The sequence below is a fragment of the Mytilus californianus genome, unplaced genomic scaffold, assembly GCF_021869535.1.
Source record: "Mytilus californianus isolate M0D057914Y unplaced genomic scaffold, xbMytCali1.0.p SCAF_3, whole genome shotgun sequence".
In the NCBI taxonomy this organism is placed as follows: Eukaryota; Metazoa; Mollusca; class Bivalvia; order Mytilida; family Mytilidae; genus Mytilus; species Mytilus californianus.
In genome coordinates, this window is record NW_026262679.1 from 20749706 (window position 1) to 20966455 (window position 216750).

At 32.5% G+C, this 216750-nt stretch overlaps 5 protein-coding genes and 1 pseudogene across 7 annotated transcripts; 1 reads left to right on the forward strand and 5 right to left on the reverse strand.

Moving 5' to 3' along the window:
- Nucleotides 1-11700: 11700 nt before the first annotated feature.
- Nucleotides 11701-37805, reverse strand: LOC127734102 (arrestin domain-containing protein 3-like). The gene is made up of 7 exons (XM_052243730.1): nt 37449-37805; nt 23183-23332; nt 17032-17252; nt 15109-15291; nt 13972-14154; nt 12936-13104; nt 11701-12148 (listed from the first exon to the last, which is right to left on the reverse strand). The coding sequence occupies exons 1-7, from the start codon at nt 37564-37566 to the stop codon at nt 12024-12026; spliced, it is 1149 nt and encodes a 382-aa protein (XP_052099690.1). The 5' UTR covers nt 37567-37805; the 3' UTR covers nt 11701-12023.
- Nucleotides 37806-43353: 5548 nt separating this feature from the next.
- LOC127734099 (ceramide transfer protein-like) lies at nt 43354-75565 on the reverse strand. Of its 3 annotated transcripts, none has more exons than XM_052243728.1 (14): nt 75183-75565; nt 69389-69505; nt 66845-66952; nt 65733-65865; nt 64703-64813; nt 59316-59470; nt 58691-58792; nt 57664-57753; nt 57063-57128; nt 55934-56101; nt 55337-55400; nt 54706-54905; nt 49466-49589; nt 43354-47964 (listed from the first exon to the last, which is right to left on the reverse strand). In XM_052243728.1, the coding sequence occupies exons 1-14, from the start codon at nt 75438-75440 to the stop codon at nt 47837-47839; spliced, it is 1824 nt and encodes a 607-aa protein (XP_052099688.1). In that variant the 5' UTR covers nt 75441-75565; the 3' UTR covers nt 43354-47836. The 3 variants fall into 3 exon arrangements, with proteins under 3 accessions (XP_052099688.1, XP_052099687.1, XP_052099686.1); XM_052243727.1 differs by having other exon boundaries at nt 57063-57122; nt 69371-69505; XM_052243726.1 differs by having other exon boundaries at nt 69371-69505.
- Nucleotides 75566-83255: 7690 nt separating this feature from the next.
- LOC127734098 (DNA polymerase kappa-like) lies at nt 83256-125753 on the reverse strand. Its single transcript, XM_052243725.1, has 13 exons — nt 125572-125753; nt 104309-104435; nt 103709-103900; nt 102787-102905; nt 99772-99924; nt 98361-98907; nt 96184-96308; nt 91014-91180; nt 90411-90443; nt 87668-87764; nt 86995-87166; nt 84878-86279; nt 83256-83464 (listed from the first exon to the last, which is right to left on the reverse strand). The coding sequence occupies exons 2-13, from the start codon at nt 104433-104435 to the stop codon at nt 83374-83376; spliced, it is 3225 nt and encodes a 1074-aa protein (XP_052099685.1). The 5' UTR covers nt 125572-125753; the 3' UTR covers nt 83256-83373.
- A 12041-nt stretch (nt 125754-137794) lies between these two features.
- Nucleotides 137795-170215, forward strand: LOC127733413 (uncharacterized). The gene is made up of 3 exons (XM_052242778.1): nt 137795-137870; nt 140752-140877; nt 170208-170215. The coding sequence occupies exons 1-3, from the start codon at nt 137795-137797 to the stop codon at nt 170213-170215; spliced, it is 210 nt and encodes a 69-aa protein (XP_052098738.1).
- A 10337-nt stretch (nt 170216-180552) lies between these two features.
- LOC127733414 (aquaporin-7-like) lies at nt 180553-189515 on the reverse strand. The gene is made up of 7 exons (XM_052242779.1): nt 189429-189515; nt 184185-184311; nt 183547-183684; nt 182595-182713; nt 182098-182315; nt 181509-181677; nt 180553-180576 (listed from the first exon to the last, which is right to left on the reverse strand). Exons 1-7 carry the CDS (start codon nt 189513-189515, stop codon nt 180553-180555), a joined length of 882 nt encoding a protein of 293 aa, XP_052098739.1.
- A 10209-nt stretch (nt 189516-199724) lies between these two features.
- Nucleotides 199725-205713, reverse strand: LOC127733415 (aquaporin-10-like; annotated as a pseudogene).
- Nucleotides 205714-216750: the final 11037 nt, after the last annotated feature.

The following is a 216750-nucleotide window of genomic DNA, read 5'->3' on the forward strand; positions in this document are numbered from 1 at the left end:
TCACTGTACTTGACCCCACCTATAATTGAGATTTTAAACTACCTTTAATGGGTCCAATAGATATAAGAAGATGTGGTATGAGTGCCAATGAGACAACTCTCCATCCAAGTCAAAATTTATAAAAGTAAACCATTATAGGTCAAAGTACGGTCTTCAACACATATGTTTTTTTTTTTTTATGGAACAGCTCTCAGCAAACCAAGATCAACAATTAAGTCAACTTGACCTTAGGAAAATTGACACTTCTTGTAAGGATATTATTAGGAAAAAGCATTATTTTACGAATAGAACTGAAGATAACTTAATGACAGAATATAAATATATATATATATATATATGAGAAAATATAGCTCTTATAAAACAGGGTAACCTACTTTTTTTCTTGCTGTTTGACAAAAGCGAAAAATTTACTGTACATTCCTATACCAAATTAAATGATCTGATTTATCTTCCCTTATAAAGCAAAGTTTTTAAAAATAATAATTAACAGTAAAATATACTTTATTTGTAAAAACAGTTATCATCATTTGATAAAATTACAATAATTTTCTTCAATTAAGTGAAAAGTCGCACAAATGAAATGCATTCCTGTATTAAATTTTGCATATTTCATCCAAAATCTGGACTGATGATTTGCAATTCTTTTTTGTTGTGGAGGGGGGGGGTCAATTCGCATCAGCATAGTGTATTGCACAAAAGCAAAAATTGAATATAAATTCAAATCATATAACCAATTCTAAGTTCTTTGACTACAGTTATTCGGTGTCAGAAACCTATTATGTGTCAAATATTTAATTACAATCCAAATTCAGACCTGTATCAAGTGCGAATATTGTGTCCATTTTCGCCCCAACTGTTCAGGGTTGGACCTCTGCGGTCGTATCCAGCTGCGCTCAGGGAAGCGTTTTATTATTGTGAGTTTTGAAGAATGGACAAAAATGCAAGATTATTTTTTGTGATTACAGGAAAATCTACATACAGATATATGTAACTGATAACAAAATGCAAGTTCTTATTATTGCTCTACTCACATAGTCGCATTTTTATACGACCGCAAAAATTAAAAAAAATTTTGTCGTATATTGGTTTTACGTCGTCGTCGTCAGCGTCGTCCGAAGACAGATTGTTTCCGGATAATGACTTTAGTATAAGTTAATAGAAATCAATAAAATTTTAACACAAGGTTTATAACCACTAAAGGAAGGTTGGGATTGATTTTGGGGGTTATGGTCCCAATTGTTTAGGAATTAGGGGCCAAAAAGGGGCCCAAATAAGCATTTTTGTAGTTTCCAGACAATAACTTGTGTTAAAGTGTATGAATCTCTCTGAAATTATACAACAAGTTTCCATACTACAAAGGGATGGTTAGGATTGACTATGGGGGGTTATGGCTCAAACCAATTAGTAATTAGGGGCAAAAAAAGGGAAAAAACAAGGGTTTTTCTGGATAAAGGACAATTGAGACAATTTAAAAGCAGTGTAAGGGAGGTAATCCAAATCAATTAAAAGAACACTGTTTGATTACCTCCCTTACACTGCTTGTAACTTATGTATTAAGAAATGATGATTGTCTTGAGGTGATTAGCTGTCAATTTATTTTTAGCAGTTACTATTAATTAATATTAATTTTAGCCATGACTATGTATATCATTTTATATTTTAAAACTTTTATGATGTATTTAAATGGGTTATTATGGTTGCAAACTCCATTAGAAATTTGAATTGAGATACTGACCATATCTTGAGGGAAAGATTTTTTTGCTTGGGGATAAGGGAAAGGGGGGAGGTGAAAAAAATTGGAGGGGGGGGGGGGGGACAATTTAGGCGTTTTGCATTTGCGCCGATTGTGTACAGGTAGATTACAGGTGAATGTTATTTCTTATTTATTATTTATCATTATAAATCTCTTCTGTTGACAATTATAACATGTATATAGCTGTTGTCCCCTGCTCACCACGGGGAGGTGAAATAAGGATTTCAAGCAATAGAAGTCAATTTATGCGAATGAAACGATTCAGGACTGTTATTCGTCATCTTACAATTTTCAACGGGTGTAGCTGCCCAGAAATAAGGTGAATAACGTGAAGTTAAGCATATATAAATACTTTAATAATACGTAGTCTAAGAATGCATGCTTCATACCTAATGTCAAACGTGAAGCAGTCCTCGATTTCATCTGGGGGAGGAATAATAGCCCAAAAATTGAGATAGCCATTTACCAGTGTCACTTGATTTGACTTTATACTCTGTTTAAAAATGTATACTTAAACCAACAGTTTGGATTTTCCTCCACCAGTTTATGTGCCAGATGAAAACGACAACAATCTATTTGCAGGGGACAACAGTTATATACATGTTATAATTGACAATTTATAACATATGTACAATTGGCTAACGGAAGAGGTTTTTATATTGATAACTAACAAATAACATTCACCAGTAATTTACCTGTGCTTAATCGGCGCAAATGAAAGAATCAAATCGGCGCAAATGAAGGATCGAAACTTTTTAAAATCGGCGCAAATGTCATACGCCCGACAATTTTTCTCATTTCAGATTTCAGAAATTAAAGAAAATTTCTTCGAATATTTTTTTGGGGGGTTAATATTCAACAGCATAGTGTATTGCACAAAAGCAAAAAACCGGGGTAAAATTTTTTTTTTGGGGGGGGGGTCAATTTTCAACAACATAGTGTATTGCACAAAAGCAAAAAATTGAATATAAATTCAAATCATATAACCAATTTGAAGTTCTTTGACTACAGTTATTCTGTGTCAAAAATTTAGTTACAATCCAAATTCAGACCTGTACCAAGCGTGAATATTGTGTCCATTTTGGCCCCAACTTTTCATGGTTGGACATCTGCGGTCGTATCCAGCTGCGCTTAGCGAAGCAATTTATTCGCATTTATAAAAAGCAGCCTAATGATTTTGGGGTCAATAAGCCAATGGTCAAGGTCACTTACAAAACGTTAAAAAATGGTTTTCAGGTGGTAAGTTGAGTTTTCCTTGCTTGTTTAGAACAAAACTTATACAGATGAAATGTATAGAGAATGGGGAGAATCCTATTGATTTTGGGCCAATAGATCGTTGGTTATTTAAAATAGATTTTTAAAATGGTTTCCAGATAGTTGGTAGCTTAAGCATCTGTTGCTGAAGTGAACTTCATATGGCATGGGAAGGTGAAGAAGTCTATTGTTTTTGGGGTTAATAGGTCAGGGGTTACTTTTACTTAAAAAATAATCATTAATTCCGTTATTTGGATGATATCCCACTTTATTTCATATCCTGAGCTATTTTCCATATCTTCAAAGAAACCTTATACTGTCCTCATGTTATCTATATGCCTTAGTGGAAGCATGGTTAAAAAATAAAAATTTTCTTAAGAATTAAAATTAAAATTATGTTAGTTCCTTATTGAAGAGATAAATGAAAAGCAAAACAAACGTAACTGTAAAACTACATTCACATATCCATTCAAATAATCATATTAGTAGTCAATCTACATTTACTTATTTAAGAGAGATAAATATATCTCATATCTATGGATTAAAAGAGATGCAAGGAGACAGAAACCTAACATATTAAACAACCAAAAGTAACATAGGGAAACAAACTGTCAGATACAAGGAATCAACAGTTACTAATGTCCATAACTTCAAAGGTATATTCTATAACCATATATGATCATATATACTGGCTAGTTTGAGGAAATGTACGATAATGAATGGAACGATTGTCTTTCTCGTGACCTAATAGTCAATTTTGAATGATAATTATGGTTTGAGCATGGATTTACAGCACACCAAACCTCTTTACTGCATGAGTCATTTCAGTTCCAATGTATTAAAAAATAATGTATCTTGGGAGTTCATTTTCCCAACTAATGGTGGCTGTGTAACAATACACCCCACACAGCCAAACAGTCTTAACCGTGTATTAATACATCACACAGCGAAACGGTCTTGACTGTGTATCAATACACCCACACAGCCAAGCTGTCGACCATTTGCACCTTACCTAGAGTAGCTGCAAGAATTTCTGTGCGCCAGGAAAACATGGCATATTCTACACGTCTCTACTTCCAAAGTACTGCTGTTATGTGTAATAACTTGTGAATCATTGGCTCATTTTTACAGTTTGACCATTTTCTCTGTTCATTGTGAGCTGTAAAAGAAATAAGCAATCCTTTGTCAAATATCATGTAGATAACCAGGACGACAATTCCATGTTTGATAAAATAAAAGAAAACGAAGGGGTTATGTTAAATTACAGATTTTTTTTATACGTTTTGAGCAATTCAATTTGTCTTATAGTTCTTATAAATTATGCATGTCCCATATACATTGGTTTATTATTATTCCATATTGTTGAGATATAGATTAAACATAATTCAGATAAAGTCTAAAAATGTTTTAACAATTAAATATGATAAACATTAAGCAATTTTCTTGTAAACAAAAATTAAAGATAACAAATTAAGTCTACTTTTAAAATGCTTGCAATAACATTTATCTTTGAAAATAAAAATATGAAAACCTCGAAATTTGAAGATTTCAATGTAATAATGTTTTGAAATACTTTATTTGTGGAATAATTGTCAATAAGAGTGTTTACCATTCAGATACTTTAATATATCGTAAAATAGTTCACATTTATTTGTGTTCTTATTTGTAATTGTGTTTAAATATTTACAGTTTATATGAGTGTCTTTATACAAAAAACAACATGATAATGTTTAAAAATATTAATATTCTTCCAAAATAATGTGCTAAGGCATAAGAAATTTCCATGTGAAACAATTAGAACTTTCTTTGTTGTACAATTGAAGTTTTAAGCCGAGTGGCGAGGAAGTCGAAATCTGCTTATAACAATTATTTATTACACCTTCGGATTTCAGGATATCCAGACGTCAACATTTCGGTTTCTGGACAGTATCTTTTGGGCTCTAAATAATATCCTTACCAAACTTTATTTGATAATGCCCAATGGTGTAAGGAAGACCCTTATTGATTTTGGGATCATATCAGCTGTGAATAGACTGCAATTTGGGTAACATTTTGGTTTTCTGATGTTATCTTTTGAACCATATGTTCAATTTGTATACAGTCTGATTTAATAATCACCTATGGATTGAGAGAGATCCCTAACGATTATGGGTCACTATGTTAAAGTTCAAGGTTGCAGCGGATATTGATATGCTGAAATTTTTTGGACAAAACTTTGGTTTTCGAATATTTTCTTTTAAACCATAAGTACAATTTGTACCAAACCTGGTTTGAAAAAAGATCTCTCATTAGTAAATAGGTCAAGATGACAGCACCTAATGATAAAATGAAATTTGTCAAAAATTCGGTTTCCTGATGTTATCTTTTGAACCATATGTCCAACTTATACAAAGCTAGTTTTAAAATCCACCATTGATTTTTGAGTCAAAGTTCAAGATCATAGAAACTATTGATAGACTGAATTTACAAATATTTTTTGTTTCCTTATGCTGTTTTTGAACCATATGTCTAGCCATAGATGTATAAACCGTTTATACATCTATGGTCTAGCCTTCATCTTCGATTTACATTGAAATTACCATTTTAAGCTGTATACATTTAATTTATATTTGTCTCTATGATGTAACCGAAAAAAACTTTCGGGAGTTAAAGTACCTGAAATAAGATATCACAAAAGTGTCACTATATTCAATTTAGTTCAATTTATTTTCTGTCAAATTATTAAGAAAAGATTCTTTTCCATTTTCATGTGTGGTGATTTATTTAAGAAATTGGTTTCGTTTGAATGTTATTTCAATTATTCATAGTCACGACTGTTAATATGATTTTAATGAACCAATAAAGCTGCAGGCATTGGGTTTAATCCATTATTGTCTCATTGTATTGTTTGATGATAAAAATACGGTCAATGATAACTCTTTTTAAACATTTCTTAGCTTCTGTACTGAACTAAACAAGAAACGCATGTTTACATTGAAAATATAGAATATGAAAAATTTAGCGAATATTTGATGGGGATAGATTTTGAATATGCATAATCAAAAGACAAGACCTAAATGTTAATGTCTGAAAACACAAGGGAGTTTGGACTATAAGTAAAGCCCTGGAGAGCGTGTGGTGCATGTCTCTCTACGATGATTACCAGGCTAAGAAGTCGGTAAGGATTTCGCTTATGTGTTTCACATTAATTTAGTTATCACGTGTTATTTGAGCCAGATATTCGAAATCAGCCGATTTGATGTCTTTGATGGGTGCAACGGTTAAACAGGGGTCCTTTTGACGTATGTGACATTTTGACCCTGTTAAATGACAGGTATCTATTTATTTCTACCATGCAAAAAGGGCGTCAAACGAAAACAAATCTTAACAGAATAGTTTAACTTCACAAAGTCATTTTTTTTTCTGATAGTAGATTTAATACATGACATCAATACATTTGTTCATCAAATTAACTTGTAAGCCACAGGCTACATCGTAAACTAATACTTTGACAAACACAAATCCCCACACCCCAATTAATTCCCACATGAGATACCAGATGGATCTTATTTCCGTGTTTCGGCAATTTAAGTTGTATTGAATCATTTAATTATTAATAAGCGAGACCAACATGAAATCAATTGTTTAAACTTCCGATTTTGAAATCGTCTAAGGTTAATATTGCCTGGATTGATACTGTAGTCTGGGAGAACATGATTTATTTATTAGTTGTTATTGACTTTCAATAACTGTGAGTACTCTCTATGCCGGTGCTTTGTGTCTGTTGTTTTCTAGTTAGTTGTGTTTGAGTTTCGTACCGATTTATTGATTTTATCCATTTGCAACTGATTTTTACAGTGTGTTCTTATGTTGTGCTGTTATACCACTGTTCCAGGTTAGGGGAGGGTTGAGCGCTTAAAAACATGTTTAACCCCGCCACATTCTTTATGTACCGGTTCTAAGCCTGGAGCCTGAAATTCAGTGGTTGTCGTTGATCCATATCTGTCATATTTGTTTTTCGTTAATTGTATTGTTATAATTAGTTAGTTTTCTCGGTTGCATCGTTTCACTTTTTTTCATTTAATTTTTAATTTATTAAAAATCAAAATCAATGTAAGTCCAGATAAAAACAATTCAGATTCAACATGTAAATGTCTCAATACAGCTCACTGCAGTGTTAACTTTATAACCTTTAAGAATTAGTTTATTCAAACAATCAATAAGTTTACATGGATCGTATCTAAATTAACATTCTCTATAAACAACATCAACGTAAAAATTAGGATGTGATATCCCGTTGATAATAAGACTTCTACAGGGACAGCAAAGCTTCCAAACCTCATTTTTGTATCTAAGTAAGAATTTAGTAAACGTTATAAGTAATTTGTGGTAACGAAATCTCTGACTAAATAATTTACCAGTTATGCATAGATTACTAATATTGGAATCTAACACGTCAAGTGCAGCTGACACGCGCATAGCGAACGAGGTGGAAGATATACATACCATCCGAAGGGGCGAAAGGAACATACCCGTCCACAGTTTGTTCTTATGTTGATGTTGTGTTCCAGGTAAGGGGAGGGTTGAGCGCTAACAAACATGTTTAACATTCTTTATGTGCCTGTCCCAAGTCAGTAGCCTGTAGTTCAGTGGTTCATATCTGTCATATTTGTTTTTCGTAAATTGTTTTGTTATACATGAGGCCGTTAGTTTTCTAAATTGAATTGTTTCTGATTTTATCATGTTGAGACCTTTTATAGCCAGCTATATAGTGTGGATTGTTTTCGTTGTTGAAGGCCGTACGGTGGTCTATAATTGCTTACATCCGCTTCATTTGAACTTTGGTGGATATTTGGCTCATTGGCAATCATACCACATCTCCTTATTTTTATAAGGCATTGAACAAAACATATTATCACTTGGGTGTCAAGACAATCATTCCTTTCAGCTTTTGTTGACAGAATAATTTATGTTAAAGCTATTGATATTTTGTACCAGACGGTCACAAACTTCTCTGACATATCTGTTATATAGAACTGTCAAAGTCTTTTACAGTAATAATGCCTTATAATCCAATGTCTTACTAAGTCAATTCCTTTTGTTATATTTTGTAATATCTGTATTCTAAATGCACTATTCATCATATTTTGTTCTAGAATTTAGCCCGGGAACAGAATAAGCAAGGTCACAATTTTATTTTGTCATACGTAAAACTGAAAGTCTCAAAATATATTTGTATCAACACTAATGTGATTAAAATTAAATCTTTCACTCTGTTGCTTTAGATGTGTAATCGAACTGAGCAGAGTGAAAGATTTGATTTTAATCAGACTGGTTTCTATACAAATAGAAAAGACAATACTTTAAGTAAAGATAAATTACTCACGACAAAATTTGACGGATCTAACTTCGTAGTAATTTTTCTGGATAACTTGATGATATAGGTTACAAGAGCATAAATATAAGTTTACATTTTACCAGCATGTTTTCCCCCAAGATGGTACTCAGAAAAGAATCGTGTACAGCTTCTGTTTGGATGATACATGATTGGAATTACTTTTAAATCGAAAGCTTATCCATTTAGGTTTAAAACTCCAGAAAATCAAATTCATATTTTACAAAGTATAGAATCTATATTCAGTTTCTGCAAGCGGGAGCATTAAAAACTACCTTTTCCATTAATAAAACAAAAATGTTTTTCAACTGCATTTTACCATATATATTTGTTGGCTGTAATACAACACTGACATTTGTAGTAACAGGAACTGCTGTACGTAAGCATTTGTTTTTCTAATTTGTGTAGTTTCAAGAAATAAGATATGGAACATCACTTGTATCCTATGGAAAATTCATTACGAATAACTGCGCCCTTGTAACCTAAAATGGTACACTCGGTGCTTATCTTTTAATTCAACGCCATTTCGATACTTGGAGGCGTGTTCGCCACAAGAATTCCATGTATAATCAAGATAACAAATCTAAATGTAAAATAATATCTATGGTTTCAGGGCACACAACATGTTTATAATGGAAACCCTTCAACATATCACCCTAAAATAACAACCTTCAACAGACACACACCAAATAACCTTCAACAGACTACCCTAAAATAATAACATTCAACAGACTACCCTAAAATAATAACATTCAACAGACACACACCAAATAACCTTCAACAGACTACCCTAAAATAACAACCTTCAACAGACAACCATAAAATAACAACCTTCAACAGACAACCATAAAATAACAACCTTCAACAGACACCCACCAAATAACCTTCAACAGACTACCCTAAAATAACAACCTTCAACAGACAACCATAAAATAATAACCTTCAACAGACCCTAAAATAATAACCTTCAACTTGCAGACAACCATAAAATAACAACCTTCAACAGACACACATTGATAACCTTCAACAGACTATCCTCAAATAACAACCTTCAACTGACACACACCAAATAACCTTCAACAGATTACCATAAAATAATAACATTCAACAGACACACACCAAATAACATTCAACAGACTACCCTAACATAATAACCTTCAACAAACACACACTAAATAACTTTCAACATAAAACCCTAAAATAACAACCTTCAACAGACCCTAAAATAATAACATTCAACAGCCCACCATAAAATAATAACCTTCAACAAACCCTAAAATAATAACCTTCAACAGACACACCCTTAACAGCCAAACACTTGGAACGAAATATATACATGACGTGCGCTAATATAAAAACCGTAAAGACACAAAAAAAATGTTATAAAATGCTCCGCGGGGCGTAGCTTGATACGACCGCACAGGTCGAACCCTGAACAGTTGTGGCAAGTAAGGACACTGCATTCAAGCTTGATACAGCTCTGAATTTAGATTGTGATTAAATATTTGACACAGCATAGGTTTCTGACACATAATGAATGTGGTCAAAGAATTGAAAAATTTGAAATTGGACTTTTACCTATTATGGTCCAATATCAAAACTCTAAATACAAATACAAAGTTTAATTTTGGACCCTTTGGAACTCAATGTGGACCAATTCAAAATCGGGGCTCAAAATCCAAAATTTAAATACACGGCTAGATTCAGCATATGAAAGAACCCCAAGAACTCAAGACTTTGAATTAAACTACATTGAAATTGGTCAAGAAATAAGCAATTTATACAAAGTATTAGAAAAGTATTGTTTTGGTCCCTTTATCCTAAATGGTTAGGGCCATAACCCCCAAAGTCAATACCAACCTTCTTTTTTTTTTGGTTTGGAACCTTGTGGTACAATTTTATAGAGATCTATAGACTTATACTCAAGTTATTGTCCGGAAACCAGAAAATACTAGTTTTTTGGCCCCTTATTCCTAAACTGTTTGGGCCATAACACCCAAAATCAATCCAAACCTTCCTTTTGAGGTATAGAACCTTGTGGCACAATTTCAAAGAGATCATACACTTATACACAATTTATTGTCCTGAAACAAGTTAAATGCTTGTGTTTGGCCCCTTTGGCTCTTAATTCCTAAACAGATAGGACAATAACCCCAAAAATCAGACCCTACCTTCCTTTTGTGGTATGGAACCTTGTAGTACAATTTCATAGAGATCCATACAATTATTCACAAGTTATATTGTCTGGAAACCAAATATCTTTGGACGACGACGACGCTATAAACATCATAACTTCAGACGACCGCAAAAATTAAAAAAAAGTCTTACAATATTTTGTGTCTTTATAAAGACATATCTAGCAATATGTTGCTTTTTATTGTGAAATAAAAGGAGATGTAATATGCTAGTATCGTATACGTCAATAAGACATAATAATAGTATTCAGTATCTTGGTATCATCTGTTTTATGGCTTTCTAGCCGTAGTATTCAGATTATAAGCATACCCTATTTAATGGCTTTCTATCCGTAGTATTCAGTATCTTGGTATTTACTGTTTCGTGGCTTTCTATTCGTTGTAATAGTATTCAGTATCTTGGAATTAACTGTTTTACGTCTTTTTAACGATATAGTATTTGTATTTAAGCCGTAGTATTCAGCATCTTGGCATTACCTGTTTTACGTCTTTCTAGTCGAAGTATTCAGTATCTTGGCATTACCTGTTTTACGTCTTTCTAGTCGTAGTATTTAGTATCTTGGCGTTACCTGTTTTACTTCTTTCTAGTCGTAGTATTCAGTATCTTGGCATTACCTGTTTTACGTCTTTCTTGTCGTAGTATTCAGTATCTTGGCATTACCTGTTTGACGTCTTTCTAGTCGTAGTATTCAGTATCTTGGCATTACCTGTTTTACGTCTTTCTAGTCGTAGTATTCAGTATCTTGGCATTACCTGTTTTACGTCTTTCTTGTCGTAGTATTCAGTATCTTGGCATTACCTGTTTTACGTCTTTCTAGTCGTAGTATTCAGTATCTTGGCATTACCTGTTTTACGTCTTTCTAGTCGTAGTATTCAGTATCTTGGCATTACCTGTTTCACGTCTTTCTTGTCGTAGTATTCAGTATCTTGGCATTACCTGTTTTACGCCTTTCTAGTCGTAGTATTCAGTATCTTGGCATTACCTGTTTTACGCCTTTCTAGTCGTAGTATTCAGTATCTTGGCATTACCTGTTTCACGTCTTTCTTGTCGTAGTATTCAGATGGTATTTAAACTGTTTTATGTCTTTCTCAATAGTTTTTTTTAGCCCAGTAGAAAACAGAAATTAACTAATGTGGTTTATTTAATAAAATATAATGTACATAACAAAGTATAAGAAATCGTAATATTAAACATTTTACATTAAAAATTATGGCTTTTTAAAACAAACAACGTCATTGTATGACCAACAAGTGTCATAGGTATTTTTCTTAATTAATGACTTATTATAAAAATGTCAGTGGAAATTGGCCGTTCAGTGATATATCTGTCTATCTGTGAGTATAAGCACAAGTAAATATATAAAGTGACATGTTTCCATAATATCATGTACTTTGGCCCCTTTTATTTTTCTAGCTCGTCTACAATTGTCTTTGAGTGATAATACTTTCATCCTCCCCATATATAATAAGTATAAACTGGAGTATATCTCAGTTGACCTCTAGTATATTCGGGATCGTCTTCTTCCTTGATATTAACACTTCCCAGTATATATTCTGCATTAACTGTTTGCACTATAAAAATAAAAAATTTAGATTGCAATAGTAAATTAATATCAGTTACATTGTATGACGTTTCTTTTATAGCGGTTTAGTGATAACTTTACAAAATTTCCATTCTAGCATATAATTTTCTAGATGGTAATATTGCCACGGTGTTTTTCAAATAATGTCAGTTAGTTTGCTTTCTTATAGTTATGGATATCCATGCAATCATTGATATTGGATATGGGAGAACAGAGTATAAGGAATAACTGTTGAAAATCAAAGAATTAGATATTACTGATTACAGAAATGAACGATGTACAGAATAAAAAAATCATTTAATTACAGAAAAAAATAATGGTAAAATCATTTTCATTAGTATTCATTATGCCCTTCAAATTTAACGAATACAGAAAAACCATCCCTCCATATGCTATCAATCTTTTCCAATGGGTGTTGGAAGACTTGTGAGCTATCAATCTTTTCCATTGGAATTTGGAGAACTTGTAGGCTATCGATCTCTTTTAAATCTTCTATTCTTTTATTTTAAAGTGAAGTCCTATTACCCTAATGCAAAGCTGAACCTAGTCAGTTTTCGGTTCTTCCTGTCTCGCTATATGCTTTTTTTTGTTTGTGTGATTGTAGTTTCTCCATATTCACTAATACAGAAAGCGTGTTAGCTGTAGAATAAGTATCTGTGATTACTTGGTCTAACTCTTTCCTTTGTCATCATCCATGCACACTTTTTGCTTAAATATTTTATTTAAACTAGTTCTTTATGTAAAGTAAAAGTTCCATCTATTATTATAATACTTACAACTCAAACGATTCATTGGCATGTTATTCGTGGCACCATAGCCATTTGACGAATGTGGCTGTTGAAACCTTAAATAATGTTTAACTGATGAACTAAGTGGTATTGTACCTATAATTATATTGACAGGAATGTATAATTCCAGTGCTGGTCCTATCGGGTCAACTCGAAACTGAAACAAAATAACAACATTTTGTAGTATAATTAAAAGGATATGTTGAATATACGACAATAAGACAGCAACCTAGCAAAACTAACGTATAGGCATCTAGATGTCAACATACAGTCTTCAAAAAAATAAACTGATATCTATGCTACAAGCAGTTGTTATCTACACATTAGTTTCTCGTTTTTTTCTTCCGCCGTTCAAACTCGACTTATGCTATTTATATGATTCAACGCATTATCTACCAATCAAGCACACACTCACAAATAAAAGGAAAAGTACATTTTTTTGTGGTTTATTTTGCCCTGAAATTCACCCAAAAAATGTTGCTTGTTGTCGTTACTAAACACGTTTTATTAAGCAGCAGAAGAAAGGCTTTTCAGAAAATATGAATATTAGCCAAGTTTTAAAGTGACGCCATAAGCAAATTTGTCAGATTTGTAACAAAAATGGTTTAACTGAGAACATTCGGGCTAAATTAACATAAAACAAAAGCGCCATTAAAAGCAATGTTTTGCCAGTGAAGAGATAAACTCAGAAAACAAACATACTGTTTAAATATCTGTAGCAGAGTGCGTTCGATTCCGTTCTTAATTGTATATGATTGCCATTTTTCTCGCGGATGGTTCTCTGCAGGTACTCCGGCTTCCTGACCATTAGATTAAGTGCTATGATGAAGTCAAGTGTGCTAAAAGATCATTTATACACCAATAATCAATCAATCAATTTTGAACATTTTATTTAATGGTGTATCAATTCAAATGCCGACTTTTGTACTTGCAATAAACACTACAAAAGCAAAGGTCAAACAATGCATAATCCCATTTTGGAGAGTACGTGCAAACCAAATCAATCGTATTATTAGCAATATACCTCTAAAACATAGTTGATTTCAATGATATTACAGCCTAAAAGATAACTTGGAGGTATAGCGGGCACAAACATCTGTTCACCGTTCCATGTGTCTGTCTGTCCCTTACCAATACAGCTATGTCTTAACTGTGTAATAACTGACGATGTAGTTCTTGTTTGCTGGGTAGTGTGGAAGGTCGTTTTCTAAAAGTAAAAAATAATGAAATTTGCAAAAAAAATCGAGAACAAGAAAAAAATTCATTTAGAATTCAAAAAATTAAATTCACGCATGTGTGTTGGTGTCTAAATTTAATTATGTATTATTTTAAGAAATAATTAATTTGTGTACTGAGGATTTTGCATGTTCTAGTAGTTTACAATTGGTTCTGCCAGTTTATATGACGTAATGGGTGTCAATGTAATGGTTTTGTTTTTGGATGGAAACTGTTAAAATTTGTGCACCAATGGATAGCATCGGCTGTATGAGAATGTATATGTAACAGTACAAATTCGAATTCTGGTTTATTAGAATTAAGTACAAATTTGAATTCTGGTTCATTAAAATTCAGTACAAATTAGAATTCTGGTTTATTAAAATTCAGTACAAATCAGAAATGTTTGTAATAAAATATAATTTTTGAACAAAATATGGGGTGGATTTTCGAGAAAACGAAATTAAACGTAAAATACATATTTTTCGCCGTTTTTTACGACGATAATGACGATGGCTGGTTGTTTAAAGTTCAGTGGCAAATGGTCACTTTTTACGTACATTAGAATACATTTAACGACCTATTTCACATTTTATTTTACTGACTGACTGTATCTCTGAAAGTTTTAAATGCTACACATATCTTTTTTTCAATATTCAGAGGCAGCTCAACGAGTTTTAACAGCTTACAAAATTTCTTCAAAAATCCGAAATAAGGTCGAAATACGTATACTTTGCGGTAATTCAAATAAAGGAAATGACCTGTTTTAATGTTTTATTTAGATCAAATATATGACATGTCATATCATTGAATTACTGTGCCACTGCAAAACCTATAGCAGGTAAGCAAGGCAAACAGAGGAAGGATGGGATTTTTAGGGACTTATTTTAAGAAGTTGAGAAAGTGAGGTATACATTTTTCAGCGTTGATATAAATGAAAACAAACCATTTTCAGGGTTACAGATGAAGATCTTATTTTCCTTCCAGATAAATTTTCTATTTCAGCATTTACTGTGATTGGTTCTCCTGGCACGAAACCATGGCGATCAATAGAAAGGAATGTGGTGATTGGTCCACTCGAACAACACAAACAACATAACTGTTTTGTAGCACTTTTTTGAATAGATTTCTGAAAGAAATAATATTAAAGTAAAATCACAGAAATGGTCGAAACATCAAGGTCAAGGGAGCGGTTTTTTTTTAATCATGTTTTTGTATGAGAAAAGAAACTAGAAGCTATAAATTAAAGAGCCTGTGTCGCTTATATAGGTTCATGTGCATCTTGAAAAATGGACACTCTCCAACTTTGAAGACTAGAATAAAATTCATGACTGAGATCTCTTTTTTGTTGAACTTGAATTGCTGGTCATTTTTTCTGTTTCATTTCTCACTATCTTCTATAGTTGTTTGCCAAATCAAAAAAAAAAAAAAAAAGGATAGAAATCGTCATTTAAAGACAATTACTCCTTTAGAAGACTACTGTTAATTTCATCTATACTGATCTATTTGCAGATCTTATCTTGCTGATTATATTTGCGTTTCTATCTTTCTTTAATAGTTTTCGAGATATTAGGCCAAAACGCAAGGTGAAAAATGTCATTACAGAGCACTAATTCCTATCAAGAGTTCACGAACAATTTCAGCAATAAAGACTTATTTGTAGATATTGCCTTGTAGGTTAATATTTTTGCTATTTAGGTCTTATCATGCTGATCATTTTTAATATTTGAATAAAACTTTCTTTCTATCTATTTAAATTTTCAGGATAATAGACAATAAATGAAAAGAAAATTGTAAAAGTTGACATCTAAGGGCAATAACTCCTATAAAAGCGTCTGACAGTTTTTATTAAAATTGAAAGAAGGTAGATCTCATCATTCTAAACATTGTTGCCCCTGTCAGATTCTCTCTATCTATAGAAGTTTTCAAGATAATAGACAAAACTTGTATTTTACCCCTATGTTCTATTTTAAGCCATGTCGCCCATGTTGGATAACGACAGGCAGGGTCATCGGACACATTTTTAAACTATATACACCAAAGATGACTTTGGCCAAGTAAGGTTAAATTTGGCTCAGTAGTTTCAGAGGAGATGATCTTTGTATCATTAAACGGACGACGACGACGGACGCCAATTGGTGTCAAAACTTTAGGTTAGCTTACAAAAAAAGATGATGATGGTGATGATGCTGATAATAATGATGGATGTGTTTAACGTCAAGTGGCGTGCTAAATTCTTATTCAGAGAACATGTTAATGTGATATGAATATGATACCTGCTTTGTACAACGGTAATAGTCCGAAGAAAGATGCCACCTACACGGATGTAGTATCTAGTCCTATAAAATAAGACTTCCAACGTGGTTCAGCATTGATAGTAAAAAAAATCCGATAAAAAAACGTTGAAAGCAAACGATATGGACCTACAAAGTCTTATATTATAGGACTAATGTATTATCCAGACATATATTTTTCTTTATTATAGAAGCAGCAAATACCGATTCTCAAGTCTTTGACTTGACCCGGCGGGTGAATCGACCCCAAGACCTTCTGCGCTCGAGAGAAAAGGAAGAATATCTTCCTAAAAATAACTCATAAAAACCTCATCATCATCACTTTAGTTTAATATACATTTAATTATCTACACGCTTAATTAGATTTTTATGAGCAGTTAAGCATATAGTGCTTTATATAATGTGCTCTAAAAACTAAATATCAATACGGCTGGTGTTAACAATACTTCAGAAAGAATTTCAATATTTTCTCTAAGCGTTTTGTCGAACTGATGTGAATAATTACTTGTAAAGATCACTTTCTTCTCTTTCGAAGACAAAATATTATAAATTGTATTGTATATAATTTTACTCACACTTGCTTGAGGCAGTGAGTTCAAATCTAGAACACTTGACACTGTAAAAGCTGTTTTCGCCACGTGGTCTATTCTCCAGGGCTTCATTATGGCTGCTTTGACATAATATCGAACGTACCCATATTCACCTTCATATGATGACGGAAGACTTGAGGGAAGTTGGAATCGGAAAGGATATGAATATTTCCCAGCTGGTAAAACAAACTTTGTTCCACATTTCTCTGTAAAAATAATTTTTAATTGAGTCCTGTTTTTGTCGTTAAGATATAATAAAATTGAGAATGGAAATGGGGAATGTGTCAAAGAGACAACAACCCGACCACAGAACAGACAACAGCAGAAGGCCACCAACAGGTCTTCAATGCAGCGAGAAATTCCCGCACCCGGAGGCGTCCTTCAGCTGGCCCCTAAACAAATATATATACTAGTTCAGTGATAATGAACGCCATACTAAACTCCAAATTGTACACAAGAAACTAAAATTAAAAATAATACAATACTAACAAAGGCTAGAGGCTCCTGACTTGGGACAGGCGCAAAAATGCGGCGGGGTTAAACATGTTTATGAGATCTCAACCCTCCCCCTATACCTCTAGCCAATGTAGAAAAGTAAACGCATAACAATACGCACATTAAAATTCAGTTCAAGAGAAGTCCGAGTCTGATGTCAGAAGATGTAACCAAAGAAAATAAACAAAATGACAATAATACATAAATAACAACAGACTACTAGCAGTTAACTGACATGCCAGCTCCAGACTTCAATTAAACTGATTGAAAGATTATGTCTTCATCATATGAATATCAGGCACAATCCTTCCCGTTAGGGGTTTAGTATCATACCATCATAACATATATGAGAAGAACATAACCCGTGTCATGCCAACAACTGGTTTTTAAATAAATGTGTTTAGTGCCGATGCAAAGACCCTATAAGTGAATCAATATTAACGCCAAAATATGCAATCTTTAATGACCTGACAACAGTATCGTAACTATATCCCTTCTTAATAAGTCTATTTAAAGGTTTTGTTAGTTTCAGAGGTGAATACTGACATTTTTGTGCTTTATAAAGAATATTTCCATAAAAAATTGGATGTGAAATACCTGAACGTATTAGAAGTCTGCATGTTGAGCTATATTTACGAATGATGTCCTTATACCGATGATAAAATTTAGTAAATGTTTTGACTAGTTTGTGATATCGAAAACCCTGGTGTAATATTTTTTCAGTAATACATAAATTTCTCTCGTTAAAATCTAAAACATTGTTACATACACGAGCGAATCGTACAAGTTGAGATATATAAACACCGTAAGATGGTGACAAGGGAACGTCACCATCTAAAAATGGATAATTAACGATAGGAAATGAAAAATCATCTCTTTTATCATATATTTTAGTATTAAGCTTTCCGTTAATGATATAGATATCAAGATCGAGGAAAGGGCAGTGGTCATTGTTAGTATTAGCTTTATTTAAAGTAAGTTCAACAGGATAAATTTCTTTAGTATACATACTGAAGTCGTCATTATTGAGAGCCAAAATATCATCCAAATATCTAAAAGTATTATTAAATTTGTGTATCAGATGTTGTTTCGATGGGTCTTTACTGATTTTTGTCATAAATTGTAACTCATAGCAATACAAAAAAAGGTCCGCAATAAGTGGTGCACAGTTAGTCCCCATTGGAATTCCGATATTTAAGAGTTTTATTACTTATGTTCCTTATTACAATGTACCATGGACGTTCAGTCTTGCCTAACATCAATTTGCTAAGTTTTGTTTAATTGCTTGAGTTTTATTTCTCGTATAGAATTTATCACCTACAAGAAACACTATTGTCGTCATACAAGATTAAGAATTGCTATCTACAAGGAATACTATTTTCGTCTTCAAGGAACATCATTGTCCTCAAACAAGAATCACATTGCCATCTACAAGGAACACCATTATCATCTACAAGCAACACCATCATCGTTATACAAGGATAAAACATGGTCACCTAGAAGGAACATCCTTGTCGTCTACCAGGAACAGCATTGTCATCTACAAGGAACACTATTGTCGTCTACAAGGAACACCATTGTCAACAAACAATGAACACCATTGTCGTCTACAAGGAACAACAGTGTCGTCTACAAGGAACACCATTGTCATCTTCAAGGAACACCATTGTCGTCTACAAGGAACACCATTGTCGTCTACAAGGAACACCATTGTCGTCTACAAGGAACAATAGTGTCGTCTACAAGAAACACCATTGTCATCTACAAGGAACTACAAGGAACACCATTGTCATCTACAAGGAACACCATTGTCATCATCAAGGAACACCATTGTCAACAAACAGTGAACACCGTTGTCGTCTACAAGGAACACTATTGTCACCTACAAGGAACACCATTGTCGTCAAACAATGAATACCATTGTCGTCTTACAAAGAACACCATTGTCATCTACAACTTTAGGAACGCCATTGTCGTCATATCCAACATATATCAAAACTAATTTCTTCTCACGTCTCAATGTAGTCTGTAATTATACCGCATGTCTTGTATGTGATGCTAGCTTATCAATAAAACTGTGTTTGTTTTGTTTTGCTTTCGTTTATTTTTTGTTTTTATTTTCCTTGTAACAAAGTCTTCCACTGTGATTAATTTGAGGAAATACGTCACATTGAATGTTATTTGAATTATTCATAGAGAGCACTGCGTGTTAGCTGTGGGTATTGGACAAATGCCAATATTCTGTCAACGGTTTATACAGTATTAATCTTTGATACTTGACACAGAACTACATATTATCTTTGATACTGACTGATATTTGACATTTAAAACTATTATCTTGAACCGATGTTGAAAAACAATTTAAAAATCAATTTTAGGAAAACATATGCTGAATGCTACAAATACTTTACATCAATATTTTGTAATACTTTCAACGTCTAACATACATTTTGTTGTACCTATAAAACTTACACTAATGAAGACAGAGACAAAAAGTATACCAGTAGCATCATTTTATTGCCATTCAAATTATCAAATAATCGATTTTAAAATTGCATTGTAATATTCTCCTTTTTTAGTTCCTTTGAAACATTGACTAAATTTCTGTCTTCGATCACATGCAATTGTTTGGATTATAACATACATACAGGAGTTTCTCAGGAAGAACGAAAAGAAACCAACGTTACGTCCCACTATATACTAGTAGATGATAGCCTCTCACTAAATAATTCAGTTTGGTGACTATGTTGAACGAATCTATAGATCACCGTCGAACTTGAAATAAATGATTCCACAGAAACAGCTAATTCTGTCTCATATCTTGACTTACATCTATAAATTGACAATAAAGGTCGGTTGAGAACAAAACTTTACGACACAAACGGATGATTTCAGTTCTCGGATTGTGAACTTTCCATTTTTATATAGCAAAATTCCAGCAGAGCTAGCATATGGAATATATATCTCCCAGTTGATACATTTCCAGGGCTTTCATTTCCTAACTATCATGATTGTCGATAGAGGGTTAATGCTTACAAATAAGCTATCTAACTATGGGTTACAGATTGAAAGTTTTATGGACGGTATCACGAGTTGGTTGACCGTTATAGAATATCTGTGTCAATGACCACGGATATGTTCCAATTGTAACCACAATCCTCCTGTAATTTCTAGATTGTGATAATGAATGAGACTTATCACCAAATTCGTACTTACCACGAGCAACATGACGGTCGCCACAAGTGGATCAGGCAGGATTTGCTTACCCTTCAGGAGCACCTGAAATCACCACCAATTTTGCTCAGTCTTTAGTTTTCTATGTAGCATTTGGTGGACTTGTTTGTCTTTTCGTCGTCTGATGTTTGCCATGTTGTTGTCCCTTCGACTTGAATTTCCCTTCCATATCTTCCGTCTATATTTTATGTTTTCAAATTGTTATCATTTATTGACGTAACGACAAAAAAAAAATGTGGGATAGTGTCCACATGTGGACACAGATGATGCCCCCGCTTGCATATCATATAGTTATAAAGGGACATAACTGAAGAACGGTAAAAGTGACGCTACCCAAATTTGAACTTGATCTGAGCTTTGTGGTAATAAGCATTGTGTGTAAGTCTCATAACATTTGGTTGAGGCTCACTTAAGTAGAGAACAGAAACTAAAAAATCAGCAATTTTTCTATTTGTAAACACGCATAACTCTAGAACGGTTGTGTATAAGTTTTATAACATTTGGTTGAGACAAACTTAAGTTAGAGAACAGAAACGAAAAATTCAGCAATTTTTATGTTTATAAAGGGACATAACTCAAGAATGATAAAAGTGTTTAGTTTAAACATATTTTATTTGCTCAAACACAAGTAAAACATACTTATAAAGTCTTCTCCACAATACAATATATATAACAATACAAATTGAACATGAGCATGCATCATATAATATAAACAACATAAATATTACTAAACTATACTGAAAAAAGGAGAGGGAATGAGGAAAGAACGACAGAGATTAGGATGATGATGATAATGATGATGTGCGTTTTACCTATGCTGATACTATACTACGAGGAATCGTTTTGATCTCTTTATAAAATTGAATACTTGTGCAACAATTTGCACATTTTGATCATAGGAAAGAGTTTCTTTTCCAAAAACCAATAGTTTTAAGTCCAACTCGCAGCCTTCGGGAAGCCAGCTGAGACCATTAAAAAGAATGGCCCTTTCATTTAGATAGAAAGGACAATCAAAGAAAAAATGGTGCATGTCCTCAATATCCAAACCAGATTTACATGTGGAATCAGATATAATGTTAGCTCTAAACAAGTCACAATTCAAGAAGGATGCCGAACATCTAAATTGGGTTAATATTACATTCAATTTTCTTGGACCATATAAATAATGTTTAGATTGATTCTCATAAAAGTGTCGCCACCAAATTTCGTACTTAATCTGTATTATGTAGTAATAAGCATTGTGTATAAGTTTCATAACATTTGGTTGAGGCAAACTAAAGTTAGAAATCGGAAACAAAAAATTTGTACTTGATCTTAGTTTTGTGGTAAGGAATATTGTGTATAGGTTTCATAATGTTTGGTTGGGGCAAACTTAAGTTACAGAATGGAAACTAAAAATTTTGCGATCTTTCGATTTATAAAGGGACATAACTCAATAATGGTTAAAGTGACACTACCCAAATTCAACTTGATCTGTGTTTTACTAGTGGAAGTCAAAATCAAACATTGCATTGTATAAAGCATTGATTGTAGTTGATTCAAATATAATCATGGACAAAGGAAGATAACTCCAATTTTAAAAATTACTTGATATTTAGAAGAAAATAAAAATTTTGCAATTTTTCCATTTATAAAGGGGCATAACTCTAGAACGGTTAAAGTGACGCCACCAAAATTCAAACTTGATCTGTGTTTTGTGGTAATAAGCATTGTGTAGAAGTTTCATAACATTTGGTTGAGGCAAACTTAAGTTTGAGAACGGAAACTAAATTTTGGGACGTACGTACAGACGGACAAGGGTAAAACTTAATGCCCCCACCGCTACGGCGGGGGCATAAATATGATACAAAATGGCCAACTTTTGTACATAGTAAGAATATTGCAGTTTCATACGGATACATGCGATCAGTATGAATGTAAATAGATTTGGTGTATAATCCAATGAGACAACAACTTAGACACAAAAAACAAAAAGGTATCAAGAGGTCAATGTACAGTACAATTGCGAATTGACTGTTTATCGCTACAAAGTTATTTAAAAGACTTATCGTGATTTTTTACTACAGTGGTATGAAATTCTAAAGTATACTCTTACCGTAATGTTTTAAGACCGTAAATTGAAAGTCAAAACATGAGTTTTTAAGACAGAAAAATGAAAGTCGAAGTATTCTTACAATGATATTTTAAGACAGTAGTACGACAGTCGAAGTATTCTTACAATGATTTTTTAAGACAGTGAGTGGCATGACAGTCAAATTCTCTTACCATGATGATCCATGATTTCTTAAGACAGTGGTATGAACGTCAATATATTCTTACCACGATTTTTTAAGACAGTGGTATAAAAGTTGAAGTATTCTTACCACGATTTTTTAAGACAGTGGTATAAAAGTTGAAGTATTCTTACCATGATTTTTTAAGACAGCAGTATGAAAGTCAAAGTATTCTTCTGTTGCATGATGATGTTTAATGTCTTTGTACCGAGATTGCCCTGGTCCCCTCATTTTCTGCTCTGTCCAGTGTACAAAAGCTTTTCCTTTTGCAAAAACCCGAATTGCTGTCAAACAAAAAAAATAAAATATAAAAGATTGTGCTAATAAGTCTCAACAAGACCTAGTTAAACTGGGCGTTTAATAAACATATTTAAATTCACCAGGAAGAACTTCATAACACCCGTTTTGTGGTATTAAAAAGTATCCTCTTTGTTCTCTTCTCTCTTTTTTTTGTAGTTTATGTCTTCTTTCTTTTATCTATTTGATGTCTTCAGTCAGTTAATCGTTCTGTTTGGAGTATTTCAAACCACCGGTTTTATTTTGGACATATGATTTTAGACGATTCATGTCCTTTTTTATGGTTATCTGTAAAAATATTTTAATCTCCAAGGCTTGTAAGCGTTTAGTTCGAAACGTTCCTGCATGGTGAAGATTAATCCAGAAAGGAACATACTATTAACAAGCATTCTGTGAGTATTGCATGGCAATACATAGTCCCCTACCGGTTACAAATTCATTGTAATGGAACGAAATTTTCTATGTCCAAAGACCATAACTCTGCTCAAAATTATCAGACTGGAACAAAATTCCAACTTGATCTGTAACTTGTCATGATAAAACTATATACTAATTATCAAATAAATATATTCAAGAATGACAAACAAACCTACCACTTAATTCTTCAAACAATTTACCAAAGAAAGGAAAAAAATCCAAAATGTCATTTTGTCTTTTAAAAAATGAGTTATTTCCCTTTGAACAGAAATCTACTAATTAATAAGTATTTCATCAAAATTTTAATTCTAGGGAAAGGGCATTAACTGAACAAAGAGAAAAGCTAAAATCGTGAAAATTGAACTTGACCTGTAACTTGTCATGATAAATCAATAAACCAAATATCAAATCAATATCTTCAAGCACAAAGAAAAAAAGTCTGGAAAACTGATTTGCCGGACAGACAGACAGACAGACAGACAGACAGACGGACGGAGTGCAAACCTAAAGTCCCCTTCGACTTCGTCGGTAGGGGACTAATAAAAGTAGAAGTGGATGTACGTCAATGAGACAGTAACCCAACGACATAAATAACAAAAAAGCATCTACAGAGCAAAACCAGTCTTCAACAATAGGCAGTTGTCTCAACAATATGTTATGCTGTAACTCGTCCCCAGTAATAGCTGTAACTCGTCCCCAGTAATATATAATTTAATTGACTATCCGTATGAAGATTACTCTAACAAGCTAATGTAAATCTGGTTAGCTTCACTAGTATATGCTACCATGTGATATAACATATATACAAATACAAAATATACTCTAATGACTACGTTTTTTTTTTAATTATACAGCAAGTCATATGCACCCAAAAAAACATTCGTATATAAAGGCACGTCATTATTTTGATACACAATTAACAGATTTCAGACTGATAATGTCATTCGAAAGTAACATGAAATAACTGAAATAAAATATGATACAAAGCAATAAACAAAGAATTGGGAGTGAAAATAGTCGGAATAATTTTTATTGATATTCTTATATTCTTGAAACATGTACTTCACTGTTAATTCGGAATTGTCAAGACAATTCAAGCAAATATATGCAGTTATAAGTAAAATGAGAATTATAAGTATCATTGAAACACTAACCTTAAAAGTCAGTAAACGTTTAAGTTCAAGTGAATAAAATACCAATTGATAGATTGTATGGTGGTATTTTCTTTGAGTAATCTAATTAGTTGAACACAAACATTAATAGTTTGTGACAATGTCAGCTTTTATGTTCTTCTTTTTTCGTTTGTCATGTTCAAAAACAGAAGCATTCCGATATTGGCTTTTTCAAATCCCAAGTCATCTTCATAATCTATTGAAAATATCATGTCCAGTCTGATATTCTTTATTACCATAATAACAAAAGTCGAACTGACAAAACCATAATATAGAAAGGAAAAAACTGTTGTACCTAAATCGTGTGAAGATTATAATTAATGATTACATATAGATAACACTTGTCAATAAAAAGTATACATATCCCCTATTTTCATCTCCCAATGGCGGATTGGTGGATTCAGCTGGATGCGTAGACGGTGTAACCCAAACCCTCTTCATCACTTTCATCGAAAAAAATTAATAGCATCGTCAAAACACATATCGCCTACCTACGCATGCGTTAATTTTAACATTATGGACAGCAGTTTACTACGCCCACTCTCTCGTCCAATCATGGAGTGTGGTATGAAAATAAGCCAAGGTTCGTATCTCCATTTCTATATGTGATAGCACGAACACCATGGCCTTAAAGAATGAATTAACAACTACAACAGGACCCACTTCACTATTTTATTTACAAGCAATCAATAAATAAAAAATCTGCTTTACGGAGATGTTGTTTACCGAGCCCGGAAATTTAGATACGATCCGGGTAAACTCATCGATCCTTTAACTAAACTTATTTTAAAAGGTTACCAATTCAACACTATAATTAGATCTTTGAATATTGTTTTTATTGGAATTCATATTGATTTTGTTATCAGTAAATTAAAATCAAACTAAATATTATTTTTATATACATATGCACATTCATGGCTCTACAATCTGTCGATACCTGTATTTTGGCATTGCACAAGGTCATGTTTTTCTCTGACTGTTTATGACGTCTTTACACGAAATTACTTTGGATGTTGGATGTATACTGATTGATATTTTAGTCTTAGATGCATGATTTTTTCTATTAGTTGTTATTGGCTTTTAACTAGCTGTCAGTAACTGCGAGTACTATAGATCTGTACTTAGCGTCTTTTTGTTGTTGGGATGTATAAGTACCCGTCCACGTCCGCTCTGTGTTTTGTAAGATGTATTTCTGTTTGTATCCATCTGATGAGTTAAGCCTTTTTCAACTGATTTTTATAGTTTGTTTTTATGTTGTACTGTTACACCACTGTCCCAGGTTAGGGGAGGATTGGTGCCTTCAAAAGAGTTTAACCCCCCCACACACACACACACACATTCTGTATGCGCCTTTCCCAAGTCGGGAGCCTGTAATTCAGTGGTTGTCGTTTGTTGCTGTGTAACATATTTGTTTTTCGTTCATTATTTTGTACATTAATTAGGCCATTATAGTTTTCTCGTTTGAATTGTTTAACATTTGTTATTTCGGGCTCATTGTTGAAGGCCGTACGGTGACCTATAGTTGTTAATTTCTGTGTCATTTGGTCTCTTGTGGAGAGTTGTCTCATTGACAATCATACCACATCTTCTTTTTATATTCATGCTAATCCCAAATAGGGATTAAATGCATTATGTCAGCATAGTAAACTTCCTAGGCAAGCAAGCATTGTCCGGTAGTATGAACCAACATTTGAAACAAGATTGAGTATCGGATGTGTCCATATACTAGAAAAGTTTAAAACAGCTTATCAATACAATAAAACAAGGATGGACAATATCAATATGAAAATTAAAATGATGTGCACGTGTCTCGAGCATATCTGATACGTGTCGTGCGCTCGGAAATCTGTCTCTCTTTTTTATAATTAGAAATCAGCAGCTCCTAGTATACGAATTATCTGTTTAGTAGCTTCTCTGTGTGTCTTAAAATTAACATGAGAAATTGGCATTTTCAATATATGGCTTTGAACTATCTGATCAGGCCTAATATACTGTATAAAAGTAAGAAGTTTCAAAACGTCAATTAAAATCCTACTTCAGAGAACGTATATACAACACCATGACAAAAGACGAAACAACAAAAGAGTCTATAAAATACTACATAGAAAACTTAATCCTAAATGGTAATGCAGTTGTAACTGGACAACCAAACATACTGTAATCATTATTGATTTATCAATAAGAACATAAAAGAATGAAGAACACGAAACCGACAAAAACCGGGGAATGCAGGTGCTCTGGAAGGGTAAGCAGTCACCGCTTTATCAGTTGCATCCTTTGGTTGTTCATGTCAATTGTCGAATTTGTTAATGTCATAAAGGAGTAAACGAGAAAGGGGCAATGACTTCGAAAAAATGGAACATATCAGTGGCATATTATATTGACATGAATAACGGTGAATCAAGTCATGATGATGTCCGTAGAACTTTCAAAGAGATGATGCCATTGTAGGCAGCAACTCATGTTCAAAAGTGACGATAGGAAATGTGAGACCAGGAATAAAGTATAAGTGGAAGATGTATTCTCAATATGCAGGTGCTGCTGGAATACGACTGTATCAACTTGAAACTTTACAAGGGAAACATCTTAAGTAATTACTTAGTTCTTATTCGACACTCACTGCATCAATCAGTTTTAGATGCTATAATATATATAGTCAAGATTTGAAACAGACGGGCTTTATCTGCGATAAGTTTATGTTCAATGTGATATAGGTGCGGTCTAATTAGTCACCAAACTTTGAATTATTCAATAAGAGTACATTATCTTTATAGTTGAATAACAATTTAAAAGAAACTATCTAGAGAAACTATTTGGTACATATAAGATGAAGTTTCTCTTATTACACGCACCTGACATGTTTAAGCTATCCAAATTTAATAACTAATCTGTATTGTAATATAAACACACAAATAGGCCAGTGCCAAATAAACTCAGAACATAACAACTGTTCTTGGGTAGCTCTAAAGGCTGGTTTACAAACTTAATGGAACCTGTTCATTTCACTAAGTGTAGAATTGAGAGATTTATACCCTGACATATACCCCGTACTGTATACTCTGTATCCATCCTGTAAAATCAATTATTTCATTGTCTTGTCAGATATATTGACATTAATTCACGTCGTATTTAAGGAAGATGTTTCTCATAAAAAGAAAATTGTACATCGATATTATTTTATTACACTAAAATGGCTATGGAGAAAACATCAAAAGTTTTAACTGAATCCACAGATGTAGTATTAATACTAAGTTAGCAGGTGTTGTCTCATAAATTATATATAATTAGATTTAAATAAGTTTTGTTCTAGGCTGCATGAGTAAATCTGTCTGATAAAGCGCGTGACTTTCAATATGCCGATAACAAGTACACCCTTAGCGACTTTTATGTGTCGATATAACGAGTACATTCATATCGGCTTTTGATATGACGAAAGAGAGTACATCCCTGTCGACTTTTAATGTGCCCGATACCGAATACATTCTTACTTACTTATAATGTGCCGATACAGAGTACATTCATATCGACTTTTAATATACCGATAGCGAGTACATTCTTGCCGACTTTTTAATACGTCTGATAGCGAGTACATTCATACGACTACATTCATACCGACTTTTAATGTTTACCGAGTACAATCTCACCTATTTATAATATCCCGATAGCGAGTACATCCTTTCCATGCCGATAGCCAGTACAATCATACATACCGACTTTTAATGTATCGATACAGAGTACATCCTTACCGACTTTTAATGTATCGATACGGAGTACATCCTTGCCGACTTTTTAATATGCCGATAGCGAGTACATCCTTGCCGACTTTTCAATATGTCTGTTAGCGAGTACATCCTTGTCGACTTTTCAATATGCCTGATAGCGAGTACATCCTTGCCGACTTTTTAATATGCCTGATAGCGAGTACATCCTTGTCGACTTTTCAATATGCCTGATAGTGAGAACATCCTTGCCGACTTTAAATATGCCGATAGCGAGTACATTCATACCGACTTTTAATATGCCTATAGCGAGTACATAATACCAACTTTTAATGTGTCGATACCGAGTAGATTCTTCCCAACTTTAATCCAGATAACAGTAGAGACTATGGCAACTTCTCCGTGATGCTGGTATAAAACAGTAATAAACATAGTGAAGATCATTGCATATAATTTCTAAGAAAATGTCATTGATAAAACTAGAAATATTATCCGTTGGACTACTGCAAGCTGAAGTAATGGGTCTTCTTGATGTTCCCATGCAGTTTATTAATTTATGCAGCATATACACCAAGACGCTTGTGTTTGGTAGTCACTTAGCAGGACATATTTAATATTTAGCATTCTATGGCCTTTTAACAGTTTCTTTCTATAGTGCTGATGGTTTTATGTAACCATCTTTTAATTTGATAGATTTTTTTTTTAATCAGGAAATTGGTTTCCACATAACATACAGCTGATGGGCAGAGCAACAGCAGGACAACCTATGTCAGCAAGTTTGTTTTTTTATATCGGTTTTCTGTTTAAGGATCCCAAATCTGCGTGTTCCTCGTTCGAATTGCTATGTTTCTAATAGATTTTGTTCTTCGTCTGTGGATGTCACTAACAATGATATATTTCTGAAATACTGGTTTCCAAGCTTTAAGAGTAAGTTTTGGATGGCTGTATGTAGAATTTAATGAGAGGATTGCGACAAACCAGAGGCGTTGTACACTTTATTTTCAGGTGTGTTAGCAAAATAAGCTTTTATTAAAGGAAGAGGGAAAAAGATTGTACATCAATGGCGTTTTAAAAGCATCTGCAAAAGAGTTGTGTGCACAGAGTTGATTTTTCTGTAGAAAGGATAGGCGATGTTGGATTTCTCAAGGTTTCTCAGTCACAACTCTCTGGCTGTTATCGGGCTTATATAAACTTCTTGTGTGACAGACGGTGTCAAGGTATGGATTATTTTCTATATTTTTGACTCGTTGAAAAAAAAAAAGAATCAATCAATTCAGAAGTTTAGTGAATTAGTGGAAAGCATGTTTCCGAACAATATTGGCTGACTGCATCCAGAAGAAAGTTTCATTTTGTATAGACAATTTTACTTTTCTAAAAATATTGGATTCGGTCTTGCATAGCTCGTACGTTGACAGACACATGAATATTGCTTAGGAATTCGAATAAGTTGTGAACGAAAACAATATTAAGTTATGACGTCATGCGTGGTATGAAAGACCCACGTGTCATGATTACTCAGGGTTACATCTGCAAAGATTGATGAAACATTTTTGGCTACCATCTGGGAAATTATCTAGATTAAAGTTATTGGTGGGCAATGGTAGAGTACCTGTTGGCATTATTAAATTTATATGAATATTTTCTTACGATCAAAAGGAACACACACACACACATAGTTAGTTATTCTTTAGCTGTGAGTGATGTTAATAATTCCGTGATACATCAAAAAGATTTCATATTCTAATAAAAAAAATAGGACATTTGTTACAGATACGACAATACTACCTGATTACTTTAATTAGGTACCGACTACTCATCTGTTATGTTTTTTTTTTTAATAAAATATTTAATTCTATATTTTTGAGAGAGAGCAAAGTGCAAAAAAATAATTCCAACATTAAGTTTAAAATGGGTGTTCCTATATGTTATAAAAAATAAATAGTTTTTTTTTTTATTATGAGCGAAAATAGTGTTGGTACCGAGAAGAAAAAAGCATGCCACCTTCCCCTACTCCCACACAAAAGATGTATGGTCGGTGGTTCTCGACTTCTGTTTTTTCTAAACTTTGGGTTTTGTTTTACAGAAAATCTCCAGATGCTTGATTTAGTTTGCAAACGGTCAAATAAATACAAATTAACATTACAAAAACACGTGTTTGACATGCAAGTAATTCTCTCCTGGTAATACTAGTACTTATTTATATTATTCGTGAGATGTGTACTTACAGTGTAAAGCAGACTAGATGAAGTCGGTTTGAAAAACATTGATCATGATAGGACAAATTCAATAAAACTGCTAGTCCATGCATGTGTACTGTCGAACTTAATGAAAAAATATTTTTTTTAGATGTGAATAAAATTGGATGTTGGTATATACAATGAAACAGATATCCATAATAAACAGGAAAGAGGGTTTAATGTACGAGTAGAATTTTTGCAGTCTATAACATATCTTGCCTTTGTTGAGATATACTTAGGAAATTAGGGGAACAGTAAGACATAAATGCCGAGACAGAGGCATGGCATAACTTCACTACCACTAAATGATGGTATAAAGTTCAAAGTTCTTTATTTCCAATCAAAGGCCCCTGACGGGACATACTAGCTGATGTTAAAGGAAAACGACTATTAAATGAGATTCGGTCTGGCGAATCAGTGTAAGACATAAATGTACAGCATCTGATACTACTGCATCAAAATCAGATATAAAGCTTTCTGTTCCACTTCTTCTCCCAGGAAATGTGATAAGTTAATTAAATCAAGAACAAACAAGGATTAATCTGGTCTGTGTATCTGTAGATCAAAAGAAATTGACAGTTTTGGTTTAAATCAACAAGATCGCGTGCGATGCACGTGTTGTATCTTGGATATAGTCTTTAAATTATGTTTTTATTCAACTTTAACATAGTCATAAACCAAGGCGAAGGGGAGAAAGTATAAATGTATCATAAATGATATATATTGACCTGATTTGAAAATTAAACCATTTTGTATTTTTTTTTTATTATTTCGGTTTAGAATAAAGGTGTTCCAAAGTGAGACCTTATGGTTTTCGCCTATATTCTACAAGTTATGTCTTTTTCCTATTGTTATATCTGAACAATGTCGAATTTAAGGCTATTTGAAATTTGAATTTGAAAGCACGCTGCAAAAAACATGAAAATAAAACAGTATTTGTCGATTTATTTTTTTGTAACAAATATACTAAATATCTTAAATTCTCCAGCTTGTTCATGTAGATTTGTTTTAAAACATCATTGTAGTTCCTGACATTATAACATAAAAATCAGACTATTTCGTTATATGTTTAATTGTCACGATATGTAACAGTATAATTAAAGAGAAGGTTCCCTGTCCGGCGTTAGTATATGTAATGGTATAAAACACAGCTTGAACGCTTAGCAAAGACTGTATATATGAAGTTAATTGAAGTTTTATGAGGCAAAACAAAATAAGTAATTTCTAGGTTAAAAGGTTGAGGTTGTTATGTCTAGATCTACAGAGGGGTATTATTACTTCTTATTGGTAATGTAGTTATGGAATTTATTGTTCCTCTCTCTCTCTCTTTCTCGAAAATTTTGTTTTTTATAGTATATTGTTTTCGTCTTTTCACGTTATTATTTGAATAGAATATAAATGGGGTAAAAGCATTTTATATATATATTTATCATAATTATAAGCATGAACATAGGTGCTCTAAGGCGTGTTGATGCGAAGGTGTATAAAATTAAGAAGATGGTGGATGTATGATAGCCAATGAGACAACTCTCCACCTGAGACCAAATGACGTAGACATTAACCACTACAGGTCACCGTACGGCCTTCGGCAATGAACAAAACCAATACAGAAGTAAGCTATAAAAAGCCCCGAAATGCCAAGTGTAAAAAATATCAAACGAGAAAACTAACGGCATGATTTATGTACAAAATAATAAACGAACAACAAACTACAACCACTGAATTACAGGCTCCTGACTTGGGACAGGCACATACAGAATGTGGTGAGATTAAACATGTTTAAACCCTCCCCCGAACAAAAACACTAAAGGCACAACGTACAGATCTGAGAGTACTCGCAGTTACTCAAAGCTTTAGTTCAAAGCCAATTTAAGGTTCATGTGGACCCTTTGGCTAAAATGGCTGCATTTTCACCTCAAAATTTACTCTTGAGAACAGACAAACCTGTGTATCTGGAAAAGTTTTAAGGCATAGCATGCCCTAAATAAATAAAATTCAAATATATTTTATGTTTTAGAAAATTAAAAACTTAACAGGATTTTGCACTGCACTTTTTTTCATTCCTCCAGAAGGTGCCAAAATAAACTAAGTTGGGAAAGAGGTTTGAGAACTTCCCCACAGGTAATAATTGAAGTGAACTGTATTGATTGACATGGACAATAGATGGACAATAGATAACTGACAATAATTGGTGATTTAAACTGTGTACCTGAGTGGACCATATCAAGTGAAACTCAACTGTTTGTTAATTTTATCATCTTCTGCAGGGACGAAAAAAAGTGCACTGCACAATCCAGTTAAGTTTAAACAATTTCTAAAAACATACAATGCATTCGAAATTTATTTATCTAGAGCATGCTATGCCTTAAAACTTTTCCAGATGCACAGGTTTGTCTGTACTTAGAGTAAATTTTGAGGTGAAAACGCAGCTATGTTAGCCAAAGGGTCCACATGAACCTTAAACTAATAAAATAATCATGTACTAGTTAGCATCTGACACTTAAATAACAAGACTTTCTTGTTTCATAAAAAAAAAACACAAGCTCTTCTGTAGATATGTATTTACTCTGTGGTTGTTGTGTCACATGATTTACTATACCTAAGATGTTCATTTACTCTGTGGCTGTTGTGTCACATGATTTACTATACCTAAGATGTTCATTTACTCCGTGTTTGTTGTGTCACATGATTTACTATACCGAAGATGTTCATTTACTCTGCGGTTGTTGTGTCACATGATTTACTATACTAAAGATGTTCATTTACTCTGCATGTGGTTGTTGTGTCACATGATTTACTATACTGAAGATGTTCATTTACTCTGTGGTTGTTGTGTCACATGATTTACTATACTGTAGATGTGTATTTACTCTGTGGCTGTTGTGTCACATAATTTACTATACCGAAGATGTGTATTTACTCTGTGGTTGTTGTGTCACATGATTTACTATACTGAAGATGTTCATTTACTCTTTGGTTGCCGTGTCACATGATTTACTATACTGAAGATGTTCATTTACTCTTTGGTTGCCGTGTCACATGATTTACTATACTGAAGATGTTCATTTACTCTTTGGTTGCCGTGTCACATGATATGCTCTACTGAAAATGTATATTTACTCTGCTCTACTGAAAATGTATATTTACTCTTGGTTTGGTTTTTCATATCATTTGCTCTATCTACTGTAGATGTTAATTTACTCTTGGGTTGCTGTGTCACATGATTGATCCACTATAGATGTTTATTTACAATTGGGTTGTTTTGTCATATGATTTACTCTTGGATTGTTGTGGCACGTGATTTGTTGTTTCACTCAATCTTATAATCAACGTCTAACCATGTCGACTTAAAAACTCTTAGTTAGGGGACGACCATTTGATATTCTGGGGGGGGGGGGGGGGGGGGGGGGGGGCAGGAGGATTTGTTTTGGATCGGTTATTTATTTTTGTAAACTAAGAGGACAGATTATCTTTTTTCTGCACTATTGAAGCAAGATTTTTCATTTCCATTAAAGCAAGGGACTGATTATTTATTTTCACAACTATATTTATAATATTCGAAAACATACAATTTTTAAATTATTTGTTTATTATAAATAATTCATGTATAGTCAAGTCATTATGTACCATTTAATCAGAATTAATTATTATCCTCTGCAGAAATGAATCTTCTATATTCCCCAATGCATATACATGTATTGCATACATACACAGTATTAAAGTTTGGTTGTAATAATGCTCTTTTAAAAGTATTGGCAAACATGTTTCGCCGAGCGGAGCGAGGCAAAATTTTTTTGAAAGGGTTTTTGAACCGCTGAAGGCCCAAGAAACTATAGAACAAATGATGCAAAATCATGCCTTCTGGGTGTTCCCCAGACCCTTTCTTAAACTGAAAATGCAAGTTCTGTTTTAATAATTTTATGACAATATTTTGGTCTCAAAGCAAAATCACGTTATAGATTCAGTGTAAGACTTAAGTTTCTAGGAACAACATCAAAAGACAAATATGCATGATAAAGCAAAAATGTAATTCACATAGTTAGTCTGTGGCTGTTGTGTTTTTTTAAACTCATGATCAAGTTAATAATAAAATTACTAAATTACAAAATGAATGCAACACTAACAGAATACAGAAGGGCAATCAATGAACAAAAGACAAATAAATAAGAAACATTGATCCCGAAAAATCAGGGGCTACGTCTGAGGGAGAACAGAACTTGCTTCTTGCAAGGCACTCACGGTGAACACAATTTGATATGGAGACAAGCGTTTGGTTTTGAAATTTCCTACATGAGGCATTTGTCTCAATTTAGTTACGGCCCTGATTTAATAAAAGTGAGGCAAGTGTTCCTGAGACAATTAACCTCAAGTTAAATGAAACCAATTTTCTGACATTTCAAGTATATTTAAATAATATTTATACTTTTATTATTAAAAGATATGGGAAGTGTTTCCCGATTTTTTTTTTGGAAAAAAGATGAATTTATGAAGAATCTGGTGCCATCTCATACTTTCGATTAGACCTGCTGAGTTATTTATTTTCAATACATTGCAAGTCAGGTAATTTATTTTCAAACTACCACAGAACAAACCATTTATTTTAGTGATTATCAAGGCTGAGTTATTTATTTTCAAAATCCTCCTGGCCCCCCCCCAGAATATCAAATGGTCGTCCCCTTATAATTAAATGTAACATTAGATGTTGAATGTATAGAATAAGAAACTGAGTATTTACTATTCCAATTAAGGGCCCTTGAATGACATTCATATTTACAAATATCACCCTATGATTTGATATTACAGTTACATGCAATATACTCAACGCGATCATGCACTTGACTGCAAATGATATGGATTCAACAGTGAGTTGAATGTGAATGCAATGTCTTTAGCATGATCAGTTGAATATAAAGGTAAAGTGATCAACATGATCAGATGAGTTATGTCTTATGTGTTTAACAGTGACAACCATGTATTTGAAAAAAAAATGTATGCAATTACTGTCTTTTATATATACCTGAATATAGACTAGTGTTTAAAATTCGTGATTAATCAATATAGTATAATAAAAGGCAATTGACATGAAAAAATGGGACAAAATATATAACATATAATACAATGTAACGAGTATATAATGTAGATTTCAATTTTTTGGGGGCCTCGGTGGCCGAGTGGTCCAAGTAGTTACTACTGTAATCACTAGCCAGTCAACACTGAGGTTGTGAATTCGAACCCCGCTCGTGCGGGTGCACTCGACTCCAATCTTAATTGACTAGGATTGTCAGTTTTCCTACCGAAGGTCGGTGGTTTTCTCCGGGCACTCCGGCTTCCTCCACCAATAAAAACTGGCCGCCAAGAAATAGCCCAAAAGCGGTGCTTAAAAGTGGCGTTAAAACACCAAAAATCAAATCAAATCAATTTTGGTTCAAGTATGGAAGTATTATATCATGTATATTGTCAATACAATACATTCCATGGTTCAAGTAAGGACCTATAATTGTATCTAAGTTATGTTTTCTTGCATGCTATTTACTCTTTTCTTTTTTACTCTGAATTCTTTTTTTTAGGTTAAGCTTCCAAAGATTTTGAGTATGAACCTGCTCTAGAGTTTTACTGGAACTTTATGTATATGACTTTTGTTGCTTGATTGCTACGCGGGTTATTCAGTGTGCACCACATTTTTTATGTTATTTCTTTATAGAAAGAAAAAATATTACAGTCATTCCTTAAATATAGTTGTTAAATATAATTATCAATGGCAGAGAGTATCTAACAAGTATGTGCTGTTGTATTTGTTTACATTCTATCCACCTTTTAACACAAAATTATCTTGATCCCTGGTTTTACTGGAATGAAATTCCATCAACAGACTAACGGTATCAAGCGAATAAATATTTCAAAATTTGTACTGTTTAGTAAAACTATAACGGCTGTACCACCAGTGGGATTTCTAGATACGATCTTCATATCTGACAAAACGTGTGTCGATAACATCACAGAGCTTGTTTTCACTAAACATACTAAAATATCTACTATGAAGATATTATGACTGCCAATGGTAATTTAGACAAATGGTTCTATTACGATGTGGTCAAACGATAGCCCTTTGTGTAACAGAAACTGTCAGTATTACTAAACGTGAAAGATCAACTAACGCGACCTATTACACAAATAATATCCTACAACCGTTTTCTTATCTCCCTTGTGATGAATTAATTTCTGGTCCAGACATTCTGCATCAGGGTTAATTTTCATTGTTTTAAAACAGAAAGAGATTGTGCGTTTTTATCACGTCTTTTAAGAAAAAAATACTTCATTATGGAGTTTTACAAAAATATAAGAACTTTACTTATAGTGTCTGTAAATATATATTGTAGGCATTCTAGAGTGGTTTAATAGCTAAATATTATATATTGGGCTATATTAAATCATAAAATAATTATTCTATACGCAGTATTAATTTAAATAAAACATTCACTATTTTTTGAAAATGAATCGGTTTCTTTGTAAAGTTTGGGTTCAAACCAAAACCAAATAAATTGTTTAATATCAACCTACCTTGCATTTTCATAGGGTATTTCAATTCAACTGTCACATACCCTTGTAAAATTTCTCCAGCCATAAAAAATCCATCTGATGCCGAAAGGATTATTTCAAAAGTTTTTAACTTCACCATGTTCGCAAAGGTATGAAACACTTCTTTTAATCCTGGCAATCAATGTACTCCAATCACCAGATGCCTATCTCTGTAAGTGGAAATGCTAATCTAATTTTAACGATGTTTTCTTAAGAGGAGATTAAAGTATTTATCTTGCAGGTGTATAATGTTGCATATTCCACTTTCGTCAGCCAATCACTGGATATTGACTGCTGCTGCAGATGGCATATGCTTGTCGTCTGGATGTAAAGCTATGATAATAGTGATTATACTGGACACATTGATTGGAATAACAATTACCCATTAAAAATGGGAGGGATGTTTATTTATTGTCTGTTTTGGTATAATTGATTATCAGGGGAATTAAGTTCTCGAATGGAAATTGATGCTATAATTTCTGGCGGGGAAAATATATTATGTCTTAATTATCCAGTTTAATGTTCCATCATCAAATTATAGGATAATTTGTGAATTGATCAATCATATTTGGTATTTAGGGACCCATTCACATAATGTATATTCGTTTAATGGATTGTAAAGAAAAATTGATAATCCACTACTTGTGCGCTACACAAAGTCTTCCGTGCATTTTTCTAATTTCAATGTCCCAATGAATCAAGTACTAGAGTTATTAAGTTCTTACGGTATAAGTGGTCTTTCGGGACCGTTCGGCACGAAGTTGCTGTGTAGGACGTTAAACATCGCCTTGGGGTAAAAACTATATAATTATGTGAATAACCCTCGTTTATCACTTTCTAATTTTTAGATGTGTATTGATCCTTGCAAATGAAAATAACACTTTATAAATTTGGTGCGTCCCGAAACGCTTTTCTTTATCTACTTTCGTCAGGAACGCTTAACACCAAAAAAATTGAAAGCCCCGGATGTTTACTGAAGTACTTGATTACGTGAGGAGCTATTTGACCAAAATGGACCTTAAACGAATAGGCTTAGCTTTGACGATCTTTATCTCGTTATTTCGTCTTGGTTTGATTTTAATTCCTTTCTTTATATTACGAATAAATGGCATACCGTTATGGGGTGTTTGTCAATGAGACGCCAACCCAACGACACAAAATGAAAACAAGACATCTAATTTAATACCAAAGTACGGTTTTCAACAGATAAAGTCTACAACATGTTAATCTTTTTAAATCGGGGCGAGTTCAAAAATTATGTGAATTAATTTTATGTGAATTAATTTATCAGAGGATTTGAAAGACCTGCATTCGATACCAAATTCACTATTATGACAAAATAAAAACAACACTCAAACATATAAAAAATAAATGGGGAATGTGTCCATGGGACACAGATGATGCCCCCGCTTGCATATAACATTATAAAGGGACATAACCCAAGAACGGTAAAAGTGACGCTTCCCAAATTTGTACTTGATCTGAGTTTTGTGGTAATAAGCATTGTTTATAAGTTTCATAACATTTAGTTGGGGCAAATTTAAGTTAGAGAACGGAAACGTAATTCAGCAATTTTTCCATTTGTAAAAGGGCATTACTCTAGAACGGTAAAAGCGTCGCCAACAAAATTTAAACTTGATCTGTGTTTTGTGGTAATTAGCATTGTGCATAAGTTTCATAACATTTGGTTGAGGCAAACTACAGTTAGAGAACAGAAACAAATATTTCAGCAATTTTTCCATTTGTAAAGGGGCATAACTCTAGAAGAGTAAAAGTGACGCCACCAAAATTCAAACTTAATCTGTGTTTTGTGGAAATTAGCATTGTTTGTAAGTTTCATAACATTTGGTTGAGGCAAACTACAGTTAGAAAACGGAAACGTAAAATTCAGCAATTTTTCCATTTGTAAAGGGGCATAACTCTAGAACGGTAAAAGTGACGCCACCAAAATTTGAACTTGATCTGTGTTTTGTGGTAATTAGCATTGTATATAAGTTTCATAACATTTGGTTGAGGCAAACTAAAGTTAGAGAACGGAAACCAATTTTGGGACGTACGGACGGACATACGGACGTACGTACGGACGTACAGATGGACAAGGGTAAAGCTTAATGCCTCCTCCGCTACGGCGGGGGCATAAAAACCTCTCACGACGTTCATTACATGGGTTTATGCAACATCTAAGTTCACTAAGTATGGGAGAGTACTTGAATATATTTTTTTTCTCCCGATATTACAACATTGTAATATTGCGTCCGATTCACTTAGGAACTAATAAATCCTACTTCATAATAATTTCTATAAGTGTTTTATTGAGAGTAACTGTTGCCTTTCCGAGACAACGATACTTGCTCTCTGTTTGCAAATAAATGAGTCACTTACAAAGAATGATCAATGTATATTTCATGTAATTTCAATAATACAGAATTCAGTTTCAGTAGGCTAGTGATTTCCATAGTTCGGCTATAACCTGTACGGGAATAACCATGTTCTATAAATATTTCTTTCAATTACATAACTTACAGAAATTGCAGCAATATCCCATCATTATAGGTTGTCACAGGCGCTTAGGGAATGGACCCCCTTTTCTATGTATTAGATTTTATTTCATATTTCAACTTACATTCCCACATCTCATGTGTTCTCAGGGGCGGATCCAGCCATTTTTAAAAGGGGGTGCAACCCAGGATAAAGGAGGGATTTCAACCATATGTCCCCATTCAAAAGCATATATCGTAAAAAAAGGGGGTTGCAACCCCTGGAACCCCTCCCCCTGGATCCACCACTGGTTCTTGAGCTTAGCCATAGAATCTTAAAATAACTGTTCATAGTTTGTATATTCTGTTCTCCTCTCATTTTCCAGCGCCTATAGAGATTAGAGGATAATGATGTTATTGATATGAAAAATATCTTTTTCTTACTTTTATTCGCTCAGATAGTATTTGAATCAGTAGGCAGTAAGTTATTCTTCTAGATTGTTACTTTTAAATTTAGATGTTTAGATTCTGCGGAGAGTTACTCTCTGGTCTGAAGATGAACTATACTGATACGGGTGGTCGCATATGATGTGCAAAACAGAACCGATCATCATTAGAAAATCGTCTGATCGTCAATGAAAAATAAAATTTCAGATGGCATGCAATGTTTCTGTTTTCCTGATGGTTCTTTTTCAAAGTAAGCGCTGCTTTACCAAGTATAGATAATGATGTACATGGTCAAAGACAGGCATTGATGGAAGAGTCAAAGACAAGAACAATACAAGGTATTTGGAAAAATGGATACTTTACGATATCCGTGGTGTAATTTATTTCAGGTGTACTAATTTAATGGGATGAATACGATTTCCTTGAATCATTCAGTGAAATGATACAACCTATATAACTGAATGTGAAGTAAAAGTATTTTCATTCATCTTCAGAAACCTTGTTTCAAATTATAAATTGCAAGACAAAAATTTTCTGAGAGCAGGAAATAGAAAGATTGAAGGACCCGTACTCTTCTGGCTTCTGTTTTTATCTTTTACTCTACTGTAATATTTTATAATAATAAATCACACTTTAATATTTTCATGAGTTAACAGTAGCAGACCAGGTAAGGACAAAGTTGATAGTAATGTTCATTTCAACCGAGATTGTTGGGCAATTTGAAAGAGTATTTGTCTATAAATTTCTTTTCCCACATAGATTACAATTTGTTGTATATATCCACAACTAAGTTCTTAAATACGCAAATGTAGCATGATCAACATCTGGCAAAGAACTTTGCTCAATCTTGTGCTAGGGACCTTCTTGAACTGGCAGTGAGGTGTCTTTGATCTATGTTGAAAGTCATTCTGTGACTTTGAGATAAAGAACAGCAATAAAAGTGATGTTCTTTTCCTTTTGTTGTTATCAAGTTCATGTAGTGATTTTATGTTATGAATGAATAAACCATATCCTTTCTTTCCCGTAAGATTCTTCAATTATTCATTCAAATTCAATCCATAAATTTTATTGTTCAATGAGCACCACAATTAATCATATTTAGAGACCTGTAAGTTTGGTCCCAGATCATGTTGTTGTGGTAGCTGATAAAGCTGATAAACAACGAACTGCATAGAGGGTCTCCTATGATAAAGGGTGATAAATTAAGACTGCCAAAGAGCTTATTAGTTCACTTAGCCTTCAAATACAAACTATTTCATGTACCGCCAATGCTAAGAAAAGGGAATGTTAGAAGGGGGCAGATATTTTGCATTACAACATAATACCAACAGATACCTCAGATTTATTGAAAGTGATTTTTAATGTGCAGATAGTGATTTACTAGAGATATGTGGCAGTAGATTTAACGTCCTCATTCCCACCAGAAGTGGCCCTGTATTCATACTTCATTCTAAGCCAAAAGGATGCCACCTAACCAAGGGTTTCCCTGAAGAACTAATACTCCTTTAGGAGGCAAAAATGAGTATGCTTTCTGAGATCCAAAAAACTGATACTCAGCAGGAATACTAGTACTGAAGAAAACCTTTCTGTCATATAATTTTTTTTTCAATGATTCTTAGTGAGATTTTTCTAGATATTTCCAATATGAGTATCCACAAACCAGTCAAATTAGCACTGACAACCAATAAAATAAATTGCTTCGCCGAGCGCAGCTGGATACGACCGCAGAGGTCCAATCCTGAACAGTTGGGGCAAAAATGGACACAATATTAGCGCTTGATACAGGTCTGAATTTGGATAGTAATTAAATATTTGACACATAATAGGATTCTGACACAGAATAAAGTCAAAGGACTTAGAATTGGTTATATGATTTGAATTTATATTCAATTTTTTGCTTTTGTGCAATACACTATGCTGTTGCAAATTGACCTCCCCTTTTTTGGCAAAAAAAAAAAAATATTTGAAGAAATTTTCTTTTTAATTTCTGAAATCTGAAATGAGAAAAAATTGTCCCCCCTCACCATTTCTTTTTACCCCCCCCCCCCCAATTTTTTTTTCACCTCCCCCCCCCCTTTTTCCAAAAAAAAATTCTTTCACTCAAGATATGGTCATAATCTCAATTCAAATTTCCAATGGCATGCAACCATAATTACCCATTTAAATACATCATAAAAGTCTTAAAATAGAGAATGACATACATAATCATGGCTAAAATTAATATTCCTTAATCAGCATTTTTAAATAGTAACTTCTAAAAAATAAATTGACAGCTAATCACCTCAAGACAATACATTTCTTTATACATAATTTAAAAGCAGTGTAAGGGAGGTAATCCAAACATAACATTGTACTTTTTTTAATTGTCCATTAACCAGGAAACCCTTGTTTTGCCCCTAATTCCTAAAAGGTTTGAGCCATAACCCCCCAAAGCCAATCCTAACCATGCCTTTGTGGTATGGAAACTTGTGGTATAATTTCAGAGAGATCCATACACCGTTCTACAAGTTATTGTCTGGAAACTAGAAAAATGCTTATTTGGGCCCCTTTTTGGCCCCTAATTCCTAAACTGTTAGGACTATAACCCCCAAAATCAATCCCAACCTTCCTTTTGTGGTTATAAACCTTGTGTTTAAATTTCATAGATTTTTATTAACATTTACTAAAGTTATTGTCCAGAAACCAAATGTCTTCGGACGACGCTGACGACAACGTGATACCAATATACGACCACAAAATTTTTTGCGGTCGTATAAAATTTTGATTTGTTATTGGTACAATGGCTTTCTAGCAATAAATATTTTTTGAGAAGACCGGTTTGAACTTCCCAAATGAAGAGAATTTAATAATGAATGAAACTGTTTAGTCACTTACAAAGACATCTCATTAATTTAAATGAGATTCAAAAAAAGTTAACCATATTTTTTCAAACTACAAGCTAAAGAGTACATACAAAATGACAATTACAGATTGAAAATTATTTTATTTCCCATATGTACATGATCCTTTTTCTTACAAACAAACTGATAAGTTAACATTGTGTTATTTTCAGTCAACAGGAAAGAAAAAAAAGCCCAATTTTCTACATGTTGTACAAAACAAATTAGGGCTCATATTCCAACATAGAAAAGCACTAGCTAAGGTTTTATGCTGATTAATACATAATTTCATTTTAGTTAAGATTCAGTATTTTCAATAAAATTTCTAGAGATTATGTTATTTTGTTGTTGCTATATTCATTTTCATGAAACCCGATCATTTATGTTTGACAGAAAATAATAAAAGAAAGTATTATAATATAATCTATGATCAGATCAATAATTTCATTCTAAGTTACTTATTGGTGCATAAAATAAGCTGAGATATTTAGGGCTTTACACAATGTTCAAGGGCAATAACTCTCAAATCAACAAAATGTTTAAAACTTCATTATTAAAGCATTTTATTTATAACATAATAGTTGAAGACGACCCCTGGTTTAAATTTGAATATGTTTGAAATATGGTTAAAACCAGAAAAAAAAATCTGAACATTAGGTTTTCTCTAATTACAATTCAAATAAATTTTAAATAACCAATTCAATTATTCTGGGAAACAGCATTATTATTTGAAAGTATAAAAGGTGCTCCTCTTTTGTCATGATAACAGAAGATTTTATAATGTGTTTCAGTTAGAATTGATTTCCACTTAAACCTTTTACAATTGAAATCTATTAAATTTTGTTTTTTTAATAGAAAAAAGGACATATTTAACTTTGTTATAATATTTCTCTTTTACTTCATATCAATGCCAATTAAATAATAATAAAAAGTGTATAAACGATGTCATTTGTCCTAATCAGACAGGTAAAAAATTAATAAACTGAACTGGTTTGTAAATTCTTAATACATGAAGGAAAAAAGAAGATACTAAGTATATTGCCACCTGAAATTCTAACTTTAAAAATACCAGTTTCAAGTTTCTGAGAAAATTCTACTAGAGAAGATTGATTATCCATCTTTCACACACTTTCTCACACAAATGTAAACAAAAAAAATCACAAATCCTTGACTTATGGACTAGATGTAAGGAATACTGTCTGTATCCAGTCAATAACAACCTTGTCACCTTAACTGGCAGGATAACCATTTATATATATTGATTATCTACAAATTTAAGGGCTAGGAGAAAAAGACCAGTTATTCTTAGAAAAATAAATGTATCTTTAAGTAATCTTGTAGAACAAGACATGAAAATGAGATTTTGATAGCATTGTTTTCAATTGTTTATAATATTTCAATGATAAAAGATTGACGGCTAATGTTAATAATGAATGGATTCAGCAACTACTTGTATATCATTTACATTGTTAGATGCTATAAGTGATCAATATTTGCTACTGTAGGTTCTAACTTTACCTGTCAGAGGCATGCTATATAAAAATTCTAAATTCTAATCTTTATGATAAAGCAATAATGAAAATTTGCATGATCATGTTTTCAAAATTTATAAATAAATGTTTGCATTTTGTAGAATAATATAGTTAACATATAAAACCAAATACATTTGTTCTATTTTTTCTTTCTACTTCAGGTAAGTGTTATTTACTATTTACTTTAACATAATTGTAAAGGTGTCTATTCTCCTGTGTTATAAACAGTTTTCTTAATTCTAACTTGCTATATAAAAAAGCAACCAAAATCCATGTAGTTATTAGATCACTAATATAAAAAAAATTAATAAGCAAGCTCACATGCCTCATTTTAATAAAAAGTTAAAAGTCCCTTTTCACAAAAATGTTTTTTTTTCAAGGTTTTAAGTGTATCCCTTGAAGAATAAAGGAGTAACTGAAGTGACCCAATAAATCTTGTGAAATTTGTCCAACTCCAACATGCCAAATAATAATTCCCAATTTCAAAGTTTTCGAGGTTATTATAAAACCAATAATATATCTTCAAATTTTAAAGTGATCGGACTAGAAATAAAAATATGTGTAGGCAACAGTACAGGAATGACAGATGGATAGACATGTCAAAAAAATCATGTTTGTATAACACTAAGTACAAATGAACAAATAAGAGATCAGCCAGGTGGGTTTAATTTTGATTCTGATGAAACATTTTCTTTTATGTATTCAAACAATGCTGTCCTTTTGAATATGAATTTATCTGTTAGTTAATTATTGAATTGTGAGCTTAAGATCACTTTGAATATTTATAAGAAAAATAGGTTAATCCAAGAAAACTTGTGCCCAGTAGGTGTTTAATGATCAAAATGAGATAATGAAATAACTATCATAAATGTAAACAATGACAGAAAAATAGTAAGAGGTAAACCAACTCAATTTTTGTTTTTTGTCCCCTGGATATATTTAATTCTATGGTCAAATGATATCAAAAACCCAAGAGGTGACTGTCCCCTGGATATATTTAATTCTATGGTCAAATGATATCAAAAACCCAAGAGGTGACTGTCCCCTGGATATATTTAATTCTATGGTCAAATGATATCAAAAACCCAAGAGGTGACTGATAATGAAGATGATTTACAAGTAAATAATTATCAACACCATGTTTCAAATATTTATGACTTGTATTTTGCATTAAATATAAGGACTGAATCTGGCACCATCAAAATAGAGGAATGAAAAGTGAGCAAGGTTTTTTTCAACTAAAAAACTACTTTTTGTATGCAGTATGTACAATGAAGCAGTCAGAAGAAAATCTATACAAAATATACAATAAAAATAAAATTGCATTGTATTGTAGAAAAAATTGGCTATGTACAAAAGTATAAACATATGATTAAATAAATATATTAATTTAATAATGTATATGGACCATCACAGTATAGCTACCACAATGAGTATAAATGGAACTTCAGACTAGTATATACCACACCCCTCCCCTTCTTTTTTAACAGTATTTTTGCTTAAACAATCTTGTTCAATCCTCAGATTTTAATTTTATAGAAATATTAAATATAATGCAACAAACTAAAACAATTTTTTGTTTATTTACTATATATTCTTCCTGAGCCTTAAAGAACGATTTTGTTACCAAATTTTATACAAAAAAAAAAAAAAAAAAGACGGGAAAAAATTGTAGAATAACATGAATATATATTTAGGATCATCAGGATCAAGTTTTACCAAAGCAGTATATCTAGTTTTGGCTTGATATATACCAGTCTAAAGTCTAAATGATAAATGGTTTTATTTTTCTTATTATGCAATAAAATCCTGACATTCTTCAGCACAAATGTTTCCCCCATAAACTTAATGCCACCTCAACTGAAGGAATTTAAATAATGTACAAGATTGGAATAGTTAATAAAATTATGTATTTACATTATCAAGTTCATATGCCACCATTTGATTTCACAAATCATACATATATTTCAAGTAATACATACACACACCACCTTATAACATACAACCACACACATACTTATGTACACAACACCTGCCAATGCAGAGCTCCTATCATTAACAAATATCCATTAACAAACAAATCTTCTGTTATTACACTCAAATTGCAACCAATTAACAGTAGCAGTTTTATTGCAAAATCACTGTTTCCATATGAATAACTTCTATCCAGATTCACATGTATCTAACCTAGAGGTACAACAGGGATCCAGATCTACATGTATAACATGTGCCTGGATCTGTATGTAAACATGTATTCAGACTTATATGTGTGCTCATCACAGTAAAATATTAAAGCTATTTGTGCATCAGATAAAATATTTAAGTGTTGAATATAATAGTCTTATTATTACAGAAATAATTTTTTGTTGTAATTTGTTGTTTGAGTTCCTAAATATTCCATTATAAAATCTAAAAGTAAAATGTATGGCTAAGAAATACCACAATTTTCAATATTTGCTTAAAAATATAAACAATTTAATAGCTTTTGCTGCATGGATTTCTGAAGTGAACTTAATTTAAAATCTAGATTTTATAAAATTAGGACTAAGCACTCTGACGTTTCACTTTCATAACATTTAAATTGACTTCCAACACAACACATTTCTCCACTCTAAACCAGAAGTTACAAATTTATCTCTAACAATGATTATTGTTACTATGATTTAAGTAGTAGACTGATTATCAACATATATACCAGGCTGAGTAAAACATTGCACCAAGATACCATACATTTCTGCACTCTAATCCATACAACCTCTAATATTTTAGGTTGTCAATAAAGAAATCATGTCATTATCAAATGATATATTCAACAACTCAAGTTTGTAACCTGAAACAAGGAATCATTTTAAAGCAAAAAATACACTATTATATATCTAAAATTCAAGGATTTCTAACAGGGAAAATAATACATGAAGTTCATGAATGATAATAACTCCAATTTAACAACAATTTGTTTCATAGATAAAAGTTAGACATTTGTCCATAAAAATATATTCTCTAAAAAAGGCACCAAACATAAAGGTGTAGCGGAGTTAGAACATGATAGGCTTATTAGCTGTTGCTTTTCTTACATATTCTGTGAATGTCTTTAGAAATCTGGGATATTCTCTCTTGTATACTGCTCTCAATACAGAAGATGGTACCCAGCCACCTGGATTAACTGTAAAACAAAATAACATCATAATCCATACAGTATAATTTTTTTTCAATATCAAAATGAATAAATGTCTTTTATTGTTTAAAAGGTACTTTCAAATTTTTTGCCCATCTGACATACAATTATAAATCCAAGAAATCTAATATGTTTGCTAGAACAGGAATGTTATATATGGGATCTGGTACATGTATTCAACTTTGTTCTATCTTTGCTAGATCCAATAGTAATCTACAGGAATGTTATATATGGGATCTGGTACATGTATTCAACTTTGTTCTATCTTTGCTAGATCCTCTAGTAATCTACAGGAATGTTATATATGGGATCTGGTACATGTATTCAACTTTGTTCTATCTTTGCTAGATCCTATAGTAATCTACAGGAATGTTATATATGGGATCTGGTACATGTATTCAACTTTGTTCTATCTTTGCTAGATCCTCTAGTAATCTACAGGAATGTTATATATGGGATCTGGTACATGTATTCAACTTTGTTCTATCTTTGCTAGATCCTATAGTAATCTACAGGAATGTTATATATGGGATCTGGTACATGTATTCATCTTTGTTCTATCTTTGCTAGATCCTATAGTAATCTACAGGAATGTTATATATGTGATCTGGTACATGTATTCATCTTTGTTCTATCTTTGCTAGATCCTATAGTAATCTACAGGAATGTTATATATGGGATCTGGTACATGTATTCATCTTTGTTCTATCTTTGCTAGATCCTATAGTAATCTACAGGAATGTTATATATGGGATCTGGTACATGTATTCATCTTTGTTCTACCTTTGCTAGATCCTATAGTAATCTACAGGAATGTTATATATGGGATCTGGTACATGTATTCATCTTTGTTCTATCTTTGCTAGATCCTATAGTAATCTACAGGAAAGTTATATATGGGATCTGGTACATGTATTCATCTTTGTTCTATCTTTGCTAGATCCTATAGTAATCTACAGGAATGTTATATATGGGATCTGGTACATGTATTCATCTTTGTTCTATCTTTGCTAGATCCTATAGTAATCTACAGGAAAGTTATATATGGGATCTGGTACATGTATTCATCTTTGTTCTATCTTTGCTAGATCCTATAGTAATCTACAGGAAAGTTATATATGGGATCTGGTACATGTATTCATCTTTGTTCTATCTTTGCTAGATCCTATAGTAATCTACAGGAAAGTTATATATGGGATCTGGTACATGTATTCATCTTTGTTCTATCTTTGCTAGATCCTATAGTAATCTACAGGAAAGTTATATATGGGATCTGGTACATGTATTCATCTTTGTTCTATCTTTGCTAGATCCTATAGTAATCTACAGGAATGTTATATATGGGATCTGGTACATGTATTCATCTTTGTGCTATCTGAGAGACCATTTTTTTCTATGGGACATACATCCCAAAAATGAAAAGAAAGGAATGAAACGCAAAAAAATAATAATGTGCATGTTGCTCAATAAACATAAAAAATATACTAACCATCAGCTGTGTAACTTATTTTACATGTAATATTATCTCTGGTTATTTCCCCTTCTGAGGGTGGCTCTATAATGGTTTGACAAATCATTCCAACATTCATTGTTACTCGTGTGTATTTTCCATCCTAGAAAACAAATGAAAATGAAGAAGTTACATATATCTGAAATCTAACATCAGAACAACAGTTAAATGATATCTTCTAAGGTTCACATCAGCACCATAAGGCTACAGTGAACTAAAATATTTAAGTAGCAAATGATAACATTCAGAGAGTACACTTGTACATCAAATATTGTTTTTTAAACTTTTAAAATGACTTTCAACATTATTCAAAAATTTTTTGGTCCTTATTAATTTACACTCTTAATATAATTTATAAACAACAAGAATGTGTCCATAGTACACGGATGCCCCACTAGCACTATCATTTTCTATGTTCAGTGGACCATGAAATTGGGGTCAAAACTCTAATTTGGCATAAAATTAGAAAGATCATATCATAGGGAACATGTGTACTAAGTTTCAAGTTGATTGGACTTCAACTTCATCAAAAACTACCTTGACCAAAACTTTAACCTGAAGCGGGACAGATGGACGGACGGACGAACGAATGGACACACATACCAAAAAACATAATGCCCCTAGGTGGGGCATAAAAATCTATATTTTTTTTTTACTTCATACAATTGTAAGATTTGACCTTTTCTATTTACATGTACTGCAGATTCATTATTATTCGTGGGATACTAGTTCTTGTGGATTTAGTGCATAAAGGTTAATACTGAATTTAAATGTTCAAGGAGGTGCAAATTTTCTATAGACTGGTATGGAGACTTTGACAAAACATCGAAATAAAATATCCATGAAAATGCAATTTTTCCTCAATCTAAGAAAATTGGTATCCAAGAATATAAATGCATCCACAATATGCAAATGCAACAACTATAACTGATGCCTTTGATTTATACATTCACTGATATATATAACTAGTGACTTCAAGTGTCAGGTCTGCTCACAAAGTTTCTATGAATGCTTTACCTTAATAAGAACCAATGAAATGCTTCAAAGCAAACAGAATCATTTCTGCACCTTTTGGTTCAAACAGGTAAAGCAGATTAAAGACCTAAGCATTTTTTATTAGTTTGGATTATCAAATGTAATTCAAAATCTGTTTTATCAAGATTACAAATTATCATTTCCTTAACTTTTTTAGAATGTGTTGTACTTACAGATATTTTAGGATGTTTTGTACTGTATTTTGTACTTACAGATATTTTAGGATGTTTTGCACTGTATTTTGTACTTATAGATATTTTAGGATGTTTTGTACTGTATTTTGTACTTAGATATTTTAGGATGTTTTGTACTGTATTTTGTACTTAGATATTTTAGGATGTTTTGTACTGTATTTTGTACTTAGATATTTTAGGATGTTTTGTACTGTATTTTGTACTTAGATATTTTAGGATGTTTTGTACTGTATTTTGTACTTACAGATATTTTAGGATGTTTTGTACTGTATTTTGTACTTAGATATTTTAGGATGTTTTGTACTGTATTTTGTACTTACAGATATTTTAGGATGTTTTGTACTGTATTTTGTACTTAGATATTTTAGGATGTTTTGTACTGTATTTTGTACTTAGATATTTAGGATGTTTTGTACTGTATTTTGTACTTAGATATTTAGGATGTTTTGTACTGTATTTTGTACTTACAGGTATTTAGGATGTTTTGTACTGTATTTTGTACTTACAGATATTTTAGGATGTTTTGTACTGTATTTTGTACTTAGATATTTTAGGATGTTTTGTACTGTATTTTGTACTTAGATATTTTAGGATGTTTTGTACTGTATTTTGTACTTACAGATATTTTAGTATTTTGTACTTACAGATATTTTAGGATGTTTTGTACTGTATTTTGTACTTAGATATTTTAGGATGTTTTGTACTGTATTTTGTACTTACAGATATTTTAGGATGTTTTGTACTGTATTTTGTACTTAGATATTTTAGGATGTTTTGTACTGTATTTTGTACTTACAGATATTTTAGGATGTTTTGTACTGTATTTTGTACTTAGATATTTAGGATGTTTTGTACTGTATTTTGTACTTAGATATTTTAGGATGTTTTGTACTGTATTTTGTACTTACAGATATTTTAGGATGTTTTGTACTGTATTTTGTACTTAGATATTTAGGATGTTTTGTACTGTATTTTGTACTTAGATATTTAGGATGTTTTGTACTGTATTTTGTACTTACAGGTATTTAGGATGTTTTGTACTGTATTTTGTACTTACAGATATTTTAGGATGTTTTGTACTGTATTTTGTACTTAGATATTTTAGGATGTTTTGTACTGTATTTTGTACTTAGATATTTTAGGATGTTTTGTACTGTATTTTGTACTTACAGGTATTATTGGATGTTTTGTACTGTATTTTGTACTTACAGATATTTTAGTATTTTGTACTTACAGATATTTTAGGATGTTTTGTACTGTATTTTGTACTTAGATATTTTAGGATGTTTTGTACTGTATTTTGTACTTACAGATATTTTAGGATGTTTTGTACTGTATTTTGTACTTAGATATTTTAGGATGTTTTGTACTGTATTTTGTACTTACAGATATTTTAGGATGTTTTGTACTGTATTTTGTACTTAGATATTTAGGATGTTTTGTACTGTATTTTGTACTTAGATATTTTAGGATGTTTTGTACTGTATTTTGTACATACAAGATATTTTAGGATGTTTTGTACTGTATTTTGTACTTAGATATTTAGGATGTTTTGTACTGTATTTTGTACTTACAGGTATTTTAGGATGTTTTGTACTGTATTTTGTACTTAGATATTTAGGATGTTTTGTACTGTATTTTGTACTTACAGATATTTTAGGATGTTTTGTACTGTATTTTGTACTTAGATATTTTAGGATGTTTTGTACTGTATTTTGTACTTACAGATATTTTAGGATGTTTTGTACTGTATTTTGTACTTACAGGTATTATTGGATGTTTTGTACTGTATTTTGTACTTACAGATATCTTAGGATGTTTTGTACTGTATTTTGTACTTACAGATATTTTAGGATGTTTTGTACTGTATTTTGTACTTACAGGTATTATTGGATGTTTTGTACTGTATTTTGTACTTACAGATATTTTAGTATTTTGTACTTACAGATATTTTAGGATGTTTTGTACTGTATTTTGTACTTACAGATATTTTAGGATGTTTTGTACTGTATTTTGTACTTACAGGTATTATTGGATGTTTTGTACTGTATTTTGTACTTACAGATATTTTAGTATTTTGTACTTACAGATATTTTAGGATGTTTTGTACTGTATTTTGTACTTAGATATTTAGGATGTTTTGTACTGTATTTTGTACTTACAGATATTTTAGGATGTTTTCTACTGTATTTTGTACTTACAGATATTTTAGGATGTTTTGTACTGTATTTTGTACTTAGATATTTTAGGATGTTTTGTACTGTATTTTGTACTTAGATATTTTAGAATGTTTTGTACTGTATTTTGTATTACAGGTATTATTGGATGTTTTGTACTGTATTTTGTACTTACAGATATTTTAGGATGTTTTGTACTGTATTTTGTACTTACAGATATTTTAGGATGTTTTGTACTGTATTTTGTACTTAGATATTTTAGGATGTTTTGTACTGTATTTTGTACTTACAGATATTTTAGGATGTTTTGTACTGTATTTTGTACTTACAGATATTTTAGGATGTTTTGTACTGTATTTTGTACTTAGATATTTTAGGATGTTTTGTACTGTATTTTGTACTTACAGATATTTTAGAAGGTTTTGTACTGTATTTTGTACTTACAGGTATTATTGGATGTTTTGTACTGTATTTTGTACTTACAGATATTTTAGGATGTTTTGTACTGTATTTTGTACTTAGATATTTTAGGATGTTTTGTACTGTATTTTGTACTTACAGATATTTTAGGATGTTTTGTACTGTATTTTGTACTTAGATATTTTAGGATGTTTTGTACTGTATTTTGTACTTACAGATATTTTAGGATGTTTTGTACTGTATTTTGTACTTAGATATTTTAGGATGTTTTGTACTGTATTTTGTACTTACAGATATTTTAGAAGGTTTTGTACTGTATTTTGTACTTACAGGTATTATTGGATGTTTTGTACTGTATTTTGTACTTACAGATATTTTAGGATGTTTTGTACTGTATTTTGTACTTAGATATTTTAGGATGTTTTGTACTGTATTTTGTACTTACAGATATTTTAGGATGTTTTGTACTGTATTTTGTACTTCCAGATATTTTAGGATGTTTTGTACTGTATTTTGTACTTAGATATTTTAGGATGTTTTGTACTGTATTTTTTACTTACAGATATTTTAGGATGTTTTGTACTGTATTTTGTACTTAGATATTTTAGGATGTTTTATACTGTATTTTGTACTTACAGATATTTTAGGATGTTTTGTACTGTATTTTGTACTTAGATAATTTAGGAGGTTTTGTACTGTATTTTGTACTTACAGATATTTTAGGATGTTTTGTACTGTATTTTGTACTTAGATATTTTAGGATGTTTTGTACTGTATTTTGTACTTACAGATATTTTAGGATGTTTTGTACTGTATTTTGTACTTAGATATTTAGGATGTTTTGTACTGTATTTAGTACTTACAGATAATTTAGGATGTTTTGTACTGTATTTTGTACTTACAGATATTTTAGGATGTTTTATACTGTATTTTGTACTTACAGATATTTTAGGATGTTTTGTACTGTATTTTGTACTTAGATATTTTAGGATGTTTTGTACTGTATTTTGTACTTAGATATTTTAGGATGTTTTGTACTGTATTTTGTACTTAGATATTTTAGAATGTTTTGTACTGTATTTTGTACTTAGATATTTTAGGATGTTTTGTACTGTATTTTGTACTTAGATATTTTAGGATGTTTTGTACTGTATTTTGTACTTATATATTTTAGAATGTTTTGTACTGTATTTTGTACTTACAGATATTTTAGGATGTTTTGTACTGTATTTTGTACTTAGATATTTTAGGATGTTTTGTACTGTATTTTGTACTTACAGATATTTTAGGATGTTTTGTACTGTAATTTGTACTTACAGATATTTTTGGATGTTTTGTACTGTATTTTGTACTTAGATATTTTAAAATGTTTTGTACTGTATTTTGTACTTACAGATATTTTTGGATGTTTCGTACTGTAATTAACAACTATCCATCGATCTGGTGTTTCATCTGTTTGTCCAGGTAAATGTCGTTTATGAGACCAGAATAATGCATCTCTTTGTGATGCTGGCCAAACCCTTTTAATGACATTGTGTAAAATAACTGTATCTTCTGAGGGCCATTCTACTGCTACTGTTGAGTCTAAGGTTACTGTAAAGTTCAAATGTTCAATAATTGTACTAAATATCTCCTTAAATTCATATCGTTTGTCATTTCTTTCTCTTGATTAATGATTTAGTCTTTCAAATTGAGATTTATTCAATTTAATGTATTGGACAATATAATTCAAAAAATTTATTAGTATTTAGCTTTCATTTCCCCAGTAAGTAATCTAATCCAATACTGTCTATACCTGTCTAAAAACATTATGTCAAAAATAGATGATACAATTTCTGTGTGTATGACATGTTTCCAGAATAACCTTCATCAGTTATGCTATAGACAAAAAGTTTGCATGGCAAGAAATATTCATATATATATAAATATATATTAAGTATGTAGACCACTGATAAAAAAATTAATCTTGAAATAAAATATTTTGTTTTCTTTCTTATAACTAGTTCCTTGTAATGTTAACTTACAATCCCAGTGCATCTTGACATCAATATCCCAGAAATGATGACATACTTCATGACCAGTAAATCCCTGAAATAAACAGTCATTGTTAACATTGATGGGTGTATATAAAGGTACAATGAACAGGACTAGTTCAAAGGGGAGTTCACATTTTCTTTTCAACTGAGTAACCTAAAAATACAACAACTTGTGTTTACAGAGGTTAAAACATTGACTGTATACTTAAATATTATTACATATAACATGTCTGGTTTCTGGTTCATACATCTCACATGACTTCCAGGAACCAGAGGTTTATATTGTGACTTTGACAAAATAGAGAGGATACTTTGTGTTCAACAAATATCTTTGACAATTGAGACTGGTAGAAACTGTCCATTGTTTATTTTTGACAAAATTTAAGGATTTTCTTGAAGAGGTATTTAGTATTAAGGTTGTGTCCAATCTTCAACAAGTTTTATCTAATGGTATGTTTAAAAAATTTGAAGAATTCTTAAGAAAAATTCCACTTTTCTGTTGAATTTATTTACAACTAAAATTAATGAGTGCACCCCCTTTCTTTTAATACCAATATATATACTATCAGTCCTCAGATAACATACCTTAACAGTATGACAAGCCTTCAGTGGATCTACCACTACACCATCTATTTCTATTTCTCTAGTATATACTTTGAGTTCTCCATCCTCAGCTATACATCTCCATTGACTGTCTCCATCTGATGATTGGTCAGACATTCTAGCTATATGCTCATTTGTTATCTTATTAATCTGAAAGATAGCATACACATGAAATATATGTATACACAAGTCTGGACTCGCTGAAATTTCTTCTATAATTTACTGAGTCAGCTGAATAAATAATGTATTATAATAATACACTCACAGTTTCTAACATCAAGGTCAAATGATATATTCAGGGTTCTTAATAGGTTATTCTTTGGGACAAGTCATGGTTCTCGTCACTTTCTTAAGTGGTGAGTCTCAGCTAATTCTGATGAGTCTACAGTACATTACTCAAAAAACTCTGGCCTATGCCTTCTATGAACTTCTTCGAATTGAATGATTAAACTTACTATTTTTTTTAAACTGGATTACCAAGGTTAACAGCTCACAACTTACATCTGCACATCATCCCTAAATCATAGGTTTTGGTGATAGTACAAATAGCAATCAAATACATTAAATTTCAGTTTTATGTGAAATAAATATATCTTATTTTGTCTTTATCTTTAAAATTATATTGCCTTGGTGGTCTGGTGCTTGCCTTGAGCATGGGATGTCTAGGGTTTGATACCCTGTCGGTCAAACCAAAGACTTGAAAATTAGTTTTTGCAGTTGTATTTAATGAAAATGCAACAATTAGGAATAGGAGTCCCAGTAGGGTGACATTTCATTTTGCAGACTGTTACCTTGTGAACTTGCAGGTAAAAAATCAACTCATGTCCATCTATTACAAAGTACGGATCATATTCATATCACATTAGCATGTTCTCGCTCTGATATGTCTGTTATATTTGCCACTGGATTTTAAAAAGTAAATCATTGAACTTGAAAAAATTATATCCAGGTCATGCCACACTTTGGACATATGTAAAGTATTTTTTTTAATAAAATGCATTAATAAATGAAAAAGTTTAAATTAAACTTTTATAACCATTAAACTTGAATTTGAGAAAAAGAAATCTTGAAAAATTTGTCTTTCATTTCCTTTTTTAATATTATTACATACCTCATCATACAATCTGTGACTTGGAGCTAAAGATATCTTTGGTTGACTCAACAGTCCTATCTGTACCTTCAAAATATCAACAATGACTAAAACAGGAGAACTTAAAAACAGTACTAAAACAGACAGGACTAAAACAGGCGGAATATCATTTTTTTTTTAGCTAAGTGCAAACTTAGTGAAAGGAATGTTTTTATTATAAATTCAAATTTCATCATGATTTTTTAGGCAAATATTTTTCAATGTAATAGTTTATTAACCATATTCAGCTATAACTCCTAATTATATCATCAATATCAAAGATTGCCCTTCCAAAGAAGAATTTTTTTATAGTTTATCTAACATAGGACAATTACTCACTGAACTGTAGATGGACAGAACAGCCTTTGAATAAATTGAAATTACAGAATCAAGAATGAAAATTTAAATAAATTGTTTTCCAAATATCTATTCTATTCTGACATGTTCTTTTTTCTGTCTGCCACTTAAATATACAGATTTATTTCTTAAAACTCTAATTATATTTGCCAAAAAAGCCACTAAAAACTGTTGATATCAACATATACTAAAAGTTTGTAATTTATAGACAGAATAATTAGTGTACCTTCTCATCATCTTTCTGTTCTAGTTTATCAAGACTAGCATCAACTGCATCATAAAATTCATCTTCTTTTATCTGACAGTGTGGTCCTTCCTGAAATTAATGACAATATTCTTATCACATATATAAAACTGTCCAATATGCTGGACTAGTATCCACAATTCTGGATATAAATAAAATCAATGTAACAATAAATGAGGAATGTGTCCATGGGACACAGATGATGCCCCCGCTTGCATATCATATGAAGTTATAAAGAGACATAACTGAAGAACGGTAAAAGTGACGCTACCCAAATTTGTACTTGATCTGAGTTTTGTGGTAATAAGTATTGTGTATAAGTTTCATAACATTTGGTTAAGGCAAACAAAAGTTAGAGAACAGAAACCAACTTTGGGACGTACATACGTACTTACGGACGTACAAGGGTAAAACTTAATGCCCCCTCCGCTACGGCGGGGGCATAAAATATCTTATCCACATGCATATATGTATATTTAAAGAATAACAGTACTTTATTTGAAGAGTAGCCACTGTCAAATCCAAAATGCCTTATTGCATTAGAATATTATTTAATATGGTCTAAAATACGATGAGAAGAGGACATTCAAAAACAGTAAGTAAAATTAGTTGACATATAAAGCCATGTAACAAGATATGCAATGAAAATTTTTAGTGCATATTTGGCAGATGAAATTAAACCATATGCAAGGACTTGCAATGACAAGGTTGGTTCATAAAAAGTAAAAATTTTAAGTTCAAAGGGGCATAAGTCTCATGAATCTTATAGACCAATTAAAACTTCCATGTGGTAATGTTTTTATATCTTGATCTATTTTCCTACAAAGGTTTAGGGATATTGGACATAACACCTAAGAAGATGGTCCAGATAGACATCTGATTTGTATATATTGCCCAATCATTGTTTATACAAGATGTAATAGCATCATTGAAGAGTTTTTTCAGACTTTTTTTTGTCAAATGAAACATCATGGATTATCTCTCTTTGTTAAGTAAAAACAATGCTTACTTCAAAATCTGGTCCTCCTATTACAAGTCTTGGTGGCTGTTTCATTTGTTCTGCTGAGAGTTCTTTAAATTTTTCTTCGGTTTTCTTCCGACGTTCATTTTCCTGTAATATTAAACAAGAACCAATTACTTCACAGTTTACAATATTTTATGGACAAGTACAAGTCAGGTTTGTAATTTATGTATGATAGGTTACATTTTAAAATGCACTGGAAATATCTATTATATCTTTTAAAATAATGATTTCATTTAAAAACATTCTCATAATCTTTTAAGGTGAGAGACATTTACCAGAAATTTAAACTCTCCAAAAATACTTCATTAAGTTTGTTTGGTGTACTTCTATATATCTCTCAATAACCACCAGGGTTAGATGTGGAGGACAACATAATGACCAGGGTAATCCACCAAACTTTGGCTGATAAACACATTCTTATTACATAACAATAGATCTAGTCAATTTGCAGTTTCTTCTGATGACTGAGGCAAGACTCAATATAGTTCCATTGTTGTGATAAGCTGACCTGTAGAAGTAAAAGTTGACAAGCTACAGGGACCACTTTATCACTCCAGGCCACATACTTATTTTTAAGATTGAGGATATAACGTTTATGCTCTTTACTTGCCTTGTCAAGCTTTTTCTTCCATGCCTCCTCTCTCTGTCCCATGAGATCAATACAGTGAGATAAAGTAGCAATGATTCCAGCTGTGGTGGCTTTAAATGTGAAGGCTTCTCCTTTAAAATCTACAGAATGTCCTCCATGCTGTTGTAATATGGAAGCTGAAATGAAATCAATACAAAGAATTAATTTAGCTACAATTCCAGCAGTGGTCATTCAAATAATAATATTCTTTCTCTTCAAAACGTGTCTTGCCTATTTATTACAGACCATATGTTGACCTTCAAGTGTCTTTAATTCAGTTTTTTTGTGTGTTGTAGGTTGCCTTCTCATTTCTGTACACCTAAACATCTCCTTTATAAGATATTCAAAAATTGTTGTCTCCCCTTAATAAGAATAATATAATTCAATAAAATGCTCCGCAGGGCGCAGCTTGATACGATCGCAGAGGTCGAACCCTGAACAGTTGGGGCAAGTATGGACACAACATTCAAGCTTGATACAGCTTTGCATTTGGATTGTGATTAAATATTTGACACAGCATAGGTTTCTAACACAGAATGAATGTGGTCTAAGAACTTAAAAATTTTAAATTGGACATTCACCTATTATGGTCCAATATCCAAAATCTAAATACATGGTTAGATTCAGCATATCAAAGAACCCCAAGAATTCAATTTTTGATGAAATCAAACAAAGTTTAATTTTGGACCCTTTTGACCTCAATATGGACAAAGTTGATAACGGGGCCCAAAAATCAAAAATCTAAATACATGGTTAGATTCAGCATATCAAAGATCCCCATATATTCAATTTTTGTTGAAATCAAACAAAGTTTAATTTTGGACCCCGATTTGGACCAACTTGAAAAATGGGCCCATAATCAAAAATCTAAATACATGTTTAGATTCAGCATATCAAAGAACCCTAAGAATTCAATTTTTGTTAAAATCAAACTAAGTTTAATTTTGGACCCACTGGACCTTAATGTAGACCAATTTGAAAACGGAACCAAAAATTAAGAATCTAAATACACGGTTAGATTCGGCATATCAAAGAACCCCAATAATTCAATTTTTGATGAAATCAAACAAAGTTTAATTTTGGACCCTTTGGACCTCAATGTGGACCAATTTAAAAACGGGGCCCAAAATCCAAAAACTAAATACACGGTTAGATTTAGCATATTAAAGAACCCCAAGAATTCAAGAATAAAACCCCATTGAAATTGGTCAAGAAATAAGCAATTTATACGAAGTATCTTCTTTTGCACAATACTGTGCAATTAAATATTTCTTGCTATTGGGCAATACTGTACAATTGACAATTTCTTGCTATTGCGCAATATTGTGCTATTGGATATTTCTTGCTATTGCGCAATACTGTGCAATTGAAGATTTCTTGCTATTGTGCAATACTGTGCAATTGAAGATTTCTTGCTATTGTGCAATACTGTGCAATTGAAAATTTCTTGCTATTGCACAATACTTATTATATAATAATTTACACTTCCTGTTTGGTGTGTATCTCCTACCATATCATTATTATTTGCTTTTAAATATAAATCAGAAATAACCAACTTAAAATGGAAAATTTTAAAAGAAAAAAAAAAGGAAAAAAAAAAAAAAAAAATGAAAAAAAAATAAATCCCCCCCCAAAATTTTTTGAACCCCCATTATGATTCATCACCCCCAAACTCAATCCCAGCCTTCCCTTTGTGGTATGGTACCTTGCAGTACAATTTCAGAGAGATCCATACACTTGAACACAAGTTATTGTCTGGAAACTAGAAAAATGTGTTTTTTGGCCCCTTTTTGGCCCCAAATTCCTAAACGTTAAGGGCAATTACCCCCAAACTCAAACCCAGCTTTCCCTTTGAGATATGGAACCTTGTAGTACAATTTCAGAAAGATCCATACACTTACACACAAGTTATTGTCCTGAAACTAGAATAAAATGCTCCGCAGGGCGCAGCTTGATACGACCGCAGAGGTCGAACCCTGAACAGTTGGGGGAAGTATGGACACAACATTCAAGCTTGATACAGCTTTGGATTTGGATTGTGATTAAATATTTGACACAGCATAGGTTTCTAACACAGATTGAATGTGGTCTAAGAACTTAAAAATTTTAAATTGGACATTCACCTATTATGGTCCAATATCCAAAATCTAAATACATGGTTAGATTCAGCATATCAAAGAACCCCAAGAATTCAATTTTTGATGAAATCAAACAAAGTTTAATTTTGGACCCTTTTGACCTCAATGTGGACAAAGTTAATAACGGGGCCCAAAAATCAAAAATCTAAATACATGGTTAGATTCAGCATATCAAAGAACCCCATATATTCAATTTTTGTTGAAATCAAACAAAGTTTAATTTTGGACCCCGATTTGGACCAACTTGAAAACTGGGCCCATAATCAAAAATCTAAATACATATTTAGATTCAGCATATCAAAGAACCCTAAGAATTCAATTTTTGTTAAAATCAAACTAAGTTTAATTTTGGACCCTTTGGACCTTAATGTAGACCAATTTGAAAACGGAACCAAAAATTAAGAATCTAAATACACGGTTAGATTCAGCATATCAAAGAACCCCAAGAATTCAATTTTTGATGAAATCAAACAAAGTTTAATTTTGGACCCTTTTGACCTCAATGTGGACAAAGTTGATAACGGGGCCCAAAAATCAAAAATCTAAATACATGGTTAGATTCAGCATATCAAAGAACCCCATATATTCAATTTTTGTTGAAATCAAACAAAGTTTAATTTTGGACCCCGATTTGGACCAACTTGAAAACTGGGCCCATAATCAAAAATCTAAATACATGTTTAGATTCAGCATATCAAAGAACCCTAAGAATTCAATTTTTGTTAAAATCAAACTAAGTTTAATTTTGGACCCTTTGGACCTTAATGTAGACCAATTTGAAAACGGAACCAAAATTTAAGAATCTAAATACACAGTTAGATTCGGCATATCAAAGAACCCCAATAATTCAATTTTTGATGAAATCAAACAAAGTTTAATTTTGGACAGTTTGGACCTCAATGTGGACCAATTTAAAAACGGGGCCCAAAATCCAAAAACTAAATACACGGTTAGATTCAGCATATTAAAGAACCCCATGAAATCAAGAATAAAACCCCATTGAAATTTGTCAAGAAATAAGCAATTTATAGGAAGTATCTTCTTTTGCACAATCCTGTGCTATTAAATATTTCTTGCTATTGCGCAATACTGTACAATTGACAATTTCTTGCTATTGCGCAATATTGTGCTATTGGATATTTCTTGCTATTGCGCAATACTGTGCAATTGAAGATTTCTTGCTATTGCGCAATACTGTGCAATTGAAGATTTCTTGCTATTGTGCAATACTGTGCAATTGAAAATTTCTTGCTATTGCACAATACTTATTATATAATAATTTACACATCCTGTTTGGTGTGTATCTCCTACCATATCATTATTATTTGATTTTAAATATAAATCAGAAATAACCAACTTAAAATGGAAAATTTTAAAAGAAACAAAAAAGGAAAAAAAGAAAAAAAATGAAAAAAAAATAAATCCCCCCCCAAAATTTTTTGAACCCCCATTATGATTCATCACCCCCAAACTCAATCCCAGCCTTCCCTTTGTGGTATGGTACCTTGCAGTACAATTTCAGAGAGATCCATACACTTGAACACAAGTTATTGTCTGGAAACTAGAAAAAAATGTGTTTTTTGGCCCCTTTTTGGCCCCAAATTCCTAAACGTTTAGGGCAATTACCCCCAAACTCAAACCCAGCTTTCCCTTTGTGATATGGAACCTTGTAGTACAATTTCAGAAAGATCCATACACTTACACACAAGTTATTGTCATGAAACTAGAAAAATGCTTGTTTTTTGCCCCTTTTTTGGCCCCTAATTCCTAAAATTTGGAGGCAATTACCCCCAAAATCAATCCCAGCATTCCTTTAGTGATATGGAACCTTGTGGTACAATGTCAGAGAGATCCATACACTAACACACAAGTTATGTCTGGAAGTTACAAAAATGCTTATTTTTGGCCCCTTTTTGGCCCCTAATTCCTTTACTGTTATTACCATAACCCCCAAAATCAATCCCAACCTTCCTTTTGTGGTATTGAACCTTGTGGTAAAATTTCATAAAGATCCATTCACTTAAACTAAAGTTAGAGTGCGAAAACCAATGTGTCTTCGGACGACGCCGGACGACGACAACGACGACGACGACGACGCCAACGTCATACCAATATACGACCACAAAAATTTTTTTGCGGTCGTATAAAAATGCTTGTTTTTTGCCCCTTTTTGGCCCCTAATTCCTTAAATATTGAGGCAATTACCCCCATCATCAATCCCAGCCTTCCCTTTGTGGTATGGTACCTTGCAGTACAATTTCAGAGAGATCCATACACTTGAACACAAGTTATTGTCTGGAAACTAGAAAAATGCTTATTTTTGGCCCCTTTTTGGCCCCCAATTCCTAAACGTTTCGGCAATTACCCCCAAACTCAATTCCAGCTTTCCCTTTGTGATATGGAACCTTGTAGTACAATTTCAGAAAGATCCATACACTTACACACAAGTTATTGTCATGAAACTAGAAAAATGCTTGTTTTTTGCCCCTTTTTTGGCCCCTAATTCCTAAAACTTTGAGGCAATTACCCCCAAAATCAATCCCAGCATTCCTTTTGTGATATGGAACCTTGTGGTACAATGTCAGAGAGATCCATACACTAACACACAAGTTATGTCTGGAAGTTACAAAAATGCTTATTTTTGGCCCCTTTTTGGCCCCTAATTCCTTTACTGTTGGTACCATAACCCCCAAAATCAATCCCAACTTTCCTTTTGTGGTATTGAACCTTGTGGTAAAATTTCATAGAGATCCATTCACTTAAACTAAAGTTAGAGTGCGAAAACCAATGTGTCTTCGGACGACGCCAGACGACAACGACGACGGCGACGACGACGACGCCAACGTCATACCAATATACGACCACAAAATTTTTTTTGCGGTCGTATAAAAATATGATTTGTAGAGATATTGATTATCATTAATTTTCCAGCTGACTAAAACCACTGATTTCAATACTCAGTCTGAAATTTATTAAAAGAAAAGTGCTATTTTTTTTAAATGAAATAAATTTAATTATTTGTTGATGGTTCAAGTTTTCTGACGTATCTTACTGACATATAACTGGTACTTCTTCATGTTGTGGTAGATAGCTAGGTTGACCATAATCTAGCATAAAATTGTTGGTCCATTATAACTGATGATAATAACTAAGTGGATCTTAACTTTACCTAACCTTTCCATTGGTCTGTTAAGATAACATTAATGCCTACTTGGTTGAAGGTTATCTTACCTAAATCTGTGCCTGTTGGTCCGTTAAAATGATGTGGATGATGATGACTAGGTGGATGTTCAGAAGAAGTGTCACTAATGTCATCTGGGTCACCAATGTCTTCTTCTGCTACTATTAATGAATTGAAAAAATTTAATATACAATCTTACAGTATTAAATCATATAGTGTTTGTTTTTCTTTCGAATTAAAAAACATCAAACAATGACTTTTTTTATCATTTACAAGTACCGATGTATTTTCTTTTAAGTAAAACAAGAATGCATGTGTTGACGTGCACAGCAGACCCCGAATCACAATTCAAAGTAAAGGACAATAGGATGAAGGTGTCTGACAGATAAAAAAAGCACACACATATAACAACTCATCATTGTAGAGCTACTGACCAAATACAAAGTCTTTCTGTTCATAAGTATTGAAGAAATGTGTGAAGAAAATTTGTAAGTTCATCCATCATATTGAAAAATTCAAAGTACATGTATCAACAAACAGGAAGAATGTTTTTTGGTTTAAAACTAAGTTCCTTTATTTAATATCACTATTACACATCAAAAACTTTTGTCGAACTACAGTGACAAGTAACAATCATTTTAAATGTCATCACTATTAGGTAAACAAAATTCTGGGAAAGAATTGACAGGCACTTTTCTTCCCCATATAATTCATATGCTATTTCAAATGGAAATCTTACACATGATTTATTTCTGATAACTTTCACACACACCTTTTTTTTTACTATAATGGCCCTTACTTAAAATTGGCTAATACTCTACATATATAGATTTTCTGTTTATCTATTCATGATAATTAATATATATCAATCTCAGCATGAACTTTAACTCATTTGTTCTAAAAAGAACTTTCTTATTCATGTGTAAAATTAATAATACACATTTCCTACATCCTCTCCACATTTATAAATCACATCTTAATGCCTGGAATCATATATAACAGTTTGAACTCTTAAGCATGGATTAAAAACACATATGGAACATTTCCATTTTTTACACATGTAATTCCAAAGATATTTACAGTCATGTACAACACCATGTGTCACTGCAGATGCACAAGTGTCAAAGTAACTTTGTAATGTGTCTATCTGTCGACAAAGTATATCACGGAACGTTTCCATTTCAGCCAATTTTTCTTTTAATCCTCTTCCACGCTGCAAAACAAAATTAAAAAAGTCTGATATAAACTATTGACAACTTATGTGATGTAAAAGTTGATATTTTTGCAGGCTGTTATTTTCGAGATTTCTATGCATAATCTATTTGTTTTAGGTTCAATTAGATTAATATCAAATGATAAGTCATCTAAATTCATCCTTCACAACATTATTGTTGATGTCTTGAACAAACTATTCACGCTGGTGATATTTCATGCATTTCATGTGATTGTGGAATAAGTGAAAATAACACCCTCAAAGAAATATAGAATTTACAATGAATTTGCATTTTTTCATACAGAAGATATAAATTGGTTTTTTATGCTGAATTTTTTCCTTTTTTGTTTTCCCTTAAATTGCTTTGCCTTTTTTCCTGTTCTCTTTTGAAAAGGTTTCCTTTTCATGACCGTTGACTGTTTCCTTATCAAATCTGATTTAATGCAAGTTTATTTGTCAGAGATAAACCATGATAAACTGTATTAACAACTTGGTTTCACATCTAATGGATTTTTTTTAAAACAAAATTAATGATGGGAACATTCTCTGTGTAAAATTTAAAGTTTTTTTCTGGTCTCAAGGCTACATGTATGTAGAGCTCAATATATTGTATGGAAACTTGTCTGCTATTGAAGCATGCATGTTGACATCTAGCTGTCTATTTTTGTGAGGTTCCGTAAATGGCCCCATATCTCCTTTATTTACATGTTAGCTGACAAGAAATTATCAAAATACTTGTGTTTCTTTCAGGACACATTTTTATGTTTTACAGATGATCTTGTTTTCTTTTCCTAATAAGTGTTGTATGCTAATACCAGCAAATACCAGTTTTTTGTGTCTTTATTTTGATCCATGATTATACTTATGATTGTGAAGATGTCTTTTGGCTTTTTTGGGTTGTTGTGTTGCTTTCTCATTAATGTTTAAACCAATTTTCCTTTCATTCACATCAAGAATGATTCAATTTTGAAAATAATACCTTAAAAGATGATGCTGATAAAGTAGATAAACTGGTACCAGATTGTAATGACAGCAGGGAACCATGTCTTCGTAGATTGTTTTCACTGCCATAACCAGATTCAGCTTGCTGAAAAACAAATATAGACATAACTTATTTTGAATGATCTCACATAAAAACATCTCAAGAAATTCCATTGAAATGACAGGTGATGAGAAACATATTATTGTATGATTGTTTTTTAAGGGTTTCATGCAGTCCTGTTCCCCATTCTGGTTTACATAGTTTGTTACTGAAAGACACATACGAGCACAGATGAGTTGAGTGAATTCTAAAGTGAATTCTGACAAGGGAGGTCACCAGAACTTGAAGGTTCATTAAAATGTTTAAGCAATAAAAAAAAATGTTTCTTCTTCATTAAAAATCCTAACAAGAATATGTGTTCATAGGACATCGTTCCCCGAGTATTATTCCTGTAACTCATTTGCTATGCCCTGACTAGGGTTGTTTTCTGTTTTAATAAATGTCATCTATGTATAACTGGTAAATTAGTATTGATATTTTAATAGCTGGGAAAACATGAATTATTTATCAGTTGAAATCAGCTTTGGACTAGGTTTCAGTTACTGCAAGTACTCTTAAATTGATACTTTGTGTATTTCTCATCTTTTAGTTAGGGTTTTTTTTTGGTGCTTAATGTTGTGCTGTTACACAGTTGTGTTATGTTGTTCAGTAACCCAGAGTCATTTACATCCTCATCCTCTGGTGGAAAGTTTGTCTCATCAACAATCATAACACGTCTCTTATTCATATATGTAAACTAAGTTTCGAGTTGATGTGAACACAACTTCATGGTAAGCAACATTAAACCAAAAGTATAAGCTAAGACAGGACGGATTGATGCACAGTCCTGTAAACATTATGTCTGGTATTTGTTGGTGATTCCTGTTATCCTTTATTCATTAATTTTAAATTAACTAATCTGTACAAAACAAAACAAAACAAATGTGAATACAAAGAAATACTGGTGTATTAGGAACAAACACAGTAAGGAAATGGTCTTCAATTTTGAATAGTGTTTGACCCTGAAATTAAAGCCTCTTACGATCTTGCTTTTATTGACATGTTTTTACTACAGAATTTAGCCAGTTAAGTTCAAACTTATAACTAACATACAAGTTTACTGTCCAAATGTCCTAGTCATCTATTTTTTAGATAAGTTAAAAATTCAAGGAACATATCAAGCAAAATAAACACAAATATCATCAACAGGCAAAAATCTTTAGAATTAAGATCAACACTATGGTTTTGTCTGTTAATTAACAGATTCCGCATTTTAATGAAATTCAACACATGTACAGTACTGGATGCCTCATATTTTAAATATCTTTTAGTCCATATCAAAATTGAAACTTGTTCCAGAGTGAAAATAATGTTTAGTTTGTACTTCCTTATCTGCTTATGTTTTGAAAAATCTTAAACAAGATTTTAATAATCAATATGTGTGTATTTTTTGGAATGTGTCCAATTAAACTCTTTTTAACAAACATTTAAAAATTTAGTAAACAAAGAATCAATTTCACTGTTTCATCAAATTAAAAGAACAATTTACTAAAATACTTAAAAGAAAATTGATTTGAAACATACAACAAGCATAAAATTTAAGAGTTTTCATTTGAGATTTGAATAATGTATTGTCCTCAGGGAAGAATTTTATAAATAATAAATTGTCTATTATCCCTTTATCACATTAAATTTCCATTTCTACCTTCAATAGTTTAAAATATCCAAGTATCTAACAGATTATCAAATATCAATTACTAAATTTTTCTTTCTTTTTTCAGAATCAGATTTAATAATTCTTTTGTAAGCCTTGTTTCTTAAACAATTATTTTATTCTTTAAAAATATTGTAGTATACTTAGATATGTTAGAAGAACTTATTTTCATGGAGTTAAAATTTAGTGGTTTTGTCACTAAAGTTGATTTATTGGAATTCATATATTTGTATGAAAATGGCACTATTAAATAATTTTTAGTTTATCATTATATGTACCATTAATTTATTAAATATCACATTTTCATTAACTCATAACTATAATGAAGAGTATACCTCTCTTCAACATAAAGACTCTACTCATACTATGCAGCAACATTATTACAGTAATAATGGTTGGCCAACAATTTCAAGAGAAGAGATACAATAAGACTGATGAACAAAATTCTCCCCTCCAATAAAAAGGGATGTGTGTCATTCTAGTAAATGCAAACTTATAACTTAACATAATTTGATAAAATATAAAAATATCTACAAAACTTTCTTATGGGATCTTATTTTCCTTAATATACTTTTGTTATCTGTGTAAAAATGTTAAACATTAATTATCCTGTGAACATAGGAATGAATGTGAAAAATTGGAATCGTTTACTTCTTTTTTAAAAGATTGCTAGCAGGAAACAAACAAGTGATATTTTATTCAAAATAAAGCACATTAGTTGCATATCTATGTAAAGTTTTCTTTTTACAGTGGAGTCCCCATTATAATACCTCAGTACTACAAAATACCCTATGTAATTCAATAGCGCTGATCCATCGATTGCGGTCATCTTCGCTGGCAGCTCTCAGGTACCACATACAATCATTTACACTAACATCGAATCTACACTCGTCAAACTGGTGAGGCTGAAAAATCAAAGAGAATTTGACTTAATAAACATATCATTACAGGTGATTACTGTATACAGATTCTACATCTAATATACATGATATACTTGTGGATTCCAAGAGATCTATCATCAGTATTTTATTACTCAAAACAGATCAATGTAGAATTTTGTACTGGTGCATGTACGTGTTATTTGTACCTTTATAAGCATATAAAGAAGGGAAGATTTGTCAATCATACACGGGTGTCCGGGAGTTAGAATCCCTGTTTTTTTAAGATCAATGCTTAAGGATAAAGACATATGACTGGGATCAAAAATTTTACATTCAAGCAAAGGAGTATTCAGGGAGCAACCATTTTAACTTCAAAGGGGTTTGAGGGGGGGGGGGGGGGGGGGGGGGTATGGTTTTTTGTCGGAGTCAGAAATTTTTTCTCTCGCAAATCACGAACAATTTTATTTAGTATTTCAACGCTATCAATCAAATTATTTTTCCATTGAAGGATTTTTTTTTATTCAAAATAGATGCTTAATATTTTTTTTGCTATTGGAATTTCCTTAAATGTGTTTTAAAATATCTTGAAACAACTTGTAGTGAACACTATTAGTAATTTCTTATGTGTATGCTATTTAAAAAATAATCAATTTCTATTCATTGTAATGAATAACAATGGATTTTGTTTTCGGGATGTAGAAGCAGGGGTTTCCAGAAACCCCACTCGTCACACCCTGTGGTCAAAATCCATTGTTATTCGTAACAATTGATCTATTCAATTTACACTTGTTTCATAAATAGAAACTATGAAGTATAACAATATAACTGGGGTGTAACTATTGTTCAAGATGAAAAGCCTAATTAAACCTAAACTTATTTTGTATAATGTGATTATTCACTAGACTTTTTTGAAAGAAATTTATGATGTAAATAAGTCAACCTAGTTTATACTAAAAACATTTTTTTTTAAATTTCAGAGATCTAAACTGCCTTCTACACTCCTACACAAATTTATATCAAATACATGTATGTATAGATGTATTTCTAAATGAATAAAATTTAATTTTATGTTTGTACAAGATTAAATAACTTATCAAGTACATGTATATTAACATAAGATCACAGGTTATTCAGTTTTCTTCATAAAGATATCCTAAAATATAAAATATGAATACTATTTGGCAATTGAGCAATAAAAGTACGAAGACTCATACTGTGTTGAGTGGCTGACATTTTACAACATTTTAATCTGTTAAAAGTTTTTTCCTATAAATGTCAGTGTTATCTTCCACAAAGAAGTTTTTGAACCTTGCATTTTATGTTTAGTCAAAACAGTTTGACATTGTTGTTTATACTGCCAAAATTAAATAAAGTTGGGGCAAACTTTTGAAACCTCACAAAGACACAACATGGGCTTTTCACTTTCAGAAACTTTGAGAAGATTGACTTGTCAATATTGCTAAAAAATTTAATGTATGGGGAATAAAAGGCCCTTGTCAACATAAAATTTAAGTGACTTAGTCATATCAATTTGATGACAGAATTTACGAAATCATCAAAGGAAGAAAATATGTGTGTAGGTACATTGTACATGTAACATAAGAAAATCCAACAGATATTATCATAGTTTTCCATCAATCATTGAATCAAACATAAGGTATTTTACAATGTACATTCAAAATCATTGAGATAAAAAAAATGCTTATCAAAGTGTGACTCAGATCTCCTACACAAAACATCTGTAATGATAAGAGGTTAACCTCAAGTTCAATGACATTAGAATGAAATTGAACAATGTACATTTAACTTGTATCCTATCATTAAAACTTACTTATGTTGTTATTTTATCTGCATGAGACAAAACTATATAATTTATTTATAAATTATAATTAAGTAAATGTTAAGACTTCTTTTGAAAAACCTATATTTGGATATACTTTAAACTAACACCTTTTCAGATTTTGATTATATAATAGTACTTCATGTTACTTAACTGAATGTACACCAAGATGTGGTTTAATGAAATTGGATACCCTGCATTTATCAATATCATGCTTTTCAATAACATATGGTCAAATCGCTGAAAGACCCCCTCCAAAATTATTGAAAACTATCATTCTGCATTGACAATAATATCTTGGTTTAAATAAAATACACCCCTTCGGGCTAATGCCCTCAAGGTGTAATAATACTCACATTATAATGTTGTAATGTTGTTTTTTTTTTATTTGCTTGGGATTTGATTTAAAATACAAAATGTACATAAAGTCATGAAGTGTATCAAGTCTTTAAAGATGAAACTTACTGAACTGCTAAGAATATTTTATAAGTGGGTATGAATTTGTGCCATTTTATATATAGTTTTATTCATTAGGTATTTAGTTTTACATATAAATCAAAGAATGATCTAAATTTGTTTTAACCTTAACCATGTTAACTGAACTTGAGTAAATCTATACATTTATTACATTTATAAAGGACACTGTTGTAAACAATCTTCCTTGACTTTAGCACAGAGCGTACTAGAACCAAACAGTCAGACAGACGGGTGCTACTTGATGTTTTCAAAATTTCTGATAAGCATAATATCTGTAGAACAATTTTTTTAAACATCAACACACTGAGAATTATACTATAAACAACAAAGAACCTTTTTAAAATAACATGATCAAACTGCTTGATAAATTTTATGCATTTCTTTGATCATAATTATTTCCAACCTACATGACCTATAAACATGTAAAAATCATCAGGATCTTTGAAGGTTCTTAATAATTGTTAACCTTAATATATATAATTTAGCAGGACATTCCTTAAATTTTTAACAATTTTGCTTTTTTCAATAACAATATATTATTTTTATTATGGTGATGGATTTACTGTGATCAATTTCTTGTAATTGACAATGCTGATGTAAATTGACACCAATATCTGTTATCTGTCCATTAAATATGTATAATCACACACGAATTATTAATGTGACAGAGTAACTGTATACATGTGTCCAGTTTCCAACAGCAATATACATGTACATTTAATGTTATATTATATACATGAACATATACCCACTACCCAGTATGATGTATGCATGCACAGTAGAGTCAGTTAAACAAGTACAGTGAGAATTTAATTAAAACAATACTGAAAGTTTTAAACATTTACCAAAAGCCACTATTTTAACCAACAATTGCAAATTATTAGTATTTTTATAAATGAAAATTGGGTCCTCCCTCGGAACTCGAGTCTGAATATCAAATTTGGTGAGCAGCTCTTCCAGAAATGAATAAGTTGCTAGACTGATCCCTCTGACGTCCGAAATACTTCATATTCTGAGGGATAAATCACATAAAAAAATCAGGTGTCCAGAAAAATTGATGCCTTTTATGTAATTTCTGGCAATTTATTATTTAAATCAAAAAAACTTATTTTGCTTTATAATTTCATAATTATTTATTATTTTATATATATTCCCCCCTAACAAAAAATGAAAAATTTATACAAAGTACTTGTAAATAATTTTAATGTCTTAAACTTTTTATCTTTCCTGGACTACCAACTACATTGTACCTTATTGTGAAAACCCAATGATGACTGTAAAATGGTCAGGGATCACCACAGGTTATTTATGGATGGGGCAGCGTGCAATGTGATCCTCAACCCTTGGATTTCCAGCTGCATCCCTTTTAAATATCTCAGAATAAACTTTGGAAATAGTTAATAATCATCAGTCTGCTTGATGGTTTATTGTATATATTCATTAATAATCATTAGTCTGCTTGATGGTTTATTGTATATATTCATTAGACTATATTATCAAATTATTTTTTTTGGTCATAAAATAAAGACACATGTACTTGTACACGGTATCGGGTCCCTGGGCCCTGATTACATGTTCGCCCTGGGTCCTTTCATCCATACAGTCCATTCGCCCTACTTTTAAAAAAAAATTAATAAATATAGTGGTATTAAGGTTTAATAAACATATTCAGATATTTATATGATCAATACTAAAGAAAATATATATTCTCGAAATTCATGAAAAAACATTGTTTTAGAGCATTAATGGGCTTTATTCTTACATTTGTTTTAATTGGAATTAATTTTAATGACCATTGATTGTAATTTAGAATGATGATTAGGTATAATTATGATGTCTTTGAGCTCACTTATTTTTGTATGAATTGTCTGTTGGATTAATAATGAAAGTTACAGTTTTTCTTAAAAATAAACTACTAGTCAGCTTGGAATGAGTAAAAACAACGTGGTACGAATTGTAAGACATAAATGGGATTTTTTTTCGCACACAGCTTGGCTTCTTTGATCTCAAGTTCGATTTGACACATATACTATATAATTATGTGCTCTTTAAAATAATAGTGTAGAGAAAAAAATTAAGGACATAACTGGTGTGTGATGTTAGGTTCGAATTGGATCTTGTTATAACTGTTAATGATTTTTATAAATTTGTTAAAATTTATCAATAAAGATAAATACATGCAGATAACATGGTCTTCCGTTGTTTTATATTAAATATCTTGTATTCCTGCATGGTACTCTACAGTACAGATCAAAGGAAAATAGTTATTTGGTAGCAGCAATACAACATAAATATTCTGTGAAATTTTCAACAAATTTTAACATACTCTTTTCCAATAATAAGCATTATACAACAATACAACAAAATAGAATAAAAAATCAGAGCGAACGGACCCAGGGCGAACAGGTACATGTATAAGCAAACGGACCCAGGGCGAACAGGTACTAGGGCAAACATGAATCAGGGCGAACAGACCTGGATTCCTTGTACACATACATTAGATGTGTATTTCTATATTAGAGCATTAAAAGAGATAAATTTATAAATATTTTTCAAGTGTTCAAATAATTATTTTATAAGCTCCATCCTAGAAAATTTGTCTGTGGTGATCCTTGGGACATGTTACATGTAACAAGCATACCATAAAAGGGTTTCCCATCTAGTAGACAAATAAATAAATAATGAAATTGAGAATGGAAATGGGGAATGTGTCAAAGAGACAACAACCCGTCCACAGAACAGACAACAGCAGAAGGCCACCAACAGGTCTTCAATGCAGCGAGAAATTCCCGCACCCGGAGGCGTCCTTCAGCTGGCCCCTAAACAAATATATATACTAGTTCAGTGATAATGAACGCCATACTAAACTCCAAATTGTACACAAGAAACTAAAATTAAAAATAATACAAGACTAACAAAGGCTAGAGGCTCCTGACTTGGGACAGGCGCAAAAATGCGGCGGGGTTAAACATCTCAGCTCGGTTGAGCTTTAGACATGTAGTGTTTTGATTGTGAAATAATTGACTGTCAACAATTATTATTAGTGACGAAGGTTGTAAAAAAAACCCACTATTTTACACACAAAATCACAAATATTTAAACTTATCTACTGAACAAACATACATATGCAATATTGAAAACAACTATCCAGTGTCAATGAAAGTGTGATTCCAAAAGGTGGCTGATTTAGGATGTCAATTTCAAACCGTTTCCCATATTGGACCAAACTGAATACTCTGTGCATTACTTTCCCAAATTGTGAATCATGTGTATTAATGAGTGATTTGCATCTGATTTGTGTCAAAGTTCAGTTTTTCCATGTATTCATCATGTAAACAAACCAAATGACAACATGTCTTGTGATCATGAAGTTTGTTAACCTACCGTGACATTAGCCTTTGACAGACTGACAGCACCTCTACAACCAAATGCAGTATCATTTTCAGATTTATAATAACTTAAAGTTCCTTCTTTTAGCACAATATAACGGTCTTGCCAACCATGTAAATAGTTTGTCCACTTTGACAGAACACCCTGCAACTCGGGTAAGCCAGGTTCGTAGTCCGAATCTTCGTTCTCTTCATCGTCTGTTAAACTGAGAAGGTCTAATTTCTCTTCTACTATTCCTGTAGAAACTGACATTTTCTTAAAACCAACAAAAACTTATTTTTTAAGCCGGTCTTCATATGCCGTAGGTGGTTACGGGTTGTAACTTGATTAATCAGACGCCATAATGATGTCATGAAGGAAGTGGTCTACAAAGCGCCCTCTCGCGAGCAGGGGAAGCTATAAACAAGAGGCCAACGTGATTTACTTTATTAGAAGACAGGGGAGGCAATAAACAAGAAGTCAATCAACTTCCGAAGCAAGGTCGTCGGCGCTTTGAACTTTCCCAAAGTTATGCGTTTAATTGATTGCCAAATTCGGTCCTTGTTTGGAAGTTATGTAATTTCTTCTTGAGAGATTCTATATGCAAGGTAAAAAATAATGATTTAAAAATAAAACAAATAGTTTTGGAGATATTCTTTTAACACGAAAAGGGTTATGTCTCTGCCAAAACCAGAGACTCGGACTTTAATTCCACTTATAAATATCGAAAAGCGGGTTACCAGTGTGCCGATTTTTTCATGAAATTTTATGGATACGAGGACCCGCGTCAATTATGAATCTAATTCTTATAAATTATAGAAATCATGCCCTATTGATTAGTAAATCATTGTCATATTTTGCTGTTTTGAGCCAGAGATGGAGGTTTGTCAAATGAACCAACACTACCGTCATTCTGTCTATAAATTCTAATCTCTCGGACTTTCGCTCAATCTTCTTCTTGTTCACAAAAACAAACATAAAACTAATAATAAAAAAATTAAAACGGACGATTTATCGAACTACTATGGAAGTAGAATTTGGTGGCAACCCAAAAAGTGTTCTAACTTCTTTAAGGAAGGTCGTAATGATACCTAGGACATCATATATTTGTTAGTATAATAGTCCCAGATGGTACCAATTTATCAGTCCACAATTCGAAATTTCAAACACCCCATAACATATATTGGTAAAATTGATATTTACTGAAATATAAATTAAGCACAATTTTTTGATATATAAATTCTATTGATTTGTGGCAGTCATTTTCGGTTTTGATTGAATACGATGTCAAGTCTTTTGACATAACTACATCGCGCGTGTGTCAAGGTTAATGGATTTACCGGCTTACAACTTGGGGACCACCTTACAATTTCTCAGTGAGAACAAGTTAGTTGATTTTTCCGGTGAATTTCATATGTGATGATATACGGAAAACCACAGTGTTTGTGGGAAGCTCAATTTAAAAGTGTCCGTCTTGATTGTAATTCAGAAAAAGTGTTGACTATGCATGTTTTTTGTTGTTCTTTGTGGTCGTTAAAGATTTCTGCTGATTTTTTTATTGTTACTAAATTGTGTATGCCTTTCAGTGACAAAATAAATCAGTCTGTTTTGTTTTGTCTTTCTTTCAGGGTTTCTAGTTTGATCTGCATGGTTTAGGATGGAAGGCATACTGCCTTGTTCGTAACCGTAGTAAGATGTTATATAAGCTTACTGCTCTTTTCTGAGCGTTTCTAGTTTGCTCTGTATAAATAAATTTGATTGGTTGGTTGATTGTTAATAACTGGTGGAGGAAGCCGGATCCCCGGATTTCCCGGAGAGAACCATGCATGCTTCGACCTTCGGCAGGAAAACTTGCTATCCAACTCAATTAAGATTGGAGTCGAACGCACCTGCCTCGTGAAGGGTTCGAACTCGCATCAGTGTTGACAGGCTAGTCATACATTAAGTAAACTACTTAGACCACTCGGTCACCGAAGCTCCAAATAAATTTGATGAGTCCCATACCGTGCGAGAAATATAGGACAGGTCGAAGTTAGTCTCTTCTACACCTGTATCTTTACCTCCATAGGACATGACGACATATATAGAGAATATTATATGGCTTTTAAAATATCACATCCATATCAACCCGAGACACCAATATAATCCCAAGAGCTCTGCTCGATGGATTATATTGGTTGAGGGCAAACTCCGAAACAGCGGTTACGTCCTCCTTACTGACGCTACGTTGACTTTAGTTTAGCGAAGCAACGTCACCACTGTTTCGGAGTTTGGGTTGAGGGTTGATACGGTGCGTGATATTGAAAAAAAACCATATCATATACACTTTATTATATATCTCAAGTAGATGTTTTTTTCATGTGACGTGACGTCATACATATTAGGGGTTTGATGACTGATGTCGATGACGTGACGTCATACCGATTAAGGGTGTGATAAAGCCTTTGCAACCGTGACTGATATCGATATCATCACGGATGGCTGATACAGCACGATTGCCATTGATCGTATTACATATACAATTTACATGTATTTACTACTAAGTATATAATAAATCGTTTTAACAACTTAATGGTTCTATAAGATTTGTTACACATATATCCTCAAACTTCTATTCTTTTCGAGGTATACTCAAGTTTTGTGGTGTTTTTTTTGCGACTTCGGGTCATGTTGCATTTGAGAGGCTGAACACGCAACAGTTTCAGCCCGCGTACATGAGGTGTCTATATGGTTTTGTAGCCACCATCAGTCTTTGTTGTTGCTCATTTCCCTATAGCTCGGAACACACAGTCGTCTGCATAATGCCTCATCTCCTAAGTCATATGATCATCTATCATCTAAATATGGACCGTAGGAACAGTATTAACACGAGGACTGTTCCTTGAGGGTCTTCTGAAGTATACAGCTCAGTGCACGTGGCGGATCCACAAGGATAGGGCGTAGAGGGCATACCCCCTTGATCGCAATTTTTTTTCTAAATCTCGTGTTTCTCACGATTTACTTCATTCTTGAGCATAAAATTGTCCAAAGAAATCTATTACGTTTTCTGGTATTACGCCCTCCTTTCAAAAATCCTTGATCCGCCCCTACTGATGAATGGAAGCTTACACATGATAGATCTAGTCATATTTCACACTCAGCTTTTTACTGAAATGCATTTATTAAATACTAGTAGTTTATACACTAAATTGTATGTGTAACACAAACAATGACAATCCGGCTGTATCATCCATCCGTGATGATATCGATATCTGTCACCGTCAAGCCCATAATCTGTATGACGTCTTGTCACTTGAAAAAAATCTACTTGAGGTATATGATATTGCTTTTGCAATATCACGCAAAGCTCTTGCGGATTATATTGGTGCCTCGGGTTGATTCGGGTGTATTATTGAAAAAGACATATGATATTCTCTATCATAAGCTTACTTGTTTAGGAATTGCCTACGATAGATACTTCCATCAGTGTTCATAACGAGAACAAATTGAAGTAAATTAAGCCTTTGCAAAATTGGTCGATTGGAATGTCGGATGGAAGATTTAAACTACCACCGGGAAAAGGGGACATGTTAGGATACTGTATGGGTATAAAAAACGTACATGCTACATTAGCAAACCAGAGACTATATGTCTCTGATCAAACTAACATCCCCCTGTTTGCATGGGTTTTACTGCTGAACTTTTGATTGGCTACATACTCGCACACGTTTCTATTCTATGAAAAATTCAGATTCGTGGCATTTTTATCGTGAAACTGATGATAATGTTTTTTTTCAATGCACATTAAATGTAATGATAGGCTGGTTAAAATTTTAATTCACGAGTTTTAAATTAAGACATGAAAAATAAACAAGAGTGCACACGCTGAAATGTCTCGCCTTCTTTACTAATCATTGATATTATGTTGATAGTCCTAAATATAAAGCTTTATTACAACTGTCACATAAACTTAACATTAACCAAGTAAACTAAACATTGACCAATGAACCATGAAAATGAGGTCAAGGTCAGATGAACCATGCTAGGCAGGCATGTACAGCTAACAATTCTTCCATACAACAAATATAGTTGACCTATTGCTTATAGTTTAAGAAAAACAGACGAAAACACAAAAACTTAACACTGAGCAATGAACCTTGAAAATGAGGTCAAGGTCAAATAAAACCTGCGTGACTGACATATAGATCATAAAATATTTCCATACACCAAATATAGTTGAACTATTGCATATAGTATTAGAAAAAAAGACCAAAACTCAAAAACTTAACTTTGACCACTGAACCATGAAAATGAGGTCAAGGTAAGATGACACCTGCCAGCTAGACATGTACACCTTACAATCATTCCATACACCAAATATAGCTGACCTATTGCATGCAGTATTAGAAAGAAAGACCAAAACTCAAAAACTTAACTTTGACCACTGAACCATGAAAATGAGGTCAAGGTCAGATGACACCTGCCAGCTAGACATGTACACCTTACAATCATTCCATACACCAAATATAGTAGACCTATTGCATACAGTATAAGAAAAACAGACCAAAACACAAAAACTTAACTATAACCACTGAACCATGAAAATGAGGTCAAGGTCAGATGACACCTGCCAGTTGGACATGTACACCTTACAGTCCTTCCATACACCGAATATACTAGACCTATTGCTTATAATATCTGAGATATGGACTTGACCACGAAAACTTAACCTTGTTCACTGATCCATGAAATGAGGTCGAGGTCAAGTGAAAACTGTCTGACGGGCATGAGGACCTTGCAAGGTACGCACATACCAAATATAGTTATCCTATTACTTATAATAAGAGAGAATTTAACATTACAAAAAATCTGAACTTTTTTTTCAAGTAGTCACTGAACCATCAAAATGAGGTCAAGGACATTGGACATGTGACTGACGGAAACTTCGTAACATGAGGCATCCATATACAAAGTATGAAGCATCCAGGTCTTCCATCTTCTAAAATATAAAGCTTTTAAAAAGTTAGCTAACGCCGCCGCCGCCGCCGCCGGATCGCTATCCCTATGTCGAGCTTTCTGCGACAAAAGTCGCAGGCTCGACAAAAAATAGCTTACAGAATTCTGGTCAACTCTAAAAAGTTTTGTACAGATTTGGTAATATAAGAGTTTAAGATCAACTGTCTTGTTATGAAAATAAGGAAATGTAGAATGATTGTCAATGAGACAACTATCCACCAGAGTTCAAATTAAAGTGAATGTAAGCAATTATAGGCCACCATACGGTCTTCAACAATGAGAAAAACCTATACATTATTCTGCTATAAAAGTCACCCACATGAAAAATGTATAACAATGCAAACGACAATAAAATGCTCCGCTGGGGCGCAGCTTGATACGACCGCAGAGGTCGAACCCTGACCAGTTGGGGCAAGTATGGACACAACATTCAAGCTTGATACAGCACTGAATTTGGATTGTAATTAAATATTTGACACAGCATAGGTTTCTCACACAGAATGAAAGTGGTCTAAGAACTTAAAATTTTTTAATTTACCTATTCAAACCATATCATTATTATTTGCTTTTATATATAAATCAGAAATAACCAATTTAAAAATACCTTTTGTGGTATTGAACCTTATGGTAAAATTTCATTGAGATCCATTCACTTAAACTAAAGTTAGAGTGCGAAAACTAATGTGTCTTCGGACGACGACGACGACGACGCCAACGTCATACCAATATACGACCACAAAAATTTGTTTGCGGTTGTATAAAAACTAACAGCCTTATTCATAACAAAACATATTACAAAAATAAATATGACAGAAATGAACAACGACAACCACTGAACTACAGGCTCCTGAATTAGGACAGGCACAGAGTGTGGCGGGGTTAAACATGTTTGTGAGCGCTCAACCTTCTAGGGGTTTTGCCAAGAAGCATGAATAGATTATATCAGGATTAAGTCTGTCTCATATGAATAAAGGAACATGTCGATTGGAAGAGGAACACAATTGGTTCAGTTTTCTTAGCAATGCAGCCATTCTGTTCGTAAACACAGCCACAAAACGTAGCATCGTGTAGTTTCATAGTTCTAACCTCTTGTTTTAAATTAATTTGTCTGTTACTAAAAGCAAGACATTTGTATTTACCTTGGTTATTGTCTTCACCCTTTACTATGAAATATATTTTATCTCTCTTTTTCCTTCTCTCATGAGTAGTATGTTGTCTTGGTAAATATTTGGTGATGCAGTTGTCTCACTTCCTTAATGAAAGTTAAGAGTTGGGGTAACATGGACTATATATTTTTTTTCCCCAAATAGCAAATGCAGGTTTCTCACTGGAACCAAAGTAGTAACATATGGAACATATACTTAAGACAAGTTTGGTTTCCAATTGTCCAATTGTTCTTGAGATCTTTGAAACTTGGAACAATTAGACCTCTTTTTTTGGCTCCTTAAAGCGATATAAGACTTTTCATCCGGACCACTTAGCAACACATGGTAAGTACTGTTAAAGGTACATTTCTGAGTGGTTTGTTTTCATTTCACATCAGTAAGGCAAATTGTTAAATTTTATAGGGTTTCAATGTAAACCGTTGATCTTTGCTCCATATTTGTTTTTATTTTGCTTTTATATTAACCTTCAATTTCCAAAGTTCACAATAGTTATACAAATGTCAAACTGTTTCATTCTATTGAGCAGTTCTCAAAACGGCCTATGGACAGACAAGCCAAAATCTAATAAATGAGAAATTTTTAACTCTCTAAAAAAAGTTCTGTATAACCTGTAGGTGTAAACAACTCCTCCTCTATTCTCACATATGTCATACTCCTTATGGTAAAGTTCTATTGAATGATCATAGAGCAAGGAAAAGATCTTGGCTTTTAAAGTAACATGAGAATAAGTTGTTTAAATAAACAGATAGCTTTGTAACCTCAATGACCTTATCAGACTGTATACAGTGCAAAACAGGATAGAAATGCTGGGCAAAGCCTTGCCTTCTACCCATTTATACAATTTTTTGTTATATTCAAACAATGAGGGTAATAATTAATTTTTAGACAGAATTTTACTTGCCATCAGCAACATGAATGGTGCTACTAGGTTGTGCAAGAACTTCTTAAATGTCTGGAAAATCTGAATTGTCCGTCTGGTTTTTGGTTGTGTGATGCTTAATCTTTAGTTTTCTCTGTTGTGTTTTAAGAACTATTATTTGTCTGTTCTTTTTTTTTTTTAACAATGGTGTTCCATGTTTTTCTTGTTTACCTTATGGTTTTTAATTGCCCCCTTGGTATCATCTACCCCCCTTTTTTTTACATTAATAATAATATGAAGTCTTTTAAGATATTGAAAGTTAAGCTTCATTTCACAAATATCTAGCCATTCTTGGAACAATTTAAAGATACTATGAAGAGTATTTATTTACATTTTGCTAAGAGTTGGAGGAGATAGTCCTGCTATATCATATCAGTGTTTCCTTATGGTAGAAAACCCACCCATGACCCATGGATCTCTGCTAACCTCGTCAGTGGAACCATGACCCATGGATCTTTGCTAACCTTGTCAGTGGAAACATGACCCATGGATCTCTGTTAACCTCGTCAGTGGAAACATGACCCATGGATCTCTGCTAACCTTGTCAGTGGAACCATGACCCATGGATCTCTGCTAACCTCGTCAGTGGAACCATGACCCATGGATCTCTACTAACCTTGTCAGTGGAACCATGACCCATGGATCTCTACTAACCTCGTCAGAGGAAGCATGACCCATGGATCTCTACTAAACTCATTAGTGGTTGTCTTATGTCATATCTTAATGTGTTTTGTTATTTATAGATTTCTGTGTTGATGGTTTTCTGTTAGATTTATTCACAACTTTTATACTCTAGACAATTTAGTTTTTCACATACTGTATAAAGACCTGTCTATTTTTGAAGACTATGTTACCCTCTAGATGTCTTTTGGTTATTTTTGTTGTTGGGGTAGATGTCTCATTGATGTATGCCTAACATTTCCTTTTATTCATACTATCCCAATATTTTTTATCCTGTATAAAAGAAAACCAGTCTGTTCATCTTGAGTTCAGGAAAAAAAAGAAAAAAAAAAGACTGATTTTATTGGTACATGTACATGTACTATTTTTGAAAACAAAATATATGTTCTATAAATCTTATTACAATAATGCACTGTAGAATGAAAGCAATATATTAATGGAATGATTAAGATTTAAAGAAAGACTCAATGGTTCGAATGTCATTTTTGGTCCTTTGCCTTTTATTTCCTTGCTTTCCTGAAGGTGAATCCAAGGTTCTGAAAAAAGGATTTGAATTATTACATAATGTGAAAACATATTAGAATATAAAGATGTTTCTTTCTCTCAGTTATGTTGAGATTTTATTTATAACCATACCAGCTTGACATATATATTTGTTTATTGGTTGTCAGAGGTATACTGATTTGCAGAATGATCATGCTGATTGTCATTATCAAATATTATCACTTTTAAAACCTTCCTCAATCGTATTGATTAAACTCTTCATTTCATATGTAGTTTGACATAAATTTTCTGTTTCTAGGGGAAGTTTTATTTTGTGTTTTTTAAAATTTGTAATCTAATTAAGGATCAACAATGACTTGCTTTCATAAAATCACCATTTTTCTGATTAGAGTATTATAAAAAAAATAATTCATTGATTCTCATCCAACTTTTGCAAAAAATAGAAGAAGGGGTGAGAATCAAGGATTTTTTAATATGGCCTTTACATGAACATCACTAATCTATGTAAATAAAATAACATGTCATTGTTTCAAAATTAATTGAATTTCAATATTGCATGCCAGAAATGGTGCTTTTTTTTTTAATTTGGCGACATTTAGTCAATAAACATTTTTTAAAGGCTATTATATATACGGCCAAAAAAAATAATACATGTGTTTCCGCTAACGTGCTGAAAAAAAATAGGGTAGGTAGGCAATATCATTTTATTTTACAAACATTTTTTAGCTGGTTACTACTAGGGAATCAGTCTGACTTTAACAGTGCTTGTTCCAAAATGGCATAAAAAGTGTTAGGGTAGGCAGGGTTATCAGAAACACATGTATTAATTTTTTTGGCCTAACATTAATTTTTTAAAAATATTTTCATATGGCTGACTTTAATTTAATCATTTTTTATCAAAAAAATGAAAAAAATAACTGGGATGGATCAGATAGCAGGGTCAATCCTACATACATCCTCTCAAATACAAAGAAACAAGCAAAAAGACAAACTATGCATCTGTACACAGACAATTTACATTCATTGTGTTTATGGCTAAAGCTGTGAGTATTGTATTGTTTGGAATCCTGTAAAATAATAAGGTGTAAGATATTGTACCTAGAGTAGTTGCTGAATACTGTTACTATTGTTGTTAACTTTCATTATGTAGTTATAAATATATACATAACAAAGTATGTTTACTGTATTTACATTTTAAAATCTGTGGAAATGTTTCAGAAAATGTGTTTCCCCCATTTTTGCCTCCTGTTTTGCAGGAATTTCAATTGTGACATCAAGGATTTTATTCTATATGTTGTAGGGTGTAGGAATTAAAACACAACTTTGATAAAACAAAAGAAGAGTGACATATTTAAGTTTTTCTTTTCTGTTTCATTTAAAAAATGGTTAACATTTCTATTGGTACTCATTTAATGGGTAATTTTTTCTGTTCCCTTAACACATACCTTTTTTGTGGTTTTGACATTATTTTTTTCTCACTTTTCTGTGGTTTTGAAAGGACGCTGTTCTCACTTTTAACAATTTTCGAAATCTCATCTTTAGATAAACATGTATCCACATGTTCATTGAAAATATCCAAATCACTGCCTTTCTGTTCCATAAAACATACAGGACATATCAAATACTTAGATGAATTTAAGTTCTCCATCTCATCATTGGTTGATTTAGAATTGCTCAATTTAACAGACAACATTGAGTCTGCATCTCCAGATGGCAAATATGGTCCATCACAACAATCTTGGAATGAACCTTGAATGGAGAGACTTTGGTTTATTTCTGAACTTTTCCCTTTATTTTCTTTGTTAGGACTGCCAGTTCTAGATGGAGTGCTGTCTTTCTTTAGTTGTTTTCCTTTAGTTTTGTTGCTGACACTGACAGTTTTTGATTTTTTAACTGAAATAGATTTTTCTGAATTGCTTTCAGAATCAGAATCAATGTCAACAATCAATCCTTCAGAATTTTTCAATTCTTTCTCTTCTTTTGAAGTTTCATAACTTTTTTCAATATTTTGTTTGCAAAACTGTGATACTAAAGACGATGAAATTGGAGTAAATTGAACTGTATTTTTCTTGGCTTTAGCTTTTGGCAAAGATTTAGATTTCTTTTTTGGGGAGAAGAATTTCTTAAAAGATCTGTCCTCGTCATTTGCAATTTTTGAATAATCCTTTACAACTTTTTTGTTCAAGCAGACATCAATGTGTTGATTAAACATTGTAAGGTCTTTACATTCAATACAATCCTGACACACAGGACAAACATAACTGTCCAATGCAGTATTTGTAGAAATTGTACAATCCTGATTATTACAGCTCTCATTACTCAAGTCTTTACTTTCACCAATGCTATTTTTCAATTCTTTTTCTTTAACATTTGCAATGTCTTCCCTAATTCCTTGAATTAATATACTAGTTTCCTGTAATTTGATATCTTCCCTGTGAGATTTTGTTTGATGAGGCATGGCATCCCTTTTTATGACATCTGAAACTTTCTCATTGGTGCACTTTATCATACTTATATCAAAATCTACATGTCTTTCATCATTTTGTTCACCATCTGATGACTCATCTTTGACAGGTATTTCAACATTTTTAACTCCTGTGGAAAAACAGTCATGTGACCTTTCCAAATTTTGTTCTGTGACCATACAAACATGTGACTTTTTTAAGGTTTGTTCCTGATACACAGTGCTCTCTGCATTTTTACTTTCACTTTCACTTTCAGACATAGCACTGTCACTGTATTCCTGTTGTTTCTGTTTGACTGCTCCCATACGTTTGATAAATCCAGTAATTGTATTCTGCTTCTTTTTACACAGGTTTTGATGTAACAAACTTGACATTCTAACTCCTATTAAAATGATCATTTTAATTAGTAAATAAGACAATCTCTATTAATAGTGTTAGGGTACAACACAAAGCCTAAGGTCATATTTATCTATATAAAATATAAAAGATCAAAACAAATGTGTGAATTATTATGTTTGGTATTATACATGGGGGTGTTAACTTGTACAGCAATCGTTTAATTTTCCCCAAAATGATATAAAAACATCAAGCTCCTATCCACAGACAGTTCAATTCAAATAATGAACAGAAGTGCCATGAATAATATGTGCAAAATTGGGCAATTTGTATAACTTATAACTTGAAAAATAGCATGGTGACCCACATTTCTTATTATGAAAAAAAAAGCATGGTAAAATCTACATTTTGGCAAAGTATAAGAACATTCTATCTGAAGATATACATAGTGATGATCCACTTAAAACTTTAGACTGCAGACTCTATTTCAATAAACATGATAAAAAAATGAAAGTCCTTGTCTAAGAGATTTAAAAGATGTTTTTGCAACATTCCATAAATATATCATACAAAAGTTTGTCTTAAAGGTAGTTAGGCTATATTTCTACTCTATAACTATTATAAGTCTGAGGGGCTTAAGTACTATACTTCATATTTCTACTCTTTCAACAGATCAATACATGTATACTAATAAAAAATCTAAGCCTGAGAGGTTTAGATGCTACATATTGTATTTGTTCTCTATAAATAATATATGTTACCCATAAGTCTAAGCCTAAGAGGGTTAGGTGCTACAGCCTGTATTTCAACCCTCAGTAATTCTTTTGCTGCAGCATAAATTAAATCACTGTCACTAGTGTAGTCTTTCAAAGTGTGTGCTCTTGTCTTCACTTCAAATTCAACTGTTTTTATCTTTATAGAAACTGTTTTACCCTAAAAATTAATAGAATAAAATGTTTTTTTTTCAAGGCAGAGGACAGAGTTCTCACATAATTGATTTAAAACCCAAGTGTCAAGAATATTTAGTTGATTATGATCATTTGTCAAAGCTGCTTCCTCTGATTTCATTGCCAAGTTCATTTGTTTGTGATGCAATGCCTTTCATTTTTAATTGCCTTTTTTTAAAAAGCCTGGCAAATAAGACTGTTTTATAAAACATTGTTAATACCCCAAACATTTAAAAAACATGCTTGTCAAAAGTAAGGTACCCAGTCAATGGTTGAATGGTCTCTTGTTTTTTTAAATACTTTTTCCAAAATTTATATATTTGCGCCATGTTTTTGGTAATATCTAATTCCCACTGATCTAGGCGATTGCAGATTTTGAAGACTGGTATCTGTTCTGTTTACCTCATGTTTTTTAGTTGCTGTCTTATTGAAGTTAACCCAATATCTTCTTTTATTCAGCTATGTTAACAAATAACTATGAATTGACCTTTAACTCTTCATCTTTTAAATCTTCAGACAATGCTTCACTCAGTTCTTCACATTTAGCATATAACTCTACTGGTTTACTAATCTCATTGAATGTTCTGTAAAAATAATAATGCTGATTTACTATATAACTCAACTGGTTTACTGAGTTTATGTAAAACTCTAAAATAATACTTTGATTCTGATGTAATTGATAAACTGTTTACTTGAACAATGATATTACCCGGAGAACAAGAAATAAAGAACTGGAAATGAAGATATATGCATGTAACAACAGGCAACCATCTCAAGGCATGCTCTGACATTTATTCAAAGGAACAGTAGGTAGTTTAATACTGTAAATACAGAAGTTATTGTGATGTTTTAATAAATGTGAAAAAATGCAACAGTATCAGGTTCCCAACAATAAAATCTCACATTAATAAATTCAGAGATATTTTCTTTCACAAGTTTTTGCAATTACATTAATTAAATCCCACATTCCCCCCCCCCCCCCCCCCCCCCCAGTGATTTGCAATAATAACGAGTGAATCTGTGAGCGGCTTATTCTCATTTCGCCTTAGCTGTCAAAATCATTATATAAAATTAATCCCAGTTCGCCTTAGTACAAATTTTCAGGTAAAAAAGAATTAACTAAGGCGAAATGGGAGCTTGTGTAAACAATGTAATTAAGTTATTTTTTGTTTGTATTGCAATTAGTTGATATTTGTTATTTTGATGCCAAATTCTGCCATGAAATACTTTTTAAAAGATGTTTTTTTTTTTATTTTTTGTGTCTACCTGATTGTCCCACTTTTTAAATAATTCTTTTTCATAGTTGCACTTCTTTTTCTGAATATGTATTTTTTTACTTATGCGATATATTTTGTAAATAAAGTCTTATTAGAGATGACAAATAGGATACAGAATATTTCATATTTTAATGAATAAATAAAGACAAATATAACACAATCATAACAAATATTTTATTTCTGAATCAGCACTGAATTACAAGCATACACAATTTTAGATTAGCATACTAATAGAGAAAATGTACATGTAATAAATAATAGCATGAGAAAAAAGCACTGATACATAAAACATAAGAATTATTTCCATAAACATAAATAAATAGTACTATATATGATAGTTCATATTGTGAAAAACAAGGCACTGATGTACACATTTGAATGTTCAAAATTTATTTAGTTTCCAAGTTTAAGGATGTAGGATGCTGCATCACCATACTGAATATAGTCAGTTGTACCATTATGTAGGTTTTCCTTCAAAGTGGTGAATCTTTCTTCTACTTCTCTATACTTTTTAGCTTTTCCCCTCATCTTGCCACCTGCTGCATACTGTACTTTCTTTACCTCGTTAGCTGCTTGCTCTTTCTTGAACACATTGATAATTTCAAATATGTTTGGATGTGCTGTTTTGACCCTCTTTTTCAGCTTGTTATGCCAGCCCTTTAAATGATTATTTATCCTGGGTCCTTCTATTTTGGTGGTGGTTCCAGGTTGGTTGTGGGTATCTGCCCTCTATCCATGTCAGAATTACATAGTCGGTTAATTTGGTGCAAGCATCTGTCTGTGGTGTGTTTTCCAAGGCTTGTAACCAAACGATCTAAGGGCAGTAATGGTAAGGCTGCTGCACGACGGACGAGTTTGTTGACATCCGGGACATCTTTGTATTGAGTTTGAAGCCCATATTCTTGTGTCTTTTTCCATATGGCTTTTGCGTAGTGCAACAAACAACCCTTGAGTTCTGCGTTTGGAAAGACATGAGCAACTGCATTTCTGGATGCACATTAACACAATTTTAAAGATTTTTTTATTATTTTATTTTTTTATTAAAGTTTTTGTTTAATATATATGCTAACAAGTCTGTGGGAAAACAGTTTATTTTTGTTGTTCTTTTTAACTTTTTGTGTTGCATAATGTAAAGTTTTCTAATTGCATAAAATTCATAAAATTGCAACTTTTATTAAATTAAACACAAGAGAAGCAACTTTCGTACTGACTAATGTTTTTATTGAAGATTTTTTCTGATTTCACAACTTTTGAAATCATAAAAATTGTCACTTTTAATAAATGAATATAAAAATAATAATTCAAGAGAAACACTTTCTAAATTACATGTTGTTTAAATTGTTATAAAAACACAGAGGTTCAATTTGTTTATTTAAATTTTTTATCTAAATTCACATTTCGCCTTAGTTCAACTCCCATATCGCCTTAGTATTTTTTTTTACCTTTTTTACCTGGAATTCACAGCTAAGGCGAAATGGGAACACACCCTGTGAGCTAATGCTCACTAATGATACCCCCGCCCACTAAAAGTATAAGGTAAACAGGAAGTTGTTGAGTGATGAATCTGAAAACGCATCACACAGTATAGCTGTCAAAAGTAAACCCTGAAACCAAATTTCAGAAATCCTTGTAATGTAGTTCCTGAGAAAGATGCAACGGAAAATATTCATGGGACGGACGGACGGACTGACATATTGATGGATGGACTGACAGATGGGCGGACGGACGGATGGACAGACAGAGGTAAAACAGTATACCCCTACTTTTTTAAAGCGGGGGTATAATAAATTCACCTATTAATTTTTGAATTTACAGTAGAAGGATGGGTGGAGTATACATGAAAGAGACATCAAGTGATATGTAGATTTCATCCGCACAGACCATTCAACCACCTTAGCTAATTAAACAATATCATAATTAAGTGTTCATGCTTTGCAAGTAATGTGTACTAACCTTTCAGTACTGATGCTTTTTCTTTCACTGTCCCTGAAACAAATAAAACATTTTATTTAAAATTGTTCAGTCTGATATTTAATGTGATACCTCAAAAGGCAGCAATCAAAAAGAACTGTAATCCTATCTGGAAACATTCAGACTCTTAAGTTGACCAGCCTTTGCTCTTACTCATTGCTGCTGCATAGTGAGTGGAGAGGCAGTAATAACAATTTTGAAGTCTTTGGTTTGATTCTGGCAGCGATTTGACGCAATATTTCCCATACTTGTGGCAAACACTCCATCACAACACTACACACATGGTTCAACAATACAACTGAAGTCTGGAGTTATATTTTTATATTAACTTTTATTTCTCTTTTCTATTCGACCATCTACGGTACTTGGACAAAACAATAAGTTCATCTAATAAAACATTTGTTTAAATTAAAATTTTAGTCAGATATTCAATGTGCTAGATAACAAGAACTGTAACCCTACCTGGACAATAGGGGAAATTACTGATAGTTAGGACAATTCTGAATTAAACAACTAGGACTTTGGAGTATGGAAAAGTCTAGCAAAGCAACAATTTATTGTGACTTTTTGCAAAATTAAAATTACCTCTCAACAAATGTAGAGCCTATACCAAGACATATTCTCATGAAGTAGTTAAATGATATGGGCGAGTACAAGTGATATAACAGTGCCCTCTGCTCATACAAATCTTTACACGTGTAAACACCTAGGGCATTTAACATTGTCTCACTCACTTTACCAATACCACTAATCTGAAAATTTAAAGAAAACTTCATCATTTAATATCCAACATGTTCTCACTCACCTGACTAATACCATTGTTTATAAAAATATAAAAACCAATAACACTATTTGAAATTATCAAAAAAATAAATTGGATCCAGCATTGTCTCACACACTTTCCCAATAGCTCTATAATAATATCTGAAAATAAAAGGAAACCACAAGCATAAACATAACAAATACAGCTGATCTTAAAATACAGATAAAACAATGTCATCCAGTATGGTCTCACTAGCTTTACCAATACAGCTAATCTAATTGATTGATTGTTGGTGTTAAACACCACTTTCAATACTCTAGGCTATTTCATAGGGGCCAGTTTTTTTTTTAATTGGTGGAAGAAGCCAGAGTACCTGGAGAGAACTATGACTTTTGGCAGAAAAAAACTGGCAATACTAATCAATTAACATTGGAGTAGAACCATAATTGCAATGACTAGGTTCAAATTCACAACCTCAGAGTTGACAGGCTAGTGGTCACTGTCAAAGAACTACTTAGACCACTAAGCTCCATATATAGCTAATCTTAAAATGCATAGAAACAAAGGGCATCCAATATGGGTTCACTTATTTACCAATACTGCTAATCTGAAATTAAAACATTCCAATATTATAAATGATATACTTAACACATACAAAACTATTTGAATAAAATTTGTCTTTGTCAAAAATGTGTTTTTCTTATCACTAGACAGATCTCTAATTCATCTACAAAGTTAAAATCATATCAACTAACAGAAGCTCTTTTACTGTCATTCAGGAAACCATGTGAACCTGAGCCATGAAAACTCACTACACACTAAACCCTTGTACTAATCTGCAACCATGAAATTAGTATAAAGCATAGTAAATTAAAGAACCTTAGTGAGCATGCCACATACCCCACGCCCCCACATTGTCACCGGGTAAACAAAATCTCACCAGATTCCTAAGTTCAAAGACTCATAACTCCAACAAAAGTCAACTGATAAAAATTTCTTGTGGATATGCACATTTACATATTATGTCCTTATAATCTACAAAGTTTCATGAAATTCTGTTGTGTAGTTTCAGAGGACTTGCGATGACAAACTGATGCAGCAGTATATTGAGGCCAATAAGTGCAAAGGGGCATAACTCCTAGAAAAAAAATTGAATCATAATTTCCTGTCGATATACACGTCTACATAGTATGTCCTTATTATCAACAAAGTTTCATGAAATTCTGTTGTGTGGTTTCAGAGGAGTTGCGATGACAAACTGTGCAGTAGTATATTGAGGCCAATAAGTGCAAAGGGGCATAACTCCTAGAAAAATAAAATGCTTCGCTGGGCGCAGCTTGATACGACCGCAGAGGTCGAACCCTGAACAGTTGGGGCAAGTATGGACACAACATTCAAGCTTGATACAGCTCTGAATTTGGATTGTGATTAAATATTTGACACAGCATAGGTTTCTGACACAGAAAGAATGTTGTCTAAGAACTTCAATTTTTTTAATTTACCTATTATGGTCCAATGTCCAAAATCAAAATACATGGTTAGATTCAGCATATCAAAGAACCCTATATATTCAATTTTTGTTGAAATCAAACAAAGTTTAATTTTGGACCCCAACTTGGACAAACTTGAAAACTGGTCCCATAATAAAAAATCTAAACACATGTTTAGATTCAGCATATCAAAGTACCCCAAGAATTCAATTTTTGTTAAAATCAAACTAAGTTTAATTTTGGACCCTTTGGACCTTAATGTAGACCAATTTAAAAAACGGGACCCAAAATTAAAAATCTAAAAACACGGTTAGATTTGGCATATCAAAGAACCCCAATAATTCAATTTTTGATGAAATCAAACAAAGTTTAATTTTGGACCCCAATTTGGACCAACTTGAAAACTGGGCCAAAAATCTAAAATCTAAATACATGTTTAGATTCAGCATATCAAAGAACCCCATATATTCAATTTTTGTTGAAATCAAACAAAGTTTAATTTTGGACCCCAACTTGGACCAACTTGAAAACTGGTCCCATAATCAAAAATCTTAACACATGTTTAGATTCAGCATATCAAAGAACCCCAAAAATTCAATTTTTGTTAAAATCAAACTAAGTTTAATTTTGGACCCTTTGGACCTTAATGTAGATCGACCAATTTAAAAAATGGGACCCAAAATTTAAAATCTAAATACACGGTTAGATTTGGCATATCAAAGAACCCCAATAATTAAATTTTTGATGAAATCAAACAAAGTTTAATTTTGGACCCTTTTGACCTCAATATGAACCAATTTGATAGCGGGTCCACAAATAAAAAATCTAAATACATGGTAAGATTCAGCATATCAAAGAACCCCATATATTCAATTTTTGTTGAAATCAAACAAAGTTTAATTTTGGACCCCAATTTGGACCAACTTGAAAACTGGGCCAAAAATCTAAAATCTAAATACATGTTTAGATTCAGCATATCAAAGAACCCCATATATTCAATTTTTGTTGAAATCAAACAAAGTTTAATTTTGGACCCCAACTTGGACAAACTTGAAAACTGGGCCCATAATCAAAAATCTAAACACATGTTTAGATTCAGCATATCAAAGAACCCCAAGAATTCAATTTTTGTTAAAATCAAACTAAGTTTAATTTTGGACCCTTTGGACCTTAATGTAGACTAATTTAAAAACGGGACCCAAAATTAAAAATCTAAATACACGGTTAGATTTGGCATATCAAAGAACCCCAATAATTCAATTTTTGATGAAATCAAACAAAGTTTAATTTTGGACCCTTTTGACCTCAATATGAACCAATTTGATAGCGGGTCCACAAATAAAAAATCTAAATACATGGTTAGATTCAGCATATCAAAGAACCCCAAGAATTCAATTTTTGATGAAATCAAACAAAGTTTAATTTTGGACCCTTTTGACCTCAATGTGGACAAAGTTGATAACGGGGCCCAAAAATCAAAAATCTAAATACATGGTTAGATTCAGCATATCAAAGAACCCCATATATTCAATTTTTGTTGAAATCAAACAAAGTTTAATTTTGGACCCCGATTTGGACCAACTTGAAAACTGGGCCCATAATCAAAAATCTAAATACATGTTTAGATTCAGCATATCAAAGTACCCTAAAAATTCAATTTTTGTTAAAATCAAACTTAGTTTAATTTTGGACCCTTTTGACCTTAATGTAGACCAATTTGAAAACGGAACCAAAAATTAAGAATCAAAATACACGGTTAGATTCGGCATATCAAAGAACCCCAATAATTCAATTTTTGATGAAATCAAACAAAGTTAAATTTTGGACCCTTTGGACCTCAATGTGGACCAATTTAAAAACGGGGCCCAAAATCCAAAAACTTAATACACGGTTAGATTCAGCATATTAAAGAACCCCAAGAATTCAAGAATAAAACCCCATTGAAATTGATCAAGAAATAAGCAATTTATACGAAGTATCTTCTTTTGCACAATACTGTGCAATTGAATATTTCTTGCTATTGTGCAATACTGTACAATTGACAATTTCTTGCTATTGCGCAATATTGTGCTATTGGATATTTCTTGCTATTGCGCAATACTGTGCAATTGAAGATTTCTTGCTATTGCGCAATACTGTGCAATTGAAGATTTCTTGCAATTGTGCAATACTGTGCAATTGAAAATTTCTTGCTATTGCACAATACTTATTATATAATAATTTACACATCCTGTTTGGTGTGTATCTCCTACCATATCATTATTATTTGCTTTTAAATATCAATCAGAAATAACCAACTTAAAATGGAAAATTTTAAAAGAAAAAAAAAAGGAAAAAAAGAAAAAAAAAGAAAAAAAAAAATCCCCCCCCCCAAATTTTTTGAACCCCCTTATGATTCATCACCCCAAACTCAATCCCAGCCTTCCCTGTGTGGTATGGTACCTTGCAGTACAATTTCAGAGAGATCCATACACTTGAACACAAGTTATTGTCTGGAAACTAGAAAAATGCTTATTTTTGGCCCCCAATTCCTAAACGTTTCGGGCAATTACCCCCAAACTCAATTCCAGCTTTCCCTTTGTGATATGGAACCTTGTAGTACAATTTCAGAAATATCCAAACACTTACACACAAGTTATTGTCATGAAACTAGAAAAATGCTTGTTTTTTGCCCCTTTTTTGGCCCCTAATTCCTAAAATTTTGAGGCAATTACCCCCAAAATCAATTACAGCCTTCCCTTTGTGATATGGAACCTTGTGGTACAATGTCAGAGAGATCCATACACTTACACACAAGTTATTGTCTGGAAGTTACAAAAATGCTTATTTTTGGCCCCTTTTTGGCCCCTAATTCCTTAACTGTTGGTACCATAACCCCCAAAATCAATCCCCACCTTCCTTTCGTGGTATTGAACCTTATGGTAAAATTTCATGGAGATCCATTCACTTAAACTAAAGTTAGAGTGCGAAAACCAATGTGTCTTCGGACGACGCCGGACGACGCCAGACGACGACGACGACGACGACGACGACGACGACGACGCCAACGTCATACCAATATACGACCAAAAATTTTTCAATTTTTGTGGTCGTATAAAAATTGAACTATAATTTCCTGTCAATATGCACATCTACATAGTATGCCCTTATTATCTACAAAGTTTCATGAACTTCTGTTGTGTGTTTTCAGAGGAGTTGCAATGACAAGAACAGGACTGACGGACGGACAGACAGACAGACGGGTCAAAAACATTATACCCGAAGCTATAAATTGCGTGGGGTATAATAATCTAAAAGTTCTTGTGAACACTGAAGGGTAAAGATTGCTTCACATTGCAATGTACAATTAAATTCAAACATTCAAATCATCAATGAGAGATTTATGACAACATATTTGATGGATAGAAGATTAACAGAAGGACATGGGTTAACAGAATATCTGCCAAATCTACACAATTGAGCTTATAATACAAAATATTGATAAGAAATGATCTATATTTACCTTCCTTGTTGGTAGATCTGTAATAAATTCCATAACTGTGTCTCTATCAGGTAATATTCTATACTGACCATTTGGCTTGTTTTTATCAGAACAAACTTTAGCCAACATCGTATTTGGTGCAATACCTATACAATACAGAACAAGAGTGCACACGCTGAAATGTCTCGCCTTCTTTATTAATCATTGATATTATGTTGATAGTCCTAAATATAAAGCTTTATTACAACTGTCACATAAACTTATCATTAACCAAAAAACTAAACATTGATCAATGAACCATGAAAATGAGGTCAAGGTCAGATGAACCATGCCAGGCAGACATGTACAGCTAACAATTCTTCCATACAACAAATATAGTTGACCTATTGCTTATAGTTTAAGAAAAACAGAACATAACACAAAAACTTAACACTGAGCAATGAACCGTGAAAATGAGGTCAAGGTCAAATAAAACCTGTGCAACCAACATATAGATCATAAAATATTTCCATATACCAAATATAGTTGACCTATTGCATATAGTATTAGAAAAAAAGACCAAAACTCAAAAACTTAACTTTGACCACTGAACCATGAAAATCAGGTCAAGGTCAGATGAAACCTGCCAGCTAGACATGTACACCTAACAATCATTCCATACACCAAATATAGTAGACCTATTGCATACAGTATAAGAAAAACAGACCAAAACACAAAGACTTAACTATAACCCCTGAACCATGAAAATGAGGTCAAGGTCAGATGACACCTGCCAGCTGGACATGTACACCTTACAGTCCTTCCATACACCGAATATACTAGACCTATTGCTTATAGTATCTGAGATATGGACTTGACCACCAAAACTTAACCTTGTTCACTGATCCATGAAATGAGGTCGAGGTCAAGTGAAACCTGTGCGACCGACATATAGATCATAAAATATTTCTATATACCAAATATAGTTGACCTATTGCATATAGTATTAGAAAAAAAGACCAAAACTCAAAAACTTTACTTTGACCACTGAACCATGAAAATCAGGTCAAGGTCAGATGAAACCTGCCAGCTAGACATGTACACCTTACAATCATTCCATACACCAAATATAGTAGACCTATTGCATACAGTATAAGAAAAACAGACCAAAACACAAAAACTTAACTATAACCCCTGAACCATGAAAATGAGGTCAAGGTCAGATGACACCTGCCAGCTGGACATGTACACCCTACAGTACTTCCATACACCGAATATACTAGACCTATTGCTTATAGTATCTGAGATATGGACTTGACCACCAAAACTTAACCTTGTTCACTGATCCATGAAATGAGGTCGAGGTCAAGTGAAAACTGTCTGATGGGCATGAGGACCTTGTAAGGTACGCACATACCAAATATAGTTATCCTATTACTTATAATAAGAGAGAATTTAACGTTTCAAAAAATCTTAACTTTTTTTTCAAGTAGTCATTGAACCATGAAAATGAGGTCAAGGACATTGGACATGTGACTGACGGAAACTTCGTAACATGAGGCATCTATATACAAAGTATGAAGCATCCAGGTCTTTCACCTTCTAAAATATAAAGCTTTTAAAAATATAGCTAACGCTGCCACTGCCACCGCCGGATCACTATCCCTATGTCGAGCTTTCTGCGACAAAAGTCGCAGGCTCGACAATAAAACTGTATTTAATATAAATTAACACAGGAATATCAATTTTTATCGTCCCTATTTTGCTGCAATTCAATGGAATGGCTTTTAATTCTAGCAAAGTTCACAATATTCAGCTAGTTTGTTGATAACAAATAAATTTTCAACAGCTTTAAAATTTGTAAATATTTTCATCTTGAAAGGCTTGTGATCTACACCTTTTATACAATCCATAAATTCAAACTTAGTTAGTACGCTGGCAACAATTTTCAAGAAGCTTATAAATCTAAAAGAACTTTTTTTGCTGCCTTTTAATTGATTGACTTAGAATTCTAGAATATTTTTACAATCCTTACAGCTTAGTACTAAAATAAGCTTTTATGTTGACATTTGTATCATCAAATTTTATCCTGATTTTAAATACATATTGCCAAATATTCTGATCACAGACAACACATTTTTAAAGATTAATTTTATCTTCAACCTACAGAATTTGATGTCCTGAAAAAATATCTATCGCTTAAAACTAATGCAAATCACCTGCACTTGCTGTCAAACCAGTTTTCTGCTCTATTTTTGCTCTCATCTCATTCACAGAATCATCAGGTGACATACCAAAGGTCACAAGGTGATAATCTGGATAAGGTTTTCCACAAAGAGGACATATTGTTGTTGACAGTTTTTCACTGTTATGATCAGTTTTAACTGCAGTATTTGTTGAAGGAGAGCTGTTATGTCTACTGAGTTCATGATACAATAATAAAGGTTTCAATTTCAGGTTTAAATCACAATTACATTCAGTTTTACTACAACCATCAGTTTTTCTGCATACTACTGTTCGTTCATATTCCGACAGATGAAATCGCTTCTCAAAATGCTCTGTCATGTCTAAATAGGCTTCATCTAAACTCATTGGAGAGAAATTTGGATCATATTCAGCTAATACTTCTCTTACTTGCTTACTGATCTCTGTATATCTATCAAAGTGTGTTGGTACAATAATAAGTTCTGGACACAATTTTTTACCAATAAATCCTGGCATGGCTGCCCTCACTCCATATTTCCTTGCGTGGTAATTAGAAGTGGACTGCAATGACACATACATAGATAAATATGGGAAATAGTAAAGCTTCATTTCTAGATAGTTAGTGGCAGAACCATAGAATTTTACTTCTATCAGATATATATATATATATAGATTAAAATTTGTTTTTAAAATTTAGTTGTCTTTGTCAGATTTCAAGCTGTCAACAAACGTTTTTCTTCTTCTTTAGTTTCATATTAAATATACTAAATAATCTCATAATCATTTTTAATCTGAAAGAGAAGCGAAAGATACCAGACAGACATTCAAACTCATAAGTCGAAAATAAACTGACAATGCCATGGCTAAAAAAGAAAAAGACCAACAGACAAACAATAGTACACAAAACACCACATAGAAAACCAAAGACTGAGCAACACGAACAAGAAAAAGTATTGTTTGTTTGCACAGGACACTGCACGTAAAATGTTGTCTTGTTAAAATATTGCTCTATGCCATTAGTACCCGTTTTTAATTTCTTTTTGTTTTGTTAAGTACATATTCAATACTTTTTATTATGCCATTCAAAATAAACCTTATTATAATACTTTTTTTTGTGTCAATAGTCAGGAAACTTCATTTTGAATTCTCATAGCTCAATAATTGAAAAAAAGATAAGAAAATTAAAGATACTTTTAAATCAAGATTCAGTTAGGAATCTATTATGTTTTATAGATCTTTATTGCACTGAATCAAAGAATGTACCGGTATTATAAAACAAATTTGAGTAACTTAAATCAATGAATTGAAACAATGCATTTGCATTACTATACATTATATAAAATATAATAAATGTGAATGTTAAGATAGCCCCCATTTTAAATATGTAAATCTGTTTAGCTTCAAACTAATAGGAAAGATACAAACCAACATAGAATTGCCACCGACAGCCATAGGTTTATCCTTCAGTGCTGGGTTGTCTTTCATCTCAACTGCTGCATAGAATGCATCCATATCAATATGAACAATGGTTTTACTTATATCTCTGGTGTTCTCAAATTCCTCCAGGAGTTTATCTGCCTATAGAACAATACCATTCATTTTATTTTCTTACCTACTTTATAGTTCTTTCAAGTTGATCAAGGATCTTCTCTGCCTTAACAGTAATAAGACTACTTAGTTCTAGTTAGATAAAAAATATTTCTGTGGAATCTTTTATTTTTGTGGATACCAATTTCCATGGAATGAGTAAAACTTGTACATTTGTATTTTCATGGATATTTCAATTCTTTGTATTGTCAAGTATGCATTCAAACCTATAGACAATTTGTATGTCATTAAACTTTCAAATTTGTGGTTAACCGTTACTAATGAAGTCTACAGAAAATTCTTGTCCCATGAATAATAATGCTTCCATGGTAACATTAAATCATCAAATGCAATGAAAGATCCAAAACCACAAATGATCTTTTATCACATAAAAAAAGCCTGAATGCTTGGATGTTGAAACTTTGTACCCTTTATCTGTTTATAAACATTATGTCAAATATATAGGTACATGTAAATTTATACATACCTCTTTTTGATGCTCAAACTATTGTAAATTCAGACATTTTTGTGAAGTTTTTGTCATTGTGGAAAATATGACAAGATCAGTATTGCATTTCAAGTTTTATTACATAACTTTAGTACAGCATTTCTTGAAACCTTATTAATTAAGACTAAACATTTTTGTCCATTGATCGATAATCACAATAATAAATGCAAAAAGTATCTTTTGAAGTTGCAGAAATAAATATCAAAGGCTTGTATAGTCCGCGGTTTTATTCTCCAAAATTGAACCTGCCATACAGGGGTGTCGACTATGGAGTACGATAAGCAAGAAATAAGAGAAAAGAATCAATTTTGCGAGGTTTGTTTATGTTCGGCCATGTTTGTTATTGAAATTGTAGAGGCTGCTCTTACCATTTTCAAAACTAATAATTTTACCTAATCCATATTAATATGTATTTTTTATTCAATATCAAATATATATACAATATTAGGTCAACATGGTCAATGTCTGAAAAATATAAACTTTTTTGTATGAGGCTGAGAAACTGGGGAAGGGCAAGGTTTTACTGAGCCCTTCCCCAGTTTTGTGTCGAATACAAAAAAGTTTATATTTTTATGACATTGACCTAATATTGTTTTTATACTGCAACTTAAATTAATACATTGATAGCTATTTAAATTGTAACACAAATTTCAAACTTATTTTCATCCCTTAATGAACCCCTGATTGTGGTGAAATTGACATTGCACAAAACATAGCTATGTTACTATATTTAGGAAATAAACACATCTAGTTGCAGTATAAAAACTTATAAAGGAGAAAGTTCGGTAAGGGCTAATTTTGGCCTAAAATTTAAAGAACATCTGATGAATGAATTTTGACATTTTTTTAACACTAAAGTGTCAACTTCAGTCGATTCAATTAGTTTATGTAAAAGATTAGAACTAATTTGGTAATTACAGACGCTCAAATTTAAGCTTATATATGAAAAAAAATCTATCAAATATGCCATAAAATGTAAGTTTTCAGATGTTTTTTGTCAAAAATGTAAGTCCCAATCTTTATATATGTTATGTATAATCATCAAATACAACATATATTGAAATATTAAGACTGAACACAAATGTGGCCTCTTCCATTTTAGAAAAAAACGTCTAAAAATTAGAACAAATGCTAAAATTGTGAAGATTTCAGTAATTTTGCATGCATTAGTTATTCTAGTATCTGATGTATGTGCATTGTATTGTCAAAAACAGTCCATATTTATGTAACCCAAGTATTCTACTTTCCAATTAATAGCTAAAGTTTACATTTTTAACAAATTTGTAAAAACGCTATATTTTGGGGCCAAAAAGGGGTCTTACCGGGCTACTCCTTTAAATATCAAATGCTTCACTACAAATTTCTCGTTTCTTTTCACTGCATTGGTTAAAATAAACTGGATTCTGCTTGAATTTAATGGAACGAAAAAAGTGTAGAAGTCAACCGGGAATCAGCTTACAATGTATAAACTACAAAACATCTATTCAGTCCATACACTCTCACCCTTTTTATTTTCATTTACACGTGCTTTTCGAACTTCAAATTTAAACAAACACAAGTTTCTAAATTGTTTTTTTGCTGTTGTGATTTTGTATTATTTTAACTTTCGTGAAGTGTTCTAGAATCATTAACAAGCATTTTCAACTTCTATTTGATGATGGACACCAGATTTTTCCATGAAAATACTGCAAACGACCACACACGAATTGAAATTTCCAGTGTTTCATTAGACATTTTCTAGCAGTTACAAAAAGTTTTTTTACCTGAAATTTCGTGGTGAGAAAGGGGGTGCGGACAATGTACCAGTGCGAAACTACACAAGCCCAATTACGGTAGGTACATAAATTTCAAGATCAGATTTTAGTTTCGACTCGAGAAGATCTTGAATATCTAAATATGGACTCCTAATAACATTAGATCAGTGCTGTAGTTAAGACAGGGATGATCATATTTATTATTTGAAAACTTTTTTACCTTTTGATTGAATGTCATTTTTTTTTTGAATGAGTAAAGATAAATCTTTTACCTTATGATACTGATCAGATACCAAATACTTTTCACTTATTTTTACCATAAGATTTATAATACTGTTTAAAAACTATTTAATTTCTGACAGTTATTTTAGTATAATTAGCTAGTTTTGTTTTCCTTATATTTGATTGATTTATATGAACAATCATATTTCATAAATCTCCCTTTGAAAATAATTTATAATTTATAGTATCTTTAAATTCCAAATGTAAGTTCATCCATTGCTGTTGTATACATATATAATCTATCATTTCATTTTTTTCAAATATTCTTATAGTCAAGAAATTAATTAGACTTTTCATATGTTCACATACTTCAATTATTCCCTGTTTAAGCTGACTCTCTGTTATCTGTTGTAACTTGATTTTCTGCTCTTCTATCCTTTTATTCATTTGTTGTTCTTTCTTTCTTTCATTTTCATAAAATCTTGATCCTATTATCACAAATATAATTTCTTTTTTGCATAAATTCAATGCTTTGATAACAGATACAGATGCATCAATAATAAACCACATACATAACATTGTATAATTTATTCACTTGTTCTAAAAATTTATGTCATATACTTATGTACTATCACCAGTACATATATTAATGCATCTATGCAAGTTCCTTTTATTTGTAAATAGACTCATTGAACATTCTCGAAGGGCTGTGATTTGGTGTACTAAAATGTACTTATTTCTATCTTATTGTAAGACATGAAAGTAATCTTCAATAAAGGTTTTTGTGATTTTTGAGAAACTGAATCTCAATTTTTTTTTGTAGTATCATCTCCTATTTGGTTCATTCAAGGTTTACAAAGAAGTGAATTTCAATTGACTTTAAGAGCGTGAATCTTATCATATGGATAAAGAGACATTGATATAATAACTAAAACAAGAGGCTCACCTGGATCTACCTACACATTTGTAGATCTTTTCTTGTCTTGGACATCAGACAATGATTGATGCCAGGTGATGACAAATGCTCACATGACTTTTAAGGCCAGGTGAGCTAAAAATTACACTTTATACCCAAAATAAATATACACTTGTGAAAATGTCTAAAAGAGGAATTTTTACCAAAGAAGAAAATGTGACTACAACTGCATATCTGAAATGAAATCCACATATTTATCTATAACCAACAATTACCAAAACTATTACTCTTTATCTTCTTTAATGAATTTGTTACCAAAGTTACAGCTCCAATCTCAGCAATCATTAGCAACAAATAAATCTTTTAAGTATATACCTTTTGATGCTTCAAGAATGACTTGATTGATCTTTTTTTTGTCCAATCCATCCATTCCAGCTTTGTTATCATTTAATCTCATACGATTCATTAGACCTGAATTTTCTCCAGCTTTGTTGTCACTTTCTGATAAGTTTTGATTGTCATCTAACTGATTTTCTTGTATTGGCTGCATGTTCATTTTTTCTATGCCTAGATTCAAATAGACAACAGGCATGGTGCTATTTATCAAGATATAATGTTTTCTGTTGAAGTGTGTAGTGGTCAAATTTTAATACCTTTACATTCAAAGTTAGCCAGCTACTCTTGACTCAAAAAAGCAAAAACAAAATTTTGTTTAAATCTCAAAAGTACAAAGTACAATGTACCATACCAGTACAAAACAATTTCCTTCCTGCAAACATAAAACTTTTTTTTCCCTTAAAAGATAACAGGAACTTTGAAAAGATCAGAAAGTGATGATTTCTTTAATGTTTAAATGCTTTTAGGTTATTCAAGTCTTGTGTCGCTGTCTCATTGATGTTTACTTCCTACCTGCTTTCAATTTAAATTCTAATAGAAATAAAAATTCTGTTACAATGGAAATATAAATGTACCCACGTGTGACATTCATTACAGATCCTATTGCATCCATCTTATTTTTCTTTGGACTATTATCATAAGGATCAGCCCAATTAGTGTCTGCCCAGTCTTCATCATTTTCCTCTTGTGAATCAATATCACTCATCTGAAAAGTTCAATTAACAAGCAGTTGAAGCACATGAGTCAAATGCATATGGGTCATTTTCAAAAAATGTCGAAATTTTAAATTTTGAAATTGATTTAAAGTTACTTATTCAAACAACCCTCAGCATAAGCAAATCAAAACAAACAGTACTTATGGAACTACATATATAAAAATGCAATCTTGATAATGTCATACAAGAATATATTGAAACTGTTTGTGATAGGTGGTGCAATATTTTGTCTCTCCTGTTACTATGTTCAAAAGAAATTTTGGGTTATTTAGAAAAGGTTTCGATAAAATTTTAAGCTTGTTTTTCATAGCCAATAAGATGGTTTTCAGGAGTAAAAACTTCTATGTATTTTTATTCTGTGAAATGATACATTATTTGTCAATTTTCCATGTTGTACTGAAAAATGCCTATAAAAATTGGGTAGTCAAAGGTTACAAAAATAACCACCAGTAATGCAAGTCTAAGATAGCAATTCATAATGTTCAGAATTTTTTTCTTTTTTTTAAAAAAAAAAAACCCAACATCAAGTAATTCCCTCGCATGTTGGTTTACTTTTGTCTTTATTTCATTGGTAACAGGAACGTACGATAATGATATATCACCACATTAAGTTCTATCCTGTTACCCTTTTTGTCTATCCTGTTACCAATAGCAGTATTGCATCTGCAAATGCTAAATTGCAAGGATTAAGTCGTTATAACCTTTAGATGAGTTCAAACAACAAAACATTTCATTATGTGTACAACTATATGTAATTATAAACTTTTTAAAAACATTTCTGTCAAATATTGTCTTTCCTGTTACTGTAACCATAGTAACAGGATAGACATAACAGGATAGATGAATTTCTTCATTTGAGAATGCTGTTGTGAAATAACTACTCCCTTTGATAAAGTGATAATGTTATTCTGTTGTGATTTTGGTTTCCATCACGTTATTGCACATTTTACTAGTATAATATTGATGTACTTAATAAATATGTTGGTAACAGCAAAGACATGACAAAAGGGTACCCACCAATTTTTTTCACTAAATGTCTTGAAATTTCTTTTCTCTACACTGTTATGCAAGAAACGTGCTGTGTTAGATTTTTAAGTTGCTTTGCGCTTTTGAAATCAACACTGACTAGTTCAATATTCATAGGGAGAACAATTTAACGGTTGGTTTAAGTAGGGGTAAGAGGATGGACATGAACTTCATGTACGCTGATTCAATTTAGTTTGTAGAAAAAATGTTACATAGAATAATAAAGAAGATGTGATTTTTTGTTACAGTTATTATCATGATTATTAACATTCTAAAAAAGTCCCTTTTGCAGATATCAAGGCAATCAGAAAATATAATCAAAGTCTTAACGGCTGTTAAAGCAATTGCTGCCTAGTTAATGTGTTTGTGACTTTTATTTTTCATCCACATGTAAAAGAATATAACCTGAGAGGAGTCCTATCTAGTGAAAAGTAATGATGTTTTAACTTTATAATAATAAAAGACTTATCTAGCAGAAAGTCATTTTTACAATGTTAAACGTTTCCCAGGGTGACAACCTGTTTACCCATCTTCTGGGGGAGGCAAATATATTTGTGGAAATGTATAACTCCCTAAAAAGTCATAACAGATTATCCCCTTGTAGAGTGTTTATTACTGAACAATTATTAACATGACAATCCATGCACCTGGCTTCATTATCTCTATTGCTTCTATTTTAATTTAAATATATCATAATTGGTTTAAATTTAACCATTGAGTTGATGATTTCAACTTTCCTGACATGAGTGTTCTACCGAACTATAGTTTTTTACAATAAGAATCATGCATTCATACATGCTGATTAAAACTTTGAAGATGGGCCAGCTTCTGAAATTTATCTAAGAACTGGCTAACGCTTAACCCCTTTTATTACTAATGACATTATCACGTAAAAAAAATATGAAACAGATGATAAAATAAAGAAATTACTTTACAGTTAAAAGTTTCATGAAGTCATTGTTAATATGCTTGATGATTTTCTGCATAGGATTGTAAATCAAATATCTTTAAAACACTCATGCAGTACAAAAGAAGTCATTCAAACTCCTGTTTGTTTCTTTTCTTTTTTCTAATTCTTCTTTCAAACGTCTTTCCTGGTTGGGCATTGTAATAGAAATAAGACAAATGTATTATGGTAATACTGTATCTTTGAATTTTGTGAATCAGCCGTGCTTTTCTTCTGAGGCTGTGTGAGAACCTTCTTCCAGATGAAAATTCATCTGCCATGATCACGATTTGTACAATTCTGATGTTCCCAAATTTTGTATGTTTGCAATGCAGCCCAATAATCACGAGAAACAATGATTTTGATACAGCCCAATAATCACGAATAAATTGCTTCGCCCAGCGCAGCTGGATACGACCGCAGAGGTCCAACCCTGAACAGTTGGGGCAAAAATGGACACAATATTCGCGCTTGATACAGGTCTGAATTTGGATTATAATTAAATATTTGACAGATGATAGGTTTCTGACACAGAATAACTGTAGTTAAAGAACTTAGAATTGGTTATATGATTTGAATTTATATTCAATTTTTTGCTTTTGTGCGATACACTCTATGCTTTTGCGAATTGCCCCCCCCCCCCCCCCCCCCCCCCCAAAAAAAAACCATTTACCCCCCCTTTTTTTTGCTTTTGTGCAATACACTATGCTGTTGCAAATTGAAATGAGAAAAAATTGTCCCCCCATCACAGTTTTTTTTAACCCCCCCCCTCAACACCCCAATTTTTTTTCACCTCCCCCCCCCCTTTTTCTAAAAAAAAAAAATTCTTTCCCTCAAGATATGGTCAAATTTCCAATGGAGTTTGCAACCATAATTACCCATTTAGATACATCATAAAAGTCTTAAAATAGAAAATGACATACATAATAATGGCTAAAATTAATATTCCATAATCAGCATTTTTAAAATAGTAACTTCTAAAAATAAATTGACAGCTAATCACCTCAAGACAATACAACATTTCTTTATACATAATCTAAAAGCAGCGTAAGGGAGGTAATCCAAACATAACATTGTACTTTTTATACGACCGCAAAAAAATTTTGTGGTCGTATATTGGTATGACGTTGGTGTCGTCGTCATTCGGCGTCGTCGTGCGAAGACACTTTGGTTTTCTCACTCTAACTTTAGTTTAAGTGAATGGATCTCTATGAAATTTTACCATAAGGTTCAATACCACAAAAGGAAGGTTGGGATTGATTTTGGGGGTTATGGTACCAACAGTTAAGGAATTAGGGGCCAAAAAAGGGGCCAAAAATAAGCATTTTTTGTAACTTCCAGACATAACTTGTGTGTTAGTGTATGGATCTCTCTGATATTGTACCACAAGGTTCCTTATCACAAAGGGAATGCTTGGATTGATTTTGGGGGTAATTGCCTCAAAATTTTAGGAATTAGGGGCTAAAAAAGGGGCAAAAACAAGCATTTTTCTAGTTTCACGACAATAACTTGTGTGTAAGTCTATGGATCTTTCTGAAATTGTACTACAAGGTTCCATATCACAAAGGGAAAGCTGGAATTGAGTTTGGGGGTAATTGCCCAAAACGTTGAGGAATAAGGGGCCAAAAAGGGACCAAAAATAAGCATTTTTCTAGTTTCCAGACAATAACTTGTGTTCAAGTGTATGGATCTCTCTGAAATTGTACTGCAAGGTTCCATATCACAAAGGGAATGTTTAGATTGATTTTGGGGGTAATTGCCTTAAAATTTTAGGAAATAGGGGCAAAAAAGGGGCAAAAAACAAGCATTTTTCTAGTTTCGTGACAATAACTTGTGTTTAAGTTTATGGATCTTTCTGAAATTGTACTACAAGGTTCCATACCACAAAAGGAAGGTTGGAATTGATTTTGGGGGTTATGGTACCAACAGTTAAGGAATGAGGTGCCAAAAAGGGGCCAAAAATAAGCATTTTTATAACTTCTAGACATAACTTGTCTGTTAGTGTATGGATCTCTCTGACATTGAACCACAAGGTTCCATATCACAAAGGGAATGATTGGATTGATTTTGGGGGTAATTGCCTCAAAATTTTAGGAATTAGGGGCTAAAAAAGGGGCAAAAACAAGCATTTTTCTAGTTTCATGACAATAACTTGTGTGTAAGTCTATGGATCTTTCTGAAATTGTACTACAAGGTTCCATATCACAAAGGGAAAGCTGGAATTGAGTTTGGGGGTAATTGCCTAAAACGTTTAGGAATAAGGGGCCAAAAAGGGGCCAAAAATAAGCATTTTTCTAGTTTCCAGACAATAACTTGTGTGTAAGTCTATGGATCTTTCTGAAATTGTACTACAAGGTTCCATATCACAAAGGGAAAGCTGGAATTGAGTTTGGGGGTAATTGCCCAAAGTTTAAGAATAAGGGGCCAAAAAGGGGCCAAAAATAAGCATTTTTCTAGTTTCCAGACAATAACTTGTGTTCAAGTGTATGGATCTCTCTAAAATTATACTGCAAGGTACCAAACCACAAAGGGAAGGCTGGGATTGATTTTGGGGATAATTGCCTCAAAAGTTTAGGAATTAGGGGCCAAAAAGGGGCAAAAAACAAGCATTTTTCTAGTTTAAGGACAATAACTTGTGTGTAAATCTATGGATCTTTATGAAATTGTACTACAAGGTTCCATATCACAAAGGGAAAGCTGGGTTTGAGTTTGGGGGTAATTGCCCTAAATGTAATGGAATATGGGGCCAAAAAGGGGCCAAAAAACAAGCATTTTTCTAGTTTCCAGACAATAACTTGTGTGTAAGTCTGTGGATCTCTATGAAATTGTATCACAAGGTTCCATATCACAAAGGGAATGCTTGGATTGATTTTAGGGGTAATTGCCTCAAAATTTTAGGAATTAGGGGCTAAAAAAGGGGCAAAAACAAGCATTTTTCTAGTTTCATGACAATAACTTGTGTGTAAGTCTATGGATCTTTCTGAAATTGTACTACAAGGTTCCATATCACAAAGGGAAAGCTGGAATTGAGTTTGGGGGTAATTGCCTAAAACATTTAGGAATAAGGGGCCAAAAATAAGCATTTTTCTAGTTTCCAGACAATAACTTGTGTTCAAGTGTATGGATCTCTCTGAAATTGTACTGCAAGGTTCAATATCACAAAGGGAATGTTTGGATTGATTTTGGGGTAATTGCCTCAAAATTTTAGGAATAAGGGGCAAAAAAAGGGGAAAAAAACAAGCATTTTTCTAGTTTCGTGACAATAACTTGTGTGTAAGTCTATGGATCTTTCTGAAATTGTACTACAAGGTTCCATATCACAAAGGGAAAGCTGGATTTGAGTTTGGGTTAATTGCCCAAAAGTTTAAGAATAAGGGGCCAAAAATAAGCATTTTTCTAGTTTCCAGACAATAACTTGTGTTCAAGTGTATGGATCTCTATGAAATTGTACTGCAAGGTACCATACCACAAAGGGAAGGCTGGTATTTAGTTTGGGGTGATGAATCATAAGGGGGTTCAAAAAATTTGGGGGGAGGCGGGGTTTTTTTTTTTCCTTTTTTTTCTTTAAAATTTTCCATTTTAAATTGGTTATTTCTGATTTATATATAAAATCAAATAATAATGATATGGTTTGAATAGGTAAATTAAAATTTTTTAAGTTCTTAGACCACATTCATTCTGTGTCAGAAACCTATGCTGTGTCAAATATTTAATCACAATCCAAATTCAGTGCTGTATCAAGCTTGAATGTTGTGTCCATACTTGCCCCAACTGTTCAGGGTTCGACCTCTGCGGTCGTATCAAGCTGAGACCAGCGGAGCATTTTATTTTTTAATTGTCCATTAAACAAGAAACTCTTGTTTTTCTCCCTTTTTTGCCCCTAATTCCTAAACGGTTTGAGGCATCACCCCCCAAAGCCAATCCTAACCATCCCTTTGTGGTACGGAAACTTGTGGTATAATTTCAGAGAGATCCATACACCGTTCAACAAGTTATTGTCTGGAAACTGGAAAAATGCTTATTTGGGCCCCTTTTTAGCCCCTAATTCCAAAACTTTTCGGACTATAACCCCAAAAATCAATCCCAACCTTCCTTTTGTGGTTATAAACATTGTGTTTAAATTTCATAGATTTCTATTTACATTTACCAAAATTATTGTCCGGAAACCAAATGTCTTCGGACGAGGCTGACAACGACGACGTGATACCAATATACGACCGCAAAATTTTTTGTTTCTATCTATCTATTACAGTTTTCAGGATATTAGGCAAAAATGGCAAAAACTGTCATTAAAGGGCAATAACTTCAAAAAGTTCACTAATGATTTCGGTTATTCAAACTTATTTGTAAATCTTGTCTTGCTGATAATGTTTGCTTTTTTTTTCTTCTATATATTATAGTATTTCAGGGAGAGAAATAAATTTTATTTTAACTGGCCAATCGGGCTAACTCCTTTCTAAATTAACTTGCCCTTCCAGACTTTTCCTGGCCCTATAAAATTGAAAAAATTAAAGAACCTTAGTGAGCGCGCTCACATACCCCACGTCCTCACATTGTCATTGGAGAAATAAAATATGTGTAAGAAAAAAAAATTGAATCATAATTTCCTGTCAATATGCACATCTACATAGTATGTCCTTATTATCTACAAAGTTTCATGAAATTATGTTGTGTGGTTTCAGAGGAGTTGCGATGAAAAACTGTTGCAGAAGACATTGAAGCAAATAAGTTCAAAGGGGCGTAACTCCAAGAAAAAATATTGAATCATAATTTCCTGTCGATATGCACATCTACATAGTATGACCTTATTATCTACAAAGTTTCATGAAATTCTGTTGTGTGGTATCAGAGGAGTTGCGATGACAAACTGTTGCAGTAGTACATTAAAGTAAATAAGTTCAAAGGGGTGTAACTCCTAGAAAAAAAATTGAACGGTAATTTCCTGTCGATATGCACATCTACATAGTATGTCCTTATTATCTAAAAAGGTTTCATGAAATTCTGTTGTGTTGTTTCAGAGGAGTTGTGATGACAAACTGTTGCAGTAGTACATTGAAGCAAATAAGTTCAAAGGGGTGTAACTCCTAGAAAAAAAATTGAACCGTAATTTCCTGTTGATATGCACATCTACATAGTATGTCCTTATTATCTAAAAAGGTTTCATGAAATTCTGTTGTGTGGTATCAGAGGAGTTGCGATGACAAACTGTTGCAGTAGTACATTAAAGTAAATAAGTTCAAAGGGGCGTAACTCATAGAAAAAAAGTTGAACCGTAATTTCTTGTAGATATGCACATCTACATAGTATGTCCTTATCATCTAAAAAGGTTTCATGAAATTCTGTTGTGTGGTATCAGAGGAGTTGTGATGACAAACTGTTGCATAGTACATTGAAGCAAATAAGTTCAAAGGGGCGTAACTCCTAGAAAAAAAATTGAACCGTAATTTCCTGTCGATATGCACATCTACATAGTATGTCCTTATTATCTAAAAAGGTTTCATGAAATTGTGTTGTGTGGTATCAGAGGAGTTGCGATGACAAACTGTTGCAGTAGTACATTAAAGTAAATAAGTTCAAAGGGGTGTAACTCCTAGAAAAAAAAATGAATCGCAATTTCCTGTCGATATGCACAACTACATAGTATGTCCTTATTATCTAAAAAGGTTTCGTGAAATTCTGTTGTGTGGTTTGAGAGGAGTTGCGATGACAAGAAACAGGACTGACGGACTGACGGACTGACGGACGGACGGACAGACGGACGGGTCAAAAACATTATACCCTCCGCAACTCGTTGCGTGGGGTATAAAAACATCAATTATCATAGATGTAGTAACATGTTAACTGTGTAATGATTCAATATCAACTTTGATGCTGGTGTTGAAGAAGGCTTCGACTTGTCATATTGTTTTTTAACATTAAGAATGTGACCATCAGTTTTTTCATGGCATGTTATGGAATGCCTTTTAGAACATCTTGTGATGAACGACCCTGTTGTTTCGTATTGTTTATATATTTCACAATACATTTCACTTTCAGCATTTTTTTAACCACTTGATTTCAGTCTCCCATTTAAGTAAATAATGAACTATTTCAATCTTCTTTTTCATAAACTCTTTGGTTTTCAATTCTGGAGTTATTTATCAATTCTGGAGTTATTTAATTTAGGCACTTTGGCCTTAGCGACGTTATTGTTAAGAAATTTTTCCATTTTAAATCATTTTAACTTTAATGTATGGAAGCTGACATTTATAATTATCCAAATCTCTACACCGATGTGACTTATTTTTTGGACCAATCAACATGCATTGAGAAATCTCTGAAAAAAAATGACTTGATAAATTGACAAATTAAAAAACAAACATTGCAAAATCTCTCAAACATGACTTGATATTTAGACCAATCAATGCAATGTGATCTCAACCTAGTTATTTATAGATTTACAAGTTTTATAACACAGCTATTAATGTACGCATATCGATTTCAACTTCAATGTCTCTTTGATATCTTCCCCCTCATTTAAAGAATATTTGATAGGATGTTCTACTTATAAAAACATACTTTCAATGAAAGTACTATTGAAAATGATGCAGCCCTGCAGGCAGATGACCTAATAAATCAACTGGCCAGTCAAGAAATTCAGTGGCCACGGGCCAGGGGGCTACTGCTTATTTTGAGTCCTTTTCGTCGAGCCTTCGACTTTTGTCGAAAAAGCAAGACAAAGCGATCCTACATTCCGTCGGCGGCGGCGTCCACATTCACTCTGTGGTTACAGTTTTTGAAATTTTAATAACTTTCTTAAACTATCCTGGATTTCTACCAAACTTGGACAGAAGCTTGTTTGTGATCATAAGATAGTATCCAGAAGTAAATTTTGTAAAAAAAAAAATTCCTGTTTTTCCGTATTTTACTTATAAATGGACTTAGTTTTTCTAACAGGAAACATTACATTCACTCTGTGGTTAAAAGTTTTTTAAATTTTAATAACTTTCTCAAACTATCCTGGATTTCTACCAAACTTGGACAGAAGCTTGTTTATGATCATAAGATAGTATCCAGAAGTAAATTAAAAAAAAAAAACCCTGTTTTTCCTATTTTACTTATAAATGGACTTAGTTTTTCTGCCAGGAAACATTACATTCACTCTGTGGTTAAAGTTTTTTAAATTTTAATAACTTTCTTAAACTATCCTGGATTTGTACCAAACATGGACAGAAGTTTATGATCAAAAGCTAGTATCTAGAAGGAAATTTTTGTTAAAATTTTGTACTTGTTTATCCATATTTTACTTATAAATTGACTTAGTTTTTCTTCCAGTTAACATTACATACAGTCTGCAGTTAAATTTTTTAAAACATTTATTAGATTCATAAACTATCCTGGATTTTTACCAAACTTGGACAGAAGCTTCTCACAATAAAAAAATTGTATCGAGAGGAATATTTTTATTAAATTTTTTCCTCATCTCATTTTTGTTGAGCCTGCGATTAACAGCCTAAGTAGGCGAGACACTGGGTTCCGCGGAACCCTTACAAATTTTTTTAAGATATATGGTGCATACGAAAAAAATTGGTAAAAATCTTCATTAAAGGGCAGAACTCTACTAAGGAATCAACTGAAGATTTCGGCTATGTTGACTTACTTTTAGATCCTGTTGTGCTGATCATGTTTGCTATTTAAAGTTTAGAGATATCCATTATAATTTTTCGAGAAAATGGGCAAACATTTTTAAAAATGGTAAAATTCATCATTTAGGGGCAACAACTCCTATTAGAAGCCATCTTACAGTTTTAACTTAACTAAACAATAGGTAGAGCTCTACATTCTGAACATTTTATCTTCGTCAGATTTTCTCTATTTAAAGTGACTTTTGAAATAAATGACAAAGCTTGCATTTTACCTCTATGTTCAATTTTAAGCCATGTCTGCCATCTTGGTTGACAGCTGGGGTCATCAGACACATTTTTTAAACCAAGGTTGGCAAAGTATTACCCGCCCTGGGCAATACTCCCAGAAACGGGTAATACTGGGCAATATGATTTTTTAAGCTTATTTTAACACAAAATAGTAAAGACTTGTTGTAGTTTCATAGTATTATAGCTAAATAAATACATTTTATACAGATAACTACTGAGAGTCATTTCTAGAAGATTGAAAATTCAATTTCATTCTCTTCTCCACTAATTCTATGTAGGCAGAATACAAGATTTGCACATTTTAGGATACCTTGTTAATTTCCAAGCATTGTTTCAATAATCCAAACTTTGAAAAAAATGCATTTTATTGCAGTGTTTAAGTGAATTGTAAATTTAAATTGCTATACAATCACATTGCTAAATAAACACCCTACAGGGTCATGTCATAAAACTTACATTGACTTAGAGAAATGAAAAGGCTGATTATTGTTATATAAACATATCTGTGTTCTTATCTGAAAAATTACTTATTAATTAGTGATGTACATACATGACATATAAATTATTTAAAAGTAATTTTTCTTACATGTAATTGTTAATTGTTACTATATATATAATAAAATATTAATTTTCACGAACCATTTAGGTCACAGAAATTCCAAAAAATGGCATCAGTAAGGAGAGTTGTACAAATGATGTGAATACACAGAACCCGGATCCAAATTATCTTTTACTAAAAGTATTCATCATTTTCTGTTTTGTATGTACTAACAACATTTCATTTTTCTACAATTTCGATTAAAATATTATAAAACCTGCAGTTCAATAGGTCACATGCCCCAAATAAACATTCCCCGATTGGTCGAACTACTGTGGCCTCGGTGTAAAGCAACACAAGCCTCGATGTAAAGATCACGCTTCCAAAAATAGAGGTATGTCCCAACTTAACATTCCCCGATTGGTTGAATTGCTGCTCGATGTAAAGCAACGGAAGCCTTGATGCAATGAAGAAAAGGGGTTGACAGGATAAACGTAATCGTTATAAATTTTAACTTCATGGTTCTTATGCAAGCAAATTTAATAAACAATGATTTTATACAGTTGTGTTATTATTTTCACCTTACATAGGGCTTTATTTCTGATCTTATTTCTGTGTACACAATTCTGAATCTACATATTTCACCTATATCAATATTAGGTAATCCGTTTGGACGATTCCATATACTATTATGTTTTAGGGTTTTTTAGCTTCAGTGTCGAGTTGGTGTATAGTATTGAGGGCTGTCTGCGAGAAATAAATCCTTTTTTCTGATAGATTAACTAAATTCGAAACCAATATAAAAATAGTTAACACATATATTTTATTTAACTGAGCAAAATTGATCGGAATGTGAATGATACATAAACCTAAAATTCGTTTTGGTCTATCCCAGTGATGACATTTGCGCGGGAATTTAGTCCATTGACATCGTAATATAATTTACTTTGGATTATAATTATCTTTAGATGTAATGTTACAGGATTTAATGTGAAATTATTTGTCTCTTCTTCTATAGTACACGAGTTTGAGGTCAGGTTTGTACACATGAAGTCTCTAGTCTAAAAAAAGCCAGTGACAGAACGATAAACAGATAAGCAACTGTCTAGGGCCAAGTAAGGGAGGTGAAAAAGCCAGTATTACGCAGAACGATAAACAGTTACACAGACGGATCCAGGGGGTGGGGGAAATTTGGTTGATTTTATAGGGAAGCAGGGGCGGATCCAGCCATTTTATAAAAGGGGGGTTCCCAACTCGGGACAAAGGGTGGGTAGGGGGGGGGGGGGGGGGGGGGTGTTCCAACTACGTGTCCCCATTCAAATGCATTGATCGTCCAAAAAAGGGGGGGTTCCAACCCTCGGAACCATATATTGATATATATACTCATAGATTGAGGCGCATGCGTGGGAAAAGAAGGTCGATCTTTTTGGAGCTGAAATTTTCTGAAATTACTGTGAATCGTGCCTTCATTATTACCATATTTTCATTTGTATCATCAAATTTGATGATTAACTGTAAATGTACACTACATTGAAAAAATTTATTCACTTAAACATTTTTGAAATTTTTTCTTAAAATTCATTCATAGACTCTAGCAACACATAAACATCCGGTTTTCTGAACTTCCGGTAAAAATTACGAACCAAAACTATTACTATCTTCTGACTAACAGGCTATCTATTCCTTCATTACCTGCGACCCTGTGGAGCCCAGGGTACGAAGATTAACATGTCATAACAGCTTATAGGTAACAATAGATATAATATTATAATTAACCTATTTATATAGATAACATTTAATATAGATAACATTTAAATCAACCAAAATAAGACCATGGCCTTCGCATGTCCACTAACTCTTTATACCCTGGTGACTGGTTTGATACTCCTGAAGTTATGCAGTCAGCCTATACAAACAAATAACCAGGCAACCAGTCCAATAAACACCATTGGTAACTTACATGCAATAAAACCAGTAAACTTCTCAAACTTTAGAGAAATTGTACAACACCTTAAATCAAAAAATGTGAAAGCATCAAACCAATACTTATCCCTTATGTTATTAGCTCTTTCTGGCGACACAGAGCTAAACCCTGGACCAAGAACACCTAAATGGCCCTGTGGTACATGTAAAAAAGCAGTCACTTGGAGCCAAAAAGCTATCTGTTGTGATACATGTAACATCTGGTACCATGCAACCTGCCAAGGCATGCCATCCCTAAACTACAAATGTTTGGACTCATCAAACATATCTTGGCATTGTATACAATGTGGAATGCCAAACTTTTCATCATCAATATTCGACTTATCATCACTCGAAACATCAAATTCATTTGATCCCCTAGACGACCAATCAGTGGGAAACTTAAACTTACAACCTACTGCATCTTCAACACCGAAAAAACAGGTGAACAAGCAAACTCAGTGTAAAAAAGAAACACCTCTGAAAATTTTAAACATCAACTTTCAGTCACTTAAAAATAAAAGACAAGAATTACAAGAAATCTTGATATCAACTAAACCTGACATCATCATAGGTACTGAAACCTGGCTCAACAAAGACATATTATCATCTGAATTTTTCCCAATGATAGACTATACTGTATATAGGAAAGACCGACCTCTAAGCGATAAAAATCTTAGCCATGGGGGTGTACTTATTGCAGTAACAACAAACTTACTATCTGAAGAAATTAGAGATCTACAAACAGACTCAGAGTCTATTTGGGTACAAATAAATATGACAAATGCCAGAAAGTTAATTGTTGGAAGTTATTATCGACCTCCATCTGATAATGGCACATCAATTGAACAGCTTAAAATTTCACTAGATCGCATAAACCAAAATACAAAATCTACAATCATTCTTGGTGGCGACTTTAATCTTGGGCACATAAACTGGGATATTCCATGCACCATCCCGAGCAAACCAGACATCAAGCTACATGAACAACTTCTTAACCTTATGAGTGAACATTCACTTGAGCAGATTGTAAAAAAGCCCACAAGGGGAGATAGAACACTTGATCTCTTTTTCACCAACATACCAAGCATAGTGAACAAATTGGAAACTATGCCTCCTATCGGAAATGCAGACCATGATATCGTCTATGCAGAATGTGCACTATCTCTAAAACGCAACAAGAAAATGACAAGAAAAACTTACCAGTATAGAAAAGCTAACTGGGAAAACATCAAACAAGATGTGAACAAACTCACACAAGAAATCAAAGGTCATTATCATAGTTCATCTACCGATGATCTATGGAATACATTCACAGGAAGGCTACTTCAATCAGTCAAGAAAAACATCCCCCAGAAGACAATCACAAACAAGAAAAAACTACCCTGGGTTGATAACACCTTAAAAATCATGATAAACAAAGTTAAAAGACTACATAAAAAGAGCAAAAACAGTCCAGATCAAATGAAAAAATACAAAAACTTAAAAAGAACATTACAAAAAGAAATGCGTAATGCCTACTGGAATTACATCGAAAAAATGATATTTGACCTACCAGTAGAAGAACCAGACGACAACATCAGAAAAAAACAACCTAAGAACTTGTTTACATACATCAAAAGTATGAAAAATGACAATACAGGCATTGCTGCACTTAGAAAAGATGGTAAACTAACTGATAACACATCTGACAAAACTAACATCCTAAATAGTCAATTTAAAAAAGCATTTTCCGAAGAAACAACAAGTGAACCTATTCCGGATAAAGGGAAATCAAACTATCCAAAAATGAATAACATCACCATTTCCAAGAAGGGTGTAATAAAATTACTGGACAAGATCAATCCTAATAAAGCAACTGGTCCAGATCAAATTTGCGGAACAGTACTTAAAGAACTTAGTAGTGACATTTCAACTGCAATCACCTACATCTTTCAAAAATCACTTGACACAGGAAAAATCCCAAAAGATTGGAAACATGCAAATGTCTGTCCTGTTTTTAAAAAAGGTGATAAACATAACGCAATAAACTATAGACCAATATCACTCACATGTATACTATGTAAGATCATGGAACACATTATAGCCAGTAGTATGATGGACCACCTAGAAAATAACAAAATCTTGTACGACCTTCAACACGGATTCCGAGCATCTAGATCATGTGAAACTCAACTAGTATCATTCATCCAAGAACTAGCAAAAAATAACAACAATAACATTCAAACTGACATAATTGTGATGGACTTTGCCAAAGCATTTGACAAAGTTCCTCACAAAAGACTTCTATACAAACTGAAATATTATGGCATAGAACACAACACCTTAAAATGGATAGAAGATTTCCTCACATCTCGCACACAAACAGTCATTATTGATGGTGTTCAGTCAGACAAAATTAACGTAACATCTGGTGTTCCCCAAGGAACAGTTTTGGGCCCTATCCTGTTCCTTGTGTATATCAACGACTTTAATGAATACATCAAACACAGCACCCTAAGATTATTTGCAGATGACAGTATAATTTATAAAACAATACGAAACAAAGAAGACACACAAAAACTGCAAGAGGACCTTACATCAGCAGCAAAATGGGAGAAGGACTGGCTCATGTCATTCCATCCAGACAAGTGCTCAGTCCTCCAGATAACAACCAAGAAAAACCCATTAAAATTTGACTATACTCTCCACCAACATGTACTGCAAAAAGAAACATCAACAAAATATCTGGGCATTACTATACAAACTGACCTAAAATGGAACAAGCATGTAAACAACATCACAGCTGCAGCCACACAAAAGCTGAACTTCATTAAAAGAAATTTAAAGGTAAATTCAAAAACAGTTAAAGAAAAAGCATACATAGCACTAGTAAGACCAAAGCTAGAATACAGCAGCTGCGTCTGGGACCCACATACCAAATCACAAACACACCAACTTGAGATGGTCCAGCGCAGAGCAGCAAGGTACACATGCAACAGATACCATAACACCAGCTCAGTCACTGAAATGCTGCAAACACTAAATTGGGCAACTCTTGAGAAAAGGCGAATAAGAACACGCATCATCTTCTTCTACAAAATCATACATCATCTTGTAGCCATATACCCGACAGATCTACTCACACAATCCGATACAAGAACACGACAACATTCACATATTTATTCTTTCAGACCCATACAAACCACTAAAGACTCATACAAGTACTCATTCTACCCAAGAACAATCTTACAATGGAACCTTCTCCCAGTAACTGCAGTTCAATGTACTACTCTTGAAAGTTTCCGAGAACAGATTCCAATATCTGTTCTCGATAAACATCTAAACATTTAAATAAATTCTACAATGTATATAGTTTTAACCAAAATGTAAAGTACAAAAACAGAGGAAAAAGAAATTAAATTTTTATTTTTGTATATTATTCACTGTAAATAAAAATTAGATCCCACGCACGCGCGGCATAGTAAAATCAGTGCCCGGCACGTTATCATCAGTATGTTGATGGAGTGCTGAATTATAAAGAAGAAGAAGAAGAACCCTCCCTTCGGATCCGCCACTGGGGAAGCATGACGGGAGTGGGCAACCCTTAGGTCAGTCAGCGGCCACCCCCTTTTATGTAAAGTTGTGGATCCGCCACTGAGATTTACATAAGCAGGTTTTCTTTGTGTAGATACCTTAAAATATCACCAACTGTGACTGAGTACACAATTTGATTCATTTTAGCTCATTAGCTGGGCTCACTCGCTAAAAAGGTTCATTGCGGGCCTGCTCACTGGCTAACATTTTACGATATTCATGACTCGTGTAGAAAAGCCGATAATCTATACATGTGTGTGAGGAGTAGTTATCAAGCTTGCTTTCGTCTGTAAAAACTGTCTTAGGCCAAGTTAGGGAGGTGAAAAAGCCAGTATTTGAACAATAAACAGATGATCAGGTTTTCTTCATATAGATCCCTTAAAATATCCCCCACTGAGGACACAATTTGATTCATTTTAGCTCATTAGCTGCGCTCATCATGGACTATTCTTTATAGCAATATCTGTTAGCCATTTAGGGGTCTTTTGCATTCAAAGTTTAGTTTTAGTGGGTTTATTTTGCGAAAAAGAACTCAATTTCCAGATCAAAGTTAACATTTTCTATATATTTTGCTGTGTCAAAATGACCTAATGAATATAAATACAGTACCCATATAGACCCAAAAATGGTATATCACATTGTACACATGACATTTTAGCAGGAAAGACTGCCATTGGAGTATATAACTTTTAACCTGTGTATATATATAATTAAAATATGATAATAAAATTCATGTCTTTTTCAGGACTTCTGATCGAACCATGTAGTATGGCATGTTTGTGAGATATGGTTTTGGTGGATAGGATGTTCATGAAGGACCTGTAGTACAAAGTATATCACTGGATTGAGCTCTTTGTCTAAGTGTATTATTAAAGTGCTTTGCTTTGAGCTCAGTTCATTGTTATGCAATTCATTCTTTGTGAAATAAAGATTTGACAGACAACTCTCGTGTACAAGGATTTGTCAGGGTAGTATCCATTCTATGTACAATGTAAGTAATAAGGAGATAAAAGCATTTTATTATGATTTGAACCAAACATTTTTTGTCCATTAACCAAATTTTAAAAAAGAACAAATTTACCTAACAATGCTACACTCGCTACTAGCAATATGATGCTAGGTTGTTTTAATACATCTGTACTGCCTACTGATGACTCGGTCCTGAGTGTAAATGGTCATTCAGTATGTTAAAAAAAAAAAAAAATTATAAGGCCTATCTGGCCTAATTGATTTCTAAAACTATATTTCATTGTACATGTTCAACATTTTTCATTCATTTGTTTATTTCTTAATTTGTGTGAATTAACATTGTTACAGTAAATGTTAATTACTACACTTTCATACCACAACAAATACTGTATTGGTATCACTTATATTTGTATCCATATAACAAAAAAAATTGAAAAGAGGATAATTTTGCAATACCTTTTTCATATTGAATACTACAACTTTTTTGATATTTAGACATATTAAGTAGATTTTCATAATACCCACTTGACATGCTTGAAATTCTATCAGATTACTTTTGGAGCAGTTAACTTATGAGTCTTTGAAGCATGCTCACAAAAGTTTTTTTGTTGATATCATTTTCATATTGGTCAAAACCTTTTTTTGCTTCGGCCAGCTTTGGAGGAGATGTTATCAAAGAATTGATAAAAAACAACACAGAAGTTTACTTTCTAGCTCATCTAGCCCCAAGCATCATGTGTCAGGCATTGTCATTACTAAAAACCAATAAATGTCTTCTAATCTGAGAAACAATTTCGACATTTTAACAAAATATTATACTAATGATACTGACAATCCACCACAAAGTAATATAAATAGAACCATACAAATAGTGAGCAAATACATATAAAAAAGATGTGGTATGATTGCCAATGAGACAATTCTCCACAACAGACCAAAATGACACAGAAATAAACAACTACGGGTCACCATACAGCCTTCAACAATGAGCAAAGCCCATAACGCATAGTCATTTATGTTATTTATGTACACAAAATAAACGAAAAACAAATATTATGTTACACATAGACAAACAACAACCACTGAATAACAGCCTCCTGATATCATGTTCTCAGATATCATCTCCCATTTAAAAAAAAATCACATGAAAAAATGAACCTATTATGTGTTGCTCTCCTAGCTACAAAATGTATCCAAAATCAAAGATGTGGAAAATATTCTATCATAATCATTTGGTAATTAATGCAATTAGTGTCTCTTCCATGCCCTCTTGAACATTAATCTAAATATTAAATAAACAACACTCCTCATGCTCAGGTTGATTGTCATCGTGCAACACAGTTAATAACACCATATAGGAAAAACATAGAACTCCTTTTGTCATATAAAACACTGTCAAACATCCAAACATACTATCCACATTCATCTGTGTCCACACTTGTTAATATTAGTTATATATATTTTGAAAAAAAATGAATTCTTTGGCTTTATGTTTACAGTTTGACCAATCTAGACACTCAGACAGAATGGTGATTTAACACATTTTTAGGAGAATTATTGAGAAAGGCTTTTTCCATTAATATTTGTCTAATGTATCTTCATGTACACTTGTCTCAGAGTTGCTAGAATAATACTTTCTCAAATGTATGCACTTGTATTATAAAACTCTCAAACAAGTAAAGTTATTCATAAATCAAAATATGTTTATAAATATGTTAAATGTATTGCATTTGTGTTTGATCACCAAATCCTCTTTAACATTCAGGCCAGCATTTTATATTACCCAGTATTGCCCAGTATTACCCGGTAAAACCCCGGTTTTCCCAGTATTTCCCACTGGGCTCGGCAATACTCATAAAACCCGGGTTTTTGCCAACCCTGTTTTAAACTAGATACCCTTATAATGATTGTGGCCAAGTTTGGTTAAATTTAGTCCAGTAGTTTCAGAGAATATTTTTGTAAAAGTTGACAGAAGATGGCGACGACGGACACAAAGTGATGAGAAAAGGAATCGGAAAATCAAGAAAAGTTTATAATTTACTGAAACATAAAATGCATTTAAAATTTCAGTCTGTACCAAACTCTTTTGGTTTCATCTTGAAGGTTCTTTCTCACCAAACAGATGTATTTCTGTCCATAATTAATTATGCTTATTAATTGTGTTGTTTTATGATGATATTCATGGTGAAAAGTGCATTTGCGCTTTATGTCATATGCATGATTGTTTCCTTTGTCAGTCATGTTCCGTTTCAAGGGCTTACCGGGGATAGCCCCTTGAACATACTTCAGAGTAAACATTTTACCCAGAAGTTTTCATTTCTATCGATCTGTGCTCATATATAGATATAGGAAGATGTGGTATGAGTGCCAATGAGACAACTCTCCATCCAAGTTACAATTTATAAAAGTAAACCATTATAGGTCAAGGTATGGCCTTCAACAAGGAGCATTGGCTCACACCGAACAGCTCATGCATGTCAAAATACAATAATATTAATAAGTCCCAGAACGCAGATGGTGAACACACCAAACATACAATTTGACAGACTTGCATCTATTTCATCGGTAAGAATCATCGAACCGACGACTTTGGCCCAGACTGCAATGAAATTAACTAGTTTTTGCCATGTCTTAAAACTTTTCCATATCATATGCAACTATACCAGTCATAATTACGTTCGATAACTCTGCATGTTACTGGTTTAATTAGGATTATGAAAAATTTACTGGTAACCCGTGTGATGAATGATTTAGAAATTTGAAAAATATAGATATTTCACCTCGGGGTTTCCAGGTTTTTTTTTTATTAATATAAAATAATACCATTAAATAATTTCTATAAGAATCGGACCATACTAATCTACATAAGTCTTGTCAAAACTTACATGATCTTACATCGTGATTAGGTGCCGTGTTTGTTTTCTTTGATCACGTTGATGACTTAATATCTCCTTAATCAAGCTATGTCCTTGGGTATTATTAGAGTGACAATAACGTGTCATATTTAATTGCAATATAAACAGTGAAATTAAATTGTGTTATTTGCATGGGCAAAATTAGTGTCGAACATCGTCTACGTTTGAAAATTGTTTGGTCGCCATTTTTTCACGTAACTTCGAAATTTTATCAAAACAAAAAGCATGTATCCACTTTATCAAAAAGACAAAATATTTGATTCTATGCTGCTTTAAGGTAAGACAAAAACTGAAAACGCATGCATCCAACAGTTTTTTTGAGTTTCATCGTAAAAATATTACAAAATATATTTTAACAAGTCGACCTACGCTGTCAACATGGTCAATGTAAACAATGCATGGTTGGTGCAAATAAATCTTTATTTGAGTGCGAGAGAATGTTTCTAATAAAAATATTAAATTAAAGGTGAAATAAGAAATTTCTCAAAACAATAAGATACACTTTAATAAATATTTCACAAATTACTTTTTAATTAATTGCTAAATGAAAACATGTTTTGTCTTTGTTAACTTCCGACATCGGCCGCCATTTTCAAAATATTGTTAACGAATGCCAAAATGAAAACTTTTCAATCAAATTTTGAAGCAAAAAGTTTGTTACCTAAACTGATTTGGGTTTCGATTTCATTTAAATGAATGTGTTGTCGATCTTTTTAGGGGTTGGAAGGATATAATTAACAAATTATAAGTTGAGAAATTTGATCATATAAGAAGGTCCCATTGCAATTTTATTGAGTTTTAACGAAGAAGTCAACGGAGGCTGTGTGGTTATATCACCTCCATTTTCAAACTTAATTTGAAGCAAGAAATCATATTTCTGAACTGAAACTTAAAATATTTTTAAAAGTAAAAATGAAAATACTATAAAACGCGGGGTTGGAAGGTAAAATACACAATGTAACAAAAAAGTTATGATCATTTAATCTATGTAGCCCGTTCATTTTCATTGATAATCAATCGGCCATTAATGATATACAAATGAATTGTAAAAGTCACGTGATGACCGCGATAGTTGGATATGTACAGTTTGGTCTGTCCACAGAATAAAAATTGTGGTGTAAATAGTTAATAGGTCAAATTAGCCAAAAGGTTTAATACAAATGCACGTTATTTCTATCCATGGCAAGATCTTGCCATGGCCATGATAGAAAACAAGTGCCTGTGGTTTAAATTTTTTAAGATGAACCATAATTTAATTCATATTAAACATGTTAAAATCACCTTTTAAATACATCAAATATGTCGTTCAACATCCAAAATTAAAGGGATTGGCCGTTTACCACTAGGCTTCTTGACGGGTTGCTGTTTTTTTTTTAACAATTATAATAGAATAATATCTGAAGACAGTAGACCAGTGACAGTGTTGTTTACCACATTTTTTGCTGAGTTAACATTTCCCGCTATTTTTTACCAAAGAAGTAACAGAAAGGGAAGTAACTATCCCACAACCAGTACATTAAGCTTTTTGAAAAAGCTTGCCATACACCAATTTCGAATGAGTTGACTTTCACCGGTTAACTCGAGGTCAGTCGGCATAAACGATCTCACATAAGCATTGTGACGAAGGAATTTTACTGTACGAGTTCGAATTCGTCTATTTAGTTTTTATCTTACATTTTTTTTGTGTCATAGAATAGATTATAGATTATTAATTTATAGAAAAGAATTATATAAGTTTATTCCAAATGATCCAAATTAATGGGCCCATAAGGGCCCGGGCATCATGAGATTATCACAACAATCAAACAATTAAATAAACACAAAAGAACAAAACTGAGGGAAAGAATTACTTGATTAATAGAATATATGGAGAAAAAAAAAAAAAAAAACCCAACTCAACATACATGTATTTATATATAAGGCCTATCAATTTTATAATCAATTTCTTCTCTACATATTACGACCAGCTGAAAAATAATTTGCGCCAATTACAGTTTTGAAAAGGTATTAATTGCGCCACTCCCTATTCAGTTTCTGATGGTATTAAGGATAATGCGTTGTTTCCTCTTTCCTGGAGTTTCTTATTGACAACATATTTGTTGAATATGGACTGAGGTAGAATTTTTCAACAAATAGTCACCGGGCATTCCTATTGGAACGAACTGTGCGCCTCTCCTTGCCGACCATTTTTGGCAGCTTTTAGATCAGGTTTTGGATGTCAGTCAACTTTATTAAGAGTGATTGAAGATTGGAAATTAGCCTTAGACCAAAATAAATACCTTGCAGCTATCCTTATGGACTTGTCAAAAGCATTTGACTGTCTCCCCCATGACTTACTGCTACTGAAACTAAAAGCTTATGGTCTCTCCAAATCCTCACTTGATATGTTATATAGTTATTTAACAAAAAGAAAACAGTGTGTGAAAGTAAACCAAAATTTAAGTGGTATGCTTGACATATTTAAAGGGGTACCACAAGGTTCCATCCTGGGACCCATCCTATTTAATATTTTTATAAATGATTTGTTCTTTTTTGTAAAAAAATGTTCTTTATATGATTATGCTGATGATAATACTTTGTCAAAGTCTGGAAATTCCTTACAAGATGTAACTTCTGTTCTTGAGGAAGACAGCAATTATTTAATACAGTGGTTTTCTTCAAATAAAATGCAGGCCAACCCAGAGAAATTTCAAGCTATCTCTCTTGGCAAAAAAAAACACATGATAAAAAGATTGTGTTTGATTTGAATGGTATTTCTATATCATGTGAGGATGAGGTTAAACTACTTGGGGTTACAATTGATTTTAAATTAAACTTCAATTTACATATTTCAAATATTTGTAAAAAGGCTGCAAGGCAATTAAATGTTTAAAAGAATTGGGAAACACCTAAGTAAACAAACTGAGTAAACTTACAATTTATTACTCTTTTATTATGTCAAAATTTAGTTACTGCCCTTTGACTTGGCATTTCTGTGGGGAACAAAATACCAGAAAAATAGAAAAAATACAAGAACGAGCGCTTCGCTTTATTTATGAAGACCATCAGAGCTCGTACGAAACACTCCTGCAGATTTCAAAACTTCCATCACTAAAAACTCGTAGAATGCGCTCAATTGCCTTGGAGACCTTTAAAATAATTAATAAAAAATGTCCTTTATTTATTCAAGATCTAGTTGTAATAAAAAACAATTCATATAATTTCAGGTATGTGAACAATGCTGAGGTACCTAGACCTAGAACCTCAAGTTATGGTAAAAGATCCTTTAGATTTGAGGCAGCACAAGTATGGAACTCCCTTCCCAATGAGGCTAGAATCATGACCTCTTTTGACCAGTTTAGGAATTATATAAATTCCTGGTGTGGGGGTCAAAAATGCAACTGCAGTTCATGCCGTTTCCATCCAGTGCTGTCTCAAAGCTGAAATGTTTTTCTTTCTTTTTATAATGGCCTTTTGCTCTGCTTTTTATGCATTTATTAAATATATCTGGTATTAAATGCTAGTGCTTAATAATTTATTTATTTATTGTTTTTATGCTTTTTAGTTTGTTATTATTTTATAATATTCAAGTGATTTGCTGATTCCCCCGTTCAGTGCACATAGAGGCGCTTGCCACATGAGCTTTGACTCTGGAGGCTCATAAATCAAAATTAATTTGCTTTCATTAAATTTGCATGCTTTTTCATCTTTATTTATTAGTATTTGCATGATGCTGCATGATTTTTTATGTGATAGTCGGTTAAAGAGCTCACCAGAGCTCACGTTTTGTCTGTTATTATGTATATATATGCCGACTCTAAATAAAATTTACTTACTTACTTACTTACTTACTTATTTTCACATGAGTGGGAGTTTCTTCAGACACTTGTCAAAAACAAGATGAATAAAAATGAAAGCCTTATCATTTAATTTCACATTCAGATATACTGATGATGTTCTTTCCACTGATGATTAACAATCCAAACTTTTCTGATTGGGTTCCATTAATAAATCCCCAAGAACGAACTAACAATTAAGGAAACAACAGACACGGCTTCCTCTGTCTCACTTTTTGACTTTTACCTCGAATTTCAAAAAAAGTGACATAAGCGGTCATCTCAGTACCAGAACCTATGACAAACGAGACGATTTTGATTTGAAATTATAAATCACCTTAGCAGCAATTTTAATATACCAATTTCACCTGCATATGGGATATACATTTCCCAACTCATTCGGTATTCAAGAGCTTGCAGTTGCTACTCAGACTTTATAAAACGTCGCCAGTATCTGAGCAGAAAGTTGGCGAGCCAAGTATATGTCAAAGAACATCTAGTTCTTTTTCTAAAAAAGTTCATTGGAAGATACCATGCACCTTGTTGATAAATATTTCGTATCAACTTCACAAATAATACAAGATGGATTTGAAGTATAGATTCTAGGCACTGACGTTGTTTTTCATCTTAATAACGTGTTCTTTTTATTTGTCCTTGAACATTTTCAACCTTTACTGTTTAGTCCATTTTTGGTAATATACCTTTGTCGTAGATCGGTACTTAATTATACATCCCGCCATTGTGTTATTGTGCTATGGTCAATTTTGTATTCTTGTCTTTCATTTTTGCGTATGTACTTAGATTATCTAGGTTTAATTCACCATTTCTACATAAGGAAATCTATGTACCAAGTCAGGAATATGACAGTTGTTTCCCATTAGTTTGATTTGTTTTAGCTCTTGATCCACTGACAAGCATTTACATTTGTGCAGTTATCAACACATTTTTTTTCATTTCTATTTACAATTTGTCCCAATTTGCTCGGTTGTGTACGTATCTGACAACTTGTCTAGTGATTGAAACAGTCTGTTTGAGTAAATGGGTAGTGTACATCAAATACAATACCAAATGTGTTTACTATCTAGATAGCATAGGTCTTATTTCCAACTCCTTGACATGATGAGTGTCACCATTGATCACAGCTGCATGTGAACATTGCACACATCAGCATTTGCTTTTTGACAACGAAGGGGAAGGTAGCAATTTATTGATGGTTCAGTGACCAGATTTTAAGCTCCCAACACTTAAAATGCGTGTAACTCAACGTCTTATATATTTGAATTGATTCTAATAGTAGCGCGCTCGCCTTGATTGCAGTGGGTCGTGAGTTTGACCTACGGCCGGTTGGAACCAAAGTCTTTAAAATATGTATTTGCTGTCTACTTCACAGCTAGGCAAGGATAAGTTATACCACGGAGAGCAAAGATTGGCTGATTCAGACATGTCAGAGCCAGACGAAATCTGAACGGGAAGAGCGACACGCCCTTCCACATAACGTTCTATGAACGGGAAGAGCGACACGCCCTTCCACCTAACGTTCTATGAACGGGAAGAGCGACACGCCCTTTCACCTAACGTTGTATCACCTAAGTAGTTCGTTTATATTTAATTAAATCAGGTTCCATAAGCTATACTGGAATTTCAACAAGTGAATAAATAGTTGTTGTACACTTTCTTCATAAATAATAAATGATAGAATAAAATACCAACGTTGATAGTTTGTCTATGAAAGGGAAGACTACAAGATCAGCTATATATTACAATAAATTTCAAAGAACAACACATTTTTGTTATTCACTTTAATATTCATTTCTCTGGCTTTTTGTTTTCCTTCTTATTGCATTTTTGCGCTGCCTTCCTTTGATTCGCGATATCTTTTTATTCCGATTCCCAAAATTCTACCTTATAACTGTAAATAAGGTTATGACGATTACTTGTATAAATACTTAAATTTGTAAATTTAACTTAATTTGTCGTTTTAAAGTATATAAAATTAAGAAATAATTCTTTCGTGCCATGCTTGATGCTCATTTTAACATGGGTAGGCATTTTATTTGTCAATATCTTTATACCGAGCGTTAGCGAGGTGTAAAATATTGGCAAATATAATGCCTACCCATGTTAAAATTAGCATAAAACATGACATGATAGAATTATTTCGATTCTGATAGGAATATTTATTAGACTTTTGTACTTCAAAGCGGACCTATAATTCACATTCGAAAGGCAGCCATTTTGATTTGATAAACCAAAAACGTTATCGAAAATCAACAGTTGAACGATAAAAAAAATAAACACATATACGTAAACTTACTTTTAGAATGATTTTATTTAATTTCCTAGCGAGCAACACCAACAAAACTGTCCATTTCGACCTCCGGTGTTGTTCAAAATACAACTGACATTGCAATTTCAATTGTGAAGTCAATCACATGCAGCCCATGTTTTATTGTATTTAGAACATGGCTTTGCTTCCAAAACGAAAGAAGGACGTCATATTAGAATGTATCCTGATCTACAACTTTTCATGAATCGCTATATAATTTAGGTTTGTTTTCCGAAATTAATGGTAACTTTATGCCATATATTTTTCTCAATTTAAAAAGCGTTGCTCGATTTGTTTTTAAACAGACTTATTTTGTTTTATAAAAATAAATGTTTTTTTCTGTAAGTTATTGTTCATATTTTAAATTAACTTGGAAACATTTTGCCCTGCATGCAACGAAATGTAGCTATTGGTCAAATCCTTTATCGAATGATCAGCTAAAATTAATGTATTGTATTATCATATATAAATATTTTATAGGTTCGTAATGATTACCACGAATTTATAAATATTTCAAAGTATTTCGTGCCGACGGGTTCCTTTATATCCTCTCATCTGTGTAATAACGATTGTATTGCTAAACATTTTCTGCATTTCATACTTAAATAACGTACCAAAGGGCGTCGTTAGCCATTATTTCAGCTCTTTCAGAATTAAAACTTATCAGTCAATAGTGGACAAAACAAGTGGATAGATTAACTTTCAGGTTTGTTTTATATAACACGATTGAATTCTTTTTTAAAAGGAAAAAACTCTTAAATTTGTTGAACTAATTTTTCAAACTATAATAAGGTATAAAACTTATAAAGTTGATTTTTTTAGAGTTTCGTTCTTTTGCATACCCAAATTTAGTCTTTCAAAGCTGACTAACTGGGAAACAGTATACTACTACTGCGACGAAGTTTAACGACACTGACTTTCCATAGGGTTTTGTATGGTCAGTTAAAACTGTGATTTTTTTAGACTATATTTTGTTCCCTATTATTATTTTTTCCTTTTAAACAGTGATTTTCTTTAGGAGAATTCTTACGACGTGTATGTTTTCAAACGAGTTCGTTATGCCCGTGTCTTTCAATCGATAGTGACGTTTATAATTCAATGACCGTAATATTTGTATAATTGGTAAATTATAATTAAGTCAAGGATTTTGTTAAGTACTACATATTACTGTACATGCATATTCAGAAATTATTGCAAGCATTTCTTATAGCGTTTATGATATGACTAACACTAATTTGAGGTTAATTATTGCGATTTAAGGAGATGTTTACAAATCTAAATTGAAAACAATATATATATATATATGTTGTGTACAAGTTATCATTTTGTACAAATTATAATTTGTACAAAAAAAATTGTACAAAATATAATTTGTATTTTGACTTTGTACAAATTGTTATTTTATAGTATGGATTTTGTTATAAACAAGCATTGATACACACTATAGAATTTTTATTCAATGACCACACAATAAACCCTATTTACAAAATACAAAAGTACCCAGATGGAGACAGGAATTGTAATTGATACATGTATGCAAGTTAATTCTGATAGTACAATATAAATTGGCCCCAGTGACAATTCTGATGAAATAACAAAAATTGGCCCCAGTGACAATTCTAATAGTATAATAGAAATTGGCCCCAGTGACAATGTGATGGTACAATAGAAATTGGCCCCAGTGACAATCAGGATGACGCTGACGTCAAAACACCAATCAAACGTGCCAGGAAGCGTGCGTGTCTGGCCAACAGATCCAAGCCGAATATCTAACCAAGAAAACGAAACAGAAATAATCAGAACTTGCAGTGGGGGATAATGTCATTATACCAATTCCTCAGTATGATCATGCCCCAACTGATCCTCGAAATATCGTAAGTGTAATTATTGAATCTGGAAAACTTGGGTACCGCATTGAAACAGCTGTAGGAAGTTTAACAGGATATTTGTCGAGAAATCAAATTGAAGCTGTTAAAGACTCATCTTTATTCGCCGCAACGGTTTCTGAGCTTCAACTTTCGCTACGTGAAGCAGTTAAGAAGCTTTAAAAAACTGGTGGCTAGGGGTTTCTTTCGTGTAAATGCAAAGGGGGATGCACCACTTCTAAATGTAAATGCAAAAAGCAAAAGCTGTTGTGCAATTCCCGATGCCATAATTCACTCACATGCTCAAACAAATGATACAAAACTATTTTTGTATATTGTAAATAAAGTTTATTGTGTGGTCATTGAAAAAAAATTCCATTGTGTATATCAATGCTTTTTTATAAAAAAAAATACATACTATACATTATTGTACAAATTATAAGTGAATTTGAGTCAAATTTTGTACAAATTGTAATATGTACAAGCACTTTTTTTTGTACAAATTACAATTTGTACAAAGTCAAAATACAAATTATAATTTGTAAAATTGTTTTGAAAAATTATAATTTGTACAAAATGATAACTTGTACACAACATATATATATATCAGACACCATAATGTAAGTTCCTATTTCAGTGATACTTACCAAGTCGCATTATACGCATCAATATAAACGTCGCAATAATTTTTGAATTTACTGTACTAAGCAACGTTTACTAAATTCTTTCATGGATTAAAACTTGATTGCTAGTTCGTTTTATTCCATTTTTTTAGACTTTCTTTTTTTTTTTTTACTTTTTTTACTGTAAATCAAATTCTGTTGCTTATTAGTATACTTAAATTTGTAAATTTAAACTTAAATTGTCGTTAAGTATATAAAATGAAATATCCTGATTTACAATTAAACGGACGTTTTTTTTTAATAAATATAAATGTGTTTTTTTCTGTGTGTTATTTTTGCACATTTTAGATTTACCTGGAAACATTATTAATTAAAAAAATAAATAAATATCTTTTGTTATACAGACATGAAAACTTATGGTCCTACATCCTGTCGATACTGTACACTTATATATTGACATTGCACAATGCCATGCTTGTCTCACACAGTTAATGACGTGTTCACACTTAAGGGCATACGATACAGTTACAGGGGAGGTAATGACGTTGCTAACGTAAAATGTTATTTTGGCGACGTCAAACTGTGACATGTATATCGGGAAAAGATGTATTTTTCGACTGATTTTTATCATTCAAACTGATTTAACTTGAAAACGAGTTCATGGACCCCTCTTTTTTAAATGACATTCGGTTTGATTACGTATGAAGATTATTTGTACCAATTTTCATGAAAAAGTCAATAATGCATTTGTTTTAAATTTGATAAATATACAGCAAAAAATGACGTTTTTTTCTACATTCATGATCATTTGATAAATTTGAGTTATTTCTAAACAAAAGATTTCATAAATTTATAGGATACTTATATAAAACAGAAATTACAAATAATTTAACAAAAAACAGCTTGTGTTTATCTTTTATAACAAAAAAATTATGCATTTCTGTCGGAAGGAAAAATATGACCACAAATCCGAATTTTGAACAAATATCTGAAATTTCGAACTCATTTTCCTCAAAAAGTAGCACATGAAGGTATATTTTTTATTAGATATTTGATTTTATCAGGTAAAAAATAGCATATTTGCAAATTTTCATCAAATTTTCATTATGGGATCAAAACTGTATCGTATGCCCTTAATCTGTTGGATGTATACAGGTTGACTCATGATGTCACTCAATCATTCAAATCATGTTAAGTATTGTATGTTTTGTCTTGTAGTCATAATTAAACTGTAATTATTCTGCCCTAGTACGGGCACTGTGGTTAGTGAATAAAATTATTTGTATTGTATTTGTATTGTCAGAGGTAACATGATTTATTTATTAGTTATATTAGGATTTTAACTAGTTTTCAGTAACTGCTTAGATCGTTACCTTGTGTCTTTTGTCATTATATAATGTAGCTAAGATTCAATGGATAAGCGTTGGTTCGTTAAAACGATCTATTGTGTCTATCATTTAAACTATTCTTCAGCCGTCTTTTCAAAATACAGTTCTTTCATTAATTATGCCCTATTATCAGTGAGTTCAAATAACCACCTAATTATCATGAATGATTCACAAGAAACAACCTATAATAAGAAGTCTACAGGTAGTAGATCAAAATCATGAACTTATATTTTAAAACAAAATTGCAGTCACTCTCAGTACACGGTATTGAAATTTCGATTAAATTATAATGAATCTGAATAATGTCGGTACTTAACAAAATAAGACGTATTCAAACTAATTTTAAAGTTTATATAATACGTTGTTATAGTGATTTGCCAAAATGTAAACATAAATTTAATTACAGAAATGAAATCACCCTATATTTATGAAAAAAATAGAAATTTTCTTTTGAATTACGTAAAATAGCCATTAATAAACCAAAAGATAAACGGGAAAATCAGTTCTTATTGCACAAATATCAAACAAACTAAAGAAAAGGTACAACACAGAGATAACCGTAATTCTAACCTAAACCGACAAATGTCTACTCCTAATTTTGACTCTAAAACTCCTTTATCTGAACTTCGCGGCTACCAACTTATGCTATAGATTGTCCATTATATATAGGCATAAAAAAGACATCTTAATTATAAGCCATTGGTAGCAGAGATGTCGTCGATGTGTATGTTATCAGTCATACATAACATATTTCACGGTAATAGTTTTAAGTTAGTTCATTTTGCTTCGTACTTATGGTGAGTCAAGCATTTTCCAACTTATTTTTACAGTTTGTATTTATATTACACTGTATAATCACTGTCCCAGATAAAGGAAGGGCGACCGTTCACAAACATGTCTTACACTGTCACATTCTTAATTTGCCTGTCCCAAGTCAGGATCATGTAATTCAGTGCTTTTCGTTGGTTCGTCATAAGTTATTGGTTTTTCTCGTTTGATTTGTTTCCATTTTGTCATGTCGGGGGCCTTTGATAGGTGATTATACGGTATGGGTTTCGCTCATTGACGAAGGCTGTACTGTGATATAAAGTTGCTTACATCCTTATCTGATAGATTTATATATTAATATAAATTTGTACCGAAGCAACTATCACAATATAAATAATAGATAGCATCAGATAAACCATTAACGGAGATTCCGTATATCGTCAAGTTATCGGAATTCCAATGGGGACTAACTGTGCACCACTTATTGCTGACCTGTTTCTGTATTTTTATGAGTTACAATTATTGACTAAAATCAGCAAAGACCCATCGAAACAACATCTGGTACAAAAATGTAATAACACTTTTAGATATTTGGATGATATATTGGCTCTCAATAATGACGACCTTAGTATGTACACTTAAGAGATTTATCCTGCTGAACTGACTTAAAAAAAATTAATACTAACAATGAACACTGCCCTTTCCTGGATCTTGATATCTATATCTCTTTAACGGGAAGCTTAATACCAAAATTTATGATAAAAGAGATGATTTTTCATTTCCTATTGTTAATTATCCATTTTTAAATGGTGACGTTCCCTTGTCACCATCTTATGGTGTTTATATATCTCAGCTTGTTCTATTTGCTCGTGTATGTAACATGGTATTTGATTTTAACGAAAGAAATCTCTGTATTACTGAAAAATTATTACACCAGGGATTTCGATATCACAAACTAGTCAAAACATTTACAAATTTTATCATCGGTACAAGGACATCATTCGTAAATATAAATCAACATACAGACATCTTATACGTTCAGGTATTTCACATCCAATCTTTTATGGTAATATGCTATACAAAGCACTAAAATGTCGGTACTCACCTCAAAAGCTAACCAAACCTTTAAACTGACTTATTCAGAAGGGCTATAGTTACGATACTGTTGTCAGGTTATTAAAGATGGCATATTTTGGTATTAATATTGATTCACTCATAGGGTCTTTGCATTGGAAATACACACACTTATTCTAAAACCAGTTGTTGGCATGATAAGGGTCATGTTCTTCTCATATCTTTTATGATGGTATGATACTAAACCCCTAACGGGAGGGATTGTGCTTGATTTTCATATGATGAAGATATAATCTTTCATTCAGTTTAATTGAGGTCAGGAGCTGGCATGTCAGTAACTGCTGGTAGTTCTTTGTTAATTTATGTATCATTGTCATTTTGCTTATTTTCTTTTGGTACCTATTCTGACATCGGACTCGGACTTCTTTCAAACTAAGTTTTACTGTGCGTATTTCTGTGTGTTTGTTTATTTTACATTGGCTAGATGTATAGTGAGAGGGTTGAGATCTCACAAAACATATCTTACCCCGCCGCATTTTTGCCCCTGTCCTAAGTCAGGAGCCTCTGGCCTTTGTTAGTCTTGTATGTTTTTTAATTTTAGTTCATTTATATGTTTTGAAGTTTAGGGTGATGTCCATTTTCATTGAACTAGTACACATTTTTGTTTAGGGGCCAGCTGAAGCCCGCCTGCGGATGCGGGATTTTCTCGCTGTGTTGAAGACCCATTGGTGGCCGTCAGCTGTTTTCTGCTCTTTGGTCGGGTTGTTGTCTCTTTGACACATTCCCAATTTCCATTCTGAATTTTATCTTAATATCAAAGGTAAGTTTATATATCCTATGGTTTTAATGTGTATTTGTAGCAATTTATTTGACCATTTAAGTATTGATGTTAAATCAGTGACGGTAAACCAGTTTATTTTCTAGAATTGTAATTTTCATTACTTCGTTATTTATAAAGCATCAAAAGTTTTAATTTCAAATTACTATATTAGATATCAAGGTTTGGTTTTCTGTTATTACACTTTTCTAATGTAGGAGATGACTGAGTGCTCACAGATTAAATTTTCAATTTCATATTTAACACTTATCTGTCGAAAACGACATCCCAGTGGTTATCTCTTTTAATCATCCATCTATAGTTGCTTACCTTTAAATCTTTTTAAATGAAGTTACTAGGCACTTCCATAAAATAGTGTTTCCTACATAATATAACTACTATATTGTATTATTTAGACACAGAGTTGACAAACACAAAATGTGGAAATATTTCAGCATTATCTTGCTGGTTGTTCAGAATACCTTTGGAAAAATACTGATAGATTCACAGATAGAGAATGTGCTCGAACAATATCATAATATATGTGGGACTCATTCTTTTTTATCGAATGATACTCTCAACGACAATGAATTTTCTTCAATGATTTGTGGACTATGCTCTTGTAATAACAATTGTATAAAGAAGGCAAACTGTTGTCCAGAAGTTATGCTTCATCAACCAAAAAGAATTTGCTTTGATGGAATAATTTATCGCCCAGCAATGCAACGTGTCAAGGCAACAACATATAATCAATATAAAACCGTGAAAGAATGTCCTCGTTATTCTCCTGCTGAATTGCACATGAAGTGTACAAAGAAAAGAGACGTCATGGCGAGAATTGTGACAATCCCTATGACATCACTTAACACCCACTTGACATATGACAATATTTACTGTGCCCAGTGTAACAATGATGCGCAAAATTTGGAATCATGGTATCTTGATTTTCAATGTGAAATGAAAATTAACTTTAACATTCTTAGCTCAGTTAATGAAATAGCTACACTGGCTATTCAAAACAACTGCACAATAATAACAAGCCCTTTGTATAACCACAAATCTTTCATCGAATCCTGTGAAGATGATCCAAAAGGTGTGATATCTGAATGTAATAAAACTGGTACTTGGTTAAATGAAGATAATTCTGTACTTCAAGCATGTCAATCAGTAGATCAGCCGATTGGAATGTTTAAAAACGTATTCTGTTATATTTGTAATCCTCCCATTGGTCACAAAGAGGTCATAACGTCATGTTCATCAAACAATCAAAAAACCAGTCTCTTTCAACTATGTAACAATTCGTTGCCTAGTGCAAGCATGTATCCATACACAAATAAATTTTGTTATCAGTGTAATGTTAACCAGACTTTAAACAATGCCATCGATATATTATATAAACATTCGGGTATTGGACATGTTTATTATGTTCTTCCTCGCTACTGTAACGAACAGTCACAACTGGCGATGTATGATAATACAACAGCTATTGTTGTCGACACTCTACAGATGAATGTTACAGATTCACAGAACACAAATGATGATATTCCTTTCACAAGGCAGTGGCAATTTATGATAATCTGTCCAAAGCAGGAAATATTTAGTCTGTTTTACAGCGCTAATGATATAACTGAGGAATCTGTATTACGCGGGTGCAATAACTTTGAACCTGTTTCAAAGTACAAAGTACAATGTGTCAGTAAGCCACAACTGATACGTGAATGCAGTGAACCTATGTACACAACTAATACGTTCCTTATTTTGAAATCCGCATGCCTGTCATTAGAAGAAAGTAATTTAGTTGCATATAAAGGTTATTATAATATTTTTTGTTACATATGCAACTTGGAATCCGTGTTTATGGAACCTCTTTTATGTAGAAACCTATACTTTCTTTTGCTGTTTAACATTAAAGACGAAATATGCTATCGTGTTACACAATATAACTGGAACATCCAATTGATATATTGTCAATTGTGTTTCTTCGGTGATCAGATAGGTTCAGGTGGAAGCACTGGATATCGTTCAATGTTATTGTTGTCATCATATGACCAAACTAAAGGTAGCTCATTATCTCAGAGTTGTTCAAGTCATCAAATCTTTGATTCTTCATTGGTGAGTAAAATACAATTTTTAACGGGTAAAACTTTAAGTTAACCGTTATTAGAGAAAACATTAATATAGATAAATGGCATTTCCAATGTAAAATGATTTTTACAACATAATTAATTAACAATCTGACTTTATTTTAGACAATAAAATATGTAGTGATTGAAAAGGTAAAGACCAGTGTTAGAAAAATCAAATATTTAATTGTATATTTTGAGTTTATGAATTGTTTTATTTTGTAGCAAAACTTAAGTTGGATCGCCCTAAATAGTTGTTTATCCCGAGATAGTTTTTACTACTGTTCTGTGCTGACCTTAATAATTAGTCTGTGTTATCTATATTAAGATTTCAAAAACGTTGTCTAGAGCAAACCAGATAAAGAATATTTCAAAAAAACAGAATTAAGAAATTATTGCAAGATTTTAATTAATGCGAATAATGTAAAAGGGTGAGTATTGCAATAATAAGAACTCGCATTATGATGTCTGAAACATAGATCTGTATGCAGATTTTTCGAAATCGCAAACATTAAACTCGCATTTTTGTTCATTCTTCAAAAATCGTAATTATAATAAATGCACGCAATAATTTCTAATTTACAGTATGCGTTATGCAAATTAATGAAAGATCGTTTGTTCAATATAAGACAAATGAACAAAACGAAATGTACAAATATAAACAACTGCCTTTTCTGAAAATGAAACTTTAAAATTAAAACTCTCATAATACCGTATCTATTAAACAGCAAAAGTGAATACCATAGAAAAAAACAAAAAAAAAACGTACATAGTGAACAATTACTTTGGCTTCAAATATTTAAGTTTGTATTTGTCCAATAACCATACAACTCATTCGATTTTATCATAATCATTTTAATTTCCCTTTTTATTTGAAAACATACAAAAGAATTTTATCAACTCTGATGTATATTGAATAAAACCAATGTCCATTGGTTTTAAATCCAAAGAAAATTTCAATTTTCAAATGTATATTTATATCAACATAAACCATAATTTTCTTCTTTTTTTTTCAGAATATTTGTAGAGATTTGAGGTGTATTCCTGGAAAGGTCTTCTCAAACAACACATGTATCCCGATTCTTCAAATGACAGAAGATTTATGCTATATTTTTGCAGTTCACTTTGACGCTATAATTTCTGAAAACGCCCGTGAGGCAGTGGGTATCAATTTGATAAGAAAACTTGCCAATGAAGCATTTGATGATTTGAATACAAGGTTAATAAATACATCAATACATTGTAATATGAAGTATATGATTGCGAACATCTCGTGCAATAACATTAATATTAAAACTTCATTTTCGGGGTACCTATACTTCGATTTATGTACTTTTGGTGTGGTATCAAGACATTACATTGATTCAAAATTGCTACACCTGATGAATTCAACAGTAACCCTTAATCAAAGTGATCTTATTCTGAGGGTAAAATATGAAAGTGATGCGGAGGCCTTTGATGTACCTTCATTGGTAGACAATATAGCGGTTGCAGACTTGTGCACATATCAAAGCGTGAATCCAATACATGCTCCGGGCAAACTTGTTATGTATTACCGTGTAAACAAGCTACTACTATGTACTCAGGTTCAATTGACCACATCCGAATATGCAAAGCAAAGAAATTGGGAGATTAAGCTTCATAACAGTGACAATCTCTTAGGTCGTAATGACTATCTTACAGTAAAGAATAGTTCTATTCGAGTGTGTTCTGATAGGTATCTTCAGCTCATTTCCGAAGTGCCAAATGAGAATATAAAACTTCCTATGTTTATTATCAGGGCCATTTGTAATGTTATATCACTTATTTGTTTAATTCTCACATTTATAACATACATTTTATTTAAAAGTCTGAGAACAGTTCCAGGTCAAAATAACATGATTCTAGTGTTATGTATGATTTTGAACGACTTTCTTTTCCATGTTCGACTGTACAGTTTAGAAAATATTTATTTATGTCAGGTGATTGGTGTCCTTCAGCATTATTTCATTTTGACTGTATTTACATCATTCAATGTGTGCACATTTCATGTTTACAGGGTTTTCACCACAAGTTTTTCAACCACAGCAAACTCAAATATTCATGTTTTATTCAAATACAAGACTTATATTTTTGGATTTCCGGCTGTCATAGTTACAAGCAATATTCTTGTGACTTTTATTGACAATGATTATCAGTCTATTGGATATGGAGGTGATTTGTGCTTTATTGTTTTTAAATTGGCAGCAATTGTCACATTTTTATGTCCGGTTGGTATAATCTTGTTGTCAAATGTTTTCATGTTTGCTACAGCAATCTATAACATTTGTAGTTCTCCACACGTGTCATCAGAGAATGTATCACATGAAAAAAAGGACAACATAGTCATATACTTTAAGTTGTTTGCCATTACTGGATGCACTTGGTTACTACAGTTTATTGATGCTTTGTTCCCGGAATCCATGTTCACCGTTTTAATTTCAATGTGTAATTTATTGACGGGAACATTTATTTTCATGTCATACATTTGTAACAAGCGTGTTTTAGAATTGTACAAATCCAAGTTTAAAGGTGGTAACAAATATCTCTTTTCTGGTCTATCATTTAATTCGGCAACAAACCAAACAACATTACATTCCTGACTGATATGCATGTTTAGCAATGCTTATAAGATAAATCGTCTACTTTTGAATACTATCCGTTCTAATAGTGTTCAGGTTTCATCAGATAACCTGAATCTCGATAAGCAGAAAACATCGGCATAAATTTCATTGTAATAAAAATAACATGTATCAATATATGTATAGTGAAAATAAGTTTCTTTCTTACTTGGGCTGAAAACACAAAACCTTTCATGCTATAACTATAGCTATAAGGGTATTGTTTTCAAATACGATGGTTGTTAAAAAATAGATAAGATCCAAAGAAACAGAAAACATGCCCGGAAGAAAAATGACGAAAAGATAAAAACTAAAAATTATCAAAACGAATCCCATTAAAACAGGACTGAACTCAGGTACTCCGGAGGGATAAAAGTTCTTCTTTCACTGGTGGAACTCGTTGTGAAGCTAATGGCTTGTCCAATTTCTGTGATAAATAGCATTCGATGAAATCAGAATCTCAGAAAATAAAACGAAATTGTATTTACGACAAGTTGAACATATCAAAGGTCATCTGTGACACACGATTTCCATTACGATTTTCAATATAGATTGCGTTGGTACAACGTTCGAAGTTAAACTTCAACTTAACAACTTAGAACCATTTGTTCAAAAGTTTGCTCAACTTACCATTGTCAATTTCTTCATCAAAGCCGATATAATATGAAGGACACCTTTTTGTTTCTTTGTGATATCATTTTGTACTCTATAAAATTGAGAATGCAAATAGGGACTGTGTCAAAAAGACAACCCGACAAAAGAGCAGAAATCAGCACAACGGCACCAATGGGTACTAAATCTAATAGTGGTTCTTTTTAAGTAGATTTGTAAAGGCGATAGTTATGTCCTCTTATTCCTTTTAAGGTAGAATGGGAGTCCTTTTATGCAAACTTGCATCGTAAATGACACCGAATGATAGGTCAATGTTTTTAATTAGATAAGTTAATTTTATTGAAACAATTCAATTTATTTGTCAGAATTTTTTTATTTTAACGAGTGAATTTTTGTGTTTGTATCTCATGAACATTGCAAATACAGATGATTTTTGTTATATTACTGTGTAAAAACTATTGTAAAAATGAATTTTGATGGGAATAAATGTCTTACTACTCTGTGTCCTGTCTTCTGATATATAATCATAACATGTATAATTTAAATAAATAACGATAATAATAATAATAATAATAATAATAATAATAATAATAAAGGAATATGGTTTCATTGTTATATAGATATAAGAAGATGTGGTATATAAAGTACCAATGAGACAACTCTCCATCCAAGTCACAATTAGTAAAAAGTAAACCATTATAGGTCAAAGTACGGCTTCAACACGAAGCCTTGGCTCACACCGAACAGCAAGCTATAAAGGGCCCCGAAAATGACTAGTGGAAACCATTCAAACAGGAACACTTACGGTCTAATATATATGTAAAACGAGAAACGAGAAACACTTATGAACTACACCAACAAACGACAACCACTGAACAACAGGTTCCTGACTAAGGACAGGTGCAAACAAATGCAGCGGATTTTTAACAGGCGCCAACCCTACCTTAACCTGAAGTAGTGGTGTTACATTACAAAATAGAAAGACACATTATAAAATAGCAATTGAAATGGCTTAACTTAATCAAAAACACATATTAACAAAAACAAGTAAACATACATTGACGGAATAAATTTGATCTATGACACAATATCAATACAATATTAATAAAAAAAGGGTAAAATAAAAATGGTTTTATTGTTATGTATATTGAAAGAATTTTTATATTCTTTTGTTTTCACAGTATTTTTGAAAATTAGTATTAATGATTGTATAGGCTCAACTAGGTGCAAAACCCACCACATTCGAAAAGAGAGGTGAAAGATATCCAAAGGGATTTTCAAACACATAAGTCAACTGACAACGCCGCGACTAAAAACGAAAAAGACCAACAGGCAAACAACAATATACAAAACACAACATGGAAAACTAATGACAGAGCAGGATGAATCCCACCCAAAACTGGAGATGATCGCGTGTGCTCCGGAAGGGTAGACAGATCCTGCTCTACATGTGGTGCCAGCATACTAAAAAGGGGGGTTTCTAGGAATTTTGAAAGAGGGGGCGTAGAATCAAATCTTTCGCCGAGCGGAGCGGAGCGAAGCGAAAAAAATTTTGGACCTTTTTTTTGCTAAAAAAACATCAAATAATTGTGAAATGCACTAATGTAACGGCTCCTGACTTGGAGTTATATATAGAGTGTCAGGCTTTGACATTTTTTATGCCGAATTCTCTCCATTAATTGTCTATGGTATATTGAAATGATTGGATAGATCTTTACAGCAGTAGACCAATAACGACAAATTCCAAATTCTAGTGTATAAGGCGTTACTTAACATTTCAATAGTCCTAGGCCAGGATTTTATGAACGGGAGGCGAAATTACGGTTGCCCTGGTCGAGGGTCCATGGGGAAGCTCACAAGCTCCTGGATTTCAACAATTTAGCATCAAATTATGAAGTAGCCAGACTGATAAATATCTCTCTATTTTAGATTAAGTTCTGGTTTCGTTGAACGTCACACAAATGATACAAGACAAACAAACACTGAAGTATAAAGTTCTTTCGTTCTAAATATTGTAGGCTTTAATGTGGAATACATGATTGAATATGAAAAATTGACGTCATTGTACTACAGTACTTAATTAAAGCAATCATGTCACTGTCTAGTTCCGATAGGTGGTATATGGTACATAAATAAATATGGTGCTTGAACTTGATGGCAAAATGTAGGTCAATGTCACTTAGTTACTCACTAATGGATATTGAAACAATATGATACTACCAAAGGCTACCCAGATGGGAAGTAAAAATGCTATACTAAATATACATGTTACTTATGTCAAGTCAGTACCATATAGGGTTTGTTCTTCTCGTATATTTTATGATGGTATGATACTAAACCCCTAACGGGAGGGATTGTACTTGATTTTCGTATGATGATGAAGACATAATCTTTCAATCAGTTTAATTGAGGTTTGGAGCTGGCATGTCAGTAACTGCTAGTAGTCCTTTGTTTATTTATGTATCATTGTCATTTTGCTTAGTTTCTTTTGTTACCTATTCTGACATCGGACTCGGACTTCTTTTAAACTGAGTTTTACTGTGCGTATTGCTATGTGTTTCTTTTTTCTACATTGACTAGAGGTAAAGGGGAAGGGTTGAGATCTCACAAAACATGTTTAACCCCGCCGCAGTTTTTGCGCCTGTCCTTAGTCAGGAGCCTCTGGCCTTTGTTAGTCTTGTATGATTTTTTAATTTTATTTCATTTGTATGTTTTGGAGTTTAGTGTGACGTCCATTTTCACTGAACTAGCACACAATTTTATTTAGGGGCCAGCTGAGGACCATCTCCGAGTGTGGGATTTTCTCGCTGCATTGAAGACCCATTGGTGGCCTTCGGCTGTTGTCTGCACTTTGGTCGGGTTGTTGTCTCTTTGACATATTCCCCATTTCCATTCTCAATTTTATTTACTAGTATAAATGTACCTTAACGCAAAACCTAAAATGAACACAGAAGTACTGACGGACTCTCATTTTCAATGAATGGTTAGACTAGAGTTGATTCATTAGAACCATTTTCAGAGTATGTGTTTAATTAATGAAAATGATAAATTCCCATCTTCAATACAATATTAGCAGATTACGATATATTTTTTTTTAAAGGGGGGGGGGGTGGCGTACGCCATTACGCCCTCACCTGGACCCGCCCCTGCCAGCGCTAGACCTCACAAGTCCAGCACTAGGATTTAAATATATCACTGCACTTGACTTTTTACATTTGCAGTATAGGACTTATCACCTTAAGTGCTTGAATTTACATCAGCAACGCAGGACTTTTCATCCTCAGAACTGGGCTTTACATTTCGAGGGCTGGACGTTGAATCACCAGCGCTTGGGTTTATATATACAGCGGACGATACATCTCCGGCCCTGGAATTTAGATCTACAACACTGAACCTTATATCTACAGCGCCCGATTGTACATGTCCAGCGCTAGATTTTACAGCTTAAGCTATATCTACAGCGTTTGACTTTACATCTTCATCGTTTGACTTTCGATGCGATGTGCTTAATATCTACATCTCCAGCTAAAGTCTCACTCTGAACTTTAGATCTAAAGCACTGATTTATATATGCTTAATAGTATAAAAAGAGGGAAGTTGTATTCTAGTTACACATGCATGCAGTAACAAGTGCAGTGTTTTTTAAATATTAAATGATTAACAAATGGTTACTTGCTTGAATTCCAGTGGCCAATATTTCATATATGTTCAGGATGAATGTTTAATAGTAAAACAGATCTAAAGTCCAGCGTTGTAGATTTTAAGTGGGTTTATGTTTACAGCGGCTGGAAACTACATACTTTGTAGATATTTTACGAATAAACAGATCACAATTTAATCATCCATATATGCATTTAGACATAATCTAATGGATTATCAAATTTTATGGACATTATAAGACCAGGGGGGTCTCACCGTCATTTCAGCGGTCTCTGGTAAGTTTTCATCATATATTTTGAATATCACAATATATGAATATGACAGATCAGGAAGGTCTAACCAACGCCCTCCGGCCCTTTTACCTGAATTTTTGACGATTTATAATTGAAAAGTGACACTCCAAGACCTCCGTAGATGTCATTTTCCCGTAAAATCCTTGTGATACGATCTGTATATAACTATATATATACATATTCTAAAGGATTATCACATTTTATTGACAGTGAAAGACCAGAGGGGTCTCACCGTCATTTCAGCGGTCTCCGATAGGTTTTCACTATATATTTTGAATATCAAACTGGGACTTTGAGCCCTCCGTAAACATGGAAGACAGAACTTCCTCTTGAAGTAATTTGTATATATATATTATCTAACCTTAGCATAATTTTATGAAGTTTGAGAGATCAAGAAGGTCTAACCAACGCCCTGGGCCCATTTACCTCAAAATATGTTGTATATTACAGTGTATGTAATGAGCGAATCCTAAAATGTCATTTTTACTGTATCCGTGATGAATTTCTGATGTAGAATGATAAATAAACAGACGACAAATTCAAGATTTTTGAATAAAATAAGAAATAATATATAATGTGTACTGTTTTTATAAATTCATGATATAGGTATGCGGACGGGTTCTCATCGCGCCTACAGCTATCCAGGTGCAACATTGATACACAAATAGATAAATATTAAGAATAGTTCACGAACAAAGCGTGCAAGAGATTTTAAAGGAGCAGTTAAGTTTCATTTGCAGAAAAATGTACCTTTTTGACATAATTATTAATGTTGTTTAACTTAAAACAGGTTTTGTTATTCAGCTTGTTGATATTGAATAAAATTCCACTATGCTGTTTTCGTTATGCGATTCATGTTTACTGTCGAATAATGATACAAGACTTTCATTTTCACTGTAGGGCGATTCATTTCTATTGTATATGTGATGCATTTTCAAAGAAGGAAATTATTTAATTTTCATTATATAAAGTCTTAATTCAGCCGACTCTCTAACAAAATTTATGAAGTCAGAAGGCTTGATTATATATGCATACTTAGTGAGTGAAAGTCTGATGTAATATATCAATAAATTTTTTAAACATGGTATTTATTGCTAATATAGTCAATTCTATTTTCTCAAATAATTTGTCCTGATCTAAATGTAGGATAAAATTTATTCTTTCCTATGACACGTCATCATTAAATACATATATCATGGACAGTTACGCCAATCCACGTCACCGGAAAAGCAAAGTTTCTGTTTCGGTCTAAATCTACATCGCATACTAATAAATTAAACGTCATTAGAGCTAATTTTCTAATGCTTGTAGTTAAAAGGTGTGGTTGGCCTTGATTGCGTAAATGTTGCCTAATCATTGTAATTAAGATTGAGCAAACGTTTATTACAAACAAAGCAAGCAAGCCAACCAAACCTTTAAACTACAAGCGTTAGGAAAATAGCTCTAATGGATGCATTTGAGATAACAAAGAGCATTCACAAATAAACCAATACGCAATTGTGAGTATACAAAGAAATATTAAAAACAGTTTATTGTTACATGTTTAAATGGTTCTATACCACGGGGTATAACCGCTGTACAGTTGATTCCGGACGTTAATCCTTACATCGCAAAGCAATGTTGGTAGATATACCGTTCTTATATTTACACCAAAGACTAATTGACTAACTGTTCAGTTAAATATTCAATGTTTATGAAAACAAAGTTTTCTGCTCCTGGCAGCATTGTATATCATTTATATTACATGAACACCATGTGACTATTTTAAATAGACTGGTCTGTGAATTACTTGTAAACATCGCGAAACAAACACTATGTGTAACTCAAACTTGATTAAACTACAAATAGAGCATAGTTGAGTGGCTCTTTCACTAAATGCGACCGTGTATTTTATGCTTTGTTGTTGTTAAAATACATAAAACGAATGAGAGACCCGTTGTTTTAATTTTATTTGAAGACATTTACTTGAAAAACTGACCTCAGAATTTTGAAACTGTACGATTCATTCTCTTAGTAGTTTTTTTTTTCTTTCTTTAGTTCCGTTCGTTGTACATTCTTGTACTGTTCGTTGTGCAAAAGCTTAACAATGCGGTAGAAATATGTATGAAACGGCGTGACAAATGTTCAAAACTTTTTTAAGCGAGTTATAAAACTTTTCAAAGAAAATTCGTCGTAGAAAAACGTTATATTCATGGATGTTCTGCTCCAGTAAATTTTCGGATCCATGACAAGCTAATAGCAAACTCACCAACAATATTTGAATATTCATGATATGAACGTGGTCATACCCGTGTATATTCAAGTAAACATCTACGACTAGCTTGCATTTCAAATTGTAAATATCATCAATAAAGTCATTTAAAAACTATTTTCAGTTGTTGTATGTCAAATAATCATATAAAACGACAATGAAAATTCGTCGCACTTCCAAAAATTCCACATCAGAAATGATTGCACTTACAGTGATAATTCATCGCATCTATAGTTAAAATGAATCGCATTCAGTAATCAATATTATGGATTCTGCTGCTTAAATAACACTTTTTTGGACTTTAATCCTGTTATTATACATTAAAAAGTTATATTCTAATGAAATTCTGTTAAAATATACATCCAAATCTATTATTTTGTATTTTCAAAAAGTAAACAAACGTAGTTTTTCCCATCATCCTTTATTCTACAATAGACATACTCGCATACAACAGTGAAAATGAACTAACTGGATTCGCACTTTATATACACTGTATTAAGTCAATCTAAAATATCTTTTTTGCGTCTTCCCATAGTTATTTATATTTATATTATAAAATTCTAGAATGTCTTTTTGTACTTGATTCTTGAAATATCTTGTTTTTAAAGTACATCTGTGATTGCAATTTATTGATAAAATCTATATTTCATAAAGAGAATAATGCGATTAACATAAGGGTTAATATTTGATTTACGTTAACTTGAAGAGAGCATAAAACCGGTTGGATATTAAATATCGAATAACGAATAAAGAACCGGCCGCTAACTTCACATACATAATATTGGTTTACCTTTTATTTATTTTATTGTATTTTTATTAATATTGTATGTTTCTTGGTAAACTTGTACTTGTTTTTGAAGAATAAAATATCTTTCTATATGTACTATCAGTATCCTACATCTGAATCCGCTAGTGACTTATTTTTTTTAAACTTCTTCTTGATAACATTGTGAAGTGGCATATCAAAGTAATTGTATTTTACTAGGTAATAACTACTTAAAGACATCAAAACACAATGTGGATTTTTCTTCTATTTATTCAATTTTATTCATTACCAATTGTGCACAAAACAACACAGGCTCAAAAGTGTTATGCAAATCTCTATTCTTCTTGTAGTTTCATCTTACTATGAAATCAAAAGACAAATTTGCATCCTATTAAAAAGTAAAATAACAAAATTATCAAAATCCAAGGAAAATTCCAATCGGAAAGTCTCTTATCAAATGACAAAATCAAAAACTCAAAAACATCAAACGAATGGAAAATAACTGTCATATTCCTGACTTGGTTCAGGCATTTCCTTTTGTAGAAAATAGTGGATTACACCTGGTTTTATAGCTAGCTAAACTTCTTACTTGTATGACAGTCGCATAAAATTCCATTATTTTGTCAACGATGTGTGAACAAAACAAACAGACATAATAGGTAAAGATGTCAAAAATAGGGGTACAGCAGTCAACATTGTGTTATGATCTTAATCACTACAAAACAAACAAATATGTCAACAAATAAAATCAAAATGGCATGTAGACAAATCACATAATCAAAATGGCATGTAGACAAAGCACATAATCAAAATGGCATGTAGACAAAGCACATAATCAAAAAGGAAAAACAAAGATACAAGGAATGATCACAACAAAACACATTTGGCGGATGCATAAGTACCGAGCCACGCCTGAAGGATATTTCAAAAATGGACTAAACAATAAAGGTTAATAATTTACAAATACAAATAAAAGAACACTTTAACACGTAATTAGGAAGATAAATAACGTTCTTTGACCTAAACCTAGTTAAACCTAGTTCATCAACTTTCTGCTCAGACACTAGTGATGCTAATAAAGTCTGGGTAGCAGCTATAGGCTCTTGAATACCGAATGAGTTGGGAAATGTATATTGAAACATTACATTTATATTTTTCTTTATAAACTACAACATTTCTCACAACTATTTACTTTTTCAGTTCCACACATGTAGAAGCAAAATATCCGCTAGTGTAACAAGCCAACCCATTTTTTACACAAACATGCCTTTCATTTTATGTTCGTAGTAACCATGATAGTACATTCCATAGTATGTCAGTTGTTTTCATTCACTTGCAAAATACGAATATTTTTGTTTTATTTATATATTTTTTCTGTGAATGAATGGGACAATCAGTTTCGTTTGTGATATGTTATTTCTGAATGACCGACCGCTTAGCTACTGTTAGTCCGAGATTACTCTGACGTCCAACGGCTGTCTTGCCAGACAAGCTGGGTCAGTCCGAGATTACTCTGACGTCCAACGGCTGTTTTGCCAGACAAGCTGGGTCAGTCCGAGATTACTCTGACGTCCAACGGCTGTTTTGCCAGACAAGCTGTGGGAGTGGGAAGTCAGAGCTCGTCCCATATAAAAATGTGGATATTTGCCCGTCCAAAATGGATGCGCATCATCGTTAGTTCTGGAGCAGACTGACGGCCTTGGATCCATATAAATCGGGCTGCAATGTGTTCATTTTTCATTTATTTCTTCATTTATGTAAGTTTTATCTACTTGCCACCCTTTATTTTTTACATATTTGGACAGTTTTCCACAATGACCCATCGATTCCGGCATTTTAACTTCCAATTTGAAAGATTGTCACGTGACCATCGAGAAAAAGTAAGGCACAATGCATTTTGGGAGCTGATTAATGCAAACGATCCTGGGTCAATATGAATACATAATCTAACACATCGTTCATTTACGACTCAAATAAGCTGAATGGCCGAATGTGTTTCGATTGTCATCATGTTTGGTAAGGAAGGTACAAGGCCGAAATAAGCATAAAGATTTGCATAGTTAAGTCTCGAGGCCGAGAAGTCTCTCGTAACTTGACGTCCATTTGAAAATGCCGGAATCGATGGGTCACTGTGAAAACTGTTCAAATATGAGAAAATAAAGGGTGGCAGGTAGAAGAAACTTACATAAATGAAGAGATAAATAAAAAATGAACAAATTGAGGAACGATTTAATATATGAATCCAAGGCCGTCAATCAGTTCAAAAAGCAACAAAGCGGCGCATCCGTTTTGGACAGGCAAATATCTACTTTTTGAAACGGGACGAGTTCTGACGTACATCGGCCCCAGCTTGTCTGGCAAAACAGTCGTTGGACGTCAGATTAATCCCGTACTAAGCTACTGTATGTTCGTTTTAAAGTATGAAAACAAAAGAGACATGTACAGCCCATCATAAATTATTATTATTATGAGATCCTTAGTACATGTAACTACGCCATTGTCAGGACAATTACCATAGATATGATTGTATCCCTTCAGTGTGAAAGTGGTTCGCGTATTTATCCGTATAACAATGGCACATGTATTTATCCTCATATTTTTTATAATCATGTACATGGTAATTGTACACATGTTATTGCATAAAGAACATAACCAAAATAAAAAGATATCAAAAGTATAATATTTCGACCCCAATATTTGAAAATTAGGCGACGACACAGCATTACAAAAAAAATTATTTAATTCTGTTTACGTTCGAAGTAACATATTACTTTTCATTGTTGGTCACCTGTGTCAATTTACGTGCACGGTACTTATGCATCCCGCCAATGTGTTGTTGTGCTGTGGTCACTTTTGGTATTCTTGTCTTTCATTTTTGCTTGTGTGCTGTGTTTGTAAATCATTTTGTTTTTCTTTGTTGACATATTTGTATGTTTTTATAGTGATTAAGATTATAATACAGTGTTGACTTCTGTACCCCTAATTTTGACAAAATTGAGTACTCGTGGGATTTACCGAGCGATAATCGAGTACTCGCTCGAAAAAACGTCTACAAAATGAAAACACAAAATTGTACCCATTTTACGTATTGTGGGTCGTTGTCTTATGGACGTAAAACCCTCAACATTATTACCTAGGACTACATACTAGTTCCAGAAATTGTTAACCATTGAAATAGCTCATTTACTACGTATACTAATTATGTAAACTGGCAATAATCTAATCAATTGATTAATAAACATCTATAGAAAAATGATTATTCAAACAACAGTATTTGGGAATCGCAAAGAAACACATGTAATGATGAACAAAGGGGGATGATTAGAACGTACTGATGCCTTTAATCATTTTCTGAGGGTCGACATAGGGTGCAACGACTGTGTTCTTATTTAGAAATATTTTCTTGTCAACTTTTTCTGGGACGAGTCAATTTATTAACTTTGTTACGTAACTGATAGTCCTGCTGCATGATGAAAATATTTGCTCTGACGGTACAGAGATATTGGAATGACTTAGACACGTGATGCTAAAAGTGTAAGCCTTGGGAGGGTGCTCTTGTTCATAGACTACCTCTGTTCGGAGGGATTTTAAATGACAATTAAACGCAAACATTCGAAAAGTATTTTGATTCATTTTGATTACCATTTGATTTCCCGGGAGGCGCTTTTAATGAAAATCTGTTTTCTTTGAGAAGGCAACAACATTATAACAGGAAACCGATTAGTCGAATATCACTATAGTATTCGATATTCGGTATTACCGAGCGATACTCGAGTACTCGAGTACTCGTTGACATACCTAACTTATTCCTATTGTGTCCGTTTGTTTTGTTCACACATTATTGTCAATGTAATACAATTTTTTCGACTGTCATACAAGTGAGAGGTTTAGCTAGCTATAAAACCAGGTTTAATCATCCATTTTCTACATAAGGAGATGCCTGTACTAAGTCAGGAATATGACAGTTGTTTTTCATTCGTTAGATTTGTTTGAGCTTTTGATGTTTTCATTTTATAAAGGACTTTCTGTTTTGAAATTCCCTTGCAGTTTGGTGTTTTTGTTATCTTACTTTTTGCTAGAATGATGCAAATTACGGTTTTCTGTTCACCTGACTTTTACAAGGTGGATCACCTAATTAATTAAAGATGCTTATTATAATAAGCACAAAACACCAAACCAAGTACGTTAAAGATAAAGAATAAATTAACCAGAATCTAAATAACACAAAAGTCAACATTGAACATAAAAGACAAAGGTCTTACGAATTTGACGATATTTGTGGACAATTTTGCAATGGAAGGTAAAATGCTCTTTCTCATATCTTATTTAAACACATAATCATAATAGCTAATGCTTTTGATGTGTTTTGCACTAATGTAGGCCTATGTTATTTAGACAATCATTAAAAAACAAATTTAAAAGAAATAATGTCAAAACAAAACATACAAACATTATTTCAATATATATATAAAAATAATAACATATTCTTTTATCTTCATATTTTTTCTTCTTTATATTATATGTCACAATACAATAAATAGAAATGTATGTTAATGCAAACATTTATTAAACGTCAACATTTATTTCCTTAAATATTTTTTTACACAGATATATATGTAAACTAACATATTTTAAGATTCAGTAGAACTAATTAACATTCTCGTATAATGGAATAACCAACATTTGTCGATGCAGATACATGTATAATTAATAAGTTTCTCTTATGGTTGTAGCCTGCTATCTATTTCTTTGATGATGAGGTATCATAGTGCTAGGAGTGTGTTTCGAAAAAGAGATACGACAAATGTTTATCCAGCATAATGAAACGATATTGCGACATTTGCATTGGCTATTGGTTATGTCATTGATGTCTTTCAAAAGTTAAGACGGTGTTCATTTCGCCCATGGCAACAGAGATATGTGCTTTTTTTCAACAATATACAAATCACCTCCAAATTTCGTATGAATATCTTCGTTTTGTCAAATTCTATTACATTCTGAAGCAATAACAAAGTTAAACATGTCTGATGTTAAAGTTTGACGTCGAAAAAGAAATACGACGTCATACTGAATTGCACAAGACTAAACTAACGAGTCGAGGAATTTCACAAAGAAAAGGGTTACTGTAAGAGAAATAGGCTTATCAAAAATTAAAAAAACAATAATACCGAACTCCGAGAAAAATTCAAAACAGATAATACCTAATCAAATAGCAAAATCAAAAGCTCAAACACATCAAACGAATGGATAATAACTGTCATACTCCTGACTTGGTACAGGCATTTTCTTATGTAGAAATTGGTGGATTAATCCTGGTTATATAGCTAGATAAACCACTCACTTGTATGACAGCATCAAATTCCATTACATTGACAATAATGTGCGAACAAAACAAACAGACATAACAGGTAAAAATGTAAACAATAGGGGTACAGCAGTCAACATTGTGTTATACTCTTAATCACTATAAAAACAAACAAATATGTCAACAAAGAAAAGCAAAAAAATCATATTAACAAAACATATTAGCAAAAACGAAAGACAAGAACACGTAAATTTACCAAAGCACAATAACACAATGACGGAATGTATAAGTACCGAGCCACGTCAAATGGATATTACCAAAAATAGACTAAACAGTAAAAGTAATAATTCATAAAAACAAATAAAAGAACACTATAACACGTAATGAAGATGATAAACAACTTCAGTACGTATAAACTATACTTCAAGACAATCGTGTATTATTTGTGAAGTTGATACGGAATATTTATCAACAAGTTCTTGGTATCTTCCGATGAACTTTTTTAGAACAAGGACGGAACGTTCTTTGACATACCCCTGGTTCATAAACGTTCTGCTCAGACACTGGTGACATTTTACAAAGTCTGAGTAGCAGCTGCAAGCTCTTGAAAACCGAATAAGCTGGGAAATGTTTATCCTATATGCAAGTGAAGTTGGTTTATTGCTACTAAGGTGGGGGGGGGGGGGGGGGGGGGGAATTGATAATTTCAAATTAAAATAGTCTCGTTTGTCATAGATTCTGGTACTGAAATGACAGTGTATGTCAAAATCAAGGTATAAGTCTAGAAATGAGGCAGAGGAATCCATGTCTGTTGTTTCTTTAAATTCTAGTTCTGGAGGATATATTAATGGAACCCGATCAGAAAAGTTTGGATTGTTAATGGAAAGAACATCATCAATATACCTGAATACCTGAATGTGAAATTAAATGATCTGGCTTCTTTGATCTTCTTGTTCTTGACAAGTGTCTGGAGGTTCATAAGTGTTTCTCGATTATACTGTTGATTTTCATGTTTGAATTGTTTTACACTAGTCATTTTTGGGGCTCTTTATAGCTTGCTGTTCGATGTGAGCAAAGGCTCCGTGTTGAAGGCCGTACTTTGACCTATAATGGTTTACATTTTCCAAATTGTAACTTGGAAGGAGAGTTGTCTTATTGGCACTGAAACCACATTGGCACATCTTCTTATATATTTATACATTGATTAATTTTTAATGAAATATAATTTGCGAAAAAGACGAATTGATATCTAACAGAATACCACTGTGCTCAAATAATCTCGACATAAAGTAAGAAAAAACTAAATTAAAGTAAAAAATTGTAGCTTCATTTGTAATATTACTAGTTTCTTTTCATATTTGTTTGTTGTTTGCTTTTTTAATTTTTTATATCAAACACAATAAGGTTCAGTCATGTATATAATGTTGTTTGATTTGTAACTAATTTTGATGAATGGCCAGAAAAGAGACTCTTGTTTCCAGCCTTGAATTTGAATTTGTACAATTCTAGAATACGCTTGTTACAAATGTATGACATGAAAGTAATAATAAATTACACATTGAAATTAAAACGATGAACATGGATTCCGGGAACAAAGCACCAATAAACTGTAATAACCAAGTGCATCCAGTAATGGCAAACAACTTAAATTATATGACTATGTTTTCCTTTTTTTCATTTGATACATTCTCTGATGACACATGTGGAGAACTGCAAATGTTATAGATTGCTGCAGCAAACATAAAAACATTTGACAACAGGATAATACCAACTGGACATAAAAATGTGACAATTATTGCCAATTTAAAAACAATAAAACACAAATCACCTCCATATCAAATAGACTAATAATCATTGTCAATAAAAGTTACAATAAATAAAGGCAACAGTAGTATACCGCTGTTCGAAACTCATAAATCGATAGAGATAAAAACAAATCCGGGTTACAAACTAAAACTGAGGGAAACGCATCAAATATATATATTGCTTGTAACTATGATAGCCGGAAATCCAAAAATATAAGTCTTGTATTTCAACAAAACATGAATATTTGAGTTTGCTGTGGTTGAAAAATTTGTGGTGAAAACCCTATAAACATGAAATGGGAACACATTAAGGTGGATAGGGGGTCTTAATTAAAATCCATAGAATTTTTTAATAATTTATCAAAATGTTGTTTTTATCAAGCTTTTTTTTAAAATATAATAAAAAGTATGGGTCACCAGGTTGTGCAAAATTGTCAGATTTTGTATAGATTATGCATTGTGATAAAAAGAAAACTACACCATAGAATTTTAAGATAAAATGTGAGAAGATAGCTCTCACAATATGCTTTCAGATAAGAAAAAGAAAAAAATGGGTTCACCGGACTTGTTTTCTTGCTACATATTAAAATAGGTAAATTCACAACACTTTCTATTACCAAAATTTCTTTATCTGAGTTATCTCCCCTACTATCTGAGTTATCTCCCCTTATGTGGCAAAGTTGAAAAAAATTGAATCAAACAAAAATAATGTGTTTTTTTTTTAGAAAAAAACAGCCGTAAATATGATAAAACACATACTTTTCAATATTAACATAAAAAGTCTAACACATGAATTGCCTACTACTCTCAACATTTGCAAATTTCATTAAAGATCTAGACCAATTGTTATCTGCTACTTCAAAATTCAAGATGGAGGAAGACACCCCAGCCACCTTAACTGATGTAAATATAGTTAAAATGAAATAATGTTGAAGGACACCAATCAGCTGACATAAATACACACTTTCTAAACGGTACAGTCGAACTTGGAAGAGAAAGTAGTTCAAAATCATACATAACACTAATGTCATGTTATTTTAACCTGTAACTGTTCTCAGACTTTTAATTAAAATGTATGTTATAAATGTGAAAATTAAACAAATAAGTAAAATAAAATAACAAATGTCCCTGATAACAAACATAGGAAGTTTTATATTCACATTTGGCAGTTCGGAAATGAGCTGAAGATTCCTATCAGAACACACTCGAATAAGATCATTTTAACAGTAAGATAGTCATTGCTTCCTAAGAGATGGCCACTGTTTTGAAGCTTAATCACAAGATTTCTTTGCTTCTCATATTCGTGTGTGGTAAATTCAATCTGAGTACGCAGTAGTAGTTCGTTTACACGGTTATACATAGCAAGTGGGTCTGGACCACGTATTTAATTCATGCTTGGATACGTACACAAGTTTGCAACCGCTATATTGTCAACCAATGAAGGTACATCATAGGCCTCCGCATCACTTTTATATTTTACCGTCATAATAAGACCACTTTTATTAAGGGCTACGGTTAAATTCATCAGGTGAAGCAAATTTAAATCAATGTAATGTCTTGATACTACTCCAGAAGTACAAAAATAGAAGTACAAGTATCCAGAAAATGATGTTAAAATTACCAAAACAGGACATAAAAATAGTAGCCGAATCCATCTACGGTCAACATGGGCTCAGGGAGTTAAAACCTTAGTTTGTGAATGATCATAAAATTATTAAACGGATAATTTAAGAAATAAAAGATGTGTATTAAATACCGACGTATTGACTAATGAGCTGATGATACCGTCGAGGGCTGATAGTCCATCGCCAGCGGTATCGACCCTGTGCTGTAAAAAACTGAAAACAACACTTTATAAATTTCATGCGTCTGAAACGATTTGTTTATTTACCTTCTTTAGTTTGGGAACATTAAACATAGAATTAAAAAAATAAAAACTAAAATGAATGTGAATACATTTGCAACTAATATATGAATATAAAATATACTAGTATCATTAGATAAATATAAACTTCAATATTAATAGCAAAAGTAATGGTTAAAGGGAAACTTCGCAAAAAAATAAAAAATTGATATTATGTCCATTCTGTATAAAAAAGCACAAATTCATAAATATTAAAGTTTTATTCTGCTAGATAAGAGATCACCATCGATTTTAAATTTAGAGTATCAATTCTCTGCGTGCGGCCATTTTGACATCTTCTCGGTTTAGAAACCCCGATATATCTATAAACCACAAAGGACCAAAACCAGCAGTAACCTAACGTAGTCGCATTTATCCGACTAACTAACTTGATACGGAAAATGTAATTATTTTTTTTAAATAACTATGGTCTGTCGTTTTAAAACTGTTTTTTCTTTACGAAGTATTTGAAACAAGAAATTTATATGGGAATTAGTTAAAAAGTCAAAGTTCAAAGTCATAAATAAGTGTTCCGTGTAAAATCGTTTTCGAAAATCTAATTTGTTCATAATTCTTTTATGTAATAAACTTATTTAAATAAATTCGGACCTTCTCTTATCTGATCACCAGCATGGCTAAAGGAATTATTCCCTGAGGTATTGTGAAGTGACACGTCCAGGTATTCAAGCGATTTCCTGTCGGGTTTAAAACTCTTATTACACAATTACATTAAGCATGTTCATGCATCGCTTCACTTCTGAGGGTATTGATTAGTGTACACGGCCGATAACTTGTAACTTTCCATTTTAAAACTATCAGGTTTAATATACATCTTTGTCTTGCGTGTCCGATAGTGATATACTAGTCATTACTAAACTCATACGCTTATTTATAAATAACATTTCTAGTGTAAAGAATGATATTTATGAAAATCTAAATAATTCCAAAAAAAGATTTGATAAAATAAAAATCTATTTACATATTTTTCCAAGGGTAAATTGGGGAAAATGTAAGTATATACTCGTTGTCAATAATGATGGACATTTTGAAACATGAAAAACTATTGATTTAAAAAATACGCACTTGTCGATCATTGGTTTATACGCCTAGATAGAAAGTTACGGAACTATAGATAGTCGCAATTTAAAATTGTATATTGAATATAAGAAAGAACATCTAGAACCAATTTGATTTAAATACAGGTCGATATCTAACTTGCTTTGGTTCATCGAAGTTATGGACATAGTAAAATCACAGATTTATATTTCAATTAGATTGTTCTCGAACAGTTGAAGAAATTCGTCATCATCACAATTGTTGGGTATAATGTATATTAATGTGAACATGGTTCTAATAGAACCTTATGCCAATTTTCCTGTTCCGACATGCATGTAATATATATGCCACTGGACGTACACTAATGATCCCCAAAAGTTTATTTGAAGAAATAAAGAAACTTCACTCCGGATAGACTGATAGTAGTTGTATTAACGTCTGATCAGCTTGAGGGTTGATTAATTTATTACGTTAGCTTGTGAGGGAATTAACCATTCCCACTATTGCACTTATGCATAAAATATTAAATAAGAGTAATATAAGAGAAAATATAAATACGAAAAGTCGCATATCTGGTAAAAAAAAAGTCTCACCAACTATAGGATTTCACGTACAATTGTCATTATGATCGAAATAACGGAGGTCAAGTCTATCGAAAGTTACAAAATAAGAACGTTGTATTTATGAATTTACAAGAAGAATTCTGTTCTTGGACGTTGTTTTCTCCTTTCTTTTTTTTTTAGTTCAGTGATTTAAATTGAGAAAAAATCTAGTCAGAATTTAAATCGTTCCGACAATCCCCCACCTAATACTCCTCTAAAATCATGAATGGTCATGCTTCACAATCATCAGAATTTACTTTGCATTGGTACATTCTGTATCGGTAGTGATTAACCTTGACATTTCCGGGTATAACAGAGCTACTTGTATATTACCTGTATGTGGTTAGGTACATCGTCCCATGAGGTCTTACGTATACAGGTTCACATTTATAATGGTTTCTGATATAACAAGGTTTTATGACATTCACACTTCTGCATGTTCTGTATACCAGTTTCTTATCTTATTTTCAGACCGAATGAGGATGTGAATATTTTCCAGGAAAAATATTGAGTATCAAAGTATCAAATTAATTTCGGGATTTTTTTCTTTCTTGGTATTAAATCACAGAAATTTAAAGATAATACTGCTTATAGATATAAGAAGATGTGGTATGAGTGCAAATGAGACAACTCTCCATCCAAGTCACAATTTATAAAAGTAAACCATTATAGGTCAAAGTACGGTCTTCAACACGGAGCCTTGGCTCACACCGAACAGCAATTAAGCTATAAAGGGCCCCAACAAATTACTAGTGTAAAACCAGGAGTATTCTTGTCAGTTAAGACAGACATATAATCATATGTATATATATGTCTGCGGTATAGACATGGTTTATGAATGAATGATAAGTCTTACAAAGGTACAAGATATAAAGCACATTGAACATTGATTCCGCCGGTCTGTCTCCATTCAATAAAGGCAAGTTGACGTTAGATTGATTCTGTAAAAACTTTTTAAACATCGTTGGTCAAATAGCTAAAGTATTTGTTGTGAGATGTAGAATATTTTAATAAGGACATTCCCGATTAGGTAAATGTAGATCGCTTTGGACGGACCAAACTATATTAATGTAACTGATAATTTTCTCTGCACATTTAAATATTCAAGGTTACCGATGATAATTCAAAATACCACAGTTTTTGGTTTATACGCTCGTTTTCGTGGGCTATTTTTATTTATAAAATTATTTCATTGAAAGTTATTCAGAATTCCGATGTTACAACAAAGTACCCACCCATCTGTTTAAAAACTGAGCTAACGCAAAATATAAAAAATATATATAACGGTGATTCAGGTATTTTGCCACCATATTCCTCCCCAAATAATTATTTTTTTCTGTCTCAAACCCACATTTCTCTTTTATCATTTTTTTTTTTATGTTTTTCAAACCGGAAAATAATTTTTGTTCTTAATTATTCGATCTCATTCCAATAAGACAAAGTTGACCTTAAATTTCCTGTCGACTTTTTAATTATCTTTCTTCAAATGGCTGAAGTATTTATACGTTGTGAGATTTAAAATATTTTGATAAGGACATTAATTCCTGAATATGTAAATAAAGATCGCTTTGGACGGACCAAATTATATAATTGCAATTGGTAATTATCTATTTCAAATATTCAAGGTTACCGATTCTAATTTAAAATAGTACAATTTTTAGTTCATACACTCGTGTTTAGAATGCCATTATTATTTATTCAATTAAATTAATTCAGTATTTCATTGTTACAAAAATATTCAGCAGTCATAATTCATTTTAAACTGAGCTTACGGAAAATATAAAAATATACCACGGCTATCCAGTTATTGTGCCACCATATTAATTACTCCCTCAAAATAATTATATTTCTTTTTTTATTTTCCGTCTCAAAACACTCCCGTTTATCATTCATACGAAATGATGTTCACACCTGGAACGGTGATTCGTGACGGCTAAAATTCACTGAGTGAAGATCAAAAGATTAGAATTACAGAATGCAAACCGTTAAATACCTTGAATTTAACCACGCATTCAACAGGTAGTCACTAAGTGTCACAGTACAATACACATTGTATTTACACGGTACTAGCGGAAAATGTTTGCTAGACTGAAGTAAAAGGTGAGAATACAAACATGCATTTTTAATACACTATCAATTAAATATGTTTATTGAAAATATCCGTCGGAAAAAAAATTCATAAAAATATTCTATTGTATGATTTACTTTTATTACTATAATGACTATAATCATATCAGAAATCCTTAAAATATAAATCGTACATTTCATTTTTAAAAGTTGCACGGATGATCACTTTACTTTCTTAATTATTAGTTGGTTAATAGCTACGCCAAAAGTCGTCGATGCGCTTTAAATCGCGTTATTAGATGATTAACGAACGAGACTTAAATGAGATTAATTCCACTCCCGGCATGCAAAAAGACTTAAACTACGTCACAGAAGTCCGGAAGTTCGAATAAATAAAATTAATAATTCCCAATTTGCTTCTTTATTAGTTTTCATATCCAGATAAAACTTGGTGAATATGTTTTTTATGGTATTATGAACTTAATAAGATGATAAGTAAAAAATCGCGAATTTTCCCTTTAAATACTTGCTACAGTCAAACTTCTTTCGTAGTAGATATTTTATCTGTATCCCAACCAATGTCATTTGATAACACGTGTTAAAGGGAAATGCAAACTTGTAAGTTGTTTTATGGTATTCACTTTGGCTATTTTATATTATTTTATTATTTGCAGAAATGGCATTTTTTACATTTGTTCATTTTGATTTGTTCATTTGTCTTTTATTGAACAAAAGATATTTTATTGATTCGCATAAGGCATAACTGTATTTTTGAAATAACCTTTATCAAGATCGCTCTAGACAACTAACTTTGAAAATTCCAATAATAAATCACAGTCTAACAAAATCAGAAAGATCTGAGCAGAACGCTCAAAACATTTCAGGTAAACACTTCTTTAGGGCAATACAACTTAAATTTTGGTACAATAAAATAATTCACAAACTACCCACAATTCAATAGTAGGTTTTGTAACAATGTTTTTTTTACCTTTTTTCAATTTTTATTTTTTCCATTGTTTCTAAATATAACAGAAATAATTTCTCCATCACTAGACCCAACCAATTTAACCATTTAAGGTTTTTTATGTTTAAGAAAGTTATCACTTCTTTGTTTCATAAACACTTCTATTATATGATAAAATTCTAAAAAAAAACTTAAAACCGTTTGATGCGCCTGTGAAAGATTGAATTGTACTCACCAATGAAAAATCAAAGATCTGTTGACTTGTACAACTGATAATGAGCTACCTGTCGGTTGATCATATGATGACAACAATAACATTGACACTACCACCTGACGAAGTTATTTAACTTTTGTTGTAACAAAGTTGACAATATATTTTTTGGATGTTCCAGTTATATTGTGTAACGTTAGAGCATATTTTATCTTTAATATTAAATAACAAAAGAAAGTATTGGTCTTTAAATACAAATGGTTCCATAAATACAAATCCCAAGTTGCATATGTAACAAAAAATATTATAACTATCTTCTATTGACACACAAGCTGTTTTCAAACAAAGGAACATGTTAGTTGTGAACATAGTTTCACTGCATTCACGTATAAGTTGTGTCTTACTGACGCATTTCATTTCGTCTTTTGAAACAGGTTCAAAAATACTGCAATAATACCGTAATGATTCCTGTGAAAGAGACTGATATTGTGATTGTTCGATGGACATGACGTTATATCTTTTTTGTGACCAATGTGGGGATTCCAAATATAACAGAATACGTTTTTAAACATTCCAAACGGTTGATCTACTAATTGACATGCGTGACGTACGGCAGTATCTGCTTTCAACCAAGTACCAGTCTGTTTACATTCAGATATCACACCTTTTGGATCATCTTCAAAGGATTCGATGAAAGAATCGCGGTTATTCACAGGGGTAGTTATTATTGTGCAGTTGTTGTGAAAAGCAAGTGTAGCTATTTCATTAACTGAGCTAAGAATGTTGAACATAAAAAAGAAGATGTAGTATGATTGCCAAAGAAACAACTATTCACAAGAGACCAAATGACACAGAGATTAACAACTATAGGTCACCGTACGTCCTTCAACAATGAGCAAAGCCCATACCGCATAGTCAGTTATAAAAGGCCCCGTAATGGCAAATGTATAAACATTCAAACGAGAAAACTAACGACCTAATTAATGTACAAAAAATGAACGAAAAACAAATATGTAACACAGTTACAAATGATAACCTCTGAATTACAGGCTCCTGACTTGGAGTCAATTTTAATTTCGCATTGAAAATCAAGATACCATGATTCCAAATTTTGACCATAATTGTTACACTGGGCACAGTAAATATTGTCATACGTCAAGTGGGTGTTAAGGGACGTCATAGGGATTACTATAATTCTCTCCGTGACGTCTCTATTCTTTGTACACTTCATGTGGATATCAGCAGGAGAATAAGGAGGACATTCGTTCACGGTTTTAAAACGATTGCGTGTTGTTAACCTGACATTTTGCATTGTTGCGTGATAAATCTAAGCAACTTCTTTTTGGTTGATTAAGCATGACTTCTGGACAACAGTTTGCCTCCTTAATACAATTTTTACTACAAGAGTATACTCCACAAATGATTGGAGAAAATTCATTGTCATTAAGAGTATCATTCGGAAAAGTCATGAGTCCCATATGTACTATAATAATGTTCGAGCAGATTCTCTATCCATGAGTTAATGAGCATTTCTCCAGAAGTATTCTGACCAAACAGCAAGATAATACTGAAATATTTCCACATTTTGTTTTTATCAACTCTGTATGTAGATAATACAATATAATAATAAACAATTATGTGGAAAATACTGAGTTGTTAGTACTTAGTAACTTCATTTGAAAAGGTTTATTCGATTTGACATCAATATCATCATCATAACATAGCGTTCAATACCACAACCTAAATAAAGTACTATAAAAAAAACGGTTTCAGAATCTGTAAAAAATAAAGGAAATGTGGTAAGACTGCCAATCAGAAAACTACTTAACAGAGACTAAATAATATGGAAGTAAGCAACTATAGATGGGTGTGTATCTATTTCAAGAGATAATAAATGGGTTGTCAGTTTAATTAAATTTTCGACAGTCAAGTACAAAAGATGACATTGAAAATCTAGTTGTTGTTTACTCAGTCATGTCCTATCTTGAAACAGTGGAATAACAGCAATTCACCCCTAACTGGATACAAATATATACTGTAGCAATTTCAAATTAAAAGCAGTTTATTATATATAAATTACACAGTAATGGACACTATAATTCTGAATTTATTTTTACTTCGTTTTGCAATTCCTGGTTTACTATAAATACTTAAAAATCAGAAATAAATTGCTACAATTACATAAGGTATATAATCTCGCCTTTGATATTAAAATTTTCCATTGATGGTTTATCTGATGCTTTTTATAATTATATTTCTATAGTTGATTTAAATATAAATCTATAAAATATAATACACATAGTTGAAATGACGAGGATGTAATCAACTATGGTTCACAGTAGGCCTTCATCAATAAACAAAACCAATACTGTATAATCATCTATAAAGGCTCCCGACATGACAAAATGTGAAACAATTCAAACAAGAATACCAACAACTTCTAACAAACCAATTAACAAAAAACATTTAACAGACCGCAACCAACGAAAAATATTGAAATACAGGCCCCTAACATGAGACGGTGGTGTAACAGCACAATATAAATACAAACTTTACAAATAAGTTAAAAAAAGGTTTAACTCATCAGTTCGACACCAAGCAAAATCAATAAATATAATAACAAAAGACACAAGGTACCGATCTAAGAGTGATCACAGTAACTGATAGTTAGTTCAATTCAGATTACAACTACTGAATTAATCTTTTTTTTCCAATAAAAGTAGCCAATCAGACCACATGTAACGGATTTAGTGTAATGCCTTCATAAATAGTCTGATAAAAGCATGTCCTTGTGCAACAACTTCTAACAAACCATTGGACGAAAAACAGATCTAACAGACAGCAACTAACGAAAAACACTGAATTACAGGCCCCTAACATGGGACGATGGTGTAATAGCACAATATAAATACAAACGTTACAAATAAATAAAAAAAAGGTTAAACTCATCAGTTCGACATGAGTTAAACGCAATAAACATAATGACAAAAGACACAAGGTATCGATCTAAGAGTGATCGCAGTAACTGAAAGTTGGTTCAAATCAAATAAGAACTACTGAATTAATCTTTTTGTCCCAATAAAAGTAGCCAATCAGGACACATGTAACGGATTTAGTGTCATAAATAGTCTGACAAAAGCATGCCCTTGTGCAATGTCACAATATAAGTACAGCAAGGCATATTTTGCTATGTTTTAATTCATCCAAAACAAAATCAATGTAAGTACCGATAAAAACAATATTCAAAGTTTTTTAAACGTTTTCAAAATGATAACCTTTAAGAATAAGTTTATTCAGAGAATTAACGTGTTCACATGGATTGTTTTCAAATTAACGAGCTCTTTAAATAAACATCACTTTAAAAAATTAAGTGATGTTGCATATCTAATAAAATCTTTAAATGTTCAGCCAAACTTCAAAACTAAAAAGAAATCATTGACTTGATAATTTACCAGTTATACATACATAACATTCACTGATATCTAAAACGTCACTAAAGCCACGGACATAACAAACTAGTTTTGAAATCAACACACTGAAAGAAAGGTTAAAAAAAAGCACCGTCAAAAAGAAAAAAAAAGCAAAACAATCTAATTAAAATACAGATCCAGTGTCCAAGCTTCTCTAAAAGATCTGGCGACTGCTCTTTAAAACTACTTTCTGTCCTGGAAATTTTATACAACAGCCAATGAAATTCATTACTACAAATTTTTGAAGGTATGTATCGTTACGACAAACAAGGGAGATCTCAAACGGTCTTTCAGACCAATTAAAAAAAAAAAAGAAAAAGAATTGAGCGTTTAAAAATTTATTAGCGAAGCGTGAACATTGTCTGTATTCAAATCGGATTGATAACAAAAAGGAACGAAAAACCCGTCTCTTTTGTCGACAATTGCTGTATAAATAGTCAACGTTACAATGCAAATTTAGAGTAAGGTAGGCAAAAGAACGAACCTTCCAAAATATTAACTTTTTAGTTCTACACATTAGAATAGTTTGAAAAATTGGAAAGAAATATTAAAAGATTTGTTCATTAGAACATAGAATCCATACACGTTATTAAAACAAATCTGAGAGTTAATCTCTCCACTTGTTTTGTCCACTATGGACTGATAAGTTTTAATTATGAAAGAGTTGAAATAACGGCTAACGACGTCTTTAAATATAAAAAGCATAAACTTTCCGCAATTCAAGCATAGTTTCACAGATGAAGAAATATATAGGAACCCGTTGGCATAAAATACTTTATGGTATTCATTGCGAACTTATGAAATATTGATATATATTAATACAATGTATTGATATCAGCTGATCATTCCATAAAGTATTTGACCAATAGCTACATTTGAAACAGGGCAAACTGTTTTCACGTTAAATCAAAATATGAACCATCTAAAAACATAAAAACAAATATCTCAATACAAATTGAGCAACCTTTTAAACCTGGTTTAATACGCCTGTCCCAAGTTATTTGATGTTTCCAAAAAGTATTGTACTTTATTTAAATTTAAAAACTTAGGTATGATGCAACAGACTTTTAATTTACAGTAATGGTTTGAAATTTAAGCAATTGAAATTAAAAGAACTCGTGAATCAAAGGAAATCTGGGCATGTGCAAAACATTTAGGAGGAAGAAAAACGAAAAACAAAAGAATTAAGAGAACAAAGTAGAGAAATGAATGATTAAAATGAATAACAAAAGTGTGTTGTCTTTTGAGATGTATAATAGCCGATTTTGATTGTCTTTGTTCTTCACTAAACCAGTCAAATCAACTCTACTGGATTTTCAGCAAGTGAATAACAAGTAATTGCAAAGTATTGTTAAGTATTGCAACCAATAACGACAAACTATTATGCCGCCTTTTTTGGTATTTAGGCTATCATTTAGTATTTATAAAGAAGCTGTTTGTAATTACTTGCTATTCACTTGCTGAAATTAAAAAAAAAGCTGATTGAACCCGATTTAGTTCAATTTAAATGAAAGATTTAGGTGGAAGAACTAAGAGTGGGAGGGCAATTACCCATCCTCGTTCTTGAAAGTGAAGGAGAAAATTATCAGGTCCTTTTTCAGTAGAATGCTGAAAGGCTAAAGGTACCAGGTTGTTGGCTACGGAGTACCCAGAGAAGATTTAAGAACTTATTTTTTGACCATTCAAACTTTTCCTTATTTCCAGTATAAACCAGAGGTGATATCATGTGCTCCGGAAGGGTAAGTAGACCGTCTCCTCATATGGCATCCGTCGTTCTAAATTGGAACTTTATAAAACTAGAGGCTCCAAGGAGCCTTTGTCGCTCACCTGATATTTTTATTTACAATTGATGCATGAAATAATGCAACCGTTATACATTTACTTTAGTTTCAGAGATATAAGTCAAAAACTGCATTTTCCCCTAAGTTCTATGTTGGTTGACAGGCAGGGTCATCGGACACATTTTTAAAACTAGATACATTAGAGATGATTGTGGCCAAGTTTGGTTAAATTTGTCTCAGTTGTTTCAGGAGAGAAGATTTTTGTAAAAGATTACAAAAATTTACGAATAATTGTTACATTTGACTTTAAAGGACAATAACTCCTAATGGGGTCAATTGACCATATTGGTCATGTTGCCTTATTTGTAGATCTTACTTTGCTGAACATTATTGCTGTTTACAGTTTATCTCTATCTATAATTATATTCAAGATAATTAAAAAAAATTGCAAAATTTCTAATTCAGGGGCAGCAACCCAACAACAGGTTGTCTGATTCGTCTGAAAATTTTAGGACAGATAGATCTTAACCTGATAAACATTTTAACCCATGTCAAATTTGCTATAAATGTAGTTTCAGAGATATAAGCTAAAAACTGCATTTAACCCCTATGTACTAATTTAGCCATGTTGGCCATCTTGATTGGTGGGCGGGGTCATCGGACATACTTTTTAAACTTGATACCCTAGTAATGATTGTGCCCAAGTTTGATAAAATTTGGCCGATCAGTTTTGTTATACATTACTAACATTAACAGTCATGAGTGCTGAAAATGACTAAGAGTAATAGGTACAAGATACCAAACAAACTGCTTACAAAATTGGAATACATTAACCAGAATCCAACGGACACGAAAGTCATCATTTTAAACTAGATACCCTAGTGATGATTGTGGCCAAGTTTAGTAAAATTTGGCCGAGTAGTTTCAGAAGAGAAGAATTTTGTAAAAGATTACAAAAATTTACGAAAAATTGTTAAAAATTGACTATAAAGGGCAATAACTCCTTAAGGGGTCAATTGACAATTTTGGTCATGTTAACGTATTTGTAGATCTTACTTAGCTTAACATTATTGCTGTTTACAGTTTATCTCTATCTATAATAATCAAACACTGCAAAATTTCCTTAAAAATACTAATTCAGGGACAGCAACCTAACAACAGGTTGTCTGGTCTGATTCATCTGAAAATTTTAGGACCGATAGATCTTAACCTGATAAACATTTTTATCTCGTCAGATTTGCTCTTAATGCTTTAGTTTCAGAGATATAAGCCAAGAACTGCATTTTACCCCTATGTTCTATTTTCAGCCATGTCGGCCATCTTGGTTGGCAGGCGGGGTCATCGGACACATTTTTTAAACTAGATACCCTAATGATGAGTGTGGCCAAGGTTGTTTAAATTTGGCTTAGTAGTTTCAGAGGAGAAGATTTTTTTTTGTAAAAGTAACGGACGACGACGACAGACGCCAAGTGATTAGAAAAGCTCTCTTGGCCCTTTGGGCCAGGTGAGCTAAAGAATTAAGGTTTAAACTCTCTCAAGCAAAGTTGACCTTAGACTGATTTGAATATTATTTTAGGTCTCTTTTGATCTCATAGCTCTTCACGTGCTTAAGTAGTAGTTTATCCTCGGCTTTCAGTTTTGGGGGTATGAGCGCTCCTGATAAAGGTAAATTCAGTAGAGCACTTCGGTTGATACACATTTGTAATTGTTATTTTTATTTCATCTCTTGATAGCCACATGACAGAGAAGTACGTAACGGTATCATGTTGACTTTGTAACCATATTAGTATACGACATAAACTGCTATGGGTGTTCTGGATATTATTATGTTGTTCACTTTTCTGTGCTTTTTGAGTTGCATATATTATACAGGCAATAACAAGATGGCAGTCTGACAGTTACAAGGCGCATCACCCAAATGGAAGGATTATACATTACTAACATTAACAGTCATGAGTGCTGAAAATGACTAAGAGTAATAGGTACAAGATACCAAACAAACTGTTTACAAAATTGGAATAAATTTATCGGAATCAAACGGACACGAAAGTCATCATTGTATAAAAAGCAAATTTCATATCAAGTTATGTAAAAAAGTTTTTGAAACCGTTGCAAATCATACATTCACTATCTAACTAATTGTCTGAGGATTTTCTGTACGTGTACGGTCATATGTAACAGAGTTATAATTAGATTTAAAAGTGAACATGTTCATAACCGAACTTCGGTTGTTTCCGTTTTACAATATGGAAACGGAACTGCGGACGATCTTAATTGTGGATTATTTTACAATGGAAATTGTAACTGCTATTTCTCACTGTAATTTAAGATAGATGCCAAAAATATCAAGGTGATATTCAAATTTTTAGTCAAGCGAAACTGACAACGTCATGCCAAAAAAATGAAAGACGACGAAATGACAAAAAAAAATCATTAAACACTAAACGGAAAACTGATCACCACTAACCCCACCATCTCAGGTGGGAAGGTAAAGCAGATCCTGTCTAACTGGAGTCATCCGTCTTGTTGCTCATGGTAAGAACAAATTCGGTGATGAGAGTCCCTAGTCAACAAGGTCTTGGTATCTTCCGATGATTTTTTTTTAAAAAGGACGAGACGTTCTTTGACATTACTCTGGTTCATCAAGTTTCTGCCCAGACACTGGTGACGTGTTTTAGAGTCTGGGTACCAGCTGCAATTAACTAGTTAAAGATTCAGTTAAACTTACACACGAACATTCCACCTACAACGGAATAACCAACATGCAGATACATATTTAATACATAATTGTGTACACCTCCCGAATGTTATGATGTTGTAACATGAAAATGAAACATGGTGTTGTAACATGAAAATGAAACATTATATGATGTTGTAACATGAAAATGAAACATAATATATACCCAAATTAGTCAGAATTACAGAATATTGCTAAATTACAAAATAAATATGTTGTCTGTGCATCATATATATATATATATACAATTTTTGCACCGCATGTTTGCGGTATACCATCTTTTCCGCAAGTTTATTGTTTTCTGTTTGGTAATAAATTAATAATAAGATCTATTTTATTACATCTTGTGATCCGTTTATTTGGCAATCGCCACTGGCAGTCAGCAGGGTTTAAGAACATCAGTTGTTCGACCTGCTAGTCAAATGCGTTTTGTTAAAATATACTTTTTCACTCATTTGGTCTTTTGAAAAATGTTGTTTGTGCTGTATTTAGACCCCTCTACCAAGACATTTGTTTTGCATGCACACGTATAAAAATTGCGGTTTTTATCCAACGCAATCATAGGTTTGAACGTTGTTTTCAATTTAGACTTGTTTATATTTTTTCGTTTGGGCTTGTATTATATTTGCCTTCGGGTTTATATGATCCGTTCATCCTATTTTGACTCTTTCAAAATTTAAGAGTCTATCCTAAATTGAGGTAAATTATATGGCCTTCCAAATACCGTTTCGATCCCTAACATCACTGAAGAGACATTAATTGTCGAAATCCGGATATGGTGTACAAATTTTTGCACCGCATATTTGCGGTATACCATCTTTTCCGCAAGTTTATTGTTTTCTGTTTGGTAATAAATTAATAATAAGATCTATTTTGTTACATCTTGTGATCCGTTTATTTTCGCAATCGCCAATGGCAGTCAGCAGGGTTTAAGAACATCAGTTGTTCGACCTGCTAGTCAAATGCGTTTTGTTAAAATATACTTTTTCACTCATTTGGTCTTTTGGAAAATGTTGTTTGTGCTGTATTTAGACCCCTCTACCAAGAAATTTGTTTTGCATGCACACGTATAAAAATTGCGGTTTTTATCCAACGCAATCATAGGTTTGAACGTTGTTTTCAATTTAGACTAAAATTGCGGTTTTTATACAACGCAATCATAGGTTTGAACGTTGTTTTCAATTTAGACTTGTTTATATATATATATATATATATATATATATATTATATACAAGTCTAAATTGAAAACTACGTTCAAACCTAAGATTGCGTTGGATAAAAACCGCAATTTTTATACGTGTGCATGTAAAATAAATTTCGTTGTAGAAGGGTCTAAATACAGCACAAACAACATTTTCCAAAAGACCAAAAAAGTGAAAAAGTATATTTTAACAAAACGCATTTGACTAACAGGTCGAACAACTGATGTTCTTAAACCCTGCTGACTGCCATTAGCGATTGCCAAATAAATTGATCACAAGATGTAACAAAATGGATCTTAATATTAATTAAATACTAAACAGCAAACAATAAACACGCGGCAAAGATGTTATACCACAAACATGAGGTGCAAATATTTGTACACCAGATCCGGATTTCGACAATAAATGTCTTTTCAGTGATGTTAAGGATCGAAACGGTATTTGGAAGGCCATATTATTTACCTGAATTTAGGATAGACTCTTGAATTTTAAAGAGTCAAAATAGGATGAACGGATCATATAAACCGGAGGGAAAATATGATACAAGCCCAAACGAAAAAATATAAACAAGTCTAAATTGAAAACTACGTTCAAACCTATGATTGCGTTGGATAAAAACCGCAATTTTTATACGCGTGCATGTAAAATAAATTTCGTTGTAGAAGGGTCTAAATACAGCACAAACAACAGTTTCCAAAAGACCAAAAAAGTGAAAAAGTATATTTTAACAAAACGCATTTGACTAACAGGTCGAACAACTGATGTTCTTAAACCCTGCTGACTGCCAGTGGCGATTGCCAAATAAATTGATCACAAGATGTAACAAAATGGATCTTAATATTAATTAAATACTAAACAGCAAACAATTAACACGCGGCAAAGATGTTATACCACAAACATGAGGTGCAAATATTTGTACACCAGATCCGGATTTCGACAATAAATGTCTCTTCAGTGATGTTAGGGATCGAAACGGTATTTGGAAGGCTATATAATTTACCTCAATTTAGGATAGACTCTTGAATTTTAAAGAGTCAAAATAGGATGAACGGATCATATAAACCGGAGGGAAAATATGATACAAGCCCAAACGAAAAAATATAAACAATTCTAAATTGAAAACTACGTTCAAACCTATGATTGCGTTGGATAAAAACCGCAATTTTTATACGTGAGCATGTAAAATAAATTTCGTTGTAGAAGAGTCTAAATACAGCACAAACAACATTTTCCAAAAGACCAAAAAAGTGAAAAAGTATATTTTAACAAAACGCATTTGACTAACAGGTCGAACAACTGATGTTCTTAAACCCTGCTGACTGCCATTGGCGATTGCCAAATAAATTGATCACAAGATGTAACAAAATGGATCTTAATATTAATTAAATACTAAACAGCAAACAATTAACACGCGGCAAAGATGTTATACCACAAACATGAGGTGCAAATATTTGTACACCAGATCCGGATTTCGACAATAAATGTCTCTTCAGTGATTTTAGGGATCGAAACGGTATTTGGAAGGCCATATAATTACCTGAATTTAGAATAGACTCTTGAATTTTATATATGATGGTAACGAAATCCCAGTTACATATATTACATCCATCAAAAACGTCACTAAGACGAACATAGCGAACGATCTGTCAAATTAAGCACCGTAAGAAGGGACCAAAGGAACATCACCGTCAAAAATAGGAAAACTAACAATAGAAACGAGATATCCTCTCTTTTGTCGTTAATTTTATATGAAGCTTCCCCAGCTAGTCAGCTTTGAAAGACAGAGTACGGTATGCTAAATAAAAAAATGGCCAAAATGTTAAACCTTTTTATAGTTGAAAACTTGTCAAAACAACTTTGTTCATTAAAAAACATAACTCGTACACGATATATAAAACAAACCTGAATGTTATCAGTTTATCTTCGACCTATGAGTTTGAATGTCCCTTTTGGTATCCTTCGCCTCTCTTTTAATCTAGAGAGTAGTTTTGACCTCTATTAACTGGTAAATCTAAATGTTAAAAGAGCTGAACTAATGGATATTGATGTCCCTTAAGTACGTCTTTTAAGAATGAAAAGCATACAATTTTACCAATTTAATCGCAGTTACACAGATAAGGTAATGTTAAGGAACCTGTAGGCTAGAAATACAATACTATAAAATACTGATGAATTGGTTTTATTCCTTATGAACTAATAAAATATTAATATATAATAATATAATATATTTATATCAGTTGATCTTTAGATAAAGTATTTGACCATAAGCCACTGATACAGGGCCAAATAATTTCATGTATAATGGAAAATTAGATTTATATGGCATATAGTTTGTTTACAAAATTATCATATATAGCGTAAACATTTGTTTTATGAAAAAAAAACTGTTTCTAATTACAGACCGAGCAACGCTTTTCAACCGAGTTTAATATGCGTGTCTCTTGTTATTTGAGGTGTCTGGAATAGAATTAACGTAAGAAGCGGACTTGTCATATTTTTTTATATGGATTGATGAAAAGTTGTAAATCAGGATAGTAAAATAACAAAAAATACCGAAAATTCCAAACGGGAAGTCCCTTATCAAATGGCAAACACAAAAGCTCAAACACATCAAACAAACGAAAACAACTGTCATAAGTATTCCTGACTTGGTTTTATAGCTAGCTAAACCTCTTATTTGTATGACAGTCGCATAAAATTCCTTTAAATTGACAACAATGAATGGGCAAAACAAACAGACATAATAGATAATAATGTTAAAACTTGGGGAACAGCAGTCAACATTGTGTTATAATCTTTATCACTATAAAAACAAACAACTATTCAACAAAGAAAAAAACCAAAATGGACAAGGCACATAAACAAGAGTGAAAGACAAGAATAACAAAAAATACCATAGCACAACAACACAATGGCGGGATGTATAAATACGCCAAAAGAATATAACCAAAAATGGACTAAACAGTAAAGGTTTAAAATATACAAAGACATGCAACTAAGATGATAAATAACGTCAGTACATAGAATCTATACTTCAAGACCATCATGTATTATATTTGAAGTTGATCCGGAATATTTATCAACAAGGTACTGGTATCTTCCGATGAACATTTTTTTTAGAAAAAGGACGAGTCGTTCTTTGACATAACCCTGGTTTCTCATTTCAATGCTATAATACTGTTGACGTTTTATAAAGTCTGAGTAGCAAATTAACTAAAGTTTAAATTTACAAAATTATAATTATAATCAATAAAAATTAAATTTTCCGTTATATAGTAAAATATTAACAATTAAATCAAAAAGAACTTTTGATTCAAAAGGAAGATGAGCAAAAGAATATACTCAGAATAAAAATTAATCCATAAAGTACAGAAACGACTTTTTAAAATGCATTATAGAACTGCATTGTCTTTTGAAATATATTATAGCCGATCTTGATTTTATCGTGTTTTACCGCCATGGAAAAACTATATATAGCCACCCAAGAATATCTAATTGAACCCGATTTAATACAAAAAAATAAACGAATGACTGAGGTGGTAGTACGTAGAGTTTAAGGTTTAAGTACAATTACAATTTTCAACCTCTTGAAAGTCAGGGAGAAATTATTTATTCCAGAGGCAATTTCCAATTGACGATTTAGTAGCAGCTGAAAGTTACCAGTTAATGGGTTACGCAATACACAGAGCAGACAATAATAATATTATTATAAATATTGCAACTCGTCAGAAATAAAAACAACAGTGCACACACTAAAATGTCTCGCATGATTACCGATTCAATTTATGTTACATGTAAAAGTCTTACAGAAAAACTGTTATACAACAACTATTGCATAAGATTTACATTATCAATGATCCAATTATATGGGGTAAAGATCAGATGAACCAGATATGTAAGCATAATGGTTTACTTTTATAAATTTTGACTTGGATGGAGAGTTGTCTCATCGGCACTCATACCACATCTTCTTATATCTATAACAATTATTCCATACACCAAAATAAATAAAATATTGCTTAAAGTATCTGAGAACCAAGAAAACTAAACTTTGACCAATGATCCATGAACATTATGTCAAGGTCAAATGAATTCTGCCAAATACACATACATGTCATGAACTCATTGTAAACATTTCATACACCAAATATAGTTAAGCTATTGCTTATAGTATCTGAGAAACGAACGTAACCATTAAACATACCATTAACCGATGAACCATGAAAATTTAGTCGAGGTCAGATAAACCTTGCCAGGTCAAAGATAGTTGACCTATTAGTTATAATATCTGAGAAAAGCACTTAAACACGAACATTTAACATTGACCAATGAACTTTTTAAATTAGGCCAAGGTCAGAGGAACTCTGCCAGACAGACATGCACACCTTATAATCGTTCCATACACCTTATATAGTTGACCTACTTCTTATAATATCTGAGATGCTGACTTGACTACGAAAACTTAACATTGATCATTGAATCATGAAATTAGGTCGCGGTCAGGTGAATCCTCAGCTTTAAAGTTATCTCAATGCTTATAATACGTGAGATTTCATATGACAAAAAAAAAAAAAAAACACAATACAGATTTTTAAGCAGTCGCTGAACAATGAAAATGAGGTCAAGGACATAAAAGAGACGGAACCTTTGTAACACATCACATCTGTATGAAGCATCAAAGTCTTCTACCACCTGACATATAATGAGTTATACAAATAGTTTACCTCACCATCGCCGCCTATGCTATCCCTCTTTTCGAATTATGTGACAAATATAATAAAACACTTAATCGACCAGTTGAGTAGCTTGTTTAAATTTCTCATAGAATATAGAAACTTCCCTTTTCAAAAAGCATTAGTTGACCTTTCATATTTTTTCTGCTTTCTTCTCTCAAAAGTTATGTTCTTTCCACCTACAAACTGTTATGTCACTTATAACTTATTATATATATATCAATTATTAGATTAATGCATTGAAAAGTACATAACCAGCATTTATCAAAATATGTTACAATCTCAATTTAAAAAAAATCAAATAAAGTTTAAAAATGCATGAAAACTAATGTAAAAGTAGAAAAAACGTGTGACATGATAACATGTTTTAAAAAGATTACATAATAATAGTTTAGTATTAAAACCAAGCAAGCAGCACATTTCAGTTGATATCACGTGCTGTGCTAAGAATCTGGAGACAGGCTTCTGACATCGTAGGTATGTCCTGTTTTTTCTACAACAAAAGTTATTTTTTCACTAAATGCTACTTAGTGATAAAAATACTTTTGAGTTTTAAACAAAAGTTTTACAGATTGGAATCTTATTACCGACTATGTTACGTTTTCTCAGCAATAACTTGTCGTCAACTGGCAGTTTATAGTACACCACCTTCATTGTGTATGTAATTATATTACAAATGTTACTTGGAAATCATTCGCGAAAATATGAAATGTTTCTTACTACGATAGGATCGGTACCACTGATGGCGGGTTAGGGTTTTGCTCATTATCGAAGGTCTTACGTTGACCTATAGTTACTCAAACTTATGTCATCTGGACACAGGTGAGTTGTCACATTTGCAATCGTATCACATGTTTATTACATTTTTGACGTTTGTTTTATGCCCGGTTTTGGTTTTATGCATTTATACGTTTTATAAGTTTGGTTTTTGTCACAAGCGTATCTGACGAAGTTTACTAGTATTCCAAAACCGCATGATAAGCCTATGGAAGTAATATATTTTTTTCCGGATTTATCAATTAATAATTGGCTTCAGAGAGCTCGAGATGACTTTATTATTCATAACCAAGACTGATTTCAGACAGTTATCAAATAAACAAGCATACTATTTTCATCAAGTGCATTTCAGCGTTAAGTTCAACCCGTAATTGGTTAAATTGTTGTTGCATTCTTATATAGAGCATAGTTAACCAAATAAACATTAAGAATGTTGAATATTGAGTTGAAACATTTTACTTAATTAAGACTATTCATGAAAATCACGGCTGTCATTCGGTATATCGAGAAAAATGATCGTGAAAGAATACCTAACGGTGGTCAAGCATTGCGATCGGATCGTGAAAGATCTGGTATCAGATCGTGAATGTAATTAAGTGTAATTCTACTTCCAAATCTATGAAAAATCTGCTGTATTTTCAAAACGGAACAAATCCGAAAAAAAAATATGTCTATCAAAATAATTCAACTTGCTCAATAATACTGTGCAATCAGATAAAGAAAATATGCAGTACTTTATGAGGAAACCCAAAAGGCGCAACACAAGTCTATTAGATTCATTAAAAAAACCCGTTTTGTACCTAAAATGGTCGCATTCCAATATATAATGATATATTTGAAACTGAATCTTTGGGGTGTCAGATAGTACAGAAAAATAAAAGGTTTTGTTCCCCTTGGTTCATGAAACGGTTCATTTTGTTTTGAAAACATTGAATTTTGTTGATTTTTCATCAAAATTGATCGTGAAAGACCGGGCAACGCAATATATCGATCGTGAAAGACAAGGCGTGACCATTCGGACGCAGGACGTTTGCGCTTTTTTTTTTTACATGTAACACTAAAGGACATTTGCGCTTCAAATACATTGGACATTTGCGCTTCAAACTTTGATACACCTGTACAAAATTGACAAGACATTTTTGCTATTTACTTAAAATAGTTTACCTGTAATTTTTAGAAAATTTACCAAAGTCATGGAAAGATGTTCACATATTCTTGCGAACAAACGACAAAATCGGATAAAAATTATTCTGGTAAACCAGACATATTATAAAAAATATAGTATACGCTTCTGGGTAAACAATAGAGAAAACGAAAATTTTATGGATGGAATATTTAAATTTTGACCGAAATTCTTCAATAAGCTTTCTAATAAGGGAATTTTAAATTTGAAATATTCCTCTGGAGTCAATTCTGTTGCATGAATAGTCCGAAGAAATGTACCATCATAGTTTATCTAAGCTTGTTTCAAATTGTGAAGACCGAAATTTTATTTTTAAACCACCTACTGTACCTTTTGACTTTAAGAAAGAGTCACGGTTGTTATAAGGAATTTACTCCCATCCACCCTCTTGGAGGGTTGTCGTTTTCATCTGACACAAGCATGATGGGGAAAGGTTGATGCTTTTAACTGTATATAAATATATGAATGTTTTGTGTTTTTTTATGTTATGTTGATAAAGCCCAAATGTCCTATTGAAAAAGCACAGATGTCCTTTTTTAAGAAGCACAAATATCCTAAAAATTAAAGCGCAAATGTCCATTAAAAAAACTCGTAATTATTTAAATAAGGACGAACATTAATGCATTCATTTTTTTCTCACTTTTTTATAATTTCAACACTTTTCCTTAAAAGTTAATAAAATATCTAAAAACATGTTCATTTATGTAGATTTACAAGATGAAAGGGCCTTCAGGAGCTTTAATTGTCGAAAAGTAAAAGTACATATGTATCTATAATGCATAATGCATCCGCCCTGGAAATATCTGCATGTGTACGTATATTTTTTTTGTGTGTAAGGGTGGTTACTTTCAGTTATATGGAGTGTCGTTCGTGCGTACATAGTATGACAGTATTGGGTTATTCATTGTTTATTTCTTGGATACACAGACAAAAAGGTACCATGCTAACTTTATTTTTACTTTATTGTTTGATCAGTCTGTTCACAATAGCTATACGTCATTGTATCCACCATAGTGGGGAAATTACCGTATCAACGTACCTCGATAGTGCATGATGCCGGCTTGAACTGTAATTCAGCCGATTAAGTTCTATTCTCAATCTTAAACTTGTAAAAGAAATCAAAACTTATGAAGAACGGACAAATATACTGTTATTGATATAAGGCACCTAGTCTGTGGTATTCAAAGATAATCAGATCCAATGCCAGTGAACGAGTATAGCCCTATTCACCACCAAAAGAGAACCGGGATGAATCATGCAAATCCAGTATTTGCTATATCAATTAAAAAATATAAATTATCCTATAATTAAATAATGATTTGAACGTTTTCGTAGCATCAGATCTTTCATGATCTTCAAAAAGGCGGTACGCGATCTTTCACGATCCATTTTTTGTAAATATTTTATTTTTTGCAAAATTTCTGATTATGCTAACACAAAGTAACTTTAAAAACTATTTGAATCCTCAAACTGAATGATAATTACAAAGAAAAGTTGTTTAGTCAGTCTGTTCACAATAGCTATACGTCATTGTATCCACCATAGTGGGGAAATTACCGTATCAACGTACCTCGATAGTGCATGATGCCGGCTTGAACTGTAATTCAGCCGATTAAGTTCTATTCTCAATCTGAAACTTGTATAAGAAATCAAAACTTATGAAGAACGGACAAATATACTGTTATTGATATAAGGCACCTAGTCTGTGGTATTCAAAGATAATCAGATCCAATGCCAGTGAACGAGTATAGCCCTATTCACCACCAAAAGAGAACCGGGATGAATCATGCAAATCCAGTATTTGCTATATCAATTAAAAAATATAAATTATCCTATAATTAAATAATGATTTGAACGTTTTCGTAGCATCAGATCTTTCATGATCTTCAAAAAGGCGGTACGCGATCTTTCACGATCCATTTTTTGTAAATATTTTATTTTTTGCAAAATTTCTGATTATGCTAACACAAAGTAACTTTAAAAACTATTTGAATCCTCAAACTGAATGATAATTACAAAGAAAAGTTGTTTAGTCATTCGAATTATGAAAAACATCTTGTTTATTTACATATTTAATGTCACTGAAATGTCGAGGAACAATCTGCCTTTTGTAGTTTTGTAAAAACGGTGTACTTTAAAATCTTGATTGTTCTGATCATAACGTTGAACCATTTAGACAGACAGTTTTATTTTTTTTTGTAAATTTGTCCGTATAATTTATTAAAATTATATTAGTAATTGACCTTGCATATGTCTTCTCGGTAAAATTTCCTTCACGATCCTATACCAGAACTTTCACGATCCAATCGCAATATTTGACCACCGTTAGGTACTCTTTCACGATCATTTTTCTCGATATACCGAATGACACCCGTGAAAATGTTTTTCCAAAGAGAAATTACCTTACCTTTAACAACTGTGTTTTCAATCTCTTGAATTGGTATATCACTAGAAATCTCAACCACTTCTGACCAATGGAATCCTATCAGAAACTGATATAAAAAGGCCCCCAGTATGGCTCCTATGTGTGGACCCAAAACAGGTATCCAGAAATATGTGTAGTCATTATAACTGCAATAAGTATAAATATAATTTCTACATAATATAAAGTAGGAGTTTAAGTTGGGTAACTAATACTATTTGTAATGGAAATTCTCAAAAGGACCAATTTTTATCTCATTCAATATCGTACCATATTGTGTATTCGAACAGTTGTATCACCCGATAATATTAGAAAGTGAGAAAATTCAATATACTTTTTTGTATGATGTAATCATGTAAAGTATGTGATTTTGTCAGCTATGTTTAAAAATGCTTGCAAATACATCATTGATATATTTTTTTAAAGGCTACCTGTTGTGTACCTACATTATAACTCGGAGAGTTTAAGTACTTTCCTTTAGATGGTGAGACCGATTTGTTTTTTTTTTGATTTTCGGTTTTACACAATCGACGTGAATATCAAACGAAAAAGAAAATAATGATATTTACCTGAATACTTCCACACCCCACCCTGCAATAGCAGTGAATATTCTGGGACCTAAATCACGTGCAGGATTAATGGCATATCCACAGTTAAAATGATAGCTCATTCCTATGGCAACAACTATTAAACCAATGGAGAATGGTATTAATCCTTTATGTGTTTCCATATTTCTGTCATCTGTTATTGCAAGAACACAACACAGAAGCATCGCTGTTCCGAGAAGCTGTTAAAAAGTAATTTTAATTCTATTATTTTTTCTATTTTTTAGTTGACCCAAAGAAGCAATTGTAGAGTCAGTTTGAATGCTACTTTGACATTTTTGTTCCCATTTTTTTAAAGGTCTTTTTAGATTTATACGTTAATCTAATATTTTACGCAACGTCTGAACGTCCACTTGTAAAGCTAAGCCGGACAAATGTAAGATGTGATAAATACGATTGTCATTTATATACACATGTAACGATCAGCCATTAACAAAAGACAATGTAAAGAGTATATATACCTGATCACCTATACACGTAGCTACTGAGGCAAAATCCTGTGGATATGTTGCCCAGATCCCCGCTGTGCCATTCGGTCCCGATACCATTCTGTTTCCTCCATCAAAATTATTCAGAGCATCTTAAATTAAGGTGAAATATATACATTTATAGTGAATGACGGTTGCTTAACTAATTTTATGCATTTCCAGGGCGAACAAAATTAAATTGCCAAGTAGAACAAAATTAAATTGCCAAGTAGCTTCTTCAAAGTGGGTCATCCTGGATAAAGGTTATGACTATATGAAATGCCGCTTGAAAACGTGTTTCTCTAATTCTTTGGCTTTTTAAAAAAAGCAATTATCAACGTGCTGTTGCCGATGATCTCAGTAGATGACTGGCTGAGTCAAAATGTCATATAAACCTTTATCAGCTCTCTGGATGAAATTGACAAATTCATAAAAACTTTTACCACGCGGAAATAGTTTGACCTTCATAAATTGTTGTTTAGTTGTTTACTATGTCATATGAATATATAAATTTCATTAAATGCAATGTTTTTTTTTCTATTAAAGTTGTCTTTTATTGATGTTTGCTTCCATTTGATCAAGAGATGCATAAATGAAGTTTTTGCGCATCAAGTTCGTAAGAGTATGACGTAGAAATAAGGAATGAGGAAGGCACTCGAAGGCGATTTTCGTTTATCAAAAACAAAAAACTATTTGATAATCATAAGGGAAATCCCAATTCATTTATACCCTTTCTGAAAACTTTTCATTACAAAGTTTTCAATCGATTTTTAAGATGAAGTTTTATGTTCATACTATTACAAGGAAATAAAAATATTATCAAATTATATCTCTAATCGTTTTTTGGCACCTTGGTAATTTTCATAAATTCCCACAACTAAACAATGTTACTTGAGAAAGACACACACTTATTTATTTCAAAAACTTTATATAACTTGTTATTTACCATAGTACACAAAATATATCGTAGCTGAGGCAACGAATGCTCCCAAGTACTGGCCTATCATATAGAATGGTACTTTCTTCCATGGGACTTTCTTGATGCAGGCTAAGGCCACGGTAACAGCTGGATTTAAATGTCCTCCTAAAAATGTATGATTTCTTATTAACTGCTTGATCTGATTCTTGTATACAATGATGAACTCAGAACACAGACAATTAGAGGAGATGTAGGGTATGTGACAAGAAGACATAAATTTACCCCTCCCCCCAAAAAAAAAAAAATTAGCTTTTTGTTTTACAGAGTGGTACACAATAATTGTTAACTATTCAACCATAGATCATCGTTTCATGAAGACAACTATGGGATTAGATTTTGTTATATGCATGAAATCCAACCCATTTTTAATATTTCAAAAGTATCCGTTAAGTGGTAAAACAGTCTCTTGATATCTAGTGTCTTTCGGTGTGGCGTTGCAGTCAAATTGTTGTAAAAACCCACATCTCCTTTTATTTCAACTTCAAAGAATTTAAAAGTTTATCGAAAATTAAAAAAAAAATAAAAGATAATTGAATGTACAGGACACGGTACCATAGCCTTGCATCTGTTCATGGCTTCGCAATATTAAGTTGATGTTATTTTACCTGAAATACCACCAGCTATGTAAACTCCCATTGTAACTCCTATACCCCAAGACCAATGTATGGACGTGTGATCTCCAATCGTATTCCCACTTAAAACAGCTTGTGCAACAGATCCAAATCCAAATATCTAAATTTTAAAGAATAATGTATGAGTAGACAATATGAAGAATTAATGTTATCGTGATGAGCAACCTGAATTATCTCTATATTTATATAAAAAGAAATGTATAGTTAGAAGTGTTCGTTTGTTTTCTTTTGTTTTTATAGAACTCGTTTTGTTGTTTTGTTAACAAATCATAAGACTACATGTATTTGTACTTGAAGACCCAACTTTATCATAGTATCAAGATTTTCTATTAACATTTCTCTAATTCTTAGTCGATTTATCCTTTTCCTGACCTATTGATTATTGTTATTCGTTTGATCTCAATTAATCATTGGTCAAAATTCAATTATGACGTCAACTGTTCTTGCTTTCATCTGAATTTTCTATTTGGGCGTCACGGTAAAAGTCGACCATGCCTAATGACGTTACATAGAAAGAACACATCTTTTAGCAGATCATTGGAAAAGCAGATTAAGTTTGCCTGCATATCGTCTAAATATCACTAGAGAAACAGATTCTACCACCGAACTAGCGCAATACGATATTTCTCCACTCCCGGCAGTTAAATTTTAGATAATTAAAATCTCGCGTTTTAATTTGAAAATCTAACTGTCTCGAGTGGAGAAATATATTATTGCACTCGATGCAGTGGTAGAATTTATATTTCTCTAATTTGTGACGTCATGAAATCAAAGTACTGAAGTATTGAACATCGGATGACCGCAAGTTCTTGTGGATGGTCACAAGCACTTGTCTCAGAAAAAAAATCACATCTGTATACGAGGTTAATGAACAAAGAAATATTTTTTTTTTGAGACAAGTTCGTGCGTGGATAATGCATAAATGACAAGGAATTTAACGTCACCGTAATAACTATTATATTGTAGTGATACAAATCGGTATACTTTGGTTTGTTGTTATATATTATGTTAATATTTGTATATAACAGTTACATGTATATATAATTTTCATCCATTTTTATATCATTCTATTCTACTATTCTAAAAATAGTGCAGTGCAAGTGCATGGTGGACACTCTTCTGTAATGATTCGATTTTTCTAATATATTGGATTTGAGTAGGCTTTCATATTTTCCCGCAAAATGTTCTTGAGATATTCTTCCGCATGCGTTAACACAGTTTTTCTGTACGTGTGCATAGATAATATCAATGATTTTTTACTTATATATATATTTCTAACGACAAAACATTTTCATATTATTAATTTATGTTCTAAACAAAAATATTTTATGAGTATTCATTTGAGAAATGAATTTATAACAAGCGATAAGGAACGTTATTTTGCACTCGATAATGTCCGCGTATTTATAGATCGGTTACCAGTCAAACACGAAAGTTACGTAAGGCCACACCAAATTAATTTCTAGTTCTTCGGATTTTTTTCTTTGAAAAAGGGTATCGATCGAGCGAAATTTTTATATTTGTTTTTTTTTTAAATTTGATTTTTTGCAGGCGAACAAATTTTTTTACTAGCGAGCGCTATTAATTTTAATATTTAAAAAAAATAAAATCGATGAAAAGCATTTTATGCAAGCGAGCGATCAGAAATTTACACTGTTTGGTGTTTCATGTTTTTATATATCTTATATTACCTTACTTTGCTTATCAATTTGTTCTGTGACACCCTGTTGAATTATTTTCACAACATTTTCAGTACAAATATGGTTAACTAGTAGCAAAACCTATAACTTCGTGTAGTCTGCTCAAATAAAGATCCTGCCTGAACATGAAAAAGTGCAACAGCTGTCAACTTTGAACAGTCAGACATCCATGTTTGATGTAATTTATAATTGATGTGTTATAAAAATAAGGAGATGTGGTATGATAGCCAAAGAGACTATCCAACAAGGTTCAAATGAAGTGGATGTATGCAATTATAGGCAACGTACAGCCTTCATCAATGAGAAAACCCATACCGTACAGTTGGCTATAAAAGGCCCCGACATGAAAATATGAAACAATTCAATTGAGAAAACTAACAACTTATTTTATAACCAAACAGTTTACGATAAACAAATATGACAGACATGAACCAACGACAACCAGTGAACTACAGCTCCTGACTTGGGACAGGCACATATAGAATGTTGTTTAAATAAAGGTATGCAAAGCATATATGCATGTAAAAAACTTGTATATACAACAGTACGTATTTGTGTATACAACAGGCTGGAAATTTGATAAGGACTGTCCTTCAAAAACCACACCAATTTATACTAATTAGTATTCAAATGCATCACACAAGATGCTATATACTAAACAAAAAGAACATTTAAATACAGTCCACTTATTCATTGCTTTGCTGAAGAATTTACTAGCAATAAAATATTTGTAATCTTTGAATTTCCAGCTTTAATCTTGGAATTATGAACTTTAATCTTGGAATTATCAACTTTAATCTTGGAATTTCCACTTTTTATCTTGGAATTATCAACTTTAATCGTTGAATTATCAACATTAAACTTGGAAATTCCAACTTTAATGTTGATAATTCCAAGATTAAAGTTGATAATTCCAAGGTTAAAGTTGAAAATTCCAAGATTAAAGTTGAATTTTTTTGGTAGTGGTGTGCTATGTTTGTCTAAAACAATATACCTATTTTTATATAATATTAACTAATATTTGGTACCTTTATTTATTATAAAAATTGTGACCCGCCATGACATTTCCAGGCTTATGGAAGTAGAACGTCATTGTTAGAAAAATTATAAACATGACAAATTTCGAGATTCAATGGAATAAGTATTTGTGAAGAAGAGATAAACACGTTACCTTGGCTTCTTTTTTTGCGGACGCTGAATTATACATCATATATAAGTTTTGAAGAAGTTTTACGTTATCGTTTGAAGTGAAAAATATTTGAATCTACATTTTAAATTGATACAAAAAAAAATTCTCTGCTGTATAGATTTTCTTTCATAAATGGAGTCTGAAATTTATCCATAATAAATGCACCGTATCAAATGCATATAAGAGAACACCTACTTATAAACTGCTACGCGTCGCAAACTATGTATAGAGACATGCATAATAAATCTAAATTATAAGACAAATTTAAAGAAAGGAATTCTTAAAGCTTACTTTGACAAATTTTAAACTAACTTCATTTCAACAAGTTTAAATTAAAATAGAGCTACAAAACAATCAAAATTCTCTGCTCTATAGATTTTCTTTCATAAATCAAGGACGTATAGCTAACATATACGTCTTTGCATAAATGGAGTCTGAAATATATCCATAATAAATGCACCGTATCAAATCATATATGAGAACACCTACTTATAAACTGTTAATCGTCGCATACTATGTATAGAGACATGCATGATAAATCTAAATTAAAAGACAATTTAAAAAAAGGACTTCTTATGGCTTACTTTGACAAATTTTGAACTAACTTCATTTCAACAAGTTTAAATTACATGTTCTATAATACAGCTAAGAATTGTTTGTATTGTAGTAAATACGCTATGAACATTACTAAGCGCCAATAAATACAATGATTTTGTATTTTATAAATTAGTGCCTTCAATAAATAAAAGTCGTCATAGAACAGTCTCATTTTCATACCGGTATTCGAAATGACTCGTTTCATTGCTATTACAACAAATATGTCATAATAACATGACAGAGAATTTTGTTTCGAATATTCTAGATAAATAAACAAAACGCAAATTTTAGACAATGCACCCTCTTTAGCCTATAAGTGGCTAGTCACATATAGTTAACCACGTTTTTCTCAGAATGACTTTTTACCTCCATAAGTCTGGATATGTCATGGCTAGTCACATATATGTAATAAAATATGTACAAAGAATGACCTTTACTTGTGTACAATACTTTAATGTAAATATAAAGTCCCTGATTGATTCAAATACCACAATTGGCCATTAATATAAGATTTCAATAACATATTTGTAAAAGACATGTAGAATATACCAAATCAATATAAAATTATGAAAGAACTATGCATATCAATATAGAATGTCATTAAAAAGTAGCGTCATAAATATAAAATCTCGCAAAATTATGGCCAATATTTTTGGCATATCCACGTATACCCATTATTGGGAAGTTACAGCCCCCCCCTCCTTTTTTTCATGGATATTAGGCTACGTGAAACTATACAAGACTTTAGATACACGTCTATTTTTCTGTAATATTTTACAAAAAATGAAGCCGAGAAAACAATTATAATTAGATTAAGTATACGGAAAAACACAATAAACTATGGACTAGAAGTAATATATCAGTCATTTTTAAGATTAAAGTTGATAATTCCAAGATTAAAGTTGGAATTTCCAAGTTTAATGTTGATAATTCCAAGATTTTAGTTGGAAATTCCAAGATTAAAGTTGATAATTCCAAGATTAATGCTGATAATTCAAAGATTAAAGATGATAATTCCAAGATTAAAGTTGATAATCCCAAGATAAAAGATTAAAGTTGATAATTTCAAGATCAATGTCGACAATTTGAAAAAAAATAAATAAAAAGGATGGCCCTAATACGCTTCCGTAAAAACCATTATTATACTTAACAATGTAAGTTAAACTAACAATGAAAATAATACAATTACAATAAATGAAGCCATAAATATTGATTTTCTATTGTACAAAAGGAGATAATTCAGTAAAAAATGCATTTTCTAAAATCTTTAAAAAGTATCTATTTTTTCTTCAAATTAAGCATTCTGCTCTTGATACATTATAAGTGTTTCGATATTTCTTTTCTTTTCATAAAGTAAAATATAAAACAAAGCATACGAAGGTGTAATAAGTGAATGTTTAGACCAAAAAACTGATTGTGATTTTTTTCTATGATTCTGTTGAAAAATGTCAAAATTTGCAATTTCTGAAAAAAAATAAAAAAATAAATCTGTATATCCATGTTGTTTTAAAGTGTTTTTTTTTTAAAAGAGCAATAATCTAACAAGGTGTAGATAGCTAACAAATTACAGTCACCATAACATTGATTTTTATATAACCAAGGGGATATTACAAAGAAATCTAATTATAAAAACAGGCTTCTAAAATAATTTGTGCTGTCATATAGTTAACTCGTCAAAATTAAACTCATCTCATGTAGTTATACATAAAATGAATAATTAGTTTTACCTACTAATAGTGTGAAAGTTCCTAAAAATTCTGCAAACGTTTCACGAATAATATTATTCCTTATTCTAACTTTACTGGAAAATGCCTCCATATTGTTGCATTTTAAGTTTACACATGCACTACACTGGATATATTATATCGAAAGAACTGGGTCATGTAAATACTAATAATTGTATAAAAACTCCTATCTCACAGGAGCACTGTAATGTTTCTCCAATGCCGATAAGGTATATATGGTCAGAAGATTCTGAGCTTTTATTTCAAGAAGCATTATTATCATTACAAACAGACATAACTCATTTTTTAGATAAACCTATAGTAAATACAATCACCAATATTAATGCTGCGGCCACTAAATTGGCTAATTTTTTCACTCATGCAGCAGATATCTCACTTAGAAAAAGCTAAAAAAACAAAAAAACCTACAGCTAAGCACAAAAAATGGTTTGATAAGGATCTGCGAACTATGAGACAAAATTTGATGAATTATGGAAAGGTTTTTACAAAATATCCCAAAGATCCATATGTAAAAAACATTTTTACAAACTTTATCTTGAATACAACAAAAGTAGAAAAATAAAGCAAAAAACTTACAAAAATAATGTATTACAAGAACTTGAAACACTTCATGACAACAATCCTAGATTATACTGGAAAATGTTAAGTAATTTACAAGAAAAACACACAGATACAGATGAAAACTGCATTACACCTTCCATGTGGTTAAAGCATTTTCAAGGATTGAATGAAGGAAAAGAACACTTTCTTTCAAGAATAAATGAACTTGAAGAAAAACTAAAAAGCTTGGAAAATGTAAAATGTTTCAACGAGTTTGATTTTCCAATACATGAGAGTGAGATTGCAGATGCCATATCAAAGATTAAAAAGAACAAATCTCCAGGTTTGGATAAAATCACAAATAACATGATAAAATGTAGTCAGTCAGCTCTCTTAAAATGTTTTAAGAAGCTATTTAATGCCTGTTTAAGCTCAGGAATATACCAGTTACAAGCTGGGCAGAGGGTTACATAACACCATTACATAAAGCACATGATATTCATGATCCGAACAACTATCGTGGATTGACAATTACAAGCTCGATAGGCAAATTATTTAATTGTGTTTTAAATTCACGTCTTGACAAATTTTTAATTAAATTTAATATCATAGATGAGTGTCAAATTGGTTTTAAAAAGAAAGCAAGAACTTCGGACCATATGTTTGTTTTGAAAACCATTATTGATAAGTATTGAGGCTTGTTTAAGGGGGATATCAATATCCCATATCCCATTAAGTTTTTGTCCCAATATCCCATATCCCTATAATGTTTACCTCTAATATCCCAATAAATGTTTTTTACAAATATCCCGTATCCCTAAAACTATTTTGAAATATCCCCATAAATCATTAATTCATTCCCAAACCTATTTTTGTATACAACATTCGTAAATACATGTTGTATACGTTGTAGTAAGGATATCAAGGATATTGGCTTTTTCACAGAGAAAAGTTAATCATTCAGAATTAACAAGAGACCTTTACATTTTAATCTACATGTCTCTGGAATAACAACTATGTAATTAAGCGTTTATAACGTCAGTGGATAAATAAAAAAGTTACTGTAGAGATATGCGTGAGACACCAAATGTGAGCTAAAAGGCACGTAGCTAAGAGAATCACCCTATGTGTCTCTATACCATTGTACTTTGGTTTACGAGAATAAAGATATATAAATAAGATGGCACGTCGCTTTAATAGAAATGCTAAAAAGCAAAAAAACGGATTCTACAATAAAAAAAAACAAAACGGAATGAATATAATATGCAGCAAAGAGCTGCACATGCAAAAAAGCATGTAGGTAATCTATCAAAACGAAAATTATTAAATCAGGAATATATCATGTTGGCGAAAGGCTTGAAATTTATACCAACGCCATCAAGCAAAAATGCAAACACGTCTATAATACTTAAAGACTACAATGAATTTGCTAGACAACTGCGATGTCGATATATGTTCAGTCATGAAGACAAAAATGACCCTCATCCATTTCGTAGCAATATAGGATATAAAACCTGCTCCTACGTGAAAAATTATATCGATTTAACAAAGCTTGAATTATCTTTTTTACCAATAAAAAAATGTAAAATAAAAATTACTAAGGGCGAAAGAATAGCACTACGCAATTTGAAAAATGATGACACAATAGTAATAAAAAGGCAGATAAAAGTTCAAATTGTGTTATTTCAAACAGATTAGACTACATAACAGAAGTCAAGACAACTAAATACTCGACATTACTGCCAATTAGATTCATTTTAAGGGGCATTGGCTGTCAAATTCATGTTCACCGATTTTACCCAAATTCTCATATTTGGTTTATAACATACTAAAACGTATATCCAAATCATAAAAAGTCTAAAATAAACAATTTACAAGGCATGGGCTCGATAATATGTTTCATCGTTTCGTGTGTACTTTAGTCTACACGCCATCTAGTTAACTATCGAGTTGACCTCCGAAGACTGCCGACGCTCATATAAGCGATTTATAAAGTTTTTTGACATAAATATAGATATAAATAAATAGCAAACTCGTGCAATAGGATTTTTTTTAGGTCTGTTTAATTTCATATTATAGGTTAAAAATATAGGAGCAATGGATTCATAACATATGATGGAACATCAGATGAAATTACAGATGTTTTTCGTCTAGCAAATAATTTTAACTCCTTATTGAAGTCCACCTATGAAATCTCAAACGACAAAATGTCGTTCTTAGATGTTGATATAATTAAAGGTTAAATATTTACAACACATGGCATTCTTGACCTTGAAATACATTTTGAAGAATTCTTATCTCTATCTGCATAGAAATAGCTGTCACTCACAGCATGTATTCCGAGGATTTATTAAAGGTAAAGCAATACGGCAAATTAGAAACACAAGTGACTATAACAAATTCATAAACAATCTAACTAATTTCAAAGAGAAATTATTAGATAGAGGTTATGATAACGTGGAAATAGATGATAGTATTACTGATGCTTTATCAATTGACTGTACTGAATTATTACAGCAAAATAAATCGAAGGAAAAAGAAAATATTCCGTGTGTTTTAATAACTAAATGTAACCCATATATACGTAAAAATAAAGAAACGTATCATGAAACTCTGGCATTTATTACAGTTTGACAAAGATTGTGCACTATTCAATGCTGCACCAATAGTTTCGTATAGGCTAGCAAACATAAAAGTGTAGTAGATCAAAGTTAAAGACTTTAACATAAAATTGACAGTTGGACCCCTGAAGATGGCTGATCTGTCATAATAAGTAGATCTATTGATGAAGAATTAACATATAAATATATTAATAAATACATGAATAATTTTCATATTTGATTATATTAAAATAATGCATCTAAAATGACCATCCCAAGCCAAACCCTCTAATCCCAAGCTTTAACTGCCGAAACACTAAAATAATGATCAATAATTTTGGGTCCTATCATGCAATGTGGGATGTGGTTGCATGGGTGTTTTATAATAACAAAACTCAATGAAAATCAACGATGTAAATATTTCTGTACTAAACTTTTAATTTACAATTTATTTTTTTCATTTTCAAAATTTAATATCCCTAAAAATGCATCTATATCCCATATCCCATTTATTTTTAGGACAAATATCCCATATCCCTAACATTAAAATGGCAAATATCCCGTATCCCAATATACCCTATACAAGCCTCAGTATTGTAGTTCATGTAATGGAAGACTGTATGTCGCCTGCTTTGTTGACTTTCAAAAAGCATATGATACTGTTATTCACACTGGTATTAAATTGAAACTCTTGGAAATAGGTGTTGGATCTCTATTCTATAACATTGTAAAGAATATGTATGCATTAAGCAGATCATGCATAAAAATAAATAATAACTTAACAGAAAGTTATGGTGTCAAGCTTGGTGTTAAACAAGGCGATAACCTTAGTCCTAATCTTTTTAAAATTTTTATTAATGATTTACCAAAATACCTGCAGACTATAGATGATACTATAACCTTGAACAACCGTTCGGTTCATTGTTTAATGTATGCAGATGACATTATTTTACTATCAAGTTCTCCGGAAGGACTTCAAAAGAAACTTGATTTACTTGATCAATATTGTAATGATTGGTGTCTAACTGTAAATACCAAAAAAAAAAAACCAACAAAAGTGTTGATATTCAACAATTCAGGTAGACATATCCATCATATTTTTAAGATTAAAAATGTGTTGCTTGAATGTGTAAATAGATACAAATATCTTGGTATTCACTTCTGTGCATCAGGATCATTTTCCTTTGCGCAAGAAGAACTCTATAAAAAAGCCTTAAAAGCATACTTCAAATTATCAAAAGATTTATTGTCACTGAATCCTTCTGTTAAAACTAGTGTGCATGTTTTTGATCATACAATTAAACCAATTCTATTATATGGTTGTGAGGTGTGGGGAATGTTTAATCCGTTCACATCTGAATTTAGAATGGCTTGTTAACCTTTCATCAAATTTATTATAAATGTCACGCAGAAAAACTATGGAAAGCCAACGGGGTCAAAATTCTTACTTCGTAACTTGTCAATTTGTAACTTGTATCTTTGTAATTTCAAACTTCTTACTTCGTAAATTGTCAATTTGTAACTTGTACCTTTGTAATTTGAAAATTCGTAATACGTACATTTGTCAATTTGTAACTTGTAACTGTGTGATTTCAAAATTCTTCATTGGTAAATTGCAATTTGTATATTGATGTTTTGTAACTTGTCGACTCGTTAAATGTCGATTCGTAAATTGTCAATTTGTATATTGATGTTTTGTAACTTGTCGATTCGTTAAATGTCGATTTGTAAATTTTCATTTTGTATATTGATATTTTGTAACTTGTCGATTCGTGAAATGTCGATTTGTGATTTGTCAATTTGTATATTGATGTTTTGTAACTTGTCAATCGATTCGTTAAATGTCGATTTGTAATTTGTCATTGTTGTATTATGCGAACGATCATTATGACGACAGATGGCGCTCGGTTTCCTCTTCAGTGTATAAGCCTCCTGTAAGTAGGAGCACTTCCATGTGGAGTATATACCTAAGTAATTTTATAAATCAATTATGTACAGCATATACAATTAAAAGAAAATAAATAGATAAATACATTGTTCGGTTTATATGGCATATACCAGGGACTCAGCTTTATATAGAGTTGACCTCGAATAAACATGTATGTCTACCGTACTGGTCACCACAACTGGGAGGGGCAATTTCATCTTAATATTTGACCGGGTCAAAATTAGACTAAATACATGAAATATAGGACTGCGCTGAAAATTCAAACTTATATTGTTCTGGGTCGCAAATTTTGGACTAAATGTATGATGGGGGAAATGGGTGAACACCTATTATTCCTTAATATTATAATCTTAAGATATTGGAAAAGAATGTACTTTATATCTAATGATTTTTTAATACAAGAAGCACTGAAATGGATGAAAAATCTTTATTTATTTGGCTCTCGAGTAATGAAGATAAACATGTTTTATATTATGTACTTTGCAAAACAAATTGAATGAAGTATTATTTTAAATAAATGAGTCACTTAGTTAATGTATACTATATATTAAAACTGTATTGGTATATGCAATATTTTGTAATAAAATCTAAAGGAACCAGAAAACTTATCGAGAACTTAAATGGACTACCCATATTTCAATCGTAGCCAAGAATGCAAACTCAACCGTGACTAGGATTCCTGATAAGGAATTTGAGATAATGCCGACCAGAATGCAAGAAAACCGCATATATTTCACTGGTCAATAATGGAGTATGAAGCAATAGTATATGGGACCCCTACGAATACAGCGACAAGCTGTGAGTTTTATAACGAGGAGGCTACAAATCCAGAGAAGATGGTTGCCTCTCAAACACGCCCACCAACGGCAAACAGACAAAACGCTTAAGCCAGAAGCTAGTATTTCTGTACGAAGTGGTTGAGGGGCTGGTTCTTGCTATAGAACCTGACAAATTAAAAAAAAAAAAGCTCGTCCAAAAAGAACAATTGCTGCCAAGGGATTTGACAATTATCAGTCAATAAATATTGTGGAAAAAGAGATCAAGAACTACACAAAGTGTTTTGAGATTTCAGCGATCAAAATCCCACATTCCAACTCATTTTTTGTAAAAACAGTAATCGAGGGGAACCTCCTTGAAGACACTGTATTGCGCACACCGAGCGTTGACAGCTCATGTTAGATACTGCTCGCGTGCACCGTCAATAAATCATCTGCGCTCTCTCTACCATTGCATTAAAGCCAGAATTGGTATCCCGAACGTATTCCTACAGATACAGATACAGATCTAGAATGATCATGGTACTGGATCGATATATACTAGGAGCTGTCTCCTCTGGAAATTTTGTCGATGACCATGATCGTAAAACTATGAAATAGTTTCTTTTTTATTACACACCTATACCCACGTTTTACCAAAGTGACACCCTGCCGCTTTGACTTGTCAGATAGAAGATCTCGCCATTTGCATGACAGAAGCAATATTATCTCCAATCTGCTTACCCTAATTTCATTTCCACCTTGAAAATCGTTGAACATGATTTGGGGTGATGGCTGGGGGTTGCGGGGGAGGGCTGTCAGGGAATATTTTGAAGAGTAAAAAGGTGGCAAACTGTGAGACGGGGTAGCCTGGGATCCTGGCTCACTGTTCGACAGAAGAGCCAGGCGGAATACAACAACATGGTTTCGTCAATTGGATATTAGAATGATTCATAAAATTATTTTTAATTTCATATGAAATGCAAATTTCAAAATATTTAGCTTATATAATACAAACGTTATTGATTAACATCGTGAATCAACTGTTAATTAACGATCCGATCGACAGCAGTTGATAATGAGGGAATCGGGAAAATTTTGTTCTTTTTGTTTTGTAAATTTTTATAGAACGAAAAATCAGGTTGTGGCAATCCTTAGCGTCATGACCAGAAAAAATTTAGTAGGCATGTACAAATGAATACTAATATATTATATATATACATGTATGTCAGTCCTTCCCCCAGAGGACTCAGTCAGAATAAAATGGTCCGATAATAGCATTTTAGGATTAATAGAAACCGTTTTTACCTGGATTTTTACGTACTGATGTAGCGTTTTATAGCCGACTATATGGATTGGGTTTTTTTTCATTGTTGAAGGCCGTACGTTGCCTATAATTGCTTACATCGACTTTTATATTTGAACTGAGCCAGTCAAGGTCGTTAAAAACTTCCATTGTTTGTATATTTGAACTTTGGTGGATAGTTGTCTCATTGACAATCATTCTGTTTATTACCACATGCCCCACATCTCCTTATATCTATTTACCCGAATAATTCAGTCGCTATGTTTCGCTAATATACGATTACACCATTAACCTCGCAAGTAGGAGAGACTCGATTAACGTGATAGGAAGGAACTATTTGGGTTGTATTTTTATATAGTTTCCGTTCTCGAACGATACGGCCACCTGTCGTCTTCAGAATACAAAATGTTCTGTATACATGCCATATACAAATAAAAATGTTATTATTCTAATATGTGTTCTTTAAGATGCATTTGCTGTACATATATGATTGATTTAAATTACTTGGGTATATACATTTACTCCATATGGAGGTGCTCCTACTTACAGAAGGCTGATTCACCGAAGAAGAAACCGAGCGCCATCTGTCGTCATAATGATCGTTAGCATAATACAACAATGACAATTTACAAATCGACATTTAACGAATCGACAAGTTACAAAACATCAATATACAAATTGACAATTTACAAATCTACATTAAACGAATCGACATGTTACAAAACATCAATATACAAATTGACAATTTACGAATCGACATTTTACGAATCGACAAGTTACAAAACATCAATATACAAATTTACAATTTACAAATCGACAATTTACGAATCGACAAGTTACAAAACATCAATATACAAATTGACAAGTTACGAAGTAAGAATTTTGACCCCGTTGGCTTTCCATAAAAAACTGCATTTAAAATTCTGTAAATATATTCTTGGTGTCCACTCAAAAGTAACAAATATAGCTGTTTTATCTGAATTGGGCAGACTTCCTTTATATTACAATATTGTAAAAGCTATGGTTAAATACTATAACAGGTTAATAAAAAATCAGTTCATATCTCCACTGCTAGATATATAGTGCTTTTCATGAATCAATATTTTCAGGTACTCCTTCGTCCCAAGAATGGAATGGAACACACTACCGGAAAAAGCCACAACATCAGCTACACTCGAAGAGTTCAAAGCCAACCTTACCATCCTGTCAGAGGCCTTGACAGGCGCTTCTCAGACCTAGAACTCCTTAGATCCAAGATGTATATAGTTTTAATTTGTAAATAATAATTACTGTAAATAGTTACTGCTGGTTTTGATAAAGAAGGAGGAAAGGCCTCATGATTATACGAGCAAGAGTCATTATACACTCAAGAAGAGTCCGACTCTGTATTGAAAGAAGAAGAAGAAGTAATTCAAAAAATTATGACGTCTTGAATTAACCACCCCCTTTTATTCTAAAACGATAATTGCAGTTGTAAACAGACTTTGGTTTATTCGCATGTAAAGTTTTACCATGAATATATTCCTGCACGTAGTCGTTTTCAGTAAAATGTGTCTTGCAAACAACAGCTGATTGAGATGGACTCCACGATTTCATCGTGTTCTCGTCCAATCTGCGTATGGGCCATGGCGTTGGTCCAACTTTTCCTTCATTTTAAGTCATTTGGAAATGCATGTCCTCCTCTTAAATAACATCCAGGTACACAACAACAAGTACTAGGCATCGTTAATTAAAAATGTGATTGCAAATTTGCACAGTGCAGAAATCGGAAGTTAAGGAACAGGATCGGCTACCACGGCGCCACCTATTCAGGAACGATAATTTGCTACTTTATATAACGATAACGTCATCCATACGGCTTCACGTGCATACACAGAAATGCGCTTTAAATTTTATAATATGCAATATAATTCATGTTCAGTCGACCTTTAATTGTTATATCAACGACTGAAATGAATTAAAAACATCTAGATTGCAGATAACACTCGAAATTAACCCGACCGCTTTCAACACGGAATTCAAATAATTCTAGTTTGTCAATCGGTTGACTGCTTATAATGCGAAATACAATTATATAAAAAGTTTTTAAAATTAAGAAAACAAAATGATCGTTTCTTTATTTCCCAATGTAAATGAAATGAAACAAAAAACATTTTATGTCACAAAAAAAGAGGAGAAAATTAAATATTTCCGGATCTACTTGTGGTCCCACGTAGATATGTCGGATATCGCGGAAGGAAAGATTAACACGGGAACCAGAAAGGCATTAAAGCACTGCCTTTAAAAACTATGGTTTAAGTATTTGTGAATATCGTGTATACACAAAAATTTCTTATACCTGCAAATAAATGAATAGAAGGAAAGAAAGGCGGAATTTATTTTGCTGGAAAGTTGTCTCATAGGCATTCACATTTCGATTTCTTACCTTTATAGGGGAAGGTTAGCTGATAATAATCGTATCATATACTAGTATCTAAATAATAATGAGATATTGTTTTTCTGGGATTTTTGTTGGCATCAAAATGGTTTCTTAACTGCACTATTTTTATATTTTGCTTTTATCGCTGCAATATACAAATCTTAAAATAGAAATATAAAAAAAACGTTAAGGTTCAGTTGATTGTTTTAAAAGATACAACATGAGTCTGAGAGAGATCTATCTTACCTGTGAATTTATCATTCATGATCGTGAAACGTATCTCGATCGCTACTTTTTTCAACAACTTTCGGCCAGTGAAATCCAATCAAAACCTGGTACAAAAAGGCCTCAAGTATGGCGCCTACCACTGAACTACAGGCTCCTGACTAGTTTTTACCTTTCTTTATGGATTTTATTGTCATTCCGCGAATAGAAATCGAGTACCAAAAGAATCACAAAGAAAAATAGTTTACGCCGTCAGTGGTTCCCTTTCTTTGTGTCCTATAAATTGTTTTTATATTAATGACAAATCTTTGGTGTTTTGTTTATATCTACAACTTGTCCAGCATCAGGACGATTTAGACATATGGTATAAAACATGGCCTCTGATTTCATCGTATTATAGGGTTGCTTTCTCATTGCCGTTTATCCAAAATCTTTTTTGTATTCATATTTAATGAACCGAAATATTTGACACGTTCATTGATAATGGCACTACCTGAATATTTCAACTCCCCATCCAGCAATAGCAGTGAACATCGTGGAGCCAAATCACGTGCTGGATTGATGGTGTATCCACAGTTGAAATGGTATGTCATTCCAATCATAGTCAACCATTGATGGCGTAGCCACAGTTGAAATGGTATGTCATTCCAATCATAGTCAATCATTGATGGCGTAGCCACAGTTGAAATGGTATGTCATTCCAATCATAGTCAATCATTGATGGCGTATCCACAGTTGAAATGGTATGTCATTCCAATCATAATCAATCATTGATGGCGTATCCACAGTTGAAATGGTATGTCATTCTAATCATAGTCAATCATTGATGGTGTATCCACAGTTGAAATGGTATGTCATTCCAATCATAGTCAATCATTGATGGCGTATCCACAGTTGAAATGGTATGTCATTCCAATCATAGTCAGTCATTGATGGCGTATCCACAGTTGAAATGGTATGTCATTCCAATCATAGTCAATCATTGATGGCGTATCCACAGTTGAAATGGTATGTCATTCCAATCGTAGTCAATCATTGATGGCGTATCCACAGTTGAAATGGTATGTCATTCCAATCATAGTCAGTCATTGATGATGTATCCACAGTTGAAATGGTATGTCATTCCAATCATAGTCAACCATTGATGGCGTATCCACAGTTGAAATGGTATGTCATTCCAATCATAGTCAACCATTGATGGCGTATCCACAGTTGAAATGGTATGTCATTCCAATCATAGTCAACCATTGATGGCGTATCCACAGTTGAAATGGTATGTCATTCCAATCATAGTCAACCATTGATGGCGTATCCACAGTTGAAATGGTATGTCATTCCAATCATAGTCAACCATTGATGGCGTATCCACAGTTGAAATTGTATGTCATTCCAAGCAAAGTCAATCATTGACGGCGTATCCACAGTTGAAATGGTATGTCATTCCAATCATAGTCAATCACTGATGGCGTATCCACAGTTGAAATGGTATGTCATTTCAATCATAGACACTATCAAACCAATTGAGATTGGCATCAATCCTTTGGGTGTTTCCATATTTCTTTCATCTGTCATTGCCAGTATACAGATTAGTAACATGCCTGTTGCAAGAATCTATATATACAAAAACAAGTTGTGCCACTGGACGTTAAGCAACCAACAATCAATCAATCAAAAACAAGTTGTACCATTTATTTTTGTATCTTTGACGTGGAAAAATTTATTATAAACAGTTGGTGTGTTTTCTTGTTTTTGTCAATGTTTCTACACGAAATGATTCAATCTTTCTTATTTGGATACTTTTCCGATTATTTTTTTGTCAGTATATATGGGTATTAATCTTTAAGTTAAAACAAAATGTGTAAATCATTTTCTTATAAAAATAAGGAGATGTGATATGATATAGTCTATACAGGATCTGTCGTAAAAGTACTACGTATTTGAAATTAAAGGAATGTGTGAATCTGAAAGTCTTTTTATTTTTATATCCTAATATTTCATTTTATTTTTAATATTTAGTGTACAGTCGTAGATAATCCTCGAAGTTAACAACATTTCTATCAAGTGAATCTAAGGTTTATGACTATGCGGCTACTAGTATTAGTTTTATCTGTTTAATATGAAATGTTTCTGTACATCAGTTGTTTCTCACACCAAACGTTCTGAAGTTCATTAGAAGAAAAAACAACTTATTTTATTTAATAGTAATTTATTTGAATATCCCATCTTCACAAAAAATGTAATGATAATAGTTATAAACATATTTTGGGAAGACTGATGGTATTCATCCTGATTCTTATTCTTCTTTTATGTGGTTATCCTTAATTCAATTACAGAACTTTTATGATATTTAAGAATCCATTGATGGAGAAAACAAATTTTTGGTATAAAACTATTAAACGTCCAGTATGGTACTCTCTGGTAACAGTATATTCTCGTTTCCATATGTCACTGCGATCTGGGACCCATGCAACAATATAATTTTCATGTATTAGACCTATCACGATGTAATTTGATTTTACTGATTTTTTTTGTGAATATGCACACCGCTACATACCTATATTGTGTTTGTTTCAGTACAACTATCAATTTGATCAATATAAAAATAAGGATTTGAGGTATGATTGCCATTGAGACAAATATCCACAAAAGTTCAAATAAAGTAGATGTAAGCAATTATATTATTTACTTGGTCTCCAAAACAAGTAGCTACGGAGGCAAAATTCTGTGGATACGTTGAACAGATACCAGCTGTTGCGAATGGTCCAGATACCATTCTGATCCCCCCGTCATATTCGTTTAATGCGTCTGCAAGTAATTACACCAAGATATAAATAACAAGCATTCTGAGAGTATTGCATGGCAATACATTGTCCCCTACCGGGTAAAAATTCATTTTACTGGTACAAAATGCTAACTTGTTCTATAACTTGTCATGGTGTAAACAAAAAGTAAATATCATGTCAATATCTTCAAGTATGACTAAAAACAGTGTGGAAAACTGATTATATGAGTGAAAAAACATTAGATATGATTAATAGTTCTCTAAAATTAGATATGATGTAATACAGTGTATATCTATTTTCAAATTATAATCAAATATAATTAATAGTTCCAAATATTTGTTCTTTCATTTGTCACAAACTAATATAGATTTGTAACTTATCTATAAAATGTCAACAACCTTTATCTACACAATGTAATGTATTGAAATATATACATTAATGAAAATATATTATTATCTTATTAAAGGATTTCTCTTCATAATTTTTTTTTATATATATAGCATTCAGAAAATAAGTTTATACTAAATAACAAACAAACCTGCCAAAAAATTCTTCAAATAATTTAACGAAGAATGTCTTTTAAAAAATGAGTTATCTCCCTTTGTACAGAAATATGGTTTAACATAGTACTCTAACATAAGATATGGTCCAGAGTTATGGTACATAACTCTTGACTACATCATCAGACCAGAACAAAATTCGAACTTGATCTATAACTTGTCATGATAAAACTATATACCAAATATCAAATCAATATCTTCAAGATTGAAGAAAAAAGTGTGAGAAGCTGATTTGCCGGACAGACGGACAGATGGACAGACGGACAGACGGACGGAGTGCAAACCTAAAGTCCCCTTCGACTTCGTCGGTAGGGGACTAATAAAACAGACAGTTCATTAAAACAAATCCTGAAAGTACAAAGTAATGATAGTAGCAGGTAATCAACTAACCGAAAGCATTAGAACTGTCGATGAGTGCAGATGTCTAAAAGTCTATTCTATTTTGTTGTTGAACAAGGTTAAATTGAACAAAAGACAGAAACTGAAGTTGACTTAAAAGACAAGATGCTGGTTTCATAAATATTCCCAAAACATTCATGTATAATATGCAATATGTAAATTGATTTTTATGTGAAGTTGCCAGTGAAAGACATATAAATCTTTCTGTTGAAAGCAACGCAAAGTCCTGTAATTTATTTACATGCAGGGACAATGAACACAGCGTTGATTTGATTTGATTTTTAGTGTTTTAACGCCACTTTTAAACACCGCTTTTGGGCTATTTCGTGGCGGCCAGTTTTTATTGGTGGAGGAAGCCAGAGTGCCCGGAGAAAACCACCGACCTTCGATAGAAAAACTGACAATCCTAGTCAATTAAGATTGGAGTCGAGTGCACCCGCACGAGCAAGGTCAACACACAGCGTTGAAGTGGGATAACTAAATCTAACCATCGATGTTGCTACGTGTTACTAATTTGTTATCGACATAGAACATTGAAACAAAACTTCACACCTTAGGGGCCGACCATTTGATATTCTAGGGGAGGAGGCTTCAGAAGGATTTTTTTTACGGAGTATTCATTTGCACCCTTTTGCGAGTCTCGCATATATGCGTACACATTTATTTTCTGCATTTTGTTAGGCAAAATATATATTTTCATCCTGTTTTGGTCAAGATTATTTTTTTTAGTTGTTACCGGGCCAGAAAATTCATTTCCAAAATCTTCATGAAACCCCCTAACAAACCTCTCTCATTCTATTTCCCACGTGATATGAAATGGTCGTTCACTTACTAATACTACCAAATCTACATTTAATACGTTTATTTTGATACTTACCATAATATACAAAATAAATCACAGCTGATGCATCAAAAGATCCCAAATATTGGCTTAACATATAAAACGGTACTTTCATCCATAAAACTTTTTTTATGCAGGCCAGGGCCACGGTAACAGCTGGATTGAGATGACCACCTGAAAATACAAAGCTTTTATTCAATTTCGATGTCGCCCCGTACAATGCTTTGCTTACTTTATCGTCCAATATCGCAGAACTTAGGCTATGACATGTAATTACATATTTATTAGTTCTTGCTGCTGTCGACACGTTTAGAATATACTGTAAATTCAGATATTATTGCGTGCATTTATTATTGCGATTTTTCAAAAATGGACAAAAATGCGAGATTAATTATTGCGATATCATGAAAATCTGCATACAGATATATGCAATAGACATCAGAATGCGAGTTCTAATTATTGCGATAGTCACCCAGTCGCATTATTCGCATTAATAAAAACCTCGCAATAATTTTTGAATTTACAGTATTGAAGGGTGATGCGTGCATAGAAGAAGTGTTTACGTCTAGTTTGCATACAATTGGAGTTCATACACCTAAGCGTCCGACTGTTTTCTTGCACCTGTTTTTCTGTCTGTTCCCTCGTTGGTGATCATATGAATGTGCAAATGAATCGTTTCATGTTCTCCACAGCTCAGTACTGCATGGTTGTATAATTAACTGTTAAATATTTTACAGAAAAATCAGTGTTGATATTACTGATTTATATCAATATACGTGTGTCAAATGGACAGACCAAATGATGAAGTGTACACAGTCAAATACTTAAAACCTGTCACAATTTGGTTAAAATAGTTTTTACCAGAGATACCACCAGATATGTAAACTCCCATTGTCACTGCTATTCCCCATGCCCAGTGTATAGAGGAATGATTGCCAACGCCATCCCAGCTAAGAACTGCTTGGGCGACCGACACATCCCCAAGTACCTAAAAGTCAATAAATACAGTATAATTATTATGATTTAGTAAATAAGACAGAAAAATTAATATGAATTTATTGTTTCAAATCATGTCATAAAATCAAAAGCAAAAGGACAACGCTTGTATTGCTATTTTTCATCTCACAGTGAGAAATTCAGCGATTGTGAAAAGCTTACACCTCCCCTGCATTTTCAGGACGGTCCCTTGCATCGGTGTGAGCAGAATGCATGTCACATTACATTTGCGCACCGGAAAGTTAATATCAAAGAACTACGGACTATATATTTTAGTTTCTTGCAGAGGTAAGATCATTTGTCAATATCAAAACATTCATTTTTTTCAATGTGTTTTTTTTTTTCGTTTACTTGATTATTATGGCCGCATATAAATATAAACAATGGGTTCAGTTTTTGAGCTTAAGTTATTTCTACAAAGCAGTTGTTTTCCCTTTTATTCAATAATAATCTGTAATCCAAAGGACAGTACAAGACCGATAGTATACAAGAAATAAGGTTGATAACAAATATATGGAATCGAACATTGATTTAAGCTTTAACAATACGAACTGTCAATAAAACACGAACAAAAAAGAGAGACGTCTATAGAAGTCAATATATGTTAATGTATGAATATCAACTCGATTATGTATAACACGACTGTCTCAGACAAAACGGTAGGGCTAATTTCTCTTGTATTTGTTTCAGTCACAAGGTAAAAATCTAAAAGTCAAATCTTACTCAAAATTAAATATTGAAGAGTCTTTATCATATACGTAAGACTTTCCCAATTTTCCATATTTCCATTGAATAAAAATAATCAGTGCTATTTGCTGCTGTTGATTGAATATTGGTTGCTTAACGTCAAGTGGTGCTACTGTTGAAGGAACATTGATACACAATTGCATGTCTGACATGTTTATGTCAAATTGAAGGACTTCGCAAACCGGAATGAATTAATATGCATAAAATTCAATACAGAGCTTTACTTCCAACAGAATTTTGGATTTTGTTAACGATGTCAATATATTTTTCGGATAAATATTCAAAATTTTCCAAAATCTGTCATAATTGCGGTTTTTATCTGTCTTTGCGCGTTTACAATTTGTTGATCCGTTTTGAAATCAATCCATTTGAAATAAAGATCTGTGACCACGCTTCGCTTCGCTATGTATTCCAATCCGGAAAAGTTCTAAAATTACACAAATCTTTCAAACCAGTTGAAGATATCTGGGGCCCTGTTAAAACAATGTACTGTGCATAAAAATTTTCAAAGAGTTATGTTTGAACCATAGTAAATACTTCAAAGAAAGCATTTTTCTAACTTTAATTTGCGTTTAAAAAATTGGATCATAAACTATACAAATATCAAAATGTTCACTTTCTACACCTTTTCCGCCCTCAGCTCATTACTGGTGATCTTTGTTCTTGCGTCACTAGACCCAAACAGAAAGTTGTCTAAGTGACTGCTTTTTCCGGATTCGCCTTATATGCCCAAAAACACCTACAGCTGAGATAATGAAGACTTTCGAGATGTTTGAAAAGATGGGAGCTAAACCGAAAGCTGATACCCCCAAGGACTTGAAGAATTGAATGATGGAATATCTGATTTCACAAGGAGCATTCAAGGAACAGAAACCTGAACCTACTCCAAATCTACAACCAAATGTACTTGTACCACCACCTAAACCAGTTAATGTGACCAAGATGATGATGAACCATCCACCAAAGATAGCCTGGTTCTCAGGAACAGAACCAAAGCCAGGCGACACCACATATGAATTATGGAGACATGAAGTCCAGTGTTTACTGAAGCAGAATTATGAGCAAGATGCTATACTGAATGCAGTAAGAAGATCATTAAGAGGGGAAGCAGGACTTGTAGCTATGAGGTTGGAACTCAACGCAACTGTTAAAGATATAATCCAGAAATTAGATAGCATATATGGAAGCGTCGACAAGAATTAAAAGAGCTTTTAGGTGAGTTTTATGGTTCGAGACAACGACCAACAGAAAGTGTAACAGCATGGAGTTGTAGACTAGAAGGAATTATTGGAAAAGCAGTAGATAGAGGACTTGTACGCAGACAAGATGTGGATAACATGCTTCATGCAATGATTTGGACGCGATTGAAACCACACCTGAAGGATATATCAGGACATAAATATGATACCGTTGGAGATTTTGATGGACTACGGGTAGCTTTAAGGCAGACAGAGAGCGACCATAGCAGCAGAAGTGAAACACTACCAATATATACCAAGACACAGATAAGCAAGGCTATTACAACCCAACCTGAGGATGAAAGTCTACAAGAAATCATAGGTTTGATTAATCAGATCCATACCAGACTGAATTAGAATGCCAAAAGATGGGAGCAACCACTATGGAACAATCAGCAACAACATACACAACCATCACCATGGCAACCACCAAGTCAGCCAAGTCAATGGCAGCAACCCAATCAGTCATCACCATGGCAACAACAACCACAGTTTAGACAACAGCAACAACAATATAGAGGTAGAGGACAGAACAACTATAGAGGAGGCAGAGATAACCCAGACAGAGAATACCAATGCTGGAGATTTGGACAGACAGGACATCTGAAGATAGGATGCAAGGTTAGAATGGACCATAGTCGACAGCACTTAAACTCCAACAAGCCTATGAAGGGGGAACAGAGCAGCAAGATTCCCAAAGTCAGTCAGGTAAAGACACAACCAGGACTCTTTGGCCAGCCAACAGAAGTGAAGATGTATATAAATGGAATAGAAACATCTGCATTATAGATACCGGCTCAACAGTTTCGACCGTCAGCCAATCTATCTTTAAACAACATATAAAGACACCATTAATTGAGATTAAAACCTTGCTGGGTATTGAATGTGCAGATGGGCAGCAGTTACCATACCTTGGTTATACTGAAACTTGCATACAGATACCAGGTCAACATCAGGATTACCCATGTATACTTCTAGTTATACCAGACAGTAGATACACCAAACAGGTACCGCTGCTATTAGGAACCAACACACTTTCAACCATCATAGATGCACTAAAGGTAAGTATAGGAGATAGATTTTTACAGGAAAGCAGCTTGACTACACCATGGTACCTAGCACTTAGATGTATTATACTTAGAAAGAAACAACTTACGAAGAACAGCAACCGTCTTGGAATTATCAGAAGTGGAGAGATCAAGTCTGTAACAGTACCACCAAATTCATATATCACAATAACCGGCTACCTAGACAAAGAAATACCGTACCATGATTCACCAGCTATGTTACAGTCATCATTACTTGCGAAGAATAACAACGATTTGGACATTGAACCGACACTTATCAACTACCAACACCGAAAGAATGGACCAGTGAATATAAGAAATTCCAACGTAACAACCAGAACCATCAGTATACCACCAAGAGCTATAGTTTGTGAAATTCAGCCAGTAACCATCGAAGCATCACAGACAACAACATCAGATGATGAAACAGAAGCTATTATGGACAAGATGAAGTTTACGCAGAGTGATCTTACCGATGAACAGTTTGAAGAAGGACGTGCACTTATCCGTTCTTACATGGACATCTTTTCCAAGAGGGATGATGATGTGGGTCACACTGACACAGTACAGCACAGGATAGACCTTCTGGAAGTCAAACCATTCAAGGAGAGATACCGCCACATACCACCAACAGCATATGATGAAGTCAGGGCACATTTGAGACAGCTACTAGATATGGGGATTATCCGACCATCACATAGTTCTTTTACTTCCAATGTGGTACTAGTTAGGAAGAAAGACTCAAGCCTACGCCTATGTGTGGACTACAGGAAACTTAACCAGGCCACGAAAAAAAAAATAGCTACGCTCTTCCCAGAATAGAGGAACTATTGGATTGTTTGGCAGAATCGACCTACTACTCCGTTGTGGACATGAAGTCAGGATACCATCAGATTGAGATCTATGAACCACACAAAGAAAGAACAGCCTTCACAGTCGGTCCATTGGATTTCTTTGAGTACAACAGGATGCCGTTTGGTCTAACCAACAGCCCAGCCACTTACCAGAGAATGATGGAGGACTGCCTAGCTGACTTCAATCTGCGGATATGCTGTGTTTTCATAAATGACGTTATTATTTTTGAGAAGACGTATGAAGAACATCTGGAGAACCTGAAGCTAGTGATGGCGAGGTTAAGGCAAGTCAACCTGAAAATAGCGCCAAAGAAGTGTTCCTTCTTTTAGAGACGTGTAAAGTTTGTGGGCCACATAGTTTCAGAAGCAGTTAAGGAGATTGACCGAGAAAAGACGGACAAAGTTACTACTTGGCCGAAACCAACATCGCCAGAGGATGTCAGACGATTTCTTGGGTTTGTAGGCTACTACAGAAGATTCATCAAGAACTTTAGCCAGATTAGTAGACCACTCACTGATTTAATGCCATCACCAACAGGCAAGAAATGAAGCAAAGGTAAGACAAAGAAACAGATAGCATGGAACTGGGGACAAGACCAAGAGAAAGCCTTTGCCACCTTGAAGTGACTTCTTACATCAGCACCTATATTTGGATATGCCGATTCAACCTTACCATTTGAGTGCACACAGATGCTTCAGGAATTAGATTAGGAGCAGTCCTATATTAGGAACAGCAGGGTGAAAAGTGTGTTATCAGCTATGCTAGCAGAGGTCTGACAAAAGCAGAGAAGAACTACCCGCCCCATTTTTGGCATTGAAGTGGGCCACTACAGATAAGTTTAAAGATTACGTGTTTGGACAGCCATTTACAGTATGGACAGATAACAACCCACTCACATATGTTCTGACAACAGCAAAACTGGATGCTACAGATCACCGTTGGTTAGCAGATTTAGCCAGCTACCACTTTAACATCAAGTACCGCCCTGGAAGAACCAACGCTGATGCAGATGGACTCAGTCGATTACCAGTAGCTGAAGATAGAACAGACATCAACATTGATTCTGTACGTGCCATCTGTAGTGCAGTTGTACCAACACCTTTTAAGCCATCAACCCAAACTTAGTTCAGGATGAAGAGGACAACGGGTTAAATGGACCATCAACCACTGACATCGTAGATTAGAAGAAAGCTCAACAACAGGACAAGATGATAACACGTTGGATAGAGATGGTCGAGAAACAGCAGAAACTGAATCAAGGAGACCCGATATTGAAGAGACAATTTAACCACCTACAGATTTTTGATGATGTTCTATACAGAGTAATTAACAGTGAAGATGAAGTGAAGAAACATCGTGTATTACCATCACAACTTATCACCACAATTTTACAGGCATTCCACAATTATATAGGACACCAGGGAAAAGATAGGACTCTCTCACTACTTAGAGACCGCTTTTTTTGGCCGGGTATGGCGAAAGACGTGGAGGAATGGCTATCACACTGTGGCAGATGTTTACGGAGGAAAACCTTCCCTAATCACAGAGCACCGCTGGTAAGTATTCAGACCACCGCACCGTTACAGCTTGTATGCGTGGATTATCTTACCCTGGAACCATTTAAGGGAGGACAACAGTATGTCTTAGTTATTACAGACCATTTTACCAGGTTTGCACAAGCTATACCAACAAGGAATATGACAGCAAGAACAACAGATGAAGCACTGTACAACCACTACATCGTTCACTATGGACTTCCTGAAAGACTCCACTCAGACCAAGAAGCACAGTTTGAGTCAAAGCTTATTAAGGAACTCTGTACCTTAACAGGAATGGTAAAATCCCGCACCACCAGTTTCCACCCACAAGGGAATGGACAATGCTAGAGGTTTAACCGGACGTTAATAAGTATGCTTGGAACCCTGGAGGTTGAACAGAAGAGAAACTGGAAGGCTTATGTTGGACCATTGGTATATTGTTACAACAGCACGAGACACGATTCAACAGGCTACTCACCATACTTCTTGATGTTTGGGAGAAATCCAAGATTACCAGTGGATATTGCATTTGGTTTAAGGAAGGAAGCGAATAATCAAGACTACATCAACGATCTTAAAGATAGACTGGAGTATGCACACAAGTCTGCTGCAGAGATGTCGAAGAAATCCCAGTTGAAACAGAAAGGAGGTTATGATACTAAGGTTCGTGGTGCAACTATACAGAAAGGAGACAACCAGCTTGGATGCGGTTAGGTAAGTATGACACATCGCATTCCGCCAGTTTGGTTACAGAAAAGGATTGGTACCAGAGGATCCAGTGTATTACATCATTGGCAGAGACCAACTTATTTGAAGATCTACAAACAGAAGCAGCAAAGACGATTTTAGACATTGTTAAAACTCCACAGAGCAAATGACGGAACGTCATTTCAGATCAGGGAGGAGTATGTGCTAGCGTGTATTTATTCATGATTGAATAAATATTGATATGATTTTGTAATTTGTATTTTATTTATTATTTGAATTTACTTTAAAATAAAGATGACTTTATTCCTAATTCATATTTGTGTTTTCGTTTTCAAATAGATTAATTACGGATTGTAATTAATGATACTCACTTCTACTATTTTTATGGTCAGTGTTTTACGCTTGATTTGACCACACACTTTCTACTATTTCATTGGTTATATATCTTTTGGCGGTTTATTTCTATTGAAGTCTATAGTTAATTGTGGATAGATGTTCAAACCGAACAGACGTTTCATAAATTTTCTTTAGTCTTTATTTGCTGTTTCATATTTTGTATTATTTGTATTCGAGGAATTCCACGGTTATTTCAGGTCAGTTTGCTTACTTATCTCTTTAGATATTCTGTCTATATCTTATTTTCATAGTAATTATATTACCGGATTAATCAGTATTTCACGCAAAAGTAACTTTTCATTTTAGCATGACTTGTAAGAATGTGTATCGTTTGATTGGTGAATGAATGTTGTAAATTATTTAAAAGGTTAACGTAACTTTTATAACAGGCACATTATTATTTTACATTTGAGTTACATAATTTAAGCCTGGAAATAAATAAGTGTAAAGATAAACGTAATGAATGGCGAATATTTGAGCAGAATGAGTCCGAGAGTAAATGAGTGAAATGTTAACTTGGTAAATACTTTTCAGAGTCTTTATAACATTTTTGTCCCCGATTGATAGATTTTAAGTACTATAAAAGTCTGAACATAGTAACTATAATTTAGTATTTGTTAAACAGGTTTTATGACAGAGTTCTGCATATGATGTAGTAATACGTTGAGGCATAACATTTGTACCTCATACGAGGTAAGAATGAGTGTTTCAGTTGTAGTTGCTTATTGTTTTATTAGCTTAGTTATTTTGCTTTGTTTAGCTTAGTTTAGCTTTATTAGTTAACTGCTTTTTGTTATTGGCTTTATTAATGCTTATTTTGCTTAGACTGTTTGTTTATAGTTTATATAGTTTTATAGTTGGATTGTTATCCTGGTACCTTTGATAACTATTTACAACACTGGGTCGATGCCACTGCTGGTGGACGTTTCGTCCCCGAGGGTATCACCAGCCCAGTAGTCAGCACTTCGGTGTTGACATGAATATCAATTATATGGTCATTTTGATAAATTTCCTGTTGACAAAACTTAAAATTTTTCGAAAAACTAAGGATTTTCTTATCCCAGGAATAGATTACCTTGGCCGTGTTTGACACAACTTTTTGGAATTTTGGGTCCTCAATGCTCTTTGGGTTTGTACTTGTTTGGCTTTATAACTGTTTTGATCTGAGCGTCACTGATGGGTCTTGTGTGGACGAAACGCGCGTCTGACGTGTTGGATTGTAATCCTGGTACCTTAGTTAACTATTAACGGCCAATTCGTATATTATAATGTTATTGCTAAATGAGAAACTATATTTCTATTTTGCTTTTTTGACAAGTTAAATTCTGTTTCGAATGTTACAGGAAGTAATATTTTGATAAGATAAGGTTTAATTGTGCATTTTGTTATTTTCATAAACTGTGACGTATTTTTCAGTTAATTGGTTAATTTTTGTAAGTACACAGATTACGTAAATTTATCATATTGATATAATACATGTTTTAAAAGAATTAGTATATATACGTTGTTATTAAATGGGATATTATATTACAGGGTTTCATTTGATGCTTTACGATAATAAAAACTATCCAGAATCCTACATAGTCTACTATTTATTTACGCCCCAGATAGTGCGACTACATTAATTACAGAATATTGCTAAATTACAAAATAGATATATTGTCTGTACATTCCTTTATAAAATTAAATCATCTGCTGTTTCTCCCCTTATACATCAAAGTCTCATTTGGTTAATCATGTTTTCTGTATTTAAAGATTATTAATATACGATACAATAACGTAAATTCCTTCATTACAATGCAATGTAACACCCACAAATCCTTCATCAATATTTGCATATTTCATTAGAACTAAGTCCGGTTGGGTTTTGAAATACTGAAACTGAGAAAAAAAAATCTTTCTAAAGCTTTTCTTTGCCAATCAAGGTCTCGAAGCCATTAGTTTAGACAAAATCTTTTATCATAGATCAGTCAAATATAAGATATTTCCTTTCTTTTAAGATCAGTCTGTTCCAATCATATCTTACACTTTAACCACAGCTTAAATTTTCAACTTAAAACGCGGTTTACAGAATGTCAATACTAACGACTTCAAGTTTAAACCTCCTTACTGCACATGCGCAAGCCACGCAACTGTAACTGTTGACCATAACATTGTGAACACCACTTCTATACGAAATATGATATCCAAAAGGTTAAAGACCCACATCATGTTAAACAACTGTCCTATCTCCAAGACCAAGATGCTATTGTTCCTGTAGACAAATCCTTAAATGATGTCCTAAATCACATTTGTTTGATAAAGGAATTAGGTATTGACGCGTCATATTGAAACCAACGATATGCCCCAATATGTGAAATTATATAAGAATTTCGTATAACATTTAAGTAAATTATGGTAACGAAATCTCAGTTATACATATCTTACGTTCATCAAAAACGTCACTAACACGAACATAGCGAACATAGAACATCACCGTCCAAAAGAGAAAACAAACAATAGAAACGAGATATCCTCTCTTTTATCGTAAATTGTAAATGAAGCTTTCCAAGCTGACCAGCTTTGAAAGACAGAGTACGGAATGCAAAAGAACAAAATTGCCAAAATGTTATAGTTGAAAACTTGTAAAACAACTTTGCTAATTAAAAAAACAGAACTCCTACACGTCATATAAAACAAACCTGAATGTTGTCAGTTTATCTTCGACTTACGAGTTTGAATGTCCCTTTGGTATCATTCGCCCCTCTTTTAATCTACCGAGTTGTTTTGTCATCTATTGACTGGTAAGTTTCAATTCTAGAAGATTTGAACTAATGGCTATTGACGCTCCTTTAGTACGTCTTTTCAAAATGAAAATCATATAGTTTTACCAATTTAATCGTAGTTACACAGATAAGGTAATATTAAGGAACATGTGGGCTTGAAATCCAATAAAATATTCATCAATTGGTTGTATTCCTTACGAACGTATACAATATCAATATATGATAATATAATATATTGATATCAGTTGATCATAAGATAAAGTATTTGACCATTAGCCAAATTTCATTTGATGCAGGTCAAATAATTTCACGTAAATTTAAAAATCAAAAGATTTATACTGCATATAGTTTGTTTACAAGATTATTATACATAGCGTAAGTATTTGTTTTATAAAAAAAAAAAACCAAACATATTTCTAAATATAGATCAAGCAACGCTTTGCAACCGGGTTTATTATGCATGTCCTTTCTTATTTGAGGTGTCTGGAAAAGATTCATACTTAACACGTCATAAGCAGACTTGTCATATCTTTTATAGGGATTGGTGAAAAATTGTAAATAAGAATAATACATTTTACATCCTTTTAAATGACAAAAGTAAAATAACAAAAATACCGAACTCCAAGGAAATTTCAAAACGGTACGTCCCTTATAAAATGGCAAAATCAAAAGCTCAAAACATCAAACGAAAGGAAATATTCCTGACTTGGTACAGGCATTTCCTTATGTAGAAAATGGTGGATTAAACCTGGTTTTATAGCTAGCTAAACTTCTCACTTGTATGACAGTCGCTTAAAATACTATCAATTTGACAACAATGCATGAGCAAAGCAAACAGACATATAAGATAAAAATGTCAAAAATTGGGGTACAGCAGTCAACATTGTGTTATAATTTAAATCACTATAGAAACATACAACTATGTCAACAAAGAAAAAATATGGTATATAAACACTGTATAGAAAAAACACATCAGCAAAAATGAAAGATAAGAATAGAAAAAATTACCATAGCACAATAACACAAAAGCGGGATGTATAAATACCGAGCCACGCCAAAAGAATATTTATTTACCGAAAATGGACTGAACAGTAAAGATAAATTTACAAAGACAAGTAATTAAGATGATAAACAACGTCAGTACCCAGAATCTATACTTCAAGACCAGCATGTATTGTTTGTGAAGTTGATACGGAATATTTATCAACAAGGTATTGGTATCTTCCGATTATTTGTTTTTGGAAAAAGGACGAGACGTTCTTCGATATAACCCTGTTTCATCAACTTCTGCTCAGACACTAATGACGTTTTTTAAAGTCTGAGTAGCAAATTAACTAAAGTTTAAATGTACAAATCATATATATATAATCAACAAAATTTAAATTTTCCGTCAGAGGGTAAAATATTAGCAATTACAACAAAAGGAAGCTGAGCAAAAGAATATATGATTAACTGAGTTGGTAGTACGTGGAGTTGAGGTGCAATTGTCCCTTCCAACCTCTTGAAAGTCACGGAGATTTTTTTAATTCGAAAGCCAATTTTCAGTTGCACATTTAGGAACAGCTTAAAAAGCTAAAGTTACCAGTAAAGGGTTACGCAATACACAAAACAGACAATAATAATGATAAGATTAAAAATAATGCATCTTAACAGTAATAAAACAAGAGTGCACATGCAGAAATGTCTCGCCTGTTTACCGATCGTGATTAATTTATATCAAAGTCTTAAAAAAAGGATTATACAACAACTATTACATAAAATTTACATAATCAATGATCCAAGTATTTGAGATAAAGGTCAGGTGAACCCTGTCAGAAGAATATGTAAGCATAACAATCATTCTATACACCAAAATAAATAGTATATTGCTTAAAGCATCCGAGAACAGAGCTGACCAAGAAAACTAAACTTCTACCAATGATCCATGAACATTATGTCAAAGTCAAATGAACTCTGCTAAATACACATACATGTACACATTGCAAACATTTCATACATCAATTATATTTAACCTATTGCTTATCATGCTTATAGTATCTGAGAAACGAACTTAAGCATTAAACATAACATTGACCTATGAACAATGAGAATTAAGTCAAGGTCAGATAAACCTTGCCAGACTTGTACACCTTTCAATTCCAAAGATATTTGACCAATTGATTATAATATCCGAGAAAAGGACTTAAACACGAACAGTTAACATTGACCAATGAACTTTTAAAATTAGACCAAGGTCAGATTAACTCTGCCAGACAGACATGCAGACCTTATAATCGTTCCTCACACCTAATATAGTTGACCTACTTCATATAGTATCTAAGATACTGACTTTACTACGAAAACTTAACATTGATCATTGATTTATGAAATTAGGTCGAGGTCAGGTGAACCCTTAGCTATCTGACAGACATGTAAACCTTGCAAGGATTTTGTATACTAAGTAAAGTTATCCCAATGCTAATAATAAGTGAAATTTCATATTTTCAAGGAGTCGCTGAACAATGAATATGAAGTCAAGGACATATAAGAGACGGAACCTTTGTAACATAACGCATCTGTATATAAGGTATGGATCATCAAGGTCTTCTACCCTCTGACATATAATGATTTATGCAAATAGTT

Excerpts from the sequence above, each read along its gene's own strand:
- LOC127734102 (XM_052243730.1), bottom strand. The coding sequence starts at position 37,566 with ATGGTGAAGTTAAAAACTTTTGAAATAATCCTTTCGGCATCAGATGGA. Across the intron at positions 13,105-13,971 it reads AAATCAACTATGTTTTAGAG|TTTCGAGTTGACCCGATAGG; the intron begins GTATATTGCTAA and ends ATTTTGTTTCAG. Across the intron at positions 12,149-12,935 it reads GCCAATGAATCGTTTGAGTT|TGCAAACAGTTAATGCAGAA; the intron begins GTAAGTATTATA and ends TTATTTTTATAG.
- LOC127734099 (XM_052243726.1), bottom strand. The coding sequence starts at position 75,440 with ATGTCAGTTTCTACAGGAATAGTAGAAGAGAAATTAGACCTTCTCAGT. Across the intron at positions 64,814-65,732 it reads ACATGGTGTTGTACATGACT|TAGCAGAAGAAGACATTGGT; the intron begins GTAAATATCTTT and ends ATTCATTAATAG. Across the intron at positions 49,590-54,705 it reads CGAAACATCCAAAAATATCT|GATGGAAAATACACACGAGT; the intron begins GTAAGTACAAAA and ends TTTGTTTTCTAG.
- LOC127734098 (XM_052243725.1), bottom strand. The coding sequence starts at position 104,435 with ATGAGTGATATTGATTCACAAGAGGAAAATGATGAAGACTGGGCAGAC. Across the intron at positions 86,280-86,994 it reads TCTTAGGCTTAGACTTATGG|GAGTTAGAATGTCAAGTTTG; the intron begins GTAACATATATT and ends TCATTTTAATAG. Across the intron at positions 83,465-84,877 it reads ATGTCAAAACCACAAAAAAG|AACCTTGGATTCACCTTCAG; the intron begins GTATGTGTTAAG and ends TCCTTTTTTCAG.
- LOC127733413 (XM_052242778.1), top strand. The coding sequence starts at position 137,795 with ATGGCGAGAATTGTGACAATCCCTATGACATCACTTAACACCCACTTG. Across the intron at positions 137,871-140,751 it reads CAATATTTACTGTGCCCAGT|GTCGTAATGACTATCTTACA; the intron begins GTAACAATGATG and ends ACAATCTCTTAG.
- LOC127733414 (XM_052242779.1), bottom strand. The coding sequence starts at position 189,515 with ATGGAGGCATTTTCCAGTAAAGTTAGAATAAGGAATAATATTATTCGT. Across the intron at positions 183,685-184,184 it reads CATAGCTGGTGGTATTTCAG|GAGGACATTTAAATCCAGCT; the intron begins GTAAAATAACAT and ends ATACATTTTTAG. Across the intron at positions 182,316-182,594 it reads CTACGTGTATAGGTGATCAG|CTTCTCGGAACAGCGATGCT; the intron begins GTATATATACTC and ends ACTTTTTAACAG.